The following is a 220,912-nucleotide window of genomic DNA, read 5'->3' on the forward strand; positions in this document are numbered from 1 at the left end:
GGGGGGAGGACAGTCCGGGGGAGAGGACAGTCCAGGGGAGGTGACAGTCCGGGGGGAGAGGACAGTCCGGCGGGGAGGACAGTCTGGGGGAGAGGAGAGCCTAAGTCCCGGTGCCGAGGGGCCTGCCACGCCCAGAAGAGTGAAACTGGCTGGTGGATACACTCAGTATGTTGAAGCGCTTGATGTTGACATTAGCTTTGAATAATCCCGAACAGTTCACCTATCTTGACACTGTCAGGAAAGCAGTTCTGCTGGTGGCGAGCACTGATCGCGGGCTGGGGTCGTGCGGGTCTTCGTGCCTGCTGTGCCCTGTGCTGTCCCACTAGCAAAGATGGGACCTGCCTGCCTGCTCCCAGGGCACACGCAGAACCAGAGGGGCCGTGCCATGGGCTGGTATTTTGACTTTGCAGATGGCTTGTCATAGCAGGTGGGTTACAGTCACACCCACTTGTGAGACTTCTCCTGATTTTGTACAAAGTCGGTGTCAAATCTTTCTTCTAGGAATTTAAAAACCTGTATAATTTTTCTTGGTTTTGTCTTCAAAGCTTTTTCTCCCCCCTCTATGACTCAGTATTTGGATGTCTCTCCCTGAGAGAAGCCATCAGGGTGAGATCTAAGAATCAGGCTGGCGCCAGCCTTAAGAAAGAATTGCCTCCACCCCAACAGTCGTGGAGCCAGAGGCCTGCACCCACAGCCCACCTGCCTGTCCCCGGGGCACTGCCCCTCTGCCTCCTGGGCCACACAAGCCATCTCCCCTACAGGGAGATTTCAAAGAGGGAGGGCCTGGCTTTCCAGCCACAGGCCCAGAGCTCCCTCCACTAGGAGCTCTGCAAAGTCTGGAGGGGAGAGAACCTTGAGGACGGAAGGGAATGAACACAGAGGTGAACACAGTGTCTTGTCCCTTGCCTGAGGGCTGTGGTGAGGAGGGGTGCACTCAGCTTCCCATGGCCTGGGAGCCCGAAGCAGGGCGGCTTTGGCTGGGCCGCTGTTCGTGTGCTGTTCTCCTAGCTTGATTCCTTCTCTCCCTCCTGGTTTACCGTTTCTTGGGTTACTTCAGGCCTCTTCTGGGTCAGCAGTTATCCTTTCCCCCTCCTCCCCTGACCCAAACATTCTCCGCTTCCCTCTGCAGTTCTGTTCACATCTGAACCGTTTTGGTTTTTGTTTTTCCAGTTCCCTGAGGCCTGGGAGCAGACTCCTCTCCCTCTCCATTTTCTCCTTCTCCCTACTGTCTCGTCTCTCCCTCTTCTCCCGGCTCCCTCTCCATCCAAGAATATGCCATTTCCCAGAAAGTTCCATTTTCACAGCCATGGTTATTTTCATGCATTTCCCCGTTCTACCGCAGAGGAATGTCTGACATCATCTCCACGAGCGAATCCAGCACTCACCACCTCTCTCCCTACCTCTCTCCCCTCCTTTCTTTACCAGCTGTTTGCTAGGTTTGGACTTTGATTATCCAAACGCCTTTTTTTTCTTGTTCCTTGGCCCCTACTCCACCCTTGACCTCTAGGATGGTGCAGCTCCGTAAACATCAGAACTCGGCCTCGGAAGACAGCGTTCATTGGGTCCCAAGCTTTTCTGCACATTAGAATCACGTGGGGAAGTTTTCACACTCCTATGCCCAGCTCTCACCCTATACCAATTAAGTCAGACTGTCTGGGGGTGGGAGCCAGGCACCAGTATTTTTTAAAGGTCCCCAGGTGGTCCCAAAGCACAGCAAAGTTTGGGAACCACCAAGCTATGGCTGAATTGAAGGGGGTTCGAGCCTTTAGCCCAAGCCTCTGCCCATGGAGCCTGGGGCACACACCTTGTCTTTAGAGCTGTGAAAGAGGGGCCAGGAGCATTCTCTCCAGGGTGCCCCTGCCCAGTGCCGGGGTTCTCCCAGCCACCCAGTGAAGACCTGCTCCAGGGAGGCTGATGGCACCCTCCCACGACAAAGGGTGCTGGTTCAAAGCAGGGCCTCCCTGAGCTCAGTGCCCAGGAGAGCCATGGACCCGTGGGCGAGCAAGCAGCCGATTTTGCCTCCTCGTGCTGGATGCAGCCCCCAAGCCTGGATGGCTGCTGACTTGGCTGAGTGCATGTAACTGATTAAGGGCACAGACCTGATTCTGGCCCCTCAGCTGGGAGTGCAGCCACCCAGGGCAGCAGCAGGGAAGGAGGCTGTGAATGCTGAAGATCTAACCCCTGTGGACTTCCAAAAAGGCAGCACATACATACAATTCAATTCTTTTTTTTTTTTTTTTGGAGATGTAGTTTAGCTGACTCCGTCACCCAGGCTGGAGTGCAATGGCGCGATCTCTGCTCACTGCAACATCCGCCTCCTAGGCTCAAGCAATTTTCCTGCCTCAGCCTCCTGAGTAGCTGGAATTACAGGCACATGCCACCATGCCCAGCTAATTTTTGTATTTTAGTAGAGTTGGGGTTTAACCATGTTGGTCAGGCTGGTCTCAAACTCCTGACCGCAGGTGATCCTGATATTCCCACTCACCACAGCGATAGCAGCTTGGAGGTTTATCTCTGGCAGGAGTCTGCATCTTCCCATCCTCCAGCCTCACCGACAGGGAGCTACACGGGTGTTTCTCAGACTCCTCTCAGTCTTCTGGGGGGACTTGTTGAAACACAGGGTGTTAGGCCTAGCCTCGGAGTCTGACTGTCTGACTCAGTGGGTCTGGGTTGGGGTCAGGAAAGCTGCATTTCTAGCAAGTTCTGAGGTGCTGCCGGAGTCTCAGGGCCCCACTTGCAGACTCACTGGTTTACATGCTCTTTCCAGGCCCATTTCTAATATGCCTCAGACTGAAGCCAGAGGAAAAGGCAGTCGGATGAAATGAAACAGGGAAGAGGAAAACGAACAATGCCTCATCTTTTAGGGGAAGGCAGGGATCTCTGCTGTTTCCCTTGCAGTCCTGCCTCAGCACTGGGTATCGCACATCCTGCAACAGGTGTGCCCTGTGCATATTTGCAAAGGATGCGGTAGCTAGTGCAGTGTGACAAATGCCTGTCTGTCATGCCCACTCCTGGAAGGACAGGGTGTATTTGTGGCTCTCTAAATGCTCAATAATTCAGTGAAATGCTGACTTAGCCTAAAATGCCCAAACCATCATGGCCCAAGGACACTATGTCCACCACTGGAGAAAAAATTCAAGGCATTCGTAGGGTTCCTGCTCTTCTGGAGCTTACTATCCCACAGGGATGATAAATGTTGAACTGGTAATTGCAAAGGCGATGAGAGTTAGGAAGATGTTGCTATGGTGACAAAAGCAATCTTCCTGTGAGTGGCCTTTTCCTTCCTTGGACTGTGTGCGCCCTGCTGACTTGTGCCGGATGATATATCCTGGGAAGATGGAATCAGCCCCAACCGGGCTGCTACTCACAATGTGCTTCTAGTTGTGCTCTATGAAATGACCCATAGAGCCATTTCAAACAAGAGAGTACGTGTTTCAGCATCTTTCCCGCTCATATTGTCTAAATTAAGACGAATTTCCAGTTCTCCCCAGCTGGCGATTTGATGGAAACAGCCTAGCTGCATGTGTGGGGGTTGCTGTAATTCTGTCTTCCTAAAGGCTGCCAGGCTGAAGGGGGCAATGTGTTGATCTGATGTGAACGAGTGGCTCAGCAGAGGAGAATTCCAGCAACTTGAGGAAACCAGAGACAATATGGCAAAATGTGTCATTTGATGTCCTGGGGCCAGCAGCCAAGTGAGTGGGTGAGCTCTGTACCCACGACAAAGATGCTGGCCATGAACCTCCTGCCCCAAAACTCTCCTGAGAGCAGCTCGTGTCCAGCTGAACTTTTTCAGGCTGACCAGAAATCTTACCCTCGCCTGGAAATTATCTTTACTCTTCCGTGGGGACAGAAGTGTGACCACATAGTCCCATGGAAGAGACATCATTCACGTCTCTAGACATGTGAAGGACATGTCAAGGATCTTGTCTGGTTCATCTGTATGTCTTCCCACAGCTCCATGGTAGATGTCCAAGCTTCACACAACACTTAGAACTGGTGGCGAAGGTTTAAATTCCAGGGCCATTGCCTCTAGTCCACTATGAAGAAATGCAGCCCAAGAATCAAAGCTCCATCGGGTGCTGAGGCAATGCAGATAACCTCAGAGCCTTCAGAAGTCAAGCAGGACACCTGGGGGAGGAGCATCTGAGATGGCTTTTGAGGCTGTCATTTCTTCCTTTGTACCGCTTTGATGTTTGCAGGCATACAGGCTATTCTGTAAAGAACTGGAAACAGTATTTTCTGTTAGCCTGACAAGGTCCCCCTTATAAATGAATACAGCTTTCAGGACTGACACAGCTGCAGTCAATCTTACAAGATGAACCGCTTGTTAATATGGTGCACTGTATTTATTTTAAAGATATGTCCACTTCTGAAACATTTCAATTTTGGATCTGCAGATTAGTGATCTCTCACATAAGAATCTCTATTTCATAGTCCAGCATACACATCAGCAGTTAATTCTGCAGTGAAAACTTCCTATAGAACTTGTGATCACAAGGCAAACAGTGGATACATCCTGGGATGGAGTTGGATGTCACACTTGGGTGGGCTTTTGGATATGAATAGAGTAGGAGAGTTGGGAGAGCCTGGGATCAATTATGGTGGAGCCAGCTTGAAACCAGACTAGGTAACTCATCCAAGATGGGGACTACAAGGACTAAGGCCTGGAAGAACCAGCCCAGCGCAGGTTCTGCACGCAGCCAGCATTGAGCGTATGCTTCGGAGTCACTCACAGAAGACCCTCGGATACTGTTGGACCTTGCCCCTTAGCGACTCTCCCACTTTCCTGAACATGCCTCAGCACCCTGCTTGCCCGTGTTGTGTGGCTTGGTTTCTTCCTCACTCATTTGTCTCTTTATGACTTCAAAGGATGAACGACAACGTAGCATAGTAGAAAGAATGTGGCTTCAAGATCATGACAGACTTAATTTCAAATCTCAACTCTGCTATGTACTAGTTGTGAGTTCTCGGGCGAGTTACTAAGTCTCTTGTGACTATTTCTTCATCTGTAATTCACAGGTACAGGTATTAATATTATTATGTCTATGATTAAGGCCTGCTGCAAAGCTCAAATGAGCTAATGCTTATAAAAGCTTAGCATGGTGTCTGGAAGGTTAGGTCTTCAATATGCATCAGCTACCACCATTAACTGAACTAAGAGAAGGATTCTCTTCAGGCATTTATACAGATCACGCCCAATGAATGCAATGGATTGCAATATGTTATAGGTTTCCTATGGTGAGCAAAACATTGGAAGTGATTTAAATCTTTACCAAAATTGGACCAGTTAGGTAAATTACAGGGTGAATGCTAAAGAAGCCCTCTATTTATGATGCCATGTATTTTATAACCCAAATGTCATTTGTGGGTACCCTTTGAGATTCAAAAATTGTTTTGAATCATATCCCACATAGAGTGAGAAATCTCAAGAGACAATGCCATAAAGATTGAGGTGGGGAGTTGGGCGGAAGTTGTATATATATATATATATATATATATATATATATACACATACATACAACCTCTGCAACCTCTGCCTCCTGGGTTCAAGAGATCCTACCAGTTAAGCTCCCCAAGTAGCTGGGATTACAGGCACCTGCCACCATGCCTGGCTAATTTCTGTATTTTTTGTAGAGATGGGGTTTCACCATATTGTCCAGGCTGGTCTCAAACACCTGAGCTCAGTTGATCCACCCACCTCGGCCTCCCAGAGTGCTGGGATTACAGGCGTGAGCCACCGTGGCTGGCTGGCTCCACTTATTAATAACCATCTTACAAAATAGGTTGTAGAAGATTGAAATAAGATAATATAGTTAATAAACCAGTGTCTGAGGCATTCACTGGGTGCTCAGTAAATGCCTGCATTAATTACTCCTTGATTGGAGCCCTTGCTGTCAGTCTGCAGTGACTAGCTTCAGGTGTGGTGGCATTTGCCACTGCAAGCTGGGAAGAGGCCTTTGGTGAGGACCAGATGCGTGACTGAGTAACACGGTTTACTGAAAACACAGAAAGATAAAATATGGGGTTTTTAGATTATTTTTTCCTTGATAAGATTGTGATTTCAATACCTGGACACATAAATAAAGGACATTTTTACTTAATTGGCTTGGGAGAAAAGTAGAAAAGAGTTCAACAGTTTCATCGTAACAGTAACACAACCCACAAGGCCTTTTCAGGCTTCCTTTCATGACTAACCCCTTAACACTGAAGATTCATTTGGGGGCTGTTTTTTCTCTCTTTCTATATACAGGATAAAACAAGGCAAGTTTAAAAATTCTTTATTTGAATTTTAGAGAAATAACAGGTATTGCATTATAAAGACTTGCTTGAAAGTATGAAATGATCTGTTGTTATTTCTTTAGGTTTTGCAAAACAACATCATTGTTAAGGGAGAGAATGGTGCATCTCTCCTCCTCATCTTCAACATGTTCTTAAAGTGACATGCGTACAACCTGAGAAAAAAGATCCTGGTGAAATGGTATCTCTAACATACCCTCCTCAGTTCTAATGGTCCCATGGATGAAGCCTGACTGAACTTAGCCCAGCCATACTTGCCAAAGCGGTAACAGGACACCAGTGCCTCTAAGGCTGGTAGTGCATAGTAGTTTTCATCTAAAGCTCTGTTTTCCCATCATCTCCTCTGTCCTGGTGACTGGCCTGGAAATTAGGGCAAGTATGAGTTAAAGTGGATCAATATACAATTGCTGTGAAAGTCTACCTGCTAATCTCCAGTTGGGATTAACATAAAGGGGATAGGCCAAGCCTCCTGGTTTATTTAACTAATGGTCACCAACTTCATTGAGAGCAAACAGCACAACAGTTCTTTGTGCTGTTTGGCAAATGATAAACTATTATTTATTTACTGCTTAGTTAGCAAGCCTAATAGAATTAAAGGTATTGTAATGTGCTAAATCCCTAATGCTTAAAGTTAGAACCAATATGTTGAGAATGGCATCCACTATGAGACAGTGGCTGGCGATGACATGGATTCATACATAAGATCGAATTTCCTAATCAGATACCTTTGTCATTCTTCTTTTCATAAATTCTATTGCATTTGACTAGTAACACAGATATTAGAACAAATCGTCGAAAGTTCTAGTCTTACCCAAAATAAACTGTTTTAAGCTTAGTCATTAAAAAGATAAGAACAGAACACGCTTCTTTTTTTCAGGCAGGAGAAAACTGCATTTCTTTTATGAGCATAGTTCCTTTTGGATTCTGGCAACATCTTTTTGGGTAGTCCAGCATCGTTTCCTAGAAAATTAAAAATCAATCCCAATCCCTGTGGGTCAAAGGAAATGGGAATATTCACTTCTAAAGGTTATTAGGGGTGGGAATGAACATTTATTTCATTTCTTTTAGGCTTTATTCTTGTTTTTAAAAGTTATGATTGGTATTCATATTAGCAGCAACAATCCTAATTCCTGTAAGTTGAAATGACTCAGGACTGATGAAAAAAACATTCTGGTAAGGAATATGGGGTCCACAGGTGGTAGTGTCTATCAATTAGCAATCTTATTTAAGAGGTTAATTGGTGTGAAATAGCCAATAGTATAAAAAGACCTCAGTCGGCTGAAGGAAGCTGAATCAGCCCATCAGTATGCAGTGGAAAGAGGGCTTTCATGGCTGGAAAATGTCCCATGACTTCAGACTGAAAGGGGGCATCGGATCAGGCTCTAGCTCTTCAGGCTGTGAAAGCAAAAGTGGTTATTTCTGATATGTTGTTGAAAGTGAAAGTCACTTTGAAACTTTTCAATGTGTCAGAAAGTCAAATATAATTACAAGTTTTTCCTGTAATACATTTCTGTCAAGTTTCACAGCCTGAGCTTAGTAAAATGGCAAGAATCAAAGAATAGTAGGAAAGTGGCAAAGAGCTTGAGAGTTCGCCAGTTTTAATGATGCTAAATGCTGCCACGGCAGCCCCACCAGCATCTCACTGCGGTGACTACCGGGGAATACACACCAGGGAGGAAGGTTCAGGCCAAGAGGATTTAATCAGGATGGTGTTTCTTTAAAAATGATTTAAAAAATCAAATTGAATACCAAGTTCCTTTGTCTGTTTCTAAATTTACTTGGAGCACTTAAGAATGACTCACATAATATTGCTTTCAAATACCTCCATGCCTGCTTCTTACTAGCAAGAAATGGCAAAGAAATGCCAGTTTTGGCTGGAACTTGTGGTCATTAAAAAAAAAATTAGATGATGCTCTGAGTTTTATAATTATGGGGGATTTTTACTTGTGAAAACACGATCCCACTCAAAAATCAATGTGAAATTTCTGTACTACAAGCATGGCAAACAACAGATTTGTTTCAAGGGATAGGCTCAAACATCTGACTCAGTAGTTAACATGAGGAAACATCCACTTACTTTCTGTTAAGTCTTAAAAATTTGGGACTTGCAACCAGGCAGAAAGACTGTTTCCATCAGCCTCCACCATCACTTCCCAAGACTATCTTACTGCCAGCCCAAAGAGCACAAAATCCTCTAATAACAGTAAGATCTACCTCCTCCATGAGTTTATCTAATTTTCTCACAAGCCTGAAAAATCCCATTTAAAATTTAATAAATAAATAAATACACATATTCCCCACAATTTCTGGCTGCAACTCCCCCAAAATGCAATCCCCCCTCAAAAAAAATGTTAATCTGGCATGGTAACTTTCCATTTCCTAAAGGGCCCTGTGCATACAAACATTAAAATTAAAACTACAATTATGCCTAGGGATTCATTATAGCTTTGCCAGCAATTTAAAAAGTAGAATGCTTCTTTGCACTTGTCAATTGCCTTTCACTCATTTCCTGAAACTCCACCCTTAGGAGAATCCTGTTCCCTCATCTCAAAGATCCATTCAAGAACAGGCAATGACAAACAGCGGAAGGGCCAGTGAGAGAGAAGAGAAGGCAAAGCTCCCAGGCTGCTCTGGGCGGCACCTCACAGGCACCCGTAGCTCTGTGGCCGGGCCACCGGCCCTGCTGCAACCTTCCTGCTCTTCAGTGCCGACTTCCTCCCAACCACTACCCACCTTTTCACCTGGAAGACAGGGACTAACATTGGTGAATACGACATAACCGAAGTCTTCCCTCTGAGGAATTGGTAAAATGATCACAGAAAAAGCTGGGAATGGAGGGATGAAGGAATAGTGAAGCGCCAAGAACAAGAAGTCCACGTGATGGGTCCTTCCGTGATTCTGTGCCACGGAGAGGAGGGAAACTCCATTTCTAATCACCCCACTCGAACCAGGTTTACACTGACCATGAAAACGTATGACAGCAGATTAGCAGCTTGAGGAAGACTGTTGCTGCTGTCTACTACCATGGTCACAGCCTCTTGTGTGGCTAATTCACATTACAGAATGGGAAGGGGCAGGGCCAGGAGAAAATATCCCACGATAAGACTGCCCAGTCACCTGAAGGACTTCTGGGCATTTGCCTTATATTCCTTGGTACCCACTAGAAGAATGTACCCCAGGGAAAATGGTTCTTGTCTGAAAATCACCCAGGACAGCCAAATCTAAAGGGAGGGCTGCCCTGACTTAAAATGGTTTGTAATGTGGAAAAAGAGGAAGGTTAATTCGCATTTTTCAAACTCCAGACGCCCAAGTAAGACAACAGTAAAGCCCCCTTTTTTCCCACTCACAAAAGTTGAACTGATTTCCTTGGAAAGCATCTAACTGGCTTGCACAAAGAGTCACCTGTCCAGAGAGTTAGAAGTGCTGCTGATTGTTTAAAATTATTTAGGGGCCGGGCCTAATTTCACAGGCAGAAAACTAACCAGCTGCATATAGTCCTTGAGAGGTTGCTCTAACTCCTCCTTCCCTTTCTTGCAAGGAAGAAGAGGAATTGATTGACACAGTGTGGAACAGGAAGAAATCTGACAAAGGCAAGTCAACTGGGGTAAGAAGCAGTGTTTGTAGAATGAGTTACATCAAGAAATTGAAAAGCTTTGTAGAATAGGGAGGAAGACTCACTTTAGAAACTGAAAGTAGAACATTAGAGAGGACATCACTGTCTGAGATCCATTTCTATGAATTCATCAGATGAAACATAATTGTCTACATGAAAAAAGAGGCAAAGTACAGTAAAAATGAACACAACTTTTTTTAAAAAACCATGGGAGGACAAATGATTTAATTCCTTCACTGTCTTTTCATTGGAAAAACTGAAAATTATTGCCATATTATGGGATGCACTCCCTCAACAGGAATCCACATTCACTAATCTGCATTGTTTTAAGGAACAAATACTTCTCAGTTCTTCAGTGAAAAAGCTTTTGTCTTGTTTAAATCTAAAGTTACTTCCATGTTCCTCAGCTGAATTTGGTATAATTTCAATAGAAGAATGAATGAAAACAAAAGCTGTGTCCTGTGGTCCATGAGGACCAGAATAGTAAAGAGAAAACTTAAGTATGTGTGCTAATACTTGATGGCCTAGAGTCCTCAAAGTAAACGATAGCTGTGGCTTTATCTCACACTGCAATCACATCAAACTTGCCATCTTTTAAACATGTACATGAATGGAACTATCTCCTCTCTCCAAACCGCACCACTGGTCCTTCCCTTCCCTTGGTCCTTCTCTTCCCTTCTCTTCTCTCAAATTTGCACCCACTCCCTTACCCACTTTGTTCAGGTTCGAGCCACAAATCCTAAGTAAAGATAAACTTTACCAACTGGGGATTTTCCCTTTTACCTAAAGGTCCAAATTGTTTTGATTCTTTTTGGACTGTTTTTGGCTCTTCTGGTTTTGAAATGTGTTTTTCTTAAATAAGCATAATATCCAGAATGGGTTTGCATTAAATGAATGAAAAATTGAATCAGTGGAAAGTATTTGAACATGCATGTGTGGCATAGCTTTAAATAAAATTCACTTTACAAATCAATAAGTGAAATGGCAAAAAGGAGAGGTGGATCTTATTTGAAAGAAGATGACTGTTTAAACACAAGACCAACACAGAGGGAAGAGAGGTTTAGAAAAGTACAGAAAAAAAAATTTATACCAGGTAACACTGGAGGATGCAGGGCTACATTTGCCACTGAAGAAATATTGTTCTCTTGTGTCTGAATTTCAGTGCTTTCCAAATAGATGAGTAGATGATGATAAATGGAGCAGCTTCTTTTATTTCTTTTTCTTTCCTCCTTGAATTCTAGCAGAGGCAGTTCTCTGGCTGCCACCAAGAAGGCAGAAAGCAGCATTTCGTTCACCTGCTCTTCAGTCTGGCAGGATCCCACGCTCAGTTTTCCAGCATAGCTGCAGGGTGCTATTGTAATGACTCGGAGATGGTGCTGACAACGTGGGTTGCCTCTGTGGCTGCGGGAGGGGAGCCAAAGAAAGTGTTGGTTTGATTCCTCTGCTGATCTCGGAGGTAAGGAGGAACTGATGAGCTTTTAATGTGGAGGATCCTGGTGTCCATCACTTGACAGTCAATCTGCATCATCACTTCGTAGTCCTGCCCATTGATCACATTCTCTGCAGACAGGAATATACACAAAGAATACATATTCAACAGAATGTGCATCTCTGCCATAAGCTTCAGCCCCAGAAAGACAGAAATGTGCTTTAAGGATGTGAAATGTCAATAAACTTACAAGGATGCAGAGGCAGTCTCGGTCACTAAGCAGAGCTACAGGTGGGCTGGGTGCCAGGATGGCCTGTCCTCTCCCTATTCTAGCTCCCAAACAACCTCTATTGGCGCAACAAGGGCTAAAGCAGCTGCCAGGGTTAATAATGCCGCAGAGCAGCTGTCCAGACATCGTATGTCTCGTATGCCTTCCATGCAGTCTATTACTCTGATTGGAGCAACTGGAACAGAAGGGGTTTTTAGTGGGGAGTACAGAGAAGAATCCTTAAGTCCTCCTCCTTGCCTTCAACAACGGGAAGAAACAACTGTCAAAAGGACCAGCGTTCCATGTGAATGGTAAGAAGACCTTGGCTAAGTGTACTTAACTCCTATTCATCAGTAATATTTCTAACTTTATTAGGGCACTTCCAACTATGAATTTAAGGGTTTGCCATTAGGAGCATGAAGTACAGTGAAAACTGAGAAGTTACAGACATCTGACAATTATGCTCTTTCCCAAAGATCACTTCCCTTCCATACTGAGGGCAATCTTTATTTCCAGAGTTCCTGATTCCAGGTGCAAAGAGTTAGGAATTAACTTGTAATCCCAACATGGAATTAAGGGGAGTGCTATAGAACTTGCAGGTAAACTAGAGAATATTTGCAGAAGGGAACAGGAAAACCATACTTTTTACATATAGGGCAACTCATTATCATGAGTTTAAAATACACAGACACAGACTACACTCTGTTCCTACTTCTTAAGAGGATAAAAGTTCTTTATTTTAGGGATAGGACCAAATTACTCCCTGATTTGTAATTCTGGATGGTCGTTTTCCAACTGGTAGTCAATGAAACTTGGACATAAAACTAATGAGAAAATTATAAATAGATAATATTTTTTCAAGCCCAGCTGAACAATCACAGCAATACAGTAAGAAGATGTGTGGCCATGGCAGAATTCTGGGTAGTGAATGCGGCATCTGAATTTGCATTTTCATCTGTGAATCCAGAGTGGGGTGTGGGGCTGGGGAAGAACTGCTGGTGACAGTCTAGTTCTGTACTGCCTTTCTACGAAGATGACACAGAAGCAACCAATAATTTTTAAAATTAAATGTTTGGCTTTTCCAGGACAAGTAACTGAATTAAAAGTAGAATTCTTTCTATTCTTTTTTTAACTTTGACACTGGGCATGCCATGCTTTACAAATCTGGAGGAAGAAAATCCAAAGCCTGACACTTGATCTTCAGATTCCATTGTTATCTATGGGTAAACTGAGCCGTGGACTTTGTCACTTAGGGAGCTAAACAGGCTTTTGGAGCTCATCTAGTCCAGAGTGTCCTAAATTTGGGTCTAATTAATAGACTTCAGGGAGTCTGTAAGTTCCCTGAAATCGTACGCAAAGTTTTGTGTGTGCATGTTTTTGGAGAGAGGGGCCATCAAATTCTGAATGGGGTTTGTGACTCCCCCGCAAAGTTAAAAATTACTAGATAGATCTAATCTACCAATTGTAAGTGCCTTGAGCAGATGATATATTCTATTTTAAATCCAATAGAATACATCATTCCTCCACTTCTACTGGTCACTCATCTGTTTCAATGTTTAAAATAGTCTTCATTGATGATAAATTTCCCATTACCAGTCTTGAAAATCTCTTCTATTATGGTTGAAGCTAATTTCCTTCTTTCCCAGCCTTAGCAGGGATGAAGAACAGCTGGTTGCTGCTGTGTATTAACTAACCCTACCTATTCTTTAAGACCACTGTTATGGAAGCTTAACTCCAATTTCACAAGTACTACTGCTTTGCAATGGCTATTACTTATCTTTACAGAAATAAATTTGAATGCCTACAAGTTAACCAGTGTTTCTCATCAAAGTGTTTTCCAAAAAGTAGGAGATGAAAGAAAGAAGCCTTGTTAATGTGCTTGGAGTCATTTCATTTAGAACACGTGACTAAGTTCAGATTTCAAGGCACCACACCAGTCATTTCCTTTTGGAACCATAGTCTCTCCTGAAAGAGAGAGAGAGAGAGAGAGAGAGAGAGAGAGAGAGTGTGTGTGTGTGTGTGTGTGTGTGTGTACACGCGCATATGCTGTGAAGGACCAAATAATGGAAAACACATGTATCAGAGACATGCAATACACATTACTAATTTTTACTGGTTTCCTGGATTAACTCAGAATCCAGATGACAGCCCAAATCACCTGCAAAAGTCATTAGAGCCCATGTGCCTGTTATGGTTTAAACCGATAACTGGGGTTTTTTAAAGCTTTAAATATGAAGAAGAAATGGAAAACCTGGGAATATAAGCTCAGATGCTTTGAGGGAAAAGTGAAGCTGTGATCTGATTCCAAGTCTCAGGAGTTCTTAGCCATGGTTAGAATGGCACTGTCATCTTAAGCCCAACCAGAAGGAGACTCAGGCTAGGTTTGGCCTAGATGGCTTTAAAATGAGATCTGTTCCTCGAACTCTTCTGAAGATAACAAATTCTGGACCAAGGAAACTATCAGCATTGCTAGAAGATGATTGTACCAGATAGCATGTGAATGCTTGTACCAGATAGCATGTGAATGCCTGAAGGTGAATTCAGAAAGCTCCTTCTGAATGATAAGCTGGATAGTTCAGCGTTTCAGCTAACAAGCCATTAGGTGTCCCGACATAGCCACACCTCTAAAGGATAAAGGAGTCACAGCAACATTCTCTGGTCTACTCATGAGATATTATAAAAGGGTTCATTGGGTGGCTTAGTACTAACACCCTTGGACAGTTAGTGAGACAATCTCATCATTACTGATGAGGCTGTAATTGTTTTAATTAAAGGAGGACAAACTGGAAACAGCTTGTGACAACTCATGATCTTTGTAGGTCCTTCCCCTGGGTGGGTGGGTGGGCATCTGTTTATATAGTAGGTGCCCAGGAGCAGCAGAGAGTCCTGAGAATTCTTCTTAATCATGGCAGATGAAGCTTCTGCTACCCTTTACTTTAAGCTTTGAGTTCTGTTAGTAAGTGACCACCCCTGGGAAGAACAGTGCCTTCAGTCGTTGCCTACAACTTGCCTGTCAGTGTGAATAAAAAATATCAGAGCAAGTTTTAACTGGGGAAACAGAGAAGATTCTGGCTTAGATGGGAAGGAAAGGAAGGTCTTGTGAAGGAAAACGCAGGCAGAGATGTGAGACGCTGAGGATGGACCACACACTTTCATTAAGGACCAGGTCTTCACTGCTAATATGCAGGGCTCTAGTAAAGAGAAAGCCATAAAATCATGGACAAAATAGAACATGGTCAACATTAGATTAGGGAATTATGAGAGCTGAGTTATGTGCAAAGACTGATGAACCATTTGTGCAAATGTATACTTAATGAAAAAAGACCATGACTTATTTAGGAAAAATAGAACTAAATAGAATAGTACCAGAGTAAAAATGTTAAAGGTTCACTCTTCCATCTGCGTACATTTGAGCACTGCACAAATGATACCAATCTCATGTTCTGGGCTTTCTGAGTAAACAGAATGAGATGAACACTGAACTGAGTCAGGAAAAGGGTATAAAATATAATTACTTCAAATTCAAAATTAATCAGGCAAATAAAAAGGAAAGAGCTAAATGACTTCCAACATGAGCACTAAAATATGATTCTGAATGCTAGGAAGGGTTGGAGAAGCCAGAAAAAGTGTCTGGACACTGGAAAAACTCTAGGCAATGTGGAATATTGAACAGCCCGTTAACATGCAGTGACTGAATTAAGCATGGCCTGCCAAGAGACTGTTAGCTGGGAGATGACTAACACACAAGCCAGAAAGAAACTTGACCATAAACAATTAAATATCCAAAAATTTTACATGAAATTTAATATTAAAAAGTGATAAGACTTCACCAATACTTTGCAAAGAGGCCTATATAATGAGATTTCTATTCAGAATCAAACACTAATCCTAAAAAGAGGTAGCTTTCTCTGTAAACTAGGCTGGTTACAGGTAGTGCTGCTTGCTGTATCTGCCTGAATCCCCTGGTGTGTGGGGCACGCATGTATGGGGGCATGGAAGGTAAATAAATATCCACTCATGCATGGACCGCAAGAGATACTTTCATGCAAAACAAACAGAAAAACAAGGGAGGTAGGAATACAATGAACAAGGAAGTGGTAGAATGTCATGTTTTTACCATGGTTTCCAAGCACTTCCATAAGTTACTTTATATGCCATTCCTACCGAATATTCAATCTGAGTCCTGGTTTTGATCATCCCACACACCATGCATTGCACTTCTGCTAGCATTTTTTCCCTCTGTTTGGCAAACAGACAAACAAACCCCCTCCTTTCCTGCTCTTTTCAGCCCAGTCTGATTCTCTTCTTAGTCCAATTCTATTAATTCTTTGAGGCCTACTTCTTCTTAGAAACCTTCCATGGGAACTCCAATATTGATCTTTTCCCTTATAACATTTATAAATGTTCCATTTAATTGAATTAATATTAAGATACTTATAGAAATGAAGTTTGGCTCCCCTAAGAAGTGCCTGGCAAAAATTGAGGTGGGGTAAAATTGAAGCAGTTCAGAGAAGGTGGTAAAACTAGAGCCCCTCATTCATAAGTGGGAAGAATGCCTATCTGAGAAGGTGACCTCTAAAGACCCAAGGAGGCAAAGGGGGAGGAGCTGCACACATGTCTGAGTTTCCAGGAGGACATTTTAGTGGAGAGGACTGGCAAGCAGTCAAACTGCTGATAGGGTAAGTGCTTCCAAACTGAAGAATCTTTCTGGAGGCTTAAGGTAGAACACATGCATGGGGCAAAGAGCTCCTAGCCACCACCACATATGCCCTTTGCTGAAATAAATTAAAAACAGATCCTCTGACAGGAGAGATTTAGGATGGGAAATGTCCAAAGGCAGGGAGGGGAAAAAAAAAAGAGATAGCACATGTTCGGCTGTGACGGAACGGAATTTGTTCACTGTGATAAGGGCATTGTGGACACTGGGCAATGAAGATTCAGATAAGAAGGAGAGCTTGTCTAGTTAGATGATCGATAATGATAACACAAATGTATGGGCCTAGCTAGAACAGTGTATGTAAAAACCACCAAACTTCCAGGGTACTCTAAGTGGTCATGATGATTGAAGGGTATTACTAGAATTTAGTGAGCAGGGGCCAAGGCTGCTGGCCATTCTGTGACACACAGGGACAGTCCCATATGACAACTGTCTTGTATCTCATATAATTCATATAGGTTAAAAAGAAACTTGATTATTACTAGTCTAAAAGTTCATTGTTTTATATTTAAATATAAAGTACTTTTACATGGGTTTAATATACCCTAAATAAGAACAAAACTACTAAATAAAAAATTACTGAAGAAAACACTTAGTGTTTCTGTGTGCTAAACACTGCTCATCTAATTCTTGTAACAAGCTCCTAAATCAGGAAGAATTATTATTATTCGTATTTTGTAGATGAGGAAATGAAACATGGAGACATCATGTGACAAGCCACTCAGCTGGCAAATGGCAGGAGAGATTCAAACCTAAGCAGAATGGCTTCAGGATCCATTCTCACCACCATTCCACCTTGCTGGGAGTATTGTTGTTATCTGAACTCAATCAAGAATTGTCCATCATTTCAGAAAATCACATCACCTGTGGCCAAACATGGTCCTGATATCTCAATCACCATCAGGACACACTTGGATCAGTCCATATTTGTGACATTCACAGTGACAGTGCATATCAGTGCAAGCATCTGACTTGTTCACTGTCTCCTAATGCAACAGAAGCATTATGATATGTAATATCACAGGGTATCACTCTTGGGGAGAGAATGTTGGGAGTTATCTGTAGATAATAGATAGATGAAGCCCTGGGGCCACAGGGTATCACTCCTGGGGAGAGAATGTTGGGAACACCTGTGTTATGAAGGAGGGGCATAATGGGAAAAGAGAAGGTTTATGATTCCGTTAGATCATTGGAAGAACACTTTTAACTGAGAAACCACACTCAGTTTGTAACCTTCACTAATTCATTCAACAATTCTATGAGCACTGATTATAGACCAGTAATGGCCAGGTACGGTTACAGACTGCTACAAAGATTTTGATTCTGTATCCATATTAGACAGAGGGAGGATTGCCTGAAGGAAAATGGACATCACAAAATGGATCCACAAAACCGCAGTCAACATTTAGTGAGTGGCATTAGAAACTGGGAGGAATTACAGAAGATGAGGGTTTTTTTCCCTTGTGCAGCTTACTCAAGTGCTGTGCAAGCAGAAATTACATTTAAAATACTGGTAAATCATCAAACAAATGCATTTCTTAAGGTCTTCTCTTATGACCCAAACTCAAGTAGCGCCCCCAAAGCATGTCTGTTCTTTTGCTTCACAGCATCTGCTACAAAGCGTAATTAAACTTTGGCTTATTTGCTTATTTTAAAAAGTGTGTCACCCCCACTAGACTATCCACCCCATAAAATCACAAGAGAACATCTGTTTTGTTTACCACTATATACCCACTGCATACCCACAGCTAGCACAGCGCCTGGCACCCAGCAGGTGATGAAAATACAGAACACAGCCTTCAGTACCGAGAAGGCTGTCCTCTCATACTTGCTGGGCAAGTCATCACGAAATCCTTTGCTTTCTGAAAATTCCACCATTCTTGGCTCCAACTTGAGAAAGTGCCATCCCAAAAGAGTTCAAGAAATGGTGGTTTTCTAAAGTATAAATTTGTATTTGAGGATATTAGAAATCCAGAAAAGGATTTCTAATATCCTCAAATACAAATTTAGACTACACTTTGTTAAGACCTTGTCCCTAAAACACAGTCAAAGTCACTTCTCTTCAACCTCAAGCTTATCCTTTGAATTTATAACCATCAACAATGACTCTCTGAAAGGTGACCCAGTGACATTTCTCCCGTGGGAAATTTAGCAGCCTATGCAACTGAGATCTAAGCTACATATGGTCAAGTTCCTATAATATTTTCAATCAAGTTTAGCTCCCCTAGGGCTTCTGGTAGTCTTGTAGACTATTTCAGGAAACCTGGCTAATTCCATTGAAGTTCAGAGACTAATGGTATTACATTTGCTTTTCACTAGACGACTACTCTTTTCCAAAAATGCTGCCCTACAACTGAGGAAGGTTTCTTCATTAGATCATAGAAGGGAGTACCATTTCATCAATCTGAAACACTTCCTGAAACAGCATTAAAAAGAATATGACTAACAAAATTATTACTCGTTTTCTTCAAACTGACTTTCTAGACTACCAAACTGACAGCCGATTATGTAGTTACAATTAATGCTTCCAAAACAGAAAACAAGTGAACTTCAGGTTGGTGTACAAAGGGGCCCATGAGAAGACTGGGTTGGTGTAAAAAGTCATTCTGAAGGCTGAATGAACTAGCCCTGGAACCTGATTCACTGTCCTAAACACAGCTTGGAGGTTTAGCCTGGGGTTGTGAGCCAACATGAGGAATGACCAATTACTTTCTGGCTTCTAACAATTAAATCATTGGCACCACATACTAGAAAACTGTTTTATGTCACAATCTGAAATTCAAAACCCATAAAAACTAAACCAATATTCAGAAGCATGTCCCTATAACATCTAGTAACCATGAAATAACTACCCTGAAGACAGATTAAGGACCAAACCTCCGCAATTACTACTGTTGGACCAGAGAGTACTCTTTCTTCTGAAAAACTACAGCTCTTTAACTGCATTTAAAATCAAGGCATGGGAATTACATGTTCTCCTCAGAGTATGAAAATGGCATTCTCTGTAATATGCCTGCCCATTGTGTTGGGCAGGCTCAGCTTCTACAAGGAATCACTGAATTAGAATTCTAGAACATGAAGCAACTTTAAAGAATAAGAGGACTGATACTACCAAATTACTCTGCCTATTAAAATGCCTAGCATACGTTTTACTGACAAAATGGAACCTTAAAATATTTTGGATGGTTGTCACACAATACTATGGATATTCAAAGGAAAAATGTATTCAAAGGCTAGAATAGCTGCCCTAAGTTAAAATGACTGAGATCTGGCATGGCGTTATAATTTTGGACCAAAACCCAGTAAACTGAATTTTCTTATATGCAGTCAGAAAGCAGTCTGTATAACACTGAAGGCAACTGTTCTTCAATTTGTGTTTTCACAGGAGGGAATGTCTCTCCCTGCTACGATTTGGATATTTGTTCCCTCTGAATCTCAAGTTGGAATTTGGTCTCTAATGTTGGAGGTGGGGCTTAATGGGAGGTATCTGGGTCATGGGGCAGATTTCTCATGAAGAGATTAATGCCCTCCCTCAGGGGTGAGTGAGTTCTTGATTTATTAGTTCCCATGGGGGCTGGTTGTTAAAAAGGGTCTGGCATCTTCCCTCTTTCTCTTGTGGCTTCTCTCATCATGTGATTTCTGCACACACAGGCTCACCTTCTGCCATGAGTAAAGGCAGGCTGAGGCCCTCACCAGAAGCAGATGCTGGCACGATGCTTCTTGTACAGCCTGCAGAACTGTGAGCTAGGTAAACCTCTTTTCTTTATATATAACCCAGCCTCAGGTATTCCTTTAAAGCAACACAAAACAGACTACAACACTCCCCAATCATACCTGTACAGGTAATAAAGCCTGTTGGAAGACACAGAAACAGGTTGGGCACCCCCACTCCCAAACTCCTGAGGCCTCTCAGACACATCCACTTCTGAGCCTCAATTCAACTCAGACACACTCCTAGCAGTAATCACACTAGAATATCAGTTCCCTAGGGGCAGGCATTTTTATGTTTATTCACTGCTAAATCTCCAGTCTTTGGCACACAGAAGGCACTCAATAAATATGTTTTGGAATAACAGAATAAATGAGGCCTTGGTTGTATAGAAATGGTCCCACAGGAGGCTGACTTAAGACTGTGTGAGTACTCTGCTAAACTCAAGAAACTGAGCTAAAAAAGAATTAGCATAAGTCAGCTGCCTCGGGAGAGATAGGTTGTCCTACAGATTCAGTTTTTAACTAGATAATTCCTTTCCCCTCCAAAAAAGGGCGTGAGTGGGGTTAAGTACAGGGTGGAGACAAGGCTCACAAGTCAATGTCTGAAACATTATTTGCCATTCTGAGTCTCATATTCTCCACAGTGAGCAGTTCTCAGTCCGCACTGAGCTTGACTGCTTTTTAATCATATAATGTTCAGCAAAGCCTAGATGTTTGGGTACATTCAAGTGTTTAATTCCCTCAGTTCCTTACAACTGATCGTTTTGTAGGCTTACATAAGTGAAGGAAACATCTTCATAAAGGTGCCTGGATTTATAAATAATTTTATTGCCCCGTTTAAGCTCTGCAACATGCAGCCCTACTTGCAGGCAAGTTTCATTAACAATAGGTAAGGCCCCCTTTAGCTGCCATCTTGCTTCCCTGAGTGTGTGTGCCTAATCTCAACTGGTCCACCGTGACCCCCTGAGCATCAACCCTAGACCCCTGCGTGGCTCCTTATCCACTCCAACAAGAAGAAAGAAACAATCATGAACCAGGAAAAACTCGCCAAACTGCAGGCACAAGTGCACATTGGTGGGAAAGGAACTGCTCGCAGAAAGAAAAAGATGGTTCACAGAACAGCCACATCAGATGATAAAATACTTCAGTTCTCCTTAAAGAGGTTGGGGTAAGCAATATCTCTGGTATTGAAGAGGTGAAACCAAGGAACAGTGATCCACTTTAACAACCCTAAAGTGCAGGCATCTCTGGCAGTGAACACTTTCACCATTACAGGCCATGCTGAGACAAAGCAGCTGACAGAAGTGCTACCCAGCATCTTAAACCAGCTCGGGGCAGACAGTCTGACTAGTTTCAGGAGACTGGCTGAGGCTCTGCCCATACAATCTGTGGATGGAAAAGCACCACTTGCTACTGGAGAGGAAGATGATGATGATGAAGCTCCAGATCTTGTGGAGAATTTTGATGAGGCTTCCAAGATTGAGGCAAACGGAATTGAGTCAACTTCTGAAGATAAAACTTGAAGAAGTTACTGGGTGCTGCTATTTTATACTATGACTGCTTTTTAAGAAATTTTTGTTTCTTAAGAAGAAACAAAAATGGATCTGATAAAATCTAGATCTCTAATATTTTTAAGCCCAAGCCCATCACACACTACAGCTCTTTTCAGTTTTTGCATATACACAATTCATTCTTTGCAGCTAATTAAGCTGAAGAAGCCTGCGAATCAAGTTTGAAACCAAGGTTAATAAAGTTCTTTGCCTAGTACAAACAAAACAAAACAAAAACAATAGGTAAGGCCAAATAAATGCAGAGAATCTGAGACTGAGAATCCAATCTCATCCTCAGATGTAATTTAATCAAGTGTGGAGTCATTTAAAGTCTTATAAACATAATTTCTAAGTTTATCTTTTGAAAATAAAGGTTGGGACAACAGCAGGATTCTTTGAACTCTTGCCTAAAAGACTAATGCAGATACTCCTCTCAGCAATACAGTCATGGGAAGAAAAGTAACTGATGACTGCCTTCTTTACGCAATTCCTATAAATGACTAAAGCTCACTTTGGTATTTTCAATATTCACTTTATTCTTATAAATAAAGTGATCAGAAAACATTAATTCTGGAAAAGATGGAAGAAAGGATGTTCTCTTTTGCTTCTATTAGAAACCAATCTAAAAAAGTTGTCTAACAAAGTACTACGAAAGGGATCTCCATATTATTCAAATAAGAAGTACTGGAGAATTCATGATTGAACAGCTAGTAGGGGGTCACTACCAAGTACAATTAAGGCACTGCTCTACCGTGAACTGATAATCCAAACCAAAAACATCAGGAATGTACCCTTTCCTCAGAGTCTCAAAAGAAATGGCTTAAGGCACGTTGGGAGGCTGAGGTGGGTGGATCACTTGAGGTTAGGTGTTCAAGACCAGCCTGATCAACATGGTGAAACCCCATCTCTACCAAAAATACAAAATTGGCTGTACGTGGAGGCGCATGCCTATAATTTCAGTTACTTGGGAGGCTGAGGCAGGAAAATTGCTTGAACCCAGGAGGCAGACGTTGCAGTGAGCTGAGATCACACCATTGCACTCCAGCCTGGCTAAAAAGTGTGAAACTCCATCTCAAAAAAAAAAAAAAAAAAAAAAAAATAGAAATGGCTTAACAACTATGGAATATTTTTGATTTCCATAATATGAAATAATTTGGAATATACTATCCTGCACATTAAATAACAGTTCCATTCTGTAAATTCCAATATACTACTTTAGCATATAAACAGCAACATTCTTATGACTCTGATAACAAATGCTTCTTTAGAAATTATCAAGATTTTTGAATTATTATAAAATGGGATATAGACACAACATCTCTTGCTATGATTATTCAGAGCCATAAAAAGGAATTCTTTTTTTTTTTTTTTTTTTGGGGGGGGGTTTTCTGGTTTCCCACGCGGGGGGGGAATGGGGCGATCTCGGCTCACCGCAACCTCCACCTCCTGGGTTCAGGCAATTCTCCTGCCTCAGCCTCCTGAGTAGCTGGGATTACAGGCACGCGCTACCATGCCCAGGTAATTTTTTGTATTTTTTAGTAGAAACGGGGTTTCACCGTGTTGACCAAGATGGTCTCGATCTCTTGACCTCGTGATCCACCTGCCTCGGCCTCCCAAAGTGCTGGGATTACAGGCTTGAGCCACCGCGCCCGGCCAGGAATTCTTTTTAACAGGTGACAAAGACTCTCCTTAAACTAACTGTAATCAGACTCAGACTCCCCTGAGCCCCTGCTCAAATTGGCTTGACCTTGGGTTTCCCGCTCTGTCCTTATAGAATCCAGTTTGAGCAAGAATCCAGGTAAAGTTTAACAAAAATCCTCTACCCTTGGTATCTGATTATCCTTGATATCTAATCACACTGGCCTACCTTCAGCAAGAACTCTGTTGAGTTAGTCTAGCAAGAATCTCCCTTACCTTTGATATTTCCACTTAGTAATTTTCCACTTAATGATTCCCAACTTGCTCCTTGGCTATAAATCCCCACTGTCCTTGTTGGAGTCAGGCTCCAGCCTAATCTCTCTCCCACACTGCAAGACTCCGCTGCAGTAATCCTTGCACTTGTTCCCATAGCGTTCCTTGAATAAAGTCTTCTTTATTGTCTTCAACAAATATCATGAAAATTCTTTAACACAAGGAAGTCACTGCTCTTAGTCCTATTTCTTTCAGAAAATGGAAGCAATCGCTCTTACAAATATACTGACTGAATTCTGGTACTAAAGCTCTGTAGGTAAGAAGCCAAATGGTATTTTAGAAAATTGGAAAGTGAATTAACCGTAAGATGCTCTGATCAATAAATGTCTCATCTTACTTGCTTAGGAAAGAGTAAGAACAGAAAGCAAAGGATAACAGCCATGGATAGAGTTCAGGGGCGAGAAGTTTCTTGCTCTCATTTGTTTTAGAAACTAAATTCACAAAATCAGAGATTTTTTGGTTGGTTTTTTAGAAGAACTGCCATTTATAAAAATTATAAATAAATATTGAATGAAAAATGGGCAAAATTGAGTAAATATCACATTCCAGTGTTCCATTTAGCTGTGAAGATAACAAACACTGCTGAAAACCGAAAACTAGGCCTGCTCCATCCCCCAAGGCCCTTGCGGAATGTATGCAACACAGGCTCTGAGAATAGCTTAGAGACCAAATTCCCAGAGATTCCTGGTTGTAACTATGGAACTTAAACCATAAAGAGATTTTTTAGCAAGGATGTCATTTTGACTTTTTGAACTCCAGAGAGTTTCTCATGCTCTCTTATGGAACAATTCCTAATAGGTGGCGCTGATACAGCAAAAACAGTCTTTCTGGAGGATCCACAGTTGTATCGCAGGAGTGTTAACACCAGGGTTAAAATCAGTGAGGATTCTTCCCCAGACTCCTCCTTATATTCACTCCTGTTTGTTAAGGACTCCGCAGGGACCAGGTGTGGTGGCTCACACCTGTAATCCCAGCACTTTGGGAAGCCAAAGTAGGTAAATTGCTTGAGCTCAGGAGTTCAAGACTAGCCTGGGTAACATGGAGAAATCCTGTCTCTATGAAAAATACAAAATTAGCTGGGCATGATGGTATGTGTCTGTAGTCCTAGCTACTCAGGAGGCTAAGGTGGGAGGATCACCTGAACCTGTGAGGTTCAGGCTGCAGAGAGCTGAGATCTCACCACTGCTCTCCAGCATGGATGACAGACTGAGACCCTGTCTTTAAAAAAAAAAAAAAGACTCTGTAGGTCTGAAGTCAGGTACTCAGTAGCATCTTATGTAAGTACTTAAGTGGGAGACACAGAAATGCACTCATAAAAGCAGGTGGCCAAGGGCTGAATGTTCCAGGGTGGTATCAGGGCAGGGACTGTTTCAGATGAGATGTCCAACCAAATTCCCAATTATTTGTGATCATTCATAGAGCCAGCATGCATAAAACGCTTATATTACACAGTTTCTATCTTTAAGCAGTTTACAATCAAGTTGGAATGTAAAATACATATAGAAGAAAAACACTAGTAACAGTTCACAAGACCAGACATAAAAAATTATAGGAAAATTTAACAGTATGCCTATATCTAACACAAATTAACAAACAGTAAACTTGTTATTAGGATCCTATTTGTAGTTATGTTGTAAAAGATAACTATACTATCTCCCAGTGAGAAGTCATTCAAGAATAAGCACAGTAAGGATGGGATGATGTGGAAACTGCAAGACTTATCTGTGAAGTCCAAACATACTGGACTGGCACAGTGACAGCAGTAATGGTTATAGTAAATTAAGGAAACTTCTATCCAAACAAAGAAATAGAACTGGCTTTAACCCAAGTGCAGATATATAAAAGTGCTCAAGGATATGGAGAAAGAAGAGATTAATTCCTTCTGGAGCAAATGGGAATGGAAGAAGAAGAAGGTGACTGAGGGCACTGGTGTTTTAGTTTGTTTTCAAATAGAAGTTTTGGTTTAAATTATTGATAGGATCTCAACTTCTGCAATTAACTTGCCATTCTTACTTTCGCAGACTTGTTCTATCTTGCCATCATTTGCAGGTTCACTTTGTCATAAGCCATGTGCAGCATATAATAGAAATGAGAATTATAAACCTTACTCAAGTTGTGCATTTAGGCCAGGCGTGGTGGCTCATGCTTGTAATCCCAGCACTTTGGGAGGCCGAGATGGGCGGATCACCTGAGGTCGGGAGTTTGAGACCAGCCTGACCAACGTGGTGAAATCCCGTCTCTAAAAAAAAAAAAAGTTGTGCACTTAAGAGCTAGTATGTGTAAAGGAACTTGGGACGGTGTCTCCTGTTCTTAAGGATATGGACACCACCTCAAAATAACTGTATTTTACTCTCTACAGAGGGAATTTCTAATGAAGAAATGAACCAGGCTGAGATATGATGCCAAACACTGCATTTAACTTTCTTGGCCAAAACTTGTACAGCGCTGAATAACCAACGGCCTGACTTATTGGCGCACTTCTTTTAGGTCTGATTACCACATGCAGATTTAATTCAGAGTGGCAAATAGTGCTAGGCCATGTTGTACAAATATTTCCTTTCCTGACCCAGACACCATTATTGCTGATTTAGTTATCCGGCATTAAGTGGTCTTGCCTTCTGGTTTCTTTACCCATTGGATAACTCTGAGGAGGCAGTGGTGAGAGCTTCCTTGCAGCAGAGGCTGCATGAGATCAGAGGACACATGAGACCCTTGACATGCTTGCTGATCCTGCAATGTAACACAGTGAGATGGCAAGCTACATTTTGTACAAATGTAGGGGAAAGAATCAAACAGATGGTACTGATGATAAAAGGGGAATTACAGAAATACCCACGTGTAGATCATCTCAGAACAAACTGCATACCTTGTATGCATAGAACTGAACAAATTAAAAAGAAAACCAGGCATTTCATTCATCCATGAAATGGAGTCAAGAATAGTTAGAGCTGTGACGAGCTTTGAAATGACATAGTCTCTTCATTGTGGACATTAGGAATCTGAGGCCCAGAAACACCTGGGTTTATTTTAAGTTCTGTAACTTATTCTCATTATTCCTGCTGCTTGGAGACAGTCCAAAGGAAGGACTGCTCTTCATCCTCTATGATATAGTAAATGATGAAACAATTATCAATTATGTGAAAGTACAAATTACATAAAAGTACCATATTTAGCTGAGTTTTATTTCAGAATATTACTTACAACTTTTTCTGATTCTGGCCTAGCTGGGCTCCAAACTGCATGTGCATCAGAAGACCACTCTCAGTTTTAGCTCTGATATTGCTACACCATATCATTTTGGGAAAACTCACTTAGCTTCTTTGACTTCCTATTTTCTAATCTGTTTTCATTCATCAAATATTTACTGAGTGCCTGCTATGTGCCTCACATGTTATAAATGCTGGAGTGGAAAGTGAACGACAAAACAGATGAAAGCCCTACCCTCACAGCTTTCACACTCTAGTGAGCAGACGGTAAGCAAGAGAAGTAAGTAAATACACAGTATGTTTTAAATTGATAAAAACTAAGGATAAAACTAAAGCCTGGAAGGTGGATACGAAATGTTAAGAGCTAGACTAGAATTTTCAAAAGAGCAGTCTGGAAAGGCCTGACCAGCAAAATGGTGTGTGTGTGTGTGTGTGTGTGTGTGTGTGTGTGTGTGTGTAAAGGTGACTTTTTAAGGGGGCTAGTCATGCAGGTGTCTGGGGAGAGGGCATTACAGATAAAGGGAACAGTAGGTACAGAGGCCCTGAGGAAGGAGCATGCCCTAAGTATCTGAGGAATAGTAAGGGGACCAATGTGACTGGGGTAGAGAGAATCAAGGGAAGAGTAGGAGGCGATGCGGCTGGAAAGGAAACCAGTGGACCAGTCTCCTTACAGGTTGTATTAGTCCACTGTGAAGAAATACCTGAGACTGGGTAATTTACAAAGTAAAGAGGTTTAATTGACTCACAGTTCCAGACTGCTGGGGAGGCCTCAGGAAACTTACAATCATGGCAGAAGGCAAAGGGAAAGCAGGCACCCTCCTCATAAGGGGGCAGGACCAAGTAAGTACAAGCAGAGGAAATGCCAGACACTTATAAAACCATCAGATCTTGTGAGACTTACTATCATGAGAACTGCACGGGGGAAACGGCTCCCATGATCCAGTTACTCCACATGGTCCCAACCTCGACATGTGGGAATTATAATTCAAGATGAAGTATTGGGGCTGGGCGCGGTGGCTCATGCCTGTAATTCTAGCTCTTTGGGAGGCCGGAGGCAGAGGTGGAGGTGGGTGGATCACTTGAGGTCAGGAGTTCGTGACCAGCCTGGCCAACATGGTGAAACCCTGTTTCTACTAAAAATACAAAAATTAGCTGGACGTGGTGGCATGAGCCTGTAATCCCAGCGACTCAGGAGGCTGAGGCAGGAGAATCGCTTGAACCCTGGAGGCAGAAGTTTGCAGTGAGCTGAGATTACGCCATTGCACTCCAGCCTGGGCAACAGAGAGAGACTCTGTCTCCAAAACAAAAAAAAAAAAATGAGGTTTTTGAGTGGGGACAAAGCCAAACCATATCACAGGTCACACAGATTTGCGCCTTTAGTCTAGTTAGATGTGACAGAATTAGAAAGTTTGAGCAATACCACCATGAACTGACTTATATTTTAATGAGATCACTTTGATTAGTGACTTGCTTATTTCAAAGTGTATGATAATGAATCATATTTCCAAAGTTCTTAAGGATTAAATATGATGATGTTTGTGGAGGGCTTTCAGGATGTCAAGTGATATAACATGGGAGTAATTGTTATTGTGTGGAGTCAGTGTGTTGTGGACAGACATCAGGCTTTGGAATCACAAGCTTCATCTATAACATGGGGATATTAACACCTAACCCATAGGGTGGTTGCAAGAGTCAAACATAATGTCAAGTACTGTACCTATCACATGTAACACACACCTCTGAATACAGCAAGAATTGAAAGGTGTCACTGCATTCTGGAGCACAAGAAAGAGCCCTGGGAATCAGCAATCCTGGGGTCTAGCCCTTATCTCACTGCCTCTCAGTCTTATGGAGAGGAAATAAACTGCATTCTTCATAGTTTGTTCATTTTCTTCATCTCCCCAATGGATGGCGGTTACCATGACTGCTGTTTTCCTGTGGTGGTGTGAGGTCTAAGGAGTTAATGCTTGTAACCCCACTGTACAAAGTGAGATACTGCAGTGTTTCTACTGTTAATACAAGTGTGACACAGACTTACATTAAGGAGACAGTGAAAGAATCCAGAGAAAGCTGTTGTACTGGAAACAGTGTGGCTTTATCTTGAAAACATTACCCAGAGTTTTATTAGTTCTATTACTTAATAAAAAAAAAAAAAAAAAAAAGAAGAAGAAGAAGAGAAAAAGAAGAGGAGCAGAGGACATGACTTTGAAGAAGACAAAGAAAACAATGGATGAGGATGATGGCAAGCTCACAAGAGCAGATCTCTATCACACAGTGAAAACGGTTCCAGAGAGGAAAATTTGGCAAGGACTAAACTTTAAGTCATCGTTTAGTGCTAAGAAAGCACTAAAAATCTGGCAAGTTTTTCATCTCTTTTTCATTTTTAAGACAAGTTATCTTAATCTGCTTCTTATAGCTTAGTGCTTCTCAGTACAATCCTTGACATCACTTCTTTCTGGGCTTCTGAATAAAAACCTTGGGGCTCTTCCTGCTTAAAAACAACTAGAACTGCCATGTAGTATTATGGGTTATGATTCATCTCTAAGGGAGCCAGGTTAAAGGATGAAAACCGGGTTGGTTTATGACAGGAAATGCAGGCCATAAGCTTTCTTAAAAGAACCTACCTTTCTTGGGATATTTTTAAAAGCAAGATTTTAAAGCAGAGAAGGCAAGTCGAAGTCCACACAACTTCTTCCAGAGACCAGCAGTGACTTCTTACTTTTACACTACTGGCTCATCTAGTCAGAATACTTCCAAATACACAAAGCTACGCTAGACTGCAGCTGGGCCTCACAAACAACTGTAAAGTTCAGTCAATACCCATATTTTTGCACTATTGGGCATTATATAATTCTAACAGAGTAATGAATATGCTCAATTCAACTTTTATTTTTTAAGCAGGGACAAAATACACAATTTATTATATAGCAAAGCAGATTCAGTTGATAGGATACAATAAACAAGGCCTTTTCTCAGATATGTAAGCCAGACGTGATGCTCTTCCAATGGGCGTTTGTTCCTATGCTCAATATGATTCAATTACATAAATACTTAGCAGCTGTTATGTGTTGGGCACTGAGAGATGAGTAAGACCTTGCCCCTGGTCAAGGTGCTTGCCATTTAGGAAAAGAGGTAGCGACGTAAACTGTTATCATCCAGGATAGGTATGATACGGGTATGCATATGGTTCAACGAGAACAAAGAGGGGGGTGCCTACCTAGCCTGGGGAGGTGGAGAAATGACAAAGAAGACTTTCTGAAGGAAGTGACACTTGAGATTAAAGGATTCTTCAGCCAGGTCTGAGGTGGGGGAAATTCTAGAGAGGGATAAGCATTAGTAAATACATCAAGTCATGAGGTGTGTTGTGCCAGGTCGTACTGAAATACAAAATATGAGTGGAAAGTGAGGCTGGAGAGATGAAATGAGGTGGTTCACATAGAGTTTAGAATTTCTCTCAAAGGGAATGAGGAGACAGAGGAAGGGATTAAGGAAGTGAGAAACAGGATGGGATATGTATTTCATTAAAATAAGTCATTGGTGGTAATGTGGAAGACAGAGCTGATGAGAAGTGGTTGGACTTGGGAGTCCATTTTTAAGGTAAAGTTAATAGGATTGGCAGATAGATCAGAGGTAGATGAAAGAGAAAGAGGAATCAAGATTGTTCTAAGTTTCTGGTATGAGCAGCTGGGAGACCTAAGATGGGTAGGAGTTTGGTGAGAAAAGTGAAGAGTTCAATTTTGAACATGCAGGTGTTTGAGAATGTTACAGACGCAGCTGACTAAAAAGTCCTGAACTCAGGAAATAGATACAAATCTGGGAGACATTAGCACACAGATAATATTTAAAGTCACGTGTGGCAGAAACTGCTCCCTATTTTCCAAAATCTATCACTCTCTTTTTCCTCTAGTAAAAGAACTGCTCCATTTTAGCTGGAAGTCATAGCTACCTACTTAAAGACCACATTTCCTAAATTCTCTTCAACAAGTTATCATCATGTGACTCAGTTCTGGCTAACGAAATGACAGCAGATGAAATATGTTTAACTTCTGAGTTCTAAAGGGAAGGGATATATGTTGTTCACTTCCTATTTTCTTCTTCCTGATGGTTAGAATACTGACAGGACGGAGGGGCTGGAGCAGCAGTCTGGGACCAGGAAATGGAGGCAGCCTGTTAAGAACGGTAGAGCGCAGGAAAGAAAGAGCCTGGGTCCCCAGTACTAACAAGCTACCCTATCAGTCTTGGACCACCTCCCACACTTTTCCAGGAAAAAGAAATCAACTTTCCTCTTGTTTAAGCACCTGCATTATGGGGCCTCTGTCATAGCAGCCTCAACTACATTGTAATTTATATGCCATGTGATTGAATAAGATCATCTAGGCAAAAGACTAGAGGGTCTAGGCCCTGGGATATTTCAATGTATAGGGCTTGGGAGAAGAAAAGCAGTCAAATGAGACTGAGAAGTAGCAGCTAATGAAATAAGATGAAAAAAAATCAAGCAGGAGGTCTCCGTAGAAATCAAGTAAATAAAGTGTTCCAAGATGGTGCCAAATGTCACTGGGGATAAGACAAAGATGGAGAAGAGAATATGCTAGCATGACGGTGATGGAAACTTTGACAAGTAGTTTCAGTGGAATGGCGAGATGAAAGCCTAGTTGGAGTGGGTTAAAGAGAACAGCAGGAGAGGAGGAGGAAACAGCAAGTATAGATGAGTCTTTCACAGAAAAGTGAGCTGGTGACTGGAGGGGGAGCTAAAAATTTAGGGAATTTTTAAAGTGAGTACTATTGTAATCAAACTCATGGCAATGAAAAGTTTTGCTAAAAACCAAGAGTTCTCAAATACAGTATGAAGTAGTTACATTTTTATAAAGGAGTAATTCTCTCTTTAAAAAGATAATAAAAACTCATCTTCTTAAAGGAATGGCAGCTTACCTCATAATAAGCTGTTAAACTTGAGACCTTTAAGGTTAGTATCACAAATGCTATTGCTAGACTACAAAGGAAATAGTGGTAGTTTACGGAACTCATTTGGAACTCAGGGCCTGCAACTTAAAAAATATATTTTTTTTATGGTGTGACAACTTTCTTCTACTAACTTCTTGCCTGCCTTACATTTTTGGCACCAACGGGTAAAAATTTTGGTGAACTTTTCTCATGTGAAAAATATGACCATTTCCTTGAAAATCTTTACATTCTTATGTTTCTCTGAAATTCAGAGGGATAGCTCAGATACTATGAAAATCATTATAATTTAGTTAGAAAGGAGACAGAAGAGGAATCTAACTCTTCACACACAATACTCCGTATAGAGGCAATTATTTCTTTAGATGTAATTCTAACATATTCAGTTATGAGAGCCCAGAGGGCAAATCTATACTTGACATTAGCCAAAAGGAGCCCTGTAATTTCTATTAGTACCACAGAGTCTCATATAATACCTTAAACAAAAATGAGAGCAGACAAGTGAATGGGATGAAGAGAGTGCACTCCAGGCAGGTGAATAGTAGATACAAAGGCCCTGAGGTGGGCGTATGCCTGGCGTGTTCAGGCGACAGCAAAGAGGACTCTGCATGCGGAGGAAGAAGTGAGGATAGAAGACTAGAAAATGAGGTCTTTTGCAAGAGTGTTTGTGTACACGTGTGGAAAGGGGAGGCAGAATCATGTAGAGTTGTGCAGGCAGTTGGCAGGACTTCAGCTTTGGCTCTGAGTCAGATGGAAGGCTACTAGGAAGTTTTGAACAGAGGAATGACATGATTTTTTTTTATTATTATACTTTAAGTTCTGGGATACATGTGCAGAACGTGCAGGTTTGTTACATAGGTATACACATGCATGGTGGTTTGCTGCACCCATCAACCTGTCAACTACATTAGGTATTTCTCCTAATGCTATCCCTCCCCTTTCCCCCCACTCCCCAACAGTCCCTGGTGTGTGATGTTTCCCTCCTTGTGAAGAGTGACATGATTTAAGTTAAGCCTTAATAGGATCATTCTAGTTGCAATGTTTTAAAAAGACCAAAGAATGTAAGGGTAAACATAGAAAATATGAGGACTCTATTTCAAATGGTTTGGTCCAAAGTGGTAGCGCAAGAAGGTAAGACGTAAGAGAGGTATGATTCAGGATGCCTTCTGAAGTACACCCAGTAGAGTTTGCTGAGGGATTAGACGTGGGATGTGAGAGGAAACAAAAGGGGTCAAGGATGACTGCAAACAAGGTTTTTGGCTGTGCACAGTGAAGGATGGATATGCTTCACTCTAACTAGGATGAGAAGACTACAGGAGAAGGCTGAAGGTGGAAATCCGTTTGGTTAAGTGTGAACTGACAGGAATCATCTAAGTGAAGGTATTTAACAGGCAGTTGGTTATAAGCGTTTGGAGTTCAGGGATTAGAGTGGGTTTGGAGGTATAAATTTCCCTTCCTGTTAAATATTTATAAAAATTTGAGTGTGGATGTTAAACATTGATTAAGTGCACAGCCAAGTCATTTACTGTCATAATCAGGATCCCAAAACAGCTTGACAGGTAAGAAAAAAGTGAGCCAACTCCAACAAGATGAAATTTAACATGTCAAAATGTAAAACCCCATACAAACATATGAGGCGAGAAAGAGGGCAGAACAGAGACATATTTGAAAAACATCTGTAACATTTTAAAATAACCTAAAGAGTGTAATAGTTGGATGTTTGCAACTCCATGGATAAATCCTTGAGGGGATGGATACCCCATTCTCCATAACGTGCTTATTTCATGTTGCACACCTGTATCAAAACATGCCATGTACCCTATAAATATATAGACCTACTATGTACTCACAAAAAATAAAAATTTTAAAAAACTTAAAATTATCTGTCGGTTTTAGTCAAGTGTAAGTTTGACAAGTCAAAGGTGAAATATAACTGCTCCCCAAATTCATGCCAACTAAGGTTGGGTTAAGAACACAACAAAAAAGGTGATAGCTCCATTCTCTACCCGCTAATTAACACACCAGAAGTGTTGTGTTCCATTCTGGGTTGGTTCGAACCTAGGCCATAAGGGAGCAGGTGAAGAAACTGCATTTCTATGAGCAGATGTAGGGAAGACTTGGGATACAAAATGGCTATCTTCAAAGACCTGATAGCCTACCATGTGGGGAAGGCATTAAAGCTTTTTCTCTGAGGCCTAAAAATACTGAGTTAGAACCAATAATTGAAAAGCACAGATTCTGGAGCAGTAATAGAAATTTCTAACATTTATAACTGTCTGAAAAAGGAATGGACTGTGCTACATATAAAATGGCAAAAACCGCAACTACTTTTGCACTAACCTAATAATACAGCTAAGGAAAAGATGGGATTATACTTGTCTCTGTCTGTTCAGCCTGCTATAACAAATTGTATAGACAGAATCGCTTATAAAAACCAGAAATTTATTCCTCACAGTCTAGAGGCTGAGAAGAACTAGATCAAAGCACTGGCAGATATATATACTTCATTGTGCTTTAGGTTCTGGGGTACATGTGCAGAACATGAAGGGTTGTTGCATAAGTAGATACATGGCAATGTGTTTTGCTGCCTCCATCTCCCTGTCACCTACATATGGCATTTCTCCCCATGCTATCGCTCCCCAACCTCCCTACCTGCGGCTGTCCCTCTCCTATTCCCCCTTAACAGACCCCAGTGTGTGATGCTCCCCTCCCTGTGTCTATGTGTTCTCATTATTCAACACTGCCTATGAGTGAGAACATGCGGTGTTTGATTTTCTCTTCTTGTGTCAGTTTGCTGAGAATGATGGTTTCCATATTCATCCATGTCCCTACAAAGGACACAAACTCATCGTTTTTTATGGCTGCATAGTATTCCATGGTGTGTATATGCCACATTTTCCTTGTTCAGTCTATCATCGATGGGCATTTGGGTTGGTTCCAGGTCTTTGGACCTGGGCTGCAATGAACATACACGTGCATGTGTCTTTATAATAGAGTGATTTGTAATCCTTTGGATATATACCCAGTAATGGGATTGCTGGGTCAAATGGAATTTCTATTTCTAGGTCCTTGAGGAATTGCCACACTGTCTTCCACAATGGTTGAACTAATTTACACTCCCTCCAACAATGTAAAAGTGTTCCTATTCCTATTTCTCCACATCCTCTCCAGCATGTGTTGTCTCCAGATTTTTTAATTATCACCATTCTAACTGGCATGAGATGGTATCTCAATGTGGTTTTGATTTGCATTTCTCTAATGACCAGTGATGATGAGCATTTTTTCATATGTTTGTTGGCCTCATATAGTCTTCTTTTGAAAAGTGTCTGTTCATGTCCTTTGCCCACTTTTTTTTTTTTTCTTGTAAATCTGTTTTAGTTCTTTGTATATTCTGGATATTAGCCCTTTGTCAGATGGGTAGATTGCAAAATTTTTTTCCCATTCTGTTGGTTGCCAGTTCGCTCTAATGATTGTTTCTTTTGCTGTACAGGTGCTCTGGAGTTTAATTAGATCCCTTTTGTTTACTTGGCTTTTGTTGCCAATGCTTTTGGTGTTTTAGTCATGAAGTCCTTGCCTATACCTATGTCCTGAATGGTTTTGCCTAGGTTTTCTTCTAGGGTTTTTATGGTGTTAGGTCTTATGTTTAAGTCTTTAATCCATCTGGAGTTTTTAGTGTAAGGTGTCAGAAAGGGGTCCAGTTTCTGCCTTCTGCACATGGCTAGCCAGTTTTCCCAACACCATTTATTAAACAGGGAATCCTTTCCCCATTGCTTGTTTTTGTCATGTTTGTCAAAGATCAGGTGGTTGTAGATGTGTGGCGTTGTCTCCGAGGCCTCTGTTCTGTTCCATTGGTCTAGATCTCTGTTTTGGTACCAGTACCATGCTGTTTTGATTACTGTAGCCTTGTAGTATAGTTTGAAGTCAGGTAGTGTGATGCCTCCAGCTTTGTTCTTTTTGCTTAGGATTGTCTTGGCTATGTGGGCTCTCTGTTTGTTCCATATGACGTTTAAGCTGGTTTTTTCCAGTTCTGTGAAAAGGGTCATAGGTAGCTTGATGGGGATAGCATTGAATCTGTAAATTACTTGGGGAAGTATGGCCATTTTCACAATATTGATTCTTCCTAACCATAAGAATATGTTTTTCCATCTGTTTGTGTCCTCTCTTATTTCTTTGAGCAGTGGTTTGTAGTTCTCCTTGAAGAGGTCCTTTACATCCTTTGTTGGTTGTATTCCTAGGTATTTTATTCTCTTTGTAGCAATTATGAATGGCAGTTCATTCTTGATTTGGCTCTCTTTAAGTTTGTTATTGGTGTATAGGAATGCTTGTGATTTTTGCACATTGATTTTGTATCCTGAGACTTTGCTGAAGTTGCTTATCAGTTTCAGGAGATTTGGGGCTGAGATGATAGGGTCTTCTAAATATACAATCATGTCATCTGCAAATAGAGACAATTTGACTTCCTCCTTTCCTAACTGAATACCCTTTATTTCTTTTTCTTGCCTGATTGTTCTGGCTAGAACTTCCATACTACATTGAATAGGAGTGGTGAGAGAGGGCATCCTTGTCTACTGCCAGATTTCAAAGGGAATGCTTCCAGTTTTTGCCCATTCAGTATGATATTGGCTGTTGGTTTGTCGTAAATAGCTTTCATTATTTTGAGATACGTTCCATTCAGACCTAGTTTATTGAGAGTTTTTAAGCATAAAGGGCTGTTGAATTTTGTTGAAGGCCCTCTCTGCATCTATTGAGATAATCATGTGGTTTTTGTCTTTGCTTCTGTTTATGTGATGGATTACGTTTATAGACCTGCGTATGTTGAACCAGCCTTGCATCCCCGGGATGAAGCCTACTTGATCATAGTGGATAAGCTTTTTGATGTGCTGTTGTAATTGGTTTGCCAGTATTTTATTGAAGATTTTTGCATCTATGTTCATCATGGATATTGGCCTGAAGTTTTCTTTTTTTGTTGAGTCTCTGCTGGGTTTTGGTATCAGGATGATGTTGGTCTCATAAAATGATTTGGGAAGGATTCCCTCTTTTTGGATTGTTTGGAATAGTTTCAGAAAGAGTGGTACCAGCTTCTCTTTGTAAGTCTGGTGCACTGGCAGATTTAATATCTGGTGAGGATCTGCTTCCTGGTTCCCAGATATTCATCTTCTCACTGTGGCAGAAAGGGTGAGGAAGCTCTCCAGGGCTTATTTCATAAGAGCACTAATCCCATGCATGAGGGCTCTGTCCTCATGAACTAATCACCTACCAAAGGCTCCATATCCTAATACTATCACAGTAGGGCAGGGATTTCAATATACAAATTTTGAGGGGGCCACAAACACTTAGTTTATAGCAACATCTATATTTGCCTGTCTCAAAAGTACATGATTATACACAAGTCTATCTCTCTGTCTCTCTTTCTCCCTGCTCCCTGGATATTTTCAAATGTGTACAGAGGATTAGGGCATTCTTACTAACAACACAGAATAAACATTTTCCACCTAGTCTGTAAGTACTTGCTAATCTAAAGAGCTTTGTGATAATTTTGTACCAATTACTGAAATGCATTTGCATCTGTCTGTCTTTATAACTGAGTGCAGTACCTACTAGATTTCTCTCTAAAATGAGATTATCTCAATCTGTAATGATAGGTCACTTGAACCAAGGGTAGGGGGAGAAGTAATTTTGTTTTGGAGAGCAAACCTCTTGGGAATGGTTACCACACTGGGTGATGCCCCAAAAACAAAGCAGAGAATGTGAAAGTTGGTCATGACTCTTCCCTATCTCTAGGAAAACATGGGTTACCTTAGGAACATGGATTTAATGCTCTCAGTGGTAGAATGATCTTACTCCATGGAAAACAAGGCATTTATAACATGCTAAGTGCCATGAAAACATATCTGTTCTTTCCATAAGCATGTGTAAAATACAGGGAAAAAAAATCACTGGGCTTAAAAACAAGAGGAAAAACAATTAGAAGGGAGTTTAGAAGAAGCAGAAACACCCAAATGGTAACTACTATGGAAGAAACTTACAGCTGAACCCACACTCCTGAGAGTTATGGGACTTTACATAGAAGGAGTTGGCCATACACTTTCTTTAAAAGGGCATTGGGAAAGAGCGTGGTACAGCCAACAGAAGCTCTGCCAACACCACTAGGAAACATCTAGGATTGGAAGGAATCTCAGGCACAACAGCACACAGCTGCTATGTCAATTTGAAGCACACTCACTCCTTCCTCTAGCAGAGCCCCCACTGCATAGTGGTTTCTAGTCCTAAAACCTAAGCAATTCCTGCTACTTCTTTGGTGCTTCCTATAGTTTTCAAACTTTTCTTTAAAAAGTTTTGGGTTCTGAAATGGCTCTGTTAGAAGAGGATAGAGGAAGGTGGAAACAATTTATTGGCATTACAAATCTGAGGGAAGATTTGGTTTGGGGCGAATGTTTGCGTAGGTTTGCTCACGCCCAAGGTGGTCATAACCAGATCATTATCAATTCACACCTGAATGAATGTGAAAGTTCCTAACTGTGGCCCCTGCTCATCCGTGTCTAATCCAGCCTCTGTTTACATACAAGTTATCTTGTACATTGTCATGAGATTAATCTTTTCAACCATCATTTTTATTGCCTCTCTTGCTTTTTGATGGTCCCTGCTATATTGTGAAGAGTGGTGGTGAGATGCTTCTTTATGATAGTGATGCAGGAGCAGAGAAATAAATGAAGTGAAGTGGGCCATGTAATGATCTGGGTAAAAGGTTTTCAGGAAGATGGAAAAGCCCTCAGGCAAGCACAAGCAGTCAACATGGGGAGGAACGAGAAAAACTGTGCTAGAGTGGAAGGTTAAGGGAGATGGCAATAGGAAATAAAATGGGAAAGACAGAGATCAATTCAGCTATGGGAGGCCAAAATTAGGAATGTGGACTTTTATTATGAGTGTAACTCATGATGAGTTAAAGAGTAATTCAATAAGCCTCGCTGAGCAAATGAATTAAAGTCCATTGAGGATCACTTACTTTGTTAAGTTAGGGTTGAAGTCTGAAGCATGATTTAAGAAGAAAAAATATTCTTTTGCATATTGTTCACGTTTAAGTTAAAATCAGCTTATACATTGGCCAAAGTTTTCCAATACTAAAATTCAATAGCTATCTTTCTAAGTCAAGAGGAAAACATAAAGTTACACATACAAATTTCTATTCTAGTTGTGTCTTACAACTTTAATGCTGTCTCTTGATAAAATGGATCAAGTAGCGAATGAATATGCAGAATAAAGATGCTTTAAAAATTATATATATACACATACACATATTTTAGGATGGAGAGACTTTCTTATATATTTTCAGATGATAAAATTATCACCTGTTTACAAGATGGAATTGTGTATGTCAGTGTTCTGTGTAAAAACACTATGACTTTTGGATTCTCCATGATTGAACAATAGATTCACTGAGTGTGATAGACAGCCTCTAGGATGACCCTCAGTAAGCCCCACATCCTGGTGTTCATACCCTTGGTATTTCCCTTCTATAGAGAGTAAGCTGAATGTAATAGTTTGCTTCTAATGAGTAGAACATAGTAAAAAGTGATGATATATCAACTCTGAGATTAGGTTACAAAGATATTATAGTTTCCATTTTGGACACTCTCTTGTTTGCTACTGTGACAGAAGCCAGAGGCCACGTCATATGCTGTCTCATAGAGAGACACATGTGGCAGGGAACTGAGGGAGAACTCTGGCCAACAGCCAGTGAGGAACTGCAAGTCTCAGTCCAAAAGCTCACAAGAAACTGAATCCTCCTAACAACCACATGAGTGAGCTTGCACATAGATCCTCCCCAAAAATGAGACCGCAGCACCAGCTGACAGCCTGATTGCAACCTCACGAGAGACCTAGAGCAGCACCACCTTACTAAACTATACTTGGATTCCTAAACCAAAGAAACTGTGGAATAAAAAATGCTGCTTTAAGCCATTAAGTTTTGGGGTAACTTGTTACACGGCAATATATACTTATTCATTGAGCTACTAAAACATTTTAATGAAGTAAATCAGTTAAATTCTTAACAGTGGCTAATCAAAAAGACATTCAAAATGGTCTGCAATATACATTTAATCATCTTAATAGCATGCCTACCTTTATATATTTTTTTAGCTTTGACTAATATCAGAATTCGTTTAAAAAGGCCAATTTGGAAGGGACAGTCAAAAAATCAAAAGGTTACAGAAATCAAAAGATTTGGTCAGAAACCAAGAAATTCCAGTTTTAAAGAGACAGAAGTGAATGATTAGGTTCCAATATGCCTGAAAAAATCTAGGGATTGTAGTGGATGGAAAATGAGGCTGTAAAATAATGTTGTTTTAAAAGGTACAATAGTGGAATACAAACACCCCAAATAAAATGTGAAAGCTGGTCCAAAAAAACCCTGCATTGCCATTCCAATTAACCACTTACTAGCACTTTTTGATTTTGTGCAACTTACCTTCTTCAAGCCTCTGTTTCTTCATCTATATGATAGGAATAACAACCTTATATTTTAGGGTTGCAAAGCACTCAACACAATGCTTAGCACAGGGTAAACAACCAAAAAAAAGTTGGTTCCTATAGCAATTATTATTTTCTATTATAGTCTTAAATTAGAGTTTAGTTCCACTTTCAAAAAATAAAGTATTCATTTCAGGTTACTCCACAACTGGAGACATTTAGAAAATTTAGCAGAATGTTCAGAAAAACAAAATTTAACCAGAGTTAAGAATAAGACTTGCTCAAGAAGGTGAAAAGATAAACCCACAGAATGAGTAAAAATATGTGCAAGTCATATATTTCATAAGTGACTTGTACCTAGAGGACATAAATAATTTTTATAACTCAATAAAAAGATAAATTATCCAATAAAAAATGGGCAAATTTTCTGAATAGGCAGTTCTCCAAAGAAGATATTCAAATGGCCAGCAACACATGAAAAAGTGCTCAACATTACTGGAGCGGGGAAAGGGGTGAGGAGTGACTGCTAATGGGGATGGGTTTCTTTTGAGGTGATATATTCTAAAATTGTACTAAAAACTACTGAGTTATAGATTTTAAATGGGTGAAATGTATGGTATGTGAATTATAATTCAATAAAGTTGTTCTAGAAGAAAGATGTATAGTACCCCAAAACCTAAAATGCAATAAAATATATATTAAAAAAAAAGAAGTATAAAAAAGTGTAAGACTTGCAAGGTTTAAGTATATATTATTTAGTGTGAAAAAGACAGTGGAAGGCAAGTTGATACTGGTATTTAATATATAAAAACATGCAGTCATAAGGGATGTTAGCTAGTTTTTCTCTATTTCCTCAAAGACTTAAGTCACAATATCAGATTATGTTAACTGTAAGAATTTGTTAACAATAGTGTTTATCAGTAAAGGACTACAGTTTAGTCATAAGTTGTTCAATAAGTTTTCTCCTTAAAAACAGAACAAACATTAGACTTTCTTGGAACCAGCCAGGCACAGTGGCTTATGCCTGTAATCCCAACACTTTGGGAGGCTGAGGCAGGTGGATCACTTGAGGTCAGGAGTTTGAGACCAGCCTGGCCAACATGGTGAAACTCCTATCTCTACTAATACAAAAATCAGCCAGGCATGGTGGTATGCACCTATAATCCCAGCTACTCAGGAGGGATTGAACCTGGGAGGCAGAGGCTGCAGTGAGCCAAGACCGCACCCCTGCACTCTAGCTTGGGTGACAGAGTGAAACTGTGTCTCAAAAAACAAAAAAAAACAAAACAAAAACCCAACCAATTTCTAGGAACCTATTATTGGAGCCTACATTACAGGAACATGTTTTAGATGGAACAGTTTTTTTTTAATAAGTTCCTTCAAGTAATTCCAGAAATAAATTCTCTTGTGTTAGGTCTTATTGTCTGCCTTAAAAATGGTTCTATTAAAACAAATATGGTGTGATTTTTATTTTTCTGACCTGGTTTACATATAGTCATTCTTGAAGGTATGGAGATAAAACTCTTATCTCCAAATGGCTACTTCAATCTTTATCTCTGCATAAAGTTATTTCTTCGGTTTACTTTAAATGTACAATTTGCTACCATTTTCCATCATTGAATCAAAACAGGAAAATAACTGACCAGTGGATACAGAATGTCTCAAAAATTCCTCACCTTATAATAAATGTGAAGAATCTTGCATTTCATATTGAGATAAAACTATTTTTGAAAGAAACATAAGATTCTAATTGATTATGACAAATGCAATTTAATCCTCAAATGTTAAATAAAGTATGCTGTAGCTTAAAATCTAAAAAATAGATCATTGAAACTAGAAAACTAAAACAGCTCACATAAAAATAGAAGCCAAAAATAATGATGACAAATTCAATGAGTATTTCCCGTGCTGCAACTTGAATGCCTAAACTGTACTGTGTGGGAAAAAAAAATTGTTTTAAAAAACCCAAAACAACCTAAACTAAGTGGGAGGTGGAGATTTAATTTTTTTTTTTTGGTTCATGAAAATGTACTGTCATCAAAAAAATAAGCTCATGATTTATTTGCCTTCTAAAGCATACATTGGACTTGAGGAAAAACATTAATTGTCACTGGCCTATCATGCACAAAGTATAGAATGTTAGAGCCAAGAGGGAACTTGAAAGATCACCTACCTCAACCTTCTCATTTTACAGATGAGGATACTAACAGAACTACTTGCTTACATATCACACATCTGGTTAAGACCGGGCAGGATGGGAACAAAAGGCTTTAACTCCAAATGTGGGTTGCTTTCCTAGACATCATACTGACCCTTTAGAGAGAGAGATGATAGGGTACCTGCCCAGACCAAATGGGTCTCCAGTAGAGGCTACATTCTTTAGGACTTTATAACTTCTGAGAATATACGCTATCACCTAGCCTTTCACTAAATGCTTTTTCTTCTTTTTGTGATATTAAGGCCAAACTCACCGTATTTCTTTTTTGGTTGTTGTTTCCTTGTTCTCATCTCCTGTTGAATCTTCTCTGATTATTCAAAATGCTGCTGATAGAAGTTTTTGGCCACTTAGTGCCTGACTTCATACCTAGGTTTACAGAACCTCCTATCTTGTGAGATAGAGCTGACCTCCCACTAGCGAAGTGTATAAAGTACCCAATAATTTATTTCCCAGACTTCCTTGTAAGAAGGGTACAGGCATATGGCCTAGGCTCTGCCACACAGACGCACCAGCTCCAGACTGCAAAGAAGACTCTTCTGGAAAGAAGGGTGGCCTGGAAGGAGTGGTACCTAGTTGCAGGGGCCACCCATGGCTCTGGGCCCGGAAGTACAGTTCAGGATCAGTGATATCACTGATGTAAGCTATGGTCTATGTCCATCTCTGTGCTGTAATTTGGGATTTTGTTTTTGTTTACTGTACCTCTATCCAAGTCAGATTCTTTGGCCCTCCTAGAAATTCTACTTAAGTTACCCAGAGTTAGTTTCTGTCACCTGAAACTAAGAAAACTGATTGATGATATACAGTACCTAAAAAGTAGCTAACAAATGTTCTTCTACACTGTGAGTTTATCTGGGGCAGGGTCTATTATTTCCAGGTCTACTTTATAGTAGAGAGTTCAGAAGAGGCTATGATAAGTGGGAGAAAATCTAATGGTTTGGGAAGAATTAAAAATGAATACACTAATGACTTCAAGAAATAAGAGGGAAGTGAAGCCAACCCAAAGAAATGAGGTAGGCAAGATACAGCTATAGAAAGGCCATTTTATGTGAATCATAAAAAAAACTTCATATAGTTTTCATATTTGTACCTCTCAGCTCATAAGGCAATGCCTAGTACCTATTAGGGTCTTAATAAATGTGGAACTGCACTGACTATTTTCGAAGGTGTACGCCAAACTATATGGCATAACTGTATGACTGACTATACGCCAAATGAGGTTCCCTGGAGTAAAAGGGAGAACAGGATGGTACATCACCAGAATGTGTGACAGCGGCAAAATTAACCAAACACAGGATAGGAGGTGGGAGATTTTTCATGTTTATAGCCCACTTTGTCTAATGGATCTTACTAGCTATCTTAGTCTGAGTGCAAGCCAGTTTTCCTGGGAAATCACATGGTCACATCTATAGAAATGTAGACAGTAAATTCATTAGTGAGAAGACAGGCTGTTTATTTTTACTATTAAATGGTATGTTTTGTTTTGAAAGTAGAATTGGTCTGTTAGTCTAGGACAGGCTAGTTTAAGAAAGTGACTGACATTTACCTACTAGAAAATGCTTTTTTTTTTTTTTTTAAGGCTTTTGTATATTTAAAATGCCATGGAAAAAGTAAGCAAACTTTGCAAGAGATGGCTGCTAAATTTGGATGGAATGAATTTATTTTAAAGTGCTTTAATTAAGTAAACTTACGATGCCAAGAAGGCTGTAGCTTACCATCTCCTAATTTATTTCTCCATATTTTAATAAACTGGTGGGGGAAAAAAAAAGCCTTTCTGGTTTATCATGAAAACTCCAGGATAAATACATCTTTTTGCTGCCATCATGCCAAATTTTGTGCTCAATATTAAACATTTAGGTAGTAGATGACCAGAACATAAAACAGTAGCTGTTACTCTGAAATTATGGTAACATAAACTGGTATTTAGTTCTACTGTCTTGACTTAGTCAGACGCTGTTACTTGAGGGAAAGGCTAAAGACACTATTAAAAGTTAGCACGTGCTTTTCAGAAAAATGACTACAAAGGACCATGCAGAAAGTTTAGCTGTATCTCTCCTAATTTCTAAGCCATCTGAGCCATAAAATAAGGAAAATGTTTATCACAGAGCTTTTGTGAGGACCAAATGCAATTGCATATGTTAAAGAACCAGCAATATACTTAACACACACGGTGGGTACTCAAAAAAGGGGAGCTGAACCTGAATGTGCAACTTATAACTATTTAGTAATATAGACAATGAACAGTTAAAAAGCATTTTGTTTAAAAAGGAAACAAAAATTCAAAATACTCTGAACTGTGACACACACTGAATAAACTTTGTAAATATGTAATTTTACTTATTTCTACTCTTATTATTCCAACAGTATAGTTCAGACATTTTTTTACTATTAACAGTAATAGTATTCCTATCACTATTTTATAACTTTTTCCATAATTCTTTCTTCATTGAACCCTAGATATTATCTATTTTAAATGGGGAAATTGACATAAAGATCTCACTGTCAATTAGGGTGGTCCTTGCTTTTAAAAAATGCAAGGGATGTGGCATTGCTCATTATTTTCTTCTGTATTTATGAATGTGTTTAGCTCAGAGTCACACAGTAATCAGTGACAGGATGAGTTGGTCTTCCAAGAGAAGACAGAAATGTCTTCTAACACATTTATGTCTTGCCTTTCCCCAAATCAAATACTAAGTCATTCTGCTTTCAAATATAAAAATGATTTAAGTCATCAAAGAATGTTCTCGGCCTGGTACGGTGGCTCACGCTTGTAATACCAGTACTTTAAAAGGCTGAAGCAGGAGGAATGCTTGAGCCCAGGAGTTTGAGACCAGCCTGGGAAACACAGATTTAACATATCTCTAAAAATTTATAGAGATAAAGTTTTTAAAATTATGTTTAAAAAAAAGAATGTTCTTGGTGTTACAAACAAATTTCATTTTACATTTAAATGAAATGTTCACCTACAGACCTGAAGATCTGAGATCTGGTCTCAGCTCCGTTAGTAGCTGGGTTGGATCAGCCATTCACCTCCCTCAATCTATTTGCTTAGCTGTTTCATGAAGCTATTGTGTTAAACTGCCCCTAAGTTTTCTCCTGGGTCTAAGATTCTCTATGATCTATGTATACCCTGCTTTCCAATTTGATTATTAACTCTCTGAAGGCATGAATCACATTTTATTCTTCTTTTGAAATCTGTACACTACTTAGCATAGTACTATATGCTGAATATAAAGATGAACAGCAATTAAGTTATCATAATTTATAGTATAAAACTAAGCAACGACTGCAAAGTAACTATCAGTTGACATTTATAATGGTGGTCTTAACTCTCTTACCTTTCAGTCAAGCAAATGACTTTATTTACCTTCTCTAGGTAATAGGGCAGTTTCTATATGGAGTGTTCTGTCCTCTTATCTCCATAAGCCATCAAAATATTATGGGTTTGTAGACTTACTCTTTACATTCTGTGACAAGCAGCATGGAAGGCAGTCTCTAGGATGCCCACAAATGATCCCCACTTCCTGGTATTCATACTCCTGTACAGTCCCCTCCTACAGTGTACCAGGGTTGGTCTATGTAATTAACAGTATGCAGCAGAAGTGATGGTATAATACTTTCAAGATTAAGTTTAAAAGACAACGGCTTCCATCTTGGGAGTGCTGTTACTCAGTTGCTTTCTCACTCTTATGGAGCAGTTGCTTTGGGGAAGCCATGTTGTGGGCAGCCCCAGGGAGAGGCCATCCACTCCATGAGTGAATATGGAGGCACATTCCTGAGACTGGGTTAAGTCTTCAGCCCCAGTCAAGAGCTTCACTGCAACTTCAAGAGAGACCTGGAAGCAGAATCACCCTGCTAAGCTGCACCTAGATTCCTAACCCTCAGAAACTGAGATAATATTTGTTTTCCTTCAGCTGCTAGGCTTTGGGGTAACTTGTTACACACAATAGATAATGTACATAAAGAATCCTTTTTTAAATATGAAGTACCCATCATCTATTGCCCAGATGATAACTTTCTAATTGTTGATCCTACGAAAGCATCATCCCCTCTAATCTATCTTTTGTGTTGCTGCTAGGGGAATCTTTTGAAATATAATTCTGTTTGTGCCTCTTCCCTGCTCAAAATATTTTAATAGTTCCCCCTTACTCAGAGGCTTAAGTCAAACTCTGTATCATGTCCTACAAGGCCATCATGAACTGGCTTCTGCTTGGGTTTACAGCTTCATCTGTACCTTGACCCATGTGCACTTCAGTCTAACTTTAATTCTCCAAATGGACTAAGTACTTTTCTTTCTCTGATATCCCTACTTACACTGTTCCCTATGCTTGGAGTGCCTCATTCACTTGGCCGGTATTGAAGATTCGGTACAAATTTCACTGTGTGTTCATTTAATTAATTACATTGTTTGTTGGATACAATGGACAGAGCCTGGCTTATATAGATACTTCATATATTTAATTCAATTCAACAAACATTTTTGAGCAGCTACTATGTATTAAGCATTTAGTTTTGTCAGGCAGTAGGAATAACAAAAATATTGAATAAACAAGGTCCCTAACCTTAAGGAGCCTCCAATTTAGCAAGTCGGATGACAACTACTGATTACAAACGAGATGAATGTTACAAAAATAAGAGAGTTCAGAGTACTCTGAATATATAAAGTGGGAAGGGGTCCTAATCTATTCCATGGACTTAGGGAAGCCTTCCCTGACTGTTTATTGAGTAAGGTACTCAATGAAAAACTGTATCTAATCAGGATAAAAACACAGTCCTAAGCTTCAGCCCAAAAATCCAAATCAGCAAATAAAACAAAAAAGCTTGGCACTAACACATAAGAAAAAGCCAAAGACTATATTTGACAGAAGGTACAATGTATGATGTAACTAGAAAAAAAAACCTTGGTTTCACCAACAGAAATAAACTATATAGAATTAGAGATACTCCATTATGCTGAGCATTCATCAGCCCTCTTTAAGAGATGTGGAAAAACCAGAGCCCGTTAAGAAGAGAATGACCAGAATCGAGGCACCATGAACCCAGGTCACAAGAATAGCTTCTCAAAACTGGAAGGTCTTGGTATGTGAAGACTCAGAAGGTATACAGTGTACACACAGCTGAAGGTTTGTCATGCGGAAGAAAGATTATATTTATATATAAGCCTGTTGATTTAATGTAAGGAAGAGACAGAAAAGGAACAATTTACAAACTGCCACAGCTATTGAAAGCAGGCAGTCACTATACATAAAGGTGATTATATCTAAACTGTTTGCTCACTGAGCAACATGTTACAGAAAGGAATCCAATCCCTGTAAGGGAGTTACCATGGATAACTTTGTACTAAAGCCTTAACCCTGATATTTTGTGGCATGAATACACGAATATTAATGCATCTTTCTTTGTCCTAATCTACACCATAATCATGCCAAGTAGATCACATTTCCCACAAGGCTCTGTCCTATATAATAGTTACAGTGAAAACAAAGAGATAGGTCCTTGGTAACTTCAAAGAAACTGCTTATATGGCCTTCCTAACAATTCCTTTCCTGCAACAAACTATTGTGCAGTTTACATTTGCCTCATTATTTAATCTAAATCTTATATTTAAGCCAGGCATTTGTTTCTGTAAAATTTATAATACATATGGAGGCAAATATCTCTATGGATGCTTGGTTGAGTTCAAAGGCAACTCTTGCCTGGCATACTCAAGATCCCCAAAGCAAGAATGCTCTCTCAACACAGGAACATGTAATTAACAATCTGCATTTATATGTTCAATGTCAAGATTCTAGATTTTTTTTTAAATATGGATTTCTTAGAACTCTCTATTCATAACAGCTCAAGAGAAGGAGTATTTCCCAATGTGAATGAAAACCAGCACGTCTTTGACATGTACATCTGTGAAATCACACTGGCCATCCTCAGCTTACAGATGTCTTCAATAACAAAGAAAGTATCATGTAAGTGTTGACAGACCTATATAACACTCTACAGAAAGTTATGATCTCCAGTGTTTCCAGTTGGTGTAACTGCAAAAGAGAATAGATAGAGGAGTTGAACCTGTGCTTACTAAGCTATTCTTCTGAAAAACGGAAACTTGAGACTATGTGAAGTGGTTCATCTTCTGACAAAGTGCAAGGTTCTTGATTTCCCCGTACAAAGATAAATCCATTCTGAGGAGCTTAATAGTAAAAAATAAAGAAATAACACAGACTTTGGAGAGTTAGTGGGAGGCTCAAACCAACTCTGTTGGCTTAAATAGATGCTGATCTCTAGCTTTTATTTGTTGAAAGCTAAACCATCTGTTTGAGTAGAAACAGATTTTTGCCGCAAGGGAAAAGGAGTGAACGTGATCTCACTGAAAGCTAACGGGACTCTGAAAGTCACTTACGTACAGTGGGCTCAGCAACTGGCTCCTTTGGGTCAAGGAAGTAGCTAACATCCTAGAAGGTACAATGCAAGCTGATTGAATCTAAACCTCTGGGGTCTTGTGAAGCTTCCTGTAAACTAAATAATTAGTAAATAAAATACAATAAAGACAAACTATTCATGGAAAAATTACCCATGCAACTGCCAATAAATCATCAACACAATAATTATTCTTGGCAAAGTAATAACATTCCAAGTACATAAAGGCCGCTCTACTATTAACCCTATTTTTTCCATTTAAGAAATCTATTTTTTTCCAGGTCAACTTTATAGTAGAGAGTTCAGAAGAGGCTCTGCTAAGTGGGAGAAAATCTAATGGTTTGGGAAGAATTAAAAATGAATACACTAATGACTTCAAGAAATAAGAGGGAAGTGAAGCCAACCCAAAGAAATGGGGCAAGTAAGATACCGCTATAGAAAGGCCATTTTATATGAATCATAAAAAGGCAAAAAATTCCCAACACCAAGTATATATTGAAAATTAAGTATCATAGCATTTCTTTGGGCATGGGATGAAGAGAAGGAAGAGACCCAGATAAATTAAAAAAATACAACACCTTCCAGGTAATTATCTTTGGGTAGTGTGAGATAAAGCCATAAATGAGAGGTGGTTACATTAGGGATGTTTAGTGAAGGAAAGACTATTTATTCTAGGACCTACAGAAGTATTCTAGTGGTCCACAGAAGTAAAGCAAAAAGTTTTGCAGAGGTGGAAGGATTTCAGCTGGATCTTGAAGGATGGGTAGGAGATAGCCTGCAGGGAAGAGGGCAGACAATCCATGACACGGCTGCTACATGTACAAAAATAGCCAGAGTGATCTGTTTACATGTATATCAGATCAAGTCACTTCCCACCTCAAACTCCTCAGCACCTTCCCACTATACTGATAAATCACAACTCTTCACTACGGCCTATAATTCCATCTGATCTGGCTTCTGTTTACCTTCCTGATCTGATCTCCTATCATTCCTACCTCTCCCTATCGGCTCCTGCTCTAGCCTCAGCGGTCTTCTGACAATCTCTAAAATTGACATTCTCTCCAGCCTCAGGGCCTCCGCTCCCCTTTTGCTCCCTGTGCTTGGAATCTTCTGCCCCTGGGCTCTTCACAGTTGATTCTTCTCGTCCTTCAGATCTTGGTTTAACTGTTATCCTCTCACTATCCAATCAAAAAGGCCTTCTCTACCCTGGACTCCCACCATCATATTTCATCAAGGGACCGTATTTCTTTCTTTCTCCCAAATTATCATAAGCTGCAATTGTTTTGTTTGGATTGTTAGTTATTAGTTTGTTTTCTTTTGTGTCTTCCACTTAGAGGCTACAGTAAAGTACAAATCATGTGTACTTTCAATGTTGGTATCTCCAGCATTCGGCATAAAGAAGGTTCTCAGCGAATGAGTATTTTTAAATGAACTAATGAACAGAGATTCAAGGAACTGTCAGTAGAACAGTTTGGTTAGAGCTGAGTTGAGAAGGTAATGTGGGGACAGACTGTCCTGGGCTTTTGATGCCACGCTATAGCACTTGGATTTCATCTGACAGACACTGAAAATCTACCGCTGGTTCTCAAGAGGGATAATGATATAACAAAAGCAGTGTGTAAGGATGACTCATCTTGGCAGCAGTATGCAGGGTGAATTGCAGGAAGTAAGATGGAAAAATAATAAATTAGGGAGACCAGTTAAAATACTACTGCAACTATATAACAAGAGGAATAATCTCAGTAATCCCAATCATGCCCAAGGCAAAGCAAAGAAAAAAAAAAAAAAAGGAAAAACAAGCAAAGAGAGAGCTCAACTTTCTTCCTTTTTTCTGCAGAGCCCCACTCTGTATTTCTTGCTGCCCCATGCCTATCTCCATAAGCTTTGTATCTTGTAAAAGCATCGAGGTGGTGAATGACGAGAAGTCTACGACAATACAAGTGATGGAAAGGGACACTAACTTGTGAGGGGGCTGGTATTAGCTAACAAAAAGGAAGGAGAAAACGAAATTCGTTTTCACCAGTCAACAATTACTTGGTGGTATTCTGTTACGAGAGATACACAAAAATACCCACCAATGCCGTCTCTAAATCAAGATGCGTAAATCTCACACTGTCCCTCCCATTTTACCCATTTCTTTGAATGGTAGTACTAGTCGCTCAGTGTTCTGCCTCAAAATCATGGACTCAGCTTTTCCTTCTCTCTCCTTCGTAAATCATCACCTGCCAAATGCTATAAATTTTTCCTTTGGATTTCTTTGGAAATTTTTTCTTTCTTCCCATTCCAAGCTTTGAATCACCTCATCCCGAGACTGCTGCAAAGTATCCTAGCTCATCTTCTCTCTTCATTTTTTTCTGTATACAATTCTCAGCCACATTAATAATCTCCGAGTCCTCATGTGTTATTCTTATGTTTGATACTTTAAAGTTACATCCTTAGCTCATTAATGACCTAAATCATCTGGCTGCATCCATGAAATAAATACTTATTTCTCTTTTCAACATGAATCCTCTTTACTGTCTCTTCCCAGACACTTTGCTCAATTCCAATTTAGCACATGATGGAGTGCTGCAGCAAGCAGCTGCTGCTAATATGTCTACCCAATATCCATTATTTCCTTAAAAGAACGCCAAATTTTTTTTTCAAATCATAATGTGCTGAGTTAAAATATTATATTTCTGAGCTTTCTTTGAAGCTAGGCCTAAATAGCTGACACAGTTTGTGTTCAATCAGACATAACCAAAAAACTGTGATCATCAAAAGCAGTTACATCAACATTCTTTTTTTTATTATTATTATACTGGGGTACATGCGCAAAACGTGCAGGTATGTTACAAAGGAATACACGTGCCATGGTGGTTTGCTGCATCCATCACCCCATCATCTACATTAGGTATTTCTCCTAATGCTATCCCTCCCCTATCTCCCCACGCCCTTCTATCCCTCTCTTAGCCTCCCACCTCCCGACAGGCCCCGGTGTGTGATGTTCTCTCCCTGTGTCCATGTGTTCTCATTGCTCAACACCCACTTATGAGTGAGAACATGCGGTCGGTGTTTGGTTTTCTGTTCTTGTGTCAGTTTGCTGAGAATGATGGTTTCCATGTCCCTGCAAAGGATATTAACTCATCCTTTTTTATGGCTGCATAGTATTCCATGGTGTATATGTGACACATTTTCTTTTATTTTTAAAACCAATGCATTTATTTGGTTGGTTTGCTTCCTGCCCTTCTGTTCGACCTCTCCAACTAAAAATGTGTTTCATGTGCTGGCCCTAGCATTTGCAACCACTGTCATTAAGTTCTTCTAGATTTTCTTTATATGGAAATTACTTTGAGATCAAATATAATTACAATTTAGCCTGATAGTCATTTGTTTATCTATGTGGGCGCTTAATCCAGGTAAGAGTATTGTTTATTACACATGTACCACACAAACAGGTACATGGCATACAGAAGGGATGGGAAACAGTGAGAACAAATCAATGAATGTGTTGGTCAAATTGTGAAACATATCTGCTGATGACTTGTTCATAGGATTCATTCCCTTATGAAAGATATCTACAAAGTAGCTATCTACCATTTAAAAAACCAAACATATCTATCACTAAAAAATCAAACCAAAAAACCCCTCTTCTATGTTCTATCTTGTTCAATTATTTATCAAAAGTGAAAGAAAAGCAATGGGCAGTTTCACCTCAACATAAGTGAAATAATTTTAAAGCATGAAACGTTAGCTAACAGTAACTGGTAGTAGAACTTCCAAAATCCTTCAAAAAAAAAAAAAAAAAAAAAAACAGCAGTAGGTTTTAATCCATCATCCACTGTTCCACCAGTTTCAAAGCATACCTAGCATTCTATTTTTATTCCAATAACCTTTTGTGTGACTTCCTCAGACACAGGAAGACTTTCTTTCTTGCAGCTTCTCTAACCTGTTTTCAACTCTCTTATGAAACAAAGGAATTTAAACAATAAACGGAATGCAAAGTAAAAAACAATAAATTACAAAATAAAACTGGCATGGAGAACACAAATGAGGTGACTGGTAATTTCTAATGGCATTAATTTCACACCCATATCCAACTCTCTTTAGTGATTTCTGAAACTTTTTCCCATGACTCAAAACCACAAAGTATAACCATAATACATTACAGTTTAAGACCAGACATTGACCTGGAAATGTAATTTACTGTGCTCAAATTGAAAAATCAAATTCATCTTCTAAACATCCTCATCCAATGTATTACATAAACCAGTTGCTAAATAAAATCTGAATTTGTCTTCACTTTCGGTCCTCTGCCACCCTCTCCAAAATTTTACAAGCTCCACTTGAGTCTGAGAGAGGGATCATCCACAATTCATTTTTGTTTCCAAGTTATATGCAACTTTTAAACTCAGAAATGACAGAAAATATATTTTATTCAACTTTCCCAAATGCTTATATGCTCAGAATGAAAAACTCTGATGTTAGAGATATTCTTACAATGTCTCTGTTCTTTCAATAAATAGGTACTCAAACTTTTTGTGCCTACATAACTTAAACTCTTCAGAGTATATATTATATAATTATAATTTGTCAAATCTATATGTCTAATAAGCCTAAGAAATTTATCTCTGGGTCTTGAAGAATTCTACGGAATTACAGTTTCCTATAGGACAACTTTTTGTACAGTTTTATTTATAGAACGATTGCTGAAAAGGAGGCTAATAATTTCAATTCACTCTGACCTCCAAATCTCAATGTGGTAGAAAGGTGGCTTAGTATATGTTTTAATTATGTTACACTTGAAAAGATGGGACTAATTTGTGGTTGCCAACTATTATTAATCATATAAAGAATTAAACTCGTAAAATATATTCAAGTGGCCACAAATTAATTACCAAATAACATTTACCTTACATATTCTTTCACTCAACAAACATATACCTATCAAATTCAAACAACTGTATTATGTTATACTGCTCCCAATGCATCTGTACAACCTTATAGTGTAGGAATAAAGGGGTATAAAATCTATCTTAAATTTTGGAGTCCCAAATATTTTCAATCCTTGCACATCTGTCTTTAATACTGAATTAACAATATAATTAACTGGAAGATATTTTATACAATCTATTTAAATCTTGGCTCTGCTACATAGCAATTGTATAAATGGCACGAATTGCTTTCTTGAGGCATAATGTCTTTATCTACAAAAAAATAAAGAGAATAAAAGTTGAGTATCCCTAATCCAAAAATCTGAAATCAAAATTGCTCCAAAATCTGAAACTTGTTGAGTGTTGACATGATACCACAAGTGGAAAATCCACACCTGACACCTTTACCTTCTGAGGGTTTAATGTATATTAACTTTGTTTCATGAGCAAAATAGTTAAAAATTGTGTATAAAATTACCTTCAGGCTGTGTATATATAAGGTGTATCTGAAACATAAATGATAAATCTCATGTTTAGACTTGGGTCCCATCCACAGGATATCTCCTTATGTATATGCAAATATTCCAAAATCCGAAATAATTCTGGTCCCTTGCATTTTGTCCTTTGTATCTTTCCTTTTTGACCAATGGATTCACGCCACATGATCCCAAACATTTTGAAAAAAGAACAGTCAACCTGCACTTAGCTGGCAGCTCAGCATTACATGAGTTCTGTAAATAGAAGTGCCTCATCTTTCAGTTTCCTGCACCAGGTACTGTTCCAGGTGCTGGGGATATGGTGAGAAGTGGCAAACATAACAGACAAAACTCCGTCCTCACAGACGAGGAGATGCCGGATAAGCTGACTGAGGAGACACAGGAGGAAACCTAGACAAGTCATGGTTTCATGAAAGCCTAGAAAATAGCATATTTCAAGAAAGAAGAGATGTCAAAATGTACAGAAGGGGACTGACTAGAAAAGGGCATGAGGAAATTTTTTGAAGTAATGAAAATATTTCTATTATGGTTGAAATGGTGGCTTCATAATGTTTTACATTTGTCAAAACTCATTAAATTTTAGACAAAAAATTGATGAATTTTATTGTATGTACATTACACCTAAATAAGTCTAATTTTTAAAATGTAAATGTCACGAAAGGCAGTAAAAAGGCTAGGAGCTTTTCAAGGTTAAAGGAAGCTAAAGAGGTAATGATGAGTAGGTGTAATGTATAATCTTAGGAACATACACTTAAAAAGTTATAAAGAATATTTTTGGGGAAAATGGAGAGATTTGAATATAGGCTACATATTGAACTCCACTGTATCACTGTTAAACTTTTTTGGTATGATCATTTTATTATGGTTATGTAACAGAAAGTCCTTTTCATAGCAGATATATTTTCAAATATTTAGGGGTAAAGTATCATGATGTCTGCAAGTCACTCTCAAATAGGTTTTAAAAATCTGGTGAGTGTACACAGATAGATATAAAACAAATACAGGAAAAATGTTAACAATTGCTGACATCTAGGTAAGGATCTCTAAATATTTACTGTATTCATCTTTCAATTTTTCTATAGAACTGAAATTTTTAAAAATAAGAATTGGGTGGACTAAAAAAAAGGAGGAAAGAGCTGTGTCAAATACTGTTGAGAGGTCAAGTAAGATGACATTGAGACATGACCTTTGACTTTGGCAAGACATTTGTCATCCACTTCCTTTTGCAAAAGCATTTCAGTGGAGTGGAAGGGCAAGCGCATTTCATGGAGTAGAAGGGGCAAAAGCTTGGTAAGGATGAAAAGAAGACAGAATCAGAGGTAAGGAAGTAGAAACAGTGAGTGTAACTCTTTTGAGTGTTTTGCTCTAAAGGGTAACAGAGAAATAGGATGTGAAGTCACAGAAGTCTCCCTACACCAGAGATAACAGTAATAGTAAGATATCTTGGGCTGGCTGCAGTGGCTCATGCCTGCAATCATAGCGCTTTGGGAAACCGAGGCAGGAGGATCACTTGAGCCTCGGTTTTGGTTTCACTTGAGCCTTTGGTCTTGGTTTCAAGACCAGCCTGGGCAACACAGGGAGACCCTGTCTCTACAAATAATTTAAAAATTATCTGGGAGTGCAATGCACCTGTGTTCCGGAGCTACTTGGGAGGCTGAGGTGGGAGGACTGCTTGAGCCCAGGAGGTGGACACTAGAGTGAGCCATGGGTCATGCCATTGTACCCCAACCTGAGCAACAAAGCAAGTCTCTGCCTCAGAAAAAAAAAAAAAAAAGACATTTGTATGCTGATGGGAATAATCCAGTAGAAAAGAAGAAACTGTTTGAAAGAGGAATGATATAAATGCAGGAGTAAAGTCTTCGAGCGCTGTGAGAGGTGCTAGGAGTCAGGGTCCAAAAGGAAGAAATCACCTTAGAAGCTGGCGATGATGACTTAAGGACAATGACAATGATGATTATTGCAGTAACACAGAAGCTAACCTCAAAATAGGCAATATCTAAAGCTTTTTACTCATTTCATTCTCACTCAACTCTTAGAGGAAGGTATTACTAATATCTTCTTTCACAGATGAGGAAGCTGAGGTACAGAAGTTAATTAACTTGTCCAATGACACATATCTAGTAAGTAGCAAAGCTGGGATTCAGAACCCAATGGAAGAGACTTTTCTTTCAGTGCAACAGGAGGGAAGGCAGAGTCTGTGGGTGCAGATGCAGCTGGGCCAGTGGTAGTGGAAACATGATGTCGTTCTTGCATGATGACATCTATTTTCTCAGTGTAGTATTTGGTGAGTTCATCAGCTGACGGTGTGGGAGAGAGGATGTTGGAGTTTTGACAAGAGAAGGTGAGAAATTCTTTTTTCAGAGAGAGGGAAAGTGAATTTACTAGCAATGACTGGCAATATTAAATACCCCTTTGAAATCAATGGTCATAAATTTGAAGTGAATCTACTTGTTCTCACTGGACGATACTTTCTGGCAATTTCTCAGCCGTTTGAGAGCAGCCATAGAGAGGAGAATTGGGTTTACGTAGAGAGCAGTTTTGCCAACAGAGTGGCACCTAAGAAGAAAGGAGCCAGGAAGTAAGGGGTGTTCCCAAGAGAGCGGTGACAGTACAGGACCATGAAATTTAGGCTGGGTAAGGAGGAATGTATGGCCATTAAGGATGTGCTGGATACAGAAAATAAGTGATAGGTCAAACGACTGTAGACTTGTGAGGTAAGAGAGTAGTTGGAGTGTGAATTCTGAAGTAAGAGAGTAAGTAACAGAGTGTGGGATATCTGAAAAGGAGATTTCAAAGAGAGTACTACTATTGATGACAGTAAGCTCTAGATTATGACCAGGTGGATGGGAGGCTGAGGTGGCGTGAAATAAAAGACAACTATATCAAAAAAGGCTAAAGTACTAAATGACACCTCTATGTGGATGCTGAAGATAGACAGCAGGATGACAGAGGCAGTGGAGGAGTCATCAGTGAAGGTGGACCAGATGACAGCAACAAAGAAGGGTAGGAGGGGTAAACTGATGTGATAGATTTGTAAGATGTTAGGGGGACTGAAGGAGAAAGAAGGAGAAATAATTTGAAAGGTGTAGTGGGAAGCAAAGATATCACCTACCCTGCTGTAGACTTTGAGGTACATGAGGCAGGGGAAAAAAATCAGGCTCTAATTTAAGAAGCATCTTCAGAGCAAAAAAATAAAGAGACTGCTCAGAAAAGGTGAGGATGTAGCATGGTACTTGAAACATGGTACATATTCAATCAATATTTCTTGAATTTCTTGAATTTGAATCTTAATTTTTTAATAGGGCTTATCCTAAAAAGGGAAGTTTTTTAGAAGACTATTTACAAAGAGTCTGAAACAGATTAAAAAGACAAGGATCCTCTAATGACTAGGTTTTCCAAATCATGAAAGGCTCCTCTTCAAAAACAGTCACCTGGCCAAGATAAACATAGTCAAACATCATCTTGTTGGGTTTGGCTTAATATAAATAGATAGCTCATTGTTATAAAGTAAGACCAGGCGTTCTCTTGCATAAGAACCCAATATCAGAATAGCAAAATTAAGTGAATTCTGCCTTGATAAAGCTTAGAAAATAGCCTTTCTGAGCATAAGCGGACCCTCTGGTCTATTATAGTTCAGGCGGAGAAACTTAGGTACCTGTAGATTGAGAATAAATGAGACTTCCTAAATACACTCTTTGAAATGTAATAAAGTGCACTTTGGAATTTCTTCTTCTTCTTCAGGTAGTAATATGATTATTCCATGAATCATTTCAGAGGTATGTCTTTACTAAAGAAAGATACTTTCTTCTCAATGTTATCATTTTTCTTAAACTTCTTCTGAATGTCTTTGTAAGGCTAAGTACCATAATTTTTTATGCTTTAACAAAAAACCATTTATGTTTATGTCTATAAAGTTACTTCCTAAGCATTTCTAACAAGCTGTCTATATACAGCTCAGGAAATTCTATAGTCCTCTATGGTCTTAAAACGTACAATGAATACTACTTTTTCCCCAAAGACTAAATTTTATTGAAACTTATCTAGAATTTCCCCAAAGTCCTAGTGTTTTGTTTTATAATTGTATTTGATGGTTTAATTATATTCATCAATCAGAATGTGAGCTGGTTCAACTGCAGGTTAGTTCAAAGGGCTTCTCATTTTCATCTTCTTCATGTACTATGAGGTCTTTACTACCAGACAGAAAATTTACTAGTACCTCCATTTTGTCTGATACACAAACTTGAAAAAGACAGCCAACTCTCCGATTTTCAGTATGATGTGTCAGAGAAAGTGATTAGTCAATAATATACACTGTGCTCACTTATAATCCACAGCTGTAATGGGAGTGAGTTAGTTCTCGTCTCCACAAAGAATGCCGCTGGAAGTAATCTCTCCTTCACTAGATTTCTCAGTACCTTACATATTAGTTATGTGACTTTCTCTTTGGAGTACAGTGATTTTTGTGCTTGTCTTTTTTTCCTTCTAAACTACAAGCAGGTATACTATGCCTTAACATCTGTGTCTTATATTATTCGTACTTTGCTTAATGTCCAGTGCTAGTAGTAGAACAAAATGCGATAGTAATACTACCAAGACCAAACTCGTGAGTATTATCAATTAAACATAAATAAGCTTCTGTGGCATGGTAGGATCATATCAATATTTAGGTAACACAGGAAATTGCTTTGAGTTCCAAAAATCTAATTTACAAATTCACTGTCAGAACACAGCAGAAGCTTCTTACACTACATTTATGACAAGAAAGGTCCCAGATGGCAAGCCTGTAGAGCAGTCAAGATGCTAGCTTTTCCAATTTTATAAGTAAAAGAGAGCTACTTTTTCTTTTAAGGATATAGTACTTTTTAAAAAAAGAATAACAGATTTTAAAAATAATATTTTTGTGAAAACAGTGGGAAAATGTTTCAGAAATAATACATGGATATATACTCGTTTAACTGAACATTTTAAATGTCTTTGAACTAATGCAGAGAATCTTGGTTAAACAAAGAAATCTTGTGTTATTCATAAACCAAAATTTCAACTTACCATTTATGTTTATTGCTGGTAACACAATTGACATTTTTGGTCTTGTGGTCTTGTTATGGGTGGTAGCTGGTAAGAGCAGGTGATCCTAAAATTAACAAAGAGCAATCTGTTATATATAACAATTGGGTTAGTCCTATGACAGGCCAAATTCAGGGTTTCTAAGAGGCCAATATTTCATTGGGGTCATGAAAAATGATAGTTTTTATTTGAAGTTGGCTTAGAGGTAATTAACTACAAACTGTCTTAGAATCATTCATTCATTAATGCAATACACATTTACGGAGTGTCTACCATTATCAGGCACTGTGCAGTGACCTTGGAAAACTCTTAGGTTCTTACAACACATATGCTGTAGCACACTATAAAGAATATTGGTCAAGCAGTCAAGACAAGGGATTTTAATCCTAATTCTGCCACTAAATACCTGTATAATCTGGACAAGACTACATATCCTTTCTGCGTTTCCATTTTCAGTCCTATAAAATGATGGGGGCTAGACCAGAAAATGTCACAAGATACTGAAAGTATCTATCCACTAAACAGTCATTTTCAAACTTTTTTTAAAAGGAGGGCAACTTTTTTTCCCATCAAAATTCTTATCCCAAGAATTTTCTACATGTAGAATAAAGAAACTGTCAACATGTAGAAGAAAGATTTTGACTGAAGCAGGGCCAAGGCCTAGAGCCTTACCTGCTTAGCCTCCTCTTCTCCCTTTGAAGTGACCACAGCATTAGACATTTATTTGCAAGTGACAGGTGTATAGTAAAGCAGATGTACAGTTTTTGCCCTTAAAAAGCATACAGTTTGGTAGAAGAGTTTAAAAAATTTATAAATATATGCCTACCACAACTGTATAGTCCTAAATTTTACAGGGCATCTGAAGTTTCTCATTTCCAGCACACAAGCACTGAAAATAAGACTGAGCCAAGAGAAGTCTTGCTTCACAAGAGGCAGAATATAAGTGTTTTGAAAAATGTTATGTACATCTGTAGGCATTCTAAGACTGATTATAAATGACTTATGACTTCGATATTAACTACTGTTTTCAATAACTCCTGTCAGAACACAGAAGGAAGAAACTCTTCTTCCTAGCAAAAACATAAGCACTGTCACAGAAAAAAGAAAAAAAGTATATTAGCATTTCCATTTAAGGGAGCATGGTTACACTGGAGATAAACCAAAACCTAAGTTTGACCCATTTTGCTTTCTTTTCTTGTTCCTATGTTCATTGTTTCACCATTCATCCAACAAATCTATTATATAAAATAACTCATCAAAAAGTAGGATCTGATACAGCTGAGAGCAATAAAAATTCAACACAACTTCAAAGTTGATATGAAGTGCTATTATCAGCGAAACCAAGAAAAAAATCTAAAAAGTGAAAAACAAATGGAAATTGATATACATGAACAGAATTGTGTAGAAAACATTTCCAGTAACTGCTTCTATTTTGTGTAATTCAAGGCAATATTTCCATGAGAACATGTTTTTTAAAATTGGGGAGGGGAGAGAAGATGAGTAAAGTTCTGTTAGAATTCCAGCATTGCAGCAAGGGAATTTTTTGTTTTGCTTTTTTAAGTGCATTGTTAGACACAAAGATCACACATTTCTGAGAAAGATAACATTATATCCAAGGAAAAACAGAATTTGCTGATCTTTAAGCCATGAAAGTTATACATAGCTTAATTCCTATCATTAAAATACTGCTTCAGGGTCTCTAAATTGAATGTGAAAACAAACCAAAAAACTTGCAAGCCCCAAATTAAGGCTATTGTAAAAATAAACACACTTAAATTCCACTGGTCACGGGTTAAGGTTAGACTCAGACTTAATTCTGAGTTTCCTGCTAAGATAGAGATGCCATACTAATTGTTGTCTTTAAACATAATTTTCTGAACACAATGTCTCCTACTTTCTCTTTTTAAATTCCTAACAAACTAGTTACTTTTGCAGCAGAAAGCTAAAAACCACATTATGATTTATGAAAAAGGAAGAATCACATCTTACACACATACAAATTATTACAGCTAACCTGCCTTGTGTCTAATTATTAAAGGTTTACAAACTGGGGGAACAGTTTAAAGTACCTGTTTACCAAGAGGCCCAAAAATCAGACTGTAGGGAACCAAAGCTGGTATACTACCAATTCTAACAGTACTTATCTTATAATAAAAATAAGTGTATATATATTTAATATATCATATATATTTTATCTATCTACCTAGCTTATCTATATATCTGGGAGTGTAGTTACTTCCATTGAACATTTACCTTCACTTCCTCAATTCTTCCTCAAAATAAATGTTTCTTGAACCTCACAACAATGAATCTCGAATTATTATTTTCTGTGTTCATCTTACTCTTTTTTAGATCATTAATCCTGTGAGTCACGTTTTCAGAAACAAAGGAGCTGTAATCACTCAACAAATATTTACTGGTTTCCTACTGTTCATCTAAAAAAAATTTACTGAGCACAGTGCCCTGTCATGTAGTCAGCAGTGTGCTATAGAGGATATTTTCTTTTAAAGAATATAAATCCAAGTTTTTATTTTGTTAGGGAAACCAACTTGTAGAAACAGCCATTTTTTTTTTTTAAACCCAATATATGCTCTCCTTCTTCTATAATATTAAAATAGCAACAGGACTTGTGATAACTGGTTAGGCACAGGGCCACCCAGAATAAAGACTGTATTTCTTTCCTAGCTTCCTCTGCAACCAAGTAAGGCTACACAGTCTGGTCAACGGACTGCAAGGAGAAATGGCAACTTCTTCAAGGTGGTGATGGTAGAAGGCTTTGCTCCTTCCCTTTTCTCCTTCTTGCTAGCTAGAAGGCAGGTATGACTGCAAGAGCTGGAGTAGCCATCTTTTGAACCATGAGAGGGAAGCTGCAAGTTAAGGGTTATGGAGCAAGAAGACAGAAGGAGACAGGGATCCTGATGATTAAGGAGCTACCATAAGATCTCTGAAACTTACACATGAAAAGACGAATAAACTTCTAATTTATCTAAGCCACTATATTTTGGATTTTCTGTCACTCAAAGCCTAACCCTAAACCAAATTACTAGTTAAATTATAAATCTGTGAAACAGTTCTAAAGGTATTTGATCAAGAAGAATCTCCATAATGGTTAATCAAGGACAGCATTGTTGTTTTTTAACAGCATAGAAAAATCATATTTATAATTTAGTCTTCTTGATATCGCACCCCCTTTTACTTAAACACTATTAAGGAACGAGTGAAGGAAATTCAATCCTGGAGGTACAATTTGATGAATTTGTACTTCTTTCCCTTCAATTAAATCATTTAAAAATAACCCAACTGCAAGAAAAATGAAACTGCTTAAAAATAAAAAGGTTAGTAGAAAAAGAATGTTACCATAAAGAGAAATATACTTTGGCACTGTCATTCAAAACTGTCACTGATTTTAAGACATCTTCAAATGGACTCCTGAAATGTCTTTATCAGGCTTTCCGTAGGGCTTAGATACCATAGGATTTTCTCTGGAATGAAATCATGTGGACAAATATTATAATCAATGTGTTGTTACTCTTATTCCCAGAAGAAGTTAGAGAAACATGGGGGTGGGGAGTGGGGAGAAACACCAAACATTTCACTGTGAAAATAAAACATCCATTTTCTAATGTTATGCAATATTGTACACAAGAAAATATGTCACTTTCATACAGTTCTCCCAATTCCCTCTTCCAAGCACTTTGATAGAAACCAACAAAATATTAGTGCATAACACAGCATTCAAAGTTATGTTTCTTCTCTTTTTAAGAAAACAAAAGCATTGGAGACTAGCTTATCAAAAGAAAAGGACCATATTTTGCTCAGCTGAAGTTTATGATGGTAAGTCACAATAAAATTCAGGCCTTACTGAGAGTTATCAAATGTTTACATATCCATGTAGAGTAGAAACTGATTAAATGACCCTTCCCATTTCCCGTATAAAACTCATTGACTGGTGCCTATAGCACAAGAAACATTCACAACTAGTTGAGCTGTGTCTTTTTTCAAGACGAATCACTAATTGTATTAGTTAGTATTATTGTGTAATTTAATAAAATATTACATAAACTAACAGCGTGAAAAGAGAGCAAAAAGATAAAAATAAGTTCTAAAATGTTCTCTCCTTGCAAAACAACCATAAAAATCTTAATTGTCTGCCCTCAGATTGCTTAACAAGCACCTCGAAGTTCTTATTCCAATTTAAAGTAACTGGAACCAATACTGGAAATTATGGTTGCCGAATTGTGAGTATAGTTAATGAAAGAAAGGCAACATGGAACTCTGAAGCGTGGATTTGGACTCAAAGAAAGACATTGGCTCTACACACAAAACTAGCCAATGAGTGCACATTAACATCATCAAATAAAATAAAGATATGTATCTTTTTAAAAAATCATTTTAACCAGTATTGGTTATTAACAGACCATCTACTAGTCCCTATGATACTAGATAAGATGGCTTCTACTGTATTAGAAAACTCTGGCTCAAGGTTGGAGCCCTTTATCTTTAATAGAAAGGAATGTATTTCTAACATAATTTCCCCTACAATGAAGGAAACTCAGGCTGCAATAGGCTGCACTTGTGACACTGAGCAGCCTTCACACAATCAACACAGACCTCTATTAGGCAAAAAGTTTTGCATAGCAGACCAACAGTAACAACGGCCTCTTAACATTTTATATCTGGCCCATATCCACTGGATGCCAGAGAGGCGTTGGTTTTCCAAATAGAAAACTGATAAAAAGAGATCAAAAATAAAAATAGCACCTAGCCTTATGAACAAATAGCTTTCTATTGAATTTTCTCTAACCTACCTCCCTGTCCTAGAGAGCTTTTGTTTTCTTCTATCACTCTACTTTACATCTTTCAAGCTGTCAAAGAAGTTAAAGAGCATGTTAACCCTCAAAAGTCAGAGCCAATGCATCAGCTGGAAGTAGGCCTTCCAGAGTTATCTATCTAAATTTACATTTGGCACCAGTGTTTGTTGTTTTCTAGTAGTTATAGTAATTGCTGATCAAAAATCAAATGTGTTCACTCATTAAAGCAATGGCAATTAGAAAATTTGAAATCATGAAAATGCACAGACACACATCGTGACATATCCTGAAAATAAAAATCGCAAAAAAAAAAAAAAAATTAAGGGTGGTAAAATTAAGTAGAATGTAATCTAATCATTTAAAGTCTATTAAAATGTCTATAATACAGGGCTTCTCAGCACAGTAAAAACACAAGCAAAGTATATTACTCACCCCCAAAACTAGAAAGTTAATATAAATAGCTAATATGAATGCAGTATTTGTGCCACTAACGTATGCAATAAAACTACAGACCAATAGAAGGAAATGTAAAGCTTGCATCTGCACTATTAGTATGCATGTCAGCCAGAAGAATAAATCAAAACTATTAGTGTACAACAGATGGCCCAAGAATGAGCCAAGGTTTACGCTTTGACAAGAGGAAACTTTTGACAATACAAATCTGATAATGCTGGCAACGTCACAAGAGAAAAAATGAGCTTGAAATCCTAGTAAGTACAAATTCAAATTTTGATTTAAGATATGCTTTTCATGTCCAAGTCTACAGGATGCCCCCCAAACTGCCTAACTATTCCTGCGTCCCCTTTTATTCACACCAAAAAGTATTAGGCTGTACCATTAAAAACGTGTCATTTTTGTGAGTCAAATATCAGTAATTTCATAAGGTTCAATCTAGGAGTTATATATACTTCTCTTTTTAAAAACCAGAATTAATTTCGAGTTTCTTGGTCAAAATGGCTTCTTGTAAATACTTTCCTAAGGATAAGATAGCAGCATCCAAAATCATTCCTCTCTTTTGGTGAGAGTTTCGGAAAAATGTTTCTAAACCAGGTCAGGATTGATTTCCCTAGGGAAAGCTCTTAGACAAAATGTTGGTTACATGCTTTGGACAGGTATAGGAGCAGGAAGTCTTTGACCTTCATATTACTTCATTCGGTAATTTGAGTTAATCAAAGTTCAAAACTTTGTGAGCTATAATAGACAGCCTTTTCAAAAACTGGTAAGTATATGATTTAGTAAAGTAAGTTAGGGCCCCTGAAACTTGTTAGCAATTGTAATTTGTTGAGTGCCAGCAGAGCCGCAATCTAAAAAAAAGTCTTCTTAAGGAAAAAGATCAAACACTAAACGCATAAAGAGTCTAACCATTTGGGAGTTTGTCATATATAATATTTACAAGGTGCTTCATTTTAGAAAATTCCCTTTACTCAGGACTACCGGTAGGAAGTGAATTTCCTGGATTATATTGCGTCCTACAGGTGTGCTACCAAAGCAAACCACAGGGGGGCAGGTAGGAGGGTCTATGGCTACAGCAAATTGAGTCAACACGTTTCCTGCGAAAAGTTATTAGGAAACATTTCCAGGAAAAAGTTAAACATAGATATCTAAGAGAATCATTTTACTTTTTGTTGGAAAAAAAGAGGGAAAATGTTGGGTTGAGACAAAAAACAATTTTGTATATTCTGGGAAGAATCTCAAAGTAGATAGTTCTGTATCTCGTGTAGATAGCTCAGCAGCGTAGGAAGGGAACACAGGGAGATAAACTAGCCAACTCTTTCATATCAATTATTCTACAACTTTCTGGAAAGGCAGGAAAAACGGGGTTCCATGTAATTTATATTTCTAAAGTTATCTGTGCTTGCCTGAGCCTCAGTATCTAGCTATTCCTCCAGATCTTAATCCTTTTCAAAGCAATTTTGATCCTGGCTTCACATAAAGAAATAGGGAGAACTATAAAATGCCCCTGAAGCACATTTCAGGAAAGACTAGTCTTGACAAGGCAAACTACAAAGTGAAATAAAAAAATTTTCACCATAATATGCTTTATGTTCTTCAGTGAACTAATTTTCTCTCAGGATACTGGGTTAACAAACAGCCAAACTCAATACTTGCGTTGGAAGCTGAGCTTTATTGCCAGCTGCAATCCTAGTTAAAGATGGAGGTATGATACTATATAGGGCTGTTCCACAATCCAGAAGAGTTCACTTTTCGTTATCACATACGGTGTACTTTCTAAAGTCTAGCAGTTTTCTTTCATCATAAATAGAACAGTAAGTTCTCAGTTTCCATTCTGGTTGCTTTTTGTTTGTTTTTGGAGATGGTCTCACTCTGTCACCCAGGCTGCAGTGCAGTGGCACAATCTCGGTTCACTGCAACCTCTGCCTCCTGGGTTCAAAGCGATTCTCCTTCCTCAGCCTCCTGAGGAGCTGGGATTACAGGCACCCGCCACCATGCCCAGCTAATTTTTGTATTTTTAGTAGGACAGGGTTTCACCATGTTGGCCAAGCTAGTCTTGAACTCCTGACCTCAGGTGATCCACCTGCCTCAGCCTCCCAAAATGAGATTACAAGCATGCACCACCACGCCTGGCCTTCACTCAGTTTTAAAGTATGATGCATTGTAGAAAATGAAATTTTTAATTGTTTGGTTAAGTACTGTTCTAAAAAGGATTTCATTTAAATTTCAGTTGGTAATGACTTAAAAGTCAAACTGGGGTAAAAGAGTATATAATAGTATTAAGTTCTGTACTAACTGTATATCTTTCAGAAAGCATTTAATCAAAGGAAGCTGGGATCAGAAGCAAATACAGTGCCAGCAGTAGGTCCTTCTAAAACAGAAGTTCCCAACAAAGTATACATATCAGAATCACCTGCAGGATTTGATTATATAACATATCAGAAACACCTGCAGGTTTTTATAATCTACCCACATTCCTCAACTCTTGAAAAACAGTTTCTTACATGATAAGTCTGAGGTGGGCCAGAATTTTTCACTTTTATCAAGTATCCATGGTGATTCTGATGCAGATAGTTCCAGGACTCACAAACACTGGCCAGAGTGGCACAGACAGAGATTAAGAGGAGGGACTCTGGAGGTAGACTGCCTGGGTTGGAATTCTGCTTCCACCACCTACTTTCTAGCTGTAGAATCTACAGTAAGTTCCATAATCTCTCTGTGTCCTTGTCTTCTCATTAGTAAAACAGGGATAGTAACAATACCTATTACATCAATTGTTTATAAAGATTAGAAAAGTTAGTATTCCAACACTTATCAGTGTTTGATTAAAAAAAAAAAAAAGGACCAAAAAGTTTGAGGAGAGCGAAGTCCTTGAGGAAATGCAACAGGTAAATGCAACAGATACATGAAATTTAGATTTGTTGTCTAAGTTTATTCCTTCAACCACATAGTTGAGAGCCATTGTTCCACTACTGAGTAAAATAAAGGATGACATGCACTCATGACCAATCCAAACTCTTTAGCCTAGAAATGAAATCTCTTTGTAATTCGGTCCCTACTGATTTGGTCTTTCTCCATCATGATCTCACTAGTGTTTATTCTTTTTATAAACACTAGCACTAACAGCCACAGATATTCTCTACCAATTCAACCAGGAAAAGAAGACACCCCTATATTTTATTTCCTTTAATATAAAAGATGACAGGGGAAAAATAATTGAAACACAAGTATTCAAAACCTCCACTCTATCCCTATACCTTTTGTAAAGAGCTAGGTTTTTGTTTTTAAGTGCTGATTAATTGTGTGTGTGCTAGGGGCAAGGAAGTGGTGGAGAGCAGAGTTGGAAGAAAGTAAATTGGTTTAAACTTTAAAAAGTGTGAGTTACCAGCAGAAAAAAAAAAAAGGTCTGGAAGTTGGAAGGATGGAAAGAGATGGATAAAGAGGGGCAGCCTCAGCTGTGACCTTTGTATAGGCATATACCTTTACCTGCCCCCACTTCAGATCTTCATTCAAATGTCAGCTTCTCAGTGAGATCTTTCCTGGCCACCTTAGTTAAATTGTACACACACATCCCACCAAACACACTCACCTCCTTTCCTTTCTCTGCTTTACTTTTCTCTCCAACCCCTATTATGTATTTTCACCCTTTACAAATGAGCTCCGTAACAGCAGACATTTCACCTGTTTTATTCATTGCTGAATCCCCAGGATCTACTACAACCTTTCATACAGTAGGTATCCACAAATAATTTATAATGTAAATTAGCTATAGGAGGACTATTACAATAGTTTTTTGACTAGTTTTTTCCCTAAGGAAAAACTAAGACCCGTTCAGGTCAAACGATTTTCACAATAATAATAAGGTCAAGCTTTTTGCAAGTTAGTCCTGGGACATTATTTGCCTTTTTGCACTTTGTTGAAATTTAGTCTGTTGGTGAAAAAGTAAGGCAAAACTGCTAGGCCTTAGCATAGATCTATGTAGTGGCACCAAACTAGACTAGTAGTCACTGTATTTTTCACTGCCACATACAGAAATGAATCAACCAACCAACAAATAAATGAATAAAATATTTTAAAGCCAATTGCAATTTAGAATATCCTTGTTGAAGCAGTAAAATTATTCACATTCTCTGTGATGAAATGACAAGGACACAGAAAACTGTTCTGCTGCCTACTGAAATAATGGCTATCTCAAGGAAAAGCACTTGGGTGAATGATTTGCAAGCTGAACAATCCACTTTTTTTCAATACCACTTTTACTTGAAGTAATGGCAAATTATTGTTATTCAGGCATGGGTAACCCATCAAGCACTTTTTAAAAATGAGTTAAGCCTGATATTTCAAAGAAAAAACTTTACAGTATTTGCAAATGATAAAATTTAGGATTTCGAGTAAAAATCAGAATTTTGGAAACTATGTATCTACCACCGTTGGGTATGATCTTTCTTGATATGATTAGTGGTGATATTAAGGAATGTGATTTTTTGACATTGTATAATGAAATAGGTTCATATTTGGAAGATCTGCCTAACTCTTAGTGAACAAATATCTTCCAAATGAGCAGTGAATGATATTTCAAAATCATGCATGGGTACAAGTTCCATTCAAACTGCAAGACAGATCAATGGATTTTTTAATGTTATAGAGGATAAAAGTATCATTGATATGGCTTTATATTGTATAGTACAACTAATCTTTTAAGAAATTATCACTTACTGAATTTTTATGTAGTATCAAAAGATAATAACTCACAAGTATTTGAGAAGGTTGTTAAAATACTCCTTCCTTTTACAACTACTTATCCACATGAGTGTAGACTTTCTTCACATACATCAACTAAAACAATATATTGCAACAGACTGAATACAAAAACATATATAAGAATCCCATTATCTTCCATTAAATCACATATTAAAAACCTGCAAAACTGTAAAACAATGCTACTCTTCTCACTAATTTTTGGTTTTTTGCTTTGGGGGATATAATTATTATTATTATTTTTTTTTTTTTGAGTGAGCAAGTGGTGCTTTATTAAGAGACAGTACAGTGCTCAGGAGACCTGAAGTGCTGAAGTGGGTAGCTCCTTTCTGCAGGCAGATTGTCTGGACATCTACCCAAGTCTGCCTGAGTCTGGGGTTTTTATGGGCTTCAGTGGGGAGGAAGTGCATGCTGATCGGTCCATGGGTGGCCATGGGCAGACCTGGAAAAAGTACCATAAGTTCTGACTCTGGTCTGAGAACTGGCAGCCTGGCTCCTAGGCTTCAGGCTATCCCTGGCTTGAAGGTGGGGCTTTACCAGGGTCCTGCCCCTTTCCACCCAGATGGCTGTCCACCTCCTACCACCATCAACCTACCATCCATGGCACTCATAGCACCCAGGCTGTTCATGCAGAGGGGTGCCTGCAGGCTCACACCAAACTGCCCTCAGCACCCCCTCACTCCTCCCATGCTCATTGGCACTGAAAGTCTGGAGGGGACTGAAGCAGCAGGGAGCTGGCATATCAGTGCTGCCCTAAGCACACACACACACATTTATTTTCCATTAAAAATGTTATTTAAAATTTTAATGGTTTATTATTTTCAAATAAAACATTAAATATTTAAACATTTCTTTTAATTTCTAATAATAGCTAATAATATTGAGCACATTTTTATGTGCTATTGGCCATTTGTATATCTTCCTTTGGAGCAATATCTATTCTAGGGTTAAAAAACAAACTGGTTGGGTACTATGATCATTATTGGATGATAGGATCATTTTTACCCCAAACCTCAGCATCACACAATATGCCAAATGTAACAAACCTGCTGCACATGTACCCCTGAATCTAAAATAAAAGTTGAAATTATGAAAAAAGGACTAACTAGCTTTAAAAATTACTTCCCATAAATACATACAAATATTTCATATGTATGACAGATAGAAATATCTGTTTTATTACAATAAGGACAATATTTGTTACTTAATCGGACAAAAGAATGTGTAAGTGGGTAACATAGTGGCTATCTACTATAATTTTATATCAAACATAATGATGTTACTAAGATTATACACAAAAAATATTCTCAAACATACATATATTCTCATATATATGTACTATCCTATATTTGAAAATACTTTTTTAATCAAAGTTTTCCTTTTTCAGTTTCACACAGCATTGCTTAATTTTCTTTCAAATGTAAAATTTTTAAATGCTTTTGTGTAACTGAAGATTAGTTTTGCACAAAACTTACAGAATGAACATGTCTCAGCTAATGCATAAATGTATGTCACTATGTGTACGTATGCAAAGCAAATAATTAGCACATTAAGGAGATACTTTTAATAAACTACTTTAATCAAGGTATTCTGACTTCATTTGTTGTCAATACTTTTAATCTTCTAAAAGTATAAGCAGAAATTATATTCATAAGTGACATTTTATTCTTCCTACCACACTGGTCTTTAGACTTCTAGTAATATAACATAATGATGTGGCATTTAAATGCAAAAGATTACATTTGACTTACTGGCTTCTTATTGAAAATGTTAACCCCCGGCTCAACAGGCTCATAAAAATGGCTTCCTAAGAGGTCTCTTTTCATGTCATCTGTTAATTATTTACAAGCAAAAGTTAAATACTATTCCTCATGTTGTCCATAAATTCTTTAAGTGAAATGACATAAAGGAAACCAGTTTTACCATAGCCTAACTGATATAAACAAGAGTTATGTTCCTACAGCATATTTCTGGCTACAAAAACATCACCAAACTTCTAAATAAAGACCCCAAGCACTTCTAATATTAAATATTGATATAAATGTGAACTATACATGCATTTAATAAAGACTAATAAAAACAAGTAAAATAATTTATGCAATTTTTGGTGAATCAGTAAGTGATGGCAGTCATAGTGATGGTGGGCTAAGTAAATAAATGTTTGTGAAGCAAAGGTTATAAGGATGTGGGAAGAAACTGGAGAAAACCCATGCAGATGCATGGGGAAAACATGAAAACTCCACACAGATAGTGGCCCCAGCTGGGAACTCATTTTTTTTCCCATCAATGTAATACTGAAATGAAGCTAAACACAATGACTTTTTTTGAGGGTCTTCTGTGATCTGAGAAGTTTCTTCTACTCTGGATGGGTGCCTAATAGAAGGATTGAAGTAAGCTGTGGAATATATAGGTCATAGGTTCAATAATTCCTTGCTTATCCCACAACATAAAATGTAAAAAAACAAAACAAAAAAAAAGAGCAGAGAAAAATTTCCACCAATATGCAAGACCCAGAGGAATAAGGCAGTGGAGTTTTGAGCTGACTACACTTACTCTAAATAAACTGTTTAAAATGTATGAAATAACTTTTACCTGGAATGTTTTGTATTTTATATTTACTACCAAATAAGACTTAATAAACTTAAGGGAAATTCTTTTTAAGCATTTATCAAATGATCTAACTTCTATGTATTTAAGAAACTAACTTTTTAAGTACAGAAATCTGGAAGAGTAAATTAAACATTATGTTCGTGACCACAGAGAATTAGTTTTGAAAAGCAGTTTTCAGGATTTTTCATTCTGATACACTAGATTTATTTCTCCCTAACCCTTGGTTAGAAAAGTAACAGAGAATTACTGAAGCTGTTAATGGGGTGAGAAAGTTGATTTCAAATGGTCTTGTATAGTGTAAGGATTCAGTACAGATGTTTGGAATAACTTGCAGCTGTTGCAGGGTGAATAGGCTTAATGACATCACTGGGAATACTGAAGGAGAACTGCCTGGAGTACTTTAAAATATTTATATTATTGTGATATGAAAAAAAATGCTTAATTAGAAGCCATAAAACAGTGTAGAAACTTCATTTGCCTTGGTTTAATTCTGAATCAGATTTTCAGATGTCTCAACATTCTTACATATTCCTGGGTACACTTACCTACATATATCCTCTGTTGTAACAAAGTGCCTCCTCTAATAAGAAAGGGGAGAAACGATTTTCTTTAGTTTGATCCAGGTTTGGTTTGGCTCATACTTTAGAATTTTACCATATGCAAAACACCATAATGGATAAAACGGTCAATAAAAAACCCTTCATTATTCTCAAGAAACTTATTTAGTGAGGAGGATATACATAAAAATACAGAATACAGGCCAGGCATGGTAGCTCCTCTGTAATCCCAACACTTTGGGAGGCCAAGGTGGGAGGATCGCCTGAGGTCAAGACGTCAAGACCAGCCTGGCCAATGTGGTGAAACCCCGTCTCTACTAAAAATATGAAAATCAGCTGGGCATGATGGCACAAACTTGTAATCTCAGCTAATTGGGTGGCTGAGGCAGGAGAATCTCTTGAAACTGGAAGGTGGAGGCTGCAGTAAGCCAAGATTGCACCACTACACTCCAGCCTGGGTGACAGAGTGAGACTCCATCTCAAAAAAAAAGCACAAAAAACAGAATACAATGAGTACTACAAAACCATATTATGGGAATTCAATGAAATCATGGGGATTTAATTGAGTGTTCAAATGTTGCTCCTTGAGGAAAAGCCTAACTGCCTATAGGTTCTCTCAAGGCACAAGAGATACGTTATTCTTTCATCCAGATAAAAACACTGAGTAAATGTCTCAATATTCATAAGATGTCAGATCTACCCTCTATTTGGTTTATAAAGCATATGGAGTACCCCTGACTTGGCAATACAGAATATTAGTATTAGTCTCTCAGCAAAAGCCTGGATATGATATTTAGAAGGCATGCGTAAGGGGTATTCTAGCCACCCATTCCTGTAAGCATTCTAAGTTCCAAGACCAAGTTGCACTGTGAGAAGGTTTGGCTCGCAATGTTTAGCCTCTCTCTGAATGGCTTTTACTGAATTATACATTATGAACCAGATGACAAATCAATAAAAAGTTTACTAGGAGTCAAAAAAATCTATATCTAATGGAAACCCACATCTCCAAAATATACCACAGTGGCAGATTTTGGCTCAACTCCAAGGATCATCTTAGTCACCTGAGAAATCTTAGTTCCAACTCCCAGATTCAAGCAATTCTCCCACCTCAGCCTCCCGAGTAGCTGGGACTACAGGCACACATTACCACGCCCAGCTAACTTTTGTAATTTTTGGTAGAGACAGGGTTTCACCACACTGGCCAGGCTGGTCTTGAACTCCTGACCTCAAGAGATCTGCCTACCTTGGCCTGAAATTAAAAAGCACTTAAATTGACCACATGGTTATCTATTAATGGTGAGACCATTTGGTAATTCTATATAAAGACTATAAAATAAATGTTGCCTCTAATAAACAAAGAAGAATTTTTAAATAACTCAGTAATATTTAGGAACTCCAAACCATAGTTTATGCCTGTAATCCTAGCACTTTGGGAGGCCGAGGCAGGTGGATCATGAGGTCAGGAGATTGAGACCAACCTAACACAGTGAAATCCCATCTCTACTAAAAATACAAAAAATTAGCCAGCCATGGTGGCATGCACCTGTACTCCCAGCTGCTTGGAAGGCTGAGGCAGGAGAATCACTGAAGCCGGGATGCAGAGGTTGCAGTGAGCCAAGATGGCGCCACTGTACTCCAGCCTGGGTGACAGAATGAGACTCCTTCTCAACATTAAACAAAACAAAACAAAACAAAACAAAACAAAAAAACTCTAAGCCCAAATGTTTAAGAAGTCTGAAGTTTGAGAACTTTAAAATTAAGACTTGTCTCCATCATTAACGTGGTTTAAGAAAGACATTTTTCATCGGTTTTAAAAAACAGATCTACAAATTTCAATTTCCAATCAAATTTCAGTTAGTGGCTTTCATGTTTTAGTTTTAGAATTTAAAACTAAAATTACTTAATTCCAAAATAAGTTTTTAAAACCATTTCTTCAAAACACACCCATGCAGTTCATCTGTCACCTTAAAAAGAACAAAGGGGTGGCTTTAAGTCTCTAGTACTAATAATAGGCAAATGATTCATACTGGATACGATTATTTTAACACCAGTTCCTAAGTCTATTATTATAAGTTTTTCTAACCATTTGCAAGAAAGGGGAAAATCACAAAGGGATTAATTTTTGCAGAGTAGGGACTTTATAAAGTATTCCAGAGCCAACTTAATTCGATATAGAGATGGAAAAAGGTAAAAAAATGCATATAGCAGAAATCTTTAACTACAAAGGACATGAGTATTTTCTTAGTAAAAGGAATGTCTGGGATTGGAGGAAATCTATTTCAACCTGGCATAAGGCTTGACAGTTTGAGTACAAGAAACAAGCAAAAGTGATTATATAACATATGGAAGATACATTAAATCTTAGATGATTAACATTAGTTGAAAAATTAAGCAACATTTGTTCTTTCCTTACATTGTCCATTACATATTTGTGTGCAATTAAAGTCTGTCAAATCGTATGAACTGATTTAGGGTTCCTGGCACTTTTCTGAATCAGATAGAATACCTTAAAGGAAAAATAAAAACAACTCTTTACTTGAAGGGAGAGGATGTAAGACATCTGTTAGGCAATACCTTTTGCTGTTGTTACTTTTTAAGCACCGATTTGAAAGACTCGGGCTTTTCAGAAGTTCAACAAAAGAATAATTTCACTTGTTATGATTTTTCAGGGTTTACTTTGAAAATAAAGTTTCTGCTAATCCAGTGCATGGTTTTTCTAATCTACATACGCTAGAATAGACTCACAGCACAGTAATTTACGTTACCTGAAAACGAAATCTGGAAATGCTGAACTTTAAAAATACCAACCATATAGTTCACTGTTGAGAAGACAATGGCTTCCCCTCGAGGTAGGAAAACGCAAAGCCACATTTTAGAGCCTTTAAAGAATGACCTATATAACATGAGAGATAAATGCTAATGAGGGACTATAACAAATATCTTAAGAGACAAAAAGAAACAAAAATGAAAATCAACTGGGGGAAAAGTATTATGGGATTCAAAGCTTGATGGATTTAGCAGAGACTTAAAGAGACAGATGGATACACAGAAGAAATTCTAAATTGTGTAAAAGGAAATGAAGATGCTGAGATGGTAGAAAGTTACAGAAGGAAGTCATTTTCCATCGATTCCTTTTCATTCTAAGGGAAGTGGGTATCCATTGTTTAGAAGAATTAAAATCTATTACTCTTTGCTCATTTTTCTTGCATATCAGAGTTGAAAAGTATCAAGTGTATCAGTCCATCTGAGGTAGGAAATTATCATCTGAATTGTCTACATCCGCAAATTAAAGTTCAGATAAGCACACTTAGGCCATCATAAAATTTTATAACCAGTTTTATTTCAATCTGCTAAACTGGAGGCATACACTGACCTAAACATATCCCTTTAAACTCCCTTCCTTGCAAAAAAGAAAAATGATGGTGTAAAAGGAGCATTCTGAAGTTTGAACAAAGTTTAACAGACAGCAGAGCTTTAGGAAAAGCTTCATTTAAATTTCTTTTAAGCTTTAGTTTTTTAAGTAAACCCTGAAACCATTAAATGTCACCAACACCATAATAAAGAAACCTTGGCCAACATTCATCTACAAAGCTGCTTTTAAAAATGGCAGTCCTTTCTCCTTGATGGTTTGTCCCCATTCTCCCCACAAATGGAAAATCAAATGAAAATTACACCAAAAGATCATTCAGTATGAGGGTAAGCTGTATGAAATTCTAAGTAATAACGCACATTTCCAGTCATTTCACCACCTGTACAGTCATTAATAATCAGCTTTCTAGCTGCCTAAACAGCTCAGCCAACTCCTGAAGGCAAGTGGGGTAAAGAAAGGCTATCAGTATAGGTTATCAGTGTTGGTGCTCCGAGGGGTCTTGATCTTCTGGAAGTTTTTAAGGATTACATCATGCAAGGTGGCATACTCGTTCCGTAGGTGCAGCAGGATCTGGCGCACACTCAGATACTCGTTTTCATCCACCTCTGCTACAGTGCGGCGATAATCTTCCACTTGCGGGTACTTCACTATCTTGGATACCAACTTGGCCCGGGTGTTGTAGTAGGTGGAGAAGCCGCGTAGATAGGAGGTCGCTGTGCTCTCCACGGTCCACAGCTGGTCCACAGTGTCTTCCTGGATAGACACCCCGAAGTTGTTGCCGTCCTCCACCTTTGGGATGAGCAGCTGCACCCACATCCGCACTGTGTTGCATTTCTCTCTCAGCAGCTCGATCTCAGGTTTTACCCGCTCAATCAGCTCCACCAGATGCTGGTTGCTCCGCAGAAGCTGTCCCTCGCTGCCAGGCAGTGCCGGGACCTTGATGGAGAACTGGGTCTGCAGAGGCGGCAGATCCCGGTTGGGCCCATCCCCCACGGTGACTGGGGTGTCCAGGGGCTCTGGGGTTGGCACTGAATGGATTCTGGGCAGGTCTTGCAGCCGGAGCTCCTGAACTTGGCTATCCAACTCTGAGAGCTTCTGCGGAAAGAAGGTGGACACGAGATCCTCGGCTTCCTGGGCGATACGGGCCCGAAACAAATCTACTTTTCCCTGCATGTCCGGCTCTAGCTTCAGCGGAAAAGCCATGGCTTCTAGAGGCGCCGAGCTTTGGGGTGGACACGACATGGGTTTTTCTCTCCCTTGGCCGGCTCTGCTTGGGCCTCGCCGCCGCCACAACTCCCAACAGACCACTCCGGAAATTATGTCATAGGGTCCTAGAAGCCCGCGAGGCTGGAGAGGAAGTGGTGCAGCAGAAGCCGCGCCCCCGCCCAAGTCCTCCGGACACCTCCGGCAGGCCGGCGTGCGTCCCCGGCCCTGGCAAAGCGCTGTGTGCTGAGGTTCACGGCCCAGTCCGCTAGAGCATCAAGGACCACGTGTTAGGGGAGACCAGCAGGATCTAGTTCCCGAAGCCGCCATTCTACCTACCTACCGGCCTGGCTGGCGGGGTGCCTCACTATGAAAGGCAGTTCCAAAGAATGTCGTTTGAGATAAGCATTGTGAAGACGTGTTAATGACAAGGCGGCACACTTCATGGGAGCTCAACAAATCGACAATCCCTGGGTCAAAAATATACAATCCCTTGTGAAAAGAACCTCACCAAATGGGCTCTCCAGAGTAAGGTTCACTTCTGGGGAGCCATAAGTCAGACCTTTACAGGTAACATGAGCCTAATCTTTGCTTTCTCCGTAGAAAATCAGCAGTGGTTCATTTCACTGTGGTATTTAAATAATGTTAGCAAACTTCCGAGATCGTCTATGGCTTACTTCAAACGACTTTTAATTTACATTACAAATGTTAAGTTACATGACTCTTCCTAAACTCAGCTTTTTTGGGACGATGAACAGAATTTGAATCTGGACTCTAGATTAAAGCCAAATTTCCTGACTTTGATAACTACATTGTGGTTACAGAGATGAATACCCTTGTTTTTAGGAAGTACATTATTAAGGAATAAAGTGATATAATGTAGTATTTAACCTATTTTCAGATGGTTCACAAAAACAAATTGTATGTGTGTAAAGAAAAAGAATGAGGGAAAATGTTAAAAACTGATGAATTTGCAATAAAAGGTATATGTAAGTTCAGTATTCTTGTGACTTTTCTGTAAGTTTGAAATTATTTCAAAATGAAAAGTAGAAATTATCTTTTCCCTAAAGGCTTTCAGAATTACAAAGACAAATTCTGTGCTCTTCTAAAATTTCATTCTTCTTATTTATATTCATCTTCCTTCCCCTGAAATATTTTCCTTTTGTTTTTTTAACACCACAAAGTCCCTGCTTTTGACTTTTATAGTAAAATTACTGATGTTTAAGTCAAAAAGATTCTCAAGATGCTCTAGTACAGTTAGTTTCATGTGTAACTGTCACCTCAGACTGTAAACTCCAGGTCAGGGGCCAAGTCTTGATCCGTTTCCATTGTATCTGGCACAATGCCTGGCATGGAGCAGATGCTGAATACAAGTCTGATTAAATGATCTTCAATTAGTAAGATTTTAGGTAACCATAACTTCCCATGATTTAGAACTCAGAAGAAAGTGTCAACAAGACAAACATATTATAGCTTGGGTTCCCCAGCAAGCTGACTCTAAGAGTGTGTTTACAGGAGGTTTATCAGAGATTGTTCTTGTGATAAACACCTGTACTTCAGTACAATGTCAAGGCCTCAGTGGACCCCACAGGAAACTGGGAAATGTCCTTTAGGGTTGTCTTGAGTTGAGACAAGGCAATTCCTGAAGAAGGCTTTCTGGCAGCAAGACTTCCAGCTGTTGGGAAATAACCCTTTAGTCCTGAAGGGGAACTTGGGGAATGCATTATATAGCTTTAACTATATACATGTGCCACATTAGGATACCTATACTAACAAAGCAGCAATTTGTGTTCAAGACAAGTATGTTCAGCCCCAATTACGAGTTGAAAACTAAAGATGGTTTCTGTGTTCAGATTGCTTCAAGGCTTGTAGGAATGTGATAAAGGATGTGGTGGAGAGAATTATATATGGCTGTACATGAAGGAGGGGATCAGGGTGTATATGTATGTGGTTGTATATACAGTAGAGGTACTGGTAAGCTGCATCTCAAGGTATAAGGGAAAGTGTCAGGAAATGAGACAGGAGAAGTAAGGAACAGCTCATAGAAGCTGGCCCCTGTATGCCATGCTTAAGGAACTTGGATTTAATAGACGCCAACCAAAGAATTTAGGCAGGGAAAAATACATGATGGATGATATGAAGGGCGGAGGTGGCAGACGTGGATTTGAAGAAGAGACTAAAGGAAGAGAGACTGCTAGACTGCTGCCATAATCCAAACGAGAAAGTATGCCTCATTTAAAGCAGTGGTGATGAAACTGAAGAGGCCGATCGAGAGAGCTTTATAAAGTAAAATTAACAGTTCTTGGTGATAGTTTTGGATGTAGAGAAATGAGAAAAGGTAGAATTAACCACTATGTAACATTTTTTTTACTTGGGGAAAGAATTTTTATTTATAGTTACATTAAACCTCCCCCAAGAGATGAATTAGATATACATACGTTTTTACACACTCATATTTACTACATTCAAGCTAGGAGAATTTAGATAAGGCTATCAAACAGAAAAGGAAAATCAAATCTTGACCGCAATTTTCCCAAATCCTGATCTTCTTCATAACTTTGGCTATAAAAGATTACTATAGAATTATTGTGGAAATTCCCTTTTATGCCCAAAATATCCTCAATGGTATATATGGTTTAACAAATGGTTACTCTATTTTCAAAAAGTATTTCTAGTTGCTCTTTTAAAAAAGCAGGGAAGTTTCTTCCAATGATTAATGCAGCCATTTATATGGAATTATTTTCTTTAGTTGTCTGATGATAGAATATAAAAATCCTTTAGGGGATTCAGCTGTTCTTATTTCTGGTATGATGTAAGAGTTTTATTTATTCACATTTCCTGTTCTTGTTAATGCGGGTAATGGTTGATAGGAAAATAACAGCTCCTAATTTTTCTTCCCTCATAGACCCTCAGCAATCAGCAGTTGTTTTTTAAAAAATTATTTAATGCACTTGCATGCCTTGATTTGATCCATGAAATTAATACTGAATGCTAACAGGTGGTGGAATGTCAGGGACAGCTGTGTAGAGTATGGTTTTGTTCAGGTCAGTTTCTCCTTTTTCCACAACCCAGCAGGATTCATCATGTACTGGTGCCAATAACTGACACACCACTCTTCTTTTAGGATTACTTACAGATTTATGGCTTGATTTGTCCTTTTATATGTCCTCCAACTCTGAAACCCTGTGAAGAAGCGATTCTGTGGTCCTATGTGTGAATTCCATTTATAGAACTATTCTAGGCAACATGTTATATCACAACTATTAGACATAAAGGTAGCCTCGAGATATAGATTGGGATTTAATCCTCCAAATATATATTTATTTTTCACTGATTTCTCTGTCTATAAAAGGAGAAATATAATCAGTGGGACTAAATCTAAACTCTGATGGGTGGTAATAATTATCCCCTTTACAAAGTTCTTTATAAAGTTCTTCATCTCCAGGTTGCAGTGGATCTTAAGTTATCTAGACCAATGACCTTATTTACCACTTATGAACACCCTGTAGTGGGCATCATAAAATGCTTCAGGCCGAGCACGGTGGCTCAAGCCTATAATCCCAGCACTTTGGGAGGCCGAGGCAGGCGGATCAGTTGAGGTCAGGAGTTCGAGACCAGCCTGGCCGACAGGGCGAAACCCCATCTCTACTAAGAAAAACACAAAAATTAGGTGGGCGTTATGCGCTTGCCTATAATTCCAGCCACTGGGGAGGCTGAGACAGGATAATCACTTGAACCCAGGAGGTGAAGGTTGTAGTGAGCTGATACTGCACCACTGCACTCCAGCATGGGTGACAGAGTGAGACTCCCTCTCAAAAAAAAAAAATGCTTCATTTTACAGTGTAGTTAAGGTTGACAAATATTACTCCTCTTCCTTCATTCTTTCTCCTAGACTGCTGCAAACTAAGTGTACAGAAACAGTGTAGAGGTACTTGCTGCGCAGCAAGGTCTGTCGACTGTAGTTGCCAATTCAGTGTCTCCAGAACTGTCTCCAAATCTAATTTGTGCATGCATGACTTTAAAGGAAGAGGAAAATGTGGCACGTATACACCATGGAATACGATGCAGCCATAAAAAATGATGAGTTTGTGTCCTTTGTAGGGACATGGATTAACCTGGAAACCATCATTCTCAGCAAACTGACACAAGAACAGAAAATCAAACACCACATGTTCTCACTCACAGGCGGGTGTTGAACAATGACAACACATGGACACAGGGAGGGGAACATCACACATTGATGTCTGTCAGGGGGAACTAGGGGAGGGACAGTGGGGGGTGGGGAGTTGGGGAGGGATAACATGGGGAAAAATGCCAGATATAGGTGATAGGGAGGAAGGCAGCAAACCACATCGCCGTGTATGTACCCATGCAACAATACTGCATGTTCTTCACATGTACCCCTAAACCTAAAATGCAGTAATATATATATATATATGTATATATATATATTTATTTAATATATATAAATAAAAAAATAAATGAGGAGTGGCAATACAGGACTATGGTTAAGTCTATGAAGTTAGCCTAACATGTCGAATCCTGACTTTGCTGCCTATTAGCTGTGTGACACTAGCTAAGTTATGTAACCTCTCTGTGCTTCATTTTGTAGTTGTAAAACTGTATGTACACTTATCCACCACATAATGATATATCTGTCAACAATGCATGTACTACAGTGATCCCATAAGATTATAATGGAACATATATACAGAAATCTGATACATGGCACTTAACATTGGCATTGCGGATCAAGCAGAGGAAATGACTGATATTCAGTAATGTGGCTAAGAAATGTGTTTTTCCATATGAAAAAAAAACATAAATAAAGATATACATCTAGATTTGTGTAAGTGTACTCTAACAACAATGAAGAAATTGCCTAACAATGCACTTCCTAGAGTGTATCCCCATTGTTAAGTGACAAATAACTATATAAGATATTTCTAAAATTTAGTTTTTAGATCTATTTAATAAACATAAGTCAATGCTGGAGAAAATGTCTTCCTTTAAAAGGAAAAATATGCCTCTAAATGCCTTGTGCAAAAAACTACAGAGTTATCTTCCTGAAATGAAAGTCTGATCATACTTCTGTCTTCTCCAGGTTAAGAACCAAACTCCTTAAGCATGGCCCACAAATTCCTTCATGATCTGGATCCTGCCATCTTTTATTTCCCAGAACTGACTACATTGCAACAATTCTCTCACTCACCCTATGTGCTTACATATTCACCACCCTACTCATCCTTCTATAATCAACTCAATTGTTTTCTGAAAAATTTGATACTACCTCCTCCTTTCTTGATGAATGTGGTGCTCTTGGCACAAGTAAAACAGTGTCATATTATCTACCTCATGAAGCTGTTGAAAGGATTAAATGAAGTAACTTCTGTAAAACAGCTAGGACAGTAAATGCTTCAAACATAGTAGTTTTATTTGTAATCTCAGTATTCTGCAGGATGTCTCTTTTATAGTTCCTGTACCAATACGAAATTTTGGATTTACAAGTCACTTTTCTCCACATTAATAAATTCCTTGAGAACAAGGATTTTAGCTTATTTGTCTTTATATAGCCTATGGGGTAGCACAGTGCCTGACAATAGTAAGTGTTCACCGAACATTTACTGAATGAATAAACAATGACGCAAAATAGAATAAAATTTTATCAGAAGCTGACTAGCAAGAGATGGGACTTTGAAGCAACTTATCTGTTTATTTTTTCCTCTGAAAAAAATGTTGAATTATATTACATCATGTAAAAACCCATTTTGGAAATCTAACAGCAGTCTTCTGGGTTGAACTCTTTAGGGCTTTATACAGGAAAGGTAGGACATACATTTCTTTTTTCCTCCCGTCAATAGCATACAGTTCTGCTTTTGACTCTGGTAACATGCCAGAATTCTACTAGTTACAGTATTACTTAGTTCTAAAAAATAGGCCTCACTTAAATAACTGGAGTTCATCTGTAGAACAGTAGTTATGCAGTACTACACGTTTGTGCAAAATGAACATACTGGGGGGTACTAGAGAGGTACACACAAGGAATAAGGGTGATGCTGGCTCTGACTCATGCTCCTACTGTTTATTTATAGCTTCTTATGGGATTTGTTTAATTTGGCAAAAATACAAGATTTCAACTGACTTGAGAGAGGAAGATGTAAGAAAATGCCTAAGTATAAAACTTCTACAGCTGAATAATAATCTGTAGCTCAGTGCTGTATCAACAGGCTCCCCAGGGGATGGTGCAAACTGAAACCACTCCAGAATTACAAATTTCATGAGCTGCAGACTTTACTGTTAAAAGTAAAGTAGTGGCTAACCAAAGATTTTATTCCTCTATAGACACCTCCATTTATAAATGCTAAATTCACTAGTTGAAGTTAGATTTAAAATGACTCTGCCCTCTTACTCTGATTTTGCTTCTCAACACTGAAACCAGTATTTTACTACATATTTATCTGTGTATTTGTTTAGCATCTGACTCTAGAATGTGGGCTCTGGAAGAGAGATTGTTTTGCTCATTGCTGGATTCCCTGTTGTGATAACAGCCAGGAACACAATGGCTATTGAGTAAATATCTTGTGGGACTAATGACAGAAAATTGATTAAATTTCTTAATTCTTTGAGGATAACTGCAGTTGGAAGAGACTTAAAAAAAAAAAAAACTTATAAAAGTAAGGCAATTATTCAGATACTCACACGGAGTATGAATAAATTGTTTTGGGTAAAATCAATTCCTAAAAAGTTTGAGGAAGAAACCTTTTAAGCTCTAAAGATATTTCACATTTAAATTTTCTCTTAAAGAGCAACAAAACACTATTCATTTAAAAAATTTTAATGTTTTTGTATTTATCACCGCTGTTCATCTTCTTAAAGCAGAGGAGTTGTTTCAAAATGAAAGTAAGATTCACATTTTGGTGGATGGGAAATATGCCTTTCTAGTTTTATACTTTAAAATCAGGTCAACTGCACAAAACTGAAGTAAAATAAAAATAAAAACAATTTAATCTGTACTTTTTGGTTCTAGTAAATATTATATGTAAGGAGACACTATATTCTCCCTAATCTAGGCTGAATACAAAATTGGCCAAATAATCCTAGGAGAAGAATGGCTTTCAAATAATCAGCAACCATATATGCATAGAAATTCTGTTGACCATTTCTCTTTGCATGATAGAATATTATACATACATATTTTAATGAAAAATAAGATAAACTTTTAAAAGCTGACCCAAAAGCCTCAGACCTAAGTCGCTTCATCAGCATAGACTTGAACTGTTTTATAATCTGAATTCAAATTATCTTAGTTTCTTTGTTTTTAACAACCTGTGGATCCCTATTATATATAAAAATTCCTATTATATATAAAAAAGGCAACAGGCTTCATCTGGAAATGAGGAACAATGAATAGCAACTTTATACAATTACATTTATTAACAATTACAGAACCTATGCCGATAGAATTTTTTAAATCTATATATGACTATATGTGTGTGTGTATGTGTTTATGCTTCTAAGAAAATAATAAAGACTGCTTTTATGCTACAAGTGAAAATAATGCTTATTATATCTTATGAATGAATCCATGAAATAGTCATGTGGCTCCTATCTAATATCAATATGAAACTGTCAGACTAAAGGCTAGTTTCTTTAAATTATCAGCTGATGTCACTAAATCCATCCAAATGAATGTGATGCAATCAATTTGAGTAAACCCTAAAAACAGTTGAAAACCTGGTGCCTGCTGTTACTCAGTTTTCTGACTGTAGTCTAAGTCTCTAGTTCTATAGACATCATATGAAATGAACATTGAATTAGAACCAATACAGGAAATATTTAAAAGAACTCAAGAGTCACTTTTGCTAAAGATTATTAGAAGAGATTATAGAGACTATGGAGGGAGATTCTAGCTATCTTTCTGTTTGGAAGAGCTCTTCAAGTTTGATTCTCTTTCCTCACAAAATGATAAAAGGGTAAGTTTAAATTATCTAAATCTAACCTTCATAAATAAACCCAGTTAGATAATGGGTGGCAATGTAATGCAACACTCTTGCAGTTTTAACACTCTTTCAAAACATGCTAATTTTCTGTCTGTTTATGGGTGATAAGGAAAATAATAGCATTAAAATGAACATTTCTGGGGTGTCGGGGGAAAAAATGATTTTGCTAAATCTCACAAAAACTCCTCTCCCCTTGTCGTATCCATTTATGGGTTCTTTCTATGCAGCCATATGCTTCCAAGGTCAACCCCCTGATGATAAAGAAATATACATATCTTGAATAACTACTATGTGTTAAGTACTATGCCAGTACTTATTATTTCATTTAAACCTCCCAACAACCCAGGAAGAATTATTAATATTACTATATTAGAGTTAAGGACATTGAAAATTAAAACTGAGATTTGTCTGATTCCAAAGCCCATGCTACCTGATTTTCTAAAAACAAAAACAAAAATAATGCAGTATTGACCACCCTAAAAGTTATTTTCTCCACTAAACTAAAAAGTAATGACTCACAGCTGAGCGGAAAAACTTTTTTTCTTATTTCTGAATAAGCCTGTACAATACTACAGCATAAACTATTCATGTGCTGTTTCTATATTCTTTAAGCCAATGTACAGAATATGTATATGTGTATACATGCATAATATATAATATATATATAGTTTTAAAAGATTCATTCTAGAGTCTGATTCCAAAGCTCTTCTTTACCAAATTAAGGAAAACAAACTACCAATAGATTAGCCCAGAGGTATCAGTTCTTCTTATAAGAGGCTTATTTTTAGTTCTTCTTTCACTTTTCAGTGTATTTCCTAGCACTGTGTTCTATTCAGGCACATATTATGTGTTTGTCTCATCTGGTCTCCAGAATTTTGGTTTGGCAATATCTTCTGCTACCCATTACACTTTTGCTGTAATTATCTACAGTATATATTATGTTTCCAAAGAATATATAAATAACATTTCATTGGTTAAGTATAAAGACTGGAAATTTGAGGTTGAAGAAGTTCAATCATAGGATACTGTTTTAAGAAGTTCCAGCAAAATGTGCAACCTAACAATGTCAAGGATAACACAAAGAAAACTGACAGTGTGGTAGAACCGATTTAACTTGGCTTTGCTTTAATTCTTCCTTTAAAAGCGATTAGATGAAAACACAGCACTGAAGATCATACAATACTGGATATCCACAACACAAAATGAACTTTACATACACCTTGTACATATACAAAAATTAATTCAAAATGGATCATATGCCTAAATGTAAAACCTAAAATTGTAAGACTTTTAGAAAAAAACATATGAGAAAATATTTGTGACTTTTAGTTAGGCAAATATTTCTTAAAACCACAGAAGCACAGTCCATAAAATAAAAAGCTGACATATTGGACTTCATCAAAATTAAGAATTTCTGCCCTTTGAAAAACACTAATAAGGAAATTTAAATACAAGCAACAAATTGAGAAAAAATATTTATAAGTCATGTATTTGATAAAGGACTTGTATATAGAATATATAAAGAACTCGCAAAGCTTCCTGATTGCTGAACATGAGGAGGTGGCTAGAAGGTAGCCTACTTGGAGGGGTATGGAAGTTCCATACCCCTTCCACATAGCTTGCACTATGTATCTCTTCCATCGGAATATTCATAATATCCTTTGCTAATCATAATAAACCAGTAAACATAAACACTTGCTGGCTTTCATGAAGTAAGTTGCCATGTTGTGAGCTGCCATATCAAGAGGCCCATGTGGCAGGAACTGAGGGTAATCGCCAGCTAAGCAAATAACTGAGACCCTCAGTATGGCATCCCACAAGGAGCTGAATTCTACCAACAATCATGTGAACTTATGATTGGAACCTTCCCCAGTAAAACCCTGAGATGTGACTGCAGCCCTGGCCAAGACTGTGATTAAGATGAAACCCTGGAGTAGAAGACCCAGCAAATCTATGCCTGGACTTCTGACCCACAGAAACTGAGATAATAAATGTGTGTTGTTCTAAGCTGCTAAACAAAACAACACACACACATACACACATACACACAAAATCGTTAAAATGAAATCTTAATCATTAGAAAATAACCTAATAAAAAATGGGGAAAGATTTGAACAGACCTTTCACCAAAGATTTATGCATGGCAAATAAGTACATAAAAAGATGGTCAAAATTAATAGTCATTAGGGAAATGCAAATTAAAACCACAGTGAGATACCACTACACATCTCTACTAGAATAGCTAAAATTAAAAAGAAAGGCTGTATCAAGTGTTGCCAAGGATGTGGAGGCACTGGAACTCTTATTCCCACTGGTGGGAATATAAAATGGCACAACCACTTTGGAAAGTAGTTTAGCAGTTTCTCAAAAAAAGCTAAACATATGCCTACTGTATAACCCAGCCATTCCACTCCTAGGTATTTACGCAAGAGAAGTGAGTGCATATGTTCCTACAGAGACTTCGACACAAATATTCACGGTTGCTTTGTTTGTAGTAGCTAACAGTAGAGGGTGAATATATAAGTAAATTGTGCTTTATCCCTACACCAGAGTATTAGTAAAGAAATGAACTACTGATACAAGCAACAGCAGGATTAATCTCAAAATAATTCTGCTGGAAGGAAATATATATAATTATGATCCTTTTATATATAATTTTTAAAACTATAAACTAATTTGTAGTAACAGAAAAAAGATCAGTTGCCTGGTGACAGAACAAAGAGAGGGCAGGAAAAATTACAAAGGTTCGTGAGAAACAAAACTTTTGAGACTGATGGGCATGTTAATTATTTTGACTATGGTGACAATTTTACATATATAAGTATATACATATATATATACACACACATATCAAAATGTGGAGTTAAATATGTACAGTTTATTATATGTCAATTATACCTCAATAAAGCAGCTAAAAATTGAATCTTCACCTTAAAAGAACACACATGGCATTGCATGGCACATAAAATTTCATTATCAATTTTAATTTTGAAGCTATGTTAAATAATAAACCTTTGCTTCATATACCAGAGAATTAGATTCAAACCAGCCACTCAAGACAGCAATCTATACACAAGGATCTTATTGTTGTTTAAAGACAGTTTTCCAAGTGGTATAGTACCCTGATTGCTATAAAGCGCAGCTCCTCAGAAAGCAATAAGGACAGATATTCAAGATAGGCACTAAATGTTCAAATATTCCTGATTGTAGCAGCACAAAATTGAAGTTTATATATTTGGAAAATGATACACGACATGACAAATGAAAACAGAATGGTATTATTAAGTTACATCTACAAATTATTGTAAAATTTATAGCTACCAACAGCTGGAACTGAAGAAAGGTGTTAGGGAAGAGAAGAAGATGAGGAAAAAGAGGGATGATACTTTTCCTCACAGCATTTCAGAGTGTTAAAAAAAATTTCAAAGATGCTGGATGATGTGAGCAGAAATAAAAGGTGCTGTGTAAAGATGTAATAATACAGTGCGACTATCATACATTCTAGAATATTTTTATCCCCAGGCGCTAAGATGTAATAGCTTTAAGTAAGGTGTCTGCAGAGCAGGCAGGTCTTGGCTTAGCTGATTAGTCTCCATGAAGACCTCCCAGCACAGGACAGCCCCTCCGAGATTGGTTAATGTGTGCTCTTACGACAACCTATATTTACGTTTTCATCACAACCATCGTACCATATTGTAATTAACTATATGTCTTTCATTCTCTAAATTATAAACTGCCTGAGTAGAGAGGCTGTGTCTTATTAACCAGCTGTAACTCTATACCTGGTATTTGGTTGCAGAGATTTGACTTTAAAGCATACTGCATATTGGCACTCCACTAAGGCCTCACAATCCAAATATCTCTGACTAGCCCACTGGCCAAGACAACTACTTCATACTTGTGCCTCTCTGCTTAAATTTCCTATACCTCCTCCAGTATCCTCACTTTCAGCTGATGATATCAGTTGAGATGTCCTTCACTGGGAAAACAGAAACTGCTAGAAATGTCTTCTCTTTATCTTCCTGGAACCTAAGGTCCTATCTATGACTCGTCTTGCCTCTACCATAATGTCCTGCCTTATTAGCAAAGGGCCATCCTTCCACGTGTTATCTGAATTCCACCCTTTTGCTCCTTCTCAAGGACTTCACTTCTTTTTCAACATTGCTTTCTTCCTATCTATGGGTTCATTCCTTTAAAATATATATTGATATCTAGAGTTTAAAAAACAAGACAAAACCCTACCTTTTCTCTATTTTCTTTTATAGGCAAAAATTTTAAAATAGTTATGCTATTCTCACTTCCTTACTACTTAATCCATCCTTAACTTTTACTTTCATGTCATCACTAAAGGGCTCTTGTCAAGTATATCGGTGACTTTCACATTGACATATGCAGTGAAAATTAATCCTTCATCTTATCTAATGTCTCAGCAGTATTCAAGAATAAACCACTTCTTCCCTCTTCGAAAGTCTCTTCTCTTAGTTTTCTCCCTATCTGCTGACTGCTCCTATTTAGTCTCCTTTGCTGCTCTCATCCTTCTCCAATTCAAAATATAATTTGGTCCTGAACCCCTCCTCTATCCATATGCTCTCTTCCTTGATGATTCCAGTATTCCCATGTAAATCCATGGGATAATGTGTACAAGCTGGCCAGGCACAATGGCTTATGCCTGTTATCACACCACTTTGGGAGGCTGAGGCAGGTGGATCACTTGAGGTCGGGAGTTCAAGACCAGCCTAGCCAACATGGTGAAACCCTATCTCTACTAAAAAATACAAAAATTAGCCAGGTGTGGTGGCACATGCTTGTAATCCCAGCTTCTAAGGAGGCTGAGGTGGGAGGATCATTTGAACCCAGGAGGCAGAGGCTGCAGTTAGCTGAGATCACACCACTGTACTCTAGCCTGGGAGATGGAGTGAGACCCTGTCTATAAATAAATAAATAAATAAATGTGTATCAGCTGACAATTCTTAATTCTTTTTCTTGGCTCAGATCTATCCTCTCCTGAGTCCCAGATTCAGAGCCAATTGCAAACATTTCCTTGAATGTCTCACAGACATTTCAAATTTAAATGTGTCCAAAAATAACTCTCCACATTTATACCAAACATATTACCTTGCCCGCCCCGAAATATTTTTATTTTAGTAAATTACTAAGTCCTTTCTACCTAGTAATTCAAGACAGAAATCTGAACACATCTAATATATTCCCACCAAATCTAGCTACAAAATGCATTTGGAATCCATTGATCACTTTGCTGCCATCATCATTTTGCCAGAGCTACTGAAAGAGACTTCTAATTGTTATCTCTGCTCTCTCTGCTTCTACTGTTAATAGCTCTTTTTCTAATGCATTGTCCACATAGCACTGAACATCCTTCTACGAACTAAATCATTCATGTTATTCTGCTGCTTAAATCCCTTCGCTGGCCCTCAGAATAAAACCCAAACTATTTCCTATAGCTCCTAAGGCCTTGTGGATCTAGCCCCTTCCAATCTCCCAAACCTCATTTTCATTACTCACCCCCCATCCCATTCACTACTCCTGTCACGTTGGTTTTCTTTCAGTGCCTCAAATAAAGCTCTTTCCTGCCTTACTTAACTGCCTTTATATGCTCTTTCCTCTGCCTGGAATCCTTGGATTCACCCCATGTTTGAGATATCAGCTAGATGTTGCTGTCTGAGGACAGCAACCTTGTTATTCTCTGAGCCACTATGTGTTTTCATCATAATACTTATTATCTGTCAATTGTTTTGCTAATTTATCTGTTTAGCACCAACTAAACTATAAGCTCCCTGAGCACAGAGGCTGTGTATTATTTATCATTGGAACCCATCCTCCTTGCATATCCTCAGAATACTCAGTAGGTACTTCCTGTAAAACTATTTTCTGAGTTCATGAAAAACTAAACCTTAAGAGAAACAAGCCTCCTATGATCTAGTAGTAGAAAAATGAAGAAAGTTATGAAAACACATTATTATGGAGTTTAGTTATATGGACTCCACTACTAAAACTTCCATGTAAATACAACAAAGAAGAATGTATACTTTGTTTTGTTTTATAATAGTATTATTAAATTTTTTTGGAAAAGTTTCTAAATTTTTTATTTTATCTAAAACTTCTTGTATTTTAATATTCCATAGGAAAATCTATTACATATTTTTTTCTTATATTTAAGAATGAATTGTTGGCTTAAAAGATAGGAGATTAGAAAACTTGCCTCCTTAACCCACAACTACATTGTCTACATATAAGATACAGAAAAAGATAAATCTGATACATTTGAGAATTTTATGACTCATGGAAAGGTGGAATCCAGCAAAGAAACTAGTCAAAATTGTTAATAAAAAATGACCATATGTTGAAAGCCATCTTTCTCTTGTTTCAGAGGTATTAACAATCTACCTTCTTGTCTATTTTGCAACAAAAGTATCTTTCAAATACTATAATGGTGCCAATTAAGTTGTGATGTCATTCTGCGACCAATCATGTAGAGTTCAAAGAAAAAGGAACTGGATATTTTAAACGTAGATATGATGAATCCTCTAAAAGAAAAATTCCATTACAGCTTTTCATACTGGAAATGAAAAGACCACAGAAGTATTCTACATTGTAAGTTATTAATATGACACATTGACTGAAAAAGTGCATATAATAGCTGAGAGACTAATAAAATTGTGGATAATCAACCTGGCTCAATGCCTGCTGAAAATCAGTATAAGAAATCATGGCACTTTCCAGCCATGTGGTAACTCATCAAATTAGACTTAGCTGCAAATATGAAGGCTGAGTTAATATCTTAATTACAGAATTGTGCTTTTGTTTCACAAGTAGAAGAATCTATAGATTTTATGTTTTGCTTATATTCATTCAGTATGAGCCCCAAGCAATCAACAACAAAGACCCTTTATTTTCTCTTTTTCCCTGAGACGGAGTATCGTTGTGTCACCTAGGCTAGAGTGCTGTCGCGTCAAGTTAATGCAACTTCCGCCTCCCGGGTTGAAGCAATTTTCCCTGCCTCAGCCTCCCAAGTAGCTGGGATTACAGGTGCCTGCCACCACACCTGTCTAATTTTTGTATTTTTTAGTAGAGACGGGGTTTCGCCATATTGGCCAGGCTGGTCTTGAACTCCTAACCTCAGATGCTCTACCTGCCTCAACCTCCCAAAGTGCTGAGATTACAGGTGTGAGCCACTGTGCCCAGCCAACAAAGACCTTTTATAGGAAAGCTTGGCAACAAACACTAACAGTACTGAAATATTCAGTGTTGAATAACTTTCTTAAATCTCATCATTTATCTTGAATAACTGTGTTGATATTTACACTGATGATGCAAAAGCAATGATGGTGCCTTAGCATGAATTAAGACAGCACCATACTGTACTACATAGTTCATCATATTACTGCCCCATGTTCGTATACATGCACGTACCATACAGTCAATTTAGCTGAGGGAAGTCTTTGACGAAGCAATAGAAGTTATTAATTATATGAAATCTTGACCCTTGAATAGATGTCTTTTTAATATTCTGTATGACAAAATGGGAAATACACATAAAGCATTTCTGTCGTATATCAAAGTACAACTGCTGTCTAGAGGAAAATCACTTGTGTAATTGAGCTGTGAGCTATCCTAGCTACTTTCTTCATGGAACACCATTTTTACTTGAAAGACTGACTGACTGATAAACTACAGTTGTTCAGCCTTGGATAGATATGTTCTTGAAAATGAATTAAGTGAATCTACCACTTCAAAGAAAAGTGACATATGTATGACAATGATAAAATTTGAATCTTCAAATGAAAACTAGAATTTTGGAAAACCTGAATCTGCTACCATGAACTCCTCACAATATTTAAAGACCTTTCTGATAAGATTTGTGTTAACACTAAAGAATGTGATGTTTTAATATATAATAAAATGTGTCAACATTTGGAAGATCTGTATAACTCAATGAACCAGTATTTTCAAACGACCAATGTATGATGTTACAAAACCTTGCATAGGTAAAAGATCCATTCAAAGTGCAAGATAAACCAATGGACTTTAATTTCAGAGTACTAAAATTTCACAGATTTGGTTTCCATTGTTGCAACTAACCTTTAAGAAACTACCTCTTGTTGCATTTTGGTGTCGCATCAAAGAATACCCACAATTATCTGAAAGTGTTTTAAAATATTCCTTTCTTTCCAACTACATCTCTGTGTGAGGCTGGATTTTCTTCATATATTTTGACCAAAAAGAACAGACATTAGAATCTAGCTGGCTTCTATTAAGCCAGTTATTAAAGAGATTTTTCTTAATGCTAAAAAAAAAATGCTACTCTTCTCATTGTTTCTTTGATTTGAAAACCAAAAAGTTTGCGACCCACTGATTTAAGGATTTCCACTTTATTACTCAGATTGGTTTTGGACCTGATGGCAAAATAGGAGCCTGAAAGGTTAGGGTCAAATGTCCAGAAAACAAGAGGATGGATACATAGACGGACATGCATACATATCTACATACATCACAAAATGTCTCCCTACATGGCTGTGACTCAGATTATCCTCATTCCAAAGTCAAAGAAAAATTATTATTTTTACTATATATCATTCCCTCTAGTTCACATTGCTAGTGCCTCCACTAGAATATTCAAAAGCTGCTAATTCAAAAGCACATTTTGGAGGGGGATAATTCAACTAACCTTTCCAAGGAACTTCAAAATAAGTATGTGACATTGACCCTCAGTAATAAAAGTTATGGAATTAGAAAAGAAATAGCTGTAAAATGTAAACTGAGTAACAGTTTACATGTAACTATTAACTGTTACAGGTAAATTGTCTCTTCTGTATATTTTAGGTTAATTTTTCAAGATTTTAAGGCATATGATAATTGTTTATGACTCCAAATAAATCATTTAAAAGATATTCTATGTTGACAAGCTTATCTTAAATTCATTTCATACATGAAATAAGCACTATGCAGGGGATAATCATCCTTCTAGGACATCACAGACACATTACAGACAGGCATCTTATAGATAAAGAGCTTATTCAGTCTGGGGCTTATTCACTCCAGAGGTTAAAATGATAGCACAATCTGTTTAGCACCCTTAATGAAAATAATCTTTTCTGTCCACGTGTTACCAAGATCAGTGTTTCAACTTTGAAACACAGAGAAATTCTTACTGGGTATATAGTTTCCCTCATGCAAAATGGCACTTAGCCTTTTAAAAATGCATTTGAATTCACTCATTTTCAAAGACTGATTTCCAGACTTAACACGAGACACAGATGGCCCTGATAACAATACTCATAACTGGCCTATCACAAATTCTTTATCACATTACAGTGACTATATAAACTAATTTAGAATACAGTGACAAACTGATGGACTTGGTATCTAGTTCATTAGTTCATTTATTCATTCAATGTTTATTGAATACTTGCTACATACCTGATACACCATGTATTGGGAACAGTCATGGCTAACACAGAGAGGGTTCTTACCCTCAGAGTGCTTATAGTCTGGCAGGGGAAACAGACATTAAACAATCACATAATTCTTATTTAGTTAGATACTATACTCCTACTCTCAGCCAATCATCCATCTTGCAGGCTTTCAGTGCGATGCCCATATTATGAACTGGATAACTCCTCAAAGCCTACCCATAATGAGATCTTGATAGAAGATTAGCAGCAATGTGTTGAAGTAAGTATCACACAATTATTAGCCTTAAGATTTTTCAGGAAAACAGCAACTAAGTGTCAGTGTTTCAATTTGCTGATAGTGTCAAAAGTTAAAATATTAAGAGTCCAAAATGAACAAATCACAGTATACAGAGGAGGGAAGGAAATGACATGAGTGTTTCAGACTTGATCCTGAGTCAGATCATAAGTCATCAACTTTTCCTAATTATAATAATTACTTCCTCCATAATTAAGTTTTATGACATCACCAAAAAGGCTATACAAATTTTATGTAGGTTACTTTGCCAGTTTTCTAACTTAATATGAGAAAAAAATTATAAAACCATTTACATGTAAGTTAAATGATAAATAGTTATGTCAACTTTAACATTTTGAAAACGCTTTACTGTTATTAAAAGTCAGCTCCTTATTTAAGATTTAAAAGATTTTTGATATGTCAAGGAGTACTTTAAATATGATTTTTTTAATCTGGTTTTAATCCCATACACTCTTTTATTTTTCTTTTCTGTAGTCCTACTGCAAATAAACAAAAACTGTTCAACTTTCTCCATGCTTTTACTTTAAACAGAAAACAATACAGATGAGAAACAATGACTTTTATTTTCCTTTAGAATATCTGTCAAGCATAAAACGTACTCTATTCTTATATTTACATGTGTATAAACTAACTACAGTAGTTCCTATTTACCTTATACCCTATCTTTATGTCTCTCCTATCCTTAACACAAACACATACACACACACTCTTAGTTCTCTTCTCCTTATCTACATGCAGGCTATCTCTACTTCCTTTTAGTGTCAAATTTACCAAACCATTGTTTTTCTTTCCCATTCTCTTCTGTCTCTTCTCTGGATTCTGTTCTGATTACTCTACAATAAATATCATCTCAAGTCACCAATGATTTTTATGTTTACACAAGACAAATGAGTTTCTTTCATTTCTCATGCTCAGGGAGCTCTGTAACATCTGATACCACTGACAACCTCCTTTTCTGAACTCTTCTTCCTTGACCTCTACGTTTTAAAATAGCATAAACACGTTGATTTATTTTCCTTCATCTGTACTCTTCCAATTCTCCTAAAGTCCTAATAATTTCCTCTGTGTTTCCCTGCTGGCTCTTATTCCTCTCACACTATTACTCTGAGTAAAATGTGGCTTGGTTTTCCACAGGGCTTTGTCTTGGTCTCTGGAAAATGATCCTGAAACAACTCCAAATATGTTTTGAAAAGAGAGATCAATGAAATTAAACTCCAAGTTGACTACCTTGATATAATAGTTTTACATAGGCAATAGACGGAAATGATGAGGAACACAGACTCTGGACCCAGACTTTCTTAAATTCTGACTCAGCCATTTATAAACTATGTCACAATGGACAAATTTGTTTTTTCATTTCTAAAGCCCACTTTTTCTTCCTTCTTTTTCATCTTTCTTATTGGAGTTCACAATGGACAAATTAATCTCTCTGCCTCAGGTTCTCCATCTGTAAAATGATGATAATTAACTGTACCTATCTCATAGGAATATTATGAAGATTAAAGATTGTTGTATTGTGTACTGTATAAATGTTATTAAATTACAAAACTGCCAGCTTTTCAAAAAATAAATTCATTAATTTATAGCCCCACCCACCTTGTAACTTCACATTTTGTTATTTTTATTATAGGTTTTTTTTTTTTCAAAACTCTTAAAATATACTGACTCCACTAGATTGAATCACTTTTGCAACTTCAAAGTTTAAAGCAATACTGCAGCTTTCTAAGAGGAAAACACACACATACACACACAAAAGAAAACTATAGATTTCTGGAGCCAGAAAGAAAAAAGCAAATCTACACTAACTTTATCACTTTACAGATAAGGAAACTGAAGATAAGAGGGACTAAGTGATTTGTCTAAAGTCACACAGTAAATGTCACTGAGTGGCAACACTGGGGCTAGAATGCAGGTCCCGAGGATCTGCACCTATGAGTTGTTTAACATACATTTTTTCCTCACATATTCATGATGTGAAGAAATGTTCTTTCTGGGAATGAAGTTCTGCTTTGGGTAAATATTTTCTTCCCTCACTACAAAAAAATTGAGAACTTTAAGTTATCAATCATTAAATCCTAGCTTTTTTCTTTTTTTAACTTTTAAGTTCAGGGTTACATGCACAGGTTTGTTTTATAAGTAAACTTGTCTCACAGGGGTTTGTTGTATAGATTATTTCATTACCCAGGTAGCAAGCCTAGTTACTTAACAGTTATTTTTTCTGCTCCTCTCCCTCTTCCCACCCTAAAGCCTGCCTTTTTTCGATGTAACTTTAGAAGTCTTTCAGGAATTATTCCATTACACAGCTGAAAGTCCACCCACATCAAAGTAGACTATATATTCTTAAAAACTTCATTGCTATCCAAGTTACAGAAGTAATTCTAAACATTCATTGAGAAAACGTCCTCCGTTGATTTCTGCAAACCCCACCTCTAGTAATCTTTTGAAGAGTCGGACATAAAAAATAATGGTAAAGGGCACAAATAAACAGTTAGTGGTCTGAGTAGTCAACATTTATTTAGGACTTACTCTGCATAGCCTGCAACGCATTGCAAAAGATCTTGTAAAAGACAAAACAGAATGAATAGATTTTATCCCCGCCCAGAGAAAGCATATAACCTAAAAAGGAGAGATTAAACAAATGCATATGAAAAACACATTTTACAATAATAAGACTACCAAATAGAGCAAACAAACAATGAACAGTTGAAAATTATCATGACTCAGATGGATCTGTCCATCATTCTGAGAATTTTGAAGACTTCATATTATTCTTGAGTTATAAGTTCTCTGTGGCTCCATACAAGCCTAGTTATAGACTACTGTACAATCATTTCTCAAATATAAAGCAATTTATTTTAGACTCTGTGATTGAAAAGTGTAAATTAAAAAAAATTATGTTAGCTAGCAATGTTTTAGAGACAAAGAACAGACAGTTAAATCCTCTAAAACTACACAACAGTAACTCCCATTTAAGGAGTTTGAGATCAAATGCTTCTGATCTCAAAGATCTAGCATGCCATATACAGAATCCATAAAAAAATGTACTTACACACACAAAAATCCCACTCTTTTCAATGAGAAGCTCTAGAAGACCAATAATTAGAACAGCTTATATTTTCAATAAATTACTTCTTTTTAAGACAAAGCAAAGACATTTCTTTCCCTCTATGTTGGAAATTTCAGATACTGTTTTAAAAAGAAACCAGAAACTTTCAAGTCCTATTTATTCTATTCCCTAACTTGAAATCTGAAGCTATATTATAATATTTCAAACCATTAAGTTATTCTCCAGTATTATGAAAGCATAATCTAATAAAGTACTTAACCTATAATCAGGTAATTAACAAACAAAAAATTTTTGAAGTTGTGTAATGAATCTGCCAAAACTGTCTGGCAGATTTAGCAATGAAACATCTTGGTTTTGGAGGGTTAGGGTAATTTGTTATTTACATCTGCTGTAATATATCTAAAAGTACCAGATATAGAGAAAATGCACCACAATGTAAAGAAAAAAAATCGCTGTATTAAATTAGAATACATCAGTTATTGCCTGAGTTCTAATGCTGACCATTTTTGTGTCCTTAGATAAGCTGCTTATCTAAGAGCTTCAGTTCTTTCAGCCATAAAACAGGACTAAGAATACTTATGTGATTATACGTAAGGAACAGCTGAGATTACGTGTATGAAAGAGGTTCGTAAACTACAAAGGTAGTATACATTAAAGTGTTAATATTTGTATATAATAAAGTGAAATAGAAAATGGACATATAAAAAGAACATTATTGGTATAGTGATAAAATAAATCTAGGTTAAGTTTATTAACCTAGGGTACTCAGTCAACTCTGCTCTATTTTTTTACACGTGCTTTAGACCTGAATGAGAATGTATATTAAAGTGAAAAATTAATTTTAAAAAGCCTTTTAAAAGAAGGTGTTTTAAAACATCTCTCTTCTGAAATAAGACCCTTTTCTAAAATGCAAGTATCTTTCCAAACTCATCTATTCACATTTTCTTCCAGATAGAATTTGGCTGAAAGGCCATGAAAGTCGAGATAAGAAAATGGCCAAACTCCAAGATCGATGTGTACGCTCAAGTTTTGAGGTCTCAAAAACAAAAGAAGGAGCTGTAGCCTTTTGAAATAGACTTTATAAACTAATTTCCTTTGATTACTAAAGAAATTCCTCCTGCCTCTGAAGATTTTATACAAATATCATTGTATATAGAATTTTTATATATGCATATAAACTAAACATGAATTTCTAAGAAATAAATAACTGGCATTAAGAGAATACGCCATTCTTCATGTGTTAGATATCAGTCTAGGTATTAATTTAGAAAATATCACTGCTATTTTTGAAATTCGGTTTTATGCCCATCTGTGAAACTAAACCTCTGGCAAACATTTTGAACAAATAATATCATCAGTCAACTTTTTTTTGCAATAATCACAGCATTTCCTACAGTGTTCCCAAAGTTTCAAGTTTCTGGCTCCTACTGCTTGAATCTGTACAAACAGCAGAACCCATCCCTTCTCCAAAAAAGAAAGCACTAAGGTCTAACAACAATCTACTCCAAAAATGCTGCCAACAAATAATTTTAAATGAAGATGCAAATACCTCAAATTTCTACTTTCTGACACAGAAAGCCGTTAAACACTGCACCCAGGTGAGTTATTTAGCCCTACAGCTTAGATTCAGAGACAAGAATAAGCTGATGATATCTGGCTAGTGCAAACCATAAACGGAAAAAACAGAATAACTTAACCTTCTACTGGAATTTAGCATAGCTTATATTACTTCTTAGATCAGTAGAATAGATTCCAATTTCTTTAAACAAACCAATGTAAAAAAATACCTTTTAAATGATTATGAGAACCAACAAATTTCCATCACTGTGAATTCTCTCAGTGGATCACATCTAAAACTATTCTGCTCAGTAAGCACTGAGTGGTGGGCATCGCGGAGTATTAGGGGTGGTCACAAAAACATACAATATTTCCTGCCTTTAAAAGGCTTATCATATAGACAAGAAGATGGGCCTTTTAAATCAAACAATTAGGAACCAATACAAGAAAGAATTTAATGCACACTTACTAAGAACAGGGAAAAAAAGAATTAATGAAAAACAGGGTGCCTGGTATAATAAACAGTTTACGAAGTTCCCAGCACCTGCCACAATCATTTTCTTAGAAGAGTGGCCCCAGGTTTTTCCTTATGCATAAAGTTGCTGGCTGACAAAGCAAGAGAATACACTTAATGAAGCCAACCCTATTTCCCTCGTCACAAATGAATGAACTATGGATCATAAGCCAAAGCTGCCATAGTAATTCTCTGCATAAGAGATGGTGACCAGAACTACCCAATCAAATCTTTGTGTTTGAGGAGTATCAATCAGTATGTGTTAAAAAAAAGACTAAAGTGGAATCACTGGAGCTGCTGTCAAATCAGAAATGACAATAAACCACTATTCTTATTCTCCATGAAGAATCGTATACATTCTACTTTACGAAGCACAAGCACCGAGGGATTATCTGGATTCTGAACCAGTTTCCTGTGCTTCTTTAATCTCGTATATCTTACAATAAGTCCCTATTACTTAAGGTTACCCTTATAATCCATGCCATATATATGATAGTGTTAACGATTTTTATAAGGGACCAATAAGGAGTGAATACCCAAATATGGTACTATTGCTAGAATATATAAAATACTTGGAAAGAGAGAAGAGAGAGACATCTCTCAGGCAGTTATAGGGCTATAGCTCAGGTTCTTCTGTAATATTATGTATGTATTTGAAACTGATGAAAAGACACTTCATGTGTTTACTTACGATTTGAGACAGGTACTGAAAACAGAAAATGTAAGATATAAAAAAGTTCCCAAAGTAGGCATCCATCTCATTTGCAAAAGAAAAAATACTAAACAGGTAGAGATAATATGGCAAATTGACATTCATAGTCATCTGAATCAAAGAGAACCTGTTTTTAATGAAAAACTGCCCCAGGAAGAAATTCTTTCTCTATATATTAGTGGATGAGACAGTAATATGTAAGGATGGTATTTAAAATGTATATTGAAATAATAGATAAATTAATATCATTTCCCCGCCTTTCTTCTCAATGTTTCTTTTCCGCTCTTTTAACATCATCATCTTAACTTTATTTGAGCTTTCCTGAGTATTTGTTTCTGTCTTAGCTCTTGAATTCATTTTGTTATGTTATTTAATCAACCTCCTCCCTCCCTCCCTAAATAGGCTATCATACAAAAGCATTTTTAAAATAAGCATTATTGGGCCCAGGAGTTCAAGACCAGCCTGGGCAACAAAGTGAGACCCCATCTCTATAAAAAATAAATAAATAAAAATTAGCTGGATGTGATGGCACTTTCCTGTAGTCCCAGCTATTCTGGAGGTTGACATAGGAGGACTGCTTGAGCTCAGGAGCTGGAGGCTGAAGTGAGCTATGACTGTACCACTGTACTCCATCCTGAGCAATACAGGCCTTGTCTCTTAAAACAAAAAGAGCATTAACCTTAATTGGATATTTTTCTTATTAATGTATCAGTTATACTACATTCAGTGACTTGGAAGTTTGAGAAAAGGTTTTTCCCCAAACTCCCTCTCCAAATCATACTAAACGAAGTCAAAGAGAGGAGAAAAAGATAAAGTATTTACAGGAAAATAAGCTATAAACAACTGGAACTAAGCAAAAAAAGCAGAATAGGTCACTATGTTGGAAGTAAAAACTCTTCAAGGAAAGTCAAAAGAACAGAAGCAGTTTGAACCTTTGTCAGGACTACTGGGATCATAAGCATTTTTTCTTGCTGAGCTATAACAGGAACTCAATAGTTATCCAAGAGTATGTCTGCTTTAGAGAAAATAATTTCAACAGCTCAACTGCAAAGAGATTAAAGGGTACAGGAATGCAGGGTGTGAGGGAGTGTAAGTTTGGGAGAGAGTGGCTTAAATAACAGTACTAAACAGTCGATGGCTGTTCTACGTTTTTAGATATTAAAATCAGTAGTTGGGAAATGAAAGATCAAACCAGAATGTGAGACATAGTCCTAATAGTATTTGTGTGAGGGACAGTCCTAACAGTCTTCCTGACTATCAAAGGGTTGGTGAGGTGGAAATCAGTAATTTTCTAAAAGAACTTTACAGTAAACTAATGAGAAATCACTTTTTACAAATGCAAAAAAAAACTGCAATGCATATATATTTTTAAACCACCATTCATTGTCTTTTATAAAAATACAGTCACTTTAAAGCTAGGATTATTTTCTCTATTTAAAAAAATACTTGTTCTCTTTCCTTAGAAAGAAATTACTAACCATGACTTCAATCCATGGCTTGACAAGTGTTACTTCTAATATCTGTTATACTGTTTTGATCAAATAACAGTAATTATCCAGAACCTCAGAAAAACTGTTTGTCTATTTGAGTGTTAAAAGCATTCTTCTACAATAACTTCCATAAAATATGCTTCAACACAATCCTTTTAACACCCAGCAGGTTTCTTCTTCATAGTGCTGAATCCTATTCTTAAAAGTTTACTTTTTTTCTCCTACTTTGAACATAATTGTGTCAACAGTAAAGGAAATACTTTGTTTGCATAGGCCAGTACAGCTGTAGCCTTGTGGGAAACACAGTTCTCAGCTGCCCCCTTGCTGCTGAAAAGAAACTTTGAGGCTGGTACTGTATAGAAATATACCAATTATGTCTGAGAGAGTAACGCGAGCACAGGGAATTTTGTGAAAAGTCAGTGATCATGAGACGCTATGGCTAAAGTGTTCCAAATCTCTTGGCATTTTTTATTAATGACTGAAAATAAATAAAATGCTTGATCTCCCTAGTTTTCAAGTGTCAAAGTTCTCTGGCCCTAAAAACCTGAACTGTTAGATATTTATACCTTTGGAAAAGAATTAGCTAGTTTACTGAGAATTTCAGTGATAGTGAGTGGTAACAATAATCAGAGAATGAAGTGCTCATTCTATTGGTAGCATAGGCAGTTATCCCTCTGTGTTATGTGGAGAACTGGTTACAGAGCCGCCTGCATATATCCAAATCCGCACACACTCAAGTCCCACAGTTAGCCCTGCAGAATTTACATGTGTGAAAAGTTGGCCATGCATATAAGTGGGTTTGGCATTCTGCTAAGGTTGAGAAAAATCCACATAGAAATAGACCTGCTTCATTCAAACTTTTGTTCAAGGGTCAACTGTATTTACTTCTAACCACATCCAGTACATTCTTTAAAAAAAAAAAAAAAAAGAAAAGAAAAGAAAGCCAGCTACTCAGTATCACTTGAGCCCAGGAGTTTGAGTCCAGCCTAGGCAACATAATGAGACCCCCCTCTCTTGTTTAAAAAAGGAGAGAAAGAGGTATTTTCCAGTTCTGTGATGAAGGTCATTGGTAGCTTGATGGGGATAGAGTTGAATGTATAAGTTAGTTTAGGCAGTATGGCCATTTTCACAATATTGATTCTTCCTAACCATGAGCATGGAAAAGTCAGTGATCATGAGACGCTATGGCTAAAGTGTTCCAAATCTCTTAGCATTTTTTATTAATGACTGAAAATAAATAAAATGCTTGATCTCCCTAGTTTTCAAGTTAAAAGTTTTTCCATTTGTTTGTGTGCTCTATTATTTCCTTGAGCAGTGATTTGTAGTTCTCCTTGAAGAGGTCTTTTACATCCTTTGTTAGTTGTATTCCCAGGTGTTTTATTGTCTTGGTAGCAATGTAAATGGGAGTTCGCTCATGATTTGGCTCTCTGTTTGCCTGTTGTTGGTGTATAGGAATGCCTGTGATTTCTGCAGATTGATTTTGTATCCTGAGACTTTGCTGAAGTTGCTTATCAGCTTAAGGAGGTTTTGGGCTGACACTATGGTGTCTTCTAAATATACGATCATGTTGTCTGCAAATAGGGACAATTTGACTACTTCTTTTCCTAATTAAATGCCCTTTATTTCTTTTTCTTGCCTAATTGCTCTGGCTAGGACTTCCAATACTAATAGGAGTGGTGAGAGTAGGCATCCTTGTCTAGTGCCAGTTTTTAAAGGAAATGCTTCTAGTTTTTGCCTGTTCAGTATGCGGTGCTGTTTACAATAGCAAAGATCCAGAACCAACCCAAATACCCATCAATAATAGACTGGACAAAGAAAATGTGGCACATATACACCATGGAATACTATGCAGCCATAAAAAATGACGAGCTCATGTCCTTTGTAGAGACATGGATGAATCTAGAAACCACCATTCTCAGCAAACTGACACAAGAACAGAAAACCAAACACCACATGTTTTTACTCACAGGCAGGTGACGAACAATGAGAACACCTGGGCACAGGAAAGGTGGGGGGTGGAGGGGAGAGGAGGGGAAGGACAGCCAGGGGCGGGGAGGTTGGGAAGGGATAACACCGGGAGAAATGCCTGATGCAGGTGATGGGGACGGTGGAGACAGCAAACCACCATGGCATGTATGCACCTATGCAACAATCCTGTAGGATGCAGGATGCACACATGTACCCCAGAGCCCAAAGTACAAAAAAAAAAAAAGGGAGAGAGAGAAAGAAAAAATGGCTTAAGATGGAAACCACCACTGAGGAATTCCGACTCATTCACATGCTCCTGGGTTAACATACAGCACTCTAACAGAGACATTCACATGGCAACTCTATGAAGAAAATATTTTCATTTTATGGCAAAAGTAGGTGAAATATAAATAGCTATGCATTTTTTCCATTTAGCCTAAGATTCATAACATTCAAAAGTGCTAGTATAAACATTTACTTTTACATAAGCTGACTGATTATCTAACACATTCTCCACCAACCTAATGTTTGATTAAGAAGATATAAAAGAGGAATAGAGAGTCAAAGCTAACTGATTATCTAACACATTCTTCACCAACGAAATGTTTGATTAAGAAGTTGTAAAAAAGGTATATAGAGTCAGAGCTAACTGATTAACACATTCTTCACCAACCACGTGTTTGATTAAGAAGATATAAAAGAGGAATAGAGAGTCTTAGAAAGATAGGTCCAAAAATTACACAATTAATACAATAATCAGCCCACAATCCATCTCAAACCCACATTTCAGAAGTCTATTTCTCAATAACCAAATGGGAATTAGTTTAAAAGCCTAAAAAGGAAAAGCCTAAATAGAGTATTTTTATCTTTTTACTTTTCCTTTTGTTATAAACAGTATGGCTATCAGGATTACAAAGAATAAAAATCAACAAGTAATTTACATTTCCTAAATATAAATTCATAGTGTGACACCAATTCCATGTTCATCTTTAAATTACTCAGCAGCTCAAGTAAAGCATGTATTACAGTACTTAGACTGTTCCACTCACATAATTCATTTTATATTGCTTCCTCTTTCTCACATCTTTGTATTTTCCACAATATTCAGCACAATGTCTTGAGTACCGCAAGTACTCAAAAATATTTGCTTTGTTCTTTCAAGATGAACTTACCCTTCGAAATGACACAACATAAAATGTGTCTCCCCTTCTGCGGATGGCTTCAAAAAAGTCTTGATAACTTCTAGGCGAAGCATAATATACTTGTAGCTCACTCCCTGAGTTCCTGCTAAAGTAAAAAAAAATAAGGTTTTACTAAAATAAAAAGTTTCATGTTTCCCCAGAATACTTCTCATTCTAAGGCTATGTCTGAATTCTAAGAGTCTCTCTCAACCAAAATATTAGTTGCACTTTGGCAGTAATTTTTATAACAACATTTTGTAAAGCCCAAGATCAGGGTATTTTATAAGATCTCATTCACTAATGCTAAAATTCTGATTTCTGAACCAAGGCTCTAAAATGTACTAGATGGTCAAGTACATTGCAAAGCATGTAAAAATAATAAAAGCATCAGAAAATAGATTCTGCATAGGTTCGAATTATTTTGAAATTTTTAGTAATACAAATTAAATCTGAGGAAAAGCTTTTCTCACCACTCTGTCGAATATATGAAGGTGTGCTTGCCTATGAGGCTGTGTGAAGGGTGGAAAAAGCTTAAGATTTGAAAGCGAACAGACCTGGTTTGGAATTCCTGCTTCACTTCTCAAGTGGGCATTCTTGGGTAAACTGCCCTCTATGAGCAACTTATTTCCTCATCAATAAAAAGAGGATAACCATACAAACCTTGCAGGATTGTTATTGGAGAGGTTACATATGTAAAGTGCCAAGCATTGGATCCTGTTCCATAGGAATCACTAAACAATTGCTAGTCATTGATATTAAAAGTACCATGTATGTGCCTTACTAAAATTAAAAACTAAAATGATAATACCTCAAACGACATCATACCCCAAAAGATACAGTCAAATGATTCTAACAGAGTTCTTAATATGTTCTGGATCTTCTAGTGTTTAGGACTAATACCCAGAAGAATTAAAGAGATCCTACAATGTTTCGTTTTTCTTCAAAGAGAAAATTTGTATATATCAATCAAACATTATTTATTAAGAGGAGAAAAAGACTGACCTAAATGGAAATAATAAATGAGTCATAAAAAGTTCCTTTGAAATAATTCCGTTTGTTCACTAGGCCATTTCTGATTATAATATCTTGAATATACAGTCACTTCCTGCTATTTTTGTGATGGTTATGTTCTAAAAAGTTACTGACAACAATGAATTAGTGAATCCTAAATGATTCTCCTAGGAGAAACACAGAGTTAGGCTCCTGCAAGCCTCTGGTTACAATATTTTGGTCAAGTGATCAACATATAGCTTTACTTATGTTTTTCTGTTTAAAGACACCTTCTTTGACATATATTATTCATTCACTAACTTGAACTCACAACCAACAGCACTATAAATCATGCCTGAATGAAACTTTTCTAACACACGTAGTTTCTCCATGCAATACATCACAGCCCGCTTGGGCTTAGGAACAACAGACAGCAATTCAGCAATATGCCTGGGGGCCATTTCAAACAGCAAAATTATCAACAAAAAGCACAAAAATATGAAAAATGTGGACTGTGAAAAGGACCTTATTTATACAGCTGAAACTAGAAGGCAAATTGTTGCCTTGTTCAACCTCACCAGGGAGCATCTATGCATGTCTGCGAATGATGACAAAAGCACTGCTAATATTGATTTAGGAATTACAAATATGTTTTAGCAGATTTTAGTGGGTGAATTAGCAAACATGGAATCCACAATTAATAAATATTAACTGTAATTCACTAAAACATTTTAACTAATGAAGAAATACCATGCCATCATAACCATGCATCCAAAAATTGATATATTTTTTTAAAATAAATGTATTATAATTGAATGATATACTCTGGTTTTACTTACTATTTAAATATATTTTAATTATCAATTTCAACAGGATAATACAATCTCAGGATTTTAAACATTCATGATTGCTGATATGCTGTGTATTGCCATTTAATAGGAATTCTCACAATTAGTATAATGAATAAAATAGCTTTTGACTTATATTTTCACTATCTGTTTTTTTCTCAGTGCCTAGAACACTGGCACACAGTATATTCTATGTAAATATTAAATTAATATTAATAAATAGTGAACTACAAATGTGTGGTAGAGCTACAGACAGAAGCTGAGATTCCCAACTTTCACTTCAGTGATACTGTTGTCAATAACATCACATCACTGTCATTTACCATTTGGGGGCAGCACTTAATATGTACCAAATCCCATGCTAAGTGCTCTAAATATATTATCTAATTTAACCGTTATATCGACTCTGTGCAGCCAGCATTTTGTAAATGAGGAAACTTCATTTGCATGTAACCTGCTTGAGGCAGAGTGATAATTTGAACTCTGCCCAACAGACCAAATAAAGCTAGCATCTAAACCATGACCCCATATTGCTTCCCGTATTATCTTTCCCTTTGAAGATATTTCAACCTCTAGAGACAGCATTCTCTTTGAAATCTTTCAAAATCTTAAGTAGTATTGTGTAGTGAAAAATGCACTGTAAGTAATACAGCTAGGATCTGAATTCTGAGTCTGTCACTAGGTCTTATGACTCTGAAAATTACAAAAAGTAAATACATGACTTGACCAGTTTTTCTGTATAAAAAATATACTTTTAGTTATTATATGGATTTAAAGATACATGCATGTAAAGCACTTAGCAGGACACCTGGCACAGAGCATTAAAAAAATAACGTTCCCTTCTCCTAGTCTCATGAAACAGATGCAAATCAAGGGCAAGAGAGCTATGGGTATTCAAGACTTTCATCCAAATTATGATAGAACAGCATTCTGACTAAATCTGTATTTAAGGGATTTGGAAGAGTTGAACTTTTGAAATTATCTGGCTTTATTCCAACTGCTTAGTAGTATATGTTTTATATATATATTTATCAGTATATAATTAATATAAAATCATAGATGAGAACAAATTAATTTAAGGTGAAAGGGAAGTGTGAGTTTCAACTTTATTAAACTACCACCTATTTTAAATTCCTCTGCCAAGAACTTCCGCACTGTTTTACCTGATACTAGTGGTTTCTGTGTATTGAACAGCCATCAGCTGAGAATTTGAGCCCTGTTCCAGAGCACCCTGGAATATTAAAAAAAAAAAAAAGTTTAATATTATATCATTAAATTATATGAAATCCTCCTATACTGGCTCATTCTATACTTACATTTGTTAAACTTGCATTGCGAAGATTTCTGACGTATTCAGTTCAAATAATTAAACACTAACAAATATTAGAACTATTTAGGTCCATTCTGGTCTGGGAGAAGTCTTAAGGAGATTAAGGCATTTAAGGCACTTTCCATTAAGTTTAAAGAAAGAGCCCAAAAGCTTAGTACAAGCACCACAAATTTTATGACCAAGACATAAAAGTTTCACTGGACATACAACAATGTATGCTTGTCTAAAATAATTCTCTTACCAATGACAAGTTCCTAAGAAGTATGAAAGGTCCATAATGAAACTAGATCCTACTGTTTACTGAGTTAAACACAGAGATCTTCATGCCAAAATACATCTGTGAACTAAGCCATCATTAAAGAGTTCTCACTGATGACTCTTGGCAAGAGAACAGTTCAATCTAGACCCATTAGTGGCCCACATATGCTACACTGGAATCCTGTCTTTCACATAGCATTTGCTTTGCATCATGCCTTTTTATTCTCCCTGGTAGTTTTGTAAGCTGATTTTCAGAAGAGATTTGTCAGAGTATCAAAGTTCAAGAGCATATTACCAACTTCTGTTACATTAGAAAGTAATCTTACCCTGTCAAACAATGATTTAAATAGTTTTTTTAATCATGTCTTCATTACTGTGTCCAAATATCCGTCTTTTAGTAATCAAAGCACCTACATGCGCCCAAGCTACAAAATTAAGTATTTGACTTCTGCCTTTACGAAGCTTGCAGTTTATCTGGGAAGACGGATACAGGAAACCAATACAATGTGATAAGCGCTAAAACAGAGCATGGACAAAAGTTTACGAGAGAAAAGAAGAGGAAACAATTTTGTTTGGTGGATGGAACCAATATGCAGGGTTGAATATGGGGCTTCCAACTTCTGGCTCTGTAACAAGTCAAAGATCCTATTTTATAAAAATCTAATGTGGGTCTTGTACATTGTAGGTGCTCAGTTAATATTTTAACAACAAATGAAAAAGAAATCACCAATAAAATGAAAAGAAACACACAGTTAAATAATGAAATACTATACTTACTGGCATAGTTATCAAGTAAGTAGTAAATAAAGCAAAAACTAAATTATAGCTAGTTGATAAATACAAGGTTTCAAATGAACAGAATTAAACAGCTGGTGAATTTGAAATGATTTGTACTACTTTGGCCCATATGAAATAAGCAAAGAAGTCTGAAAGAAGCCAGACTTCTTTCCCTAGTCTCAGAAAGGAATAGGTAGGCCTTAGGGAAAGCCAAGTTACAGAGATATCAGGCAAACAGAAAATAGATATTCCGTTTACCTTTCCAAGAGTTTTATCAATTAACTAAGGAAGCTCTGAAAAAATGGTCATGAGCTTTTACATTTTTAGCTGTGTAGGTTTAGCAAAAGATCATAATTGGCAAAAATGTGAGAGGCATTTACACAGAAATGAGAGGATGTTAAAATTTCCAATTATGTTGTAGATCTTTTTCTCTAGTTCTGTCACTTTTTGCTTTGTGTATGTTGAAGCTTTGTTATTGGGGGCCTATAGGTTTAGAATTGTTATATCTTCTTTGTATGCTCCTTTTATCAATAAAAATTTTATTTTGTTGTCTCTTAGAATAACCTTTGTTAGGAAGTCTACTTTTTCTGATTAATATAGCCATGCCAGCTTTTTAATGGTTCATGTTTGCATGGCATACACACTTTTACACTTTTCTTTTCCATCTGTCTGTATCTTCATATTTAAAATGTTATTTCTTATAAACAACATGTAATTGGATCTTTCCTTTTTAAAAAAAATCTAGTTTAAAAAATTCTTCCTTTTAATTGATGTGTTTAGCTCTCTGAATTTAATTACTAATATAGTTGGATTCAAGTCTACCATCTTGGTATGCATTTTTAATTTATTCTATTTATTCTTTATGTGTTTCTCTTTTTCTGTCTTTCCGTCGAACTGCATTTTTTTTTAGCATTCCATTTTTATTTCTTACATTGTCTTTTTAGCTATACTTCTTTTCTTTTTAAGAAACAGGGTCTTGTTCTGTTCCCAAGGCAGGAGAGCAATGACATGATCATAGCTCACCACGGCTTCTTAAACTCCGGGGCTCAATCGATCTTCCTGCCACAGCCTCCCTAGTAGCTGAGATTACAGGCACAAGCCACCATGCCTGGCTCTAGCTGTACGTCTTTATGTTGGCTTTTAGTAGTTGCTCTAGAGCTTATACTTTGATCTAAGTTACTGCAGTAGATCTTGAAATACTATTTGAACAACATAAAAACTTTATTAAAAGTATAATTCTATTTATCCCTCCCTCCCTTTGTGTTCATATTGTCTTATATTTCACTTCTATATAAGCTATAAATCCCACAACAAATTGCTATTATTATTGCTTTAAAAAAGACAACAGCCTTTTAAAGACATTTAAATACACACACACACAAGATAGTTGTCTTTTTTTTTTTTTAAAGGCCTGTACTTTTTACTCAAATATTTGCCCATTCTGATGTTCTTACTTCCTGCTAATCTGGGGTTCTCTCTAGTATCATTTACCCAAGTCCTTTAAAAAACATCTTTAGCATTTCTCACACTGCAGGTCTTCTGGAGATGAACTTTCCTCATTTTCTTTATGTGAAAATGTCCTTATTTTGCCTTCATTTTGAAAGATATTTCATTAATTTTCCTATTTACCTTTTCTAAAAGGTAAACTGTCTAGGAGGAAGGTCAAACTATGAAACAGGACAAGTCAAGTCAAAGACGTAATAATGCTTAGATACAGCAGATATTTCAAAGAAATGTCAGTTCACTAAAATTACAGAATATTTTATAAGACTTTGGGATATTCTTAGCAACTGAAAGTGGCAACTGGAAGAAAAAAAGGTTGAAACGAAAAAAGAAAAAGGAGAACAGTTATAGGCTCTTTACATTAAGAAAGAGAATTATTTAAAATCTTAATATGCTTTGCCATTGACAACAGCATGAAAAATTCTTCTCCCTCCTCTAACCAGGAACTTCTTTACAATTGACAAATATAGATTCTTCCCCAACATTCCCTTCTATAGCAGCTAAGATTCCCACAATTCTGAGCATATCTAAGTTCCCTACAGAAACATATGTACCCAAAATAGCATAGAAAGAAATAAGACTTTAAACTACAAATCTCCTCCAAATGAACAAAGACAGTAAAATTAAAACAAAATTCTTTTTCTTGCATTGGAATTCCTTTAAGATTAAAGAATACCAAGCACCCCTTCCACAGTAAATGCTCGATTCATTTATCTAATGAACAGTAAAGAAAACATGACAAATTATATCTAATGATAAGGCCAAAAAAAAAAGCATTTAGGGCAAGAATTTTAATCTAATTTTTCATTAAGTCCATTATACTAGCTGTGTGGGATTACCTATTGGCAATGATCTATTCCTGACTCCTGTGTTCTTCCTCTGTATAGCAAAGGATGGAAGCCTGAAACCTGTATCACTCAAACTATTTTGACACCAGGGTTCTGGATATAATTTAGATTCTGCCAATAAGATGCACTTGCTTCATATTTGGAAAGCAGAAGGGTGAGAGAGTCCATTTTTCCTTTGACCATGGTGGCAGCTGATGTGTAGGCTTTGGCAGACATGAATTTTTGAAGTACTAGACTCCACATTCCAACGCCAATAAGCAGCTTTGGGACTTTGGGGTGCTTGTGACATTGTTAATGATTGCCTGCAGCCTCTAGAAGTACTAACAACCAATAAAGTTACCTACTATAGTAGGTGAAAAAAGTTGTTGGAGAGGCCAAGAGAAGCACATAGTAGATAATTATAAAATTTCAGAATTTCAGTTTGAGCTCACCAACACTAACCCTCATTTTATGTAGGAAGACAATCCCCTAATGGTTAAAAACCCATGTTTCTTATTATCCTTTTAATATACTTTGGAACATAACATATACTGCTTCCGATTAGTCATAAAACAAACAGTTTAAGATGTTTCCATTAGCATGTAAACATGTAAACCTGGTGAAATATTTCCCATCCAAAAATAAAACTCTTCCTTGATTCCTGTAGCTACCCCATTTCTCTATTCTCATGTACAGGGATCACCCTGAAATAATGTTCTCCACTTCCTCCTCTGTTATTACCTCCCTGAATCCACTTCAGTTGGCTTCACCACTCCAATGAAAGAACTCTCACCAAGGTCACTAACAAGTTCTAATGGTCAATTCCAAAAGTAATTCCTCACTCTTTATCTTAATCAGCGTCTCTTAGCTCTCTTAGCCCCTGTAACTAACTGCTACATCCCCTTCTTTAAAAACTTTCTTTGCTTGAGTTTTGGGACACCACTATCCTACGTTTTCTCCTATTTTACTAGCCAGCTACCCTTCTTCCTTTTCAAATACTGGTTTCTCTTTCTCTTTCAGCCTGTAATGTTGAAGCTGGCCCAGAGCTTGGTACCTCACCCTCTTTTCTTTCTACTTTATTTCTCTCTAGGTAGTAGCACCGCAAATTAAACTTCCAGTTTCAATCTCTCTCTTAAACTCTAGACCCAGGTACCTGATTGTCCACTTGACTTCTCCACTCGAGTGCCTAACAGCCATATCAAACTTAACATATTTAAAATTATTGACTCCTGCCTCTAACTTCTCCTTCTCTAGTACTGGTCTCAGTAAATGGTATCACCAATCATCTGTTACCTAAGCATGGGATTTATCATTATATCAAGAATTTACATAAGCTTTACTTTCAAACTATATTTGGCATCCAAGTACTTTCTGCCACCTTCATGACTACCACACTAGTATGGACCACAACAATCTCTCACCTAGCTCACTAAAATGCCTTCTTAACTTGTCTCCCCACTTCCACTCATGCTCCCCATCACGGTCCTCTTTATGTAGCAACAACTAATTTTTCAAAATATAAATCAGATCAAGTCACTCCCTTACTCAAACCTTTCAGTGGCATCCCCTCAAACCTAGGATGAAATCCAAAGTTCCCATGAAAGCCTATGAAGTTTGCCATGTGCTTCCATCTGCTGCCTCTCTAATCTCATCTACCACTCTCCCCTCAGCCCCTGCATTCCAGTCATACTCAGCTTCTTCATGTTCCTCAGATATACAGACTGTTCCCTCCTGAGGGTCTTTACATTTGCTGCTCCTTCTGTCTAGAAGCTCTTGCTCCAGATTTCCCCCTAAATCTTTACATTGTTATTTCAGTCACTTCTCTGTCTATGGCAAAAGCAATGTTCTCACCAAACCCTTTTCTTCTTCTTGAGCACACAGAAATATACATGATCCCAGTCTCTCTTGCGGTATGTTAGGCAAAGTAACAAGAGTTTTAGCCAACTAAACACTGTCTAAAATCCAGGCCTAATCCCTAAAACATTTTGCATAATCCAACAGACTCTGTCTTCCCTAACATCCCAAGCTATAAGCAAAGAATTTTAACTTGTTGGGGCTACACAGTAGAAGGAACCCGGATCCCTTACTCACTGGTTGGAGAAAAGCAATCCTAGAAAGTGATGTCAAATTTTGTGCAAGTGAAAAATTTTTATTCCATTAAGCTACTAAGATTTTGGAGGCTGTTATAACAGCTAGCATTAATTACCTTGACAATGCCGTCTTAAGGTGGGGCTTCTTCAGAAGTCTTCCCTGACCACTCATTTCTCAATTCAGATTCTAACCTCCTTTGCTGCTCTGTGTTTCTTTAGAGAACTTATCTCTAATTTTGAGTGTGTTTGTGTATTTATTTACTTGCTTATTGTTTAGCTCTCGCACTAGAGAGTAAACTCCATTAAGGCAGGGACTTTATCATACTCACTCCTTTATTTCAGGATCAAGAATAGTTCTTCGCTCATTATTGGGAACTTGCATATGCCTATTGCTAATCTAAGTGCTAACAACAAATATTTGATGAATGATGGAATGACTTAATGGTGTTTTGTGGCAAACAACATTGAGATGGAAGCCCCACTTAACAGATTCTAAGTAAGACCTGTCATTAAGCCAGAGTGGTAAATATCTTAAGTTCAGAAATGCCCTCCATGGATGTGTCTTCATTTCCAAACTGTCCCATGTCTCAACATTCTCTTTTTGAAAAGCTCTGAGAGGAGATAAACAGTATTATTTATTATACCATTGTGCCAAAGACATTTGATATAGATATCCATGCACAGGAACTCCTGGCTTGAAAGCAAATTTGAAGGTGAGAGCAAGAAATCATACAATGCCTGATCAGGGAACTACTAATACTATAAACCCTAAACTAGTGCTATAAAGCCTGGGAGGAAGACTTCAGTGGCAATGACAACTGCATCAGAAGCAGCAGGAGATAGTGGGAAGTGGCTAAAGCTCAAGCTTACCAAATCTTCTAGGGAAGAGAGCAACCCAGCTGGGAGAAGCCTTCCAACAAATATGCCAACTATTGTTCAAAGACAAGCAGAAACCAACCTGAAGAATGCGGGTTTTCTGTTGATTATTTGTCATTCTTCTTGACTTGGTCCTTTCTACTTCATGTCTATGAACCCATCCTCGAAGTTCATGATTTAACCTATAAAATATGGTTTAATTAATTAAACATAGAAATCAATGTTTCACCCTGTGGGTGGAAATGAATCTAATCATTTGTAGATTCCAAAGAGCATTCTGGGTGCCTGATGACTCAATATTTTTGATCTGAAAAAACTGATAATGTTGTTTTTAATAAGATATGCATTTTAATATGGTAAACTCGTCAACTATGCATTCAAAATTCAATAAAAACTACAGCTAAATACCTGCCAAATACAAACACTGGGTGCTAAGGTTTTTCCACCAAAAAAAGTATTTCCTTGCCAGCACAGTGGCTCACAACGGTAATCCTAGCACTTTGGGAGGCTGGGGTGGGAAGACTGCTTGAGCCCGGGAGTTTGAGATCAGCCTGCACAACACAGTGAGACCCTGCCTCTACAGAAAATAAAAAACAAAAAAAAATTAGCTGGGCATGGTGGCATGTGCCTGTAGTCCCAGCTACTTAAGAGGTGGAGGCAGAAGGATCGCTTGAGCCTGGGAGTTTGGGGCTGCTGAGGTATGATCGAGCCACTGCACTCCAGCCTGGGCAACACAGTGAGACTGTCTAAAAATAAAACAAAACAAAATACAAAGTATTTCCTGTTTCTGTTCTTGGGCTATGTAAACACAAACATTTGAGACACTGCAGAGAACTTAACGAGACATAGGATCCCTAACCACAAATAGATTGCATTAAAGCCTTTTGAAAATCATGCTCTTTTGGGAGAAGAAAAAGAATGAACTCAATTGCCTGGGGTAAAAAAATATTCAAATTTTTCAACACAGGAAATAAAAGCATAGCTCAAATAAAACTTTGTTTACTTTGCTTACTTTTTACAGCAGCTGTAAAGATGTTAAACTGTTTAACTGTAGTTGATTACTACCTATCACAAAAAACCTGAGGTAGTTTTTGAGGTTTAAGGATAAGGTCCAAAATCCCAGGAAAAAAATTCAAGGGAAAAGTTGATAAAGAGGTGTGTACTAATGGTAAGGTATCTCCAGAATCACATATCCACAAATTATTATCTTCCTAATTTGAAGAAAAAGGTACTTTCTGCTATAAATGTTAGCAACTGTTAAGCCTAACACTTACACTGAAATTTTAGTATTAATTTCCTTCTGTAGTTTTCAAAGAAGACAGATTTAAGTAAGCAACCATCACATAAAACAGACCCATCACCATCCCTATCAGGTTGCTGGACAAACTGGACAACTAATACGCCTACAGTTATCCAACAAATAATTCAGAAATTCTCTCAGTCCCTTAATTAACCTGACCAATTACTTGCCTAGGTTTCAAAGCCAAACATGGGAACCATCTCAGATGTTTCTGCAATAATCTCCAACACTCACCTGAGAGATTCGGTTGTGTTAATGAGGGGCTGACAAGGAGGTGGAGGAATATAAAGCAATGGTTCTTCAGTTAGCACCATCAGGGCTTTGTCATTTGAAACAGAATGATCATATCTGAAACATGGATGCACAAAATTTGTTTCCTTATATCTTAAATTCCTAAGAAATTTGCTATAAGAAAAGCATCATTAGTGTTGAATTTTCACAAAAATTTTAAAAAGTAAACAGAACATACTGCAAGATAAAGTATAAAATATGGAAACTTATTTTACATGAAATGTCATTTTCTGATTTTCTACAGAGACAGCATGGTAATTCACGTTTGTCCAGTCACCATTTATTGAGCAATTAATTTGCAATAAGAGATACAATAACACATGGTTCATTACGTCTTCAATGAGCTTAAGACATACACAATACTGCTGGTACAGAGGTGGTAATACAGTAATGTGGTAACTGAGGGGAAAATCAACTGGTATTATCTGACCAGACTAAAGTTTTGGGATCACAATTCTAGGATAATAAAACTGAATAGTATCCCTAAAACAGGTAGGGGTGTGTGTATGTGTGTGTGTGTGTATTTATGTTAGGGATAGGGTGAGACATAAAACACTTGGCAGAAGAAAAGCGAGAGAGTTGAAAAGCTGAATATAAACTATGGAATCACAGATGAATTTGAATCACTAATAAAACACCAAGGTGACTAATATTAACTAGTTACTCCATTCGCTTCAAAAATATATACTTTCCTAGCCATCACACTGTGAATTCATATCCAAGGCAGATAGAGGCAGGCGGGGGAAAGGTGGGCTCAAAGAACTTTAAAAAGACCACTAGCTGAAGAGTGGGGAGGTAGTAGGGAACAGGATGAGGTTGGAAAGAGATCAGATCATAATAAGGAATTACTAAATGTAATAAGTCACAAAAATGTTTCAAACAGAGAAGTGATATATTTCAATTTACATTTATACCTTGCCACGGTACCAAAAATTGACTCAATGGAGGCAAGAGGGGAAGCTGAGACCAATTAGGAAAGAGGTATGGCAACCCTGGCAAGAACTGATGAGGGCATGGACTGGATTTATGGCAGCAGAGACAGAGAGAAGTGGACCAATTCAAGACAACTTTTTTGTAAAGAATATCAACAATACTTGTTAAAAGAGAGGAATCAAGATTTCTGGCTTAAGCAATGGAAAGGAAAAAACACAGTTGTAGAAAATTGGTTGGAAGTAAAATAGGGAGAGGAACTGAGTTCCACAGTACACGTGTTAAGTTTGAAATGTTAAAACAGAGATGCCAAAGAGACTCTTGATATGTGAGTCTGGAGACTCGGAACAGAAGTCTGGACTGAAAACATAAATTTGAGAGTCATCAGGAAATACAGATATGGATTGTGCACGAAATTATGGATGAGTCACCTACACACAAAAAAAATTTTTTTTAAGTTTACAGTTCCAAACCTGGAGATTTGGGTAAAGGAGGAGGCCACAAAGATTACTGTGAAGCAGCAGCCAATAAAAAAAAGGAAACTAAAAAAAGTAGCACCACAAAAGGAAAGTCTTTCAAGGAGCAAATGACCCACACAGCTAAATGCTCAGGAAAGGGCAAGTAAAATGACAGAAAGCCCTGGCCCCTTAACAAAAATAATTTTGGTAGAGTGAAAGGTTACCTTCAATTTAAAAGTTAGAGATATCTATTTATGCCACACAAGAGAGAAAAGAAACAATAGCAGGGGATACATAGAGCACTCTTCCCCGCAACTTGCACCAGGAATATTCTCAATGTCCTCTCTTGCAGCTGTAAGAGTTAAGTAGGTTTAAGTTGTTTGGAATAAAACAGACACGTTGGTGCATAGGTAATGACTGCATACACAAAAGGATCAGCCTAAAATGAAGCACTGAGTGAGAAGAAAAAGATATCTGGCTGGTGTTTGATAAATCTGAATGCCTGTAAGAGGAGGTTGCTTAACACCAACTCTTATAAATCTACGACATACACATTATTTTAAAAACCATGCCTGCATACTTAGAAAAATACGAACACTGTAGTCCATGAGAAAAGTCTAAAGCTGCTTTTAAAAATATATTCCTGATTTGAACTCTAGTAATGATTTCTGCACATCTGTGCCGTCTGGCTTTGTTATATCAGCCAAAAATATTCTTTGGAAAAGAAAAAAAAAAGTCTGATAGGAGAAATACCAGGACAAGGACTGGGTGGAGTTAAAGGAGAGAGAAAATCAGCCAACGTGCAATCTGGAGACAATTAGACCAACATTAACCCAGAAACAGTCAGCGCTCTAGTCTGCTTGTAAACATTTTATGCCAAGAGAAAAAAAAAATCAGCAAATAAATCACTAAAGGACAGTGGTAGGGAGCTAGAGTAAATGAGAATTCTTGGAGTAAAGATCAGTTCTGGCTGACATCTTGTAAGATAAGATGACCATCCTTTCCCATTGATCCAGGAGAGCGGTACTGATGTTCTGATATAATTATTACTAGCACTACATCTGCTTCTTAAAAGTGTCCCCGTTTGATTGAAAATTATATGGTGATATTATTTATATGCCACACATTTCAATGACTGAAAAAATATATGTAGTTAACTACTAAATGACAGGCAAATACAATATTATAAACGATGGCATCAGAATCTACCCTTTTTTCATTTTAGCAAGGTCTCCTAACTCTCCTTAGAAAAAGAAACATAAAGTAAGCTGCATTTAAAAATAAGTGTAAGTATCATGGCTGGAAATAGATAAAACATCTAAAATCCAGTTCAGAACAAAGTAATATAAGGTGCTTTCAAATGTTTCACAAACATTTTTTGGTATCTTTTATTTAGTGTTTATACTGATAAAAGCAAGAACATCAAATTAATGGACTATATTTAAATCTCTCAAGTTGCTGAATAATATTTCAAGAGACTTGCATATAATTAAGAATCCATAATCTTTCCTGTTTTTTTTTTTTTTCTTTTTTTCCCAGACCAGTAACCTAGATTAGTCACTCCATGGTGACTTTGGAGTAGGGAGAGAGAAAATAGATTGCATTTCATGTACTACTTTGAAAGCGTGATAAATTTCAGCCAGAAAGTCATTCAGACTTCTATGTTGAACTAGTATGATCAGATTACTATGCTTTCTGGGAGCCACCATGTTATCTTATGCTAGTGTGGATAAAAAACTGAAGGCTTCTATTTGCTGCAGTTAGTGCAGGATAAATAATATTCTTGTAAAGGTTACCTGAATTGTAATTTCAAGAATTCAACCCACAACTTGTTCTATTCTTTAGCAAGAAGCTATCTCAACTCTAAGGGCCAGGCGCAGTGGCTCACGTCTGTAATCCCAACACTTTGGGAGGCCGAGGCAGGTGGATCACGAGTTCAGAGACCATCCTGGTCAACATGGTGAAACCCCGTCTCTACTAAAAATACAAAAAATTAGCTGGGCATGGCTACTCAGGAGGCTGAGGCAGGAGAATTGCCTGAACCCAGGAGGTAGAGGTTGCGGTGAGCCGAGATCGCGCCATTGCACTCCAGCCTGGGCAACAAGTGCGAAACTCCGTCTCAAAAAAAAAAAAAACAAAGAAGCTATCTCAACTCTCATAAATCCAAAGGCTATTAAGTTTAAAAATTAGTTTTTGATGGATCGTGGACAATAACAGAATTCAAAATCATAGAATATGTAGGGCAAACCTGGACAAATCATTTAGCAAAATTAAAGATACTATTAAACTCTACCAATATTCAAGAACATTGTTAAGAAATCATCAAGATCAATATTTAAGAAGTATGATAAATTTTGGCATGTAAAAAAGCAGGAAATGTTATACGTTTTCCAACAATCACTGCTATGTTGCATTGCAGCTGCTACCATAAAATCCTTTGGTCCTCCATTGACTTAGCATAGAGCATTCCACAAAAATAACAGTTTCTTCAGGAAGGCTAAGTGGAGACAAGCCTGCAGGATTGTGGTAATCACCTTTCAATAGTATGGATGTAACAGCAAAAATCAGGAAGAATGATTGCCCTCAGCCTATAAATCCTTAGAGAGACAAGAGTAAACAAATCTGTAATCATTTTCAAGTATTATACTCTGCAATGGTTACCATGCTGTGATCTCCCTTTGCCTTGTTAGTCAAGGACCTGGCTCCACTTGGCTCTAATAGAAATTCTACATAACACAGGGAAATGTTAATCAGAAGTATACAACTATAAAAATGTCCACTATACCTTCTTCTAGTTAACATAATACAGAAATTGCACTTTATACAATTAAAGTCTTTTGCTATTTGCAAGCAATATGGAAATCAAGTCATTATTAAATTGTAACAATGGAATGAATCAATAAAGATCACAATAAATGAGTATAAACGAGTTTACCTAATGACTGAAAATAGGTTCAATAGTATTATTCCACCATACCATATCCATCCACAGGTGAGACAGTAACAAATATTAGATGCATTATATGTATAAGCACGTAATAGATATGATAGATAAAATAACTATTGAAGACACAATATATAACATGCATACATTGTAGGTATTTCAATATGTATATTAAAGCACACAAATTGAGATTTTAAGATTAAAACTACAAAAGGTTTCAAAGTAAATTTATTTTTAGAATATTAAAAGTAAAATTTATTAATAGCTTCAGTAATTTATGTGTTCTACTAGTCAAAATGATACATGAACAATTTAGATGCAATGTTATACTAAGGATAATTCTGTGTTTCAACTTCATTAAATCACTTAGACCAAAAGATAGATGCATGACATCTAACCTGTAGCTGTTTTTCTGGATGATACCATCTGATGTGTCCTGCTCTTCTTGGGCAGAAAAGCCTAGAAGATGCCTCCCTTGATTTGCAGGGCTCACACTAGGGTTCATTCTCCTGGAATCCTGTTCCAGCATGCTGAAAATAAAAAACAGGAAATAACAGCTGAAATAAAAATAAAAGTAAGTCACACATACGCCTGCTACATGTAGCTCTGAAACAAATGACAATTCTTTTGTAGATCCATGCATATAACAAAAATGCTAGGCACAGAAATTCAAATACTGTACTGATGTGTTCAAATCCCTAGCTTGGTATCCTGCACATATCAAAAACAATTTTTGTAAGTATAAAAGTAACTTATTGGTCAGGTGCAGTGGCTCACACCTGTAATCCCAGCACTTTGGGAGGCCAAGATGGGCAGATCATCTGAGGTTGGGAGTTTGAAACCAGCCTGACCAATATGGAGAAACCCCATCTCCACTAAAAATACAAAATTAGCCAGGCATTGTGGCACATGCCTGTAATCCCAGCTACTTGGGAGGCTGAAGCAGGAGAACTGCTTGAACCCAGGAGGCGGAGGTTGTAGTGAACCGAGATCATGCCATTGCACTCCAGCCTGGGCAACTAGAGCAAAACTCCATCTCAAAAAAAAAAAAAGTACCTTATTTAAGAACTGTTTAAACAATAGCAGTGTTCTATACGCTTTAAAAACCCTGTAATTACATGTGTATATGAAGGAGAAATAAATACAACACAGCTAAAAACAAATTTTAAACTAGGTAATAACTGAATTAAGAAGGCCTCCTGGATGGTACAAACCGATGTTTTCAATGAGGGAATACTTTAAATGAAGTAGGAATTATTCTCTTTCTCATTAGTCAAATTCATTATTAGCCTTTCACAGTTCCAGAAGGTAGGCTATCAGATAAAGCTAACAAAGTATTATTTTTAAAAACTTCTATTTGTATTTATATGTAAAAACTTCTATTCTTTCTCCCTACCCTCCCTAATATCTTCATTCATCAATGTATATCCTATTCAGAGGCATAAGCATTTGGGGAAAACAACAAAATATATACATATAAGCTAATACTGATTGGTTACTAACACCTTTTTTTTTTTTTTTTTTTGAGACAGGGTCACGCTCTGTCACCAGGCTGGACTGCAGTGGTGCAATCGCACCTCACTGAAGGCTTGACCTCCCAGACTCCAGTGATCTTCCCACCTCAGCCCCTCTGAGTAGCTGGGACTACAAGCACGTAACACCACGCCCCCCCATTCTTTTTTATTTTTATTTTTTATTTTTTTAAAATTTAGTAGAAACAATGTCCCAGTATGTTGCCCAGGCTGGTCTCAAACTCCTGAGCTCAAGCGATCCTCCAGCCTTGGCCTCGCAAAGTGCTAAGATTACAGACATAAGCCACAGCGCCCAGCCTTAACACCTTTTCTTAAATTGTACTGTAGATTCTGGGGTACATCAGTCAAGATTGTTGCATAGGTACATTCATGGCAAGGTGGTTTGCTGCCACCATCCCCCCATCACCTATACCTGACATTTCTCCCCATGTTATCTGTCCCCACCCTCCCTCCCCCTATCCCTCCTCTAGTCCCCCACAATGGACCCCAGTGTGTGATGTTCCCCTCTGTGTCCACGTGTTCTCAATGTTCAACACCTGCCTATGACTGAGAACGTGTGGTGTTTGATTTTCTGCTCGTGTCAGTTTGCATAATGATGGTTTCCAGGTTCATCCATGTCCCTACAAAGGCCTCAAACTCATCGTTTTTTATGGTTGCATAGTATTCCATGGTGTATATGTGCCACATTTTCCTTGTCCAGTCTATCATTGATGGACATTTGGGTTGGTTCCAGGTCTTTGCTATTGTAAACAGTGCCACGATGAACTTGCATGTGCATGTGTCCTTATAATAGAATGATTTATAGTCCTTTGTGTATATACCCAGTAATAGGATTGCTGGGTCAAATGGAATTTCTATTTCTAGAAATTCCATTTGCCACACTGTCTTCCATAATGGTTGAACTAATTTACACTCCCACCAACAATGTAAAAGTGTTCCTATTTCTCCACATCCTCTCCAGCAACTGTTGTCTCCAGGTTTTTTAATGATCACCATTCTAACTGGCGTGAGATGGTATCTCAATGTGGTTTTGATTTGCATTTCTCTAATGACCAGTGATGATGAGCATTTTTTCAAGTTTGTTGGCCTCATATATGTCTTCTTTTTAAAAGTGTCTGTTCATAGCCTTTGCCCTCTTTTGGATGGGTTTGTTTGTTTTTTTCCTGTAAATCTGTTTTAGTTCTTTGTAGATTCTGGATATTAGCCCTTTGTCAGATGGGTAGATTGCAAAAAAATTTTTCCCATTCTGTTGGTTGCCAGTTCGCTCTAATGATTGTTTGTTTTGCTGTACAGAAGCTCTGAAGTTTAATTAGATCCCATTTGTCTATTTGGCTTTTATTGCCAGTGCTTTTGGTGTTTTAGTTATGAAGTCCTTGCCTATGCCTATGTCCTGGATGGTTTTGCATGGGTTTTCTTCTAGGGTTTTTATGGTGTTAGGTCTTATGTTTAAGTCCTTAATCCATCTGGAGTTAATTTTAGTGTAAGGTGTCAGGAAGGGGTCCAGTTTCTGCTTTCTGCACATGGCTAGCCAGTTTTCCCAACAACATTTATTAAACAGGGGATCCTTTCCCCATTGCTTGTTTTTGTCACGTCTGTCAAAGATTAGATGGTTGTAGATGTGTGGTGTTGCTCTGGAGGCCTCTGTTCTGTTCCATTGGTCTATGTCTCTGTTTTAATGCCAGTACCATGCCGTTTTGATTACTGTTGACTTGTAGTACAGCTTGAAGTCCAGCATGGTAATGCCGCCAGCTTTGTTCTTTTTGCTTAGGATTGACTTGGCTATGCGGCTGTTTTTTGGCTCCATATGAAGTTTAAAGTGTTTTTTTCCAGTTCTGTGAAGAAGGTCATTGGTAGTTTGATGGGGATAGCATTCAATCTATAAATTACTTTGGGCAGTATGGCCACTTTCATGATATTGATTCTTCCTAACCATGAGCATGGAATGTTTTTCCATCTGTTTGTGTCTTCTCTTATTTCCTTGAAGGGTGGTTTGTAGTTCTCCTGGAAGAGGTCCTTTACATCCTTTGTTAGTTGTATTCCTAAGTATTTTATTCTTCTTGTGGCAATTGTGAATGGGAGTTCATTCTTGATTTGGCTGTCTGTTATTGGTGTATAGGAATGCTTGTGATTTCTGCACATTGATTTTGTATCCTGAGACTTTGCTGAAGTTGCTTGTAAGTTTCAGGAGATTTTGGGCTGAGATGATGGGGTCTTCTAGATATACAATCATGTCGTCTGCAAAGAGAAACAATTTGACTTCCTCCTTTCCTATTTGAATACCTTTTATTTCTTTTTCTTGCTGATTGCTCTAGCTAAAACCAATACTACATTGAATAGGAGTGGTGAGAGAGGGCATCCTTGTCTAGTGCCTGACTTCAAAGGGAATGCTTCCAGTTTTTGTCCATTCAGTATATATTGGCTGTCGGCTTGTTGTAAATAGCTTTTATTATTTGGTGATACATTCCATCAATACCTAGTTTATTGAGAGTTTTTAGCATAAAGGGCTGAATTTTGTCGAAGGCCTTCTCTGTATCTGTTGGGATAATCGTGTGGTTTTTATCTTTGGTTCTATTTACATGGTGGATTAGGTTTATGGACTTGCGTATGCTGAACCAGCCTTGCATACCCAGGATGAAGCCTACTTGGTCATGATGGATAAGCTTTTTGATGTGCTGTTGCAATCTGTTTCCCAGTATTTTATTGAAGATTTTTGTATCTATTTTCATCATGGAAATTGGCCTAAAGTTTTCTTTTTTTGTTGAGTCTCTGCTGGGTTTTGGTATCAGAATGTTGTTGGTCTCATAAAAGGAGTTGGGGAGGATTCCCTCTCTTTGTATTGTTTGGAATAGTTTCAGAAGGAGTGGTACCAGCTCCTGTTTGTACGTCTGGTAGAATTCAGCTGAGAATCTGTCTAGACTTGGGCTTTTTGTGGTTGGTAGGCTATTAATTGCTGCTTCAACTTTAGCCCTTGTTATTGGTCTATTCAGGGTTTCAACTTCTTCCTGGTTTAGTCTTGGGAGGGTTCAAGTGTCCAGGAATTTATCCATTTCTTCCAGGTTTACTGGTTTATGTGCATAGAGTTGTTTGTAGTAATCTCTGATGGTAGTTTGTATTTCTGTGGGATCACTGGTGATATCCCCTTTATCGTTTTTCATTGCAGCTATTTGATTCTTCTCTCCTTTCTTTTTTATTAATCTGGCTAGCACTCTATTTTGTTGATCTACTTCCAATTATGTGGTCAATTTTAGAGTAAGCGTGATGTAGTGCTGAGAAGAATGTATATTCTGTGGCTTTGTATATTCTGTGGCTTTGGGGCGGAGAGCTCCATAGATGTCTATTAGGTTTGCTTGTTACAGTTCTGCTTGTTCCATATTCAAGTCCTGGATATCCTTGCTAATTTTGTGTCTCATTGATCTGTCTAATGTTGACAGTGGAGTGTTAAAGTCTAACACTATTATTGTGCGGGAGTCTAAGTCACTTTGTAGGTCATTAAGAACTTGCTTTATGTATCTGGGTGCGCCTGTACTGGATGCATATATATTTAGGATCGTTAGCTCTTCTTGTTGTATTGATCTTTTCACCATTATGTAATGGTCTTCTTTGTCTCTTTTAATCTGTTGGATTAAAGTCCATTTTATCAGAGATGAGAATTGCAACTGCTGCTTTTTTTTGCTCTCCATTTGCTTGGTAGATCTTCTTCCATCCCTTTATTTTGAGTCTATGTGTGTCTTTGCATGTGAGATGGGTCTCCTGAATACAGTACACCGATGGGTGTTGACTTTTTACCCAGTTTGCCAGTCTGTGTCTTTTGATTGGGGCATTTAGGCCATTTACATTTTACATTAATATTGTTATGTGTGAATTTGATCCTGCCATTTTGTTACTGGTTATTTGTTTTGCCCATTGGTTGATGCAGTTTTCTCATTGCATTGTTGGTCTTTACCATTTGGTTTGTTTTTGCAGTGGCTGGTACTGGATGTTTTTTTCTGTGTTTAATGCTTCCTTCAGGAGCTTTTGTAGGGCAGGTCTGGTGGCAACGAAATCTCTCAGTAATTGCTTGTCCGTAAAGGATTTTATTTCTCCTTCACTTATGACGCTTAGTTTGGCTGGATATGAGATTCAGGGTTGAAAGTTCTTTTCTTTAAGGATGTTGAATATTGGCCCCTACTCTCTTCTGGCTGAGAGATCCACTGTAAATCTGATGGGCTTTCCTTTATAGGTGACCTGACCTTTCTCTCTGGCTGCCCTTAGCATTTTGTCCTTCATTTCAACCCTGGTGAATCTGATGATTACGTGCCTTGGGGTTGCTCTTCTTGAGGAGTATCTCTGTGGTGTTCTTTGTATTTCCTGTACAGGTATTTATCGACTTACCACCTATGCAACTTACAACCATTCGACTTTAGGACCACAATCGCTAGCCACGACTGCTCTGTGTCTGGCAGCGCAAACGTTGCCCAGCTGGGCGTACGACAGTGTGGACCAGCTTCCGGCAGCACTACCATCTCCGCGTGCACCATTTCAACTGTACAAATAGCCTACTCAACTTACGACCAAATCGTGTTACGACCGGTCCACGGTCCCGACCGTGGTCGTAAGTCAAGCACTAGCTGTATCTGAACGTTGGCCTGCTTTGTGAGGTTGGGGAAGTTCTCCTGAATAATATCCAGAAGAGTGTTTTCCAGCTTGGATTCATTCTCTCCATCACATTCGGGTACACTGATCAAGCATAAATTAGATCTTTTCATATAATCCCATATTTCTTGGAGGCTTTGTTCATTTCTTTTCACTCTTTTTTCTCTCTTCTTGTTTTCTCTTTTTATTTCGTTGAGTTGATCTTCAATCTCTGATATCCTTTCTTCTGCTTGATCATTTCAGCTACTGAAACTTGTGTATGCTTTAGGAAGTTCTCGTGCTGTTTTTCTCAGCTCCATCAAGTCGTTTATGTTCTTCTCTAGGCTGGTTATTCTAGTAAGCATTTCGTCTAATCTTTTTTCAAGTTCTTAGTTTCTTTGCATTGGGCTAAAACATGTTCTTTGAGCTCAGAGAAGTTTGTTATTACCCATCTTCTGAAGCCTTCTTCTGTCAGCTCGTCACAACCATTTTCTGATTTGTTTTGCTGCCTTGCTGGTGAGGCGTTGTGATCTCTCTGGGGAGGAGAGGCGTTTTGGACTTTGATGTTTTCGTCCTTTTTGCACTGTTTTCTTCCCATCTTCTCTGAGTGGACATCCTTTCTGTTAAAGTTGGGGTTATTTCTCCTGTTTGAGGCTTTTCTTCTTCTTCTTTTTTTTTTTTTAACGCAGGTATCAGTGTGCCACTTGAGACAGTCTGTCTATTGTCTGCCTGTGGAGGCGCTGCTGGGCTGCCTTGGACTCAGACAGGCTGCTGTTTATTCTTTGCCTGGTTTCCACTTATGCCAGTCGGCTTACCCCACCTTTCCAATGGCAGGCTTCTTTCCCTCTGCCAAGCCCCCTGCTCCCAGATGGAGCTCCGTCTGTTGTGTTAACTGCGAAACTCTCCCAGGAGAGGGATTTGGTTGGTGGATCTCGTGGGGGTGGGGCCTATCTGGCCATTTCCCCCTCCCCACTTTCAACTCCGTCTTCTGTGGGACAGGAAATTCCTTTTCTCAAGCTTTCTAGGTGTTAGTCCAGCTCTCTGCCCTGGTCGGCACTGACAAGGCACCAGTCTGGCCAGGGCTGCCAGCCTGGGCTGTCGCCCGGGTCTGCAACTCTGGGCAGTCCTCAGCCAGGTGATGTTTTCCTGGTCTGTGTGCTGCCAAAGTCTAGGAGTGAATTGCTGTCTGATTCGGAGTACCAAGGGGGTGATGCCCCCCACCCCCTCCCCATCCTCCATGCCAGATACTTTCCAGGTGGGACAGTGCCCCGCCTTGCCTTGGCTCACCCCCTTTGGGCTGCTTTTCCCACCTTTTTGGGGGTTAATCCCACTGTTCGACCAGTATTTTTGGGACGAACCTGGTACCTCACTCAGAGACATGGATATTGCTCTGGTTCTGTGTCTCATTCAGTGGGAGCTGCACTCCAGAAAAGCTTCCTTTCGGCCTTCTTGGTCCCCCCCAACCTCGCCTTAACACTTTTAACTCATTAATCATGTGTAGGAACTTGGCTCATCATAAGATTGTGTGTGTGTGTTCCCACTTTGTTCTATGATGCAACCCACATAATGTACACTACTCATAATCTTCTTAAAATTCAACACAAAGGCAATCTCCCTAGAGAAGAGCAAAAGATTCTATTTAGAGGGATAAAATGCAAGAGGGAAGTAAAGTTAATGAAAAAGGGTAGTTAAGGAGCCTGTGGTTCTAAAGGAAAAGCAGTGCTTTGAGACATAGTTTGCCTCCAAATTTAGGGAAATCAATGTTAGGGGAAAACAGGGAGCAGACACATCTCTCTATAATCTTTTTCTGATCCCTTATTATGTTTTCCATTTTCCTCAATTGTTCACCCCCAGAAATCACTGCTACCTAGTGATTCTCACATGGTATGCTGTAGCACTTAGGGATACTGCAAACTCTTCAAAGGTGTACTACCAATTAAAGCCACTGCATAAAATTTAATTTTGCTAAAACTGAGGCTATATTTTGTTACAGCTGTATCTTTTAGACTAAATGTTTACCTGAGCAGTCACAGATCACACACACTTTGGCCTTCTTCTAAGGTCCAAAGACAGCTAACACCCCCTTTACCCAGGCGTTCTTTTTCAAAATTATAGTTTCTATAAACCTTGCTACAAACGAGGTAAGCAGCCTAGTGGAATGTCTAACTAACTTAAGAAAACTTACCCCGACGAGTATTTAAGAAAATATGACAGAAGCAGTAAACAATAGCAATTTGGGAGGGAAGCCAAATGAAGAGTGTGATGATAACTAAAAAATTTTATTTCTTTTGGAAACTAACTTTTTAAAAAATGTTTACTTTTTCTTTCAAGCATAGTGCCAAAAATTTGACTTATGAAAGTAAGCTATGAATAAAATCAAAGTTAAGAACTTTCCCCTAAGTTTACAGAATCTCAATTATTTCAACCCCTTCTGACCCCTCCACCATATTAGTGAAATCTCCATATACTAATGTTCCTGTTTGGTGGAAGTACTTACTCCCTGATCCTGCCAATAACTTGGAGGAACTCTATCACACTAATTATTAAGAGTTTTCCCTGTTTTAACTAGAAATGTGCTTCCTTTTTAAAAAACAAAAAACAAAAAAAACCTTCCACCTTTTGATACTAGTTATGGATTCTGTGGCTATCCAGAACAAGTCTAAGCAAGACTTCTTCTAAAGTCCAAAGACATCTAACACCCCCTTTACCCCAGGCTTTCTTTTTTAAGATTATAGTTTCTTTATTCTTTCACATGCTCCTCTTTACAGCACAGTCCAAGATTCCTTTAGCATATTTGGTCACTCTCCTATCAATATGCTCCTCAGAGGTGATGTCCAGAATTGGCCACAGTACTTCTTAGGTAGTATGACCACTACAGAATGGAAAAGGATAATTCCTTCACTTGTTCTAGACACTGCTGTTCTACTGATGCAGTCGATTATCACATAGGCTTTTCTGGTAGTTATATCACACTCTATTTACATTGAGCTCAGTTTAATGAAAACCCTAAGTCCTTTCTCACAAACGGATTTTGAACTATTATTTACTTTTCTTCCTATCCCACCTTCAACTCTGAATTTATGTAACTGAGTTTCAGGATCCAGCTGAATAATTTATATCAATTATTTTTAAAACATTTGCCTATTAATCAATCAAGAACTTTCAGGCTCCTCATTAGCAAAAGAAATTCTTCCAAGAAAGTATCAGCATGCCATCAATATCCTCTACTGAGTTGTTATTAAAATAAGGAGCTCCTTTTAAATCTGTAAAAATGTAGATTTATGTACTTATGAATTAACTGAAATATCACCCAGCCCAAAATTTCCCATCTTGATCACTAAGATATCACAAGAATGTTAAATGCTCTTCTCAGACGCAAATACAGTATATTTTAACAGTAGCTACTACTTTTGAGTGCCTACTACGTACTATGAAGGCTCAAAGAGTTTAAACAATTTGCCCAAGGTTATGCTCTAAATAACTAATAAAGTCAGGATTTGGATTCAGGACTAGAATTCCATCACTGCACTATGTTGACCACATTTCCCAGAATGAATGATTCATCTATTCATTTATTCATGTAGTAGATACCTATTATGTTCCAAGAACTACATTTGGTGCTAATGACTCAAAGATGAAAGATAAAAAGATCAGATTACAGATCTTCAAATAATACTGGTTCATGCAATGTCATTTTGTGATAACACTGATGACAAAAAATAATCAACTCCCAGTCAAGGTCACTGTCTGTGTGGTATTTGCATACCGTCCCCAAGTCTGCATGGGTTTCCTATAAGTACTCCAGTTTCCTCCCACATCTCAAAGATGTGCATGTTAAGTTAACCGGCATATCTAAATTACCCCAGTCTGCATGAGTGTGGGGAATGTGTGTGAGTGCACTCTTCAAAGGGATGGCACCCTGTCCAGGGTTAATTCTTTACTTGTGTGCTGAGCTGCCAGGATAGTCTCCTGCCATCTACCACCCTGAAATGAAATAAATGCATTGGAAAATGAATACAAGTCATTGTAAAATAAAAATGTGTACAGTATACAAGTGCATGACAATAAACGATGCATGAAAGCTCTCAGCAAGCCTGCCATATTTGTAATTGTTTTTGAACTGTGTGGTAGGAGGTGCTCCCTTCACTTTGCAAACATTTATTCCTTAATTTAAACCACCACCACTATAACCACTGTCACTCAGTGATTCACCAAAAACTGTATTAATAATTATCTTGCTTTTCTTTATTTTTTATTTCCATAGGCTTTAGGGGAACAGGTGGTATTTGATTACATGAACAAGTTGTTTAGTGATGATTTGTGAGATTTTGGTAGACCCATCTCCCTATACACTGAACCCAATTTGTAAAGTGTTATCTTTCACACCCTTCCCCCATGAATCCCTAAAGTCCACTGTGTCATTCTTATGCCTTTGCCTCTTTATAGCTTAGCTCCCACTTATGAGTGAGAACATACGATATTTGGTTTTCCATTCCCGGGTTACTTCACTTAAAATAATAGTCTCCAATCCCATCCAGGTTGCTGTGAATGCTATTAATTCATTCCTTTTTATGGCTGAGTAGTACTCCATTATGTTTATGTATGTATGTATGTATGTATGCATGCATGTATGTGTGTGTGTGTGTATGTATCAGTTTCTTTATCCACTTGTTGATTGATGGGCATTTGGGTTGGTTCCACATTTTTGCAACTGCAAATTGTGCTGCTATAAACATGTGTGAGCAAATATCTTTTTTGTATAATGACTTCCTCTGGGTAGACCAATAGTGAAATTGCTGGATCAAATAGTAGCTCTACTTTTAGTTCTTTAAGGAGTCTCCACACTGGTTTCCACAGTGGTTTTACTAGTCTAGGTGACTTTACCAATGTTTGAGAACCACTATTCTAAACTAACCCTGTTTTTCATAACATCTTTCCTATCTCAATTCCCTAAGAGGTACACATTCTTTACAATGGATTCAACAGAAGTGGACAATTTGGAAAGAGGGACTGGGGGAGTTAGGAGGGACACGAAAGGGTACAAACAAAAGTGGCTATTTGTATGACTTACGGATGATTTCTAAATTGCGTTAATTCAGAACTATTGATACTTTAAAGTTTGTAAAGAACCCTTCCACTAATCCTTGTTCTTTTAATGTTTTTACTAACACTAAGAAAACTAGCATTTCAACTCATAATTCATGCCTGTTAACAGGCAAATGCTTTGAGCTTAACTATCAGTTTAGTCTATCCCATCTGTACTCAGACTGCTCTGTAACCACTTAGCAGCTCTATTTGCTGGAAATCAAGTTTTAATGTTGATTGGTTTGGCTCATAAGTGGTCACTACTTTTCCCACTGCCCACTTTGCTAATGATCATCACATTGTAATGACAATACACCCTTAGCCATAGCTACTTCAGTAACTTTTAACCTTTTTTGAGTCAAGGAGCTCAGACTCAATGAGCTTCACAAAAATTATCTTACTTACATTACACAGAATCAATAAAGTGTTTTCAACAAGGGAGTCATGATGAAGCACAATTTAGGATCCAAATAGTCTGAGTCTCAATTTTATTATCTATCCATTGGCTGGAATATATTTTGAAGAGGTAATATATCAATAAATTCTGCTAAGAATCTTTTAAAGTTTTTCACTTGTTTGTTTTTGGTTGTTACTATTTTTTGGCCTCCATTCCCTGTAGTTTTTTTTTATCTTAAAATGGAATTTCTCTTAAGCTAAATTACAGACAAGTTGACTGTCCAATTCAGCTAAAAAAAAAGTTAAATGCTTGAACTCAATGAAGTGACCCACAGAAACTGATTTTAACCATCTGAATAACTACAGATTTGTATTTTCCTTATTTTTATTAATATTTGAAAGACAGGTAAGAACTTCATTTCACTGCCAGAATTCAAGATTGTTTTAGTATGACTGTGACATCACAAGTATTAAGAGAGGGATTTGACAGTTCTTGTAACAGTCAAATGTACAAAAGAGTATGAGAAAATTATTGTTTATATGAGCTTTTAGATTCTTGCCATGAATGTTTCTGCATCATTCAAATGTCCCCTTTTGTTAAATTTAGAAAAACTAAATTTCCAAGATCTCAAAGAAATGACTCAGTCATAGTAAGGATTAGTATAATGATTGTGCATTTGGTGACTGTTTCTAGTTCATAATATTAATAAAGCAATCTAACCAAACTTTTTATAATTAGCTTAAATCAGGCTCTATTCAATATGTTTAAAACAAGCTATAAATATTTTAAAAATAGAAGTCTCTATGTCTCTATGATCAGAAACATGCTAGTCCACAAGAGTCACAATAGTTTTATGCCACAAAATAATCATTACACCAGTAAACCTTGCTCATATTATGGGCCACTGGTTCTGAAAAGCATGGATTAATAAAACACAAATGACTTCAATTTCCCCGAAAGTCTGGAAAAAGTATTATAAGAATTGTTACCTTACTTTTTCATTTATTAAATTCTAAAAGCCAACAACTGTTTTATATTATTTATGAAGCCACTTAATCCTTACAATGTGATTTCAGATACTCAGTCTTCATACCAAGTAGCTGAACAAAAAATGGCACATCTCCAAGTCTATTCTACTCCTCGCAAACCTGCTTTCTTATGGTACAAGTAGGTCAATTTCAAATTTAAGCCATCTCAGCAGGTAAGAATCAAACTGTTTCTTATCCTCAAAAGAAATTGCATGCTGCTGCTGCTCTGTGCCTCCAAGAACCACACACAAAAAGCTGACATTACTTTAAGATGAAAAGACCATAGAGATCTTCAGGCTTTAATGTGAAATAGTAGAATGAGCACAAAATTTAAAGACAGGAGATCTGGGTTCAAGATGTTGCTCTGAGACTCCTCGCTTGAGTATGCCTGGGAAACTTGGTCAACTTCTCTAAGCCTCCAATTCCTCACATGTAAAACATGAAAAATAACAAATAATTCACAAGGTTTTCCTGAGATTCAAATGAGACAACAGATGGGAACATGGTTCAGAAAGTCCAGAGATGACACAGGGCAGGACGCTTGTCTTCCTGCCTACCAGGTTCAGGCTAGTGGCAACAGAGTAACTAAAGTGATCCTTTTAAAATCTAGATCAGATTATTATGCCACCTTTGCTCAAAACCTTCTGATGGCTTTCAATTTCTATCATGGTAAAAGCCCAAACCTTTAAAATGACCAAAGTCTTACTTCAAGTGACCCCTCCCTGTTATCTTACTTACCTCTCTGACATCATCTCCTACTACTCTGACTTTAGCCAAGCCACACGGAGCACCTTGCTTTTCCTCGAACATGCAAGACACGCTTCCAAGCCAGGATCCCTGCAGTGGCTGTTCCCCTGCCAGGAATGCTCTTTCCCAGATATCCATATGGCTAACCCTCTCCTCTCCTTTAAGCCTTGGCACAAACATCTGCCTTACACCGATCATCATTTAAAACTACAGTCCCAGCAGGGGACACAGCACTTTGAGAAGCCAAGGTGGGCAGACTGCTTCAGCCCAGGGGTTTGAGATCAGCCTGGGCAACATAGTGAAACCTCATCTCTACAAAAATAATAATAATAATACAATAATTAGCTGGGTGTGATGGAGTGTGCCTGTGGTCCCAGCTCCTCGGGAGGCTGAGGTGGGACAATTGCTTGTGTTCAGGTCAAGGCTGCAGTGAGCTCTGATTGCACTGCTACACTTCAGCCTGGGGAACAGAGCAAGATCCTGTCTCAAAAAAATTAAAATTAAAAATAAGCAAATAAAACTATAGTCCCAACAACTACCCTTCCACATGTAAAACCATTTAACCTACTATGCTTTATCCCTTTGTTCAAAGAATTTATAACTTTCTCATTTTACTTATGTTTATTGTCGCTCTTCTCGCTAGAACCTTAAGCTAAGGGGTGTTCCAAGTTCCTGGTTCATAGGAGGTATTCCTTTTTCAAAAAATAAACAAGCTTTATGCACCATCTACATTTTAGGGAAACTAACCCAGAACTCAAGGATGGCAGGTGGTGAACTTACTATTATACAACTTCCAGATCCAGGAACAGAACATTATGCTAATTTTTAATGCAACTGAGGCTAAAAGTAGAAATAATGGGAGTTTTCAAGGTAGTTTCCAAATTTTAAAAAGGTTTTCTTTTCTCTGTTTACTGAATGGCTCACAGATGATTTTTGGAGCCTGGTAGTAACTGGGAGTAATTTATTAGAAACATAAATGTGGTTAAATGAAGAAATAGACCTTTAAGTCAAGATAAAAGAACCCTTTAAATAGCAGTTCTCAGAGCCAGGGATTACCGTGCTCTGGGAAGAAACCTGCACTTTACAGTGGCTATTTGCCAAACGGGCCAAAATGAGCAAGAAAACACCCTGAGATTCTTTCATTCATTCAATAAGCAATTATAAAGCAAGCACTATTCTAATAGATGATGCTCATTCTTGGAACCCAGCCACTAAACAGTGAGGAAACCCAAGCAGCTGTGGAGAGGTCCAGATGAAGAAAAACCAAGAACCCTGGCCCACATCCCAGGCTAAGGTCCCAGTTAAAAACCATCACCAACTTGCTGGCCGTGTGAATGAGCCAATTTGAAAGTGGGTCCTCCAACCTAAGCCACCCCAGTTAACACTCCACGGAGGCAAAGAACTGTCGCTCCTGAATCCTGCCCAATTTGCAAATTTTTTACCAAAATAACTGCTGTTGTCTTAAGCCTTTAGGTTTTGGGGAGGTTTGTTCCACAGTATTAGATAACAGATACATTATAGCTATTAGATTGCTGAGAGTCAATGTTTAATATAAAAAGTGTGTGTGAACAACTTTTTGCATATTTCTCACTACAGAAAGGTATCCTCTGATTATTTTAAATGCCAAAAAGCATGGCTGTGAATTTGAATACAATCTCTCTTTTCTGTTATACGTACATCAATTCAGTCAATTCATAAGATACTTTCCCTTATCACAGCCAATCCTAAGCTTTAGGGGAATAGGCAGAGTTACTAGATAGAGTCCTAACTCCTCCAGCTGCCTTCCTCTGCCTGAGTGGCTGTGGCGCTGTCAGTGATTAAGCCAAGGCTTCACAGGCAGACTGTGAATCTGATCTCTACCACATATCAGCTGTGCCTTCGGTTTCCTCATCTGTAAAGTGGGGATAATAATACCTACCTCATGGCACCAGGAGGAACAAATGAATTAACCCATATATTAAATAGAATACTTGGACTAGTATTTGGTGCATAAAAAGTACTTAGTGTTTGATAAATAATGGCCTAACAAGCAGAGAATACTAGCTACCTTTACTACCCAAGCACACATGGTTATCAACAGCCAACCTAGCTTATTCCAGAAATAAGAATCTTCATCTTTTTTCATCCTCTTTTCTTCCAACTGCCTTTTTTCCATTTAGCTCTCACTCTCTAATTTATTTTAAAAAAAAGGGGGGGGGGAAGGAAAAATAAAAGTAATTGAGAAATGTGCTTTATTGAGAATTATGGAAAAGGGCTGAGACAGAAAGTAATGTAAGGTATATAGATCATCTGTACATTCCCTAATTCTAGTTCCTCAGAGGCCATGAATTCTGATAAACTGACCATGGGCATAACATACCGATGCCAATTTATGTTCAGAACACACAGACACCAAAAGTTCAAAGGCATGGCATACACCCACAGTTCATACTGACATTAGTCATAAATCAAGTAAGAACAATTTGTAGAATGACACTTAAAATGTATGTTTCAGATGCTTCCTGAAGTGACAAAACAGCTCAATCTGGAGACAAAAAAGGCATGAGTGGCAAACTGCCTAGAAGCCTAAGCAATATATAATAATTACATATGTACTTCTGTATATTCAGAAGTTTCTAAGGTATCTATACTACCTTAATATTAGGCTAGACCTTCACTTTACAAAATTAATGTTTATATTTTTTATTTATATTCTGCAGAGCTTACACAGCATGATTCCACCTGACTATTATTAAGTACTGAAAATGGTGGCTGAGAAAGCTACTTCACACAAACCACCCTCTAGTCCTTGTTTTATGTTAACTAAGATGTATGGTCTGAAGAACATATCAAATTATTCAATTCAAACTCTGAAAGTAGTTTTCTCATCTGGCCTAGTTTCTCACTGACCCCTTCTCTGTAAAAAGCACAAGTTACCACTTTATCTCCTTTAATGTCTGAAGTTAGCAAGAGATGTAGGTTTCTGGTTTCAACTGCCTTTCCCTTCACAACAACAATGAAGTGTGGGGGAAAAGTAGCCAAATGATACATGATAAAGCCACTGGGATGCTCCTTGTAAGTTTCCCTATATACAACTCACATGAAAGCCAAATAGTGAAAAGCATCAACAGAATTTTCCAGGCCCTCAAAACCCAGCTCTGTGCTTGATAGGCTCTAAGACATCTTTTTCAACAAAGGATGAAATCTACAGAGAAAAGAGAACCAATTACTTTGTGCAGACACATTTTTGACAAACATGAATAAATTAGACTATTTGGGGAAAAGACTGCCTTTGGCTCTGTTACCCTCCTGCAATTCCAGATTCAACAACACCTGGTACTTAGATACATTGTATTTCTTCAGTTCATGTGTCACTTTGATAAATGTGGAAAGTATTTTTAGCCAAAAACTCAAATTAGATTTCATTTAAAACTCTGGCTGAACAAAACCATGTATACTTGGTGGTTTGAATTCTGACATTTAAGTTACACAGTAACTTTTAACCTACAGCCAATAGTGATATCATATGGTGAAATGTGCTCAACAATTGAACAACAACGAAAAAAATTGAAACCAGATTTGGGAACAAGCTCATCTCAGGATAAGAAGCTAGAATTCTTCCTATAAAATAATGAAAAGCTGACAAACTTAGAGAATGCTGGAATAGAAGCATTTTACTTCTAACCAGTTCCAGATGACTCAAACTCAATGCCATATGCTCTGTGGTTACCTTTTCCTTAAAACACAGTCTCATAAGAAAACCACAGAGTAGCTGGCCCACTAGTAGCATGATTTACCCTTCCTCATCCAAGTCTGATGTCTCAAACCATAAAGATTCCAGACCCAGTGAGGGCACTAAACCAGAATAAAAACAGGTAAAAGCCCTGTCAATTCCAAACATGTGTTAATTTTTTAAGACCTAACTAAAACATATGTAAAACCTCCTTAGGATGTTCATTTATGTATTGCAGTAAAGGAGGATGACTACAGTGACCTTTAAAATAGAAAGGGGAAAACATAACAAAGGAATTTATCATCTGCAATCCTATGTGCCAGAAAGAAGTTCCCCTCACAGGATTATGCTGTGGCTCCTACTCTGTCCAAAACAGACGTCCACAAATTTCCTCAAGTATATAAGACAAACCTATCTATATAGAGGTATCTGTCTACAGATATTTTAATAAAAACTTCCCTTACATACATTATCTTATAATCTAATGAATAAGTGCTTTTACAATTTCCATAGTGGCTAATGTATAGGAAGAAAAAAATACAAAACCATACACAACAGTTTTCAACCCTAGACATACTTCAGAATCACCTGGGAAAAATATCTTGTTTATAAACAAATGCCTTCAATCTATCCTATCAGACTGGGTAGGACGCATTTAGCAATATTTTTAAGATTCCAGAGTGAGGCTGGGCATGCTGGCTCACATCTGTAATCCCAACACTTAGGGAGGCCAAAGTAGGAGGATCACTTGAGCCCAGGAATTCGAGACCAGCCTGGGCAACATAGCAAGACACTATCTCTACAAAAAAATTTTTTTAAATGACCCAGGGGTGGTGGCATGTACCTAGAGTACCAGCTACTCACGAGGCTTGAGCCTAGGAGTTCAAGACTGCAGTGAGCTGTGATCATGCTGCTGCACTCCAGCCTGGGAAACAGAGCAAGATCCTGTCTCTAAAAATAAAAATAATAAAATTAAAGACAATTGAGGTTATGCATTTTGGGGGATAAGAATATCATAGAAGTGATAGTGTGCCCTTCTCGGCGCATCCCATCATAAGCTGCAGATGCCATCACATCTCACGACTGGGAATGTTACTTTATTACTTAGATATACTGGCATAACCTCTTGTCCAACATCTCTCATATTTTCCACCTCTTTGTCTCCCTGTGTTATGTTCTATATAATTTCTTCAAATCCATCTTTCCATTCACTATTTCTTTCTTCAAGTATACCTATTTTGTCTTAACCTGGTCACTGTTTTTGTAATTTTAACTTAAATTATTTCCAGAATTGTTTCCAAAATGTTCTGGTCAATTCTGGTAGTCTTCTGTTCCTTTGCCAGACTTTAATTCCCTCTTTTAATATATTTTATATTCTCTGACAACTGAAACATCTATAGTCTTTCAGAGCATGATTCTGTAGTGTATATTTTCTAACCCTTATTCATGGTGGCATGGTTTCCTGTTATGTTTAATGACTTTTGAGGGGAAGAGGCAGACATGTGCTCATGTTCAATTGGCTCTCTATCTGTGGGAATTTTTCTAGGATGGACACTTTCTTTTTTAAAGTGTTTCTTCTGAGAAGAATTTCCTTCAGGTGCCTACAGGTACCACCAACATAAGCCCACCTAAAATGCATTTTTGGCTTGATTTGGGGAGAATCACACTAGTAGTATAAATGTAGCCTCAAACTTGCATGAGTCAGGGGCTTAAAGATTATCAGGAAAGACTTTTTATTTGTTTCCGCTCTAACTAAAGCCAAAACCAAGACTGGTACTTAATAACAGTCTCCCTGTGTGGTACGACAACTTTTGTTCCCTTCTTTTGGCAACGAAGAATGTCATTCTTTATAAGTTCTGGCTTTATTTGGGTAGAGGAAAAGGGGCCTTCAGTTGTGACTTCCCATCTTACTTGGGTCCAGAGCTTTCTTTCCCATCCCCAGACACTAGGCCACAAGGATCAGGAACTATATCCAGAACATGCACCACTTTCAAAGCTAGCTTACTATTATAGATTCATGTTATCTTTTATTATTTCTGGCCTCTGAGAAGCCCTTACTTTGTCTACAGTTGTGCCAGGAAATAGAAGTTTTGATTTATTTTTTAATCCATCATTTTCTAGTGTGTTAAATTGCAATGAGTTTCTCTGTACCTTTAGCCCACCATATTGCCAAAAACAAAAGGTTAAGCTTTCTTAATCTTAAGGTAGGAAAAATAATAACACTTTATAGTATAATAGAAAAGGAGTTTGTAGGGATAATTTTTTTAAAACCTGGGTTAAATTTCAGGTTCTTCAACAATAAAATATGACTAATAATTATAGAATTAACTCCAATAAGTAATAAGAAGAGGTTTTTCTTTTTAACCAATTCACATTTGTCCTGTTTAGCCATTCCCTGCTGCCTAGAGTTATTATTTTTATAGACCACCCAAAGTGGGACAGCTCCTTGAATCCTATGCCAAAAATAACTATATGCCTTCTTTACCATCCACAAAACATCAATAAGGTAAGAAAAATTAACCCTCCTAAGTCCATTTAGTTTATTTTCTTTTTCTGTGTGATGATTATTCAGTAACCCAAACCTCTTCAAACTAGTCAGATTGGCTGCACATTACCTTTGACGAAACTCTCTTTAGATATATTTACACTTCATCACCAAATGCCTTCAGGAAATGTTTAAGGCATACCAGTATTTGGCAAACTTGTGTGTTTTATATTTTTTTCATTTGGGCCCATACCAACAAGGCACAAACATTTAATTATACTTCTGAAACCACATTAATCACTTTATTTGGTAATGTGATCTGGTCTAAAAGAGTTTAGGTTTCTAAATTTAAAATGCTTTTGGAATCTCTGATTCAAATGTCTATTTGTCTGACAAATTTAATTTTGTGGTACTTAAGAAAAGTTCAGATGGAGCTAACAATCTGGTTTTTTTTTTAAGCCTGTATTGTTTCCAATTAAAACATAATAATGCATGCTTAAGGTTTCTAAATACACAAGATTATAGATGTGACACTTGTTCAATAAATATCTTCCAGGTGGTTACTAGTAAGATTCAATTGGGAAGTTCCCGCTCCTCTGGCAGATTCCCAGACTGGAGAAAATCACAGTCTTGCAGTAAAAAGACTAAAAACAATGAGGCCAATCAAGAAATGGTTCTGAGTAACACAAATAATGAAACAGCTAAATTCCCAACATTTGGTTCAGGGACAAGTTTCAGTCTTTCAAATCATTGTGGTTCTCTGGGCTTTACTATTTCACTGTTCATGCCAAATTTTGTCTACAAGAAATAGTTCCTGGTTTTTACGAATTTCACAGCCAGTTTCTTCCCTATTTCCTTGTTGGTGTCTGGAGATATTCTGACTTGTTAAGACACTTCTATACTTCTTCATTTCTTCCAGCTCTTCTCCTTGTTGCTTTTCTTCAATTTAAGTCTTTTAACATGTTTAACTTGAATAGTTCCTAATATTCCCACTACTTCTTGGTTTTCTGTTCCTAAAGCCTCACACAGAGAAAGATACAGATCTTAACTGGTAGATCCTCAAGATTTTCAAATATTTAAACTTTTTCCGATTTTTATTCCCTTTTTACTACTGTCTACCTTTTTGAACACAAACCACTTCCTGATAAAAAAGGGACCATCATCTCCTCCTTTCATAATCAACCTACCATGGAAATGAGATCCATCCCCACCTGCCCCCTTTTCTTCAGCAGCTGTGAAGATCATTAATTCATTTAAAATTTTTTTGCCTGGTGGGCGAGGGCACTACATTTTTGTTGTGGTTTTTCCAGTCTTTTCTTTCCTAAAATTTTACTGATTCATGAGGGCTTCTACAATGAGATGTCCCCTGCAATCCTACCGTCACTTCCTGCAACATAATCTAATACCCTTTATTCCTTAATCAAGTATTACTGCATAAAGCCTCCCATGATTGCCACTAGCAGCACTGCTGGTTACTTCTATGTTCCCCCAAGAATATGTCTGTGAATTTGTGATATAATAAGAAATAATATATTTGGTTTTTTTTCTGCTTCCTGGCACAGGGCTCCTAAAACCCTTGGAATTTCCTGAGTGGTGGGGGGAAAAGAAAAGCATCTTTTGTTATCCATAATTAGCCCCTTCCACCTGGAGCTGAGTTTATGCGAATGAGGTGACTCTTGGATGATGGAGGCTGACTGCCAGAGAAATATCAACCACATAATTTGTGGGTTGGGATTTTTAGCCCCATCCCTCAACCTCCAGGTAGGAGAGAGGGAGCTGGAGATTGAATGCAATCACCAATGGCTAATGGTTTAATCAATCATGCCTACAATAGTGAAGCTCCATAAAAACCCATAAACAATGGGATATGGAGAGCCTCCAGGTTAGCAAACACAAGGAGCTAGTTCAACTGGAGAGGGCATGAAAGCTCCACACTCTTCCCCATACCTTACCCAGTGAGTCTCTCCCATTTGGCTTGCCCCACATATGCTTTACAATAAAGGATGTAAAGTTAATGAAGTGTTTAAGTAAAGAGTGTTTTTCTAACTTCTGTGAGTCATTCTAGAAAATTATCAAGCCTCAAGAGGAGACTGTAAGAACCCTCAACTTATAGCCATTTAGAAGTTACAGGTCACAATCTGGGACCTGCAACTGGCAACTGAAGTGGGAGGCAGTCTTTGGGAACTGAGCCCTTAACCTGTGGCAACCTGTGCTAACTCCAGGTAGTTAGCGTCAGGATTCTGTTAAATTGGCCAGACATCGTGGCTCAACCTGTAATCCCACCACTTCGGAAGGCCAAGGAAGGAGAATCATTTCAGTTTAGGAGTTCAAGATCAGCAAGTCCCAGCTACTTAGGAGGCTGAGGTTGGTGGGATTGCTTGAGCCTGGGAGATGGAGGCTGTAGTGAGCTATGACTGTGCCACTGCACTCCAGTCTGGGCAACAGAGCAAGACCCTGTCTCAATAAAAAATATTTTAAAATTAAAATTTTAAAAAGAATTGAGTTAAACTGTAGGACATCCAGTTGGTGTCCAGAGAATTGGAGAATTGCTCAGTGTAGAAAATTCACCTATTTGGTGTCAGAAGTGCTTACATAAAACAGTTTTTCCTATTTTTAATGCCCATGTTTATATGACATCCATATGATTCTTTCTCACACAACTGTTTACATACCTGATTCTCTTACTAGACTGTAATTTTATTCATATTTGCCTCCTTGATTCCTTGCTCAGTACCTGGCAAACATTAAGTGCTCTATAAATATTTGCTATATGTCTGACTAAATAAATAAGTACCTCATGTAGCCTCAGATAAGAAATGAGGAACTAAAAGAACACACAGTTTTTTAAGAAATAGTTCAGGAACATATATAAATGTATACCAGCTCTGGAATGAACACTGTATTATCTCTACAGGAGAAAATTAAGAATTAGATAAGATGATCTGTGACCTTATCGCTGAGATAAAATATACATAACACAAACTTAATAGCAACACAAAGCAAAATTTTAACAACTGGAAGAAAATGTCTGTGACAAACTGCATAACCGATGAAAAGAGGCTGAATAAAGCAAAACCAAGGATGTCAGGACAGAGAGCTTCTTGAAATCATACATAGAATTTGAAAAATAAGTTGAAAGAGGGAAGGAGTATGGCAAGTAGGTTAGTTGTCAATAAATACTAGATATACATTTAATACACACAAGTGGATTTATAGCAACTCATACAAAAAGGAAGGATATTTTTTGGTCAAGGCTGCAAGTAATTTCTTGTTTTTTGTTTTGAGACAGAGTCTTGCTCTGTCGCCAGGTGCCAGGCTAGAGTGCAGTGGTGCAATCTCGGCTCACTGCAATCTCCGCCTCCTGGGTTCAAGCAATTCTCCTGCCTCAGCCTCCCAAGTAGCTGGGACTACAAGTGCATGCCACCACACCCAGCTAATTTTTGTATTTTTTAGTAGAGACGGGGTTTCACCATGTTGGCCAGGATGGTCTCGATCTCTTGACCTCATGATCCGCCCGCCTCAGCCTCCCAAAGTGGTAATTTTTTTTTAAGGGAAATACAACTAGCTAAAGACATAAAAAACATTTTCTGTTAACGTCATGGGGAGACACACATTTATTCATACTACAAATATGTATTGAGTAACTACTATGTGCCAGGCATCGTTCTAAGCACTAGAAAACAAAAGAGAGAATTAAATCCCTGCAGGGAAAGAAAGAAAATAAAATAAATAAGTTACATAGCATACTTGAAAGTGAGAGGTGCTACAGAGAAAAGTGAAGCAAGAAAGAGGATAGGGAATGCAATGGCAGGAGCTGAGATGGACATTTAGAAAAGGTAGTCCAGGAAAGCCTCAATGGGGTAGCATTTGAGCTTTTTTTTTTCTTTTTGAAATTCTGACCCAAAAAAATTAATGTTTTTTAAACTTTTAAGTTCAGGGGTACATGGCATTTGAGCTTAAGACCTGACAGAAAGAGTCTCTACAGGAAGAGCACTGCCGGCAGTGGGAATAAATGTAAGGACCATGAAGTAATAGCAGGCTTAGTGTGTTTGAGGAAGAGCACACCACGCAGGCCAGTACGACAGGCTAACAATAACATTTCTGACGCAAGAGACATCTCAATATTTTAAAAACGCAATATCCAGCGTTAGGAAGCCTGAGAAAATGGATACTCCTCTCTACTGCTAGTGGGAATGTAAACTGATACAGTCTTTTTGGAAGGCAATTTGGCAAAATCTATCACAATTTCAGACACTCAACCTCTAGTTCTAGTCTAGATTCTACCATACACATACAGGCACACAGATATATGAAAATACATTTAATGCACACATTATCAATTAGTAACTGTAAATACCCTGCCTATCAACAGATGGTTAAATAAATTATGGCAGCAGTTGTGTAGGTGTGCACTGGGGTTTTAAGTAGTCCAGGGAACTCTCGGGATCCTAAAAGTCTTTCAAAAGGTCAGCAAAGTCCTCCCTTTTCCAGCTACATACCTATGTGAGTCTAAATTTTCTTCATTTATTTCAACCCAAATATATCACAACAGATTACATGAAGAAACAGATCTGAGAATCCTGCCAGATTCTATTAAGTCAGACATCAAAGATTTTTACCAAACTATTGATTTGACCCAAAGAAGCAACAGGTCTCAAGTATCCCCATGTGTTTTAGAAGCCTGAAGTCAGTGAGATAAAACCCAACATCAAGAATTTGAAGGAAAGTAACTTGTGAGGAAGGAATGTAAAGAAAACACTGGGTAGTTTGGCTAGAGTACAGTAATACTTAATTTGGTTTTCTGGTTTTCAAAAATTTGTATTGCAATAAAAGGAAATTTCAATGTGCTATTTCAATTTTTAGTCGCAAATAAATGTGTATATAGAGAAACACTAAAACGGAGCTCCCACCAAAATAAAAGATTTTTACAAAACTATAAAGTAGTACCACTCTCTCTAGCTAACTAAATTTTTGGAGGTTTGGGAGATATAATTATTCTTCATTAACATGTAAAGTAATGATTTATGGTTTATTATTTTTAAATAAATTAATTTTATTTTTTTATTTGACTTTTAAATTTTTAATTTCTCACATAATAAATATCAGTATATATAAACTACAAAAATCAAAAATTATTTGGGATCCTTGGTAACTTCTAAGAATACAAATGGATTCCCAAGACCTAAAGTTTGAGAAGTGCTAAATTATGGTACATTTCTACTACAAAAAAACTATGTAGTATTAAAAGAGAATAATGTATTCATATATTTTAAAGAAAGCACAATTTGTATATAATTCTTTCATGTAAAACTAAAATTTTTAAACTAAATACACATAAACACAAAGATACAACACAAATGTTGGTACAGTCATTTATATTCCATATGAAATGTTCTTCCTGTATCTTACCTAAATAATTTCTAATCTTTTTTCAGATCTTAACACAATCACCTCTTTCTCAGAGAAACCTTGCCTTACTTCCCTAACTAGGTCAACTGAACCTTTTATATGGCCTCATGATATTATGTACCTTTCTTTCATGCCACCTAACGTTGTTACGATTTTGCATTTATTTGTATAACCATTTTGATTAGTATATGTCGCCTATATTAGCTTATAAATTTCATGACAGCAGAGGGTTCATTATATTATTCTCTCAAATTTCCTGCATGTTTGAAAATCTTCATAACAAAACATTTTGTTAAAAAAAAAGATTATTCAACTTATAACTCCTTTCAATTCTCAACCAACTTTCAGACTTCACCCCACCCCTACTAAATCTGCTTTCCAAGATTACAACTGACTGACAACTGCCAAATTCAGCTTTCTGCATCTCCCAAGCTCTCAGCAGCATGTGATACCGCTGCCCAAGACCCACTTGAAGCTCTTTTTAACTTCACTTCAAAAAGCTACTTTCTTTCAGTTCTGCCCCAACCCTGTTTGCTATGAATTTCTTTTCCCAAGGTTATCTACTGCTTATACTGGTATCCTTCCTCTACTTGTCCTCCTTGGATAATCTCATCTATTCCACTAACATTATCTGTCTGTCAGACTATCTACCTACCTATAATGTTAATTCTCAATATCTAGTCAGTGCCACAAACTTCCTAAACTAAAAATAAACATCATAAAACTATCTATCCATCTGTCTGTTTGCTTCCTCAGATGACAGCACCGCCATTCAGTCCCTCAAAATAGAAATTTTGGAATTTTATCCTTAACTTCCCTCTTTTCTTCCTCATGTCCCACATTGTACTAGTTATCAAATCCCACAAAATCTGTATCAGAGATACCCTAAGACTGCCTATCCTTTCTATAACCATAGTGTAAGTTCAGACTCTCATTTATTACCTGAAATATCTCAATAGTCTTCTAATGCTTTCTCTGCCAATAGTTTATCCTCAGTCCCTTCAAAGGTCTATACACAATACAACCCTCAAAGTCCTCTTCCTAGTATGCAAAGCTGATTATATTACCCTCCACCTAAAATCTAGGGATGCCTCATTGTACCCAGCAGCACCTATACCTCTAGCCACATATTTAGCCTCATGCACATTCCCCACATATACAAGATATACTGAGCTTTTCACTTTTTTATGAACATGTCATGCCATTTCATAACTGCGCCTTTATATATGCTGTTCTCTTTGCCTTGCAGGGAACATACTTCCTCATATTTTCCACATGGCAAACTGACATCAAAGTTCAATGTTCAGCTTCTTTGGTAGGTATTTCCCTTATAACTCAGTCACTCAACAAAAAATGTGTTGAGTATCTACCAATAAGACATGAGCCTTCACCTCAAGGAACTTGTACTCTAACTTATATTATGTTAGGACTCATTCACACTATTATTATTATGTTCATATTATACCATAGTTATCCTTCGACTTCTCTCTCCTCCCAGCTGGATCATGAGATCTTTGAAGGCATGGCTCCTATCTCATTACTCTTTATACATCTTGAAAAACAAACTATTTTTTTCTAGCTTATGACGAGAGCTGAAGAACAATGAGAATTTAAATGTTTAGCATTAGTATCCAAAACAAATATGTATTCACTTACCTCATAGGTCCATAGTTCAGTACTATAAATGCCAATACTATCATCACACAGACAGCTCTTCGCTTTGGACTAGGGACTTTAAGCCTCTGGTTCTAAAGGAAATGACCACATTAAATACAATTAAACTACACACCAATTTCAGAAAAAGCAACACCTATGATTAGAATATTCCTCCTTACCAGTTATGTAAATACCTTTTCTTATTTACAAAAAAAAAAATCAAAGGTGAGGAAATAATACTTTTCAAAAGACTAAAGCAGAGACTTCCAAGTTCCCTTTTCTAGCAGAGAGAGAAAAGGAGAGAACCAGGAGAGAAAAAACAGAGCTGCCGCTCCATTGCAGTTTCCTCTTCATCCAAGAAGAAAGAATTCAATATTTTTATATTTTTATGGATCCCCAAAGAATTTTGAGGCATTTCTATAGTTTGCCTCCCTAACTTTTAAATCATTGTTTTCAGTAACATATAGGAGTATTCCTATGTACCCAGGGGCAAGATAAAAAGTATAGTGTAAGATGCCCCACTCGGTAGATAGGTATATGGTTCAGCACTGCAGCGAGAAATTCTGAAAGCAGCAAATTTCCCAAATAGAACTAAGGAGATTAACCCTCTTGGAGCCAGCATAGTAATAGAATGCAAAAATCACATTAGTAGTCAGGTGGACTGAGAAAAAATAAAAACATACTTTTATTTTATATTGTTTTTTAAAAGGGAAAATGTAGCAGGGCTATTAAGCCTCAATGTGATTCACTTCGTCAGAAAAGAGGGTGCTAAGGCAATGAATGAGAAGAAATCCAGGAAAAGGAGACAACTTTTCTATGTAGATTGGCGGTTACAATTCAACGGGTCCTCTTCAAAGGCTTTATCCTTACTGCAAATGTTTTAGGACTTATTGTACGCTGCTTTTCCTAGCACTATTGTTTTACACAAGTTAATTTAAAATGTAAATGTTTCTCTATTTATTTATCCAGGGGATACTTAGCCCATCTCAACCCAGCCCTATTACTAGCACTTACCTCTAGCACAACTTCATCCAGCTGTCGCTTCAGTGTTCCATTTTCTTTCTTTAGTTGCTCGTTTTCTGAAAGGGCAGCCTTTAATCTCGCCTCTAACCCTAGCATATATTCTTTCTTCTTCTTGCGGGACTGACAGGCAGATTCTCGATTTTTTATCATACGTTGCTGTCTCCTTAGCACAGCAATCTAGAAAAAGTTACAATGAATCAGAATATCCTGGTTTTAGAATCAGATCAAAATAGATCAGAATATATTAATTTTCCAATTATTGTTAACCAACTATTTTTCAAAGCATAGGTTAATAGTTGTTTCAAAACACGTTTGAAAAAACACTGCTCAAACTAAACAAGTTAAAATCAAAGGATTAAATAAGACTTTCTAAAACACAAATGTTAAATAATTTCTTCTGATATTTTCTAAGGCTCATTTATTAATCTTCTAATTTTCCCCTCAGAAACTCCCTCAAGCAGTATCTTTAAGTATATATGTATATATACATATATCTTAAATTTACATCTCTGGCCCTGAAATGGCTATGCCCCAGAACCATATATTCAATTAATTCTAAGGCCACTTCTGCTTACAGAGTCATTACCACTTCAAATTCATTATGTGCAAACTGAACTCACTATCTCCCTCTAACTAGATTTTTTAAAAAATCTATCCGTCTTCAATCAATAGTAACTATTATTTTTCTTTACTCACTATATTCAGTCCTTCTCAATCTCTCATTCACTCACTGAATATGTTAAAAGTATATACTAATGACCAAGTTTCTTCCAGTGAAAATGTGTCAGTTATTCCTTTCTCTGATTCTCTCTTCCACTCTCCTAACACAGGCACTCATTAACTCATCCCTATGTAGCAGGAGCGGCCACAGGAAACGGATCTCTCGAACACTGAATGAAGAAGGAAGTTTATTCGGCCCAGGAGCCTGGGCGATAATTTGTCCAAAGTTCAGCTTGTCTAACAAAGGAAGGTTCTGCCTTTATATAGGCTCATACTTTAGATATTACACGTGGAAGATGCCTGGGTCTCCTTCCTCACCTATACTACTGCAATACTCTTATTTCAATTGTTTTCCATCTCATCCTGTCTACCATTTCTGAGATAACTTCTCCCAAGAAAATATTTTTATCTTACTACTCAATTGCAAAAACAAGCTAGTCATGTGTCCTTGCTACCCATCTTTTCTTTTAAGGTCTTCCATATTGTGACTTCCCACTGCCTAACCAGACCTTCTGCCCTTAATCCACAGCTATTCAAGCCACACTCCTCCAATCTTATCATTTAAGGCTACTCCATAATCTCCATACATGTCTAACCTGTTTCTTTATTCATACTGTTTATTCCCATTTGGAATGCTATCTCCTCCACTAACCTAATTCCAAGGCCCATTCAAACTCCAATTATTCTAACCCACCCTGATTTTTTTTATTTTCTCTGAACATCTTACATTTTGGAGGATAGACTGGAACACTCTAATGGTCTCAATTGTTTGAGACCTTAAAATTTGGAGGATATGGCCGGGCACGGTGGCTCAAGCCTGTAATCCCAGCACTTTGGGAGGCCGAGGCGGGTGGATCACGAGGTCAAGAGATCGAGACCATCCTGGTCAGCATGGTGAAACCCCGTCTCTACTAAAAATACAAAAAATTAGCTGGGCATGGTGGCGCGTGCCTGTAATCCCAGCTACTCAGGAGGCTGAGGCAGGAGAATTGCCTGAACCCAGGAGGCGGAGGTTGTGGTGAGCCGAGATCGCGCCATTGCACTCCAGCCTGGGTAACAAGAGCGAAACTCCGTCTCAAAAAAAAAAAAAAAAATTTGGAGGATAGACTGGAACACTCTAATGGTCTCAATTGTTTCAAGAATGTTAACTCTCTGTTTCCCCACCTAGATTTTATACCTTGAAAGCCAAACCACATCTGATCCTACTTTTTTGTTTAATACCAACAATATCTGCTACAATAAAAACTTACTGAGTGAAATTATTTTGTTACGTCTTCTAAATTAAGTTATGAAGCCTATTTTTATAGATTAGTCTAATTTATTTGGGGAAGTGAGAGAGGTGACAAAATTGTAAAAAGCACCAACATATTAAATTATTAGTATGAGCACACAGATGGCTGAATTACTAATTTCTATATATTTTGCAATAGACTTTAAAAAAGTAAACACTCTAGAGTGTTCAATAACTCTTACTGAGACCAGTAAATATAGTTAAAGAATGTAATTGATTTCTTTTAAAATGACAACACAATTCCCACCATGATACTACATTTCCTAGAAAGAAGTATGCCAAAGCCAACCAAGTAATCTCCCAACACCAAATACTTTCAACAACCTTTAAATCAGAACCCACAAGGAAAAGAAATGTTACATGAAATGTCAAAAGGGGTTTTTTCCTTTAAACTACAAAAATGCTGATTTTTATGAAACCATCATCTGTAAAAATTTCCCTGCAGCATAACTATCTCCCTCTTAAGTAATGCTACACACACACACACACACACACACACACACACACACACAGCAATGGCAAAGCCATGATGGATTGATTATTCACCAAATGCAAACTATTCTCTGGACAATGTCAGTTTGTTCAGTCTACTTTTACTTTTAGTGATCTTCATTGATACTTAGAATGCCAGTGTCCATAATTAATACTAGAGTGCTGAAGCACACAGAACACTGAACAGGGACATAAAAGTGAAAGTTCCCAGATGGAAGAGTTTATACTAAAAGTTAGACAAAAGGCAACCTTACTTTAAAGGCTAATTAATGTGTGGAATTTAGAGGGGGTTACAGATGGCATACCATTTAATAAATTTCAAACAAGGATTAGGCATTTCTATAAACAATAAAAGCACCTGCATATTACACAGCATTAAAGTTTCAAAGACTGTCAGTTTATGTGCCCCATACTAAAATAATGAAAACCATCTGTGGCCAAATATTCATTTCTTCCCATAGAAAGAGATACATTATCATAGTTCTGAAAATAAATATTCAATACTACCAATAAATACACAGGGTAAAGACAGTAAAAATAAATGAAACCCACAGCAATCACCAAATGCAGGGTTCCAATGTTATATCTCAGCAAGCCATCTTCAGCTATCTGAATAGAAAATATGTAAATTATTCTATACTTCCTAGGCAAAAAATATATATATGATTTTTAGAATATATATACACATTGTGGTGTTTGGTATTGAGGGGGAGGTGGGTATTTTCCTATATAAGAAAAAAAGGTTTTTCATGCATGACTGAAAAATTAAAATTAAAATTAAAAAAAGAAGAAAAAGATTACACTGTATGTAATTGTTTGGTAAACTGTTTTTGCACATACAATGTATCATAATGGCCTCTGACATGCAATAATGGCAGCACAATTTTTCAATTATCTTGATGTTTCATAACATATTCAATAATCTCCACTGGTTGAAATTACTGTAGTTTTCAAGGCTTTAAAATAAGCCTCATCATTTAATCCACTGTTAGGACAGTAGAAGGGCCAAGGCTAGAGTTTGGTCAGTTGACTCCAAGCCCAGTGGTACTTACACAGCAGCTTCAAACTGCTTTTAAATAACAGAGAGGCTTCCATCACAGCATGGAACTCTAACCTCAGAGAACTATGTGGTTACTTTAATTATGTGCCTGTCTGAAAACAGAGACTTGTGGAACTGCCTGTATCTGGAAGCCTAATCGCCTCTGTTAGCAGTCTGAAAACATAAAATCAATACTCTGGCCCATTACCCAATTGACACATCTCCTTTATGTGCATATCAGATGATTTTAACACAGACTGAAATAAGTGAACAGCTGGCCAGTTCCTGCTTCTGATCATCCTGCCTCCAGACAACTCTCCCACCAGGCATCTTGCCTTGGAAAAACTAGAAAGAACAAAAGAAACAACTCTACAGCTGCAAAGTAGTTTCCCTTTAGTGCCACTGCTATAAAATGTAGTGTTTCATTTAGTAAACACTTATTTGACTGTAAGAAAGACTTATGTAAAAGGACAACTTTCACAAACGGACAAGTTCCTTTTGAAGGTTGAATCAATTTAAGAGTCAAAGTTTCAAGTACATTCAAATTTTTAATTCAATTTAATTTAATTTTTTGAGACAGAATCTCACTCTGTCACCCAGGCTGGAGTGCAGTCAGTGGCACAGTTATGGCTTACTGCAGCCTCAACCTCACAGGTTCAATAGATCCTCCAGCCTCAGCCTCCCCAGTGGTTGGGACTACAGTTGCATGCTACCACGCCTGGCTAGTTTTTTAAATTTTTTTTGTAGAGACAGGATCTCTCTATGTTGCCCAGGCTGGTCGCAAACTCCTAGGCTCAAGCAATCCTGCTTCAGCCTTTCAAAGTGCTGGCTTTACAGGTGTGTGCCACCATGCCCAGCCTGTTCATAATTTTTAAAACCATATTGACTGACAAATACTGTAAGTTATTATAGTCTCCTTTTTATTAACAAAACCAAACCCTTGTTTCTGTGATGTCGCTAAGAAATGAGCTCAATGACTATAAATTAAATTAAATGTAATATTAAGATAGGAGCAAGGAGTGGTGGTAATCCCAACACGTTGGTTGGTAGGCTGAGGCAGAAGGATCGCTTGAGGTCAGGAGTTTGAGACCAGCCTGGGAAACATAGGAAGACCTCGTCTCTACTAAAAATAAAAAATTAGCTGGGCATGTTGGTACACACTTATAGTCCTAGCTACCCTAGAGGCAGAGGCAGGAGGATCATTTGAGCCCAGGAGGTTGAGGCTGCAGTGAGCCATGATCATACCACTGTACTCCAACCTGGGTGACAGAATAAGAGCCTGTTACTTAAAAAAATTTTTAATGGGATTTTTATGCTGAGAAATACATTCGAATATCTCATGTAAACTCAAGTCAGATCAAGTATTGATAACCTATGGGTGAACCACACAGTAATCACTGACTTGCTGTACATCTTTCTAACGGTTCTAATTCTCATTTGGCTGAATCTTGCCTTCTAAACTGATAAAGTGGCAACTATTACTTATTAACCTCTTCACTGTATCTGACCAAAGATAAAAATACAATCTTTCAATTAAATAAAAATTACATAACATACATTATTGCATGTCAGTAAACATATTTATAGATACACCTTTAAAAAACACCTATAGCTAAAATCACTGGCAAATTTAATCTGTGGCAATCCTACTTTAAATATTCAAATAAATTAAAAAACTTAATTTGATTTATGTTAAGAATCTTATGTACACTTCTTTATTGTTTAAAGCAGAAAAAAAAGGAAATTTAGTCTTACACTATCTCTACTCTTCTCAATCTCATGACGGTCAAAATTTTATTTTACTCTTTCTATTAAGTTTTGTGTGTATGTATGCACATAGCCAGTTCCCATTTGCCAAAAATTACAGAAGCTTCATACTGGCAACCTGAACCATTTATTTGGCAGGGTCAAGGAAATAATCTTCATCCTGCAAACTATTTCTTTCTTTTTTTTTAAATGAAGAATGCCTTCTGATATGTAGTATAATTTCCAGAATGAGAACAGTTATAGACAAAGTCCCTGCTAGACTGTAGGACCAAGCTGCCCTATCCAATCTCATTTTCTGAATGAAGATAAAGAACAATCAAAAGAAAGGTAAAAGCAGGAGTATGCACCAGATACTCTTCGGAAAGCCACACCGTGGGCACGGCCTCTTGAGGACTGGAGGGACCCAAGTCCTCTACACAGGGATCTTCAAAGTAGCCTCAAAATGGTTTCCTGTCTTTTTCAGTTAATGACTCCATTGCTTCAAGTGTCTTTAGAAATACTTGATATAACTAAATAATAGTAATTTAAGTCATTAAATGAAAATACAAAATTGGAAGTTAGGTGTCCTTAATTCCTGGCCCAGCATCACAGAGTTAATTGGAAGATCTTAAAAAAAAAAAAAAAAATCACATCTCCTTCTAGGGTCTATTTATACATTAGTAAAAAGAGGGAGTTGGACCAAAATAGTGTTTTTGACATTATTATAACACAATATCAGGTTTATCAATTTAGTGAATCACTACAGCCTTTAAAAACAATTTTACAGAAAAGCACAGGACAGAATAAAAGAAATGATGCTTTATATGTAGTGAGAGTTGTTTCATGAGATTGTGTATAAGAGACAGAGAGAGGTTAAATACATTTCTTACTGTGGATTGTGGACAAGAAAATTTAATGCCACTCTGTTAGTCCTCTAAAGGCCTTATCCAATCCAAAAACAAAATAGTTCTAGGGCTGATGCTAAATAGATACAATGAATTTTATTGGCACAACAACGTAGCACAATAATGACTACTATATAATAAAAATGGATCTGATTAATTTTGCAATAGGTTACATTTGATATCACCAAATTATTCAAATAAGGTCCATCTTTCTAAAACTTTGTCCCTCATGACTTAAAACTATCTGCTGCCTTAATTTTTAAAATTCAAATCTTAAAACTACTTAATTTTTATAAATTAAGAGAAAACATTTGTAAAGGGAAAAAAAAAGGTAGCATCAAGTTCGAGACTTGGGTAATTTGTCCTTTTTTTTTTCTTTTGTTCCCCTCCTCCATAAAGTTGTAAGGAAAGAACTTGGGTAATTTGAAGTTTGAACTGCATCAGGACTACCATGAAAGTAAAGCCTCCTCATTAATGGAGCCCAGAGTAATGATGACAGCACTGGACTAGAAGACCAGTTACAATTGAGCTAGACTTGAATCCTAACTCAATTATAAGTGGTCAAATGATTTGGGTGAGAATCAAATGGGTAACAGACATGAAAGTTCTCTCTAAGCTACAATGTACCATACAAATATGGGTTTCAGGAAAATTATATATAATACACACGCACGCGCGCACACACACACACACACACACACACACACACACAGGAGGCAAAATTATTACTTCCATGAGAATGCACCTCACAGCTGCTCTAATAAACCATGCAAGTAAAGCAATATTGAACATACCTGCCCCTATTCCAGCTCCCATTTTCAGATTTTAAGTTTTAAAATTAAAACATATGCACACACACAAAGCATGAAATCTTATTTAATCACTACAGAAGCAGAAAAAGAGCCTAAAAATTAACATTTCTCTGAGCACTCTCAGTATGTTCCTTACTCTGTATTCCTCAGAGCCCTGATTCATTTCAAAGAGTTGTTATAAGATTTAAGGAAAGTATTTATAATTTATGCACTTAGAAAAGTGCCTGGCACATAGTACTTGATTATTATTAGCCATCTTAGCAATATCACATTTGTTGAATCGCTTAACTAACTGATGGGACAAAATAATGCCCCCTGCACAAGGACTTTGTGAAAATCCAGTAAATATTTGGTCGACTGACAGAACTGTAATATTGACAGGCAACTGAACTATTTTATTAATGTAAATTATTGAAGTTGATAAGAGAATGTCCCTATTCTTAGGAAATACACACTGAAAAATTTGGGGATAAAATACTGTGAGGTATGTAACTTACCCTCAAGTAGTTCAGGAAAAAATTGTGTGTGTATATGGATGGATGGAGAGCCGGCCGGATAGGTAGGTAGATAAAGAATAAACAAGCAAATTGGGTAAAATGTTAACAACAGGTCAATCTGTCTGAAGAATACCTGGGTATCCTCTGTACTATTTTTGTTTTTGTACTTTTTGAAATTTAAAATTATAATCAAGTACAAAGTTTAACATGTGCATCCACATAACAACCAAATACAAAGTTTAACATGTGTGAGCAGACACAACCAGCTAAGTGTACACACACTGGGAAGTTATAAGAAGCCATAAGATACTTTCCTTTAGAACTCATACTCCAGGGAGGTAAAAGCCACAGAAAAGTCTAACCATAACACTTTAAATTATTGAATATCATTCTCTAACTACCTGTAGCCAGCCACAAGATCTCTCCTGCTAACAATTAATATTCTTTCACATAGTTCTAAAACACTAATCTTTCAGAGGGGATGCCCCTTCAAGAATACACAGCCATTGATACTTTCACTTTTAAAATTTACCACTCTTCTTTGTGAATTATCTCTTCACATATATTGTCCATTGTTAGATTAATTTGTATTTTTCTCACTGATTTATACTCTTTATATATTAAAAATGGTTCTTAAAAAACTGTGAAAATGAACATAAGTGTTCAAAGTGGCATTACTCATAATAGACAAAAAATGGAAACTATCAACTTATGAATGGATTATCAAAAATGTGTTATACCCATACAGTGGAATATTATTCAGTCATAAAAAGGAATAAACACCGATACATGCTTCAACATGGCCGAAGCTTGAAAAACATGCTAAGTGAAAGAAGCCATAGACAAAAATGTAGTATATGATTCCACTCATATGAAATGTCTGGGAGAGACAACTCTACCCAGACAGAAAACAGATTAAATGGCTACCAGGGGATTCAGGGAGGTTAAAATGGTGAATGACTACGGCTAATGACTATGGGGTTTTCTTTTTAGGGTAATAAAAATATTCTGGAATTAGACAGCAGTAATGGTACCACTAAATTGTACACTTCAAAAGGGTGACCCTTATGGAATGTGTATTTTATCTCAATGAAGCTGTAAAAAAAAAAGACGACAACAAAAATGGTTATGGACTCCCCAGACAAATGCACATGCACATCACTAACAACTATATGAGGGATGGGGTAAGGTGGGGTAAAGGGGTGTGATATGATCTGGATTTGTGTCTCTAACCAAATCTCATGTCGAACTGTAATCCCCAATGTTGGAGGAGGGGCATGGTGAAAGGTGATTAGATCATGGAGGCAGATTTTGTAGTTCCAAGACTGCCAGTTATTAAGAAACTGCACAGAGAACTTCTACACTGAAATGAGAGATCATGTTCATTTTTTCCAACAGGATCACAGCCAAAAACAAACCATTATTTCTTGAAAACTTAGGTGAGGTCTCCAAAAGTTAAACAAAACAGATTTATCAGCAAAAGGCTGGAAGAGTAAGATTATAATTTGAACCAGGCAAACTGTTTCATAACAGAAAATGTGGCGTTTAAGGCAGTCTGCAGAGTATGGTATGCTAAAAATGCTACTTAGGGCCTCTAGAGAGTCAAACCAGCCAAACAAAAGAACTAAAAAACGTAGAAAAAGATGCCATGTCTGCATTACAAAGCCACAAGAGACTGATATATAGATAGATAGATAGATAGATAGATAGATAGATAGATAGATTTTTTTTTTTTTTTTTTTGCTGAATTACAACTTTTTCACTCTACTTTTGGTTTAAAAGCACAAAAAGTGTATGATAAAAACATTTTCTTTTTGGCCATTTTAAATTAGGAATTTATATTAATTCAAATTTATCCTAATTTAACAGGACTTGTGTTTTAAAAAAACACATGTAATATTGAGGTCAAGCAAGTTACTAACGTAGAAGACTATACAAGCTGATCAAAGTTCTTCTCTGCAACTCCTTCTGGAACAGATTTACTTTGAGTTCCTGAGTGAGTTGGCCTGCTACTAGGGCAGACTAACATTTCTTTACTTGAAATAAACATTCAGTCAAAATTTCTACCAAAAAACTCATATTGAAAAGGCTTGGCTCACATCTCGATGTGTTGGCCAAGTAAAAATAAGCATAAAAACCTCAGTGCAGGTTGACTAGAAAATTATTCTAATTGTCCTTAGGTCTCTTTGCGTTAAACACACAGTAATTGAATCCTTCTTTGTAATCCTGTCAATTCTAAACTTTGAAAAGACCATGTCTGTTCAGCTTTTGTACTCTTAAGGGGGCTCTGTAAATTTAAAGTATTTTTAATAAAATATTTTAGACATGAAAAAAAGATAAAAAGACTAATTAGAACTCTAAAAATGCATAGGTCAACAGTATATCATTATTAAAAAATATTAACATTGTATAAGTGTATATTCATATAAAAAATGTAGACATTAATACATTTTACATTCATACATTGAGACTTTGCTGACAAAGTCTCCATTAACATTGAAGAACTGGGGGATGTGTGATATGAGAAAATAAAGAACCAATAAGTATTAGCTTTTGTTTCTAGCAATATCTACTGGTTCTATATTTTCTCATATTTTTAACAATGATATACTGTTGACCTATGTATTTTTAAAGTTCTAATTAGTCTTGATCTTTTTTCACATCTAAAATATTTCATTAAAAATGCTTTAAATGGCCAGGCGCGGTGGCTCACACCTGTAATCCCAGTACTTTGGGAGGCCGAGGTGGGTGGATCACGAGGTCAAGAGATCGAGACCATCCTGGTCAACATGGTGAAACCCTGTCTCTACTAAAAAAAAAAAATACAAAACATGAGCTGGGCATGGTGGCGCGTGCCTGTAATCCCAGCTACTCAGGAGGCTGAGGCAGGAGAATTGCCTGAACCCAGGAGGCAGAGGTTGCGGTGAGCCGAGATCGCGCCATTGCACTCCAGCCTGGGTAACAAGAGCGAAACTCTGTCTCAAAAAAAAAAAAAAAAAAAATGCTTTAAATTTACAGAGCCCCCTTAAGAGTACAAAAGCCAAACAGATACGGTCTTTCACATCAAAGAACTAATAAAGGATGTCTGACTAATAGACCAACATATAACTAATTGGAATATGTTTAGAGATTCTAAAATGGGTCAGTGGCATACAGTGATGATTGCCAACATTAAAATGCTTATTATTCAGATGGTAAGCCTAAAAGTAGAAAAAAAAAAAAAAAAGGCAGAGGGGTGCTCTTCTGGTTTTTAAACAGACTGTATCAAAAAACCTTATGTTTAGAAGAAACCTTTCTATATTTTTCCTGCACCTGTTCCAGATAACTCTTCTGGAATAAGCAGAACAATTCTATTTTCCACATAACAACCTTCCTTTCCTGGAATATCGTTCCCCAGGTCTACTTTTCATTCTCTCTTCAGTCTACTGAATCATTGCCACCCATAAGCCACTCCTCTACCTATGTACATAGTTTCTAGATACTCTCCCTATCCTAGCTATGCTTTTCTGGACTTTTCCATGATTGGGATGACTTAGATTATGTTAATATTTTTTAACAACAGTGATATACTTTTGACCTATGCATTTTAAACTTCTAATTAGTCTTTATCTTTTTTCATCTCTAAAAATATTTTATAAAAATTTTTTAAATCTCCTAACATATTACATAAAGGCAACTTTGGATATTTTCTGTTGTACTTTCATTTGGAGGTATTATACAAGAAACATTCAAGTTCATAATTTAAAGAGTATTAAAAAGAAATTTCAAGGGATTATTTTTTAAAAATCATTTTTTATCATTCTTAACCTGGTTGGTCTCCTATGAAAACCATACTCTTTTCTTATTGGTCACACAACTTTTTAATTGAAAAGATCACAGATAATTTTTGGATTTTTGTTATTGTCATTTTTTTAAACATTGTAGAAATTTTTCCATGCACCACAAGGAGAGAAAAATAAACACCCAGATTCCATGATTATCAACATTTTGCCAATCCAGTTGCCACCTCCACCCTGTGCTCACCGCCTTTCTATTAGCCGGCAACACACTGTTTCATTTTCAACTGAAACACACACTATGCATTAGAGCCTATAATACAAAATGCCATAAGCATTTTGCTTACCTCTTCTAGTCCTCAAAACAAACCAACATAACAGTCAAGCCTAATCCTGTATTATCCATGGTCTCTAGTCTCATAGCAACACTAATTTTCCTATTCCATGTCTTGACATGCATTGTTTTCAATACCTATACAAACGATGGGACTCTTATTCTAGAAATTGGATTTTCTACTTTCACTGGACAATATTCCTGTTATGAATTTTTACAATATTGCTGGCTGAGATTACTGTTTATGCAACTGCAGAGCAATTTTATAATTAAATGGGTCACTGACATGTTGCTTAATAAATTCTGGTAGATAGATCAGACAGTAGTCTGATAAACAACCTTGCATGACTCACAGGGTTTTAAAATTACTTTGCAAAAGCATTCCACCTAAAGAAAGGATGACGTAACAATATTAACAACTAGTAGTATCCATTTTTATCTTAAAGAAAACATACAGACTTTGCTTTCCCAGGCATAATTTTAGAGAATCCACTGTTTGACTGTTCAACTTTAACATTCATGGCTGGGTGCCGGTGGCTCACGCTTCTATTTCCAGCACTTTGGGAGGCCGAGGTTGGCAGATCACAAGGTCAGGAGTTTGAGACAAGCCTGTCCAATATGGTGAAACCCCGTTTCTACTAAAAAGTACAAAAATTAGCCAGGCATGGTGGCGCATGCCTATAGTTCCAGCTACTCAGGAGGCTGAGGCAGGAGAATTGCTTGAACCCAGGAGAAGCAGGTTGCAGTGAGCCCAGATCATGCCACTGTACTCCAGCCTGGGTGACAGAGTAAGAAGTCGTCTCAAAAAAAAAAAAAAAAATCATTAAATTTTAGGACCAATATGTTCAATTACTGTTTAAATACATAACATGAGCTATTTTCAATCATTTTGAAAGACAGTAAGAGTTGGCAAGTGCAGTAGCCGGCTTTAGTGAGTGACAGACCTTAGGAAACTATGTGATTTATAAATTATAAGAAATCCCTACAACATGCTAGAAAATTTAAAGGTTTGCAAAAATGGGAAAATACCAAATAATCACTAAGAAACAGAATTCCTAAGAGTAGCAAGTCATCATTATGAAGTAGTGAAAACCCTTCAAAAGGGCAAGAAAGAAAGCTAAATATAAAACCTTCCTAAAATGTAGTCTATAGACTCTTATCTGAAGAGTTACTAAAACATTTCAATAAGGAAACACGAAAGAATCTGTAAAATTCTAGTGGATGACTGGGTTGACAGAGTAGGGGCTTGAGGAATGTAATAAGAGGGTTGGTTCTAAAGAAGGAGTAAAGAAGACGGAGGTATGCATACTTTGCTTTTCATCAAACCACTTAAGACTTTCAAAAACCTTTTAGCTTAGATTCTAACATAGTAAGCCTTACCCTAATTTTCCTCCAAAGACTAGAAGTGCAATTTAGCACTCTCTTTTATTTGATACAATATAAGAAGCTCTAAAAAAAACAAAAGCAAGGCAACGAAAACAAAAGGTGTTTTTTGTTGGTTTTTACATCAGGCATTAAGAGAAGCACCAAGTTTCAAAACTTACATCTGAACCCACATTTCTCATGGTACTCTGAAGGACAGGTTTAGTCATGGAAAGTTTTCCATTCACTGGGCTATTCGCTGAAGGGGCTGGTACCACATTCACCATGTGATTAGGTAGCTGTGTGACACCCCCAGCAACAGCAAGGACTGGCTGAGCAGAGGGCAGAACTCCAGGTGCTTGAAGTTGTACCACAGTAGGCTGAGACAGCAAAACCGTCTGACCTGCATTAGAAAAAAGAACAACAATCAGAGGGTGCACAACTATTGTGGCAGGGGAAGTAGCTTATACTTAGGCCTCTTCTACAGATGTAATGGGTAAGATCAACACCAAGGGATTTGGCACCATCAAGGTAAACACTGGATCAGTAGCAGCACATGCTTATGGTAACTTTATTGTGTTTTTAATGTCACCAACTACATTCATCTCTTTGAGTTATCATTAACAATATACTTTAACTTACTTTCTTATTTATCTTTGTCAACTAAACAACTATCAAATTTGCTGTAATCCCTAGATTTCTAAGAATTAACCTCTGAAACTTAGTGCTAAAAGGATTTGACTTATAAATAACAAATCTTTTACACTGAACATGGAGAACCAAGTATTCTAAATTAATAGGATTTGCAAATGCATACAATACCAAAAATATATGAACTAGAAGGAGCTAAAGGCCAGGCACTGTGGCTCACATCTGTAATCCCAGTGCTTTGGGAGGCCAGGAGTTTGGGATCAGCCTAGGCAACATAGTGATATCCTGTCTCTACAAAAAAAAATTAAAAATTAGCCAGGTGTGATGGCATGTGCTTCAAGTCCTAGCTACTCAGGAGGCTGAGGCAGGCGGATCCCTAAAAAGGAAAAAAAAAAAAAAAAAAGAAGAAAGGACTATAAATACCAAAAACTTAAAACCATTTGAGATTAAATCTTAGCTAACAATCACATAAAGGTAAACATAAAGATGTGATTTAAAATAGTCTGTAGATGATACCAGCCCTTTCCCTCTTCCCCCAAAAAAATGGCCTTCAATTCTTCTGAGTCTTCACATGTATGATTATTTTAAATTTATGCGAATCTGAGGAGAATTAGTAGAGGTTGAACATCCTTAATCAAAAAACCCAAAATCCAAAATGCTCCAAAATCCAAAATTTCTGGAGTGCCCTTATGACTCCACAAGTGGAAAATTCCACATCTCTGGTCCCAAGTATTTTGGATAACGGATACTTAATCTGTAATAATGACAATGAAGATGATGTTGTTAACTCGGCATTAAAAGTGCCTATAGATGACATGGTAAAAACGTGTGATGGGCTTCGTGAAGGACTAAAACAGCATGCATTCATAATAGAAAAAGAAATCGTGTCAGTTTATAAAATCAGAAAGAGATTTCTAAGACAAAAACTACTGTTAATGAGGCAGATGACTCCATAAAAAAATTTTAAAAAGTCATCCAGCAGAATAGTCCTTATCCCTAGAGGACCCACTTCCAGTCTCTCAACTGCTTCTGATGTTTCTTCTCACTTGAAGACATGAAATACAGTGTATGGTAAGCTTTGAATGAAAACATACCATCAAAGGCAGAGACTGAAAGCTGCCATTTTTTGTTGTTGCTGTTGTGTAGTAGCTGACACTAGTATTCTGGTGATTCTACTGTCCCGCCTAGTTACTCTGCGCACATTATTTTTCCACTGTATTAATGGTATGTCATAATTTTTGTTAAGTTCTTAGGCATGAATTTGTGAATAAGAGTAAGAAAATGATTGCTTGTCAGTAGCATATGAATTCAGAGCCAGGAATAATGGTGGTGCCACACAACTACAGATTGTCCACATGAGATCGTCACACCTGTGCTTTCTGATGGTTCAATGTATGTAAACTTTGTTTCATGCACAAACTTATTGAAAATATCATATAAAATTACCTTCAGGCTATGTATATAAGATAGACATGAAACATAAATAAATATCATGTTAGGCCTGGGTTCTGTCCCCAAGATATCTCATTATGTATATGCAAATATTCTAAAATCCAAAAGTACCCAAAACCTGAAACACTTCTGGTTCCAAGCATTTCATTTAAGGGATACTCAACCTGTACCATTAACCTAAAGACTTATACAACTCATAACACTAATCTATTAAAATTTTTATTTGCCTGCTAAGTGTTTCCTTTCAGATCTGGCCAGATTTTTATAAAGTGTTGAAAACCTTGCCTAACATCCACAGCTGCTTGAGCCTATCCAACAAAACGAAGGTACTAAAATAACTGGCAACTAAAACCCCATATAAATTTGTAATTTGTTTAAGAAAAAAAAGCATTACACTTGCAGACAGGTTGACCCATGTAAAACTCAGCTCAGTATTTCAAAGGATCGGGGAAAACTAAAAAACAAAATAATGCTTCAGAACACCTGTTTGTCAAGAACATCTGTCTTGGCTAAAGAAATCACTTACAAAAGCGAAGTCTTTGTTTCAGATGGCCTCAAAAACACACTGGAAGTAGCAGAATTCAATAAATAGCATTTTACCCCAGATAAGTAAGAAGATCTAAAAATAACCTCATAGATTTGGAGTAGATACAATGCATTAACACTTGGGCATAAATGATTACACATTTTTACCTTCTCATTTCCCCTTGGACTTAGTTTTCCCCCCAACTTTTATTTTAGATTCAGGGGGTACACATGCAGGTTTATTATATGGGTAAACTGCATGTCACAGGTGTTTGGTGTACAGACTATTTCATCACTCAGGTAATGAGCACAGTACCCAACAAGTAATTTTTCGATCCACACCCTGAGGTAGCCCGTTATCAATTGTTCCCTTTTTGTGTCTAAGTGTACTCAATGTATGGCTCCCACTTATAAGAGAGGACTCGTTGTACTTGGTTTTCTGTTCCCACATTATCACACATTAATTATCTTAGGATAATAGCCTCCAGCTCCATCCATGTTGCTGCAAAGAATCTGACTTCTTTTTTATGGGTGTGTGGTATTGAATGGTGCATATGTACCACATTTTCTGTATCCACTTCACCACTGATAGGCATCTAGGTTGCTATTGCAAATAGGTCTGTGATGAACATATGTGTTTGTGTGTGTCTTTGTATTTCCCCTTGGGAATACAACCAGTAAAGGGACTGCTGGGTCAAATGGTAGTACTACTTTAAGTTCTTGAGAAATCTCCAAACTGCATTCAGTGGCTGAACCAATTTACATTCCCACCAGCAATGCATAAAAGAGAAAAGCATTCCCTTTTCTCTGCAACCTCGCCAGCATCTGATATTTTTTGACGTTTTGATAGTAGCCATTCTGGCCGATGTGAGATGGTATCTCACTGTGGTTTTGATTTTTATTTCTCTGATGATTAGTGATGTTGGGCATTTTTTCACATGCTTCTTGGCCATATCTATGTCTTCTTTTGAAAAGTGTCTCTTCATGTCCTTTGCCCATTTTTTACCGGAGCTGTTTGTTTTTTGCCTGTGAATTTGTTTAAGTTCCTGTCGATTCTGGAGATTAGACCTTTGTCGGATACACGGTTTGCAAATATTTCCTCCCATTCTATAGGTTGTCCTTTTACTGTGCTGATAAGTTTCTTTTGCTGTGCAGAAGCTCTTCAGTTGATTTTTATTTACTTATTTATTTTTTTTTTAGACAGAGTCTCGCTCTGCCGCCCAGGCTACAGTGCAGTGGCACAGTCTTAGCTCACTGCGCCCTCTGCTTCCTGGGTTCAAGCAATTCTCCTGCCTCAACCTCTTAACTGGGATGACAAGCATGCGTCATCACACCTGGCTAATTTTTGTACTTGCAGTAGAGACGAAGTTTCACCATATTGGCAGGCTGGTCTTGAACTCCTGACCTCAAGTGATTCACCCCTCAGCTTCTCAAAGTGTTGGGATTACAAGTATGAGCCACCATGCCCAGTCTCTGTAATTAGATCCCATTTGTCAATTTTTGTTTTTGTTGCAATTGCTTTTGAAGTCTTCATCATGAAATCTTTTATAGGGCCTATGTCCAGAACCATATTTCCTAGATTTTCTTGTAGGGTTTTTATAATTTGGGGCTGTATATTTAAGTCTTTAATCCATCTTGAGTTGATTTTTGTATACAGTGAAAGGAAGGGGTCCAGTTTCAATCTTCTGCATATGGCTAGCCAGTTATCCCACCACCATTTATTGAACAGGGAGTCCTTTCCTCATTGCTTGTTTTTGTTGAAGACCAGGTGATTGTAGGCATAAAGCTTTATTTCTGGGTTCTCCAACATAATCCATTGGTTTATGTGTCTGTTTTTGTACCAGTATCATGCTGTTTTGGTTACTATAGCCTTGTGGTACAGTCTGAAATCAGGTAGCCTGATGCCTCTGGCTTTGTTCTTTTTGCCTAGGACTGCTTTGGCTATTCAGGCTCTTTTTCGGTTTCATGTGAACTTTAGTTTTTTCTAATTGTGTGAAAAAATGTCATTCATAGTTTGATAGGAATAGCATTAAATCTGTAAATTGCTTTGAGCCGTATGGCCATTTTAACAATATTGATTCTTCCTATCCATGAGCATGGAATGTTTTTCCATTTGTTTGTGTCATCTCTGATTTCTTTCAGCAGTGTTTTGTAATTCTCACTGTAGAGACCTTTCACCTCCCCAGCCTGCTGTATTCCTAGGTACATTATTCCTTTTCTGGCTATTGTGAATAAGACTGCATTCTTGATTTGGCTCTCAGCTTGGACAATACTGAGGTATAGAAACGTTGCTTATTTTTTACATTGATTTTGAATCCTAAAACTTTGCTGAAGTTGCTTATCAGATCTAGGAGCCTTGGCCAGAGACTATGGGTTTTCTAGGTATAGAATCATATCATCTGTAAAGAGAGACAGTTTGACTTCCTCTCTTCCTACTTGGATACCTTTTATTTCTTTCTCTTGCCTGAGTGCTCTGGCTACAAATTCCAGCACCACGTTGAATAGGAGTGGAGAGAGTGGCATCTTTGTCTTGTTCTGGTTCTCAAAGGGAATGCTTCCAGCTCCTGTCCATTCACTATGATGCTGGCTGTAGACTTGTCATGGATGGTTCTTATTTTGAGGTATGTTCCTTTGATACCCAATTTGTTGAGGTGGACTTGGTTCTTTTATGACGTAAAAACTTACAAAATGGAGAAATTACTCATTAGCAGATATAAATATGCTTAGGCCAAATATGCAAATAAAAATAAGTAACACATAAACTACATAGCATATGACCAAGTGTTGGGTTTTAGTAACAATAAGAAATTACAGTCAATCTGGCACTAGCAAAATATATATTCATGATAATGTAAAAAACCAAGGGTTCTCAAGTGCCAAAGTCATAGCCAGAGCAATCAGGCAAGAGAAAGAAAGAAAAGGCAACCAAATAGGAGAGAGGAAGTCAAAGTATCTCTCTTCCAGACAATATAATTCTACACTTAGAAAACCCATAGTCTCTGCCCAAAGGTTCCTGAATATAACAGCTCACTTTTAATATAAACTTATATTATGGTCACCCAAAATCATCAAGGTTGTCCTTTCAGTTTCTGTGGACTGAGAAAATATATGATGAAAAAACACTGCTAAGATTTTAGTGAAGATTTAAAATAAACTTGGAGTTTATTTATTAATCAGAAGTATAGCTATAAAAATTTGAAGAACTGTACAAAGATATATATGAAACAAATTATTTATTTGGTCTACAGAAAATGCTTGCTTCAAGTATGGATTTATAGATGCTTTGCAGAACGCCATAAGGCTGCCACCCCCATCATCCAAGCCCCAGGGTCCACAGTCTACAAATAGAGAGCCACTGACTTAAACCAATACTTTGAGAAGAGTATTATAGGAAGCAATGTCCTATATCCTCTAAGTTTAAAAATTATGATTAAAAGACTCCCTCCCCCAAAATTAAACACTGTTCAGGGAACTTTGGGACTATTTTAAAGACAGAAGATATTTCTTGTCTTCTGCTACCTTGCTTGTTTGCTCTTGCTTCTCTAGTTCTTTTAATCATGATGGTAAGGTGTCAACTGTAGATCTTTCCTGCTTTCTCCTGTGGGCATTTAGTGCTATAAATTTCCCTCTAAATCCTGCTTTAGCTGTGTCCCCCAGATTCTGGTACATTGTCTCTTTGTTCTGATTAGTTTAAAAGAACTTATTTATTTCTGCCTTAATTCTGTTATTTACCCAGTAGTCATTCAAGAGCAGGTTGTTCAGTTTCCACATAGCTGTGCGGTTTTAAGTGAGTTTCTTAATTACACTGTGGTCTGAGAGACTATTTGTTATGATTTCCATTTTTTTGCATTTGCTGAAGAGTGTTTTACTTCCAATTATGTGGTCAATTTTATAATAAGTGTGATGTGGTGCTAAGAAGAATGTATATTCTGTTGATTTGGGGTGGAGAGTTCTGTAGATGTCTATTAGGTCTACTGGGTCCGGAGCTGAGTTCAAGTCCTGGATATCCTTGTTAATTTTCTGTCTCATTGATCTAATACTGACAGTGAGATGTTAAAGTCTCCCACTATTATTGTTTGGGAGTCTAAGTCTCTTTGTAGGTCTCTAAAAACTTGCTTTACGAATCTGTGTGCTCCTGTATTCGATGCATATATATTTAGGAAAGTCAGCTGTTCTTGTTGCATTGATCCTTTTACCATTATGTAATGCCATTCTTTGTCTTTTTTGATCTTTGTTGGTTTAAAGTCTGTTTAATCAGAGACTAGGATTGCAACCCCTGCTTTTTTCTGCTTTTCATTTGCTTGGTAAATATTCCCTGATCCCATGTGTGTCTCTGCTCATGAGATGGATCTCCTAAATACAGCACACAGATGGGTCTTGACTATCCAATTTGCCAGCCTGTGTCTTTTAATTGGGGCATTTAAGCATGCGCGTGTGCGCGCACACACACACACACTATATATACATATATATATTTATATATTTTTTTTTTTTTTTGAGACAGAGTCTCACTCTGTTGCCAGACTAGAGTGCAGTGGCACCATCTCAGCTCACTGCAACCTCCACTTCCTGGGTTCAAATAATTCTCCTGCCTCAGACTCCTGAGTAGCTGAGACTACAGGCGCATAACACCACACCCATCTAATTTTTGTATTTTTAGTAGAGACAGGGTTTCACCATGTTGGCCAGGATGGTCTCATCTCTTGACCTCGTGATCTGCCTGCCTGAGCCTCCCAAAGTGCTGGGATTACAGGTGTGAGCCACCGCACCTGGCCCAGCACGTTTATATTTAAGGTTAATATTGTTATGTGTTCATTTGATTCTGTCATTATGATGCTAGCTGGTCATTTTGCTCATTAGTTGATACAGTTTCTTCATAGTGCCAATGGTCTTTACAATTTAGTATGATTTTGCAGTAGCTGGTACCAGTTTTTCCTTTCCATATTTAATGTTTCCTTCAGGAGCTCTCGTAAGACAGGCCTGGTGGTGACAAAATCTCTCAGCATATCCTTGTCTGTGAAGGATTTTATTTCTCCTTCACTTATGAAGCTTAGTTTGGCTAGATATGAAATTAAAAAGTGGGCAAAGGATATGAACAGACACTTCTCAAAAGAAGACATTTATGCAGCAAACAAACATATGAAAAAAACCTTATCATCACTGGTCATTAGAGAAATGCAAATCAAAACCACAATGAGATACCATCTCACGCTAGTTAGAATGGCGAACATTAAAAAGTCAGGAAACAACAGATGCTGAAGAGAATGTGGAGAAACAGGAACACTTTTACACTGTAAGTAGGAGTGTAAATTAGTTCAGGCATTGTAGAAGAAGACAGTGTGGTGATTCCTCAAGGATCTAGAACCAGAGATACCATCTGACTCGGTAATCCCATTACTGGGTATATACTCAAAGGATTATAATCATTCTACTATAAAGACACATACACACATATGTTTATTGCAGCACTATTCACAATAGCAAAGACTTGGAACCAACCCAAATGCCCATCAATGATAGACTGGATAAAGAAAATGTGGCACATACACACCACAGAATACTATGCAGCCATAAAAAAGGATGAGTCATGTCCTTTGCAGGCACATGGATGAAGTTAGAAACCATAATTCTCAGCAAACTAACACAGGAAGAGAAAATCAAACACCGCATGTTCTTACTCATAAGTGGCAGCTGAACAATGAGAACACATGGACACAGGGAGGGCAACATCACACACTGGGGCCTGTCAAGGGGTGCTGAGCTAGGAGAGGGAGAACATTAGGAGAAATACCTAATATAGATGACAGGTAGATGGGTGCAACAAACCACCATGACACATGTATACATTTGTAAGAAACCTATACATTCTGCACATGTATCCCAGAACTTAAAGTATAATAATTTTTAAAAAAGAAGACAGAAGAGGTGTAAACATAAAGAATTAAGTAACTCATAAGAAAGAATCCTATTTCTAACTACAGTTACAGATTTAAATCCCTGGCAGATAACATGTACAGAGGACTTTGTAATATTTCTTAAACTAATTAAGAAAAATAATCCAAATTTGTACTGCCAATTGTGTAATTATCACTGTCTCCTTGCTGAGAGGACTGCGTCACAGAAAGAAGGAGATGGAAGAATACCAAGGCAAAGCCTGTGTACCAAATGTGGCTTGAGTCCTACTACAAAGCCATTGCTGCTTTCTTTTTTTTCCATTATTGTACATCAAGCCTTTTCATCCCAGAGTACCTAACTATCCTCAAATTACTCAGCATCTAAATCCGGGATCCCCTAAATATTCTAGGCATGTTTGGGTTCAAGACAGAATGAGGGGAAACAACTAAATTTTTATTACAATATGTTCAAGTGAAAGAACAAAAAACTCTCATGGTGACGTACTAAATGCTGACCAGACCATGAACTACAATGCAAAGAATTGTTTGGGGCCTTAAATAGCAGCTGAACATAGTTACCACAGTTCCTAGTGTGGAAACAGTTAAAAAGGACATTCCAAAGGCTGTTTATCCATTTCAGCATACTCAAAATCTGGCATTACATGCAAATCCCCCTTAATGAAACATGGCTGGATTCAATGCCATATATTTTTTGACTATGTGTGTGTGACTCACTGATTTTGATAGTTCTTTCTTTTCAACTTTCTTCAAAGATTTCAAACTATATATCAAACACTTATTGAATGCCTACTTTGTCTGAAATCACGTAGCTGTGTGACTTTGGGCACATAATCTGTGCTTAGTTTTCTCATCTGTAAAATGGAGATATTAGAACCTATCATCACAGAGTTGACTTAAGGATTAAATAAGATAATGAGTTCAAGCACTTAGAAGAGTTTCTGGCACATAGTAAGAACTTACATGCAATTATTATTGTTATTAATCTCCTTTTCTGTATAATGGCTTCCATAAGGACACTGCATGAGTTATTAATTTACTAGTTATCACAGTGACTGTTATTTAACTGTTTATATAAATTTAATTCCCCAATTAAAGTGTAGAATTCTTGAGAGCCAGGACTATATATTTTTTTAAAGGCAATACAGTATAGTGGTTATTTACATAGACTTTGAGCCAGACCACCTGGGCTCAAGTTCTGGCTTCATTTCTTATCAGCAGAGAGATCTGGGCAACGGATTTTACTTCTATCTCCCATTTCAAAAATTTTCACCATCATCTACCCAAAAAGCCCCAAGATAGAAAAACGGAAGTCATCCTAGTACCTTCCTCTCTATCCTTCCACATGATCCAATCTCTATGGAGATTGGATCTAATCCAATCTCTATGGAGATTGGATCTAATCCAATTACCAATCTCTATAATTCTACACTTCTAATATCTCTACTCTCCATCCTGGTTCTCTACTTGCATTGATATTTCAGGCTTTCATCATCTCTGGTCTACATTACTCAAAACAGTCTTAAAGGACATGGAAAACTGAGAAGTAGAAGCAGTCATAAGTTGTTGCTGGTTGGTAGAAAATGGTGACCAAAAAAAACTAGGAAAAACAAGAGAATTCAAAGGGCAATGCCAGATTAGTTGAGCTGGAAGAAGGGATTTATAGAAAAGAGTAATATTATAAAGTTAAAAAACTAAAACAGAAGGCCAGGCATGGTGGCTCATGCCTTAATCCCAGAGCTTTGGGAGCTCAAGGTGGGCAGATCCCTTGAGCCCAGGAGTTCCAGATCAGAGTGAGCAATATAGTGAAACGGTGTCTCTATTAAAAAAACAAACAAACAAACAAAAAACTAAAAAACTAAACTAGAGCCAAATTGTGATGAGTTTTACACTCCAAGCTAGAGAATCGGAGTCTTTATCCTGTGGCAACACCTCTTCTTTTTCAATGGTAAAATATTTACTACAGTATTAACATGATTAACTGTACAATGCCTTGCCTATACTTCCCTTCCTCCTCCTTCCGCATTCTCAAATATACCTTAAATCTATATGCTATTATAATAATACCACATCTTCAGATTGTGCTATAAAAACTGACAAGGCGCCAGGCGTGATGGTTCAGGCCCGTAATGCCAGCACTTTGGGAGGCCAAAGCGGGTGGATCACGAGGTCAAGAGATCGAGACCATCATGACCAATATGGTAAAACCCCGTCTCTACTAAAAATATAAAAATCAGCTGCGCATGGTGGTACATGCCTGTTGTCCCAGCTACTTGGTAGGCTGAGGTAGGAGAATCGCTTGAACCCAGGAGGCAGAGATTCAAGTGAGTTAAGATCACACCACTGCACTCCAGCCTGGTGGTAGACAGAGACTCCATCTCCCCCTCCAAAAAAAAAAACAAAAAAAAACACAAGGTGCTGTTCCTCATATTAGCACATGAGAACAAAAAAATAAGTATAGTCTTCAGGAAAGTACTGAAATTTCCAATAATGTGTAATTCAAGTTTCTGGAACTGATAAACTGCTCAGAAAAGAACAGTCTGTCTTCTTACTATAGGAAAGATCTTCCCTCACTCAAACATAGTCAATGATCTGCTAGGGGCAAATTCTTAGGAATAACCCTACTTTACACACTAGTCATATATTAATATCAGACTTTTTGTATATGTGTATTTTAATAGTTTATGGGAACTGTAATGAGGTTCTTCAGTAGTTTAAATTCTTAGCCTTTGGGAAGGCGCAGATCCTTATAAGATCTTAATGAAGGTTTTGGAGACTACCCCTAGAATAATCCACATATGAATATACATTAAATCCTGCATTTTATTTCAAGGAGTTCATGAACCCTTAATACACATTTATAAATCACAAGACTACCTATTCTATAGGATTACTACTTTTCATATGGAAAAGGCAGCAGTTTTGACTCTGTACTGAGAGGGCAGGCATTTCAAACTGTTTTTCTGTTTGTTTGTTTATTTTTGGTGGGATTTACTGATGAATTTTCACTGATCTTCCATTCTCTCATCTAGGTCTTCTTTTTATCAACGGCATATTGTCTATGACCATGTAATAGAGCAAAGCTAAGAGTATCTGGAAGTTAAATTTATCAAATTTACCCTCATTAAAACTATGCTCCAAAAAAATGAGCTAACTAGTCACAATTAGAGATATGGTCATAAAAGCAAATGTAACATTGGTATTTATTTACAACCCATAGCCCATTGTCGCCTAGTCATATTTGGTGCCAACAAACCAAATCAAGACAAGAATGCTACACAAATTTTCTTGTATTCAACATATACAGATATTGGTATGAGTACAATGATGACTAATCTACCTAAGAGATCTCCATATGCAAATGACTCCCATATATCTTAATAGTACCAAATTCTCAGACTTGAACTTCTTTCAATAATGACCTAAACCTCTTGTAGAATCACAAGTATATGATGCCATCTGGTGGATAAAATACAGAAATGCACAAATTCTTAGCTAAATGAAAGCAGAGCTCAGGTCTCCTTGTAGCCACCAAGTCAATATCCTGTTTACTAAACCATGCAGCCTCCTGAGAGTTAAGGGCTTGATTCTATTGCTATAACACACCTGATATGGACCCTATTATTTTAAACACTCCTTAAAAACAAAAGAAGTTCACAGCCACAAAAATCTGGCTGACCTGAACTCTGACCTTCAACTAGCTAAAAATGTGTGCGTTTCTACATTTTAGCTGACCTTCAACTAGCTAAAAATTTGTGTGTGTCTGTATTTTATCCACCAGAATAAAACAGCACCAAGGAAGTGTCCCAGATTTTCAAAATAACTATCAGATGTAACTGGTCTGGAGAGCTATCTACCTTGTTATGACAGGAACCACACATTAGTCATCTCTGCAACTTTCTCAGAACTAAAGACATTCCTGACATACAGCATGTGCTCAGAAATTATAACCCGAATTAAAACAAATCATATGACACAATCCTTACTGCCCTCCAAATAAACATACACAGCCTTAAATTCTGCTCAGGTACCTTTAGTGGGTGCAGGTTGTAAACTGATAATTGGCTGCTGCTTTGCCAATGGCATAAGTGTTGGTACTGTCTGAATAATGATGGTTTTTGCTGGAACACCAGAGTTTGTTTGCGTCTTGGGTGCTGCTGGAAGCAATAAAGGCTTGGGCTGAATCGAAGGTTTTGAATTCACCTGAATTTTTTTCTTTGGAGTCAGTCCATTTTCTGGAGAAAAACCAGACAAACCACAAGTCAACTTGAAGGCAATTACACAAGCCCTAAAAAACAGATTCTGTCACACACCTTTCTCTACACATTATCTTAACTTCTGAGTAACAATCCTTAACTGCAGTTTAAGCATAGCTACTATACATATACCTGAATGAGCTGAAGAAAAGTACTTAAACTGTTACCTTCTTTTATAACCAAGCTGCAGTTTGGGGAATGGGACACACTAACTGGTAAAGGAGAATAGCTAAAATCACAGAATAAAGCCCAGAGATTAATAAGGTAACAAACATCATAGTTGAATGGCCCTCCATTCAGTTATCTTTAACTGAAACTGAAATCTCTCCTTAAAATGATGGGGTCTGAGTCTATTTTAAAGTACCTTTCACCTAAAAAGACAGAGACAACCAAAGATTATTTCTCCCCTTCCCTCTCACAGTAATCACTCACAATAAACAAAACAGCCAGCTTAATAAACACATACTTAATCCGGCATTTTCTTCAAAGAAATGGAACCTAACCTCAATCTGAAATAGAAATAACAGAAGTTAGGAGACAGAGTAATACCAGTCTTGTTCCTAGGACTAGTGACAGGCTTATCTTCCTTCAGTGGCTCTGCTGAAGAGGGACTATTAGAGCTTTCACCATACAAGGAAAGGGGAGACATCTGAGAAGTAGAAGACAAATCCAACTCCTCCTGTAGCAAAATAAAAGCAAAAATTGATGAGTACAATCCTTAAGCAGCAAATTGCACAGAAAAAGAGGAGACCCATATATAAACAGAAAAACACTTCAGGGTAACTTCAAGGGAAAGGTATACTAGGAACTCTATCTATATATTAAGTACCAAGTGACTATCAGCACAAGCCATCAATACCGAAGGAAAAATAACAAAATGCAGAGTAAGTCTATGCTATCCTGTTATATTAAAGATACAATCGTTTCTACACTTCTTTGCACAAACTACACACACACACAAACTTGGTTTGTAGTCGATTTGTTTCTACATTTCTTTGCACAAACTACACACACACACACACACACACACACACAAACTTGGCTCCTAGTCACACATTCAGTATCACTATAAGGTTGCAGTTAAAATGCCAATATCCTTTCCCCATAATCTCTTTTAGTCTTAAAAGAATATCAAAAGCAAAATAATTTTATTTTTATCCTTTTCTATTTTGCAATACTGCCTTTGTTTTAAATGTTGTAAAAGAAAGATGCATGAATGGAGCAGTGCTCTTTTTTTTTTTGAAACAGAGTCTTACTCTGTTGCCCAAGCTGGAGTGCAGTGACGCAATCTCAGCTCACTGCAACCTCTGCCTCCCGGGTTCAAGCGATTCTCCTGCCTCAGCCTCCCCAGCTTTCACCATGTTGGCCAGGCTGCTCTCGAACTCCTGACCTCATGTGATCTGCCCACCTTGGCCTTCCAAAGTACTAGGATTACAGATATTAGCCACCCTGCCCAGCCAGCAGTGCTATTTTCTTTAATTTAGTGAGTGAATTCATAGTGATTGAGATACATAAATGTAACATTCGAATTTTCCCGAAGTCTTTTAATATTCAGTGAATCTGTCTTATTTTGTTAGAATAAAAAGAAACACAGGATAAAAGTAGCAATTCAATTCAGACAGAAAAGATGGTATGTATGATCAGGCAATAGACATAATCTCTGCTTCATACCATCTTCAAAATAATCCATAAGATTATAATATAAAAAGAAAATTTAAGAGAATACTTGTTTACTCTCAGGATGTTGCAGACCCTCTTATATCAAAACACCCAGAAGCCATAAAGGAGGAAAAAATAGATTTGAACAAATAATAATTAAAATATTTAACAACAAAAACTAGACTCTAAACAAAGTTAAAAGATACATATTGGGAGAAAATGTTTGTGAAAAACAAGCAAAGGGCAGGAACAGCCATTTCACTGAAAAGGAAATGCAAACGGTAGCCAAAGGCAAATTTAAACTTTTTTTTAATCACAAGAAAAATTAAAACAACCTGGAGAGGATATGAGAGAAAGAGACACGGTCAGTCTCACCGGATCCTTAACACCTACTCAGCACGTATGCTGAGCAATATGTAGAGTGTATTAAAATATATTTCCGGGCCAGGGGCGGTGGCTCACGCCTGTAATCCCAGCATTTTGGGAGGCCGAGGCGGGTGGATCACGAGGTCAAGAGATCGAGACCATCCTGGTCAACATGGTGAAACCCCGTCTCTACTAAAAATACAAACAATTAGCTGGGCATGGTGGCGCATGCCTGTAGTCCCAGCTACTCGGGAGGCTGAGGCAGGAGAACTGCCTGAACCCAGGAGGCGGAGGTTGCGGTGAGCCGAGATCGCGCCATTGCACTCCAGCCTGGGTAACAAGAGCGAAACTCCGTCTCAAAAAAAATAAAATAAAATATATTTCCAAGAAACCAAAGAGTACAAGAGAACATGGGAGGAGACTATTCACTTCATGGCCTTTGACTGATGCTTAAAAGATATTCGAAAAAACTCGACAAGTATGTCTCAACAAAATCCTAGAAAACAAGGATTAGAGGAATATTTTCTTAATATTAAAAAGCTATGAGTAATTATACAGCCAAAGCCAATGCTGAATGCATTACTATTGAAGATTTAAAAAAAGATACCTGCTTTTTCTGTAATTCTAGTATAACTACACTAAAAAAAGGAAATTTTAAAAAACATTAAAACAAAAGACAGAGTGCCTTTTAGCAAGGTAATATGCTATGTACAGAAGCACTTGTAACAATCCACTGGAAAAAAATTTTGACCTTGAAAATACTGTATTAATACTCACTTAGAAAACATAATAAAAAATAAATATTTCAAGCCAGGCACAGAGAGACAAACATCACATGTTCTCACTTATTTGTGGGACCTAAAACCCAAAACAACTGAAATCATGAACACAGAGTAAAAGGATGGTTACCAGGGGCTGAGAAGGGTAGTGAGAAGCTGGTAGTGAGATGATGACGGTTAATGGGTTAAAAAAATAAAAGAGCTGGGCGCGGTAGCTCATGCCTGTAATCCCAGCACTTTGGGAGGCCAAGGCAGGTAGATCACAAGGTCAGGAGTTCAAGACCAGCCTGGCCAGGATGGTGAAACCCTGACTCTACTAAAAATACAAAAATTAGCCAAGCATGGTAACAGGCACCTGTAATCTCAGCTACTCGGGAGGCTGAGGCAGAGAATTGCTTGAACCTGGGAGGTGGAGGTTGCAGTGAGCTGAGATCGTGCCACTGCACCCTGAGTGACAGAGCAAGACTCCGTCTCAAAAAAATAGGAGAAAGAAGAAGACATACTCTTTAATAGCACAGCAGGGTGACTATACTCAATAAGAGCTTAACTGTACATTTTAAAATAACTAAGAGTGTAACTGGATGGATTGTTTATAACACAAAGGATAAATTCTTCAGGGGATGGATACCCCATTTCCCATGATCTAATTATTTCACATTGCATGCCATGTCAAAACATCTCATGCACCCCACAAATATAATATGCCTACTATGTACCCAGAAAAATTACAAATAAAAAAGATTTTTAAATAAAACAAATAAATATTTCACTCACAATGGTAATAACAATTACAAAATACCTAGAAATTTTCTAAAGAATGTGCAGGATCTATATGAAGAGAACTACCCAACTGAACTAAGAGGCATGAAAGAAGATTTGAGTAAACAGAGAGGTACACAAATATTGTTGAATAGAATGATTACAAATGATTATAAAGATAATACAGTTAGGAAAACTGGCTCACTTCTAGAGAGAAAATTAAAACTAGATCCCTACCTAACACCACATATTAAAGTGAACTCTAAGAGTATTAAGAAACCTAAATGTGAAAGGTAAACCATATAGTTAACAGAAGAAAATGAAGGAGAATATCTTTGTGACCTAAAAACATAGAAGGACTTCTTAACAACTTCAAAAATAAACCATAAAGGAAAAGAAAAAAAAGATAATCCTAAGTAATTCAAAATTAACTATTTATACTTAATAAAGACTACAAAGTTAAGAGGTAACAGAAAGGGAAAAGATGTAGGCAATGTCTAAATCCAACAAGAGTTTACTACTTCAAATATACGAGGAATTCCTACAAGTAAACAGGGGGACAACAACTGAGTAGAAATTCTAGGCATATATCCTAAAGGACTTCTCACATGGGTCTGCAAGGGAACATTTTTTAAAATATTCATTGTGGTGTAGGTAAAATGCAGTGAATGCATACTTAAATGTTGTACAGAGTTAGATAAAACAGATTTGATGTACACAAAGCAAAGGACAGGAAGAAACAATACATAAAGGAAAAAGAATGCAAAAAGCTCATAAGAATCTAAAGAAACGTTGAATACAATAACCAAAGAAACACAAAATAAAACAAAGTAAAAGCAAACAACAACAAAACATATTGTGCCATGGGGCAAAAATTAAAGCCAGACAATGCCAAGCATCAGAAAAGTCACAGGGATCCTCAGGCACTGCTGCCAGCCTACAGAGTACTATGATGATCCTTGAGAGCAATATGGAAGCACCTGTCAAATTAAATACCTGCACATTCAACCACCCAGCAACTTCAGGCATAAACTGGATTTCCCACAAGTCCACAAGGAAATATTTTTTTAAATATTCATTATGGTGTAAGTAAAATGTAGTGAATGCATACTTGAATGTTGTTCAGAGTTAGATGCAACAGATTTGATGTACACAGAGCAATAGGAATTGATGCTAAAAACACTGTGCTGATTTTTAAAAGTAAATAATACAAAGATATCTACTATAATATCATTTACATAAATTTAAAATACATGCATATAATTGAAATCAGATGAACTTTTTAATAAACTGCACTAGAATAATCCTTTTGATATTCATTTGGAAAAACATAAAATTGGATTTGTATCTCATATCATACACAAGGCTAATTTCAAATAGATCAGAGATCTAAATACGAAAAAGAATATCTTATGATAAATACATATTCATAGTCAGAAAAAATATATTCTTTCCTGAATAATTTTATCCTACACCACTAGATGAGGCAAAGCAAGACCATCACCCATGCAGAGAAGCAGCCTGGTGGAATGCCAGGGTCCAAGAAGGGTAGAGGGGGCACTGATATGGCAGGCAGCCTGGCATGAGGAGTCAGAGCAGAGTGAAGATGGCATCCACATGGGAGACAGCCTGGTGTAAGATGTCAGAGACCAAAGGAGACATGTTAAAAGAACATAAGAACTGGTTTGAAGGGATCCTCACTGGCAAATCCAGGACAATGTAAGATCAGAATAAATAATTATAGTAATGAATTATAAATCTGTTGGATAAAATAAGAAATGATGAGTCCATACTGATATTAACAAATAAATGAACAAATAAAAAGTTCTATAAGGAACAGGATATTTTTACATAGTCTTAAACTATCTTCCACAAAAAATATTTATGGCAAAAAGAGAAAAAGCAACTTCGCAATGGAATAGGTTAGCAGACACCATCTCTGAAGTGATCAAAGTGAACATCATCGGTATTAGAAAAAATCAGAATTGGGTCATCAAAAGTAAACGAGAGGGATACAGCACTTCTGTGACATTCCTGCTACAGGTATAAAACCTGAATCTGATCCTAAGGAAACAACAGACAAACCCAACTGAGAAATATTCTTCAACCAGCCCCTAATCCCCAAAAGTGACAAGGTGAAGAAAGTCAAGGATTAATGAAGAACCGTTTCACATTGAACAAGATTAAAAAGACTAGACAACTATATGCAATGCTTGATTCTGAACTGGATCCTTTTGATAGTCTACAGGACACCTCTGAGATATCTGGCACAATTTAAATGAGAGCTGAAGGTTAGATTATAGTAACATATCAATGTTTATTTTCTGATTTTGTGCTTGTATTATGGCTATCTAAAAAAATATCTGTACTCGTAGGAAGTAGACCCTAAAGTATTGGAGTGATAGGGCATTGGACTGGCAACTTACTCTCAAGTGCAGAAGGGAAAAACAAGTTATTTGGAACGTACTCACAACACTTTTGTGAATTTGAGATTGTTCCAAACAAAAAAATTAGCATAAACAAAAAATAAGAATAAAAATATGAATGAATTATAACCTCTGAGTGGTAAAAACCTTCCTTTGAGTGACAAAAAAAGAGGCAATGAAAGAAAAGATCAATTATTTGGCTATAGAAAACAGTATACCTGGGGAAAATAAACACCAGAAATAAAGAGACAAAAGAAAAATTGGGGAAAAAATATTTCCAGCTTATTCCACAACTAAGGACTAATAACCCCAATATATAATAAAGCACCTAAAATATTAAAGAGAAGACCAATATAATTCAATTAAAAATGAACAAAAATTTGAACTGACAGTTCATTTAAAAAAGAAAAAGAAATGCAGCCCAGCGCGGTGGCTCAAGCCTGTAATCCCAGCACTTTGGGAGGCCGAGGCGGATGGATCACAGGGTCAACATGGTAAAACCCCATCTCTACTAAAAAAAAATACAAAACATTAGCTGGGCATGGTGGCGCGTGCCTGTTATCCCAGCTACTCAGGAGGCTGAGGCAGGAGAATTGCCTGAACCCAGGAGGCGGAGGTTGCGGTGAGCCGAGATCGCGCCATTGCACTCCAGCCTGGGTAACAAGAGTGAAACTCCGTCTCAAAAAAAAAAATGCAAATAGGCCTTACACATATAAAATATATGAACAGATATTTAACCATACTTATAATAAAAGAAATATAAAATAAAGCCTATTGTGGAGTGACGATGAGAAAACAGGCGCTCTAACATACTGCCGATGAGAATGTAAAATTTTACAACCCCTATAGACAGAAATTTGGCAATATCTAGCAAAATTCAAGTGTATTTACCCTGGTGTCAGCAATCCCACCTCTTGGAATATATCCCAAAAATATTCTGGCAAAAAAATGAAGTGACTTATGTACTAGGTTATTTACTACAGCTTATTCGAGTCTGGAAAAGACTTATGCACCGGTTATCTCAGTCTAGAAAAGAGTAAAAACACCACAAATACTCATCAATAAGGAAATCACTGAATTAAGCATGATATGGCCATACAATGAAACATTATGTAGCATCATGGGAAAATTATATATTCAGAAATTAGAGTCATCCTGCTAAGCTAAAAATGCAAGGTACAGAACAGGGTATATAGTATGCTGCCTTTTGTATAAGAAAGGATGGAAGTGACAAGGATAGAAACCAGTTTTTCTGAATACATCTTATATAATTTTGACTTCAAAAATAAATTATTAATTTAAAAAAAATTAAATCATTGGAGAAATTGTGCGACCTCAGAGAGCTACAAATAGTAGCAATCAGAGAAAAGCTCCGTAAAGGAAGTAATTTTTGAACTGGACTTGAAAGATGCATTTTCCAAGACAAGAAAAAAATGGGGCTATTCCAGGCAGAAGGAAAAGGATGTACGAAAACCTAGAACTGTAGGAGCAGCGATCTCACTGCTGTTGTTCACTGCCAGCATCTGGAACAGTGCCTGGCACAATGGCTGAATGAGTAGAGTGCATAGGCGCTCTCAGGCAGGAACTCTCACAGGGCTCAAGCAAAGGGGAATGTGTCGAAGTAGGTGGGGATAGCAAGAAAGGAGACTGGAAAGGTAAATGGGGGACAGATCATGGAGGGCCTAGTACTCTGGAGAATTTAAATTTCATCGTTGTAAGGGCTGGGAAGTTATTAAAAGGTTTTAAGAAAATGACTGATACAGTCAAGCTTGTGATACTGAAATATTTCTCTTTGAAGATTCCTCTGCTAAGAAAGGTTTAAGTGGTTGGCAGGCTGACCAGTTAAAATCCTATTGACTTCATCCAGGTGAGATGGTGATGGCCTGGCAGGGGCAGAAAAGATGAATCCTTGAATTAATATGTGCATAAAACCACCAGGATTTAGTAACTAAATGTAGAGCCTGCAGGCACAAAGATATCACAACTTATAGCACATATAATATACTAAAATATTATTTGAATTTTTTATTTTTATACTTTCCCTTTCCCCATTCTAAAAAGTACCTAAATCAGGTACTTCCTTTTCCTGGCCTGAGGCCTTTTGTCTGGACACAGAGCAGAAGCATTCTTAAAGAGCTACCGAACTTCTATAAAAGCATCAGCCCTTGAGGAATTGCCATACAGTCTTCAATAACGGTTGAACTAATTTACATTTCTACCAACAGTATAAAAGTGTTCCTATTTCTCCACATCCTCTCCAGCATCTGTTGTCTCCAGATTTTTTAATGATCGCCATTCTAACTGGCATGAGATGGTATCTCAATGTGGTTTTGATTTGCATTTCTCTAATGACAAATGATGAGCATTTTTTTCATATGTTTGTTGGCCGCATATATGTCTTCTTTTGAAAAGTGTCTGTTTAAATCCTTTGCCCACTTTTGAATGGGGTTGTTTTTCTTGTAAATCTGCTTTAGTTCTTTGTAGACTGTGGATATTAGCCCTTTGTCAGATGAGTAGATTGCAAAAATTTTTTCCCATTCTATTGGTTGCCAGTTCACTCTAATGATTTTTGCTGTGCAGAAACTCTTTAAGTTTAATTAGATCCCATTAGTCTATTTTGGGTTTTGTTGCCAATGCTTTTGGTGTTTTAGTCATGAAGTCCTTGCCTATGCCTATGTCCTCAATGGTGTTGCCTAGGTTTTCTTCTAGGGTTTTTATGGTGTTAGTTCTTATGTTTAAATTTTTAGTCCATCTGGAGTTAATTTTTGTATAAGGTGTAAGGAAGGGGTCCAGTTTCAGCTTCCTGCATATGGCTAACCAATTTTCCCAACACCATTTATTAAACAGGGGATCCTTTCCCCATTGCTTGTTTTTGTCAGGTTTGTCAAAGATCAGATGGTTGTAGATGTGTGACATTACTTCCAAGGTCTCTGTTCTATTCCATTGGTCTATTATCTATGTTTTGGTACCAGTACCATGCTGTTTTGATTACTATAGCCTTGTAGTATAGTTTCAAGTCAGGTAGTGTGATGCCTCTAGCTTTGTTCTTTTTGCTTAGGACTGTCTTGGTTATGCTGGCTCTCTTTTGGTTCCATATGAAATTTAAAGTGTTTTTTTCCAGTTCTGTGAAGAAGGTCAATGGTAGCTTGATAGGGACAACATTGAATCTATAAATTATTTTGGGCAGTATGGCCATTTTCACAGTATTGATTCTTCCTAACCAGGAGCATAGACTGTTTTTCCATCTGTTTGTGTCCTCTCTTATTTCCAGGAGGGGAGGGATAGTGGGGGGGGGGGAAGTGCGGGGGGGGGGGCGGGGGGAGGAGGGGAAGGGATAACACTGGGAGAAATGCCTGATGTAGGCAAGGAGGGGTGGGGGTGGAGACAGCAAACCACCATGGCATGTATGTACCTATGCAACAATCCTGCAGGATGCAGGATGTGCACATGTACCCCAGAGCCCAAAGTAAAAAAAAAAAAAAAAAAAAAAATAGTCAGCCCCTTCTAAAGGTAGCACTAGGCATTCCCGAACTAAGGCAATCATTCTAGATTCTGTGGCTAAAGAGATATAAAGACTGACCATATTACATTCTTCTATGTCCATATATAAAGAACGTATATTCTAACAGGAAGGAGAAAGAAAGGCAGGGGGAAGACAGTAAGCCAATAAACAAAACAATACTGGATACTGTTAAAATGCAATGAAACAACGAAATTATGGAGGCATGAGCAGAAGGGAAAGAGGGCAAAACCAAAGGCACTAACAACTGTCTAGCTCCCAAAGGCTCTTTCTTGAGTCTCAGTTCCCTCATTAAATGAGAGAATAAAGCTCATGGTAGTATTCAACAAATGTCAACTGCCTCCCCCATATATATATTTTCCAGATAGCATTATAACCAAAATCATTGTAAAAGACTGGCTACTCACAGGAACATGCTGAGTTGAAGAGTAAGAGTCCACTGACTGAGGAGACGAGATTGAATAACTTGAGGAGGCTGGAGAAAGTGGCTGAGGTTCTGCCTTAATATCTTTAACTGGAAAACATGGAGGAAAGGTTTTACCCACTGGACAACAAAAACTTTGAATAAAATGAACAAGAAAGAAGGTAAAATCTTTTAAAATTCAATCAGATATGGAAGCTAAGGTCACCAAAATATAACAAGTGAAAATGCAAGATGCAGTATCTAGTATGCTTACACTTGTGTAACAAATTATATATGTGGGGGGGAGGGCTGTATGTGTACACTTGCATCTGCACTAATTCTCTGGAAGAGTAAACAGAAGAAACTGGTAACAGCGGTTGTCTCTGGAAAGCAGAACTTGTTGGTTGAGGGATAAAAGCAGGAGACATTTTTCTACTATACAGATTTTTGTACCTTATGAATATTATACCACATGCAAAATATTACAGATTCCCAAAAATTTAATTTTAAAAAAGTAAGAAACAAGAAATAATTATTCTGGAAAGCATTTTTGACAATACAATTTAAACTCATAAAAAATGTTCGTATCTTTTAAACTACTAATTTATCCTATAAAAATGTACTGAGCAACCAGGCAGTGTCCCTTGGTGTCAAAGACAGAACAGGGTAGGGATGGTAGGTAGACTGTGTTTTCCAGAATTAGCCATACAATGATCTTCCCTCATGATCTTCTATAATATGATCTTGCAACTTCCCCACCAAGAAGTAGAGTCCATTTCCTCACCCCATGAATTTAGGTGGGCTTGACTCCTTCAACCAAGAGAGGACAGAGTAATGCTACGTGAATCCTGAGGCTGGAAATGCAGCCTCTGCTTTGTGTGCCGGAACACTCACACTTGGAAGTCTGACTACCCTGAGACCACCATGACTTGCGAACACCACACCACATAGAGAGGCCCTATTCAGGCACTCCAGTTCATAGTCTTGTCTTCAAGTCATTCTACCCCGGGCGCTACACATATGAGTGAAGAAACCTCAAGATGATTCTGGCCCCCAAATGTCAAGCTACTGCAGTCTTCAAATCTCCCCAGTTGTGGTCTGGATATTACAGAGCAGAGACAAGCCACCGGAGCACCCAGTCAAAATTTGTGACCCATAGATTCTAGCAATTTAATAAAATGGTGGTTGTTTTAAGCAACTAAGATTTACAGTAGTTTGTCAAACAATAAAACCAGAACACTGACCTTGTGTATCCCATATTCTATAAAGGCAGGCAGGCATGAAGCAATATAATACATAAAATAAAGAGGAATAGGTAGTGCAGGGGTAGGGAGGAATTCAGATAGGATAATGTGCTGCTTATTTATTCACTGTCTCTCAGCACCAAATCCACTTTCTATAATCTGTGATACAAATTATTCCCAGCTGGCATCCTTTTAAGTCCTGTCAATAGGAGATACTAGAAAGATGCTAGAAGTGAGGAGAAGCGATAGTCTTCACTCTACCATCAGCTGTACCCCAACATTGGCAATTTGCTCCAGGTTTCAGCTTCTTTCAGTATACTCAACCCCGACTTCATCAGGCCCCCTTAAAGATAGTATCAGCAAGGTGCTTCCCCTTCTCAGAAGTACATGTGTTAAATGCATGGGAACTCCTCTACCAAGTTCCTAGGTTCTGGTAACCCAGCCTCTTCCCTTGGATTCCCTGAGTCCTGTCTGGTTCTCAGGTTAATCTTATATAGAGACATTATTCGAAATTCAAAATCAATATTTCCATTTCTGATATGAACTATTTATGCATTCATTACACTACTGAAACATAACTATGAAATTCCTCATATCCATTTTTGACAAGAAATTTGTTTACACAATTGCCATACCAGAAGTAGAAGGAACAACACCAGGAATCTTTTAACCTATCAATATAGCCCAATAGCCCTGCCTAATTTTGAGTATGACCAAACTGCAAAATAAAATTGATCTGTCTAAAGCTTTTACCAGTGAAACACATAATTACCTGTACAGATTTGGTTGTGAATGTCCCAAATGTCTGACTCCCAAGGCATCAAATCCAAATCAAAATCAAGATGATCAAAATTGTTTTCCTGTAGGTTTCAAATCACCAAAAGAACATTAAAAGAATAAAACATATACATCTTAAAATCAAGCTATCAGACACAATTTGGCACGAATAATGTAACTGCTATTAGCCAACCCAGTAAAATGAATATTCTAAGTCAGTCTTGTATGAGAATACATCTTGGATAGCCTAGAGATTCAGTTACCTGAAGCACAGTAGTAACTACTAGGAAAGAGGTAAGGGATTCAGTATTTAAAAGATTCCGTTGGCTTCACTCTTTTCTATGAGAACAGACCTTTACAGTAGTCAAAAATGTGTCTTTTATCATAAGAGAAGTCCAGCAAAATACATTTTCCCATTGCCATTAAGATAAACAAGACAAAGCAAACGCTATTCACAATATAATCTCTATATAAAATAGAAAGAATACAGACATATCCAAAAGACAGGCAAGAATCATAAAGAGCGTAGTTACCACTGAGTAATTTTCCCTTTTTTCTACTGTTCTATACATCCTAAATTTCTAAAACTTTTAAGAATTAAAAAAAAAAAAACACTTGTTAATCCTATAATACACTTTTTAATCCTATAAAATAAAACTAAGTTTTTCAAACAGGGGTCAGCAAACTTCTTAAAGGCTCCATTAAGTGCTTTTCATTTAGATGGTTTTTCTAACTTAAATATAAGCATACTGTGGGTCATCCAGATGACCACCTTATACTATATACATAAATAAAGAAGTGTCACATCATTTCAGAGCCCTCATGTAAATCTGAGATCAAGTTAGTACCAAACAGCACTATTTTAAATTAAGTGTCTGGAGTCACAGAGACAAAAAGAGAAGTAAATTTAATATATAAATAATGCAATAAAGGCAATAAATATTAACTTAATGTCACAGATGATAAAATAGCAACAACAGGGTTGCCTGAGCCCAGGGGTTCAAGATCAGCCTGAGAAACATGGCGAAATCCATCTCTACCAAAAAAAAAAAAAAAAATACAAACACTAGCTGGGCATAGTGGTGTGCACCTGTGGTCTCAGCTACTCTGGAGACTGGAGTAGGAGCATTGCTTGAGTCCCAAAGATAGAGGCTGCAGTGAGCCAAGATCATGCCACTGCACTCCAGCCTGGGAGACAGAGCCAGGCCCTGTCTCAAAAAAGAAAAAAAAAAAGCTACAATAAAGAAAATATGCCTCAGGCAAAAAAAGTAAAAATGTATCTAATAACTGGTAATGATCATTTGTTAATAATTTCTAGAAGAGTGTTATCATTTCAAAATGACTATTATATGGTTAATTTTTATTGAGACTATAACAGAAACAGAGAAGGGAAACTGTTTTCTTACAGTGCCTGTAACTGAGTAAATATTAGTACAGAGTACATAAAGAGAATATGTGGAAGTGTACATGAAAAAATTAACTATTTAAATCATAAAAGAACCATTTTTTTATAAAAATCAAAAAGAAAGAAAGAAAAAATGTAGCTGTGTACCTCATACTGGCGAAAAAGAAAAAATTAATTTTAAAAATAAATAAATAAAAAGGGAAAAAAATCAATCTCCTTCACTTTTTTTTCTTATTTGGATCTACACATCAAAAAATTAAGCAGCCTTGGCCAGGCGTGGTGGCTCATGCCTGTAATCTCAGCCCTTTGGGAGGCCAAGGTGGGTGGATCACTTGAGCTCAGGAGTTCGAGACCAGCCTGGCCAATGTAGTGAAACCCCATCTCTACTAAAAATACAAAAATAAGCCAGGCGTGGTAGCACACACCTGTAGTCCCAGCTACTCAGGAGGGTGAGACATAAGAATCTCTTGAACCCAGGAGGCAGGAGGTTGCAGTGAGCCAAGATCACATCACTGCACTCGAGCCTGGGCAACAGAGTGAGACTCTGTCTTAAAAAAAAAAAAAAAAAATTAAGCTGCCTTGACTTTTAGCAACCAAAAAATCCATAAGCTTTCTTAATCTATGTAAACTTACCAATGCTACATGCCTGAGTGCCAGCAATACTTTTAAATAAGGACATGATCTACTTCAAGAAACTTCTGACTCAATCTTCAGCCAAGTCAAATACCTTCTAGAGCATAAAGATTTTATCTCGTCAGAAATTTAATGGGCCCAATTTATGCAAAATGAAACATACTTATATACGCTAGCTCGTCAATGACTTAGCATAGGAAATTCTACCACCATTTGGAAGAAGGATGACACGAGGGCACTCAGAGATACAATCCCTTCATGTTATACTAGAAAAAATAAGGAAGTGAAAGATTGAGAGCTTTGCATAAAATAATAGAATGTTAAGTCATAAAATCAGGAATATATTTCCCTTAATCTTTCCAATTGCGCACACAATTTCTTCATATAGTTTAAAAGAAACACCTTCCTTTAGGATTCTAGATGTTATGAAATACGAATGTCAGCTGCTTATTTAAATAGCCAATATTAAAAGGCAATTTAATCAACAGGCCATATTCTAAAGTATCTCATGGAGTAAATGAAACCATTAAAATCCCATGTACTGATTTTCTAAAATACATCTTGTGCTTCATCCTCTTCTGTTGATTCATGGTAAAACAATTGCTAAATCATTATTTACGAAATATCTGAAACTCACTAAGCAATCTGTACACGTTTTGTACTCTAGTTAATAAGAGCTTAAAATGATGTGATAGTCAACCTGACTGACAAATTACTTTGCTCACTTGAATTACTTCTTCAATGAAATAGCACCTCATCCATTAAAGAATAAGACAAAATCAAAGTTCTATAGGCCAAACAGCTTAATATGTACTAATCAATTAAAAGAAAATCTAAGATATTTTTGAGGACCTAGAGTGTTAAAATAGTTTTCACACAGACCTCTAACCAAAGACAAGGATATACCTACTCTTCAGAGCTTTCTACATAAATATACAATTTTAAAAAGGAAGTTGGTAAGTTCTGCTTGACATACCAACTTAGTCAAGCAGAACTTACCAACTTCCTTTTTAAAAGCAATTAATCTGTAAAAACCAAGAGGTAGGCAGGTTAGTGACTTTTCTAAAGTCACCCACCAATTCCCTTATGTAGCAAAGTATCTGTAAAAAAGAAGTAGGTAGATGAGCAACTTTTCCAAAGTCACCCACCAATTCCCTTATGTACCAAAGTATCTGTAAAAAAAAAGTAGGTTAGTGACTTTTCCAGAGTCACCCACCAATTCCCTTACGTAGCAAAGTGCCTGTAAAAACCAAGTAGGCAGGTTTTTACCTAGGGCCAAAGGTGGGCCTAGAATACAAGTCTCATACCAAGACCAATGAATTTCTACTGTCCTACATTTGCTGACTACAAAATGGCTACTAACTTTCATACTTAATGGTAGAAGCTATTTACCATGAAGTATGTAACATAAATTACTAGCCTAAACCTGTTGTCCTGAAACTTTCTTGCAATAATTAGGGTTAAAGACTAAATATCACATTATTCAACCTTAGTAAATACTTACATAAGTCTCATTGGCTGCGTCCAATTGCAGCTCATCAGTGTCTGTGAAATAACCGAGTTCAGCAAATAGGGCAGAATCTTCGGACAAAAGAATAGAGATTAACTGTCAATTCAATTATTTGACAAAGAAACAAGCACTGTACCCCATGTCACCTCTATTAAGGTTTCTTATTAGCCATTACTATTATTAATAAACTCCAGAAATGTAAATGACAAGCAATTCAAAGCTCATTTCCAATTTATGTGTTGTTTTCTGCATAATTTTTATCTTGTGAGCTGAATTCTTACACCAGGGATCAAAAAAGATTTTATGTCATATGTCACGTAAGACTAATTGGTAATGGCTTTATGGAACATTACTAACAAGAATTCTGATGCTATATTTGGGTTCAGCATGAAAAGTTAATGTGGTTCATAAGTAATAATAATAGAGAGGACTAAGGAAAGCATACATGCACTGCATATTTGTCATCCATGCCTTAAGTTAAGGGTATAACCAATTTTCTGTCTAGACAATAAAGGATTTACTCATCTAAACCATCAAATTCATTTCAGCAAATCTAACTATATTCCAATTTCCTAATGAGGTTTCATTATAAACTAAGAAATGTGTGGATACAGAAAACATTCTTCAATACACTATACTGAAACTTTCTGTAGGGAAAGGTCAAGGTGTTGACCAAGGCCCAAGAAGGCTGCTTACCATAGAATCTATGAAGTTCCTATTTTCTGTGACACTTACAAAACTTCAGGCACTTTGAAGAGTTTTTCAAAACTAGGCCTTCCTTTGTACTCCTTATCTATTATACTCCACTGAAACTGCTCTGATGATTTCCTCATTGCACAAGTTTAGGAAGTACACTGCCAGTCTATTATTAACTTGACCAATTACAGTACATTTCACCACCCTAAAACAAAATAGTATTTAGCAAAAAATTTTATATGTAGTAATAGCCAAAGGTTGCTCACATGACTCTCAGAAATGACTACTCAGCTGCACAGCCAACAAACATGTAAGCGGAGGGCTGTGGCTTCTATGTAAGCTGAAACTCCTTTAAAAAGTTCTCTATTTGGGCTTTCTCATTTCTTTCCTCTCATTCGTTCTTGAACCTGCTCCAATCAAGCTCCCCTCTCCACATACACACAATTATTAATGTCTCCAGTGACTTCCATATTGCTAAATTCAATAGTAAATTCACATTCCTCATCTTACTTGACCTGTCAACAGCATTAACATAGTTGATCTTCTCATTTTAACTGGAGCATCTTCTTCACTTTCAAAATACCACACTTACTTGGTTTTCCTCTCACCTCACTGGTTGACCCAACCTTGCTGGTTCTTCCTCATCTACCTAACATGAAATTGTCCTTGGGCTCGGCATAAACGTTTCTATCTATCTTACTCCCTTTGTAATCTCAGCTGAGCTCATGGCTTTAAATAAAATCTATATGTCAAGGATTTCTAAATATACATCTCCAACCCACACTTCAAGATGCACGTACACTGAGTACTGACATCTCCTCTTAGATGTTAAAAGGCTCCTCAAACCTGACATATCCAAAATGAGTTACTCATCAACCCCACCAAACTTCCTACTGCTTTGTCCTCAACCCAGTTAATGACAAATGAATTTTCCCAGTTGCTCAGTCCAAAAGCCTTGGCATCATTATTACTTCATTCTTTACTCCTCTTCTTCACTCTCCATATTCAATCTACCAACAAATCCTATCAGCTCTGTCCTTAAAATATACATCTGTAATACAGCTTCCTACCTTTCCTCCCATTCTTCCTTCCCTTCCCAACCTTCCTTTTCTTCCCTACCAGTCCCATCACAGAGATGCCAGCTTCTGAGGAAGCAAGGCAACAAGGGTGATGGGGTTTTGTGCACAGTCATCTCCAGCAATGTGCCTGTTATCTAAGGAAATAGGACAGTGTAGGGGAGACTATTGCCCAGCAAAGGTGGCAGCATGCCCCAGCCCAGTGGGAGGGGGAATGGAGTGGCAAATGGAAAAGGCAGCCTGAGAGGATAGAAGACTGGTCATACTGAACAAATATGTTAGTTGATTGAGCAAATGGTTGACTATATCTAAAATAATTAGAACATTCTGGTTTCTCTTCAGAACAAATAAATCTTTTGCCTTTTACTAAAATAAATGGAGTCAGATTTCTCACAGTCTGAGAAAGAATTTAAGAACATGGAAAGAGTCAGGAGACTAAAAGAATCCTAAGATGTTGGATTGGGAACTGAAAGCATTAGTAAATAAACTCATTTAAAGTATATACACATACAGATAGCTATAGAAATATATATGTACACACATATACAGATGTTTGTATACACACACACATATACATGTATATATATTTCCTAGTTACATCTGCTAAGAGGTCCCAGAAGCAATGATATCCCAGTAGCAATGAAAATACTGGGTGCCCAGATCTTGGATACTAAAAACCATCTTCCACCAAATGGAAGTTCACTAAGGGGTTCCTTGGAGAAATGACCAATTCCAGGGCTGCAGCAGGGAAAGTGCAAAATAAGCCTGGAAAATCTTGTTGTGCCAGAAATTCTCAGTAAATGATAGGAACATGTCAAAAAGAACAAAGGCTGCAATATGAATGAACTCCCAGTGGTCAAATCTGGGAGAAACTGAGCATCAGAATAAAATGAGAGTAGCAGTTAACCAACCATCAAATAAAAAAGGAGTCAATTAGCTCATCACGAAAGAAAGGGGAGGGAAGGAAGGAAGGAAGGAAGGGAGGGAGGGAGGGAGGGAGGAAGGAAGGAAGGGAGGGAGGGAGGGAGGGAGGAACGAAGGAAATAAGCAAGCTAGCTTCTTATAGTGCAATGTCAATTAACAAATATAGACAGAAGGATAATGAGAGTTAAATAGTTAACCATTTAGCAACCATTAGAGTGGTAACTGATATACACTGGGGTTATCAGTGAGTCTAGGGCTCCTAGTTAGAGGTTTAATAAGAAAAGGATATTGGTGTCATGTCAGATTATCTCCCCCAAAATAGTAATACAAAAAGGGAAGGAGTGGCTTTACAGTGGTGAAACCTGGAAGATGTCAACTTGACCAAGTAATCATGTGAATGTATCATAGGATGATATGACGGCATAGGAACATCATATTTATACTATAATGTATGCTCTCATTTTATTCTGATGCTTAAACTTTCCAGATTTGACCACTGGGAGTTCGTTCATATTGGTGGCTTTGTTCTTTTTGACATGTTCATTTGCTGAGAATTTCTGGCACAAGATTTTCCAGGCTTATTTCGCACTTTCCCTGCACTTCTCCAGCCGTGAATTGGTCATTTCTCCTAGGAACCTTAGTGGTTTAGGATCATCTTGTAGAATAAAAGATTTGTACTCTTTAAGACTATCAAGGACATTAGACACAGGAAAAGACCAAAGAACTGTTCCAGATTAAAGGACGCTGATGAGACATGACAAGTAAAGGCAATGGGTGTTTGCAGATAATCCTAGACTAGAAAAACAAACGATTATTGAAACAGATGGAAAATTTTGAATGGTGTCTTTGAATTGGATGACAGTCTTGTAACAATGTTTATCTCCTGGCTGGAAGAAATATAGGGCAGTAATATAGGAAAGTGGCTTTGTTTTGGGGGGTAGAAGGGTAGAGACTATACACTACAGTATTTAAAGGTGATGGGTCAACACATCTCTCCCTTTCTCTCTCTCTCTCTCTCTCTCTCTCTCTCCCCCCTCCCCCTCCCAAGGGAGAGAGAAATGGAGTAAATGCAGTAAAATTTAACAACTGTGGAGTCTATGTAAAGGGCATGCAAGAGTTCTTTGCACTGTTCTTACAACTTTTCTATAGATTTCAAACTATTTCAAAATTTTTAAATGTATGTATATAACATGTGTATATGCATGTATGTGTGTACATATCCATAATCCAACTACTTCTCATTACTCCACTGTTACTATTGTAACTCATGGGGACTGCTTTAGTGGCTTCCAAAATGTCTCCATGCTTCTGCCCTTGCCCTCTTTCAGTCTATTTCCAACAGAGCCACTGAAGTGAGCCTATAAAAACAAAAGACGTTATTTGGAATCACGATTCTCATAGTGGCAGATGAGAAATATGAGCATATAATGCAAGAAGGTGAAAAAGAACCCTGTTATGTTACCTTTGAAGTATAAAGCATACTAAAATAAATTCATGTTTTTTAAAAATAAGTATTTGCGGCCAGGCATGGTGGCTCACACCTGTAATCCCAGCACTTTGGGAGGCTGAGGCGGGTGGATCATAAGGTCAGGAGTTCGAGACCAGCCTGGCCAACATAGTGAAACTCTGTATCTACTAAAAATACAAAAAAAATTAGCCAGGTATGGTGGTAGGTACCTGTAATCCCAGCTACTCAGGAGGCTGAGGCAAGAGAATCGCTTGAACCCAGGAGGCAGAGGTTGCAGTGAGCCAAGATAGTGCCATTGCACTCCAGCCTAGGTGACAGTGCGAGACTCCATCTCAAAAAATTACATTAATTAATTAAATAAAAATAAATATTTCCTCATTCTTAGAAAACACATAGTGAAATGTTTAGGAGTTTCATATTACCTGCAGACCACTTTCAGATGTGAAAGAGGAGAAAAGTGTGGGTAATATTAAGAGATAAAGTGAATGTGTCAGGATGTTAACAGTTGGTAAATCTAGATAAGGAAACTGCAGGTTTATCAGTGTACTGATCTTCCAACTTTTCTGTTGTTAAAAAAATAACTGAAGGTGGGTTGATAAATATACTTGTATATTTATAGAACATCCCGAAAGAATCCAAAAGAAACTGTTGGCATTAGTTACACCTAAAGTATCTCTAAAACCTATTGTCTATTTCTATATCCTCTGCACTAGTCCCACACTATTAGATTTCCCTCAACAGTAGTAAACAATGGCAGTTATTTTTAGTGTGCTCAGCAAGCTTTCCCACTTCACCTCCACCTTGTCCATTTATTTATTCATTTACTCCTTGTAAGTTTAGTAAGATGAGAAACAGCCACTGGGTTTAGCAATGTGGAAATCAGTAGTGAAACAGCAGTTTCAGTGGAGGGGTGGCACCTGACTAGCCTGGGTTCAAGAGACCAAAAGAAATAAGAAAATAGAGTCAGTGAACACGGACATTTTCTAATAGGAATTCTGCTGCAAAATAGAGAAATGCAGTAACAGCAAGAGGGGAAGTAACATGTGAAGAGAGTTTTGGGTTTGTTTTGTTTTTTTACTCTAGATAGAGTACTATCCAGATATAGAAACAGTACTTCTAGGAGAAATAACAACATGTTCATTTACTGACAGGGATGATCTACAGAGAGGGGAAAATGCTGATGCAGGAAACAGGAGGAGGAATCGCTTGAGCAATATTCTTGAACATAGTTAATCGCTTATTTAAATTATTTAGAGTTGTTAAAATCACAAGACATACTAATCACATAATCCGATTTTTAAATTTTAACTAGTTTCTAATATTAAAAAAAAAAAAAACAAAAAACAGCCAGGCACAGTGGCTCACACCTGTAATCCCAACACTTTGGGAGGCTGAGGCAGGGGATCATGAGGTAAAGAGATCAAGACCATCCTGGCCAACATGGTGAAATCCCGTCTCTACTAAAAATACAAAAAATTAGAAGGGCATAGTAGCATGTGCCTGTAGTCAGTCCCAGCTGCCTGGGAGGCTGAGACAGGAGAGTCGTTTGAATCCAGGAGGCAGGGGTTACAGTAAGCTGAGATCCTGCCACTACACTCCAGCCTGGCAACAGACCGAGACTCCATCTCAAAAAAAAAAAAAAAAATCAAAGCTAGGCACGGTGGTTTGAGCCTGTAATCCTAGCACCTTGGGAGGTTACGGCAGGATGACTACTTGAGGCCAGTTGGAGACCAGCCTGGGCAACACAGCAAGACCTTTGTCTCTCCAAAATATTTAAAAATTAACAATTAACCAGGCCTGGTGGTGGCATGCACCTGTAGTCCTAGCAACTCAGGAGGCTGAGGTGGAAGGATCACTTGAGCCCAGGAGTTCCAGGTCACAGTGAACTATGATTGCACCACTGCACTCCAGCCTGGGCGACAGAGTGAGACCCTGTCTCTAAAAGAAAAAAAAAAAGTCAAGTAAATCAGTGAAGTACTTGAACACCCAAAGCAGCTCTCACAGAATGACACACTAACAGACATTAGTGTTTCAGTCTATTGCCAACAAACTCTATCCTACTTACTGAACGCCTAAGGAATTTAAATTAAACTGTTCAAAGAAGAGAAGACTGAACAGTTTGAAACGGGAAAACAATGGAAATGCGCACATTCAGGAAATGGCAGGGCCAGATACCTGACAGAAGTGAGTCAGTGAACTGACTATAAAAAACTGAATGCTCTGTTAGAGAACATTAAATCAAGTGATCAGATCAGACAGGAAAATGCAGCCTGGGTATCAGAAGACAACACAAAATAATGCTACCAGGAAGTGTCCCACAGTTATAGTTTAAACAATGTCATGAAAATATAATAGCTGACTAGCTGACAAAACAAATCATAACTACCCAATATATTCAAGTAGTGTTATTAATAACCAGGGATCTTATGAAGAATAAAATCTGTAGAAACGAGTCAGGAAAGCATTATAGAATAGATACTAGGGGTACAGGCTTTGGAGGTAGAAAAACCTGGTCTGAACCTTCTTCTGCCACTAACTAGCTCTAAGAATCTGAGCACAAATTCTGTTAGCCTCAGTTTCCTCATCTCTAAAATAACACTATCTCATTGGACTGTTGGGAGGATTAAATAAAATACTGCATGTAAAGAGTTTAGCAGGGTGCCTGACACAAATAAAGTGCTAAATAAATGATAGCTAACACACTGTTCCTAATACATTTGGCTTGAGAAACTGGGAATAGAAAGTCTAAAGTTTTCCAGCAACTCTTAGAAAATCTACCCAAGGATTGAAATAAATCTCCAACAGAATATAGTTTTAGAGAACATCTGCCCTTAAAAAAATTAAATGATGGCTTTGTTCAATAAAAAGTTGAAATTCCTTCCACTCATGCTATTGAGAATGCTGGTCCAAAGGAGAAAGATAAATGGGGTTCCCCTCAGTTCCGAGGCTGATGAGTGGCGTAGGCTCACTGGGGGTCCGTTTGGAAACCTACACAATCCCAAATTCATATTGGAACCTAAGAACAAAATTACTTTTATATCTTGCAATCAAGAGGAGAATGAAAGTTTCCTCTAAATACTTGGATAACAAAGCTTTTCCACTCTGATTTCCACTTCATTCCATTCCACCCTTCCTGACCACGAAAACGAAACAAAATATCCATTAAGAAAATTTAGATCTATATCTGCAGAGCAGTCGGGATTGCATTTAAGTATTAGGTCTAGCAAAGCAGGGACCCGAGGTCAGGTGCTTCAGTGTTTTCTTTTCTCCCAAGATGGACATGAGGCTTAAACCAATAGCAAAAGCTGTAAGATTTAGAATTTCTTGTATACAACCACATTCTCTCATATACACCCACTCCACTGTGCTCACCGCCCACATTTCACACTCAGGAAATAGCTTGTAGCCTTTTTGTCGGTCCCAGCCATCTTGCCCTAAACCTCCTAATAACGTCCAGTGTTAGCCCCCCCCCCCCAAAAAAAACCTGGTACTTCCCCGGCAGAAACAGTGAAAAATAATACTAACTCCAGTTAGACAATATTCTACTCGCCCTGTGGCCAGGACAGAAGCCGAACGATCCTCCCAGACTCTGTGAGGAGCACGGACGGGAGTGACGAGTGGCCTCACTCCCCAGGCAGGGTTGGTCCACACCTGTCACCACGAGTAGCAGAAGTAGGGAGGAAGAAACCTGTAGACGCGAACGCGAGCCACCCTGGTACATTCTCAGATCCCACTCACCCCAATCTTCATCCAGCCGGTGAGAAAGTCCCGGACTAAAAGGTGACTCCATGGTGCCGGCAACACCAACCGGCTCCCCCATATCACAAGTTCCTCTGCCCTGGAACTCGGTGACTAATATCTGGGACGGCAGCCGCTGGCGGACAAACTACTCTGTAACGCTGATGAGACGGTGGCCGATTAAAGACAAACTGCTTCTGCCGCACGAGGGCTTTGTACGAAACAGGAGAACATCAGAGACTAAGCAAATTTAAATAGACCTGTGAGTAAATATTTACTTTTTGGAGTTTCCAGGACTTTCTGTCCCGCAGTTTTATGGGGGAGGCAAGGGGAGACACAAAGACATCGCTTCGACTAAACAAAATTTATCAATCATATTAAAAATAAAAAGTAAAGCCCCTTTCTGAACATTCTGGCTTATTCCTTGATTATCTTTCTTAATACCACAGCGTATATACCTCAGAACAAAATTAGAGGCTAACAGTAAATTTAGTTTAATTTTTATGAATAATTCTCTATCAGTGTAAAAATTCTTCATATACGCCCGTATGACAGAAAAACACTACTATTTTTCCACATTCATTAAAACTGTTTAACTGGCACAGTATCCGAGGTAAATGGTACTGTACTATAAAACATAACTTCTAGAAAGCCTACTTTTATTTAAATGAAGCAAATGTAAAAGATAAACCCCAAAATTTATCTCCTAAAGATAAATTTCTAAAACATAGTATTTAGTCAAAGTCCAAGCGACCTACAGTAATCGATGTTCCCAATCTTTATATTATTAAAGATTCGGATTTTATTTAAAAGAAATTCACACACATCACGAACTCCAACTGAAAATATGAACTGAGTTGGATAAAGCAGTTGAAGAAAGCTACTTAAGAGAATTTCTTTTTCATCTGTTTTAAATTTCAGCGGCCAGTGAATATTTAAAATACTGTAACTTAAGAACACGTATGCCTCTAGGACCACGTGGAATCTTTCCCATGGTAGGTAAGCAAAACAAATGTGCTTCCCAGAATCCTCCAAACTGCTCGTGGCTGGATATTACTACAGATTGCATAATACAGGATCCCTCCCGGAACCAAGCCCAGAAAAAGATTATGAAATCCCCTGACGTCATATATGACTACTTTTGTCACCAGAAAACTAATAAATTTTCATTTAAGGTGAATGTTATTTATTTTTTATAACACTTTTATTCTCATCCAATTACCAATTCAAAAATTGACATAAAAACTAAAATAAGGCCTGGCGTGGGGGCTCAGGCCTGTAATCCCAGCACTTTGGGAGGCAGAGGCGGGGGATCACGAGGTCAGGAGTTCGAGACCAGCGCCTGTAATCCCAGCTACTCCGGAGGCTGAGGCGGGAGAATCGCCTGAAACCGGGAGGCGGAGGTTGCAGAGAGCTGAGATCGCGCCACTGCACACCAGCCCCGGCGACAGTGCGAGACTCCGTCTCAAACAAGCAAAAATAACCAAAATGAAAAGCGAGTCTTCTGTATCCCACTAGATTTTTAAGAAAATCACCGTGACAAATCGCCAATTTTTTTTAATTTCCGAAGGATTTTTTTATTCAAAAAGTGCAAGTAATTATGAAACAAACATTTGTGACCTGTCACCAATTTTAAAATTTAGCATTTTTTATTTTTGTCCTAGATTTTTCATAAGAAATTAAATATTATAGAATTAAATTCCTCTTTCTTCACTGCTTCATTTTCCCCCCACAGCATAGGCCACTTCTACCATGAATTTTATAGGTATAAAATTTTACTTTCTTTTATTTTTATAAAAGTGGAATTCTAGTCCACTTTTACTTTTACTTTTATGATGCTTAAACATGTTTATAGATACATGCATTTAGTATAATTTTGTTGTTTTTTTAAAAATGTATGTAAAGTTGCTGTACTCTAATGTTCTGCAAATCACTTTTCTTATTGGACATTACTATTTGAGGATATATCCATGGTATTTCCTTGAATAAATACATATATCCTTTTTTTTTTCCATTTTCCTAAGGATGAACAAAATTTGGGTTGTTTCAATTGTTTACATAAAATATATCCTTGTATGGGGTCTCCTTGTGCATATATGCAAAAATCTCAGTCTCTCTCTTTTTTTTTTCGGACGGGGGCTCACTTTGTCCTCTAGGCTTGTTTGCAGTGGCACCATCTCAGCTTACTGCAGCTTGATCCCCAGCTTTAAGCAATCCTCCTGCCTCTGCCCCCAGTAGCTGAAACCACGGGCACCCGCCACCACACCCAGCTAATTTTTGTATTTTTTGTAGAGACAGGATTTTGCCATGTTGCCCAGACTGGTCTCAAAACTTCTGACTTCAAGCAATCTCCCAGCCTCTGCCTCCCAAAGTGCTGAGATTACAGGCGTGAACCACCTCGCCCAGTCTCAAGAATGTCTTTAATAATGTATGTACTATTTGACCAGTTTACACCCTCGCTAGCATTGATGCGTTCTCTTTGCTCTCCATATTCTTTCCAACACTAGATATGGTCAGACTCCTACCATTTTTACTACTGTGAAAATTGTAATTTACATTTCCCTAGCAAAGTGGTGCCTTTTTCCATACTTATGAAACCTTATTTCCTTTTCTGTGAACTGTCCGCTCTTACCTTTTATGAATTTTTAATTTTCATAGTTTTATAGTTTTGTTTTTCACATCCTTTTTTTTCTGTTTGGCTATTATTGGGGTATAGGAACACTCTGGATTTTTTTACAGCAATCTTGTACCAAAAACCTTGCTGAATTCTGTTATTCTAATATTTTGTCTTTGCCAGGCACAGTGGTATGCACCTGTAATCCCAGCTTCTCAAGAGGCTGAGGCAGGAGGATTGCTTGAACCCAGGTGTTCAAGACTAGCCTGGGCAATATAGCAAGATTCTGTCTTAAAAAAAAAAAAAAAGTATGTATGTATGTGTGTGTGTGTCTGTGTGTGTGTGTGTGTGTGTATATATATATATATATATATATATATAAAATGGTAGATGAAAATTAAGATGTGATAAAAATGATTTTTTAAAAAAATTGTCTAAAGTTCTTTAGGATTTTTTTATGTAGAAGAACATTATGCAAATACCAACCTTTTAAATTCTATTTTATTTAATGTTTTAATTTTTAAAATAAACTTAGTATATTTTCAAACAAACACAAGAGCTGATATAGTGAATCCCCATGTTCCTATCACCCAGCTTCAGCTTCAAAAATTTGCCATTCTTGTTTTATCTATCCTGCCTCTCCACAACTTTTTTCATTTTGCTTTGTTTTTTTCCAGGAATTTTTTTTTTTTTGAAACAGAGTCTCACTCTGTCACCCAGGCTGGAGTGCAATGGTGCAATCTCAGCTCACTGCAACCTCCGCCTCCTGGGTTCAAGCCATTCTGCCTCAGCCTCCCAAGTAGCTGGGATTACAGGCACCTGCCACCAGGCTCAGCCAATTTTTGTGTTTTTAGTAGAGACGGGGTTTCCCCATGCTGGCCAGGCTGTCTCAAACTCATGACCTCAGGCGATCCATCCACCTCAACCTCCTGCTGGGATTACAGGCATGAGCCACCATGCCCAGCCTTCCTGGAATATTTTAAAGCAAATCCAGATATCATATTATTTCACCCATAAATACTTCAACCTACATCTTTTTTTTTTTTTTACTTCAACCTATATCTTTAAGAGACAAGGCCTTTTCTTATTTTTAAGAAACATACTGATAATACCATTATCATACCCAACAAAATTAGTAATTCTTTAATGTCATCTGACACTTGTCGTATGTTCAGTTTTCTGTCTTAAAAATGCCCTTCCTTCCACAGTTAATTAAAATCAGGATCCAGACAATGTCCTCACATTGCATTTAGTTCATATGAAAATTCCCTCTCCATTTCTTCCCCCCATGCCATTTATTGAAAAATCATTGGTCCTATAGAATTTCCTGCTTTGTGATTCTGCTGATTATGTCTTCATGGTGATGCTTAATTTGTTCCAGAAACTGCCAGTGACATCTAAAGGCATGAATGGATAGTTTTTGCTTTTGTTTTTGCAAGAATACTTCATAGGTGCTCCCTTGCATCATAGCAGGCAGCATATACATACTGTCCCACTTTTAGCGATGTTGAGATTTATTAGTGAGTTCAGATTTTTTTCCTAAGTCTTAAACTGTTCTGCCCCTTGTTTTACTGCAATGATTAGGACCTCTAATACAATACCGAAGGTCGGGGCTAGAGTAGGCATCTTTTACCTTGTTTTTCAATTTTAATATGAATGTTTGAAAAGTTTTACCACCAAATAAGATTTTTTCCCATAGATTTTTTATATACACTGTGATTAAGGGTTTCCTTCCACTCTAGTTGCCAGGCTTTTCTTTTTAAATCGTTAAGTCTTGGATGTTACTGAATCCTTTCTCTTGAATCTACTCCTCGTTTTCAACTTAAACCCTTAGAATAGAAATAAAATTTGAAAAAGAACTTTATGTCTAGAGACAATACCACCCTTTGGTCTAGGTAAGAGGAGCTCCTACCCTGGACCCACACTTTACCTTTGGCTCTGTCCCCACAGGATAAGAATCCATACTGCCAACGTGATGTGCTCAGCTAGAACACATGCCCCCTTCTAGACATGCATCTAACATCCAAATAGCCCAAATAGCTTCAAGCCTGCTTCTAGGGCTGGCTCATGCGTCTTACCTCTTAAGAGTGAAATGAGCCAATGGTATACACCAGGGCTGTAGCGAGACCTTATACATACAGGTGGAGGATACACACACACATATATATATATATATATGCATGCACCAGGCTCTTCATGACACAGAACATATCAAGAGGTGGGGAAATAAAGGAGGCAGCCTGTGGGTGGGGGCCACCTCTCCCTACATTGCCATGTTTTGTCATGGAATCTTATAAAATCAGAGAATTCTAAATTCAAACCTGGTCTGACAGATCATTATGAAGGTATATTTGTCAAGATAATAGAATAAAACATTTTATTAAACAGGTAGCTTGATTTGTGATTTTATTTTTTTAAGGCAGAGTCTTGCTCTGTCGCCCAGGCTGCAGTGCAGTGGTGCGATCCTGACTAACTGCAACCTCTGCCTCCAGGGTTCAAGCAATTCTCCTGCCTCCCCGCCTCCTAAGTAGCTAGGATTATAGGCGCCCACCACCACACCTGGCTAATTTTATATTTTTAGTAGAGACAGGGTTTCCCCACCTTGGCCAGGCTGGTCTCAAACTGCTGACCTCAAGTGATCCACCATCCTCCCAAAGTACTGGGATTACAGGCATGAACCACTGCACTGGCCAATTTATAACTTTTAAAAGTTAAGACAAATAGTATATGGGCCTCAATGTATACTATTGTTGGAACCCTGCAAATGGTGGGGAGTATGACTAGTGAATTTACAACTTAATTAAAATTGCATTTGATCCATACTATCTATTTTATAATCTGATCAACAATGTATGATGGATAGGCATTAATTTGAATCATATTAAACTGCAGCTATGTAACTACTTTTTACCTACAAAAGGGGTAATTTCACATGCTGCAACCTTTTTATTTTTTTAAATAGAGACAGTGTTTCACATGTTGGCCAGGCTGGTCTTGAACTCTTGGCCTCAAGTGATCCACCCGCCTTTGTCTCCCAAAGTCCTGGGACAGGCATGAGCCACCACGCCCAATCTCCTCAACCTGTTTTTAAAAAGCTTTTTAGAGAATAATAGTATGAAGCTGTATGATTTTATGAAAGCTAAAACCAATGAAGTAATTTTTTCTCAAAAGAAAACTTATGTCAGAGAGCAGTGGCTCATGCCTATAATCCTATCACTTTGGGAGGCCAAGGTGGGTGGATCACTTGAGGTCAGGAGTTCGAGACCAGCCTGACCAACATGTTGAAGCCCTGTCTCTACTAAAATTACAAAATTAGCGAAGCGTAGTTAACGCACACCGTAATCCCAGCTACTTGGGAAGCTGAGGCAGGCAAATGGCTTGAACCTAGGCAACGAAGGTTGCAGTAAGCTGAGATTGTGCCATTGCACTCCAGCCTGGGAAACAATAGTGAAACCCCATCTCAAAAAATAAAAAAAAATAAAGAAAAATTATTACACGGAGATTGCCAAAGGCTTCAGGTCCAATGTTAAGATTTTTCTCAAGAATTTTCCATAATACTCCCATACATTTAAAAAACTGAGCTAGGCATTTATTAAGAGGATCATTATTCACAACATATTTTTGTATTTTAAAATTACTCCCACTATGGTGTTTACTACATAGACACATATGTATGTGTAAATATGCAAAATGTCTTAAGGACACGGACAATATTTTTCTTTATTAGTTTTTTTCGAGTAGCCTCCCAAGCAGCTGGGACTACAGGCATGTGCCACCACGCCTGGCTAATTTTTTATTTTTAGTAGAGACAGGATTTCACCACTTTGGTCAGGCTGATCTCGAACTCCTGACCTTAAGTGATCTGCCTGCCTTGGCTTCCCAAAGTGCTGGGATTACAGGCGTGAGCCACTGTACCTGGCCTTTATTAGTCAATTCTGATTCTTGTAAATGTTCAAATATCTAATTAGATCCAATTGTAATTATTGAATAAAATAATTCTAGTTTCTATAGATCAGGTTAAAAAACTAATCTGAATATATTACCTTTTCTATTATTCACATATTGGGCTAAAAAATGACTTGATATATTGTAACTCCACATTTGTTTTATCATTAGAAACACATCTAACATTAACACATTTCTTTATATAGATCACTTCAAAAGGGATCTCACTTTTCTAAAACTATAGATAATTGGGATTACTGAACAATAATAGCAAAATTGCATTTTAATCAGCGTTTTACTAATGGCCTTTCCTTTACATTTCCAATAAAAAAAATCCAGACATGTATGGGTTTACTAACGTCCCTTAAAACAAAGAGGCCAGGTGCAGTGGCTCTCCACACCTGTAATCCCAGCACTTTGGGAGACAAAGACAGGCAGACTGCCTGAGCTCAGTTCAAAACCAGTCTGGGGAACATGACAAAACCCTGCCTCTACTAAAAATACAAAAAAGTTAGCTGGGCATGGTGGCAGGCGTCTGTAATCCCAACTACTTGGGAGGCTGAGGCAGGAGATTCACCTGAACCTGGGAGGTGGAGGTTGCAGTGAGCTGAGATCCCGCCACTGCACTGTGGCCTGGGCAACACAGCAGGAGTCTGTCTCAAAAAAAAAAAAAAAAGAAAGAAAGAAAATAAAGAAAGGAAAGGAAAAGGAAGGGGAAGGGAAGGGAAGGCAAGGAAAAGATAAGGGAAAGGAAAGGAAGAAAGGAAGAGAAATAACTCCAAAATATGTCTAAACGAATCTGCTTTACATTTCTGAAAATAAAAGAATATCCATTTAAATTTAATAGTTTCAAATTTTTGTACATAATTTTGTCTATACAGACCTTAAGATCACATAACATTCCAAACATCAGAACTTTAAAAAATACATGAAACGGAGACAGCATCTGGTTATAAAAGATTTTAATATCAAATAAAATGTATATGACTAAAAGGTTTTGATTGCCACGTAAACTATTCTACTTATATAATAAGCTAACAAAGCATAGTTTCCAGGTTACATCAAGTGATTTTATCTTCTCACATTTCAAATGAAATGTTGATAGCCTAAACAATCTGCCATGAATGGTAAGAAGTAAAGGCAGCACATATCATCTGCAAGTTTCTTCCGAAGCGATAAAATACCATGTTCATATTTTTCTTGTTTGTGATCCCAAAACAGGCAATATTTTCATTTCATCCACTCTATTCTTATGTATTTGAAAAGCAGGTGTTATCCACCTACCACACGAGCACTGTTCACCATACCAGTTGAAGGAACCCAACTTGGCACCGCATTTTGGGCAAAGAAGCTGAAATAAAGCAAATGTGTTACTTCATTCATTCACTTTATGTAAAACAAGTCATTATCTCTGGGAATCAATATAGGCTATTAAAACAAGTAAGGCACAGTCCCCACCTTGAGTTTATAATCTAATCACTAAGATAAAATGCATTGGAAACTTACTGTAATAGATACTAGACTACAATTATTGCATAGGAAGAATGTTGTATTCAGGAAGTTTAGGGGAGGAACAGATGTAGCTTGAAGGAAGAAAAGTCCAAGCTTGCGATTTAAGGAGGGTTTCATGGATGTGGCATACATATATAACTTTTAAATCAGTTTATAATTTAGGATTTCAAATGAAATCATCACGGCTAAAGTACAGAAAAGCACGTTAGGATTTTCATGCTATATTACTAACTGTATGTACTGACAGCATGTAAGTCAGATTCTTGGCTATTTAAAGACAAACTGATACTCCAGGAAAATAGCTAAATCAAAAAAAAACCTAGTAAGTCAATTTCATTTTCTTCTAGTGTAGTTAGTTACAGCATTATTTTTTACGTTTAGCTCTTTGATTTGTGCATAAGGCCGGGGTTTTTATTTTTAATCTTGAGCTATAGAAAATCTAGACATAAAACTCAGAAGTGGGTTAGGTGTGGTGGCTCACACCTGTAATCCCAGCACTTTGCGAGGCTGAGGTGCGCCGATCACCTGATGTCAAGAATTCGAGACCAGCCTGGCCAACATGGTGAAACTCTGTCTCTATTCAAAATACAAAAATTAGCCAGGCATGGTGGCAGGCACCTGTAATCCTTGGGAGGCTGAGGCAGGAGAACCACTTGAACTCAGGAGGCAGAGGTTGCAGTGAGCTCAGATCGTGCCACTGCACTCCAGCCTAGGTGACAGGTTCCATCTCAAAAAAACAAAAAAAATTCAGAAGCAACAAATATAAAAACTAACAAATTTAATTATGTAAATATCTTTCATTTTTTAATATGACAAAACATACAAAAAATGTGAGAAAAGCAATGGACTGAAGAAAATAGTTACAATATATCAGATAAACTATTAACATCTAGAATATATAAAGTTCCAACAAATTGATAAGAAGGCCGGGCACAGTGGCTCACACTTGTAATCCCAGCACTTTGGGAGGCTAAAGTGAGCAGATCACATGGTCAAGAGATTGAGACCATCCTGGCCAACATGGTGAAACCTCATCTCTACTAAAAATACAAAACTTAGCTGGGTGTGGTGGCGCGCACCTGTAATCCCAGCTACTCGAGAGGCTGAGGCAGGAAAATCGCTTGAACCCAGGAGGCGGAGGTTGCAGTGAGTGGAGATTCCAAGATTGTGCCACTGCACTCCAGCCTGGAGACAGAGTGAGACTCCGTCTCAAAAAAAAAAAAAAAAAATCAGTAAGAAAGAGTTTTTAAAACCCATAGACAAATGGGCCCAGGAATATGAAAGCAATTTATAGAAAAGTAAACTATAAATGGCTGGTAAATATATAAAGATGGTGATCGATGACTATTTTCATAAAATTCCAATCAAACATTTTAGGAATAACATTTTTTACCCTGCAGATTGGTAAAACATTACCAGTTGTATAGTATCTATCACGTCAAGGATATGGGGTAATGGGTACATGCATTCAGTTACTGAAACCCAAATTTGTATGGGCATTTTGAATATTGTCCTAGAATACCACTAATATTTAAAACACACATTCTTCGAACCAGAAATTCCACTTCTAGGTACATATTCTATAGAAAAAAATTCAAATACGTATACAAAGAAGTATGCACAGGATTCAGAATCTTACAAAAAAGTGTATTTAACTAGGTTGGAGTGTGTGTGTTTCCCAGGTTAAATAAAATCAGAAAGTCAAAGTCACAAGCCACAAAAAAGAAAAACTGATGAATTAGATAATAACTGAAATTAAAAACTGTAACTGCTACAAATAATGCCATCAAGAATGGAAAGTGACTGATAATGTGTATATTATTTTCAGGGTGATGTGAATGGTAACATGATAAGGTTTGGCTCTGTGTCCTCATCCAAATCTCATCTCAAATGGTAATCCCCACATGTGGAGGAAGGGAGGTGACTGGATCATAGAGGTGGATTCCCCCATGCTGTTCTTGTGATAGTGAGTGAGTTCTTATAAGATCTGATGGTTTTATAAGTGACAGCTTCTCCTTCACACATGCTTCTCTCCTGCCGCCTTGTAAAGAGGAGGCCTGCTTTCCATTCCAACATGATTGTAAGTTTCCTGAGGCCCCCCCAGCCATGCAGAATCATGAGTCAATTAAACCTTTCCTTTATAAATTACCTAGTCTCACATACTATCTTATAGCAGTGTGAAAATGGACTAATACATGATGACAGTTGCAAAAAACACTGTGAATATACTTTTTAAAAAAACATTGAATTGTACACCTTAAATAGATAAATTGTATGTCCTGTGAATTATACTATAATAAGGTTGTTTTTTTAAAAACCAGCATCATCTGAAAATGTGAGTTTGATCATAGGGTACCACCTTCTAGGCAAAACACCATCTCATAAACAGTTCCTCATGCATAAATGTAAATATAACTGCTCTACCTATTTTATAAAGCTATGGCATTCTTCAAATGATATAATACAAATAAAGTGTTTCATAAAATAGCCACTATACAAACTTTTATACAAATCATACAAACATTCAAAATCATTATTATTATAGAATACCTTCACATTAATATCAAGTAAACCTAAAGGAGAAATGTGGCTGTCATGGCACACTCCAACCAAGTTAAACACATTTTTATGTAAGATGTCACATTAACTGCATTCTTTCTTTCTTTTTTTCCCCCACCCACTGGTTATAGGAGCAATAGGATGTGCTGCATTCTTTAACTAGAAATGAAAAAGAATCTCATAGCAAAACATACTAAATTTCACTTTCCTGAAAGATCAGAGAAAAAAGAGACACATACAGGAAGCCAACAGAGAAAAAGAAAGAACTTTTAACCTAATTTAAAAATCCCTGATTTACCCTACTGTTGTTACAAAGTTCAAATTTTGTTAAATATATTTTTTCTTTTATATATATATTTTTATAAAATTAAAATTTTTTTACTTTCTTTTATAGGGATGGGGTCTCACTATGTTACCCAGGCTGGTCTTGAACTCCTGGGCTTAGGCAATCCTTCACCTTGGCCTCCCAAAGTTCTCTGATTTACAGGCATGAGCCACTGTGCCCAGCCAATATATTCTAATTAGTTTAAAAATAAATGTTAGTCTTATATTTGAAAAAATATAAGCTCTCAATCAGAAGTGATTCACTATTTTGGATCAGCTGGTTTTTGAAAAATATTTTATTTTTGATAGTCTTATCTACACTAGAAAGATATAATCTTCAGAAATAAAGGAGTTAAGAAATGGAGTAAAACACTAGTTAACATAGAGTTTAAAATGCAAAAAGGAATAAAATATAGATGATTCAATAAAGTTGTAGAAAATAAAATGTGTTTTCACCTGTCCATCCATCACTCCCAACAAAGCAGATTCCATCCACTGTACAGGTTCAATGAAATAAGATGTACATTGAGCTTGCCTCCCTGTGGTAAGCTTGAAAGATGGTGTCATTCTCTTGTGGGCAAAGGCTATAGGTCCACTTCCTTCATGGTGATCCAGAATACTAGAACTTCGAAATAATGATCGCCTGCAAGCCCCAAACAAACACAAATATTAATGACTTCCAAAAGAATGAAAACATGGATGAAATGTGCAATATTTTTTTTTTTTTAAAGACAGAGTCTCACCCTGCTGCCCAGGCTGAGTGCAACAGCAAAATCTTGGCTTACTGCAACCTCTGCCTCCTGGGTTCCAGTAATTCTCCCACCTCAGCCTCCTGAGTAGCTGGGATTACAGGCACCTGCCACCACACCCAGCTAATTTTTGTATTTTTAGTAGAGACGGGGTTTTACCACGTTGGCCAGACTGGTCTCAAACTCCCAACTTCATGTGATCTGCCCGCCTTGGCCTCCCAAAGTGCTGGGATTACAGGCGTGAGGCACCATGCCTGGCGAAGTGTGCAATATTTCTTAAAGGACAAAATAATGTAACACTGATTATGCTACTCAAATTTTCAGTAACCCCTACAATCTGATTATTTCTCTTTTTAAGAATTTATATTCTTCCTGAAAGCATATCTGAACTAAAACTTTCTGTATGATTCAATTAAACAAAATCTTCCTATAGTAATTTAAGAAAACAAAACGCTAAGTACTTTTCAGCTACTGCGACAAGATAAAATCTCCAAAGGATACAAAATATTTTACCTGCACTTTCTACACTTGTAGAGAACCTCATCTTTCAATCCTTGTAAAACGGTGGTTGGGTCAACAGCAAAGAGTTCTTGAGGTAAATTCTGCAATTCTATATGACATAATTAAAATACATTTATTTGTCAAAATCAGCTCTGCATTTTCAGATAAATTCAGTTAAAATCAAATTGAGGCAACAAGTGATGACCTCAGAAATTTAAAAAATAAAATAAAATAAAATTCCAGTGTTGACAAATCAGGCTAAAGTAGCAGAGGACAGTGATTTAAGTGCTTAGGTTCTGGGCAGAGACTGCCTGAGTTCAAATCCCGAACCTCCCATTTATAAACCATGTGATTTTGAACAGGTTATTTTGGGCTAAATCACAGTTTCAAAAAGAAACAATAGTTTCTCAGGGATTGCTGGAAGTGAGGTAATGCATGCAATGCCAAAGTAAATGACATCTAAAAAGCCTATTACACATTAGCAATTATTACTTACCTGGATACTTCTCTGTAACCTTTTGTAAACGATATTGCTTATAAATTGCACTAGAGGTATCCACTTCATATCCCATTGCCTGGTATAATTTCAGTTGCCATTCGAACCCCTCATTCATCCTGTAATGACAAAGAAATACATAGTTTCATTTTTTTCAAATCACATCACAAAAGCAGAATTATTACTATAAAAAAAGAACCCACTTAGCCTCTGGTTTCAGAATCTGGAGCTTTTCATAGGCTTTTTCAAAGGGAAGTTTGTCAGTCTTCATGAGAAAAGCAGTTATTATGGCCACACTTCGACTGACTCCTGCATGACTGAAAAAGAGACCTTTAAAATAAAACAGCAAATAGCAACAATTAAAAAAAAAAAAAAAAAAAAAAACACAAAAAACCCAGCCCCCTAATAACAGTAAAGTTTAGGTCCATTTCATCTCTACTTCTTAAATAAACCCATTGCCTCTGAAATATTACCAAGGTACAAAAGAATTATTCCTTTTTCCTTTTGAATTCTGAACCATATGAATGTATTACCTATTCAAAAATAGTAACAGTAATTTAAAAAAATTTCGTAAGGGCTCAGAACAAATCTAAACTTCTGGCTAGGCGCATTGGCTTATGCCTGAAATCCCTGCACTTTAGGAGGCCGAAGTGAGAGGACTGCTTGAGCCCAAGAATTGGAGACCACGGCCTGGGGAACAAAGTGAGACCCCCGCCTCTACAAAAAAATTAAAAAATTAGCCGGATGTGGTGGCATGTGCCTGTAGTCCTAGTCCCAACTACGCTGGAGGCAGAGGCGGGTGGATCACTTGAGCCTGGGAGGTTGACGCTGCAGTGAGCCGTAATTACGCTACTATAGTACAGCCTGGGCAAGAGAGCAAGACCATGTCTCAAAATAAAAATAAATGAAACAAAACAAAAACAAATCCAATCTCCTTTCATCTTAGCGTTCTGGGACCTCGAGATCTGGTCCGACTTCTTTCGAGTCTATCAGTGTCTTCTGTCCTTTATGTGCGCAATAAATGTAAACTATTGTTATTACACTCCAATCCAACCAAGAACTGCTTAGGGATTCCCATTTTTTCTCTTTTCTTTTTTTTGAAATGGAGTCTGGCTCTGTCACCCAGGCTGGAGTGCAGTGGCACGATCTCAGCTCACTGCAACCTCTGCCTCCCGGGTTCAAGTGATTCTCCTGCCTCAGTAGCTGGGACTGCAGGCGAGCACCACCAAGCCCGGCTAATTTTTGTATTTTCAGTAGAGACAGGGTTTCACCATATTGGCCAGGCTGGTCTCGAACTCCTGATCTGGAGATCCACTCGCCTCGGCCTCCCAAAGTGCTGGGGTTACAGGCGTGAGCCACCGCGCCCGGCAGGGATTCCCCGACCACCCTCCTCTTTTTGTTTTTTTGTTTTTTTGTTTTTTGTTTTTTTTGTCTTTGCAGCAACAATCTCCTTCCTAGGCAAGGCCCAGGGATCCTTTAGATCCAAACCAATTCACCTCTTCATCAACCATCCCCCACCCATACCAAAACATTAACCCTAAATCTTTGTTAATCCCGTTTACCAGACAGGAAGCAACCTAATCTGCATTACAATCATTGGGGTGGGTGTCTAGCTTCTCTTACAGAGCTGTAAAATCCTTGGGGTGTAGGGATTTTGTCATTTACCAGATGACGCCTACCCAGCCCTTTGTTGCTGCACGTATTGCATGAAAGCCTGCACACACACCAGGGGCCCGCCTCCAGCCTCCACCCTTCTTAGATACCCGCCTCCTACGGGAGGCACCGGGAGGAGGTTCACTCGGAATGACAACGCCCTAGTACTGCCCTGAGGGCCTCGGAAGGGGCGACGGGGGCCGGCTGGAAACCTGGCGGGGCACGTAGCCCACTGACCCGGCCACTCACCAGTGCACCAACACCCCACGGCCCTCGGCGCGGGCCTGGCCGATGAAGGCCACGCACCGGTCCAGATGGCTGAGCAGGTCAGTCTCGGGTTTGTCCAGCGCTGGCACGAAGAGGCGCCATAGACCCTCGGCCCCAGGCCCCGCCTTGAAGCTGGGCTCCTCCGAGTCCACCGTTAGCACGGCCGTGATGCCCGCTTCCCTCAAGTGGTTTGGTTCCGCGACGGCCGCGGCTCCACCCAGATACAGTCCTGGCTGCACTTCCAGCATCTGCTGGACGCAGCTGGCTTTAACACCGCTGCTGGGGTGGCGGAGCTCGCAGCCATGACTCGGGCCCGGAGCCTCCAACATGGCAGCGCCCGGAGACCAAGTCGCTCCATTCCCTACCATCGAGTAGGCTCGTGCTAGAACGTCCTGCCCCTGGGACCGGCCAGCCTCGGCGGCTCAGCGGCTCCCTCGGAGGACCATGTCGGCCGCTGGAATATGGACTTATTGTCGAGGGGCGGAGCTTCAGCCTCGTTCTGCGCTGCATTTTCACCCGTGTTTCTTCTGACCCCCACCCCAAAAGCTGATGGTAAAGGACAAACTTCGCCAACTACAGGGTTTCTCGAGCTTTTAGTATTGAGATTTTCAGGAAAGGGACATCGGGAGCAGCTGAATTCAAATGTGAAATAAAGGTCCCACCAACTGAATCAGAAGCATCATGTTAAGCATTTGAAGTAAAATTTTTTTCAGTATTATAAAACCATTTGTACATTGCATCTTACGATTATTTTTCCTTTTTCTGCCCAATTTCATTATCGGGGTGTGAATCCTTGTTGATGTTTACTGTTCTATTTATTTTGAAGATATTAATCCTATATTTTGTAAGTCAATGCTCTCCAGCCAGGACTACCAGAAACCCGCCTTTAGTTAAACAAGTTGGTTTTATTACTCAGTCATGAGCAATGGAGAATTTCAGGGCATCTCAGAACGAGGATGTTGGGAACATCCTATACAGATTTGGGGCTTTCATTTGGTGATTTTGGCAAGGGTTTAAGGAAGCAGGCTTTGCTCCAGATTGAATGCTGCCAGGAAGTGGGGGTACTACTATGATTGGGTATCTTTTATATATCTCTTGCATAGTGACGATAGGCGAGAGAGGTACTAAAGCTGTAATTGATCAAGAAGTAGCAGCTATAGTACTGGTATAAAGATAGATACATTGACTTGTCTCTATCCTGGAACAGAACAAACCCTTGCATGTGGGGTCCTAATTAGGGAAAAGGAATCAGGCTGGCTGGACGAAGGGAAGCAAAAGGAGAAAGCAGATAAGCCGTAAGTCTGCCTTTCTTCGAGGTCCAGGACGCATAGCCCTCCTGTGCAAATAACTCACAATCTTCCTGTGCCTAGCTATCACAGACCCTCAGCTGATAGAAAAATGGAATTTAGCTCACTGCAACCTTGGCATTATTAGTACTGCACAAAGCCCTCTTTTGCACACAACATAAGCACCATTCTACAAAATTCCCAGCAAGCCTTTGTGTCCTGCCAGTCAGCTTCTCTCTTGCGGACTTGCCTGTTGCTCCCTTGCAATGTATTTTCATACTTTCTCTAATAACTTGCTTTTCTTTACCTACAACTATCTTGGTAAATTCTTCCTACCACCAGTGTCACCAGCCCACAAAGTTGCTGATCATGTGCAACATTGTATAAATGTTTGAATAATCTTTCAAAAGAGTGCCAAGACCACACAATGGAAAAAGGACAATCTCCTCAACAAATGGTGTTGGGAAAACTAGATATCCACATGCAAAAGAATGAAGGTGGACCCTCACCTTGGACCATATACAAAAAATAACTTCAAATAAAGATCTAAAAATATAACATTCTAAAAAGAAAACATAGGGGAAAAGCTTCATGGCCTTAAATTTGACAAAACTTTTGAAACAGGTAAGGGTCAATGATCTCGTTGTCTAAGGTGTTATCTGAGCTTATTGTCTCATGACTGAGAAAATTAAGAAGCGTGGCCACAAAGAGTAAGGTTGAAGCGAAAGTTTAATAAGCAAAAGAAGAAAGCTCTCCACAGTGTAGAGGGGAGCCCAAATGAGGTGCCGTTTTTACAGTAAAATTCAAAAGCTATTACAAGAAACTCCTCTCATCTCTATAGCTGTTTGAGCAGTCTCTTATGAGTAAAGCTGTCCGTGCAACTCCCCTTATCTTCTGCCGCTATGGGTAAGTCCCTAGACAAGCACAAAGCATGGCTTCTCTTGTTTATATCACTGCGGGTTTGTTTTAGGTAAGCCCTCCTCCCCGCTGTGCAAGTTCCCCAGGTTGCTCTATTTTGCTTGTAGCTGTGATTTTTCAGCTGCTTCTCCGAGGACTAGCCTTAGCTGTGTACTTAACTGGTTTTTCCTTTTCTTGTCCCTCAATTTCTTGGATAAAATACGAAAAGCACAAACAACAAAAGAAAAAAAAAAAAATTGTGACTTTTTCATTTTTTTTTTTTTTTTTTTTTAAGACAGAGCCTTGCTCTGTCGCCAGGTGCCAGGCTGGAGTGCAGTGGTGCTCTTGGCTCACTGCAACCTCTGCCTCCCGGGTTCAAGCAATTCTCCTGCCTCAGCCTCCTGAGTGGCTGGGACTACAGGTGCATGCCACCATGTATTTGTATTTTTAGTAGAGATGGGGTTTCACCATGTTGGCCAGGATGGTCTCAATCTCTTGATCTCATGATCCACCCGCCTCGGCCTCCCAAAATGCTGGGATTACAGGTGTGAGCCACCGCGTCTGGCCTATATCAAACTTTAAAATGTCTGCATATCAAGCAAAACAGTCAATAGAGTGAAAAGGCAATGTATGGAATGGGAGAAAATAATTGCAAAGCATATATCTGATAGGTTAATATCCAGAACATATTTAAAAAAAAAAAAAAAAAAAAACTCCTACAACTCGGCAACAGAAAAACAAGTAACCCAATTTTTTAAAAACTGGGCAATGGACCTGAATAGACATTCCTCTGAAGAAGATATACAAGAGGCCAGAAAGCATAGGAAAAGATGCTCAAATTGCTAATCATTAAAGAAATGCAAATCAAAGCTACAGTGATATATCATCTTACATTCATTAGGATGGCTAGTGTTTTTTTCAAGCACAGAAAATAAGTTTTGGCAAGAATGTGGAAAAATTGGAACCCCTGTTCATTGCTGAAGGGAATGTAAAATGGTGCAGCCACTAGGGAAGACAGTATGGAGTTTTCTCAAAAGATTAAAAATAGAATTACCACATAATCCAACAATCTCACTTCTAGGTTATATAGCCAAAAGAATTAAAAGTGGGATCTCAAAGATATCTGGGGAAAGGGATCCTGATTGCAGGGGACAAGGAGGCAGTGGGAAGCAGGAAATTGGAGGCAGTGGGTGTAGACTCATCTTTCAAGACAAAAAGAAAGAAGAGACCATACCCAAAGCAAAGTGTGAAAGAGGGAGGTGTTTCTCTTTTCTACAGGAAAGGTTGTGGGCATATTAGAAGAGAGAAAACAATTAAAGATACAGGAGAAAAGAAGTCCTTGAGTTATTTAAGGGGTGGGATGGGATCCAAAGCCAGGTGGACGATTACCCTTTTCCATGGTAACCAGAGGAAAAAAGAAAATAATGGGCAGGGATGGAGGGAGGCTCAGGAGTTTGGTGGCAAGAAGTTAAAGGCGTTCTCTTCTGATGGCTTCTATTTTCTGGGTGAAATAAAAATCTAGTTTTTATGCTGTGAGGATAGAGCTGTGAGAAGAATAGCCCGTTTGAGGACAAATTGCCTGAAGAGAGTGGCGAGTATGTGAGTATTCTCTGCAGAGCATGTATTTGGAAGCTGACCTGCAGGAACAGGCTGCTGAGGGCCTAGTCAGTGTTCAGATCATAAATATAAAAGACATGTGTGTAGTAAAGGGTTAACTGTGCAGGCTGTGTTTGCTCAAGCCCTGTAAAGAAGGACCTGTCTTTGGGAGGACTGGCCCTTGACCAGCTCCTTCTGCCACACGATATGTTTGACTAGATGTGCTAACAGGGTGACTATGGTAAAGCCTGTTTCTATATGCCTGAGGCCCTGGGCCATGCTGCATCAGTTTCACCTCTGGGAGGCAGGAAATTGAGTAGGTAAGGTCAGCTATGCAGATGATGCATGCCCATGTAACTGGCCCCCAATAAAAACCCAAGGCTTGAGTGAGCTTCCCTCTCAGCAATACTTCACACATGTTGTCATACATCATTGCTGGGAAAATTAAGCACACCTCTGTACAAATTCTTCAGGTAGGCCATACCTGGAAGTTTGCACCTGGCTTCTCTTGAACTTCACCCCGGGCCTTTTCCCTTTGCTGAATTTTAATCTGTATCCTTTCTCTCTAATAAACCATAACTTTTTATATCAGCTCTTCTGAGTTCTGTGAATCCTCCTACTAAATAAGTGAGCCTGAGGATGATCTTGGTGACTGCCAATACAGCTATAATATTGAATAACTGGAGACAAGGAATAGATTGGTTAAGTGGGTTGTTTCATCAATTCTATCACTGAAATATTAGGCAACTACTAAGTAACACAGCCATCTATGCTAGCTGTATCAGAAAGTTTTAAAAAAATAATGTTTTATTTTTTATTGTCGTGGGTACATAGTAGGTGTACATATTTATGGGGTACACGAGATGTTTTGATACAGGCATGCAATGTGTAATAACCACATTACAGAAAACAGGGTATCCTTCCCCTCAAGCATTTATCTTTTGTGCTACAAACAATCCAATTACAGTCTTTTAGTTATTTTATTTTATTTTATAGAGACGTGGTTTCACCGTGTTAGCCAGGATGGTCTCGATCTCCTGACCTCGTGATTCGCCCGCCTCAGCCTCCCAAAGTGCTGGGATTGCAGGCGTGAGCCACCGCACCTGGCTCTTTTAGTTATTTTTAAATGTACAATTATACCGTTATTGACTATAGACACCCTGTTGGGTTATCAAATACTAGGCCTTATTCTATTTTTTTTTTGGTAACAATTAATCATCCTCACCTCCTCCTTAACCACAACTACCCTTCCCAGCCTCTAGTAACCATCCCTTCTATCTCCCTGAGTTCAATGGTTTTGATTTTTAGATCCCATAAATAAGTGAGAACGTGATGTTTGTCTTTCTGTACCTGGCTTATTTCACTCACATAACGATCTACAGTTCCACCCATGTTGTTGCTAGTGACTGAATCTAATTCTTTCTGTGGCTGAATAGTGCTCTGTCACACATATGTGCCACATTTACTGTATCCACTCATCTGTCGATGGACACATAGGTTGCTTCCTTATCTTGGCTACTGTGAGCAGTGCTGCAGCAAACATGGGCATGTAGATACCTCTTCGGTACACTGATTTCTTTTTTTTGGGATATATACCTAGCTGTGAGATTGCTGGATCGTACGGTTATATCATGCAGTTTTAAAAAGCTGGTTTACAAGTAGAAATGTATGAGCACATTTACTTTAAAAATACATATTTGTATGGATATATATGAAAAATGTTGAAAGATATGTAATACATCAAACCATTGACTGGTTATTTCTGGGAGCCGGCATTAGGAGAGAGACTTACATGAAATGCATTATGCACTTCTTCTTATATAGTTTTTACTTATCTGTTTCAACTAGTATTATTAAAATTCTTCACCATTAACAATAATAGATGCTTATATTCGGGGAAAGAGGGGAAATGTAAGGGCTTATTTACTGACATTTTATAGTATCCTTAGAAGTGAGATTTCCCTTCTCAATTCCCTAAAATTACTGCATGAGTTCCTTCAAGGATACGAGTAAGAGACACATCTCAATTGTCATTGAATGCCCACAGAGGCTGGCTGAGTAAGTATCTAACTGGCGACAGAACGAGACTCCGTGTCAAAAAAAAAAAAAAAAAAAAAAAAAAAGCCTCAATATGTATCCTCTGAAGTAGATTTAACAGCTTCTGTATTTAGGATTTTAGCCACTAGGTGGCATTATTTGCCTTTTTGTAAGCTCTGTTTTCTCTGCACTTGTCTTGAAAAAAGGAAAAGTGATTATAGAAGCCCTGCAAGAGAACGATCGGGATGTTAGGCCCAAGTAAGGATTTACAGAGCTGGGTTGCTTTCCTGTCAAGGAAAGGAGAAGGGGCTCTCTGTCTTAAGATTAGTAGCTACACATATACACACACACACACACACACACACACACACACACACAAACACACAGCCACAATTTTTTATCACCATTGAAACTGCAATCTTGATGAATATTGAGCAAGCAAAATTTTCTTATAATTGCTAAGAGATCGTCAAGTACGTGATGGCTCACTTGTTTGAGAAGGTACTCATTTTATCTAACTTGACTGATCGCGTGAGGATACACACGACCCAGTCTTCTCACTCTGGTTGCTTCCCAAAACTTGTGGCCTTCTAGAGCATAGTCACAGATATGATTTATAATTATCATCTATAGAACATTTACTGTAAGTGCAGATCTCTGCTGAGCAATCACAGAGAGATTTGCCCTCTTTTGTCCCATCACCTCATCATGGTCCAAAGACAAATTCCTCTTTCTATTAATATTTCCAGCATTGGCCGGGAGCAGAGTCTCACGCCTATAATCCCAGCACTTTGGGAGGCTGAGGTGGGTGGATCACCTGAGGTCAGGAGTTTGAGACCAGCCTGGCCAACATGGTGAAACCCTGTCTCCACCAAAAATACAAAAATTAGCCGGGCATGGTGGCAGGCACCTGTAATCCCAGCCTCTCCTTCTAAGATACGCTGGGGCAGGAGCCAGTTCATAATATTTGGGCCATGCTCTCAGTTCTTTTTTTGACTCAGGGAGAAACTGGTAAACAGAGAATCAGATGAGTGGGGCGAGGGAGACCACAGATGTTCCCCATTCCACATCAAGGTTTGCCAAGTGATGTTTTGCACAAACCCTCTCCCTCCATTCTTCCCCAGACAGACAAAATGCAGGGAATGGCATGGGTCCCCTCACCCAGTGTCACAACCTTGGTGAGCTTTTGCTGCCTGCACTTAGGCCAGCGTGTTATAGTGGAAAGAGCTCTGGACTTGCATGCACAAGCCCCAGATTTAAGCTTTGCTTCTGTCATGTAGTAGTTGAATAACTTTGGCCCAGCCAGTTAAGCTCTCTGAACTTCTGTGCCCCTATCCAAAATAGTCAAGGCCAATCATGCCTCCTCTAACATTCCCTAAAGGATTTTTGAACTAGAAAAATCAGAAATCCTATCAACTTTAGGTCAGTCCACAGATTATTTCCAAATCCTTTAAAATGTCATGCCAACAAACATAACTCCTTACCACCAAATATGTCCCCTTCTTTCTCTCGGATGTTTCAAACCACATGTTAAATTGACAGCACAAACAAAATACTTCGGAGGCTGAAACAAAGAAACAATTCATTTTAGCTGGAGGAAGCTGAGAAAAATTCTCAGAATAGGTGGCTCTAAACTGGGTCTTTTTCACAGGTGAAAGAAATGAGGGGAAAGGGCCTGGAAAGGGTGGTAGAAAGAGCGATGAGGCAAAGGTGGCAGAGACATGAAGGCTAAGACACTTGTTTTATTCAATGTGCCCGGCACGTCTAGACAAAAAGGAGAATTTGTTTTGAGACTTTGCAAGCTGTCCTGAAACATGTGTTCAGTCACCCTGGCCACATCCGCCATTATGGTGGCCACAGAGTCAAAGCACTGTCATGGGCAGGGCTCCTGCAGTCTCGTGTCCTTGTCCCTCACAGGCTTCATGTTCACAGCCTTCTCACAGAGGATCTCAAATTCCCTTACTGGGACGACAGGGGTACTCCATGGACAAGTCCCACCTGCTTCTATATCTTCAGGCTATCAAACATTAAGACTGCCTCCAATCCAAAATGATATTCTCAGAGCAGATGACTGCAGGAAGGACTTGTAAATGCTCCTAAAAAGAAGCAGTGTCCACTAGGCACCAGCATGAGTCTACCAAGAATGGTCTTGCCCTGATAGTCTGGTTTTTTTGTTTGTTTGTTTGGTGGTGGGTTTTTTAAATTTGTCTTTTGATGGGGTGAATAGACAGGCAGATTGAATGGTCTTGCCCTGATAGTCTGTTTGTTTTTTGTTTGCTGGTGGGTTTTTTAAATTTGTCTTTTGATGGGGTGAATAGACAGGCAGATTAAATGGTCTTGCCCTGATAGTCTGTTTGTTTGTTTGTTTGTTTGCTGGTGGGTTTTTTTGTTTGTTTGTTTTTTGACAGGGTGAATAGACAGGCAGCTTGGGGAAATTTTCATATACTGGTACCCCTAGGTTTCTGGACAGACCTCCTTGTGGACAAGGGAGACAATTATAAACTCAATATGAGAACAGTCAACTACCCAGCCTGACCAACACGGTGAAATCCCATCTCTACTAAAATTACAAAAATTAGTTGGGCGTGGTGGCAAGCACATGTAATCTCGGCTACTTGGGAGGATAAGGCAGGAAGATAGATTAAACCCAAGAGGCGGAGGGTGCAGCGAGCCAAGATTGTGCCATTGCACTCCAGTCTGAGTGACAGAGCAAGACTTTGTCTCAAAAAAAAAAAAAAAGAGTGAGAGAGAACAGTCAACTAGGGTGGTAATTGGTTAAGCAATTATATCAAAAGAGTATGACTCAGATAAATAGCAATCAAGAAACATTTCTTTTGAGGTAGAGCGCCACCCAAATTTCTTTTATCTGCTTTATTCAACTTTTTAAAAAAGTAATTTTGATTGGGGCACAAAGACATGCTTACCTAATGTGCGTGTGTCACAAGCTGC

The 220,912-nt window shown here is 37.8% G+C and overlaps 2 protein-coding genes, 1 long non-coding RNA gene and 2 pseudogenes across 6 annotated transcripts; 1 reads left to right on the plus strand and 4 right to left on the minus strand.

The window, feature by feature from the left end:
- Positions 1-6,262: 6,262 nt before the first annotated feature.
- Positions 6,263-197,719, minus strand: ATF6 (activating transcription factor 6). Of its 2 annotated transcripts, none has more exons than XM_032291587.1 (16): positions 190,322-190,526; positions 189,620-189,696; positions 186,073-186,160; positions 184,061-184,167; positions 174,694-174,823; positions 173,920-174,123; positions 161,531-161,751; positions 148,366-148,551; positions 147,352-147,443; positions 121,088-121,219; positions 116,301-116,414; positions 114,849-114,948; positions 108,269-108,336; positions 105,259-105,373; positions 59,270-59,354; positions 6,263-11,470 (listed from the first exon to the last, which is right to left on the minus strand). In XM_032291587.1, exons 3-16 carry the CDS (start codon positions 186,119-186,121, stop codon positions 11,262-11,264), a joined length of 1,812 nt encoding a protein of 603 aa, XP_032147478.1. In that variant the 5' UTR covers positions 186,122-186,160; positions 189,620-189,696; positions 190,322-190,526; the 3' UTR covers positions 6,263-11,261. The 2 variants fall into 2 exon arrangements, with proteins under 2 accessions (XP_032147478.1, XP_032147477.1); XM_032291586.1 differs by lacking the exon at positions 190,322-190,526 and adding an exon at positions 197,528-197,719 and having other exon boundaries at positions 10,844-11,470.
- LOC116560269 lies at positions 21,028-21,792 on the plus strand (annotated as a pseudogene).
- Positions 70,623-89,783, minus strand: LOC116560270. The gene is made up of 4 exons (XR_004272883.1): positions 84,472-89,783; positions 81,426-81,429; positions 74,873-74,879; positions 70,623-70,633 (listed from the first exon to the last, which is right to left on the minus strand). It is a non-coding gene; the product is annotated as an uncharacterized LOC116560270 (long non-coding RNA).
- Positions 75,792-80,660, minus strand: LOC116560268 (annotated as a pseudogene). The gene has a single exon (XR_004272882.1). The product of XR_004272882.1 is annotated as a proteasome activator complex subunit 3 pseudogene (transcript).
- A 7,312-nt stretch (positions 197,720-205,031) lies between the features above and the next one.
- On the minus strand, positions 205,032-212,858 carry DUSP12 (dual specificity phosphatase 12). 2 transcript variants are annotated; one of them, XM_032291590.1, is made up of 6 exons: positions 212,187-212,858; positions 210,431-210,544; positions 210,228-210,346; positions 209,744-209,840; positions 208,938-209,124; positions 205,032-205,437 (listed from the first exon to the last, which is right to left on the minus strand). In XM_032291590.1, the coding sequence occupies exons 1-6, from the start codon at positions 212,513-212,515 to the stop codon at positions 205,276-205,278; spliced, it is 1,008 nt and encodes a 335-aa protein (XP_032147481.1). In that variant the 5' UTR covers positions 212,516-212,858; the 3' UTR covers positions 205,032-205,275. The 2 variants fall into 2 exon arrangements, with proteins under 2 accessions (XP_032147481.1, XP_032147480.1); XM_032291589.1 differs by having other exon boundaries at positions 212,130-212,858.
- Between the last annotated feature and the right edge of the window lie 8,054 nt (positions 212,859-220,912).

This window comes from Sapajus apella, unplaced genomic scaffold (genome assembly GCF_009761245.1).
Source record: "Sapajus apella isolate SASKATOON/1434 unplaced genomic scaffold, GSC_monkey_1.0 scaffold25, whole genome shotgun sequence".
NCBI lineage: Eukaryota > Metazoa > Chordata > Mammalia > Primates > Cebidae > Sapajus > Sapajus apella.

Bases quoted from the DNA above. Each gene is read 5' to 3' on its own strand.
- ATF6 (XM_032291586.1), bottom strand. From the start codon at position 197,609: ATGGGGGAGCCGGTTGGTGTTGCCGGCACCATGGAGTCACCTTTTAGT. The intron at 189,697-197,527 runs GTGAGTGGGATC...TTTTGTCCGAAG, and splicing joins CCGGCTGGATGAAGATTGGG to ATTCTGCCCTATTTGCTGAA. The intron at 186,161-189,619 runs GTAAGTATTTAC...TGAAACCTACAG, and splicing joins ACGCAGCCAATGAGACTTAT to GAAAACAATTTTGATCATCT.
- DUSP12 (XM_032291589.1), bottom strand. From the start codon at position 212,515: ATGGTAGGGAATGGAGCGACTTGGTCTCCGGGCGCTGCCATGTTGGAG. The intron at 210,545-212,129 runs GTGAGTGGCCGG...TCTCTTTTTCAG, and splicing joins CGTGGGGTGTTGGTGCACTG to TCATGCAGGAGTCAGTCGAA. The intron at 210,347-210,430 runs GTGGGTTCTTTT...TTGTCATTACAG, and splicing joins ATTCTGAAACCAGAGGCTAA to GATGAATGAGGGGTTCGAAT.